This window comes from Ursus americanus, chromosome 10 (genome assembly GCF_024610735.1).
Source record: "Ursus americanus isolate L20-20 chromosome 10, mUrsAme1.1.p, whole genome shotgun sequence".
NCBI lineage: Eukaryota > Metazoa > Chordata > Mammalia > Carnivora > Ursidae > Ursus > Ursus americanus.
The window spans coordinates 57,179,111-57,435,095 of NC_142136.1; the positions used below are offsets into that span (position 1 = coordinate 57,179,111).

Consider the following 255,985-nt stretch of genomic DNA (forward strand, 5'->3'; position numbering starts at 1 on the left):
ATTTCAAAAGATGTATTCACCCCTATGCTTATTGCAGCATTATTTACAACAGCTGAGCTATGAAGATAACCAAGGTATCCACCGGTAGGTGAATGGGTAAAGAAGACATAATACATTCATGCACGTGCGAGCTGGTATGTACGTACGTGTACACACACACACACACACACACACACACACACACACACACACACACTGGAATATTAGCCATAAAATGGAATGAAATCTTGTCATTTGCATAACATGGATGGACCTAGAGGGTATTATGCTGGTGGAATAAGTCAGAAAAAGACAAATACCTTATGATTTCACTTATATTTGGAGTCTAAAAAACAAAAATGAACGAACAACAACAACAGAAAAGAGAAACAGACTCACGGAGCACAAATTAGTGGTTGCCAAGGGGAGGAGGGTGGGAGACAGGCAACACAGGTGATGAGGAGTAAGAGGTATAAACTTCCAGTTGTAAGTTATGGGGATGAAGAGTACAGCACAGGGAATACAGTCAATAGTACTGTAATAACTGTGTGATAATAGATGGTAACTACACTTATCATCGTGAGCATTTCATAATGCACTAAATCGTCAGACTGCCTGTTGAAAACCTGATTTATGTCAACTATACTTCAATTAAAAAAAAAAAACACTGACCTGTACACTTAAAAATGGTTAAAATGGTAAATTTATGTATGTTTTACCACAATAAAGAATTTTAGAAGTAAAAAAACCCCCAAAACTCCAGAAGCCAAGAGTCCATTCCAGATGCACTCCATGTTCTCCTGGTCTAGCTGATTATTGTAACTTCAACCTCCTCCCCTGATAGTACATCTTAGAGCAAAGCTGATCTAAGCTTTCATGTCACTTAAAAGAAAACCTGTGTCCCTCACTTGACAAATTTAGTCTGTCATTCCTACCGGGGTAGGTAACTTGGCACCGTGGAGCAACATGTGTTTGACGGTCATAAAGCAGGCAAATATTAATACACGGGACACAAATAAGTCAAAAAATGGGCAGAAGATATGAAGACACTTTTCCAATGATGACATACAAATGGCTAACAGACACATGAAAAAATGTTCAAAATCATCAGCCATCAGGGAAATTCAAATCAAAACCACATTAAGATACTACCTTACGCCAGTTAGAATGGCAAAAATGGACAAGGCAGGAAACAACAAATGTTGGAAAGGATGTGGAGAAAGGGGGTCCGTCTTACATTGTTGGTGGGAATGCAAGTTGGTACAGCCACTCTGGAAAACAGTGTGGAGGTCCCTTAAAAAAGTTAAAAATGGAGCTACCCTATGATCCAGCCATTGCACTACTGGGTATTTACCCCAAAGATACAGACGTAGTGAAGAGAAGGGCCATATGCACCCCAATGTTCATAGCAGCAATGTCCACAATAGCTAAATCGTGGAAGGAGCCGAGATGCCCTTCAACAGATGACTGGATTAAGAAGATGTGGTCCATATATACAATGGAATATTACTCAGCTATCAGAAAGAACGAGTTCTCAACATTTGCTGCAACATGGACGGCACTGGAGGAGATAATGCTAAGTGAAATAAGTCAAGCAGAGAAAGACAATTATCATATGGTTTCATTCATCTATGGAACATAAGAACTAGGATGATCGGTAGGAGAAGAAAGGGAAGAATGAAGGGGGGGTAAACAGAAGGGGGAATGAAGCATGAGAGACTGTGGACTCTGGGAAACAAACTGAGGGCTTCAGAGGGGAGGGGGTGGGGGAATAGGATAGACCGGTGATGGGTAGTAAGGAGGGCACGTATTGCATGGAGCACTGGGTGTTATACACAAACAATGAATCATCGAACTTTACATCAAAAACTAGGGATGTACTGTATGGTGACTAACATAATAAAAATTATTATAAATAAAGTAGGCAAATATTAGGCAAACTATTGAAACAGATGCAGGTTTGTACTTGCTATGTCACTTCCTACTGAAAAACTTCCACCACGTTATTTTATCTACCTGCCTACCTTGTGCACACTGAAAAAATATGTGAAGCACAGGGCACAATGTCTGGCACCATGGGAAATAAATGTTTACACACACACACACACACACACACACACACACACACACACCCCTACCTCTCTTTGCCCACACTTCCTTCTAATGGGCCCTGGTTTATGTTCTCCATTCTAACCAAACTAGTTTATAAGTTCTGGAAGGCTCATCAGCCCCCACCTCTAAGCTTTTGCCTGTGCCACTTACCCGCTATTCTGGAATGAGCGAGAAGGACGCTTTATCTTTCCTTACCCTCCACAAACACTACCTTTGGAGCACCTGCTTTTCATATTAACCTATTAAGTTTTCTCTCACTGCCTGTTATGAAAAGTTGTTTATAAATATGTTTTTGTGTTAATTCCTAAACTTCTCTTTCCTCTCTAATAATTTACATGTTCCTTGAGACTAACAACTAGGTCCTTCCCTTCATTTATAAGTACAAGGATCCAGAAACATTTTTCTGCTATGACAGTTCAATTGTATTATCTTTCAGTAGGAATAAAACCATAGGATTTCTCCCAGGGGAGGGGACACAATTGAGAAACAGATGCCATGTTCATTGTGGTACCTGTTTTTAGCCTGATACCTACTAAGAATCATAGTACTGATTTGTGGCAAAATACACATACCATGAAATTTACCATGCTGACCATGTTTAAGTGCACAGTTCCGTGGCATGAAGTACATTCACACTGTTGTGCAATCATCACCACCACCGATCTCCAGAACTCTATCTTACAAAACTGAAATCTGTATCCATTAAACATTAACTCTTCCAGTCCTCTCTCCTACCTCCGACCTCTGGCAACTAGCATTCTGCTTTCTGTCTCCATGAACTTGACCACTTCAGTTACCTCGCGTAGCTGGCTCATTCAGTCTTCATCCTTCTGTGGCTGGCGTACTGAACTCCGCATAATGTCCTCAAGGTTCATCCAGGCTGCAGCACGGGTCAGAACTTCCTTCCTTTTTAAGGCTGCATATTACTGATTTTTGAGAGGAAAAACAACCCTGCACGTATGTCTTAACAGATTATTTATTAATATGTCATTCTAAACATTACATAAATACAGCCTATACACTAGAGTATCAAACATTGTTCCAGTAAGAAGTTCAAGAGTACATTTGGGGCTATCTTAAGAAATATGAATACTTTGGCTTTCATTATTACATCAGATGAAGAAAACAATTCAAAGAACAGTTTTCATTTCCTGCTATGATTAACAATAAAACCAAGTAGAAAAATAAGAGTGTATTAAAAAAAAAAGATACTCGGGTACTTTTCAAAGGACTTATTCCCATTTTCTTCACTACATACATACTCATACAAATTAGTAATCTACTATGAGAAGTGGTTCTTCACCTATATAAGGAACCTCAGTAAATATTTGTTGAATGAGTGAACAATCTATGGAAATGGATCTATTTTAATTTGTGCTTTTTTTAAAAATTTTTTTCAAGTAAGAGCAATAGTAAACATACTGAAGTTCTTGTTTGTCCAGATCATAAGTCTATGGAACAGTGATTGTTACAAACACTACCCATCATAGCTAACAATCAAATTAATGAGCATTTATCAACCTAGTAAGAAAAATTCTATGAAGTTGCAGAACTAATTCTAATGTAATAATTGATTCGGCTTTAATCACCTGTGACATGGTCAAGAAAAGGAAGCTGGTACTGCTAGGTTTGTAATTATCTCACTTATCAAAGAACTCCTACCTTTGAGCCCTCACTCCCACCCAACCCCCACACACATCGAAACACTGCGAAAAAGAGCAGCTGCAGCAAATCTTCACCTTCTTGTTAACTTGGCTCTGAAAATGTATTTAGTAAGCTCCAAGTTCAGATGAGGGAACTTCCAAGCAGGAAAGAGTTCACTAGGGAGCGCCCACAAATGGAAATGAGTGCATGGGCCAGAGGGCAGAACACAGGTTTGTTCTTACAGCAAGCTCAACAGACACGTGATAAGACTCAGAGGTGTACTCTTCCTCCCAATAAGCAGACCAAAGACAAACAAAAAATACAAAAAACAAAAAACCAAGCTGAAAAGATCCTTTTAAATAGGATCCTATTTAAAAATTCTATTTGAAAGGATCTTTTCAGGAAAACCATCACTTTGATTCTTTTTCGAAGTTAAATTGTGCTAAATATTATACCTAACACAATTAAAAGACGAAGAAACCTAAAATGAAAGCTGCTGAGGTTACAAATAGGCAAATCTGTGTGCTTGGCCTACATAAAAGAGCTAAAACAATTCTGAGAAGTCCTGCCCGAAAGGTGGGTTTAAGAGCCGCTTCTCTGGGTCACATGGAGCAGACATGGCGGCCACAGAGCCGGCACTGAGGAAGGCAAGAGCACACCGAGCACGTCGCTACTCGCCTCTGAGGATGAGCGTGTATGGGGGCAACAGTGGGGGAGTGATTTAAACTTCAGTTCTCAGACTTTGTCTTAATTAAATAAAACACTGCTGGATAGTAGTGGAGATTCTAATTTCTAAAATATTGACCTTTGTCCAAAGTTTCTCTCATGATCAACTTTTTCCTCTTTATGTGCTTAAGTCTGAAGAGAAATCTTGGCTGACCTAGAAGTTTACCTTTACACAACCATCATCTCAATAGGTTTAACTCCTATTAAACGGATTACTCTTCTGATACACCATGAAGTTAAAAAAGGTCCTCAGTAGCGCAAACCCAAAGCCTCAAACCACCTTAACTACGCCTTCACAGTATGGCTACTGAACTAGCGACTAACGCAGCATTTCAACGAGCCCCAAAGTCAGCATCTTTAAGCCATGGTGGGGCCTCAACGACTATCCCACAATTCACAAACTGTCCCAATTCCTGGTGTCAAAGGGTTGTCAATATGTGAACCAGGAAAATTACCACAGACTTCCCCTTTCCAAGTCCAGAAGTTCCTCTAATCAAAAACAAAAAAACAAAGAAACAACGAGCTAAAATTTCACCCCTTTACAATGTTCCAGCCAAATTAAGGTCACATTTAAAATATACATATCTGGAAACAAGAGTTGTTCAAAATGGGTTCAGGAAAAGCTGTACATCCTTCATATATTCCTACACAGAACTGTGTCTCAGATGTGAGAAAAAAACAAAAAAACAAAACAACCCTGATGGGTTTTTACCTGCGAAATTACATCACCCGCAGAGCACAAAGGAGGCACCATCGCCCGTGCCCAGAGCGCTCACAAAACCCAGCAGCCTGGGGCTTCAGTTCTTAAAGGCTCCACATTTACTGGCTTTAGCAATGAACTCCTTTAGCAGAGGGCCATCCATTTGCCAAAACGCTGCAGTCTGTGTAACTTCTGTCAAATGATTGATGCAAAACTTAAAGCAGAATTCTTCTAAATCCTGGACACACACAACAAAAATAAAAACAAGAAGAGGCCTTTTTTTATTAACTTTGATCGAATCACTTCTTTCCAGACCCTTCATCCCAAATCTTTCACCCTCCCCTAGAAAAGATATTTGAGGCCAGAAACCTCAAACTAAGCAAACAAGTGACCATAGGTAGGTATCAGAAACACACACACTATTCAGTCAAAACATAGTGAAAGCAACGATTCCACTACCTCAAGTCTAACTCTCCAAAACGCACAGCCATTCACACAGCCTGGGGGGCGGGCAGCTTCTGCAAGGCTGCCACACCGTCTAGTCACACGCAGACCCTGGCTTCAGAAGCTGAAAGCACACACCTGAAACTAAGACAATACTGTCGATTATTCTTCAATAGTAATTGAAAACAAAGCTGAAAGCAACTTCGGTCCATCATATGTTTTACCACAGCCAAGAAGTTCGAGAAAAGAATGAAGATTTAGCTTAAGAAGATTTTAAGAAACAGAAAAGTGATAGACATGTTCTCAAGAGACACGTTAAAAAAGAAAAAAATTCCAAGAACCTTACACCCCCTTTTCTGTGCTCCTAGATAAAACGCGTTCATTCTCCGAGCCACAAGGAATAGCACACTACAACTCCCACCGAACTAATTTCTCAGACAGTCAATCCAGAGAAGAATAGAGACCGGAATTTTCAGTCAAATGAAGTCACCAGCTACTGACGCTCAGAAGGAAGGAATATATATATACAAGTGGTAAACCAGAACACCTTAAAAATCTATTTCCGCCAATGCTAATACAGCCTTTCATCCCCAGCAAAGCTGCTACTATGTTTGTGCCCTTAAACACTGGAACATGTATTTATTAAATCAATCAGGTACCAGAATGTATACAAAGTCAAATATATAACAGCAAATCACACTGGAAGCTCTTATCACAAATACCTTGATTTTTTAACTTCGCCAGCTACACTGAAGGTCAATACTCAGGGTTCTATCACACCAGGAACTCAACAACATTTTAACTGCGGCGTCTCGGTTTCATGTTTCCAGCCACTGTGAAATAAGAAATTTTAGGCAGGGTGGGGAAGGGCCCACACAAACACAGAGACACATCCCCTTCTGCTCTCTCAGTGCAGACCCCTGCAAACAAATACCGCCTTCTTCTAAGGGTCCCTCTGTCCTGAGCCGAATGCAGTTCCCTTCCAGGCATATCACTTCTACTGTGTATCAGTCAGCTGCTGCCGAGATTTTGTTTTCTAGATATTTCACAATGCTTTTAAAAAATATTAGCACAATCTTTGCCATCAACGTTTTTTAATAAGAGAGTCCCAGTGGGCTGAAGTATAGCTGAACATTCTGTGTCCTATAATAAACTAAAATGTTAAACTACATAAAACATTCCCTCTCACATTACTGTTAAAGAAAAAGCCCTACTCCTGGCATTACAACCCATTGATTAAGAAACAGCTTTAGGAACTGAATTATATTCCACAAGGAGATAAAAGTCATTTTAATCTTACTTATCAAAAATAGAAAACCAGTTTTTCTACATATAATTTAGGAAGAAATAACCAGTCATAAGCACAGGAAGTTCTTCAAACCATGCCATGTAGCAGATGAGGGTCTGCAAATACTAACTTTAATTACATAGTTTCAAATTCAAAGAAGACTGCACTAAAGTCTGCCCTTGTAAAACCTTATTGCTTCCACAGTCTACAAATCTGGAATTCAAGCTCTTTAGAGTACACGTGAAAAAATGAGTTTATCCAGTTTACTGATTACACAGAGATTATCTTGGGTATGAACTTTAAGAACTTTTTATGTAGGTATACAAAGGGTGCCTCTAATTACAAATCGCTTCACACATTTATGAAAACAGCTCGATCAAACTGCCTTCCCTTCCCCTCCAACTAGTCTGAATTGGTGAGATATCTCAGTACTCAAAAAATGTTCTGCAGTTTCAAACATTAAAAGTTGAACTAGAGAATCCTGAAAATAATCTAAATCTGGGTTTTTAAATAAGTAATTGTTGTTTAATAACCAAATCTTGCTTAAGGCAGATCTATGCAAAAGGAAGCACTGAACGCACTTGGAAAGAAAGAAACTGCAAGTTCACCTGCATGAACCAGAGCGGAACAGCCGAGCAATTCACCTCGCAGCCAACGCCCTGAGCCACGTCGCCTGTGATATGTAAATGAGATAAATATTTCTCTGATAATTCCTAAATATTTGAAGAACCTACATGATCTGTTCACCTTATTCTGAAAACAATCATATCTTCAATACCCAGAAAAGAAAATGCAACTCTTACCCAACTAATAAGTTAACTATAACAGGAGAGCTAGGCTTTATATAAAACGTTTCCAAGAACAAGAAAGATCACCAGACCAGTGGATGGAAAAAAGTTCATAACAGGTTGAAAGCATCATCTTAAGGCCCAAAAATACAGAAGTGGGAGAGGGTGCAAAATCAGGGTCTCTAAAACGATATTCTTGGTAGTTTAGAAACTAAATCCTTTATTTATGACATTTTGTGGTGAAATTATTATAGAGTAGTTCTGAGGCAAATCAGATAAAATATCAGATTTGCTGTAATTAGCAAGAAAGCTCAAAATGCTGTTCTGAATAATTTACAAATTCATTCCAAATTTTAAAAATTATTCCAATAACTTATATATTCTGAAAATAACTTGCTTTTCCTTTGAACAGATTTTCTTTAGTAACAACGTAAAACACAGACTACTGATGGTCTTAATACCCACATTTTTAAAAATGCTCCTGCAGCCTAAATGAACTTCTTAACCAGTCCTAAAACCCCCAAAGCTAAAATAACTGAATGCTGAATGCTAAGAATTCTATCGAAGGCCACTTGGCCAGGGTGAGACAGGATACCTATGTGTCACAAGCCCCCTTGAGACACACTCCAGCACTGCAAACCACACCTACTTCTGTCCAAACTTCTTGTTAAAGTAACAAAACCCCAAAACCATAAGTTTAGAATTTATAGTTAAGTATCGGGTACAAAATATTCCAGATCAAAGTGGTCTTTGGTTTCTTAGAATGTACTTAAATGTCTTACTACACACAGAACAAAATAAAGAAAGGTGCTTTGTGGGGCGCCTGGGTGGCACAGCGGTTAAGCATCTGCCTTCGGCTCAGGGCGTGATCCCGGTGTTCTGGGATCGAGCCCCACGTCAGGCTCCTCCGCTATGAGCCTGCTTCTTCCTCTCCCACTCCCCCTGCTTGTGTTCCCTCTCTCGCTGGCTGTCTCTATCTCTGTCTAATAAATAAATAAAAAAAAAAATCTTAAAAAAAAAAAAAAAAGAAAGGTGTTTTGTCTCACTAACCAAAAAATATTTTATAGTCTACTGATCATGGAAAACTTTCAACTTCAGAAAGAAAAAAAAAATGTTGACCATCAGGCTTTAGCACAAAACTTTTCAATAGCAATAACCCAAAGCAATTTTGGAATTAGATTCCTCACCTCATATTTATGGCTTCCCACCAATAGCAAAATCTTAGCGCATAAATTGTTCAGCAAGTAGGATTTTCTGGAAAGTGGTCTACTCTGGTTCCCAACTATTTCTCCTAATGTTCAGATATACATAGAGAACAAAAATTTCCTGAAAACAGTACAAATAGAAACATTTCAAAATTCGTGTGATGAGCTACGGAACTATCTCGATCCAGTGTTTCATTCCCACGTCCTCCCATACTAAACGAACACTGAAGAGCCCCTCTGCCAAGCGGTTCCTCAGTTCACACTGGCAGAAGCTTGACGATGCACTCAGAGCACGAGGGCTCCACAACAAGCAGCTTGCTTTAAAAAAAAAAAAAAAATCTAACTATTGAGTCAATACATTTTTGTTGCTTTTATGTGTGTCTATTTGCTTCAAAATGATCTTGTCAAAGAGGGTATAGATGAACTGCAAGAACTTACAGAAAAGAGAAAAAAACGTGAGAAGCATGTAGTCTCCATCTTCCTACCATATGAACCACAGAATGAAGGAAAAATCATCTGGTCTCCCTAAGTGGAGCTTCTGAAAGTCAAGTCAATTTTTTGGCAGTTAATTTCCAATCTGGCTTAACAGTAGCTTCCCATCAACTAATAGATAAAGTGAGTAGGTTTTATTTTTATGTTCTAAACACTTTATTTACTTCCTACATTCTATAACATTAAGGAAATACAATGTAAAAGTACATTAGTCAATTACAGAACTCCTATAAGAATCTTAAAAAAAAAAAAAAAAAAAAAAAAGCCTGGAAAGAAAGAGGTGGTTCTTTCTGTCTTCTACTTTCTAATTTTTCTACATTGAATCTATAATATTTGTGGGGTTGCATTTTTTTTTCCGTTTTTTAGAAAGCACACCTTTGTCGTGAGGTAGTTTACATATATTTGTTCATTCACATAATTCAGCACACTCTTGAGTGCCAAGCCAAACGCCCATACTGTGACAGACTCTAGGGAATCACATATATTTTCAGTCTCAAGGAAGGGACAGTATTTCACGTGTCTATACTTAGTACAAGAAAAGTGAAACTAGTAATAATAAAAAAAAATGACCAGCTGGCATGGGTAGAAGTGGCACGTTTTTTTCTGTGACTTTTTGGGGTAGGTTTTTGCTTAGTGAGAAACCAATCTCCAGCACCTGGAGCTGAGATGTTTGCCTCTGCCTGGACGGTGCTGACTGGTTTTAGTCAGCGACATCCTAATCCCAGAAACAGGGAACTCATTAGCAGTGAAGAGGAGTAGGGAGAGACAGAAGATGTTAAAGTCAATTACCGAGTGGACAGAACAGGCATCGACCAACGTAAAATTACATCACTGGGTAGAATGCAACCTAAAGAAACAGCACTTCTAATAAAGAAGTTCATGGTGTCACAGAAAAGGTAGAAAAAAATCTATACTTCCATTTCCTATTAGAAATAATTTACTTTGATCATCACTCCAGCTGTTGCCAGGCCACAGAGAAAGTCAGCTATTTGACCTTATCAAATATTTATAATCATAATCTCAAATAAAAACAGGATGCATTTTGAAAATTTAAGACATAATGGCCCATTTTGATCCCTAAGTGCGATAAAGATGACGTCTGCCTTCCAGGCCACCACCAAGGCCACGGTTAGAGATCTCTGCGGGGGTTTGGTAACTCCCCGGATACCAGGGACTCTGCCTCGTCAAATGATGACAAAATACCTCTAAAAATGGGCTAATTGTGTCACTAAAGGTGCACGCTTTAGCTGGACATCTTGAGCTCCAAAGCGATTACTCTCTACCTTTAATTCTCTATAAATTTATAAAACCAACCAGCCCAGCCTTAAGTTCGCTCATCATCGTAACGCACCGTCCGGTGGTACCGCATTCAGTCAGCTCAACAGACCTCCGTTTCCCAGTCCCTACCCCGTGGCAGGCACTTCAGGGTACAGAGATGAGTGAGAAACGGTTTCTGCTGACAAGCCGCTTACAATCTGATGACACTTTGGTTCCTAACTTTAAGAAAATACACTAAACACAAAATTTCAGGCTCTCCAAAGCCCATTCATTCATAGGTTCTCCAGACAGCCACGAATCCTAGATGAAGAATTCAGTCCAGTGCAAGTTCTTCACACATGAATGAGTTATAATTAGACAAAGAATTTCAGAGCGTACACAGATATGAATCATACAGCATCCTTGGCTTACGACAGGGCAGAGTTAGGGAGACGGCAAAGGGGGTCTTGAAAAAAATACAGATGCTGACCTTGAGAAACACCTGAAACTACAATATGGCATCAGTCCAACTGGGCAGGACACTTTCTATTCCAACTCGCCCACAGTACAGCTGCTTGGATCTCAGTTTCTTGGTTAAAAATCAAAGTAGAAGAACAACCATTTGTCAAACTACAAACACAGAATAAACAAGCAAGGCCAGCTTTCAGGGATCAGTCCGTTCACTGATTCCCTAGATAGAAGTGAAATTACTCCTGCTCCTTGTCTCACGCAAGAAAAGTGGGGGGCAGGCCACGGGGAGTTGGACGGGGTGGTCTCTGTTATTTCACGTTACCTCTGCGTCATATCTGACTGCAGCAGAGAACAGCGAAAAGGCATTCTCCACAGTAATTCCGCGCTTGATAATGTGCTGACAAAGCTTTCTCAGTCGGTTCTCACAGTAAGACGTGGCCAAGTCCAAAAGACCTGAAAGCAAAAAGTGTGGAAGGTTTAATCAAGTTTACAATAATTTCCCATAATTTATAAACACACATATTTCATTTTGGTGAAAAGAAGTATGTAGAGAAAATCAACAGAAGTTTCTTAGTGCATAATACTCTAAATTTTATTAAATAACCCGCCTTTTTCACTCCCTACCTCCCCCATCCCAAAATAGACCTCGCCTACACTCACTCTATAGGTCTACAGTACGAAGGAAGGGGAGCAAATAGAACTCCCCCTTATTGTGTTTCCAAGGTGATAGAGTCAATGCATTAGCAATGCATTTAATATGCATTCAGTATTAACAGACGAACAGAAGTACACAGTCATAAATAAACTTGTGTCCATAATTATTAACACAACACTATTTTTCAAGACATTTACTTCAACTACTGTCTAAAAACCAATCAACTTGACGCGTTTACGCTGCGGAGCCGTAAGAACGCGATGCAGGGTCTGGGACACGCGGGGTCTGGCACACGCGGGGTGTGGGACTCGCGGGGTGTGGGACACGCGGGTGGCCGGGCCACGGCTGCCGTACCTATAGCGTCTTCGGGTGGCAGGTCCACGGCGTCGGTGTAGAGGTACTGGAGAAAGGCACGGTACACTGGGTAAGAAAACTGGTCTATTTCTATCACCTCCTTCATATCCTCGTTCCAGTAAGACTGGAACATGGACCGAAAGTGCTCACACCTAAACAGAACACGGAAAGTGACCTAATGAAGGTGCGGGCGTCAGGGAAACATCACAGGTCTCCCCAGCTACTCCCATCCTTGGGCCCGTGCGCACCGGGATCACGGCTCTCCGGCTAGTGTGGGCTTTCACATTCTCCTTCTGCATATGTTCACTTTCATTTTCTGATGAATATTTCTCATTAAATATTAAGAATTAAGAATCCACTGTCTCCATTTGACAGTCCTCGCTCAGATCAAGTATTCTGCTCACTTGTTTTTCTTAAACAGTGTTGTAGAGAAATGCATTTTAAACCATGAAATTAAAAGACATTCAGAAATGAGAGTTCAAATCTTTGACTATGTATCAGCATCATTCAAATAATTCATGTGGTTTTTAATTTTCATGTAATCAGCATATTCTTAAAATGGCTTTAAATGCTAACTGGATTACATTTAGGCTGATTATTATCCCATTACATGATAATTTCCCTTCTTTTCTGACACATCTTCAAAACAGCCATCAGTCCTATTTTGTTCCTTTGCTTTGACCTGCTCCCCTTCTAATCTTCCCAAGCCTGTTACCAACTTACTTACAAACACATTCACCAGGAGAGTCACAGATTGCAAAAAAAAAAAATCTAAGTGGGTCTTTTTATGTTGTATTTGCATGTAAAAAGCCACCTATATGAGGAACTGATTTCTAAATACTGGGTTTTCTTAAGTATGGAATATACTTCAGTTTTAAAAAACCATCTTTTCAAATCCTTTTAAAATGAGATACGGTGTAAACAAACAGAATATTTTCAAAATCCACTCACAACTAAAAATGGTTCCACCTACATAAGACATGACTTCATCTGAGAAGTAAAAAGAAATAGTTGTCTAGGCAAGGACTGACAAATTAAATGGGATAATTAAATGAAAGGAGTAGACTGGCTGACCACAGTTCACAGAAAGGAACATTTCCAGTTCACCTTTTAATACTTTGGTTCAAATATTTAATCTCAGTAATGACTGACATATGGCTTTTGGTTCCCTTAAAACGTGTTATTCTGTAAAAAGGTTTTCAATTAAATTTCAAAAGGGACTTGTAAACGGCCAGTTTAACTCACTTCATGTGCCTCTCTCTCCATAAGGACAGCCTCAGGGAGCAAGAGTCCAAACCGTTATTAACAAATACAATCCTGCCATCTACTCAATCTAAAAAACATTCCTTTAGTTGGGAATTAGATGTCCCTCAGGGCCAGAGGTTCACCATTCCTGACCATGAGAGCTTTCTGCTTGGGGAAAAAGGAATCTTTAAGTGTAAAAGAGGGCGTACACACTTTTCACTAACAAACTTCAGTATTTTTTAAAGCATGTAAATAAATTTGTCAATGGAAATAAATATTCACAAGATCGTCATTTAAAACACAATATAGACAGGGCACCTGGGTGGCTCAGTCTGACTCTTGATTTTGGCTCGGGGTCGTGGGATCGAGTCCCGTATCACCCAGCATGGAGCTAGTTTGGGATTCTCTCTCCCTGTCTCTGCCCCTCCTCCTCCCACCCCCAGCTCAGAGCACATGTGTGCTCTTTCTCTTAAAAAAAAGGAAAAAAAAACTCAACACAATACAAATATTTACACTACCACATTATGCTTTTCCAAAAAGGCACATGAGTGTGCATACATACACACATGCAAAACTCTTCAATAATGCACGGATCCCATTCACAAAAATATTACGTTGCACCATTTCTCTCTACTGCCAAAACTATTCCTTATCAGTCCCCATTTTGTAGACCAACCAAAAATTGAAGATTGTGAAAAACAAAGTAAGGTTATTGATGCCTCTAAGCTGATGCAAAAATACCTGATTTTCAAAACAGCTTTATGGACATGGATATATTTCCCATCAATTCGAAACTTCAGATCAGCAGTTTCTGGACTATCAAATTCTTTCTTCAGTGATTCAGCAACTGTTAAAAAGTCTTCATGCTCTGAAGGCAACAAACATATCATTAATACAAAAAGTTCAGGAAACATGTTAGAGATATGAAAGACTTTAAAAAGAGAACCATTAGCATGATAGATAATTCCATCAGATTTTTTTTCAAGAGTTCATGCTTTATTTGACAAATCAATTTCACTGTATCAAGGTATCTTGAGTCTATAAACTACCAAAAATAAGTAGTTGGAAAAGCCAATTACCAGTCTTACATACCAAGTTAGGCATTTTAAAATGTGTATTTTGGGGGCTCCTGGGTGGCTCAGTCAGTTAAGCCTCTGCCTTCAACTCATGTCATGATCCCAGGGTCCTGGGATCAAGACTCACATCGAGCTCCCTGCTCAGTGGGGAGTCTGCTTCTCCCTCTCCCTTTGCCCCTCCCCCTGCTTGTGCTCTCTCACATGCGTGCTCTCTCTCAAATAAATAAATCTTTAAAATGTAAATTTTTTAAAAGAAGAAGTTATAGGCAGTCCATTACTATATAACTACTTACTTAAAATTTTAGTGGTTCTCTTTGAGGACTAAGAATTTATCAATTTTCCCTGACTGAAACACCAAGAACACCTCTGCTCTGGGGTAGTTTCGAGGGGTTGGTAAATTCAACTGAAGGAGTGTCAAGAAACAAATTTACCAGTAACCAGTTACCAGGTTAACGCTACGCTGTCATGTTCTTATACAAAGAAACCCTACTTCCTAGGTATGTGGAATCTCAACATCCCTCTTAATCCTACAAACTAACGTACAAACAATAATCCTTACCTGCTATCCAAAAACAGAGCAAACTGACTTAGTAACAATGTACACTCAAAGGGAACAGTTTTACAAAAACCTGATCACATTGCCCAATAAGAACTGCTGGTAGGATCATTTGTAAGTAGAACCGTGTCCTCACGGAGAAAAGTAAAGGCACTTGTACAAACCAGGTAACACTTTCCTGTGCTGTATATGCGCGGACAAAGGGAAACAATGAAACAGCTGACAGGAAAACAAAACAAAACAAAACTCCAGAGTCACTGGCAATGAACGCAGGCGCTGTGAACACAGGCGACAGGTTTCGACGGCCCGTAGGCTGAGGGACGCTGTGTCTCAGCGGCCTGCTGCTCTTGGAGGAGGCACATCTGCTAAAACCTACACGGAGACTTAACAAAGAGCTAACCCACGAGCTTTACTATCAGAATCTCCCGAGGAAACGGCATGTGCCCAAGCCCTCCCCCGAGCTCCCACGATGCAGAGCTCTCTTGGCTATGGAGGAAAGAGGACAATCACTCAAAAATCAGGCTTTCCCTGACCCTATAACCTGGATCCCCGGCAAATAAAAGAAGGGAAGTGACTAAGATGGGCACAGAGACCAGGGATCGAGACCCCCCCCCGCCCCCGGCCCATTCACAAAATAGCTTCGTATCAATGCCTCCACTTCTGCATCAGTCCTAAGGCTTGAAATCGCCCCCCGCCCCCCGCCTTGGTTTCTGGCAACAAGTACAATACCTCCTTTCAGAGAAGTATTCTTCAGAAGTGTTTCTTCACCACCTTTCTAATACTCAGCTGAGAGGGTAAACTGAGAGGTAAAAAACTCTGACTTTTAGTGGGTAGATGGGAAAGAAGTTGTCTAGGAGATATACTGAACGATCTTATCTTTTCCAAACTTAACATTAAAAAATGTTACAACTTCTACTCTGAAAAAGACGTCTCTTCAGGATTAGGATTTTGAGAGGCAAGTACCGGGAGAAGCCTTTTAGAAACAGGTCCAGTAAGTAGCACACGGGGTTCTGAAGATAGACAGTGTTTGGCTGTGCACGCTACACAAAAGCGTGATTATGGCCAAACAGTCCCATTCTTGTAAACTAATTTTTTTCAAATCACAACATTCACTGGAAAAAAAATATATTGTAGGCGCATCAGGGTGGCTCAGTTAAGTGTCCAACTCTCGATTTCGGCTCAGGTCACGATCTCGGGGTCATGAGATTGAGCCCCGAGTCAGGCTCTGTGATGGGTGTGGAGCCTGCTTGAGATTCTCTCTCTCTCCCTCTGCCCCCCCCCAACCCTCCACACACTCTCTCTCTTAAAAAAAAAATATACGTATATATTGTATCATATAGTTAAAGAACCTGGAAATGATCGACTTATTTCACTTTTTAAAAAAAATTTTTTGAGATTTATTTGGGGGGGGAGAGAGAGAAAGCACGAGGGGGGGAGGGGCAGAGGGAGAGGTAGAAACAGACTCCCCACTGAGCAGGGAGCCCGACTTGGGGCTCCATCCCAGGACCCCAGGATGACAATCTGAACTGAAGGCAGAGGCTTAACTGACAGAACCACCCAGGCGCCCCATTGACTTATTTCACTTTAAATATAGCAGCAACTTAACTCTCCCTAAACACACTCGTGCCCCTATGACCAGAGACTGGTCACCCGATGATGGCACAGCCACAGCGAGCTGTCTGACACGCCTGAGCATGACATGTATGACAAGACTGGCCTTCAATATCAATTGCTAAAACAACCCAAACCCCATAGCAGATAAGAACTACATTAATTTTCAAGGACAAGGCCAGCATGACCCACTTATTCCCTACACATATAAAGAACTTAGAATACATCAGCAAAAAGGGCAGAAATGAACAAGAAATAAAAGAAAAAGAGATTAAACTCATCTTGTTGATGGCTACTCAGCTTTATGACACCTTTCTGTTTTCCATCAATGGACTCTTGAAGAAGACAATGTTCAGAAAAGGGACAGAGTATATACCAAAGATCACCCTCAATTACACTACCCTCTATAATACCTTGGTTTTTATGCCCTTCTGGAATAAAAATATTTGAGACTGGTTGAAAGAAAAAGAGAGAAAGTGGAATTAACAAGTCACCCTAAAAATCACAAGTTTTTCACTTTTTTAAAGCTCATTTTTGGTTCATATTGAATTATCTAATAAATTTAGTAGGACAAAAGCACTTAAAAACAGGTTACTCAAACAAAGATCTGTACACAAATGCTTATAACAGCACTATTCAAAGGTGGAAACCATCCATATATCCGTAACGGACGCACGGAAAAACAAAACGTGCTCTCCACAGACAGCGGAATCTCATTCGGCCACACAAATGAAGTAGTGATGTGCCCTACAACAGGGAGAGCTTCAGAAACATTAACAGAAGAAGCTAGACCCAAAAGGCCACACATCGTATGATTCCATTTATAGGAAATATCCAGAACAGGTAAATTCCTAGAAACTGAAAGCAAAGATGTGACTGCCAGGGAAGGGGGAAGGGAGAGGGGAGTGACTGCACAACTGGTACAGGGGTTTCTTTCAGGGCGATGGAAATGTCTTAGAACTTGATATAAATGGCAGCTGCACAACACTGGGGACGTACTGAATGCCTCTGAATTGTACACTTTCGAATGGTTAACTTTATGGACACAAACCTCATCTCAATTAAAATGAAAGCACTAAAGGGGAGAAAACAGTAAGTCCCTATAATTGTTCATGACATTAATAAATCTTATTATGCAAATCTATTTGGAGGAAAGGAATTAAAGCTACTGGAGAATAAAACATTCTAGAACCTGAAAGAGCCCACAACCAGCAAATACAGAAATAGAACTGGAGCGGTCAGTTGCTAGTCCCGCTCTTCCCGGGCGGAAGGAGCCCTGAGCTTTCTCACCCACGGACAGGAGGCGCCACGAGACGGCCGGCGTGGCGAAGCAGGCGAACACGTCGTCGGTGCAGGAGAAGTGGGTGAGGTGGGGCAGGACCACCGACTGGCCCCGGCACTGGCCCCACATGTACACGTGCCCGCCCTGGGTCTTGGCCGCCGACGTGTGCGCGGAGTGGCAGGCCGCGATCTCTACAACCCTGAAAAGTGTTAAGAAAAACATATGTCACTTCTTTATCACAGAGGCCGACAGCACACCACACAAGGTAGATAAAGGGGTCATGCTTACAACACCACAAAAAACAGCCCAAGATTGAGGGATATTAGTGATCGGATCATAAGAACAAAACCGAAAGACCACAACAAGAGTACTGTGTTTTTCCCTTGCTTGTTGCCCCACTTCTCATCCTAACCTCATTCTGAATTAGGATAAATAACACAGACTGTTGAGGACAACTTGGGAAAAGGAACTAGAAACCAAAGTAGACGAGGATAGTGGACAGAGGCAAAATGTCCTGACATTTCCAGGGGGCTTAGACAGTAGCAAAAAAACCAAACAGTGTCTTCAGTATATCATTCCCTTGCTGCAACTTTTTCTCTCACCCCTACATTAGTACTGGCCCGGGGGTGACGCACTCTGAACGTCCTAATCCAAATGGACATCAAGCCAAACTTGTATTTCTCAGTACGCTTCTGAGGCAAGGTCCCACGATCAGAAATCAACCCTCTAAAACCTAGTGGGTAAGGACTCACAACTTGGCTGAACAAAGCATCTATTCCAGTAACACACATTAAATCAAATCAATATTTAAACAGATAATGTCCTTTTAAGAGATTTTATTTATTTAGAAGTTGTCTTAGTTGGCTCAGAGGAAAAGTCAGTACTACACTCTGAATTTCTACATGGCGACAGACCCTATTTTACTTCCCTACTAGACGGGCCACAAGAAGGCTGTAAGAATTACACCAAGCTGCATTAATACCTATCAATCACAGGAGGTCATTTAGAAAGGTCACTCTGGCTGCTACTCAAACTCTTGTTCAAAATGACGATGTTAAGAAACAGAAGAGTTACAAAAGCCAAACCCCACAGCTCAGCACACACGGTCCCAAGTCCAAAACCACACACACAATCCCAAGACACGGTATAGCCCAGTTACCTTTCTTTCTCCACCATGATGTGGGCCGGGCTTAGCAGGTTATTTTTATTGCCAGTTCCCAGCTGCCCATACGTGTTAGCTCCCCAGGCATAGAGCAAGCCCTCATCTGTTAGTGCTAGAGTGTGTGCATAGCCGCAGACAATCTGCAAGTAAATTTAAATGGTTACCATCAACAGGAAAAGAGGAAGGGCAGGAAAAACATCTACTTAAAGATCACAGCCAGCTTCTGCAGAATGCCAATTCATCGTCAGGTATGGACTGACATTCTCTGGAACATTAAAAAAGCGTTAGAAAAGCCCAAGATTGAGACTACTAGATTTTTCCAATCGCTTTTCTTTTACTTGTCAAGACTGATGTGTCACCACCATGGTGTTCCTTCCCGTCATGGGAATTTAGGGAAGATGAAATTGTACCCATGGAAGATGAAGGCACGCAGTATTGTTTGAAAAGATGCACTGCAGAGTAAATCGCCAATGTTTCTCCAAGTCAGAGCAGGGGAGCTGAGGGGAGCAGCAGCGGGGCGAGCCCACCACACGTACCTGGTTCACACACACGCTGTGCAAAGCCGCCACTCGCACAGGGGTCAGCTGATTGCCATTGTTTCCCAATCCCAGCTGACCATTGCCATTGTAACCCCAGCCGTATACCTTAGAGAAAGGGAGAGAACAGGCTTTTAAAATTGTTAGTAAGAGGAAGATATAAAAATGCAGTCCATCTAAGCAAATCAAGTACTTTCCCACTTCCAACACCCACATTCTACTCCATGTGCTCCCACAAGGGATCTCCAAACAGAAGCTATTTTGGGGGTGGGGACGACAGACTTGAGTTCCTACTCCATAACTTACTGTTTGGACGGCCTTGGGGCAAGTCATTTATTCTTGTTTTATACAGGGGAGGCTGATGCTAACAATTACAAAGCACCTCTTACATGTCAGGACATGCTAAAAGGTACTAGGAATAAGTTTTTGGTCGCAGTTTAACAGGAGAGATGGCCACTTGCAAACTTTTTGCAGTCAGGTGGCGAGTGCTATTCTAGAGATACAATCAAGGCACTACAAGAGCAGAGAAGAGAAAGGACTTAGGTATAGAAAGAGAAGAGAAAGGACTTAGGTATAGAAAGAGCAGAGAAGTGGGGCGCCTGGGTGGCACAGCGGTTAGGCATCTGCCTTCGGCTCAGGGCGTGATCCCGGCATTCTGGGATTGAGCCCCACATCAGGCTCCTCCGCTAGGAGCCTGCTTCTTTCTCTCCCACTCCCCCTGCTTGTGTTCCTTCTCTCACTGGCTGTCTCTATCTCTGTCGAATAAATAAATAAAATCTTTAAAAATTAAAAAAAAAAAAAAAAAAAGGAAGAGCGGAGAAGAGAAAGGACTTAGGTATAGAAAAAGTTTAGGAAAGACTTTCGGAAAGCAGATTTGAGCAGAGAAAAACGGTAGTGAAGGTATTCCAGGGAGAGGGCACAGAATGTGCTGGAGGCAGGTTCTGAAAACAAGTGGGCAGGCCTGGCAGGACGCATCCAGCACAGCAGCAGGGTGAGAGACTAGAAGGAAAAGCAAAGGCCAAGGGGACGAAGGGCCAAAACACATACTAGAGAAAGCAGAATGCGTCTATGGGTCTTCCACCAAAATATTTCACACATCTTGGAAAGACCGCGCTGGCTGCACATAAAGGGGACTGGACTATGTGAGACTAGAGGCGGGACGGCCATTCAGGAGATACGTGTGACTCTCGTCAGCCCACAGATGAGCTCTGCTGAGGGTCTAAACTAAGGACGACAGTGGGACCAGAGAGAAGGAACGGACAGGAAAGAGGTTAAGAAAAGGACGTAAGAGAATGTGGTGACCCCTTCGCTCTCTGGAGAGGGGAGGCATCAGCTGAAAGTAGCAGAGCTGGACAGAGGTTTGCCAGCAGTGGTAAAGGTTTAGAATGGCAAGTGTGGGACACAGGAGAAAGCACTGACTAGGAACAGACTAAAGGTCTGGTCAAATGAGAAACCTAAAATGTCTGGTGGCACCATGGAAATGCAGGGCAAACAGATGGCTGAGGCTTTTCAGGGCAATGTGACAGACAGGGAAGGGGGACAGAGAATTTAGGGTACTAGCAAAAGATGGTTAAAAGCACTTTCCATCTTATGAGTGCAACGGTTCGACTTTCTGCAGAGAAATTTGGCTACAGCTATCAAAAATTTTAATGGCATACCCTCTTAACCCAGAAATCTTATTCCTGTGAACTTTTTCTACAGAATACTTACAGAAGTGTACAGAGATACACAGTAACACAGAAAGTCAGCGCTACAATGTTTATAACAGCAACAATTTAGAAATATTTGAAATTTCCATTAGTAGAGTTCTGGGTGTGGGTCATCCAAAACGGAGAAGGAAGCAGCCATTATAATGGAAAGCAGCTATAAATGGTCTGATAATAGATTCAGCTAAACATTTTTGTTGTTGGCAGGAAAGTTGCAGAATAGCAGAGAAAAGCAGTATCTATAATATTCCCATTTTTTATAAAAGATAATTATATTCACCCATACAGAATTGTTTACAGAGAAAACTCCAAAGGGATATACATCAAACTATTAACAAGACTGAAGAAAAGGTACTCACCTTTTATGTGTTTTATTTCCTTTTGTTTGTGAAAATAACCACATAATAATAATTTTTAAATTTATGCTTAAAAATAAAAGAAAAGAATACTGAGGTGGAGGATGTCCAGTGAGTATCCCAAGAAATTCTGAAATCATCCAAGATGACATCAGGATTGATTCAAAAGTAAGTTAACACTTCTGGTGAACATGGCGTGAGGAACAGACTCATCAAATCGCTATGCTGTACACCTGAAACTACTGTAAAACTGTGCGTCGACTACTTCAATTAAAAAAAACAACAAAAACGAACAAACAAAAAGCTCATATATACAGAGAACAGACTGGTGGTTTCCAGAGGCGGGGGCTGGAGAGCATGGGCAAAATGGGTAAAGGGGGGGCCAAAAGGTACAAACTTCCAGTTATAAAATAAGTAAGTCATGGGGATGTAATGTACAACATGGTGACTACAGTTAATTATACTGTACTGCACATCTGAAAGCTGCTGAGAGAATAATCTTAGTTCTCATCACAAAACAAGAATTATGTGGTGACAGATATTAACTAGATTTACCATGGTGATCTTTATATACAAATATTGAATCATTACGTTGTACACCTGAAACAAAGTGTACACCAATTATGCCTCAATAAAAATAATTAAAAAAAAATAAGTTAACATAGGTGAGTATTCAGAAAACTCTAAAGCACTCTAGCACCACAATGCATAACCCACACATCTGTATCCAAAGACTTATCTTTGTGGGGTGCCTGGGTGGCTCAGTCAGTTAAACGTCTGCCTTCGGCTCAGGTCATGATCTCAGGGTCCTGGGATCGAGCCCCACGTGGGGCTCCCTGCTCAGCAGGGGAGTCTGCTTCACCCTCTCCTTCTGCCCCTCCCCCGCTTGTGCTCTCACAGGATCTCACTCTCTCGCTCTCTCTCTCAAATGAATAAAATCTTTTAAAAAAATCACTTCAAAGACATATTTTCGCATAATTTTCTCAACTAAGACATTTATAGATTGGTAACGGGTCTATTTAAGTAGAAGTTACAACCAGAATAAATGTATGGAAACAGTCATCAGCTCAAAGGTAACCGTGGTGAAAGGCCACTGAAAGTTGACTTTTTAAAAGTAGCCAATAACAATTAGGACAAAAAATTCTGCTTCTGTAAAATGCAGGTGTACTGGAGTCGGTCACTGCTTACAAACAGCCGACTTTAAAGAGTGCACTCTTGATTCTTTCATTGGATGAGCGAGATAGTATCAGATTCTTCATTACATTAATGAATGTGGACATTAGACTATTTGGGTCTCACAAAAAAATAAAATTTAGACATATTAGTATCCTTACTTGCAGATAAATCTTGGAATTTAAAAATTCACACTGAGGAGCAAACACCATCTGGATACTCCTCAATCAGTAACCAGTTAACTATCAACGAAACCATCAAAACAAAGCACCTTTCCTTCCATGATCTCATACAGGCTCCTCGTGAGGAACGCAGTATTTCACCGAGAGAGGAGATGAGGACGGGGGCAGAGTGCAGGGACAGCTCACCTCCCCGTTGTCCAGAACAGCCATGGACGAGGTCTGACCACAAGCAATGCCAACTACCCTCTTGATATGTAAACAGTTTGTGACTTTTCGAGGAGTTGGTTGATTTGTTGTAGATCCTGACCCCACTTGGCCACAGTTGTTATAGCCCCAAGCAAATACCTACACAAGACAAGGGAAAAAGAACGAATTACTAGTAACAGGGTGAAAATTCTAGCTCTAACACACAGCAATAATCATAAAATAAACATAAATTCACTTATTGAATATTTACAGTGTGCTACATGGCTCTACATGCTTTCCAGGCACTAACTTCTTTAATTTTCAGAGTAATCCTGTACGCTGACCCTGGGCAGATGCTATTATCACCTGCATTTTATATATGGAAATGGAAAACAGGTTAGGAGGCTCACCTGAGGTTCCACACCAGTAAGCAGTACACGTCGAACGTGAGCCCAAGAAGCATAGCTGTGCTCTTAACCACTACACTCTGCTGCTTCTCTGTTTGACAGCCGTATGTGATTTTTCAGTCTCGCATCAATAGGGAATAAGGCATTTACCACACAAGTAGCAGGGATAGGAAAAATCTGCTTAACTCTTTGGGCACAGATACTCTCTTTTTTTCCCTTCATGGAAAGCTTTCAAAGCCATACAATGCTTCTCCCTGTCTCACTGATCGCCAGTACCCAGTATTACATAACCTTTCCTGATGACTCACAATCATCATGATTATAATTATCAATCACAGTTACAGGTCATAACACAGTAAGGCTCACAAGTACCAAAGAGGTGTCTGTCCCTACGGAAATGACACCAAGTGGTCAGGCTATTCTTGGCACTGTTTTCTATGAGTTCTCATTTGCTGTCTGTCAGCTCCAAGGAGCTCCCCTCTTCAAATGCCTCCCGTGCACTTTTGGCCTGTAATTTGCCATAATGTGAAAACCAGATTTCTAAAGAGACACAAATAAATCTCTAAGCTAGTTAAAATCTAGTAACAAAGATGAAAAACAAAAGAAAAAAATCACTTCAAGTTAATTATCAAGTAGGCCTATCAAATAAGAGTGTGACCAGAGGGGCGCCTGGGTGGCACAGCGGTTAAGCTTCTGCCTTCGGCTCAGGGCGTGATCCCGGCGTTATGGGATCGAGCCCCACATCAGGCTCCTCTGCTATGAGCCTGCATCTTCCTCTCCCACTCCCCCTGCGTGTGTTCCTTCTCTCGCTGGCTGTCTCTATCTCTGTCGAATAAATAAATAAAATCTTAAAAAAAAAAAAGAGTGTGACCAGAGAGAAGAATTAGCGGAGGGTGGATGCTGGCAGCCAGGAAAGAGCTTCCTCCAACACCAGGAGCATTTCTAAGGACCCCCACCCCTTCCATTTGCCCACAGGCGGTGGTCCTCCCACATCCTGAGGTCTGGCTTCCACAGTTCCTTCCGCTGTCAGCACTTCCTATCTCAGCTCGCGTGTCTGATGCTGCCCAAGGCCACAGGAGCAACACCCACGGCTGGCGCCTTGAAGGAGGCGCACTACAGGTTCGTGTCACAGCTACGGAAGACATGACCTGCCACACCTCCTGACAGTCGGTTCACAGGAATATCTAGTATAATAATGCAAATATTTAGCATAATTATCCAAAGTAGCATATGCTTACAGTTAAAGTAAACCAAGAATCCAAGCTGTGCAAATTAGGGAATTCTAATTTTAACAATCATTCTTCTGGCACTTCTCAAGTATCCCAAGCTCCCTTGCAGTGCAGCTGCCTTTTATTCAAAAATGAGAACTGGGGTTCCGATAATCAAAAGCAGACTAGCAAACCGTGGATTCGGGGCATAAGACCTGGGTGCTAGGCCTAGCTCCAGCACATCCCAGCCACGAAAACTTGATCTCCCTCAGCTTCTCTGGTTTCTGCACCCATCTGCACCCATAACCTGCCCCGCGTAATAAAATCGCTGTTAACAGCACCGAGGGATTTTAAACAGGAGAATAGTATGATCTGTGTTTTAGAAATCGCAGGGAGTAGGAGCGCCTGGGTGGTGCAGTTGAGCATCCGACCCTTGGTTTCAGCTTGGGTCGTGACCTCGGGGTCACGAGACTGAGCCCCACATCGGGCTCCTCGCTCGGTGTGGAGTCTGCTTGAGATGCTCTCTCCTACCTCTGCCCCTCTCACTCATGTGCTAAAATAAATAAATATTTTTAAAAATATCAGAGGGGACAGAAAGGTAATACTTAACAGGTAGACAGACCAGTTAAAAAGGAATGGAATAAAAGAGACCATGGCAATAGCCCAGGCAGACAGCAAGGTCTAACCTAAGGATATAGAGATGAAGAGAAAATGAGACAAAAGATTAGAACACAGAATCAATATGATGAGCAACCTTTTAAGACAAGCATGGAACGCGGGGGTGAACAAGCGGTACAGAACCTACTGGAATGTCGGTAAAGTTATTTTCTATGACATCATTACATTTACCAACAAATGAAACAGACCTTAATGGATGGGGTAGTTAAAAAAAAAAAAAAAAACTAAAGTACAGAACACAGTCATACACATCGATTTGTAGTCTCAGCAAAGAGCAGGAGACTCAAGTACCTTAAGGCTGAAGTTCACTGTCATCAAAAGAGCGGTCCTTGATCAAACAGGTTATGTTAGAAAAAAAGCGTGTCGCCACATGTTTTTAGTTGTGCACAGAGGGCTACTATGTTTACACTATCCCAGATGTACATATGGTCATTATTTTTTTCAAAGGCACTTTCACAATAGCCAAATGTGCGAACAACCCCAATATCCATCAGTGGAGACACGGATAAACAAACCCCGGCATATACACAATGGAATGCTATTCGGCCTTAAGAAGGAGAGAAATTCTAACACGTGCTCCAACACGGATGAACCTTGACAACATTACGCTCCGTGAAATAAGGCAGTCATAACAGGACGAACACTGCACGATTCCACTCATACGAGCTATCTAGAGTAGTCACACTTGTGGAGACAGAATGGTGGTTGCCAGGGGCTGGAAGGGAGATAGAGAGTTATTGTTTGGGAGATACAGTTTCAGCTTTGTAAGATAAAGAGCGTTCTGTGGATGGATGGTGATGATGGCTGCATAACAATGTGAATACACTTAATGTCACTGAACTGACATTCATTAGCTCACATGGATATAAAAATATATGCACATATTTTATACATATCAAATTTGCCATCCTAACCATATTAAGTGGTTAAAGAGACCATGGCATCAGTCTAGGCACATGACAAAACGGTTGCAGGAAGTGGTTCTCACACATCCTGAGGTCTGGCTTCCACACTTCTTAAAATTGACTAGAATGGCAATTTTATATTATGTGTATTTTATCACAATTTAAAAGTAAAGAATAAAAGCAGGGCACTTACCTCTCCATCAGCTGCCAGAGCCATTGAATGATGTGAGCCACAAGCTACTTCAACCACTTGCTTGATCAAGAGATTGGTACAGACTTGGATGGGAGCAATGCCTTGGTTGGTCGTCCCATTCCCAAGCTGGCTGTATCCATTGTGGCCCCAGGCATAAACAACTCCATCTATACAAGATGGCCACACACAAAGAATCAACTCCAAGAAGGAATGGTAACCCCTGTACTTTCTTCCCCAGACTTTGCACAACTTATTCTCCAACCTTCATTTCTTCCACACTGTCTTCTCCTCTCTATAAAGTAACCACTGATGAAGGGTAAGGGAAAGAAGGACAGATGAGGAAACAAGATAGACAAATGTAAAATCATTCAAGAAAGGACTTGACACTATCATGGAAAGAAGATCAGCTTTATGGTCAAAAGTCAGTTTGTATATACAAAAATCAGACTGTCTGAACACACTGATTCATCTCAGTAGTTCCTGTGGCAGGTACCAAGCAAAAGGCAAAAGACGTAAGAAAGCTCAGCACTATTTTACCAAATACCAAGTCTCAGGGAACCACTGAGGTGTGTGTGTGAGACTCTCTCACAAAGTACAGAGGAAAGAGGCATACTTTTTGTATATATATTACACACACAAATCCAAGAGCTTCCCTCAAGCAGACTATTATTGGCATAATATCCAGCTCAATGTTTCTCTAATGACTTTATCTTTTTGGGATTCTGAGGTAACTTCTCTGTTTTCCTCTCTAGAAGTACCACCGTTTTGTGCATTTCCTCCTACAGCATGCCTAAGTGTCAAGAGCAGAGATCTCCATGTTATACACTCTTCTCATGTCTTTCCCACGGTCATAAAACATCCTGACCTATTAAAGACAATCTAGACCTGGAAACAATGATATCCAAGAGCAAGGGCAAGGGCAGAAATCCAAGTGTTACTGTCAGGCTGCTAACTTGCTCAAATGGTCCTTAAGCAACCAGGGAAAAGGGACTCATAGCTAAGTAGGTCTCTGATTATCTAATCTAGAGTCTAATCTTGTGTTTCTCACTAGAGGTCTTCCTTATTACAGAAATGATGACAGAAACCATAAATGGAAAATTTCATACCAAAAAGGATGAGTCTATAGATTGAAAAAATGTTAACACCTAAAAAAAGATCCATGATATATGTGAAAGTTATATCAGATAACAGAAATGTCCAAACTTTCACATGTTTTCATTCCTAAGAGACAGAAAAATAGACTTGAATGATAAAAATACACCCCTTGTTCTTGGAGAGTAAAACTCAGTATCATAAAGGTGATAGTTTTTCCTATGTGAATTTATAAATCTGAAATAATAGCAATAAAATGATGTAAGTTACTCTCTGGAGCCAAACTGATTAGAAAGTTCATTGGGAAGATCACGAGAATAAATAGAAAACCTCTAAGAAAGGAAGCAAAAGGACAGCGAGCTCCACCAGTTACTAAAACCTATAAAAAGTTTCTAAAACTAAAGTTAATGCTAGGAAATGAACAGACAGACAAACCAGTGGAATGGAACTGAAGGTCTAGAAATAAACCAGTTGCACACAGAATTAAAAGCTATGTTATTTGGAGAAGAAAGGACTTTTTTACAAGTTGGGTTGAGATAATTTGTCATTGAAAAATTAGATTCATTCCTCACACCATAATTTTCTAATGAATCAAAAATTTAAATGTGCAAAATAAAACACGAATTAGAAGGAAAGAATTAGTGAATTACTGAATAACCTGGGAATAGGGAAAACTTTCCTATGACTCAAAATCCAGAAGCAATAAAGAGTGATAAATCTACTTATATGTTTTTTTAAAACTTCACATGGAAAAAAACACCATGGGCAAAGACAAAAATTAAATATTAGGAAAAAATACTTGTAATTTATATTACTAAGAGAGAATATCTCTGATATAAAAAGAGCTTCTAAAAATATAGAAGAAAAAGACCAGAACCCTCTAGAAATATGAACTGGTGGTTCACAATGAAAGAAATGTAAATGACTCTTAAGCATATGAAAAGATGCTCACCCTCACTCTTAAGAAGAAAAATAGAAATTCAGAAGATGGGGACTCCTACTCACCAAGGCTACCGCCTAGCTACTACCATCGCCACCACTGCCGGAAGCCCGCTGTGTCAGGAACAAAGACTAATGCAGAGTCCCTGATACAATATCACCCTTTTAAACACGCCGACTAGCTATTTGGTAATAGCTGACTTTTTTTTTTTTTTAAAGATTTTATTTATTTATTTGACAGAGAAGGAGACAGCCAGCGAGAAAGGGAACACAAGCAGGGGGAGTGGGAGAGGAAGAAACAGGCTCATAGCGGAGGAGCCTGATGTGGGGCTCGATCCTGGAACGCCGGGATCACGCCCTGAGCCGAAGGCAGACGCTTAACCGCTGTGCCACCCAGGCGCCCCGGTAATACCTGACTATTACCAAGCTGACTCCAACGGACCCTTTCCACCCTGGAAGAAGCAGCCATTCATACTAACAGAAATCAACATACAATCGGGGTACAAGTTTCCTGCCCAGAGGACCTCAGCTAACACAACTACATGAGGGCTTACAGAGTATTTAATCCACAGAGTATTTGATTCCACAAAATATCTAATCAGATCAAGGCACCACTTTCTAGCAAACGAGGTGCAGCAATGCTCCCATGACCATGGGGCTCCTGGTCCCATCTCACCTACTGCAACAGGCAGAAGATGTCAGTTGGACACAGCGAAGACAAGCCAGCTGAAGGTGCAGCTGACGCATCAGCCTGGAGATGAGTCCACGTGAGGATGGGATGCTAAGCTCCAAGGGACAGCTTCTAAATCAATGACCGCTAAATGGTGCTGTTTCCCTAACAGGTAGAACACATGGGTCCAGGAACCAGACTGGATTATATGAGTGACCCTACTGACCACGACTCCCAGTGACCGACTTGGGGAATCTGTGCTTCCTGTCCCTGAAATTATAGGTTCTGTAGGTTTAGAAGTCCTGGTTCCCTAAGCAGAAACACTTCCACTAGCGGACATGGCAAGAATTCCACTGAACTTTAAGTTGTGGCTGCAAAAGGCACTCTGTGTTCCTCTAGTCAAAGGACCAACAGGAAAAAAGAGGAGTCACCCTCCTGGCAGGGGCAATGGACCCAGTCAGCAGGAAGAGGAAGGGCTGCTAGTATATAATGGGGGCAAGAGAGGAATATGCTTGGCAAGGAGGTAAAATTTAGTACTTTGGGTGCACACTTGCCCAACAGGGACGGTAAACTGGAACGCACAGTAGCCGTGGCCAGAGTACAGCACGGTTAGGGGCTTATATCCCTCAAGAATGAGAGTCTGTGCCACACCATCAGGTTAGCCCCCTGAGCCAAATGCCAACCAAATATGAACGGAATCTAGAAGGAGCGCTGAGTAGCAGTTGTGGCCATGAGACTAGCTGCAGCAGACAGGCAGTAATTCATCCCACTAACGGTCTTCACAGAAGTCTTCCCTAGGAAAAGAGGCCCTCCAAAATCCTGGGAGAGCTATTCCCAGAGCATATCAGAAGACATGGATCTGAGCAGTGCATGGAAGAGAATGAATGAACGCTGTGCCTTGCTGTGTCCCCCAGATGCCCCTCAGGATTAAGGACCTTTTCTCCAGTCGCTGGGACTGCTGCCAGCTGCCTGTTCTGAGCCATTGGTTGTCTCCAGCCTTGCCCTTGGCAATCACTTTTTTTTTTTTTTAATGTTTTATTTTTATTTGACAGAGAAAGACACAGCGAGAGAGGGAACACAAGCAGGGGGAGTGGGAGAGGGAGAAGCAGGCTTCCCGCTGAGCAGGGAGCCCGATGCAGGACTCAATCCCAGGACCCTGGGATCCTGACCTGAATCAAAGGCAGACGCTTAATGACTGAGCCAGCCAGGGGCCCCTTGGCAATCACCTTCTCGTGATTACTTTACTACCATTACATAATTATTCTCATCTTACTATTATCACATCATTTTACGTTCTTAAAATAGTATATATACCTATTTCTTCCCTTTTTATACTTGATAAAGCATAGGAAAAGTAAGCTTCCTGAGATGGCTCTTAGTCCCAACTCCCCAGGAAGCTTTCAAAGCAACCCCATCCAACGGGGTACCGGCATTGACTTTCCCAGCCTTGCTCTTGCCACACAGTCTCTGACTGACCAAGGATCAAGCTTCAGAATCATGTGAGGGTCAAGAGATGAGCAAAATTACCAAAGGATGAGACAGTGAAACCAACCAGGATAGAAGGGAGAGTGGGGAGTGGGAAAGGCCCAGGAAAGGGAGAGCACAGAGGGAGGCAAAGAAGCATCCTATTAAGTTCTGACCTTCAAGGAAACTCAGCCTTCAGAGACTGCACACGGAGTTGGAGAAGTGGTCAGAAACAGCTAATTTTATAAGTAACTTAATTAGTCGTTTGCTTCAGAAAACAAAAAAAGAAATCCACAAGCCCTCGGTCTGTATGTAAAGTAATAATACTAAATGAATACTGATCTTCAGAGCAGTCACCAGATGGGACTAGATTTTCTTCTTCTTTTTCTTTTTTGAGGAAAGGCAGACTGCCACATGTAGCGCCTTATATGGATGTGTCTAGAGTCTTGGAAGCTGACTACCCTACATTCTCCTACAAATGGACTCTGAGAGCTTGTCTGGAGGCTCTAGCAGGGGAGCGTAGCTACTCGAATACCCCTGACTTCCTCTATCGGGGAACATCGGCCTCCTCGACCGAGCGCACAGCTTCGGGAGGGCGCACGTGGAGCAGGGAGGGAGGAAGGGGACACCCACCTACCCAGCCGGATCAGCTGTACAAACTCTGGCGGTCAATAGGGTGACAGATGTGGCAGCCAGATCGTGCTCACACCCTAGATTTTCAATTTAATAATGTAGCATTGATCAAAATATTCCTAAAATACCTTTTAGAAATAGCACACAAGTCAGCAAAGCATGGAGAATTGAACACATTATCTTTATTCCTTCCCGAAAACCTACTGAAATACAGTGACGGAAACAATTTTTTTTTTTAAAGGCATAAACACTCAAGGACAAAAAAGAACAATAAAGAAAATACAGTAGGAGAGATGACAACAAACTTTTGGAAGAATGAAGGCAGACGGATGTGGTAACACGGCCGACCAGAGAAGGTGACACAGAGAAGGTGACACAGAGAAGGTACAACTGCAGAAGGAGAAGCCAATTACAACCAGAGGATCCCAGGAAGGCCCAGGGACTGAAGAGACCAGACACCACAGGAGATGTAAGGGCAGGTGTAACAAAAACAGAAGCACTTAGACCCCACATCCTCATCCTCCTGCTGTGGGGTCAGGCAACCACCCCTTCCCAACACTGGTATAAGACAAGAGACCCACAGCATTTATGTGCTGTGAATTTCTTACTGTAAATGCCCTGCAACCCAAGTTCTCCCTTTGCCCAAACCTCCTTCCTTCCCTTCTCCTACATAACAAGACAAAGAAAATGAGCTAGGAAAATAAGCTACAGAGGCCCTGACGAGAGCTGTGAGGCACCGTAGTGAGAAAAGGAGAAGTGGAAATCCGCTACTAAATAGTGAGGTCCCTGTCCTTCCCCTGCTCATGGAAAGCTGGCAAAAAAAAACCCTGGATGGTCAGGAATCTGGAAGGTTCCACCCTACAGAAGCTCGTATACTGACACTGCGAGAATCCCTAATGAAACAGTATCTCTGTAAAGTGAAGCTCAGCACTTGACAAACCCCACCCATGAATCCAGTGTTCCCAGCACGTGAATCAGCACCTGGGTCTCACCCGCGGACAGATGGCCAAGGATCACCAAACTTTTCAAGAAAGCCTCTGACAAGAAAAGTCAGAGACCAAAACAAATTAAAGAGAAAGAAGAAAACTGGGGGGGGGGGGGGGAACAGTGCAGAGACCAGAAGACAACTTGAAAGTAACAGCCTCAAAGAGAAGTTAGTGAATCCATGACACAAGGACAGGAGGCTCGGGAAAGGCACACTGAGAGAATGAGAAAGAGAACGGGAAAATGTAACAACAGAAACATGAAAATGTGACATCAGAGTTGTAACATGAAGTTGAAGAAATTTCCCAAAAAGCAGATAGGAAACAAAATATAAACAAGAAGATCAGTTCAGAATCCTCTTCCTTCTAAGAAAAATTCCAGAAAAGAAGAGAACAGAGAAAACAAAGGAGGGACATTATCCATGAAATATGACAAGAAAATAATTTAGACATGAAGGAATTTCCAAACTGAAGAGTCAACAGAATGATCAATAAATTAAAAATTGGGGGGCCTCGGCTTAGTTGGTTCAGCATCTGCCTTTGGTTCAGGTCATAGTTCCGGGGTCCTAGGATTGAGCCCCAGTCAGTCTCCCTGCTTAGCATGCTCTCTCTCTCTCTCACTCGTGTGCACACTCTCTCATAAAATTTTAATTAAAAATTATCCACACCAGAGTACATAGCCATGATTTTTTCAGAAAACTGTGAATAAAGAAAAGATCCTTAAACCTTCCAAAGAGGAAAAAAGTCATATGCAAAAATAGCAAAAGTCAGAATGGCATCAGAATCTCAAAGCAACCCTGACTGAGAGGTGCAATGACTTTAAAATTCTGAAATAGGATTTTCAATCAGGAATTTTAAGCCCAGCCAAACCACTGAGCAACTGCATGCGTAAAATGAAGGCATTTTAAGGGAATGTCTCAAAGACTTCTCTCACACCACCTTCCTTGGGAAGCTACCAGAGAATGCGTTTCACCCAAATAAGGGTATAATCCAAGCAAGATGACACGAGGCCCAAGAAATAGGGGATCCAGAAAGGACAAAAGTGAGGGGACTCCCATGCATGATGGTGAACGAAGTTCTAGGCTGAGAGCTGGGGAGGGGTGGGGTAGGCCTACAATGACCAGTCCTGGCTAGAAGACGGGGACGGAGGACTCCAGAGACAACCAGACAATCTCAGAAGTGCTGAGATGCTCTATGAACAAGTTTGGGTATCATGACAGACCTATAGAAAAATAGGTGAATGAACTCCAGGTAAACAAACGGTTGTACAGAGAGGTGATGGCTCAGCTATAAATCATACTTACAGAGCCCTAATAATGCAAACACTGAATATCGATTTAACCAAAATGGTGGTATTGCTATATTGAAAGGACTGGAGGAGGAAATGAAGGGGAAAGAAAGCTAACTTCTATCTGCCATGATAAAAAGTGGAAGAATAAGATCTAAAATTGCAAATTCAGGAAGAGGGGCACCTGGGTGGCTCAGTGGTTAAGCATCTGCCTTCGGCTCAGGGCGTGATCCCGGAGTTCTGGGATCGAGCCCCGCATCAGGCTCCTCTGCTGGGAGCCTGCTTCTTCCTCTCCCACTCCCCCTGCTTGTGTTCCCTCTCTCGCTGGCTGTCTCTCTCTGTCAAATAAATAAAATCTTTAAAAAAGAAAATTCAGGAAGAGAGTGTAAGCGTGTTAGTTTAAAAATATAGATTAACATGAGAAGAAACATTTGAAGGGGTTAAAAGTGGTTCCTTCTGAAGGGTAGTTTCTAAGACTGAGGAGGGGTGGGGCAAAGGTCCTTCTACAGTGTTTTAAATGGTTTAATTTGTTTTAAAACTATTTGTAATACATATATAATAGGCACAAACATGTGCTATACATACATCTGATACATAATGTAGGGCATGTTTAAAATATATAACAAAGTTGAACTAAAGAAAAATATTCCCACAAGAAAATGTTATTTATTTTATTTGTATTTTTATGTTTCATGTTTATTTATGTTTATATCTTAATTATAACACTCAAGATAGTTAAGACTACATGATCTGGACTCTGGAATAATTCCAAGAGTTGTAATTTCCTAAGGTCACCACTTTGAAGAAAACGAAGAATTTATTATTATTTTTTTTTTAAAGATTTTATTTATTTATGTGACAGAGAGACAGCCAGCGAGAGAGGGAACACAGCAGGCAAGTGAGAGAGGAAGAAGCAGGCTCCCAGCAGAGGAGCCCGATGTGGGACTCAATCCTGGAACGCCGGGATCACGCCCTGAGCCGAAGGCAGACGCTTTAACGACTGCGCTACCCAGGCGCCCGAAAACCAAGAATTTAAATGTCCATGTTTTAGGGGTGCCTGGGCGGCTCAGTCAGTTAAGAATCCAACTTCTTGATTTCGGCTCAGGTTATGACCTCAGGGTCGTGAGATCAAGCCCCGTATTGCTCTCCATGCTCAGCAGAGTCTGCTTGAGATTCTGTCTCTCTCTCTCCCTCTGCCCCTCCCCCACTCGCACATCCGTGTGTGCACACACACTCTCAAATCATCTTTACTTAAAAAATAAATAAATGTATACATTTTAGTGTGTTTGCTCTAAAAAACTGCCCCAGTGTTTTACAGTTAGAAATCAATGACCAGTTAAAACTGATATTTGTTAGGAAAAAATCAAATCATTAGGTCACAAGAGATGACAAGCAGAACCAGTCAGCCAAGTAGTAACTGCTTGAAAGAGCCAGCGTGATGCCAGAAAGCATGGTTACACAACATGTAAGTGAGATCGTCACCTCACTACGCTCAACACCAGTTATATTCTCACTAGACAATCATGCTCAGATCTGGATCGCACAGCTTGAGAAAGAGGCAGACAACTTGGAGTGGATTCCGATCTGAATTAAAGGCAATTAAAAAGCTCAATACTAAGACCTCTGGCAATATCCAGGGAAGCTGTGACTCCTCAGTCTGAAGAGAGAAACACAAGCAAACAGAAAGCTTCCCCACAGAAAGCAGAGGGTCTCTTCTAGAGAGAGAGAGAGCGCAAGAGTTAACATGCTTAAATATAAAGGGAAGAATTTAGGTTATACAAAACCTATTTTCAGAGAGTCCTGGTTGCTCACAGTGCAGATAAATTACCAAAGAAGAACCCTATAGTGTCCTTCTTCAGTGATCTTACGGAGGCAGAGATTAAAAGGAGAAGAATCTATCCCATATTCTTTCCAGATGGCACGCACATGAATGCCTGGGAATAAACTAAGATCTCTTAAATTCGAGATTCAGGAACTACACAATGAAAGGAAAACCAGAATTATGTGTGTTTATAAAAACATAAAATAAAAACATAAATCCACTGAAAAATTAGGCTGAAGGCTACTTGGTTTGCTACATCTAATCTTCAACGACTTTACATTAGTATTCTAATGTTTACTTAATTTGCAAGCAATATTATGGCTGTTCCAGAGTTCGCCTGAAGTGCTTCACTTTTATCAGTTTGGTATAGTTCTCAGAAATTAAGCAATAAACCATGCGAAATTATTTCATATGGCCCCACCTTCCCTTAGCTCAGAAGTCATGCTCGATTTCCCACAAACTGAAAAGATGGCTTTGTTCCCTCTTTACCTTCGGTGCTGAGAAGGACATGTGGTCCACTCCCATAACTAAGGCTTTTAATCTTCTTTCCACATAAGGCTTCTAGCTTTTTGGGTACAAGTGTACTCTGGTTATCTCCAGTTCCTAGACAGTTACTATAGTTCAGTCCAAATACAAAGACCTAGAAAACAAATAGTTTTGTCTGAGTCACTTGGCCTAAAGTTACACAAAGGCTTCCTTCTCCATCTGGAAAATAAGACACACTCAAGTTCAGTGTGACAGCTCAGTAGGCAGGAAAAGACTGATCGGATTAAGAAAAATTCAACCTCTACTGACATGACTTAAGTTTTAGGATATTTGGCTATACTATGAAATTCAAGGAGTAGCAGGGGGTTGAGGGGCATCAAATCAAGAAACTGAAAGGAGAGAGAAATTCTATCGAAGACATGGTCTTCCTGAATTTCAGGTTCTTTTTATCCCCAACCTTTTCAGAAGATAAGGAGGTAGGCCTTGCTGGATACATCTGGGATAGTGGTAGGAGAAAAGACTGGAAGGAAAGGAAGGGCCAAGAGGATAAAGTGCCAAAAAGCATACCAGGGAAAGTGGAATGAATTGTGTCTATGGATCTTCCACTGAATTATTTCAAAACAGAAACTGATATGAGTAAATCTGCATTCTGGAAAGATCGGCTGGCCACAACCTTTGCTTGGTCTTCAAACTTCACACTTTAAAGCTCACCCCCGAAAATTACACTCTAGGTTTTGAGAGCTTCTTACCTCATCATTGTCAGTAACATACAGCGCTTCATTGGCTGAGGTGCCAAAGACACATGCTTTCCGAATAGATGCAATTTCTTGAGGTGAGAGCAGAGTGAAGATTGGCCACTTTCCTACATCCACCATGACTCTGGCTTCAAGTAATTCCTATAAATAAGCCAACATCTCTGCTGCAACAAAAAAGATCCCAAGAAAAAAATTAACCACTAAACTAACTTAAAAGACACTGTGAATAAAAGGAAACAAAACCTAATTTCAAAAGAAAGTACCTACCTTTGGTTAAATGGATCACTCACTTTCCCCAGCAACCTGTCCAATCCTTCCTCTGCCGTCAAACCTGGGCCTTTTTCTGCAATGAGAGGAACAACTTGCTAGAACCCGTTGTTTATCGTACGTACTTACAAGTCGGTGCTTATCTGTTTCATACATACTCATCTGCAACCAGAGAGCAGATAATGGAAAGGCAGCTAACTAGATGAAACCAGGGTCTCTCGTCAGGAATTTTTTCTTTAGGTTATTGAGATAAAGTTAAAGGTTACAGTACTAGTTTGTCTAAGACACTGAATTCTTGCTTAGGAGACAGAGGGCAGGAGGGTGTGTGTGTGTGCACGTGAATGTTATAAACATCAGAATCATTACCTCTACTTCCCCAATGTGCTCCTCCCACCCCCAGGATTCACTCAAAGATCCCCATCCCTTGTAGAAATAACTGCCATACCAAGCCACTGTTTAATGATGGGAGTGGGACATCCCCACCTAAGTCCAGAGTGGCAAAAATATTAAGAAGGACTAGCCTAAGATATACTGAATGAAACCATAAAATAAAGTATTATATTCTGGTCCTGATTTCTACGACCACATTTTCTACATATATACAGATCAAATAAAGACTACTACTAAAAAGTAGACATAGGTATAAATTTCCATAGAACTCTAAACTTGACCTGTTTAAGGAGTTTTACATGAAGAATCCATCCTGGTCATGCCTCCAATTCTTCTAGGGTTAAAATGTATTTCTAGAAATTCTAGGGAGCTGCACAAGCACAATACCCTACCATGCCAAGTGCGTTTCCATCCTGGCTCTCACCTCTAAAAACTGAAATAGAGCCAGTTTATAAATAAAACCAGGCTTTCCTAATGAGGTACAGAACTCCTGAAGTTCCTTCCTCCTCACCCTCTTCTCAGACTTCTAAAAATAGCCAGGAGAGCCAGGCTCAAGACCAAGGAAGGCCTTCTGGGCTCCAGCACCTCTGATAACACCTAGAGAGAGCCTTGGGGCTTAGGCAGACTTAGCCAAGGCCTCAGTTTTCACCATCCAGGGAGACTTTTCCCATCAGCACCAACTTGGATGACAAAGAGCAGATGACTACTATGCCCCAAGAATCACATCACATATTCAATAAGCATTAAACACCAACAGGAAGGCCATTCCCCATCACTCCACAGCCAGACTCCTGGAACGACATTTGAATGTTCTGAGACGTGTGCATGTGTGCGTGCTGGTGAGAACAGGCAAAGGATTTCAGGAAGGGTAAAAAACTAATACATAAAAACATGTTGAAAAATTTTGTTTTGGGGTGGCTGGGTGGTGCAGTCGTTAAGCGTCTGCCTTCGGCTCAGGGGGTGATCCCGGCGTTCCGGGATCGAGCCCCACGTCAGGCTCCTCCACTGGGAGCCTGCTTCTTCCTCTCCCACTCCCCCTGCTTGTGTTCCCTCTCTCACTGGCTGTCTCTCTTTCAAATAAATAAAATCTTAAAAAAAAAATTTTTTTTGTTTCAACTGGTACAAAGGGGTAAAGGAAAGTAAGTCTCCCTACCATCCCTCTCCAATCCTCTCCTCAAAGGCAACCACTGTGAACAGTTGTTTCTAATCCCTTCCAGAGACAGTGTATGCCTACAAAAGCATTATGTGTAGGTGTGTGTGGAAGCCTTTTTTCTCTTAACAGTACATCTTGGAAATCATTCTATATTAGCACATGTAGACTTACTTCATTTCTTTTCAATGGTACATACAGCATTCCATTACATCAAGTTAACAACTTACCTGCTTCTGCTGAGAGACTGTTTAAGTCACTGCTAGTCTTTTCCTAACATAAAGACTGCAATTATTGCCTACATAACATTACTGCATATACTTGTCTTTTTTTATACATATATTTATAAGATAAATTCCTAAAAATGGAACTGCTGGGTCAAAGTCTAATTGCTATTTTTTTTTAAATATTTATTTATTTATTTATTTGACAGCAAGCAAGCACATGGCGGTGGGGGGGGGGGCTGAGGCAGAGGGAGAGAAAGTCTTAAAGCACCACCCAGGCACCCCAAATTGCTATTTTACCTTTTTAACAGTTATCTCAAATTGTCCTCTACTGAAGTAGTACCAGTAAATCAAATAACCAGCAATGTACGGCAGCACCTGGTCACCCACACCTTACCACGCAGTGTATTATCATGGTGTCTCGGGTTTGTTTCAGGTTGAATTCCTCCTATGATGAGTGAGGCTGGGCATCATTTAAAAGATAATCACAATAACAGCAACAATAACAGTGGATATTTCTTGAACACTATGTGCCAAGACTGTTCTTAGTATTTTACATCTATTAATTCACGTAAATCCTCACTTTACGGTCAAGGAAATGGAGGCAAAGAGATTTTAAGAATTTGCTCAAACCAGTAAGTGGCTGAGTCAGGGCCTGAAGCCACGCAATCTGGAATCTGCACGTGCACCCTTCACCTCTTGGCCTCATGCGTCATCCTTTTACATAAAGTCCCTATTTTTCCTACTGGACTATTGTTCTTGATTTTTGTGTTCTTTATATAGTAAGATGATTGTTTTAAATGCTCTTAGAAGTAACCAAAAAAGATGACTCCCACCCCGCCCCACCCAAATGGCCTGCCTTGTGTCTCTTACAAAACAGAGAGGGAAGGAGTCACAAGAAAGGAAACAGTGTAAATATCTATAAGCAGAGAGATCAATTCCAAAAAAAAAATCCAGAACTTTATTTTCCTAGAACATGAACCACATCAAAGTTAGTCCTCAACATTTAATACTGTATATAATGTAGAATTTTAAATAAATAGGGAAAAGGGGGAATTTAAATTAGCCAAAAATATATGATTCACCACATTTAAAATTACAACACAAAGGATACTACCATCAAACTTATACAATTTCCTGAAAACAGTACAATTATTCTGAAGTCATTAATCAGTCACAGGCAACTCTGCCCCCAAGGGTTTGGTAAGCTACTAAAAAATCAGGCTTCCATAATGATAGCTTATTATATGAACTTATATATTTCAGAAGGATGGCTTATTATATGAACTTTATATTATATGAACCCATTCCTAAATTACTTGAAGCTTTATTTTACAAGATATTTCTTCAAAGGCTTGTAAAATTAAAAGTTAATATAAAACCAGATCATGTATCTTACAGGACCACACCCATCATAAAAAGAAAGTATTAGCAACAGTCTTGGCATGGTGGAAAAGACAGTGTCCTGAAGCTCGTGTTTTATTCCCAGGTTGGCTTTTAATTCATCCGTGTGACATGCCACCTACCTTCCTGAGCCTGGGTCTCTCAAAAATCTGTCCTGTAAGATTCTATAATGTTATGTTCAAGATATAATGAACAAGCTGCAGGGGACTTTGGAACACATGAGAACAAGGGCAGTAACGCTGCCCAAGCACGTATTCACTCGTAGCAACACGATCCGTGAAGTAAATGAAGACCAGGAAGGCAGACACGAACAGTGATCCAGAACTGGGCAGACACTAATGGTAAGCAGCTTCGCACACATTACCTCACTTAATCTTCACGATACTCTTGTAAGGAAGATCATAATCCATTCTTAGCAGATGAGAAGTGGGCTCAGAGGTAAAGTGACTTCCCAAGGTCACAGAGCAGTGACTGGAATAGTCAGGACTCAACCCCTAGCCCTCTGATTCTTACATCAGAGAACATCAGCCCTGGCCCTTCAGTTATTAAACTTCTCCAACATTACTTCCTTCTGACTTTGTCTAATAATGTACACCAGCACGTTTTTAAAATGCTTCAAATACAAAAAGAACTTCCCCCTAAAAATGTGTTCCCTATTGCCTTTATCTAGATTTGTCTGGTTAAACCTTGAGAATGTCACTCATTCCTTCCTTCTTCCGAAAACCACTAGGCGGCAGGCCCTGGAGACCAAACACACCTTTGTCCTCAAGGAACTCACAAGAGTGTATGAGCACAAGGTGCCTCATTGGGCTACAGACTGCTAAAGCACAAAGGATGTCTTCACGAGACTATGTTCAAGATGAGCAGCTGAAGACATGAACAGGGGATCCTCAGAATTCAGACAAGGTTCCCCAAGAGGTTTTGTGGAGGCATTAAAACTCAGGATGTGCTATGTGCTGTAAGGAATAGATCAGTCCTGAATGTGGGCATGCGGCATATCTTCTCCCAAGGCAGTGTAATGTAAATGCAAAGACCACCAACTTTTTCTAATTAACTCAAAATTACCACATCATCCTTATGAGATATTTAATTTCTCCAGTTTCCTGGGGGCAGCGACACCTTTGCTAGCTAATATTAAGAAAATCATACTAAGGATCATTCTATCAACTTCATATGTTTGACCCTCTACCACAAAATTATAAAGTGGGTACACTACTAATCTGAAAGGCTAAAGCAGGTGGAATCACTAGAAATCAACTAGCATTTAATCTGTTACGAAATCTATACCAGACTTAAGAACCCCTGTGGCTGACAATGAGTCAGAAACATAAGGATCTATCACAAGAGGAACAGTATTAGGACAGTTCTGATGTCTTAGGACATCTACTAAATTTGCCTAAACATGAAGCAGAAGTATTAACAGATTTGTTCTAACTGTATGGATTACACTTAAAGGATTATAGACATAGTTCAACATCATTTCATTTATATCATAACTCCAGAGGTTGCAAAAGAAATGCAGATGCTTCAAATAGTAATATTCTGTAAGAAAGCACTACTAACAGGGAAGAATCTCCAAACAGCCTGCTTGACCTAGGTCATCCTGGATAGGCACGTACTTTGGTAAGTATTCAGCAGTGATCTTAAGCAAGGCAGCCCAATGCTTTTCCTTCCATAGTCCCGTGCATCCCTCAAATGAAGCATCCCAAGGGAGATGCTAACAAAAAGCTTAAACTAGGAGCTTATTTCCATGTTAAAAACAGAACAAAACACCCTGCAAAAAACCAAGTGTACCTGTAAGGCTTAGCTACGTTAGAAAACAATATGTGCTATATGATTACAATTTTTTAAAGTATAATATATACAGATAAAAGGATACATACACACCAAATGTATTTCTCTGGAGAGATTAAGAGGTGATGTTTTCTTTCTTTGTGCTGTTCAAATATATTCCACATTTCTATAACAAACACTTTGTGACCAAAGGATAAACAAATATTTTAAATGAAAATAAAAGCTTAGTTATTTGTATTATATATACCCCCTAAACTGCTATAGTTTAAAGAGGTATTCTTGCCTTAAATTTACAACCTAGGACGGCAGAGTGTTTCAAGCAAATCTGTAAAATGAGTTATTAATATAAAATTAAATGTAGAAAGTGGGAATGTAAAATGTTACAGCCAATGTAGAAAACATTATGTCAGTTCCTCAAAAAATTAAAGACAGAATAACTATATGATCTAGCAATTCTACTTCTCGTATATACACAAAAGAATTGAAAGCAGGTACTGGAACAGATAGTTATACACCAACGATCAGGGCAACATTATTCACAATAGCCGAAAGGTGGAAAACCCAAACATCGACCAACAAATGCATGGATAAACAAAAATGTGGTATCTACATATAATGGAATATTACTTGACCTTGAAAAAGAAATGACTGATACATGATATAATAGGAATGAACCGTGAGAACATTAGGCTAAGTGAAGAAAGCCAGACGCAAAAGAACACAATTGTACGACTTCACTTACATGAGGTACCTAGTCTAGTCCAATTCATAGAGGCAGAAAGGAGAATGATAGTTGCCTGGGGTGAGGGGGGAGAGAATGGGGAGTTACTGTTTAATGGATACAGAGTGTCAGTTTGGGATGATAAGGAAGTTCTATGGAGACAGGTAGTGGTAAGAACTGCCTAATACTGTGAACGTTCTTAATGTCAGTAAACTGTATACTTACAAATGGTTAAAATAATTTTTATGTTATGTATATACATATATATTTTTAAAGATTTTATTTATTTGACAGAGAGAGAGACAGCCAGCGAGAGAGGGAACACAAGCAGGGGGAGTAGGAGAGGAAGAAGCAGGCTCCCAGCAGAGGAGCCTGATGTGGGGCTCGATCCCAGAACGCTGGGATCACGCCCTGAGCCAAAGGCAGATGCTTAACGGCTGAGCCACCCAGGCGCCCCATATGTTATGTATATTTTATCACAATTTTTAAAAATCAAATTATGGGTGCATCTGGGTGGCTCAGTTGGTTAAGCGACCAACTCTTGGTTTTGGGTCAGGTCATGATCTCAGGGTGGCTTTGTACTCAGGGGGGAGTCCACTTGAGATTCTCTTCCTCTCCCTCTGCCCCTCCCCCCCACACATGTGTGCACTCTCTCTCTCAAATAAATTAAAAAAAAAAATAAAAGAAAATTATGATCCATGGGTTTACACCAAACCTGCATTAATAAACTTAAAGATACATATTTTAAAATTAAATATAAAAGTGTTTCAGTCCTAAAAAATATTTTTGAAAAAGTACAATCATAATTCATTAATTTTGTCTTGGGAAGACAAGTTCAGATTAAACAAAATCCTGAATGGAACATTTCTAAAAGACACACAGCCTTCTTAGAACTTTCCAGCATATACAGCAATTCAAACTAAATCAACTATTTGTTATGATGACCAGTCCTTCTAGGGCTTGACTGATAATCATAAAAATGAGTTGTAATTAGCATGTCCGTTATATTAAATAATCACTTCTGAAGTACTTCAGTAAGATACTCTTTTTTCTTTTTGCAACATTTTTTCTGCCCATTATTTAGGAAGTACTTTCTCATAAAAAGCATTGATATGTTCAGCCTCAATTGTCACTCACTGTGCATTAATAGGTGAATCAATGATTTCTTGGCTTTTTTTGGCATATGGAAATAGAGCAAGAATAGAAGAACAGAAATGAGAAATGAAAGCAGAGGATGGAAAAGAGTTTTAACGCCTTCAGAGGATAATATGCCAACTCACTTGGCTCTCCATATTTTCTTTAGCACTTGAAAACATATCCCATATTCCTACACACTTTTTCTGTGTTCATTAGTACTACAGATCAAAATCCCATTCCCTGGGTGGCTTTTCCTAGTGACCAGCACTGTCCCTCAGAAAGCTCATGGCACGGAGAAGTAAAGGTTATTTTATTTTACACTCTGAAAGCAAATTTAGTCAAGAGGACAAACACAGACCTTCCAATTTTAGAAATCTACATTTAGAACTGGAACTCTAAAGGAGTAATGTAGCAACCAATCTTTTGATCCCTCTAAGAGCACATTTATCTTCCCGTCCCCTAGGAACCAGGTAACTGTTAAAGGAAGGTTTGCTTTACTCATCTAGCAAAAAAGATATTTGAATACATTTACAAAATTTTTAAAAAGAACAGGAAATGGAGAAACTAGTCCAGGAAAACTTTGTTTTTGATAAAACAATGCTCTCAGAAACACCAGAAAATAGAATTATGACTTACAAAGATGGGGCTTCCGCACAGATCTCAACCCTCATTCTAACCAGCACGTATCTGGCAACAAAGCAGATGGACGCAACCAATGGAAAAGTACACCTCAGAACCTGCCTTCTGCTGGCCTAAAAGCATGCTAAGGAAAAGAGGTCAGAGTAGTGTGAACAGCCCTGCGGAAATGGTTAGCACCAAGATTCTGACTCTTCTGCTGTCATTCTGGGAGCACGAAGCGAGCTTGCATCATTCCTTATCATAGAAGCTGATACTGTCACAGTAAAAATAAAGGACTCTGAATGCTGAATCAATCTGTTCAAAAGTGGCCTGTATGCTCTTTAGAATGCAAGATATAGCCTGGTATAGGCTATTTGAAACAGCTATGTCAAATATGAAAAAATATTTTTTTAATTGCAAAAAAATTTATTTAAATTAAAGCACTTACATGTACACTGAAAATCTCTAACAGAGGTTTTTCCGTTTTCATAAACTGGATGGGTAATTATTTGTTATCAGCTTAAGTTGCTAAGCTGCCTTACAACAGGAATTTATTTATAGTTACTGAGCTATTGATAAAGTCTAAGACGCCTTACCAAAAAAGCACTACTGCATGATAATGTGAACAAAATAATAGCACGTATTAATTCTTCTTCTGACAATGACCCCACATACCAAGAATGCTGGGGAAATCATAAAGAGCAATACATTCATGGTCCCTGGCTCTGAGATTATTTTCTAATAGAAAGATCCTAGGAAGTGGAAACCTAGAACACAAGTAGAATAACCACACAAACAACGGAATACCACACACAAATATATGGTCCATGTGATACATATCAATGTATAAATGAAAAAAAAATCACTTGCACAACAGTTAAAACTATATGAAAATAATATATCCTAAAAACTGCTACATGAAATCCCAGAAATCAAATTTTTAGCATTCTAGCAGATCATAAAATGTAAGCATTTCCTCAGTGAAGATCACCCAGTTTCCTGCAGGAATGAGTGTTTTTCATAACTTTCTTCCTTTTTCACCAATGGAAGTTCCTGTTTGAGCACAAAAGGTTTTTTTTTTTTTTTAAGATTTGATTTAAGGGCACCTGGATGGCCCAGTTAAGCATCTGCCTTCAGCTCAGGTCATGATCCCAGGTTCATGAGGCTCCCTGCTCAGCGGGGAGTCTGCTTCTCCCTCTGCCTCTCCCCCTGGTTTGTGCTCTCTCTCGCTCATTCTCTCTCTCTCTCAAATAAATAAAATCTTTAAAAAAAAAAAAAAGATTTTATTTGACAGAGAGAGCACAAGCAGGGGGAGCAGCAGGCAGAGGGAGAAACAGGCTCCCCGCTGAGTAGGGAGCCTGATGTGGGACTCTATTACCTGAGCTGAAGGCAGACGCTTAACCGATTGAGCCTCCTAGGCACCCCGAGCACAAAAGATTTAAGTGTGTAGCCATCTTTCTCTATTTTGGGGTACTGTATTTCAATTCTAGTAAAACTTTCAAACAGATGAGTTCTAGGGTTTTAGGTAAACTTTTGGGGTGCAACTCACAGCTTGTCATGTCATACGTCTATGCTACAGCAAAATAAATTCAAGAAACCTCTCGAGTTACAGAAGAGACAAATGCTACTCTCATCCATTTCTTCCATGCTTATTCTGATGAGCTTTTTGAGACTGAACAGATGCAATACCTCTGACTTAGACATCAACTGTAGTTCCAAGGTCCACACAGGCCTCTAAGATAGACTTGGCCTCAAAATTTTATGAATAAAAATACATTTTTTAAGAAGATTCAATTCATTTATTTGAGAGAGAGCACGTGCACACAAGCCAGGGGGAGGGGCAGAGGGAGAAGGAGGAGCAGACTCCCTGCTGGGCAGGGAGCCCAATGCAGGGCTGGATCCCAGGACCCTGAGCCACCCAGGCACCCCTAAATAAAAATACACTTTAAAACTACTGCACCAGTTCTATGGTATAAGTACTGTAAAGAAGCAAAGTTTCAGAGATGTACCGAAATACTGATATTTTACTGCCCCAGCTGCTAGAACAGCTGTCAACCCCTTCTCTTTTCTGCAAGCTTACCTTACTAGCAGAATGAAAGGGAACATCCTGAATACTTGACAAATTCCATAAAGACAAAGGGGCTCCAAGAATACGGCATTCTCCAAAAGAGTTTATGCCAGCCTTCATAAAGACGCAGATGAACAGGTGACAAGGTAATCCTCCTACCTTCACTGACAAACAGACTGATGTTTTAGAACGTCCTAACATAGTGACTACCCTCTGCCTCATCAGTTTTGTTCAAATTTGTTACTCACTGGAGAGGACATATGTCACCTTCCAACTGCCAGGAAGTTACTTTACTTGAAACACAATTTGCAATCATGGCCTCTGGAAGCTAGTCTTTATCCCCATCATCCAAGGGGCCACTCTCATTTCATTGCACAGAAGCTTTAGGCAATTCTAGGACACAGAGAATCTGACAGTTCATTGTAAGTGAAGAAATAATTCAACTGAAGCCATGTGCTCAGGTTAGAAAAGCAAACAACCCAAGTGGCAATAGTATTAGCAGGAAAAAAAAAAAAAGATATCCAGGGTTGTGAAGCTGACTGCAGTCCTATAAAAGTACTACTTCTATGAGATACTTCTATTTTTAAAAGGAAACCAGAAACTTTAATGATTTGAAATAACTTCTACAGTTTTGTTCTTCACAGCAACAAACAGACAAAGCTTTGTAAAATGGATCACATAAAAGGCTAAAGGATCAAAAGGCTAAAGAAATGGATAGAACACAGTAATACCTCATTTTATTTTTTCTAATATGTTCAAGGCTGGAATAGAGGGATCCAAGCTCAAATCCATTTATGGTATCATGAACCTTTCCTATGTGAACAGCTCTAATGTGATTTCATCTACCAGTCTCTGTCGTATTAAAAGTATCAAACATACCCTGTGATGGCCTAAAGCCAAATTAACATTCCAGCAGGGGACAGGCAGAACCATACTGTATTCATTCAATAAATGTTTACTGGATGAACTATAGGTAAAAAGGACACAAAGCCAATACCACAGCCCCCTCCCCTGCCCCTAGCAGAACGGACATGGGGTCAGAGGGGTCTAGGCATATAAACAGATGTTCACCAGAATGGCCACTGCTCTGATGGGGTGGTGTGAATGCCATGGGAACACCAGAATCGGGAAGTGTCAACTACCTGTGAGAAGACAGGCAGGGAAGAGTGAATGTATACGCCAGGTGGAGGTACTGAAAGAAATTTAGCACGGCTGTAGCCAAAAAGCTTAGCCTTTATCCTAAGAGCAACATTTAATCACTGAAAGACCTTAAGCAGGGAAGTGGCGTGATCAGATATAGGTCTGTTAAAGATTACTTTGGCTGAACTCAGAGAGCGGATGGGGATGAAAAGAACTCAGGGAGCCTAAGGTGGCTGCGGTAAGGCAGGAAAGAAGGCAGCCTGTACCGAGGAAATGGAGAAACCTGGACAGGAGACAGACTCCAGAGGCTTCTGCAACTGACTGGGAGGAAAGGAGCTGAATAAGGGAAAGGGAGCTGAAGTAACGAGTGAACTGTGGTCCACTCACTAGAACAGAGAACACAGCCAATTTCGGAGGGGGATGAGGAATTCTACCCTGGACACTTTAAGTTTAGCTACCTATGGGATATCAGAGTAGGTATGTCCAATCGGTAGATTTATAAATCCGAAGATCAAGAAAGATCTGGATTGGAGATTTGGAAATTTGGCATGAGATCACCCAGGGAAAAGTCTATGGAGGAAGGAGAGAACAGGCTCTTGGAAAGAACTCTAAATCCAACAGCAGACAGACAAGAAATACCCCTGCAGAAGAGTCTGTGAAGGAACAGGCAGAGTAGGAAGAAAACCAGGAGCAAACAGTGTCACGAAGCCTGGGGACACGAGTATCCCACAGAGAGGTAGTGTCAGGGTCTAATGCTGCTGAGACCAAACGAGGTAAGGACAAAAGAAAGGCCCACTGGATTTAACAAGAATCACTGGCGACTTCCACAAGAAGGGTTTGGGTGAAGTTGTGGGTGGACAAGGCCCAACTGCATCAGGTTGGGGAGCATGTGAAAGGTGAAGGAGAGGAAACAATGAATATAAACAACCTGTTCACGATGAAGTTTGTGAAGGAAAAGAGAAATAGCGAGGCAGTAAATGTAAAATGAACTGGGGTTGAAGGACATACGTGGGGTGATCTCTTTGTTTTAAACATGTCAGAGACTTAAAAAAAATTCTTTTTAATGATTTTATTTTCAAGTAATTTCTACACCCAATGTGGGGCTCGAACTCACAACCCCAAGGCCAAGAGTCACATGCTCTTTGGACTGAGCCAGTCAGGTGCTCCCAGAGACTGGAACAATGTTTACATGTCAATGGGAAGGAGCCGGGAGAGAAAAAGGTAAGGACAGGACATAACCACTAAATCAGGTTTCTGAGAAAGTAACAGGAAGTGGAATGTGAAGCAGAGGTAACAAGATAAGCTTAGAAAGGGGGAGAATCTACTGTGAAGACACAAGAGAAGGAAAGGATAGATACGGAGAGAGGTGAGTTTCAAGGTTGGGGCACCAGAAGGTGGAAGCTCTTTTTCTCTTCTCTTTCTCTACCCCTCCCTCTACAGTTTTCACTTTCACCAACAATTTATAAGGGTTCCAACTTCCCCATACCTTTGCCAACACGTATTGTCGTTTTTATCATAGCCATCCTAGAGGGTGTGAAGTAGTATCTCACGTGGGTTTGATTTGCATTTGGGGTCATTCTCTCCTGGGGTCACCTTTTTCTCCCTGTGAGGAAAGACGACTGACCAGAGGAACCTACAAAGGTGCTAGGAGGGCCCAGTGGAAGTTGGAAACCTTAAGTCTGTCTGTAAAAGTACCCATCTGATCTCCTGTGAGTTTTTCTTCTCCAGTGAAGTGGTTTGTTTTTCTGATGTAACCAGACTCGGAATGGGAAGTTGCTCATTTAAACATTAATGAGACAAGAGCTCCTGAATGACAGATCATCTGCTTATTCAAAGTCCCGTAATATACACATTTGAAATGACAGTTTGCGTAAGCTCCACTCTTCTTGCCCCTTGAGAACAAAGCGTCTCTCAAACGTGTTCACCGCAGATCTTACATCTGTACTGTATTTACAACTACAATCACAGTACTACACTCATCAAATGGCAAACTGCAAGAAAACACCACATATCCATCACCTCAATAATGGGTAATTCCTTTAAAGCCCGTTAACTTAAGACTGGTAATAACCAATTACACAAAATGATTTTTGATGTAACCAGTTACCTTGTAGAGTACAAGATACAGTCACAGCTTTCAGTTAAACCAATTCAGTAAGTACATCCTTATGTAATACGAAGTAAAGATTTAATAATTCAGGGTTTTATCACTAAGGCACACTACTGCATATGCTGCCCTCAATTTTGTGCTCAGGGATCACATCTTAGGACTGACTTATATGTGAACCACATTTGCACGAAGGATTTATGACACAAGGTGCTATGTTGTTGCTTCAATCATCTTTCGCTGAGTAACATACCATCCCAAAACTCAATGGCTTAAAACAAGAGCTGTTTGTTATTGCTTTCAACTCTGTGTTTTGAGTAACTCAGCTGAGGTTCCTCACGAGGTCACGGGTCCTGGGAGCTTAAGTAAGGCTGACAACAGGCCTCACTCATATAGCTGGGCCTCTGCAGGTGGTCTCTCCTCCAAGATCCAAATGCAGCAGATATAGACTCCATCTCTTAATGGGACGTACAGCAGTCAAGCACAGGCATGGGAGGAACTGCTGGCAGTGATCTTTGGAAACACTTTACCACAGCTGTCAACATTACTAGATGTTTCCACTATACTATTTGAGTTCATGACTGAAGCACTGGAACCGGATAGACTTGGTCCATCTCCAAAACTAAAACGTTTTCTTAAGCATCAAAAAGAACATCTCAGCAAACATACTCTTTTGCCCCTGTGGAATGTTAATCTCAGGAAAGCCATGGAATCTTCTTTTCTGGAGTTCTGGGAAGTATAGATACCATCTTTCAGGAATGGCCTGAGTATAGTCTTTCCCAAGTGAAATTCATTATCTCCTAAAGTCCTTTCACACTTTACGATTTATTAGGTATGCATGAGTATGATCTCATTAAAATCTAATACTAAAAAAAATCCTGAGGTATCCCCAGCTATTTCAACTCTTGCTTTCAAACTCCATCTAAACTCAAAATTACATACATCTGGATAAGTTCTTCAATATTCAAACCTTTGCTATTGGCTCTCCTACACTCAAGTATGAACTAGATTTTGATATTACAATATCTCTTATAATCTGAAATCTGAACACAGCAACCCAGTAAATCTGTATAGTAAAAAGGAAGTATGCCCCAAAACATTAACTGCTGTTATCTTCAGATGGTATAATTACAGGTGATGTACATTTTTCTCTATGCTTCTGTAGTTTCTAAATTTTGTTTCCTTGCAAAATTAAAAAAAAAAAGTCTATATTGTGGACTTAATGTACTTGGAAATTTTAAAAAATTAAGTCCATGTTATGGGTCAAACACATAACGGATTTAGATAATCACTTGATTAATCACTTGATTAACTGACCTCTATGAAGTCTATTGTGGTTAAACCAAACATGCATCATATGCCTCCTGTGCATTCCTCAACATGTACACAACATGTAACATTTTTAGATTTTTTTTTAAACCGCAGAATATCTTAAAATGTGTCCTAATGCCCTGGTTGGACTCTAGAATCCTTGAGCGTCCACACCTTGTTTATGATGCATGAATTACTGTTTAATGTAGTACCCACAGAAAAAATAGAATAATAATAATGGTCTTTGATTTCCTTTCAGTTTCATCTTCCCCACAGTGACTTTCAGGACACGGTCTCAGACTTCCCAGCTTGAGCTGATTATTAAGATGAAGCCAAAGCTCTTACTAGAACATACAGGCACTATTTTTAAAAATTTAAAAGAATTCTTTTTAAGCGCAAACTTGATAGCTTTTTAAGGCTATTTTTTTCCTGAAGTTCCCAGAATTTGATCATTTGGATCACACCCATAAAAATCCCTGTAGAAGAAATCTCTTTAATGATTAATATCTTTCCTCTTCTACAGGGAAGAAGAAATAGGACCTGTCCAGAAGTCCTTAATAAATAGACTGGTATTCACACAATGGATTAAAAGACCTCCATCTCACAGATTAATTGCTATATTAACAGAATGAAAATATACAGTTACCTACTTAACCCTGAAAGCACTTCAAAGAGGTGAAATTCACCCAGCGCTCACTTCGAATGGATACCTTCTAAAGTTTAAAGCACACTATAAACTGCCCTCAGGATTAGCTCATTTTTCCATTCCTTTCAGCATGATATACCTTGGTGTTTTGATGTTACTATCCCACAATGCACAACAGTCTCAGAAACTGAGTTTTTGCCTCCAAGAACTATAATCCCCCCAAATAGGCCAAAGTCAAATAATACTTTAAATATGTTTAAGCAATATAATATTGTTTTATAAAATTGTAATTCCCTGCTGCAAAGATGACATCGGAATGTCTCGCATGCAAACAAATATACACAAAAAGCCACTTACGAAAGAATAGAGCATGCCTCGATGGTCATCTCCTATAAAATAGAGTAGGTAGTATACCCGAGGCAGGACAAGAGAAATATTTCAGTCAGTTCGCCGCACTCCTGGATGAAGGTCCCTAAGCGAATGCCCCTTTGCGGAAGCCGCGTTGTGGGGGAAAGGGAAACAGTGGAGAATAGAGTTTGTGACACCACTACCCTCCGGAGGTGAAGGAGGAGATGCTAAAATCTCGGAAAGGGCCGAGTGAGGATGGGGAGGAGAGTCGGTGGGGAGGTCTCTTCTCAGCAAAACAGCGCCGAGAGCTGTAACAGGCTTCAGCTGGGAGCAAAGCCGCATCCAAACAGCTCAAAAAAAGGGAGCCGGGAAAACTTTCGTTAGCCTCCCCCCATCCCCAACCCTTTCTCTCCTCCTCGAAGAAACGCCAGCAGAGGTGCTAACGGTGCGGTGCCGGCTGCGCACACATCCGCCGGGACGCAGCGCCCAGCGAACGCGCGGCTGGGGGCCAGGGGGCCGGGGAGCTGGGGGGCCAGAAGGGCCGGGGGGCCGAGGCCCGCACCTGGAGGGAAGGGACGGGCAGAAGAACGGGCCGCACCAGCCCGGCCCGCGGGGAAGGGGAGCAAGGAGAAGAGCAGGGGCGGAAGCGGCTCCCGCGAGCTCGGGCCCGCGCCGCACGAGCTACCTGGGGCGCCAAGTCGCTCTCTCACGCCGTCCGGCCGGGCCCAGCAGCGGGGATCTCGGAAGACCCGCGGGCCGGAGACTTGCCAGCGAGCAGCTGCCCGGACGCCCGGCGAAGGGGAGGAGCGGGGGGCGCGCGCCAGAGGCCAGGCCGCCGGGTCACGTGGCCGGGCCGCCTCACGTGACGCCGACGCGGCGCGCGCCTCCCGGGTTTAGCTTCCCGCTTTGCCGCGGCTGCGAGCTGGCGTCTTTGGGCTCTAGCACAGGGGTCTCTGCGGAGAGTTGCGGTGGAGCTCGGCGACTGCCGAGAGTCGCAAGCTTTGGTCTCAGGGAACCATGGACGCGCGAGGAACTGGCTCCTGCTGCCCTCCTGGATGGCTTGGTTAGCCGCAGGGACGGCCGGTTAACATCCTGGAGGAACCTAGGACGGAAAAGCAATGGAAGCTCCTCTCCCTGCCCCGTGGCGCGCCCTGTTCCCTCTAGGCTACCCAGATGGGGCTGTCGGGGACAAAGGATTTCGGAGGAGAGACTCGTTTAACTCCAGAGATGTCTTTCCCCGCCTCCTCCTCCCCCCGCCCCTTTCCTACCTGTCCGTGAGCAGCTACGCTAGGCCGAGGGGTAGGGCAGGTGGCAACTGGACCAAGATCAGAAGGAAGGAGGGAGTGAGGTACAGAGCCCAGGTGATGAAAGGAGGGCAAACGTACCTCGCAAGCATGCCGCCAGGACTGTAAGGGACCTAAGACATTTTCTTATTATAAATGAGTAAACTGAGGCCGGGGTTGCTTTATGCTGCTGTAGCCTGTCATCTATTGAGACCACAGTCATCTTCATGAAGTATTGTACAGACTCTGAATACTCCAGTTCGCTCCATAGGCTACAGGATAAAGTCCAAACTTCTTGGCACAATTTTCTAAGCAATCTTGTTCAAACTTACTTTCCCACTTGAACTCTCATGAATAAACAGAAAAACATCTACGTATCACCAAAACAACGCAGTTAATCTACTAGAAGAAGGCTGCTTTTGCACATCTTCCAGCACTCTAGGCTATGGCTACAGAGAGTTCTTGTTCTCCTTGACTACTCAACTCTCTTTGGATTACTAACTTTTTCCCTAAGTTGCTTTACTCGTCTTTGCATTCATTTATTCTTTCACGACTCTCTGAAATACCCTGGAATCACTACCCTCTCCCCACTTAAAGAAAACCAGAGTCAGACAGTACTTAAAGCATTAAAATAGATTTTATTCAGAAACTATTGCAATCGTGCAATCAAGCCCAGATGTAATACCGGGGTCTCTTTTCTCCTATTGCCAATAGTTCCTGAATAAAATCCATTTTACTGCTTTAACTATTGTGGGGTTCTGGTTATCTTTAACAACACCCCAAGGTACACATCAATCTCCTACTCATCTGTCAAAATCCAGATCAAATACCTACTCTTTTCTTCCTTCTCTGCATCCTCCTCCCTGATTCAACAGCTTCAGCAATTGAAATTCATTCAGACAGCGTCTGCAGTAACTTCTTCCTAATTTCCTGGCAGCTACATATTTCGATACGTAAGTCTCAACTGCCTAGAAATGTACTGTATATTTCCTGTAAGAGGTACATTGTCTATCACTATCTTCTTCCCTAGATTATGAAGTCTTTGAAACAGGACTTCTGGGCTTAATACAGTGCCCTCAGTATCCCCTGAATGAAGGTCCATGTGGTGGACCCTCAGTATCCCCTGAATGAAGGCCCATGTGGTGGACCCTCAGTGTCCCCTGAATGAAGGCCCATGTGGTGGACCCTCAGTATCCCCTGAATGAAGGTCCATGTGGTGGACCCTCAGTATCCCCTGAATGAAGGCCCATGTGGTGGACCCTCAGTATCCCCTGAATGAAGGCCCATGTGGTAGACCCTCAATATCCACTGAATGAAGTGGCACCACCAAGGTTGTAGCAGTTAGTGAATTTACTAAAAATTCTTTGAGTCTACTTTGTTCAAAAAAAACTAACACCACACACAAAAACTGGTCAATTTCTTTAGGCTACAATCTGATCAAAAGAGCTTCTGTAAAACATATTTGAAGTCAATACATAATAGTTAATATTTGAAGTTAATACATAAAACATAATAGAAGTTAGATGGAAGAGAGAGAAAGACCTTCCAGAAGAGAGAACAGTATGTTCAAAGGTAGGAAGGCATGAAACAGTATTATTTATTTAGGAAAAGTGAGTAACCCTATATAGCTGGACTTGGTGACCTTGTTTACCTCTGGGCCAAAGGAAAGCTAATTGGTTAACATTGCTGTACTTGAAAGACTGACCTATTTATTAGTATTAGTGTCGTTTATTGGTTTGAGTAAGTTTCCCTCAGACAAATCATAGGCTCTTAACCTGAAATTGGCCTGTGACTTGTGCTAGGTGATTTTTTTAACTTTCTTTGTCCAGCTTCAAAAAGCTCTTTGCAGTTGTTATGTAAAAGTAGCAAAATAACTTGTTCCAAACAAGATTATTTTAGAGCACTCTAAACTTTTTCTACTGGGCTAAATAACTCGATTTACAGGTAGTACTTTAAGGATGAAACTGGGTTCTACCTCCAGCGGGGAGGAAGGACCCCTCTTATGTTCATGCTAAGACATGACTATGCTAGCAAAAAGTATCTGTCAAGAACCTAATGAGGGGCATCTGGGTGGCTCAGTCAGTTAAGCGTCTGCCTTTGGCTCAGGTCATGATCCCAGGGTCCTGGGATCGAGCCCTACCTCAGGCTCCCCTCTCAGTGAGGGTCTGCTTCTCCCTCTCCCTCTGCCTGCCACTGCCCCTGCTTGTGCTCTTTCTGTCAAAGAAATAAAATCTTTAAAAAAAAGTAATCTCTCAGTAAATGGAAAATTAGAACATCATCTTTTCTTTGCTCCCTTTTCCTCCACTGTACTCCTCTGTGAGTTTCAATTTGCCCAGGTGTGGGTCAGCCAATTCGGTGCCACTTCCTTCAGCCGGACTAGCTAACATTTGATGGAGCACACCTCTTACACAGTTTCCTTTGTCGAGAAAAGCTTCTGAAGATTCCTTAGGCAAACACTTGTTTTTCAAGGGCACTGGAAAGTTCTTGATGTTGGGCAAGCAAAATTAAAAGAGATTTCAGTTACTTCTTCAAATATTTGAAAATTAGTTCTTCTGAGAGAATAAAAACAGCCGGGAGCACCCAGATTGTCTCTACCTTGTCTTTTCTTTTGGTTGGTCAAGACTGAGAGAAATAAGCCAGAGAATGAGGCGCCTGGGTAACTCCGTTGGTTGAGCGTCCGACTCTTGGCTCGGGTCATGATCTAAGGATCATGGAATTGAGCCCTGCATCAGGCTCCATGCTCAGTGGGGAGTCTGCCTGAGATTCTCTCTGTCCTTCTCCCTGCTCACATGCACATACGTGCACGTGTGCTCTTTCTCTCTCAATAAATAAATAAAATCTTAAAAAAAAAAAAAAGAAACCAGAAAACCATCAACTCTTGTAATGGCTAAATAGCGAACATTTATGTCACTATATAAGATTGCTTACTTGTTTATGTAATACACAGTTGTAACACACAGACATCTGTTCTGAGAGCTGCAAAAACAATATAATTATTTTTGAGATTTGAAGATGGCATAAGTCTTAGGATTTTACAAATATAATAAAATATAGAATCTACCTAGAAAGAGATTCCACCTTGATTTTCTTTTATTTTTTTAAGATTTATTTATTTGGGAGGGAGGAAGAGAGAGTGAGGGGGTAGGGGGGACGGGGGCAGACAGAGGGGGAGAGAGAGAATCCTAAGCTGACGCTCCACTGAGCACGGAGCCCAATGAAGGGCTCCATCTCACAGCCCCAAGATCATGACCTGAGCTGAAATCAAGAGTCAACCAAGCATCCCCTGATTTTCAATTAGCTTAACGGAACGGGTAAACATGATCAGTCACAATTAATTTTACAACCTCAATTATTATCAATCAAACTACTTTGGGGGTAATTTCTGCTCTTATAGTTGGGATTTCTATAGCATTAAACAGGGAGGGAGGAAGATTGAGAGAAGTGGTAATGGAAATTGGAAAAAATAATTTTTATTCTAATTCCTTTTTTCCGTCACCCCATGAACACATAAATAAGCAAACAAGTGTCTTACTGCTGGCTAAAGTAAAGTAGCAAAGTACTCTGCTGGTTGATTTCTTCCCCTGCACTGAGGCAGATGCTATGCTGAACAGGTGACATAAAGAGATAAACCTATTCTGTTCCCTATATCAGGCATGAGACCCTCCGAAGCACACCACTTCTCGTGTCTATGTTGCGCCTACATTAGACCACCTTCTGCATAAAAGTGACCCAATACACTCTGTTTAGAGTTGCTTCCTTGTCCTTGGTCAGATGAAAGAGTTTGTTAATATGGAACCGCCGCACTGACCGCGTGCACCGACAGTGCCATATTTATTCATCAGCAGCTGTGCTGGGGCCACCTTCATTTAGCAATGGCGGCACCACCAGGAGAAACATGGTTCATTAGGAAGCCACCAGCTTCTGGTGGGAGTTATGAGGTCTTTTGTTTTCCAGGGAGCTAGGGTTTTGACTGCAACTGACTATGCAGCAGGACTGACCCTCTGGGTATTAGTATGTATCTTGATGACTTTTTGGGATGATGCTAGGCTGTTGCTGGGGGCAGTAAGAATATTCTCAGATGGGCCTTGCTTCACTGGTTTGGAATATTGCAGGTGATGTTACCTGGGACAAACAAAATGACACTATGAGTAAACAATTAGACAAATCCAGAATGGGGGAGAAGAACCCTCCTAGCCTTGGTCTCTTCAAAAAGTTAAGTCGGTTGGGGAAGAGGGGGAGGGGGACAGTTCCTGTTTAAGAGATACTAAAGAAAAATGATATTCAAATGTAATACACGAACCTTGGGTAGAATCATGGTTGAAAATTTTTTTTTAAAGCTGTAGAAGATATTTTGCAGAGAATCATAGAAATTTAATATGGACCGAATATTAGATATTAGGTGATTTTTAAATTGTTCTGTTATTTATTCAGATATGATCATAGTAATATTGAGAATGTCCTTGTTGTTAGCAGATGCATACCTGGGTATTTAAGGACAGACTGTCATGAAGTCTGCAAATGGTTCAGTAAACAAACAAACAAAAAAACCAAACTAATACTATACACATACTTATCCATGAAAAGAGAGAGCAAATATGACAAAATGTTAAATCTGGGAAATGGTTTTTGTACTCTCCTTTAAATTTTGAAATTCTCATAGTAAAATGTTGGAAGATGGGGTGAGACATTGACCTTTATACTCCAAACTAAGAAAGCAGGACATTTCAGTAATTTATTTATTCAAAAAGATCTTTGAATGCCTACTGTGTGCTAAACACTGCATTAAGCTTGGGTATTTACTGGTGAGAAAAATAGTAATGGTCTCTTTCATGGAAGCTATGATATACCAGCCTATCTCTCCTTTAAGACTGAAGGACTTACTCTCCCAGCTTCTGAGAAGGCTATGTGCTGACCTCTTCAGTCATTTTCTTAACCAAAGAATGCTACCTTACCCAAGGTCGTGCCCCTTCCAGGAGCAGCTTGCAAGAAATGACTGATTGATGTGGGACTGTTAAGACCAGACTCCCTCACCTCAGTAAGGGACAATTCTCAACAACCATCCCAGCTTCAGAACTTCCCACAGGGTTGGCTGAGCCCTGGTTGTGACCATACAGAAGCCCATTTTCTCTTTCTGCCCAACCTTGCTTCCATTCCTTTCCTTTACAGATGCTGAGAGCATCTACCATTGAAGAACCATTAAACACCCAAGTAGAATGACTCAGCCAGTTAGCGCCAGCCAGCTTTCCCATCAGCCATCCCAGTACAGGCACAGTGGATTCATGAACAGAGAAGACATGGTAACAAGGAGGAAAGGTATACATGGGCCCACCAGCATGATCTCCCACTCACCAAGGTTAATTTAACCATTCCCATGGCCAAATGATCAACCTGCTGGCAACAGGAGTCATTGCTGAGACTCAATACTGCACTATCCCTTGAGGATACCAAACAGCTCCTTGGTGAAAAGGCAACTATATTGGACTCCTGCCACCCTGGATGAGGCAGTCATTCATTTCAACATGAATAGACTCATATTCTTTGGGTTTGCCTTTCCTGCCTGCTGAGCCTCAGCCAACATGACTGTCCAAGGGCTTATATTGTATTTGATCCACCATTATGGCATCCCACATATCATTGCATCTAATCAAAGAACCCATTACATAGCAGAGGAGATGGAGAAGTGGGCATATGACCATGGAATCCACTTTGGACCCACCACACGGCATACCACCCAGAAAGCTTGGCTGAAGTACCAGCTTGGAGATGAAACCCCATAAGGATAAAGTGCTACTCTCCAGGATGCAGTCATGTTCTGAATCAATCACCATTGTATGATGCTCTATCCCCCACAGAATACCTGGGAGTGGGATCAAAGGTGTAGAAGCAGGAACATCCCTATGTACCATCAATCCCAGTGACCCACTTGGGGAATATGTGTTTTTCATCCTCACAAGTGTAACCACAGGTTTAAAGGTCTCAGCTCCCAAAGGGAAAACATTTCTACCAGGAAACACAGCAAGAGTTTTCAATGAACTTTAAGCTATACCACCACCCAGCATTTTGGATCCCTCATGCCAAAGACCAGCAGGCAAGAAAAAAAGCCTCATGGGAGTAGCTGACTCTTATTATCAAGAGGCAGTAGAACTACAATTACACAGTGGAGACAGGGAGGCTTATGTTTGGCATCCCGGTAATCAACTAGGACATCTTTTAGTACTTGCGCAATTTTGATGGCAAATGGACAAGTGCAGCAGGTGCAGCCTGAGAAGGACATGATAAACAGGAACTGGAACTCATCAGCTTTAAGAATCTGTCACTCCACTAGGTAAGTCACCTGAACCTTCAGAGGTGCTAATCAACAGTGAAGAGAATCTGGAATGGACCACAGAAGAGAGAGAGGATGAGTATTGGTTGCAGCCTAATGCCAGCTACAACAGCATGGGGTGTAGTTCACCTACTAACCTTCCTTTTATAAGTTACCCCCCAGGGAACAGGCCCGCTGGAGTTCTGCAAGAAGCTACTTCCAGAACTCATGTGAGGAAAGCACATCTGCACAAGGCATGGACCACTTGGGTGCTCTACTGCCCTGTCCAGACCAGAGCTGTCAGCCCTCTAAGGAAGTGCTTCAGCTTAAAGAACTGCTTTGCCCAAAGTCGGGCCCCTTCCTGGGGTCTGCTGCCTGATGGATGCCCCATCTTGCTTTCTTTTGTTCAACAGTTGTTGATTAGACTAATAACTCCCTTCGTGCTAACCTCCATCTCAGAATCGACTTATATGTGACAGTCTCCCCTGTGCAGAGGACAGTGTGGAGGAGAAGACAAATAGGTGAATACATTTGTTATTTGTACTCTGAAGGAAATAAACAAGATGCAGTGACAGCAAATAACAGGGAAGTTGTACTTGGAGAGGAGGCGGCATTTAAGCCAGGAACCATACAACAGAATGAAGACGGCCATGTGAGAAGCAGGTAGGAGAGTATGTTTCAGAAAGAGAAATTTTTGGATGAAGGCTCTTCCCAAAGAGGATGGCATGTTGAAGTATCACTTAGAGCTTTGCAGCCTTTTAAAGGATTTTATTTCAAATGCAATAGGAGGCCTTTAAAGGATTTTTAAGGAGACAGTAAAATGCTGTGGTTTACATTTTTAAAATTCTCTCTGATACAGGGCAGAGAACAGGTTGGACGGGAGGAAACCATTAAGGAGGTTATTACAACGTCAAGAAACATGACCCAAAGTTTGCCTTTTTCCTCCAAACCATGTTCCAGGTGCCCAAGAACCTAGAATTCCCTGACCAGACAACTCCAACCCACTTTCAGGACCTTCGTGGGCCTGTCCCCTATGTCCAACCCCCAAGAACAGACTGCACACCCTTAGGGCCATGGGGTGTCCCGGGAGAAGCTGTTTGTAGGGCTTGGAAATGGAGTGTCCGCAGGCATGGTTGTTAAGCCCCTTGTAGTGTGGGATGGAGTCAGGATTGGGAAACAAGGAGGGTGAGCTGGGAGGCAGAGGCCCTGGTGGTGATCTCTACCCACCCCCCCGAAGGATTCCAAGAATCCTAAATTCAAGGCTTGGTCATCCAGGCCCTTAAAAAGCTGTATTGGTCAAGATAGGAGGATAGAACATATTTTATTTAATAAATTGTTAGCTTGTTTTAGAACTTAAATTTTTTTAGACATATTGTATGTGGGCCTCCGTTTGTAGTTTTGCCCTGGGTTCTCTGAATGTTTGGGATGAGCCTGAAAGTCACACTACCTACAAAGACCGATATGTAGACAAAGCTGGCTTCCTGTCACAAGCAGTGGATGCCAGAGGATAATGCAACAATATCCTCAAAAGGGTGGAGGAAAATATTTGTTAATCTAGAATTCTCTATCCAGTGAAACTAGCATTCAAAGGTGAGGATAAAGACATTTTCAAACCAAGACTAAGAGAATTTCCCACTCACAGACCCAGAAGGTAGTAAACCTGGAAGAAAAGATCAGAATCCAAGAATCAATGATGAGCAAAGAAACTAATAGAACACTGGTAAATCTAAGTAAACACTGATAATAGAAAATTACCAAATTTAGAAAATAAACACAGGATGAAACTAGTGATCAAATTGAAGGTGAAAGGCAAGATTCAGAGTTAAAACATTCTACAGTCCTTATGATGTTGAATATAAAATGTGAAACATTTTTAGCTATAACTTTTAATACTTTTAAGGTAAACACCTTAAGCAAATATGCAAACAGAAAGAAATTTAAAAAGTAAGTAGTTAGGAGCGTGCCTGGGTGATCTCATCTCAGATCTTGATCTCAGGGTCATGAGATCAAGCCCCAAGTTGGGCTCCATGCTGGGCGTGGAGCCTACTTTAAAAAAAAATTTTTTTAAGGTTTTATTTATTTATTTGTCAGAGAGAGAAAGAGAGAGCACTAGCAAGGAAGCAGCAGGCAGAAGGAGAAGCAGGCTCCTCGCTGAGCAAGGAGCCCAATGTGGGACTTGATCCCAGGACCCTGGGATCTTTTTTTTTTTTTAATGTTTATTTATCAAATTATGTTAGTCACCATACAGTACATCCCTGGTTTCTGATGTAAAGTTCCATGATTCATTAGTTGCGTATAACACCCAGTGCACCATGCAATACGTGCCCTCCTTACTACCCATTACCGGCCTATCCCATTCCCCCACCCCATTCCCTCTGAAGCCCTCAGTTTGTTTCTCACAGTCCATAATCTCTCATGCTTCATTCCTCCTTCTGATTACCCCCCTTTCTTTATCCCTTTCTTCTCCTACCGATCTTTCTAGTTCTTATGTTCCATAGATGAGAGAAACCATAATTGTCTTTCTCTACTTGACTTATTTCACTTAGCATTATCTCCTCCAGTGCCGTCCACGTTGCAGCAAATGTTGAGAAATCGTTCTTTTTGATAGCTGAGTAATATTCCATTGTATATATGGACCACATCTTCTTTTTTTTTTTTTTTAAAGATTTTATTTATTTATGTGACAGAGACAGCCAGCGAGAGAGGGAACACAGCAGGGGAGTGGGAGAGGAAGAAGCAGGCTCCCAGCGGAGGAGCCCGATGTGGGACTTGATCCCGGAACACCGGGATCACGCCCTGAGCTGAAGGCAGACGCTTAACGACTGCGCTACCCAGGCGCCCCTGGACCACATCTTCTTAATCCAGTCATCTGTTGAAGGGCATCTCGGCTCCTTCCACGATTTAGCTATTGTGGACAATGCTGCTATGAACATTGGGGTGCATATGGCCCTTCTCTTCATTACGTCTGTATCTTTGGGGTAAATACCCAGTAGTGCAATGGCTGGGTCATAGGGTAGCTCAATTTTTAACTTTTTAAGGGACCTCCACACTGTTTTCCAGAGTGGCTGTATCAACTTGCATTCCCACCAACAATGTAGGAGGGATCCCCTTTCTCCACATCCTCTCCAACAATTGTTGTTTCTTGTCTTGTCAATTTCTGCCATTCTAACTGGCGTAAGGTGGTATCTCAGTGTGGTTTTGATTTGCATTTCCCTGATGGCTAATGATTTTGAATATTTTTTCATGTGTCTGTTAGCCATTTGTATGTCATCATTGGAAAAGTGTCTGTTCATATCTTCTGCCCATTTTATGATTTATTTGTTTCTCGCGTATTGAGTTTGAGAAGTTCTTTGTAGATCTTGGTTACCATTCTTTTATCTGTAGTATCATTTGCAAATATATTCTCCCATTCCGTGGGCTGCCTCTTAGTTTTTTTGACTGTTCCCTTGGCTGTGCAGAAGCTTTTTATCTTGATGAAGTCCCACAAGTTCATTTTATCTTTTGTTTCTCTTGCCTTTGGAGATGTGTCATGTAAAAGGTTGCTGTGGCCAATGTCGTAGAGGTTGCTGCCTATGTTCTCCTCTAGGATTTTGATGGATTCCTGTCTCACATTGAGGTCTTTCATCCATTTGGAGTTTATCTTTGTGTATGGTGTGAGAGAGTGGTCAAGTTTCATTCTTTTGCATGTAGCTGTCCAATTTTCCCAGCACCATTTATTGAAGAGACTGTCTTTTGTCCACCGGATGTTTCTTCCTGCTTTATCAAAGATTAGTTGCCCAAAGAGCCGAGGGTCCATTTCTGGGTTCTCTATTCTGTTCCATTGGTCTATGTGTCTGTTTTTGTGCCAGTACCATGCTGTCTTTGTGATCACAGCTTTGTAGTACAGCTTGAAGTCCGGCAATGTGATGCCCCCAGCTTTGTTTTTCCTTTTCAACAATTCCTTGGGGATTCGGGGCCTTTTCTGGTTCCATACAAATTTAAGGACTATTTGTTCCAGCTCTTTGAAAAATGTCCTTGGTATGTTGATCAGGATAGCATTGAAAGTGTAGATTGCTCTGGGTAGCATGGACATTTTAACTATGTTAATTCTTCTGATCCATGAGCATGGAATATTTTTCCATCTTTTTGTGTCTTCTTCAATGTATTTCAAGAGTGATTTGTAGTTTCTAGAATATAGATCCTTTACATCTCTGGTTAACTTAATTCCAAGGTAACGTATGGTTTTTGGTGCTATTGTAAATGGGATGGATTCCGTAATTTCTCTTTCTTCGGTCTCATTGTTCGTGTATAGAAATGCAACTGATTTCTGAGCATTGATTTTGTATCCCGCCACATTACTGAATTGCTCTATAACTTCTAGTAGTTTGGGAGTGGATTCTTTTGGGTTTTCCATATAGAATATCATGTCATCTGCAAAGAGAGACAGTTTGACTTCTTCTTTGCCGATTTGGATACCTTTTATCCCTTTTTGTTGTCTGATTGCTCTTGCAAGGACTTCTAGTACTATGTTGAATAATAATGGCGAGAGTAGGCATCCTTGTCGTGTTCCTGATCTTAAGGGAAAGGCTTCCAGCTTTTCCCCACTGAGAATGATATTTGCTGTAGGCTTTTCATAGGTGGTTTTTATGAGATTGAGGAATGTACCCTCTATCCCTATACTCTGAAGGGTTTTAATCAGGAAAGGATGCTGTATTTTGTCAAATGCTTTTTCTGCATCTATTGAGAGAATCATATGATTTTTGGCTTCTTCCTTCTGGATAAAATCTATGACACTGATAGATTTGCGAATGTTGAACCACCCTTGCATCCCAGGGATGAATCCCACTTGGTCATGATGGATAATCCTTTTAATGTACTGTTTGATTCTATTAGCCAGGATCTTGTTGAGGATTTTGGCATCCATATTCATTAGGGAAATCGGTCTGTAATTCTCCTTTTTGATGGTCTTTGCCTGGTTTGGGGATCAAGGTAATATTGGCCTCATAGAATGAGTTTGGTAGTTTCCTTCTGTTTCTATTTTTTGAAATAGCTCTAGGAGAATAGGTATTATTTCTTCTTTGAATGTTTGGTAGAATTCCCCAGGAAAACCATCCGGTCCTGGTGTTTTGTTTTTTGGAAGGTTTTTTTATCACTGTTTCAATCTCTTCATAATTAATTGGCTTGTTTAAAAAATCAATTTCTTCCTGTTTCAGTCTTGGTAGTTTATAGGTTTCCAGGAAGGCCTTCATGTCTTCCAGATTGCTTAATTTATTGGCATAAAGCTGTTGATAAAAGTTTCTAATAATCCTTCTAATTTCATTGGTGTTGGTTGTGACCTCTCCCTTTTCATTCATAATTTTATTAATTTGGGTCCTTTCTCTATTTGTTTGGATAGGTCTTGCCAGCGGTTTGTCAATTTTATTTACTCTTTCAAAGAACCAGCTTCTAGTTCTGTTGATCTGCTCTACTGTGCTCCTGGTTTCTAATTCATTGATTTCTGCTCTAATCTTGATCAACTGCTTTCTCGTGCGTGGATTAGGCCTGTTCCTCTGTTGCTGCTCCAGCTTCTTGAGGTGAGAATATAAAAACTGCATTTTAGATTTTTCTATTCTTTTGAGTGAGGCTTGGATGGCTATGTATTTTCCCCTTAGGGCTGCCTTTGCAGTATCCCATAGGTTTTGGACCGTTGTGTTTTCATTCTCGTTGGTCTCCATAAATTGTTTAAATTGATTTTTGGGGGCGCCTGGGTGGCACAGCGGTTAAGCGTCTGCCTTCGGCTCAGGGCGTGATCCCGGCGTTATGGGATCGAGCCCCACATCAGGCTCCTCCGCTATGAGCCTGCTTCTTCCTCTCCCATTCCCCCTGCTTGTGTTCCCTCTCTTGCTGGCTGTCTCTATCTCTGTCAAATAAATAAATAAAATTTTTAAAAATAAATAAATAAATAAATAAACAAACAAATAAATAAATAAATTGATTTTTGATTTCCTGGTTTATCAAATCATTCTTGAGCAGGATGATTCTTAGTCTCCAAGTGTTTGAGTTTCTTCCAAATTTTTCCTTGTGATTGAGTTCCAATTTCAAAGCGTTGTGGTCTGAGAATATGCAGGGAATAATTTCAGTCTTTTTGTATCAGTTGAGACCTGTTTTGTGACCCAGAACGTGGTCTATTCTTGAGAATGTTCCATGGGCATTAGAAGAGAATGAGTATTCTTTGGTTCTGGGGTGAGGACCCTGGGATCTTGACTGGAGCCGAAGGCAGACACTTAACTGACTGAGCCACCCAAGCATCCTCCCCTCAAAAAATTAAAAAAAAAAAAAAACCAGTTAAGATGACGACAAAAACAAAAACAAAAACCAAAATAAGTTTAACTAATAATATATATAAAATGGTCCTCATTTCAATATGGAATATCAGGCACTAATTTATTCTTTGTAAATTTCCTCTAACCCAAACCACTGACCATTAAAATACCCCTTTTCCCACTATTGTTTCCCAACTACAAATTATTATTTATCTCTGAAGAAAATTTTATGAGAGCTATTGTTCTTTATTCTTATAAAACTTTTTCAAAGATAGATACTAAATGTTACAGGAAATCTCATAAACCTGGGGCTTTCAAGCCAATGAGTCGATTATCAATAACTGTTTGCACAGACTCTATTTTCTGTGGGCAATGTAAAATCAAAAAAGCACAGTCCCTGTCATCAAAGAGCTTGCAGTCTGATTAGGGAGAAGCAAGCTATATAAACCCACCTGAAAATAAACTCTAGCACAGAAGACAGCAAATGGTAAGAGCCTTGGATTGTATAAATGTTACAGTTCAGGAGCGCCTGAGTGGCTCCATCCTTTAAGCGTTCAACTCGTGATTTCGGCTCAGGTCATGTTCTCAGGGTCCCGAGATGGAGCCCAGCATAGGGCTTCTAGCTCAGTGAGGAGTCAGCTTGAGATTCTCTCTCTCCCTCTCCCTCTGCCCCTCCCCGCTCCCTGTGCTCGCACTAGCTCTCCCTCTCAAATAAATAAATAAACAAATCTTGTAAAAGAATTTGATAGTTCAGTGCAAGTGGGATCCCTTCCAACCAGGATATCCTGGAAGGCTTTGACTGAATACATGAAATTTGATCTGGGCCTTAAGCAAGGTAGAATTTCATTAGAGAAAACTGAGAATAGGCATTAATAACAGCACCAAAGGTACACCTGGCAGGCTAGTTGGTAGAGCGTACGACTCTTGATCTTGTGGTTGTGAGTTCAAGCCCCACATTGGGTATAGAGATCATTTTAAAAATAAATCTTAAAAATAAAAAAATAAATAAAAGCACTAAAAATCAGAAAGTGTTGAAACCAAGAAAGAAGACATTTTTAAGAAGAAAGGGTAAGCATTGTGTGAAATACTGAGAGAAATCACTGAATCTTAACACTAATGCCATCACAAGGAAAAAAATTTAAATATTATTTTAAAGATGGTATCGACTTGAATTTTTTATGATTTTCTTTCTTTTATATTCTGTTAATTTTTTCCAAAAAAGCAGCAAATATAAATACAAAATATTGATCAAGACTTTCTGCCAATTACATATACGAATAGCTCAGCTTTTTACTGCTTCCACACACAACTTTATTTCCTAGACTCTCCAGCTTAAAAAACAAAAACAAAAACAAAAAAAACCCACATCTCGTATATTGCAGAAGAATCTCCATACTATTGCTATGTTTGAAGTTCAGAGTTTTAGGCTCTTGGTTTATATTTATTTATTTTAAGATTATTTATTTATTAGAGAGAGAGAGCAAGCATGAGCAGGGGGCAGGCAGGAGCACAGGAGTCAGAGAAGCATGATCCCGGCTAAGCAGGGAGCCTGACATGGGGTTTGATCCCAGGACCCTGGGATCATGACCTGAGAAAGGCAGACACTTAACTGACTGAACTATCCAGGCGCCCCTATATTTATTTATTTTTTTAAAGATGTTATTTATTTATTTATGAGAGAGAGAAAGAGGAGCAGAGGGAGAGGGGAACAATCAGACTCCATGGGGCTTGATTCTACAACCTTGAGATCATGACCTGAGCAAAACCAAGAGTGGGACATTCAACCGACTGAGCCACCCAGGTGCCCCCTGGTTTATATTTAGAGTCATGATATTAACAACATCTAACATTTATTAAGCGGGTATTGTGTCAGGTATTGTGCTAAGTGCTCTACAGGCTATTTTAGTGAATGCTAGCCGTCATAATAGATAAGCCCCAGAATCTCGGTGTCATCACAAAATAGAAGTTTATTTCTCACTCATGGAATGTCCAAAATGATGGTTTCTACCAGGCACAAAGCTCCAAGACATGATTCCGCGACCAAGTTTCTTCCGTGTTGTCATTCCACCATCTTTCCCAAGTGGCTTCCATGAGAAACCTGCAGAAGTGGAAAGAGCAACACAGATCACAATGGGAGATGTGGGACTCGTCCCAGGACCCTGGGATCACGACCTGAGCTGAATGCAGATGCCTAACCAACTGAGCCACCCAGGCGGCCCTGAACATATAATCTTGACAAACTAATTACTTATGTCATCCTTCCTAAAATATGTGGCTTAAGGTAGTTAAATACAAGCATTAAGATTTGTTTCTTTTTTTTAATTTTTATTTTAGAATGCTCTTTATTTTGAAACTTACACATGTAAGGCATGTTCACAAGTATTTGTTTGATGTACAAAACACATTTTTCTCACTCTCCAGCTGCTCTTCTTTTCCTTTGTACATGCTGCTACAAACTGGTCCCTACATATCTTCCTATCTACAGTTCTCAGTTATTGTGAACATGCAGACAATGTTTCAGGGACCTGCAAGGAGAATCTGCCTCAAAATACAGAGCGAGAATCTATGGACTAAGTCACTAATACATCAAAACTCACAAGGAACCAAGGCTGAAGAAGGTTACCAGATTAGCTCATGAACTCAATCCTACATTTGGAACTTCTTTGATGAATATCTTACTCTTACTAGCAGTATTTGTCCTTCTTCATGCATTAGATGATGAATGTTTGCTTATCTCTGTCTAACACACAGTAGACACCAGAGAAACAGTCATCATTCCCCTCCCTTATCCCACCACCAGAAAGATTTGTTTCTTATAAGTTTGTTTTCCCCCATTTCTATTTTTGGTTCTTTTGGTCCTGAAGAGGGAGCACAACAGAGTAAGCCTGCCACCGTGTGGCGTGAGCCCAAACCTAGAGTCTTTGTTTACTTTGCTTCTAGTTTATTTACTAACCAACCTAGATGTGATGCTGCCTTGTAAGACATTCACACCAAATTCAGATTTTATAGGTTTTTTTTTTAATTTTAAGATACACTTCTTCATTCAATCCTAAAATTACTGTGATATTTCCAAACCTGTTATAGAGGTGACCAACTTTTAAAATGTGGCCCAGGCACATTCACCAGAGGATTACAGTGCTTCACAAAGTTTAGAATCTAAATAGTATTTGGTATTGTGTAGTAAATTTCACCTGTGTGGCCAGATTTCACAAATCTGGCAATCTAAATTTACCCTTAAAAACTATTCTCCACGAATATTACTCAGCCATTAAAAAAAAATGAGATCTTATCATTTAAGACAACATGGATGGATGGAATATTTCCCTAAGTGAAATACATCAGACAGAGAAAGATAACTACCATATGATTTTACATATATGTAGAATCTAAGAGACGAAACAAATGAACAAACCAAAACAGACTCTTAAATTCAGAGAACAAACTTGAAGGTAGTTGCCAGAGGGGAGATGGGTGGAGAGACGGGTAAAATAGGTAAAGAGGATTAAGTAGCACAAACTTTCTCTTGTAAAATAAATATGTCACGGAGGTGAAAAGTACAGGATGGAGAATATAACCAATAATATTGTAATAATGTTGTATGGTGACAGATGGTGACTACACTATTCACGGTGTGCCGTGAGTAGTGTACAGAATTGTCAAATCACTATGTTATACACCTGAAACTAATATAACATTGTATGTCAATTATACTTAAAAAAAAAAAGAAAACCTATTCTCCATGAATTATACTACTTGTCTATGAGAAAAATAAATGACAACTGCTGTTTCTATTTCTCCATAATCTAATTAGAGAGGTCCTCAAATTTATAAAGGATATTTATCCAAAACCTACAGAAATATTATACTTATTGAAAACATTAGAAGCACTACCACAAAAGACAGCACGGATTTTTTTTTAATGGCCACAAATTCTTTGAGAGATGGAGTCTATGTACCCTCCCTTGGAATCTAAGTGGGCTTAAAATTTGCCTGGAACCAATAAATTGCAGCAGGAGTGGCCCTTTGAGGCTGGGTCAGAAAAGTTTATGCAGGGGCGCCTGCGTGGCTTAGCGGTTAAGCGTCTGCCTTCGGCTCAGGGTGTGATCCCAGCATTGTGGGATCGAGCCCCATATCGGGCTCCTCCGCTATGAGCCTGCTTCTTCTTCTCCTACTCCCCCTGCTTGTGTTCCCTCTCTCGCTGGCTGTCTCTATTTCTGTCGAATAAATAAATAAAAAAAAAAAATCTTAAAAAAAAAAATTAAAAAAAAAGAAAAGTTTATGCAACTACCCACTGGTTTACTGCAGTACTTGCTCTTAGAGCAAATACAGTAATGGAATGTGATACATAAAAGCATCCAAACCATACCTATGTGTCAGTATGTGAATTTGTGTACGATAAAGGTCATCTATCCATCTTTCTTTCTTCTTTCTCTCTCTTTCGTTCTTTCTGTCTCTTTCTCTCTTTCTCTCTTTCTTTCCTTTTTAGGGGGACGGAGGGAGGGGGGGACAGTCAGAGAGAGAGGAAAAGAATCCCAAGCAGGCTTCACACTCAGTGCAGAGCTCGACACGGGGCTCAATCTCACAACACTGAGATCATGAGCCGAGCCGAAATCAAGAGTCAGATGCTTAACCGACTGAGCCACCTAGGTGCCCCAAGAAAGGTGATATTTCAAGTGAGCCAAGAAAAAGAGATAGCTTATTCAATACGTAGCATTTATTCAATTCATCTAAGCTATTGGTTTTCTTGGCATAAGACTGCCCATAATATCTTCCTTGTCAGTTTTTTTTTTTTTTGGTCTAAAATTGATAATGATGTCCCTTTTTTATTCTTCATAATTTTCTTTTCTTCTTAATCAGCCTTATCAGCAGTTTATTGATTTTATTAATCTTTTCAAAGAATCAACTTTTGACTATGTCCATTTTCTCTATTTTTTCTGTTTAATTGATTTTCATTCTTATTTTGATTATTCTATTTCTTATTTTGTATTTAGTTTGCTTTTCTTTTTTTCTTTCACTTAGTTAATTGATTTTACATCTTTCTTCTTTTATAATACAAGCATTTAAGTGTATACATTTCCCGGTGGTTTTGCTGTAACTCCCAAATTCTGATATGCTGTATTTTCATTTTTATTCAGCTCAAAATATTTTCTAATTCCCATTGCAATTTGTTCTTTGACTTTTGGGCTATTTAGAAGCAGGTTATTTAATTTCCAAAAATTTGGGGGTTTTCCAGATATCTTTCCACTGATTATTGCTACCTTAATTCTACTTTGGTCACACAGAGGAATATATTCAGTGTGTTTTCAATTCTTTTATAATTATTAGACTTGTAGCTTACCATACGATCTACGTTGGTGAATGTTCTGTGAGCCTTCATCTGTTCCCAGTGTAATCACTGCACACATTGATCTAATAGCATTCTGTCCCAAGACGGCAAATAGGATCCAGGTAGAAGCAGGCTGGCAGGCTCCATGCTGGGAAACAGACTGGATGTTACTTTGAAGGAGGCAGACTTCAGTAACTCAGAAAATAGAACATGAACCCTCTGGTTGTTACCACATGTCCTCTGCTTCGGGGTCTCCTATTGTCATTCTCCCTGGTGCCCTGGAACCTCAGAGAGATTCAGAGAACAAAAAAGAGCCATTGGGGGGAAAACAGAGAGATAATAGATGAAATGAAAACGTAATGGAAGGGTTGAAAGATAACATTGAAGAAATCTCCCGGAAAGTAGAGTGAAAAGGTAAAGGTGTAAGAAGAGAAAGAAAAAAAAATATATTTTAAAGATTGTATTTGTTTGTTTATTTGTTTATTTATTTATTAGAGAGGGAGAGAGATTGGTGGGGAGGAGCAGAGGGAGAGGCAGGGAGAGAATCTCAAGCAGACTCCCTGCTGAGCTTGGAGCATGATGTGGGGCTCAATCTCACAACCCTGAGATCATGACCTGAGCCAAAACCAAGAGCCAGCTGCTTAAGAGACTGAGCCACCCAGGTCCCCCAGAAACTAATTATTTTTAATAAAAGAATAAGTCAAAGTTCAGCAACCAAATAATAGGAATTCCAAAAAGAGGGAACATAAAAAATGGAGGAGAAAATTCAAGATGTCCCAAAATTGGAAGTAACCTACTTCTAGCAGTAAGAGGCAGACGAAAGGGCCCACTAAGTTTCCAGCATAATGGATGAGAATAGACTCATATCAAGTAAAAAAGTTTTAAAACCTTTTGGTTTACAAACCTGTTTAACATCTCTCTCATACAAAAACAAAACAAAAATTTTAAATTGTAACAAAGTAAAAGGAAAGAATAAAAAGGGGGAAGATTAAAAACTTTCACAACATGACAATTTAGTTGACATTTCAGAATTCTTGGAACAAAGTGAAGATTTTATAAGCTTCCGGAGAGAAAAAGAGTCACAAATGATGGATCAAGAGTGTCAGTCTCGTTTTAGGTTCTCAACGGCAGCAGTGGAAACCACAACACAACAAAGCAATACCTTCTAAGTCCTGAAAGGAAATGATTTTCATCCTAGAATCTCATATCCGGACAAACTATTAATACATTGTTAGAGGTAAAAAAAAAAAAAAAAGACATTTACAGAGATTCAAGGTCTAAAAACTTACCTCCCGTGCATGCAAGAGGTTACTGAAGGTGTGCCCCACCAAAACAACGAAGCAAACCAAGAGAAAGGAAAATCTGAGACATAAAAGCAGAGGATCCAACACGGGACAGAGGTCAAGGGAATCTCAAAGGAGACGTGCATATGATGTAGAGAACTAGTTCAAGCTGAAGTAGTATGACTTAAGACATAGACACAATAAAGAATCTTATCACCAAGCTATCTGCAGTCATATTCTCTTTACCTGGAAGAAAACATTCCCAGGCAAGCCTGGCTGGAATTCTTATCTGTATTTGGCAGGCCTTGATCATGCGGTAATGAGGTTTCTCCCCTCCTCTCCATGCCCTACAGACAGGACCACCTGACAATATTCCTTTCACCCCAAGAAGTATTCTGATTTGCTCATTCCTGAGAGCTGAGAGTGGGCTTTGACGTAGAATATACGGAGCGGTCCATTCCTACTGACCATGTTCCCACTGGAGAGCCAGTACTGCGCCCGCCAGAAAGGCCTGCCCGCTGCCCCAACTGTGGGAAGCCCTACGCTTCATAAGACGCTGTCATGGCCTTGCGCACAGGAGGGACTCTTGTAAAACTCCTAAGGAAGACTGTCTACCTGGCTTTGACAACTATCAATTCAGGGCCAATCTTGCCGCATCATATCCCAAGCTACTACTTCTCCATTGCTAGATTATTTATGAGCAAATCTCAGAATCATATAATTTCGTCTATGAATATTTTAGCCTGATGCTTCTTATATTTTCTTGTGGCCTTCTCATTATTTAATAAAATCCTTTAAAAAAATAATAACAAAATGATAAGTTAGTATATATACTAAGATGAGTTAGTATATATACTAACGTGGAAGGACCTCATAAATGTATTGTTCAATGTGATAAGCTACAGACATCACAATTACATTTAAAAGATACAAACAAAAAATTAACAGTTAAAATAGATGTGTGTGCTCCCAAACATGTAAGTATATATAGAAAGATCACTGCAAAAATGTACATCAAACTACTAATCCTGATAACCTGAGAGGAGAGGAGTAGGGATTTAAAGGCTGAACTCAGGGCACCTGGGTGGCTGAGTCAATTAAACGTCTGACTCTTGATTTTGGCTCAGGTGGTGATCTCAGGGTTGTGAGATCGAGCCCTGTCTTGGGCTCTATGCTCAGCACAGAGTCTGCTTGAGATTCTCTCTCTCCCTCTGCCCTCCCCCCCCCCATCCCCTAGCTCTCTCCCTCTCTCCTAAAACAAATAAAATCTTTTTTTTTTTTTTAAAGAGTGAACTTGGGTGCCTGTGTGGCTCAGTCAGTGAAGTATCTGACTCTTGATTCAGGCTCAGGTCATGATCTCAGGGTTGTGAGATCGAACCCCATGGCAGGCTCCGCTTTGGTCATGGAGCCTGCTTGGGATTCTTTCTCTGCCCCCGCCTCCTTCCTTCTTTAAAAAAAAAAAAAAAAAAAAGGAGTGAACCTAAGAATTTTGTCCTGTAGGCATTTACATTGTTTGACACTCAAATGAAAAACAATGTATTCATCATTACTTATGTAATTTTGTTTATAAAAAGTAGAGAATTGAAGCACTTTGCTCATTGCTGCCCAGAGTGACAGGAACTCATCTGGGAAATGTAAAGAAGTCCCAAGTGCGGATTTGAGTTTCTAGCTACTAAATGACCTTCCAACCTCCTTCCTAATCAAGTTTTTTTTTTCCTGCCAACTAAAAATACACTATCCAGTTCAGGAACCATGGCTGATTGAATGGCAGCCGCTGCTGAAGACCTACTTTGCATATTGAAACAACCTGGGAGGATAAATAGCAGCAGCTCACTGGCTCTGCGGCACAGCGGAGCTCATGGCACTTCTGTCTTGGCCTCTGCATCATCCTCCCTGCACATTTTCAGGAGACAGTCTCTGGCCACTGTTGGCTTTTCCCCCTTAGCTTCAGGAAACCTGCAAACACTGTAAAAGCATTAGTCAGTAGTCAAAGCTGCTTCGGTGCAGGGCTAACATCCTTCAAATCTTTCTCAGCTCGCTGTTTCAGAAAGCACATCACTCACTGCTAGTTTCTTTTCCTCTTGTGTTTTTTTGTTTTGTTTTGTTTTGTTTTTGAGAGAGAAAGAGATACTATTTCTGTTTGGATGGAGACAGAGCAAAGAGAGACAGGCAAGGAAATTGCCCCCAACTTTGCCAGGTTCCTCATTTGGTTAGAAGGAGATGGTGATAAAAAAACAAAACAAAACAAAGCAAGACATGGTGTTACTAATAAAATGGAAACTAGAAATAGAAAAGTTCTGGAAGATGAGCTGTGCTGTAAATGTAAAACACTCACAAGGCACTCAAAGTGGTAATAATTCTAAATACAATTTATAATGCGAAATAAACACAGTTTAAGAGTCTGCAATATATTCTGTATCTAATTCTGATACATGATGTCCTAGTCTTCACATACAAGAATGATGCTGACCTCTCCATTCACATGGCATGCAGATGCATTTTGAAGAGCATTTTAAAAAATCATGTGATAGGGGTGCCTGGGTGGCTCAGTCGGTTAAGGGTCTGCCTGTGGCTCAGGTCATAATCTCAGAGTCCTGGGACTGAGCCCCTGTGTTGGGCTCCTTGCTCAGCGGGGAGCCTGCTTCTTGCTCTCCCTCTGCTGCTCCCCCTGCTTGTGCTCTCTCTCTTCTCAATAAATGAATAAAATCTTTAAAAATAAATAATTAAAAACCATGTGATAGACTCTACAAAGCTTTGCTTATAGCTGCTCAATAAAAATTCCATTGTCCTATAAGATATTTGAGCTGAACTAAACTTTACACTACCTAGTCCAACCTTTCTTCTCAAGTCAGTGTCTTCTTCAGCTTCTGTCCACCTCTCCCCTCTTCCCAGAACTCATGCAGAAGGAACCAGGATCAGAATGATAGCAGCCCTGCCCCCTTGGCTCCCAGGCCCCAGGCACAACTTATCCTTGGCCTCTGTGTCCTTATCCTCTGCCCATCCCAATCCTCCTGCAAATCAAATCCTGGCAGGATCCCCACGGCTTCATCAGCTGGACAGGACTGAGTCCCAGCTAGATCTGATAGCCCTGGCCCATGGATTAGATGGACAAGCCTTCCTCCAGACAGTTCCTTAATGCTTGGAGACTGCTCTGGGTTAATGACAAAGATTCTTTGCTTGGCCAAACTTCAGTCAGGCTCCGGAACCTTCTTCTAGGCTCATCTGTGCACTTCCTCGTAAAATCCCGTTTTAGCAAGAACCCTGCTACTTGTTAACCAGAATGCCCTGCCCTTAATATCTAATCACCTCAATATCTGATCGCAATTGTCAGCCCCCACCTTTCCCCAGGTGACGTCTGGTCACCTGGCCTGCCTTCAGCAAGAATCCTGTTAGGTCAGTTTAGCCAGAATCCCCTCTGACCCATGATGTTCCCTCTCAGCAATTTTGCATCCGCTGACCCCCACCCCGCTGATCCTTGGCTATAAATTCCCACTTGCCCAGGCTGGTTGCAAAAGGACTATAGCCTACAACCACAGGTACCCCAAAGAGCTAAGCGGCAGCAACATCAATAACAACACAACACAGTGGTGTACATAACACACTCTGTGTTTTGACTTTTTCTAACCACTCCCTCCTGTTAAAATACCCTGGCCTAACAAAAGCAACAATTACAACAGGATGTTTGCTTTCTACAAAGCACTTTCTTTGTTGAGTAGCAGACACGCTGAAAGAGGAAGAGATGAATAAATCCCAGCAAGATCTTGTGCAAATTATTTACTCTGAGCCTCTTTAGTTATTTGTAAACCGGGAGAGTCATAAGCCCCCAGCTCGGTTCTTGACGTTTTAATGAAATAACGCGTGGGAAGACAGGAAGCACCCTACAAACGTGACCAGTTCCAAGAGCCAAATCCCTGCAACTGCAGATGCCAGTCAGAGAGCTGCAGAATCAACGGCTTCTGATTGGCCATAATTTTTTTAAAATTATGCCTTCTGGAGGTATCACTGTTTGCTGGGAAACACATGATGACATTGCTGGAAAAAAAAAAAAAAGCAGTGTTTAACTGCGCATAGTTCCACCACATTGACACGATTATTCAGTTTTTACCGTTTACCCTCAACATAGTTACTGTTTTTTAGAGTGTTTGAATCATACTTAGGCAGTTTTTAAAAGCCTGTAGGGTCCAAGCAAACAAAAGAATCTCCAGGCTCCAGAAAAAACATCAGGGCATGTGTTCTGAGCTGCTAAGAAACGGCGTTGGTACGAGGCTTCGCTCTATCAGGACCTGACGGGCTGGCGACAACGGTGCAGCCCGTCCCCAGCGAGAGCACAGCTCCGGCCGCGCGGGGCTGAGGGAGGGGCTGTGGACCCGCCCCGCCCCGACCACCTGGGGAAGGAAGCGGAAAAGGGGAACCAGCAACAGCCGCTACATTTCCTTCTCATTTCGCTCTTGGGACCCCCCCCCCCCCCCCCGCCACTTAGAACGCGGCTGCGTGCGAGCGGACGGCCACAGAGGAGGAGCTCTCAGCCTCAGTCTAATAACGCGGAGGTAACTTTACTTTCCCTCTTCTCCCGTCGGCGAGGAATGAACGGAGCCTGTCTTATTCTTCTCCAGGGGCAGCCGAAACACTCCCCACCCCCCACCCGGGAGAAATGTCCCTTCTCCTGTCCCAGCCAGGTTTCCCCTAGGTCGGGAACAGGTCTTGGTTTTAGAAACTGGGCATTTCTAAATAAAAAAAAGTAAGTCGTGCTCTATAGGCAATTTACCTTGATAAGGCGATGGGGGAAACCACTTGGCTGTGACTTGTACATTTGTCCCCAGGCAACCGTATTTGAAATAGCCACTGTTCGCAGGACAAAGTGCTGGTCCTGAGGGGAGTTCCAAAGGCAGCCGAAGTTACCATGAGCTGACCGTCCTCTTCACTTGGTGCTCTGAACTGGAGCTAGCTTCCACTTCAGGATTTAGGCTTATAGGAAGAAAACAGAGGCAGAAAGCCACAGACTAGCAAGCACTGAAGACATCTTTGGGTCATTCCTACTGAACTAGGTTATATCTAACTGGAACTTCCTTTTGCTTCTTTGCTTTAACTACCAAGGAAGGTGAGCCTGCATTGGGCGTCTTCTAGGGAGCCCTACCCTATTCTCTGAGGCAGCTCCCTTCCCCCCCCTCCGCAGATAGGTCAGCTCGTGGTGATTCATTTGCCCTTACTTCCTGGCCCTTTCAGAGCCCAGGCCTCTGTTTGAAACCTGACATTGTAAAGACACTTCCTACTTTTGGAGGAGAGGCTCTTCTTCCATGTGCCTGCGTGGATTTGTGTTCCTCCCGAAAAGAATGGCTGATGTGTGCACCTGGCCTTTCTCCCCTAGGGGTTAGCAGTGGCCACCATGGGTTCTGTGAATTCCCGAGGTCACAAGGCAGAAGCCCAGGTGGTGATGATAGGCCTCGACTCAGCTGGCAAGACCACGCTCCTGTACAAACTGAAGGGCTACCAGCTGGTGGAGACCCTGCCCACTGTTGGTTTCAACGTGGAGCCTCTCGAAGCCCCGGGCCATGTGTCTCTGACGATGTGGGATGTGGGGGGACAGACCCAGCTGAGGGCCAACTGGAAGGACTACCTGGAAGGCACGGATGTCCTCGTGTATGTGCTGGATAGCACAGATGAAGTTCGCTTGCCCGAGGCGGTGGCTGAGCTCATGGAAGTCCTGAATGATCCACACATGGCCAGCGTCCCTTTCTTGGTGCTGGCCAACAAACAGGAGGCGCCTGATGCTCTGCCGCTGCTTGGGATCAGAGACAGGCTGGGCCTGGAGAGATTCCAGGACCGCAGCTGGGAGCTCCGGGCCTGTAGTGCCCTCACTGGCGCCGGGCTGCCCGAGGCCCTGCAGAGCTTGAGACGGCTCCTGAAATCCCGCTGCCAGTGTGTCTCCACGTGAGCACAGGTGTGGCAGGGAGTGGAGAGAGCACGAAGACTTGATCTGGGCAGAGCAGTGAGTCTTTGCCTATACGAACTGAAAGAAGCAGTTAGTCCCTGCTTGTCAAACAAGAAGTCCTCTGTGCTTGGACAGGATATTTTCTTCTTGGGGCTTATTGTCACTAGTGTTTATGTTGAAAACCAACTATTCTTTGAATAATAATACTCTTAAGGGAAAAAAAATGCCTCAACACACTTCCTTTTAAAACTCATTTGCAAGGGTGAACTGAGCAATTATAGTAGTCGAACAATGAATGAATGGTTACATTACGATTAAGACCTAAATTCACAGAAAGAGGTTTCAAAATGAGATTAAAAAATCATCTGGACATGGTCGCAATCTTAGGAGTGATTTTTCCCTGGTGCCTCTGGGTTTGTGCCATGATCACTCTGAGTGCAAGCAGCCAGGGGCTAGCAGAGTTGAGTAGGTGACTCTGCCCCCATGGAATCGGGCAAGAGGCTGAGAGTTGGGGCCTTCCAAAATTTATCCTTTTGTCTGACCCTGATGAACTATTTTTTATCATCTTGTATTGGTCTTTTTCTAAAATGCCTCATATTTATCTCTTTTTTTCTCTTCTTCATACAGCATATCTTTCCTTAAAGATTAAAGATTTCATTCATTTATTCACTCATTTAATCAACAAATATGTAGAGCATTGAATGTGGGCAAATGGCATTGAGTTTTTAATTATGAGCCAGGCCTTGGAGATGGGAGGTGTGAATTTTGAAGATACATATAACAGAAGTGCTTCTTTTTCATTACTAACAGTAAAAAAGAAAGTTGAACATAGCATCCTACAAGAGTTTTCAGGTGATCTTTATCTAGGAACCATGAAGCTCCTGAAATTATTTGCAAAATTATTTGCAAAATGTTATGCTTTGAGCCTTTTTGGGGGGGGGTGAAGAAGACCCATAACTTTTATCAGACTTTTGTGACTCCCAAAAGTTAAGGATCACTCATCTGGTCTTATCTGTCATCCAACAGAGGAATACTTTCTAGAATTTTTTAATGGCTGGGAGCTCATATTTGACACCTGCTCTCATGTTAAACAGCTCTACATGTTGGGTATTCCTACCCTGGACTAAAACCGTCCTCCTTATTGCTCCTGATGGTGGTTCTTTCCTCTCTGGAGTGACACAGTATAAATGGGCCCTCAACACCCTTCCAACATCTGAGATCCACTGGGGTCTCTCTACCCAAATTCTTCCCTTCTAACATCAGGTTAGGCATGGTAAATTCTTTCCACTACTTGTCAGTAGACAGGTTTTCCTGTTCAGGCACAGGAAAGTACAAAGATACAAGACAGACTGGACAAGGCTTCAGACCTCATGGAGCTCTGGCTGGGGAAACAGTAAGACAAAACTCCCATATAAAACCAGAGGGAGGCTCAATTCAGCAGGTGTTTATTGAGCACTTACTGGGGCCAAGTTCTGTGCTTGGTGCTTTCCATAGATTCTCTCTCAGTTCTCTTGATTCTGCAAAGTAGGTATGATTCTCTTGTTGCATAATTGGAAACTGAGGCTGGGGGAGGTTGTGACTTGCTTGAGGCACAGAGTTATTAAGTGACATATCTAGAATTTGAAACCAGGTAGGTCTATCCAAATGATGCCTGTATTCTTCCACATCATGTTTCTAGAAGGTTTAAGCCAAGTCAGCTGATGTGATGAGGGAAGCAGTCAGGTCAGAGGGAGGAGACTGCTTGGAAGTATGAGGGGGAGTGAAGGAAGGACAAGTAAGCTGGCGAGGGGTGATGGGTGGATGAGGAGGATGTATTATAATAGGAAACAAAACTGGAAAAAACTTTCAGTCCAAGCTGGGGAAGATTTGGACTTTCGTAATCTGCATTTGGCTCAGGGAAGTGAAACCACTGGACTTACCATTTAGGAGGGCAACTTAGTGGTTGTGTGGGGTGGAATAAAAAGAAGGGGGACACTGGAGTCAGGCAGGTAGGGAGACCTGCTAGCTGCCCTTCTCAGTAACAGAGGAGAGAGGAGGAAGAAAGATGAGAAACTGAAAGCCATTTTTGAAGGGAAAAAGCTGAGAGAAGAAGTTGAAAATGGCGTAGGATTTTGAGTATACACTCAGGAGATCGGAATGACCTGAGAAGGTGGACACAGGAGGAATGAGTTGGGACGGGGCCAGAACTGGTGGGTTCTGGTATTGAAGTGCTGGATATGAGTGTGTGGATAGCTTCCTTCAGATTGTTCTGTTACCTGCAGTCATCGGGATACCCTGCTGGATGCATCAGCTGGTTCCCACACACAGAGTCTCCTTTCCTCACGTGATGTGTCAGTTTTTATTGAGCTCATCTTTGGTAGGATTTGTTTTTCCCTGTGTGACTCCCATGTGCCCTGCGTCATGACAGTGTTTCTACACAGAGTGGTTTCACATCAGTGTTGACTAGGCTCCTGGAGGTTTCACTGTTTTAGATCAAACATTATGTTAGTTTCTGTGCTTGGGGCTCATGGCCTCATAGGTGGCATCAATTTGGGTTCTGTGCCCATTCATGGCACAGGCCCTAGGGATTCAATTTCTGACAGGTGATTTTTTTTTTTTTTTTTTGCACCCATGTCCCAAGAGAGACCATTTGCTTCTTCATACTTTCCTGAGCTAGTGGAGAGCATTTCCCAATTCCCTTTTAAGTAAGGGGCATCTCTTTGATACTCTTGCTTTTCTACCGAGCTCAGATCAAAATTTTCTCTCTTCTAAGCAAGCTTAAGGCCATACCTCCTGTTCCCATGCAAGTGTTATAACCTTAGTCTGGTCCCTAGAGCCTAACCTTGGCTTTTCTAATATCTCTGTGGACTCCAGGCTCCCAGCTTACACTTACCTGCTTTGGCTGTGGTTTTGCTCTTCATTTCTGCCACTTGATGATATCCTTTCTTTTGTTCAAGGACAACGTGTATTAAAATACAATTTTTTGGTGATAGTTTACCCAACATTTCTGTATCTCTGTATGGGCAGAGGTCCATCTGCTATGAAGTGTCTTTCTGAATGTCCTGAACTGTTTTGATAAGTGGCAGGGAGATCTGTACTTAGGAAGATGGCTTGGGTAGCTGACTTGGGGTGGAGAGAGGGTCCTGAAGCAGGGAGGCAGGGTAGAGGGTGACTGGGATGTCTTTTGATTGACATGCATGCTCTTGCCACCACTGGGGCAAACAGACATCCTGTCACTGTAGAAGACATCATGCTGTGGGCATTTGTTTCCCTTCTCTTGACAATTGTCAGTCTCTTTCTGACATCAGGATGCACCATGCTGTTGTCCAGCTCTGAGAGCGTGCTCCTTGCTTGGACCAAACAGAGTGGACAGGGGGACCAGCAGGTAGTGTGTGATGACAGCCCCAAATCCTTAAAGGCAGATGTGCTCTTAACAAGCCCCAGGAGCTCTCCTCTCATCATCCCTCTTGGATAAGATTTGGGAAGAAGGATAACAAAACAAAATATCCTAAGAACCATGCCGGTTAGTGCCCAGTTAGTGTTGACCAGAACTCCCTGCTGGTCCCTGCTTAGAGGGATTGAATGCCAAATCAGTCACAGAATCACCCAGCAGGTGAATTATGGAGTGGGAACTATACAATTCTGTGGACAGAAGGTGGGGTTTGAGAGCCTCAGAGTCCGAGGGCAGTCCTGCCAGCCTTCTACCTCCCCAGCTTCTGAGACGTTTACCTCATGTGAGTATGGGAATCCCACAGGATGCAAGGCCCCACAGCACCTTCCTGGGATTTCCCATGCCCCTCTGTGCATGTGCTCCGTTCTTCAAGCTTCCGTGTCAGCAGGCAGTTCTGTAGTTACATGAGTGATGCTGGCCATGGCAGCAAGCCTCTGGGGTCACACAACCTTAGGGCAGCCTCCTGAACCCCTGTTGTTTTTTAGGCTTAGGATGTTTTCCTGTTTGAATCTTGCCCATGATTTTAAGGATCCTTAGATCCCACCGTGCAGGAAGCTCTGCCTATACACCTCAGCCCATGTTCACCCCTTTCCTGCACTCGCCTGGTGCTGGCCCACTCGTTAGTGCCTGAACCGGGGCTGTTCTACATGTGGGTACAGAGTCTCTCCAAGGATGGGCTAAGTTCCTAGAGCTCGGGGGATGCCTTACATCCTTCGATCCTCTTCAAAGCCTTTAACGATATTAGGTACTAGGAACTGCTCATTAAATACCTGGGTGAATAACGAATAACTACTTAAAGATATTGAACTGGGTGTCATGGCAGGGAGTCCCCAGGTGCTCTGAACTGTCCAGAGTGAAATCCCCAAATGAGAACTCCAAGAGGCTCACTAGCTCAAGAGCAAAATGGCAGCACAAGCCTGTACTTCAAGCATCATCTGTAGTAAAAGCAACAGCAAAAAGTCATACATGCTTTTTCTGGGACGTGTCGTGCTCAGAACTACCTGACTTGTAGTCTAAGTAGGAGAGGGAATGCTAAGTGGGGACCTAGTGAGGTATGGTAGGGGGCCACGGGGGACGCCAAGGCCCTGGAGGTAGGTGGCCAGTGAAAGCATGTGCAGGGCCCAGAGCCAGTGCCCGGGAGGAGTGAGAGGTTGCTCTCCTGCCCAGGCAGGGGCCTGGCCTTGCCCACTCCAGGGCTCCCATCCTTCTGCTTACACCCTAACACTGGTGGTGCTGGAGGGAGGGTCGGACTCTGTTCCTTCTCAGAGCCTTCCCTGAGGACCACAGGGAAGCTAGACTTGCCTGCCTGGAAACAAAAGTGACAGTAGGTCCAGGGTAGCCCTTGCAAGTGAGACTTACATTCCCTTTGCTGCTGGCAACTGAAGGGTAGGGCAGTCAGTAGTCGGTAGGGTAGCCTCAGCCCTTGCTTCCCCACCTGAGGCAGGCCAGGGCCCCAGGGCCATGGAAGCGGGAGGTAAGGGCAGATGGAAGGGTTTCCCCCCTGCTCTTCTGCTCAGAGATATACATGTACATATTCATATATGTGTGTATATATATATGTGTGTGTGTATATATATATATGTGTGTGTGTGTGTGTATGTATATATATATATATATATATATATATATATATATATATATATATATATATATATATATATATATATTAGAACTACAAACAGGGAACCTTAGGAAAAGACAAATCATGCTTTCTGTTTTGTTTTTTAACAGTGTTTTCCTTACCTGAGAGGTACTTTGCCTGTTCCGATTCCCCCACACCTTTCAGATCCATCGAGCTCCCATTAATCCCTGAGAGTGAGTGAAGGACAGGAATGTGAGCCAGTGGATGTGGCTATAAATGCAGGACAGCAGGTGTCTGTTTTCTTCTTAAATTAAAATGCCTCTGTTCTTTTTTCTGCAAACACTGTGTGGAGTGAGAACTGTTCTAGTTTGGAGAGCTGATTACCCACATGAATATGAGGCTGAGTTTCCCCCTTTCTGCTTCACGGATTTTAAAGATTTTTCTCCTTCCTCTCTTGGTCAGAATCAATCCTCTGGTGAAAGTGAACCACAGGGGTTGGTTTTGACTTGGTTCTGCTGTGTTGTGGTTCTCAGTTGTCTGTCCTCACCAGTCTACACACGCGCCTCCTCCTGCTGGGCTGGGACAGTTGTGTCCCTCCAAGTGGACCAGGCACCCATGCCCCACACGTGGGTGAGCCAGGACCTTGCCTTTCCTTCTTATCCTCAAAGATTTAGAACACACATCAACACCTCAAGCGCCCCAGCCTCAGGGGCCCAGCTTCAGAAGACTTGCACTTTCCTCAGAACCAAGATGACACAAGTGGGGGGGGGGAGAACTTGGGGGGAGCACTCCCTTCCAGAAGCCCCAGGCCTGGCCGGCCTTCAGACAGATGGAAGTCAAATAGGAATGATGAGTTGTTTAGTCTGTGCCTCTTTCTGCGGAGGCTGGGATAAGATGGGAGAGTCCCTGAGTGAACAGGAGGTGGAGAGGCCAACCTTTGCTGCCACCTCTTGGCCTGTAAGGACAAATACAAATTCAAAAGAGGAGGCTTAATTGTCCCTGTTGAAAAGAAGAGACTTCTCCCTGCATTCCTTTTGTTAGAGCATTAACTTTAGAACTAGACTGGTAAGTTCTTTCCTCTGTTTCTTTGAAATGTATGTAAATCCTTTAAAAAGCTAAATAAAGCTGTTGCCAGCTTTAGGACTCAGGAATGTCTTTCTCAAGAACCTGGGACCAATCCCTTTGAAATGTCAACATCAAGGGAGATAGGGCCTGCCACCCAGTCTCTGTGGAAGGGCAAGAGCCTAACTTGGCAAGTACCTCACTTCACGTTGCAAAACTACTTCCTGTCATAAAGATATGAGAGGTTTGTTTCTGTTTAGGTTAAAGCCAATTAGCTAACAGATGGTGACCCCAATTACCAGGTAAATCTAGGATGAACCTTGTATGACAAATGGTGCTGTCACGCCCTCTGACTTGAGACTGGTTATTATGTAGGTAATGGGTTGTGTCTGCCTGGCTGTATCAGAGGGTGAGATTCCTTTCTGTCTTTGCAGTCCCTAGCTGACTGCCTGTGAGGCACATCACATTCTGGTTGAATGCTTATTCAGTAAGAAAATGGTCTTCCTTCTCTACTACCTCTGTGGAGAGGTTTTCGGATTGGCAGGAGATTTATTTTTAATTATAGCTCCCCAATAGCTCCCATTGGTTTGGCTCTGTGAGCTTCTAGTCACATCCATGATTAGTAAAATAACATTGGTAAGGGCTAATCAACTGGAATGCATTCTGGAGGACACTTAATTAGGAATGATGAACCCAGTATGACCCATGGCATTCTCCTCTCACAAGATTATGGAAACCTATGATTGCCTCCAACTTACTGAGAGAAGTATTTCTTGGTGTGGTGAAGCATGACCCTGCATCCCTTTCCCATACTGCTCATAAAAGCAGCAGTTCAGGAAAAACAAAACAATTTTAGAAAGGAAAAAAAAAGTCTTATTTTTACCTCATTGTCTTGATTTCCACTCCTCTGACAACATTCACCCCCAAGGAGATTTGGCTCTACAGCTACAGAGCGTAAGTATTTAAAAATTTTCCATGAGAAAATGGCCTTGTTCTGCCTCAGATTTCAAGCTAAGACCTAATAATGAATCCTTCTCCCTCCCCTGACCCCCTCCTCTCCACCAGCAACTTGGAACCTGGAAATATCCATGTGGATATTTCAAGCCTACTTCAAGCATGAAATCACAAACCTTAACAAATTAGTTCTCACAAAAGCATTTCCAATTCTTCAAATAAAAGAAGGCATCATGATTTATAAATTATCTCCAGATTATGAACATGATACTGTATCATTTTGCCATTTTTATTTTCCTTTTTGAATTCCACAAACTTCGATTTCATATGGCATGAAATGCTGGCTTAACTTGGAGGGAAAATATAAAGGATATAAATAAATGTATACAAAGATTTTGAGGGTTATGAAAATTCTTCCACGAGAGAATCACTATCAAGACGGAGACGCATCCATACCCTTTGCTCAAATTGGTGCTGTCTAAATGCAGTTAAGTGCTCCAGTTTGGAGCCTGGCCTTAAAGTTGATCAGAATTGACTAGAACACCAGCTCTGTGCCTCACCAGCTGGGTAACCTGGGCAAATTATTTAACCCAACTAAGCTCCAGCTGCCTCATCTACAGAATGGGAATGATAAGAGGGAGTACCTCACAAAGCTCTTGTGACAATTCAGTGAGGTACTGTGTCCATCTGGTCAACTTGTATCTCTTGAACACCTACTATATGTCAAACACTGAGCTATGTACAAGAACGACAGGATGAAGGAGACACAGTCCCTGCCCTCCGACACAGTCTAACTTTCGATGTGGGACAACTATGAACTTATGCTATGGTTTGTTAAAAATGCATATGAAGCACAGAGTTCTGGGGGCCCAGGCTTTTCTTGTAGCCTTAGAATTTTCCAGACCCAGACTTGTTCTGGAGTAAAGAGGGTGTCATAGCTGGTGCAAGGGTAGAAGGGGTGGGAGTGAGGTCACAAGACAGCTCTTACGAATTCTGAAACTCTGGACACTTAGCCTCCATCTGCCTTCCTACCGTATCTACTGACATCTCCATTTTAGTGCTTCTCCTCTGCCCCTTCCTGGCCCAAAGCACTTTCAATAAAAGAATTGTCAGCCTAGAATTAGTATCTCCTCCATGCACTTTTTTATTATTTGAGTATAGTTGACCTACAATGTTACATTAGTTTCAAGCATACAACATAGTGATTGGACAAGTTTATACATTATGCTTTCTTCACATTTAAACACACGCTCCTCTTACAAAGGCTAGTAGGTTGAATGGCTAGGAATGACTCCAGAAGATTGGAAATAGAAGCCCACACTCAATTCCACTTCTCTTTGAAATCCTACATTGACAGGTTCATTCCTTGGACATCAGTTTTTAAAAGAAAATATCCTTAGACGACGGGCAGCAAGGATGGTTTAGTTATTTGCACTTTAAAGTGAATGAATTCTCAAGATCTTTTCAGGAGAGGTTTTGTTAAGAACGCAAAGCTAAAAGTTGAGAACAGCTGAAAAAAGGAAGGAGTGCTGCCAGAAACAAAAGAGCTGGAACTTCACAACTTTGCTCAAGGCCATATGAATATGGGCCACATATCTCTCACTGTCCACACAGCAAGGACCTACTGTGTGCAGAAAGAAGGCCCAAGAGGGAAGGTCTGGGCATGTGGGACTGCCGCCTTCTCAGGCACTTAGAAAATGGTGGCCTCGAGCCAGGGAGTGGAGAGCTACGTGGCTAGCCCAGTAGTACCCTCTGAGATGGAGAATGAGCAGGGGATTAATAATCTGCTAGCCCAGTAGCACCCTCTGAGATGGAGAATGAGCAGGGGATTAATAATCTGCTAGCCCAGTAGCACCCTCTGAGATGGAGAATGAGCAGGGGATTAATAATCTGCTAGCCCAGTAGCACCCTCTGAGATGGAGAATGAGCAGGGGATTAATAATCTGGCCTCTCCTTCCTCCCCCCCCCCCATCTCCATCAGAGGGTGGCCTCCTAGGGCACAGAGCAGGGTAGACAAGGGTGGGGAATGGTAAATGGAAAATAAGCAGCCCAAGCTCTTTTATTTCGGCTCAGTAGAGAGTGCCAACGTACAAGGGACAACTAGCCAGAAGGTAGTGTCTGTCTTTAACTGGAAAAATCACTTTTTCCTCAGTTGTATCCTACACTTGGGAGTGGGGCTTCTCCAGGTGCAGAAGGACAACATCATGACCCAGGCAGAAGAAGAAGTGAAGATCACAATTCCACGGGCCTAATCCTACCTGGGGAGGGAATTCATTCCTTGAAACTAGCATTCCAAACCCTTCAAGAAAGTTATTGGCAAAGGTACCCCCTTCTACCACTTTGAGGGTGATTAAGTTCCCTAGGGAGATGATCCCTGGGAATCAAGAGCTCTAGGCTGCAGGGGTGAGAAGCTTGTTGTTTTGTTCTGACACAGCCGTGGATCACAAGGTTCTTACACAAGCTTGGGGGTGGCCCGCCATGCCACGAGCCCTTCCTTCCCCTCAGCCAGTGATGATGATTCAGATTTCAGAAAGCTCAACCAGCAGGTTCATCTTGTGGCACTTCTCAGCCACTTTCTAGATTAACATTAAGAGCGGGTTTCAGACCTGAGAAGCCTGAACATTCACTCCCCAGGCTATGCCTGCAACATTCCAGTGAGTTCAGGCTAGAATGTGATGAATATACTACCTGAACGGGGTCATTAGGAGGGACAGAGAAAGAAAGTTGTGGAGACTTGTGGTTTAAGGTTGGGAAAAACTCTACTGTCTGCCCAAACCTCACTAGGGGGACAGCAAAGAAAAAAAAAAAGACCAAACCTCACATGGACAAAGAAAGCAGAAAGAGTAGCAGGCTTGAGACAGCAATAAAATCATGGAAGATGGAAAGCGATCTCATACACCAGACAAAGTGGAAACCTAAGTTGGCTGGGGGGTTGGAGTGTGTATGCGTGTGTGGGGGGGTGCGTGTGTGTGTGTGTGTGTGTGTGTGTAGCTCAAAGGACTTCCTCTGTACCAGGCACTGGTCTAAGTGTTGAAGGTACACTGACTCATATAATACCCCAACAATGCTAGAATTTGTATCCTGATTTTGGGGATAAAGCACAGAGAGGTTAAATAACTTGTCCCAGGTCACACAGCAGAATCTGTAGAGGTGTGGCCCAGAGACCATGCTCTACAGCCTCACAGTGATAAGCAAGCCCTTCTGCACCAAACCCTGGGAGATCTCCAGACTTGGAATATCAGGAAGCTTCAAAATGGGGCTGAAAATAGAATTGGTGGGAAGCCTGTATGAAGAAACAGACCCTCAGACTCCTTTACTATCTTACTCAGGCCAGGCAACTGCTCTGATGCTCCCTGGTAGAATACCATTGGTTTATTCTCTGGAGGTATTACCCAGTTGAGAAGGGGGTGAGACATCTATGAAAACAGGAGAAAGTCTGTGAACTGACTGGTGAGGCTGTGCAGACCCCTTGCCCATTCAGCAACCGTGTGCTGGCAGTGAGGTTTGCCCTCCCCAGGCAGGGACTGGGGGCTCCTCTGTAGGAGTTTTGACCAGCTGGAGATATCTGAAGGTCCTCTCATGAAACAGCTTGCTCGCCAATTGATGAGCCCCGCCCACAAACCCAGGGCTCATACAAGCTTCTAGCAGCTCTTTTGTATCTTCCTCTTTTTTCTACCTATATTTTATTATGGAAATAGTAAACATATAGAATCATTGGAAATAAAGTATAATGAACACCCATTTACCTACCTTTTAAGTTGTACAATAGTTAGCATCTTAACATATTTGCTTTATCTTTAGAAAAATAAATATAAATATAGATAAATATATGTCCATGTATTGTTTCTCTGAACGATATGAAAATGAGCTGCGGACATTGTGATATTTCACTCCTACATATTTCAGTGAAGGTCATTATCATGCATAATCAAAATCTATATATAATCCATGATCGCACCTAAGAAAATTTAAAATAGTTCTCTAATATTGTCTAATATTCGATCCATTTTGAAATTTCCCTCATTGTCCCTAGAATGACATTGCATTTGGTTATTATGTGTCTTTATTCTCCTTCCTAGAACAGTCTTCTTCCTTTTGTTTGTCCCCCTCCCCCTTTGGAAGGGACCAGGTCATTTAACTGAAGGAGGGTCTCACAACTGATTTGCCTGATTGTTTCCTTGTGGTATCACTTAACTTGTTCCTGTATCTCTTGTAAATCCTGTCAACTCAAAGTTAGATCTAAAGGCACGGATGGATTCAGATCAGATGTTTTTGGCAAGTCATATGGGTTTTCTACTTTATATTGCATCACATCAGGAGATAACATCTGCTGTCTTACTAGTAGTGAAGTGAAGTTCGGTAAAGGCAATGACCGCTAGATCTCACCACTGTCCCTTCACAGGGACTATGGATGATGTCTGGCACAGTGTGCATATCCTGTGTAATGCATTACTCAGATGTAAACAGACAATAAAGGATGACGGCACATCTGAGAAAGAGCCTCCAACATGAAAGAGACAAAAACAAACAAACAAACAAAAAGTAACTCAGAAAAAGAGATCAGTGCAGGAAACAAAAGAAAACTTCTCCCAAACAATAAATATCCTTAGAAATAAGAGGAGATATCACACCCATAAGTCAAGATTGCTATAAAAAATATCTAGAAAACAAGAAAGAGCTCTTGGAAATCTACACTGAAAATTGAACACAAAGTTGGAAGATGAAGTAGAAGTAAAAATCTCCTGGGGCACCTGGGTGGCTCAGTTGGTTAAGCGCCTGCCTTCAGCTCAGGTCATGATCTCAGGGTACTGGGATCGAGTTCCGCATCGGGCTCCCTGCTTAGCGTGGAGTCTGCTTCTCCCTCTCCCTCTGCCTGCTGCTCTGCCTACTTGTGCTCTCTCTCTCTCTCTCTCTGTCAAATAAATAAATGAAATCTTAAAAAAAAAAAAAAAAAGGAAAAACTAAGTGAGAGGGGATGGATTATAAGATAAATAAACATGAACATTTCCCAGAACACATGAATTTTTAGCTTGAAAGGGTCTATGGAGGGCCCAATATGAATACATTTTATAAACACAAAAACACAATATTGGGAAATTTCAGAACATCCTAAAAGAGAAAAATAGGTCACATACAACAGATCAAGAATCAGAATAATATTAAACATCTTAATAGCAATACTGAAATCTAAAGGACAATGGAGCAAAGCCTTCAAAATTCTGAGCAACTTTAACAATGAAATTGGACTGTAACCCCTAGAAAAAAATAAATACCTATGAAGCCATGCTGATATAAATAAATAAATGAATGACTAATAAGTGGAGAAGGGACAGCTCTACCTTACAAAAGAATTACATTAACGAATGTAAAAGAAAGGAAGAAAATAGAAAATTACCATTAAGAACATTACAGTAATAATTGTTGTAGGCAATATGTACCAATCGAGGCTAAAATTAGTGGGTGAAAGTTTGAGGATAAACAGGATATTTGCATAGTCTTAATCTTAAAGTATGTCCACCAGAGGCTCATCAAAAAATTAAAAATAGGGGCGCCTGGGTGGCACAGCGGTTAAGCGCCTGCCTTCGGCTCAGGGCGTGATCCTGGCGTTCCGGGATCGAGCCCCACATCAGGCTCCTCCGCTATGAGCCTGCTTCTTCCTCTCCCACTCCCCCTGCTTGTGTTCCCTCTCTCGCTGGCTGTCTCTATCTCTGTCAAATAAATAAATAAAATCTTTAAAAAAAAAAATTAAAAATAGAACTATTTTATAATCCAGTAATCACACTACTAGATTTTACTCAAAAAATACAAAAGCACTAATTCAAATGGATACATGCACCTCCATGTTTACTGCAGCATTATTTACAATAGCCAAGATATGGAAGCAGCCCAAATGTCCATCCATAGATGAATGGATAAAGATGTGGCATAAGCAATGTCCGCAATAGCCAAACTTTGGAAAGAGCCCAGATGTCCATCGACAGATGAGGGGATAAAGAAGATGTGGTATATATATACAATGGAATACCACTCAGCAATCAAAAAAATGAAATCTTGCCATTTGCAATGGTGTGGATGGAATTAGAGGGTATTATGCTAAACGAAATAAGACAATCAGAGAAAGACAATTATCGTATGATCTCATTCATATGTGGAATTTAAGAAACAAAACAGAGGATCATAGGAAAGAGAGGAAAAAATAAGACAAGATGAAATCAGAGGAGAGACAAACCATAAGAGACTCTTAATCATAAGAAATAAACAGAGGGTTGCTGGAGGGGAGGGGGCTGGGGGGCTGGGGTAATTGGGTGATGGACATAAATAAATAAATGTAATGTTAAAAAAATGAATTTTTAACACTCATTGAAATGGCAGTGGTTAAACTATGGGCCATCCTCCCTGGGCACACCTAGGAGTGGAGCCACCCAGCCTCAGTTTCCTTGTTTATTTATTTTTCTTTGAGCATTTAAAATATATTTATGTATGCCTCTGGTATTATTTTAGCCAAACTTTATCTCAGTGTTTAGAACAAAAATGCTATGATTTTACAAGAACCACGGATTCTTTTCAACTATTTTTAATACAGCAAAATAAAGATTAAGAAAAAGGTTAAAAAAACAGATGGGGCATATATATACAATGGAATATTATTCAGTCATAAATATGAATGAAATCTTGCCATTTGCAACAACATGGATGAATCTAGAGGGTATTATGCTAAGTGAAATAAGTCAGAGAAAGACATACCATATGATTTCACTCATATGTATAATTTAAGAAACAAAACAAACAAGCAAACGGAAAAAAAGAGAGAGAGGCAAACCAAGAAACAGACTCTTAACTATAGAGAACAAACTGCTGGTTACCGGAGGGGAGGTCTGAGAGGGATGGGTAATATAGGTGATAGGGATTAAGAAGGGCACTTGTGATGAGTACCAGGTGTTGTATGGAAGTGTTAAATCATTATATTGTACACTTGAAACTAACATAACACTGTATGTTAACTATACTGGAATTAAAATAACATTTTAAAAAAGTATGTCCACCAGTATATTAATTAATTATGAGAAAAAAAAACAGTGGAGAACACTGGCACAAACCATATAGCCAAGTGGTCAAGATTAACACCATCAGTAATAAGTCACACCAGCTTCACACACCCCTGATCAGATGCACTAAGAAGGGCACATCATGTCTGTGGTATTCTTGCTAAAAATCCAGAACTTTGGTCTAATTATGAGAAATCAGAAAAATCTAAATTGCGGGGCATTCCACGAAATACCTGACCACTATTCTTCAAAACTGTTAAGATCATGAAAGACAAAGTAAGACTAAGGAATGGTTCCAAATTAGAAGAGACTAAGAAGACTCTACAACTAGATGTAATGTGGGATCCTGGAATGGACCCTAAAAACATAAAATGACATTATTGGGAAAACGGGTGAAATCCGAAGTCTGTAGTGCTGTCAATACTAGTGTACCAAAATTAACGCCTTCGTTTCGATCACTGTGCCATGGCTCTATTAGATGTTAGCATCAGGGGAAGCTTGATAAAGCTTGGAATGCTACTGTTTTTGCAAAAATATTGAAAGTCTAAAATTATTTCAAAATAAAAAGAAGAAAACATTCTGAGGGAAAATTATTGCCAACCTAGAATGTTATACCTAATCAATCGTGTGGATGGAATAATGACATTTTCAGACAAGCAAGCATCCTGCACCTTTTATCAAGAGGCTACTGGTCATGTTCCCTCAAGAGTAGACCAAAATGAAGACACGGGACGCAGGCAGCATGGACTTCAACACTAGAGGGGAGCAAAGGAGTTTCCAGAACAAGAGCTACATGTACAGCCAGGAATAAGAGAACAAATGGTTCCCAGAAGGATGTCTCACTTACGTCTTTTGTCATAAGACAAAAGAAACTAATAGTTTACCTTATCTGCTTGATTCTAGCAGTGAAGTTTTCAGTTTTGACAGTTTAGGTTGTCTTATTGATACGTATGTAGAAAACCAAGCAAACAAATAATTTTGTTTGGGCAGTTATCAGCTCCTGGGGAAACAAGTTTGCACTGAAAAGAAATGTAACCAGAGTGTACTATAATGGCCCAGCTGTGAACAATTTTTTCAAATTCCTAACAGTGTATACACTAAATACTCCTTTAACCAAAATGTCTCTATTGGGAATATGGGGGAAGGGATATATGTGGTCGGGGGTGGAAACTGGGGGGAGTGCAAGAGAGTGGAAGTCTTGCCCTCCAAGGTAAGAAGAGAATAGGTTGTGCCTGAAGCTGAAAAAAATCAAGAAACAGAAACACGGAGAAAAGAAGTAGGGGAAATATCAGAAGACACAGCTAAAACAGTTATTTCTGGGGATAAGGAATTAGGGGTTAGCAGGGTTGAGGCAGGAGACCGCTGATTTTCATTATAAGTCGTCTACTTTTACTTCACTTCTTAAGCCAGATATCTGTATTCTTTTTATAAAAATAAAAACTACATTTTAAATAATAAGTAAGTTGAGAGCAACCAAAACATCGTGGATAACCATGCTCACTCCACGGTTAATTTAGGCATCTAAAGCCAGCTACCTGTAGGCTCAAGCCTTGTCCATTCGACATTCCTTCCGGCTCTCCCTGATTCTTGGGGAAGGCTGCTCTTCACCTGGCTGGCCCCAGGGGTTCTCCCTTCCTTGGTGCTTTCCTTGGCACCCATTCGTCAGAAAGGTTCACCACCCTTAGCCAGGGAAGGGTTCTTTGGTGGCCAGGCTGCCCTTCCGTGTGCCCGCTCCCTCCACACTCCTCGGGGTCACTCTGGGCGGCGGCGCCCCGTTCTCCGGCTCACGCGAGCCTGTGAGCATCTTAAGGAGCTTCCCAGCAGAGAGCTGCTGTGAAAAACCACCACGAAAGAACAAGTCTTTTCTCCCTTCTTTTCTTTTTTTCTTCGGACTTACCTTTAAGAGTTTCCCAGGACTGCCGGGTTCCCTGGAGCATCTTCGCAACAAAATGCTGCTGCTGTAGCAACCGGCAGAAGAAACCCTTCAGCTCCTTACTGTGTACCCCAGGTGAGCATGGTGGTACTACGGGCCCCGGCTCCTCACTCCTTTCTCCACCCACTCCCTTGTCTAGCCTCATCATGGCTGGAGAGCCTTTTCCGGCGGACGTGGAGCGTGGCGTGGCCACGTGACTTTCTTTGGCCAATGGGGTGGGACTCCACGTGTGGCAAGCAGGTGCTGGGAATGTGCTTGCACGCGGGGGCTTCCTCACTCCTGTTCTGTCAGCGCCATCAGAAGAACAAACTTGGGTCGGTATGCTGTCTGAGGACGAGAGACACGTAGAGCACAGCCACCAACGCGGTTAGTGACCTGAGGTGAGAAGAACAGTCACTCCGCCATGGCAGACTGAGCAGAACTGACCAGCCGGCCCCAGTGCAGATCAGCCACGTCGCAGACGACACAGAGCTCTGAAGGCAAATGCTTCCCGTTGCACTGAACTGAGCCGATGGTTGTGTTTTTTTTCCTCCCCTTGACACGAGCTAACCAGGCCCCAAGCGTTGGAAACTACCTGTCTACTGTTGTATATCAAGATTTCACATATGAGGCACCTGGGTGGCTCAGCCGGTTAAGTGTCTGATCTCGAGGTCCTGGAATCGAGTCCTGCCTTGGGCTCCCTGCTCAGCGGGGAGTCTGCTTCTCCCTCTACCCTTCGCCTTGATCGTGATCTCTCTCTCTCTCTCTCTCTCTCTCTCTCTCTCTCTCTCTCTCAAATAAGTAAATAAAATATTTAAAAGAAAGATTTCACATATATAAAATAATGCTCAGGGACGGTATTTCAAGTACGAGTCTGAGAAGTAGCCAACGTCACTGCACTCTCCCCCTCAGCACCCAGGGGTGCTTGCCTGCATTTATGGACTGTCTTGGGTAAAAAGTGATAAAGCATATGTTTAAGTAAGGTAGGATCTCTTTTGCCATCCGCCACACCTTTCTGACATTATAACTTCTTTTCCTTAGCTCATAAATGATTAAAGACTCAAGCTATTTTCCTGTGTGAAGTTGTGTGAAACTGCATGTTGGAATTCTTACATTCCTTGGTTTTCTACTTTCACGGGCTCTTGAGGTGTCCTTGGCCACCAGACTCTTTCCCATCTTGGAGATATTTAGTCGAGCTAACATGAACACACTGATTAGACGGTGTGCTGTGAGCAGGTTTTAGTAAGGGGTGAGTAGTGGGCGATGGGTTCCAGAAGCCAGAGATCCTGGAATGGATTCAAAGCAGAGACTCCAGTTGAATGATCGCAAAGCGGAGAGGACGAAATCGTCCATCATGAAGCAGGGGGGGAAATGCACCTTGGTTGGGCAGGACACACTGGGACCTAACCGCACCCAGGCCTGTAACAAAGCATTCCCATCTGTCCGGCAGCTCTTCTTGAAACAGGGCTGCCCTGGGGAGAGAGAGGGAGTGTGGGGTGAGGGGAGATGCCCCCAAAGCTTGGGGGCCTGGGCTGTGGGCAGGAGGAAAACCAGAGAGGAAGGACAGGTACATTCATGGGCTGTGGTTCACAACTTGTCTGGATTTAAGAAAATAATGGAATAGTACATTTTCAGAACACCAGCTGGAATAGCCAGGGCTAGTCTTCCGAATCAGAAAGGAGGCTGTGCTGGATTTGCTCACCTAATAAAAGGCTCCACCCAGGCCCAGGGCATTTCAAGCAGATGTCAGGGAGCACAGTATGAAGAACCAGAAGGGAGGGAAGCAGGAAAAACAAAGAGATCCCTGTCCAGTGGGATCCCAGCCTCAAGGTGAATGGTGCCCTCTGGGTGTCAATCTGGTGGACAGTGAAGATGTGAATTCACAGGAGAATCCTCTCTCCTCTCCTGTTGCCCTAGGATGGCTCAGCTACTAGGCAAACAGGAATGTGGTAGAAAGCCAGGGCTGAGTAGGATTAGGACTGGGGAGATCGGCCAAGCAGGGCTGGCTCATGATGCGATGAGCTCAGGTTCACTTTTGGGAGGGATTGGTGTCCTCGGAGATGCCATGTGGGGTAGAATGTGGCCACGAGTTGAAGCAGCTGACGGCTCTCAGGAGGTGGCTCCGGTATGCTTTGGGCCCATATTTCCCAAGGTAGGTTCTGTGAAACTCTAGTATGAAGGATGGGAAGTGCTGTTGACTTGAACAGAGGCTGAAAGGTCCAACAAGCTTGGGCAATGCTGGGTTCAGTGACATTGAACAGGGTTTTCCACTAGAGGATATCTCAGCGCCCTTAGTGTGATGATAGGAATAGCCAATCCGGAAGACTGATCACAACCATGGAACCCTTTCCACACAAAACATGACACTGAACTGGTGAGCTACGGACAACAGCCACTTTCCAGCATGGGGGCTGGACATCAACTGGGGGCCGGTACTCATAGGGAAAGGATCTGGTTCCTTGCATGGCGGCACCATCACCGCCACTGCCAAGGCCCTCCGCATTGGCTAGGTCTACTTCTGGTTTCAGGAGCAACAGCAAATGAACTGAGGTTTGAGCCAGATTCTGAACACCCCCCAGGGAAACTGGAGTGCTAACTAAGCAAAAAAGAGCAGGGAGCGGTCCAGTTAAAAGGTATCCAGGCACCCAGCAGGGAGGCTGGATCCCAGTGGACCCACAGATCCATGGTGTATTGACAGTCCCTCGAAAGACCAAGATCAAACCTCCAGGAGCCCCTCTCCACCAGCCGGAGACCTCAAGGCTCCTGGTGGCATTCCTTGGCTCCAGAGATTGGGGCAGCCACAGGGAGGACAAGCGCAGGGGGTCCAGCTCGGCTGCTCTGGGTAAATGCAGGCATGGGCAACTTACAACTGTAGCTCTCTCCAACTCCCTCCTGCTGAAGGCTCAGTGATTTCACTGTTTCCGGTTCTCCAGGTCTCTCGTGGTGCTGATACCATTCTACCTGGGTGCTGGTGCAAAACCCCTCTTCCCTGAAGCATACGTAGAATGTTTTCTTGAAACAGAAGGATGGCAAGAATAAGAAATCACAAAAGCATTTATACCAAGTAACTATACCAGGTAACTCAAATCCAGTCTCAGAGGGTTCAACCAACAAAGCATCCGGGTGTACAGGCTTTTTCGTCTTTACCTTTTATTCTCTCTGATGTGCATGCTCAGAAGCCCCAGGTTTTGGCCAGTCCTGCTCTAGGCCTGAGCACCCTGGTGTGTTGAATAGTTGGTGCTGAGATGGCCTCTCCCTTGAGGGCAGTGGCAATGTCTTATATTCAGGGCCTGAACCCTGGACACACACAAAGCCAAATAAACATGTGAGCTTTTATTTGGATAAGATCAGCTTACTGCATTTTTTTTAAGATTTTTTATTTATTTGAGAGAGAGAGAGCGCATGCACGAATGGGGGGGAAGGGCAGAGGGAGAGGGAGAAGCAGACTCCCCATTGAGCTGGGAGCCCGACATGGGGCTTGATCCCAGGACCTCGAGATCATGACCTGAGCCGAAGGCAGACACTTAACCGACTGAGCCACCCAGACGTCCCACTGACTGTATATTTTATTAAACATCTTCACAACTGTGTGTGCCAAGTAACATGATTCTCCGTTTCTGGATAAGGAGAGGAGTTCAACATCTTGCCCCAATCCCAGCACTGGTGAGCAGCAGAAGTGGGTTCTGACGCAGCAGTGCTGGCGGCAAAGCCAGGACAGCCCAGCTTCAGGTCCCACCACATGCACTCCCTGAGGCATTGGGTGATCGCTGGTTTTTCTCCGTCAGCTTCTTCTGCCGTAGAAGGAAGGTGATAATCGCTGTCCGCAGAGTTCAGAGGATCATTGTGAGGATCTGATCGTACACGAATGGAAAAGTGCTTTGAAATGGAATGAGTATGCGTGCAGGGCGTTAATACCTCCCAGTCCTTTTCCTAGATGCCAAACAACCCGTCCACCCCAAAAGTATCAGTCTCCAGCTCATGCTTCCCGACTGATCAGGAAAAGGAAAAAGGCCAAGAGGTAGAAGAAGACGTCCATGGTTTCTAAAGTGGAGACCCCTGTACCAGGAGCCTGAAAGCCCACGGGAAGTTAGAGAAGAGACTCCACAAGTGGGAGGCTTTGAACTTAAGCCTTGGAAGAGCCAAGACCTCACCTTTGCCTTCCACCCCCACCCAAACCTCCTACAGGCTCCAGACACTAAAAATACTCTGGCCACCTGCTGCCCAGGAAGGCAGTAAATCACTGGCCCTCGAGCACCAGAATCTAGGCCAGGCCTGGCCTAACGTGGCCAATGGCCTCTGACAAAGCCCCACAGGTAAGTTCACTTCCTCCCAGCCAGGCAGTTCTCAATAGCTTTCAGGAGCGGCAGGAGAGTGCCCCGAGGAAGTGGGGGTGACGCTGAGTGTTCTTGGGCCAGCGGTGCCAACTGGGTATGCAGTGATGAGAGAGGAACGTGTCATGGGAGGAGAGGGGCTCCCAGGGAAAGGGCGGTGGCTCCTGTGGCGACGAGCAACTGCTTTATGACCTAGAATAAGCAAAATCCACGGATCAGGCACTCAGCTGCTGTCCTATTACCCTGGGGCCGCCAGATGTCACTGTTACAGGGAGCATGAGTGTTTGTGGTCCGATCTCGGGACAGGCGCTGAATTTATGCAGACAGTTTAAACTGTGGGCGCTCAGGGGAACACCAGTGAGATCCGTTTCTTGCCTCCACTTCTTTACTAATGAGATCCTACCCCCAGGTACCAAAATCAGTCCAATTCCCAACATGTAATTAAAAAAAAAAAATGCCAAAAATTCTTGACTGTCAATACAGTAGCATGAATCAGAAATGAGAGGCCATCATCAACAAACACATTTGTGGGAAACAAGTACCGCACTATTCTGTAGTGTTGCTCAAATCTGAAAAAGTGGGGACCCCTGAGAGCGTGTGCTCTTTGTCACCCCTCCCCCTAGAAACACCACTGCTTTATACAAGTGAACTGCTCTCACCTGACCACTTGGTCCAACCAGTGAAAAATACTAACAGGACAATACAAAACACAAAGTCAAACGATGAAATTGAGAGACTACTCAAGTGTAATGAATAGACTTACAGGATCAGAAAGGTGCTTAGGTTAAATATTTTAGATGATAAAAAAATGAACAAAATTGAATAACCTTCATAACTTGTAAGCTCCTGGGAATATGCCAAATGCTGCTGGAATAGGAAGAACATGGGGTCCTACCTCACTAAAATGCTGTGTGGCCTTGGGCAGTTAGTTAACCCCTCTGAGCTTCCTTGTGTATAAACTGTACCTCTCCAAGGCCCCTTGACAGTGTAAGATTCTAGGACTCAGTGTGGTCTTGAGGCCTCTGTGCAGTTGTGAAGGTGGACACCAAAAATAACAATATAAGGCCACCCAGGGCCACTTAAGTGACACAGACAAGGGCTGTAAGAATTCAGAGTCCTTCCCTCTGACTCTCAGGGGACCGAGGGAAGGCTTCTGGAAGGGAAGGGATTAAACACGTAGGACATAACACCACAGCACACTCAGCACACTTGATCCCTCCCTTGAAGAGCTGGGAGGTGGCCAATCAAATATTTTAAGAGGTCAACTTGATCTGTGTTAACATAAGCATCTACGGAAACTAGTTTCCAAAAATAAATGATAACCGCTACCTCTCCACCTCTGGAAGTGCGTGCATTTCTGGAGAATGGGGGCATGTTCTGGAATACTGTCCACAGCTGGGTTTGCGTGTACGTGTAGAACTGCTCCTTCCCGGATGATAAGTTTAGGGCAAGGGAGAGAGAGGAAGGAAGGGGTGTTAAAGTCCTACTTCAAATGTTAAAGTCTCCCCCAAATGTTAATACATGCACAGACAAGAGCTTGAGAAATAGAAACTAAATTTGTAATAGTGGTTCTTCCTGACGATTCTGGGGATAATTATTTTTTTCCTTTCTGCTTATCTGAATTTTCCATTTTTTGGCAACGTAAATGTATCAATTGTGTTATACATTTTAATGCAAATACATTCAGGAAGGATAATACATCAAACCATTATCAGTTATTAACCCCTTAATATTAATTAATGGATGTGACTTGTTTCCCACAATGAAGAGGTGACAGGAAATGGATTTTGTTAGGTCTGGGGTCTGCGAGTGTCCAGCAGTGGTAAGTGGGAGGGGAAGGTGTAGAGACTCTAAAAGGGCAATGGGGAGACAAGCCTGGAAGTTAGTTCACATTATGCTTAGGCCTGCCAGGCCCTACCTAGTACCTTGCGGGCATTTCATTACAATTAAGGATGGCAACAGTTAACCTTTTTCATGAAGGCTTTGCCCAGTGTTGCTCTGTACAGATTATTTATCCTTACATTCAAACTCTAGCTTTCATAACAAACAAGAAAAAGTTTGTGGATTTTAATAATAATTTTAAAATAAAGAAAAACAAAGGATTCTTCCCCAAACTTTTGGCATTTTGTCTTCCATCAAGCCAGTCTCTGACAAAGTGTTTTTTCACACTTTCATATCGCAATCTGTAGATTTTTCCTGGAGCCCGGGTGCTGGTACTCCAGGAGCTGTAGAATTGACATAATGAAATACAAGGAAACTATCATTTAGACCGGGAATTGAGATGGGTTATGCCTTCACATTATTTGGAAGGGAAGAATTTGCCAAGGAAATTTACGGTGTAAACAATACTGGGGAGGGACGGACTGTTTGCAGGAATCTAGTTCCCTACAATATAAGCAGTTAGTAATCAACGCACATCATTTTATATATTCAGCAAAGCATGCCCTCTTTGGTTGGCCCAGGCAGCAAATGTGAAGGGCTGGGGGGGCCGGGAGAGTATCAAAGTAAGTGATCCCTAAGGCCAAAGCAAAATTTAGACTTTTAAATACATTTTGAACTATCACCTCCAAGTAGCTAGAGATACTGAGGCTTGAAGGAGCAACACTGAAGGTAGTGACTTATTTAACTGAATCTGAGATACCATCAATTATAAGATGCATCATACTTTGAAAGAAAAAGAAAAAACACTACCAACTAACTATGGCAGAGCAGTTATAAAACACATTCTAATTTTTTTAACATTAAAATATGGAGGAAAAAATCTATTTTAGGATCAATGAAATAGAGTATTTTACACCTCGTCCCCAACTCTCTCTGATGGGGAGGAGGGCTTCTTCTACCCTGATCTGTTAGACTTTCACACAGGGACACAATCTCTCCCCAACTCACTTAATTGTGAAAACATTTCGATCTGTCCTTGTTTGGCAGTGGCGCATATCTGTACTCCAAGTTCCTGTCAAAGTCTGTAATCCCCATTTCTCTCCCATTCAACACTCAGCAAAAATTCTGTTGACAGACATCATGTTTTCAGGACTGCCGGCAGGCTCCGCAGCCCATCCATTTTTCTCTACTCTGTTGACCCCTGGATTGCGCCAGTTCAGCAGAGAGCAAAGCGCCGGAAACAACTAGGTAATCCCCCATGGAAAGGCTTTTAGACTCTCCCTCTGGCATCCTGCCTTCAGCCCACGTCGGGGACAGAAGCAGCCCGTTCTCCCGGACCTGCAGTCAAGGACACAGTGTTCCCTTCAGGTGGGCCCACTGGAGACAGTTTCCAGGTCTTCATACCAGGGATTTTTAAAAATAAACTTTTTAAATTGAGGTAGAACATATATAGAGAGAAACATACCATTCATAAGCATACAGCTGAGTTATCACAAAGTATAACTACCACGCAAATGGAAAAAACAGATTACCAGCATCTCAGAAGCCCCCTCATGACGTCTCCCTATCACTACATCCAACCGTCTTCCCCAAAGGCAACCTTTCCCCTGTTTCTAACACCACAGTGTGACCTGTGTTTAGACCTTCTATAAACGAAATCCTACAATATGTATTCTTTTAGTCTGGTTTCTTCCATTTATCATTATGTCTGGGAAATACATCCACGTTGTTATGAGTAACCTAGTTGTTAATTTTCATTGTATGTATCACAATGTATTTATTTAGGTTGTTCCCAGTTTGGAATTATTAAATGAATAATGCTGCCATTCTGGTGCACAAAGCAAGCATTTCTGCAAGGTATATACCTAAAAGAGAGAGAGAGAGAGAGCGCACGCACATACATGAGTGGGGGGAGGGGCAGAGGGAGAGGGAGAGAGAGAATCCCAAGCAGACTCCCCACTGAGCCTGAAGCCCAATGTGGGGCTCGATCCCAGGACTCTGAGATCATGACCTGAGCAGAAATCAAGAGTCAGAAGCTTAACTGACTGAGCCACCCAGGTGCCTCCGACTCCGTTCTTCTACAAGGTTGTACTAGCTTTCCTAGCCCTTTGCATTTCATTCCCCTAAAATATCTTAAAATCAACTTGTTAATTATCATTTTAAAAAAATCTGCTGGGATTTTGATTGGGATTACACTGAATCTATATATCAATTTGGGGAGAACTGACTTCTTTACCACATTGAGCCTTCTAAAATATGAACATGGTCTATCTCTCCATTTATTTGGATCTTATATAACTTCTCTCAAAATATTTTATAGTTTATTTTCTTGTACATCTTTCAGTTTTTCCAAATATGAGAATGTTTTGATGCTATAGTAAATGGTATTTTAGGCTTTAAATGTTTATTGACAACTGGTTTGCTTTTAATTTCATGGATACCATATTGTGTTGCTCAGCATTTCCCTAACTGGTGTTCCATGAAATACCATCTCGTTGTTAAAGTGGTCTGGTAAGTATGTTGGGGAAAAGTGGGGTTAAACAAGTTAATCAAGTTTCTTCATTGCAGGACTTCTAAAGCCTTTAACAGGATAATATACTATTCCTCAAACTCGTCTGGTCGTACTTATACAATATTCAACAAACATCATTGTCAAGATACAGTGCAGAGAACAGAAATCACTCTGGAAGATTTGAGGAGGATTTAGCCCAGGGAATTAGGTACTTAAAAAATTCACTGGGAGGCTGCAAAAGCAGGTACTTGGCTAAGCTTCTAGGAATGACTCCCCGATGCCCACAGAATGAACCCTCCCCCAAGGGCGACGGTACCAGAGAGACCACCCCTGAGCTACTCAGCCCACAAACAATTTATTCTTGTGCCCTGACTCCAACTACTGCTCAGAACCTAGGAAGTAGAACCCAAATCCAAAGCTCTTCATGAGTCACCACAAAAGAGCAATGATTAATAATAATAATAATTAGTAATAAAATAAAACAAAGATAAAAGAAAAAAAAGGAGGAAGAATTGAAACAATTTCCATGCTTTTACCCTCCAGATCTCTCAGAAGTATTTCTGAAAGGTGAAACCAATTTTGCATCCAGGACCACAGCCTACAGCCTCTGCAGGACAAGAAGACAACTGGAAGGAGGGGACAATGCAGACGGAGCTATCTGAGCTACAAGATCCACCACAACTTACCACATGCCTGGTGTGTGTGCCAGACACTTTTCTAGGCAGAGGATACGTCTGTGAGCTTAGAGTATAGTAAGAAAGGCACATACGGAACAAGTTTATGTAAGTGCCTGCTCCCCACCTCGGACGGAACTGATGCAGTCGCCTCCCCAAGTTAGTGTTTCATGAAATGCAGTGGTGGTCATGCTTCCCTCCTGGTATTGGACGGTAGTGCCAAATCGGTGCTTCACTTCTACCCATTCCACGTGACATCATGGCTTCACTTCTACCCATTCCACGCGACTTCACGGTTTCACTTCTACCCATTGCACGCGACATCATGGCTTCACTTCTACCCATTCCACGCGACTTCACGGTTTCACTTCTACCCATTGCACGCAACATCATGGCTTCACTTCTACCCATTCCACGCGACTTCACGGTTTCACTTCTACCCATTGCACGCGACATTATGGCTTCACTTCTACCCATTCCACGCGACTTCACGGTTTCACTTCTACCCATTGCACGCGACATCATGGCTTCACTTCTACCCATTCCACGCGACTTCACGGTTTCACTTCTACCCATTGCACGCGACATCATGGCTTCACTTCTACCCATTCCACGCGACTTCACGGTTTCACTTCTACCCATTGCACGCGACATCATGGCTTCACTTCTACCCATTCCACGCGACTTCACGGTTTCACTTCTACCCATTGCACGCGACTTCACAGCTTCACTTCTACCCATTCCACACGACATCATGGCACGCACTAACTTGACAGTCATCTTATTATTTCTCACTCTTTTTTCCCAGGGTTCCTATTTCCCGATTTACTTTTCGTCATATTGTGCTCTGTAAGGTACCTCAATCTTCCTCTTTGAAACAGGACAGATATCAATCGATCACCTGTCATGTGACATCCCCGTCCTCACCCGTGAGGGCTTAGGATTCTCAGAATCCACTCACAGCATTCTCCTACTAGCATTTTTGTTGGCTTCACAAATCTGACACAGTACAAATGCAAAATAGAAGCATTCATTTCATTCTGGTTTCACTTTGGTAACCAAAAGACAAGTGAGAGGATTAAAAGTTGAGGTGACGATATGTTCTTGGAATAAAAAATTAATAGGCTCTACCGTTTTTTATAATTGGCTTTATTAATGTGGAACAATTAACACTAGCCATAAAAACATATAATTAAACGTGTTATTATTACAAGTAAAAATTTATTCTCTGTTCCCCATATTGTCATTTAATTGGGGGAAAAAAAACATTAACAAAAACTTGCCACCATACAACCAATTTGAAATAGGCTGTTTAGGAACAACCATAGAAAAGGAAAGTGTACACAGGAATGCCTTACATTTTGACCAAACAAAAAGATTTGACCCATTCTGGCTTATAAAGCAAGATACCAGTGTTTGTGATTTTGAAAATTCACTGGAACTTCTTCCCTGAACTGGTTCCTTTGTAAAACATTTTCTTGAGTTCTACCCACGACTGCCACAGTAACAGTCCCGGGATCAGAACCCACACACTATTGAAAAATACCAGATAGACCCCAAAGTAGAGCCAACTGTCGGTGTTGAGGTTGGGGCTTCCCATAAGCCAGTCTGGGAAGAAGGTCATCCACCCGCCATACAATTCACACACGCACAAGGTAATCTGTATGAAATGCCTGCGAGAGAGAAAGAAACAAGGGGTGAAACTGCCAGCTCGGCGCAGCTTGGCACCCTGAATCCTGACATCTTTTCTCAAACGACAGCATCAACACAGTCTTCCACAGCAGAAGACCTCTCCGAAGGCGGACCTCAGCTTTTGCACAGTGCTCCTTTGATGCGCAAGTCACTCTGATTAGTGGAAGACCCATGCGTCCTCTGGAGAAGCAATTCTGCCCTTCCTAGATTATTCTCAGAGTTAAATAAGGTCTCTCAGGTATCCTGTTCTAGTCTTAGGAAGATTTACTGAGGTCTCACCCAACCCAGCAAAGAGAGACAGAGATGCAAATCTTGCTACAAGCCACAATTTTACCTGCTGGGAAAGGGGACAGTAAGAACAGTCCCTTCCTCCAAGAATACGTGGGCGGTAAATGAGACACATGGATCTGGAAGTCCTCAGCAAGGCAGATACTATACATGGTTGAAGTAATTAACAAATGGGTGCAGGTAGTGAGTCTACAACCAAGGTCATGGAGCCAAAGTTATATCAAGATACCAACAAAAAATTCAATTTTTTTCTGCTAACTACCTAAGTAAAATTGGGTTGGGGAAAGGTGGACTAAATGACCTTGGAGGTTTCATTCAAACCTGAAATTTTGTGACTGAAGCTTTAAAAATGACTCCTTCGATTCAAGATGCTAGAAAATGGAATGCAATTGTGCCTACTTGACATTGTTTTTGGGAATCATCCTGAGGATAGGATTCTATTTGCCCCAGGTCACCGTCTCTGAAAGAAGGAGAGGGAGGGCAAGGGCAGGAGGGAGGGCAGAGAGTTCAAAGACTCAGAGTCCAACCTGAGGACAAGCAGTTAATCTTCCATTGCCCTCCTTTCTCTCCCCTCTCTTCTGCCTTCCTCACATCCTCCACAGCCTGCTTCTGGAAAGATTTATCTTCCATGTCGAACTTCAAATTATGTAAGAGAATTTACTTGGTGTAAAGTGGAATAGGAGTTTTCTAGAGTGATTTGGGGGGAAGAAGGATGGGAAATATGACCCTTTTATTCTCCAAAATATTGGTGAAAAATCATCCAATGATGTTCACACTTTCTTGCCTATGTCAATGACTAGGTGGTCCCTACAAGCATATTTCTCATAGTTTTTATTTTGAATGATCTGAAATTATCCTGGTGGCACCACGATTCTTACCTAACATGGAACAATGTTCATTTCTATTCTACTTTTCGTCTAACAAATAAATGTGGTCATCATCTACTCCAAATGCCACATGGGCGTTGGATAGCTCATGTGTGTCCTCTCTTCAGCAGGCCAGGAGAAGGGCACTTACCGATAATATTTCTCTTTGACTATGGCATAAATGAGGACTAATGCCAGAGACCCATCCAGGACAACAGTCAGAATTTCCAAAGACACAATGGTTGGGTCAAAATAAAGCCATCTTGCATCAGCTTTGCCATATTCTTTCCCTAAAAGTGAAACACATTTCGTTACTCACGTGGCAACCATTTTTATGACAGTCAGCGGAAATGACCTTTTTTTCCCCTAAGGAGGAGATAAAAAGAACTGCCACCCCTTCCTTTCTTCACAATGCCTTCGTGGAAGACAGGAGAAGGACAGAAGGTAAAACACATTTGCCACGTGACTTGAGTAATAATAACAACATTATGTGACATTTGTAAAAAGATTTCGTTCCCAAAGTGCTTCCACACAAGCATCCTCTTCACCCCCGCTCTTCTCACTATAAGCAGAATTCTAAATTAATTCAACACGGTCAGATTTTGCAAAGACGATCCTTAGTAATTATCTTGGTAAATGCATTACCATTCCTTACTTCAAAATTGCTACATAAAGTCTGTAGATATAATCTAGACGTGGGAATTTTTTTTTAAAAGATTTTATCCATTTATTTGACAGAGAGAGACAGTGAGAGAGAGAACACAAGCAATGGGAGTATGAGAGGGAGAAGCAGGCTTCCCACGGAGCAGGGAGCCCGATGCAGGGCTCGATCCCAGGACCCTGAGACTATGACCTGAGCCGAAGGCAGACGTTTAACGGCTGAGCCACCCAGGCTCCCCTAGATGTGGGAAAATTTTTATTAAGGAAACGTTTATTAAAAAAACATGCTTATTAATAATTGAAGAGAAATTGAGCGCTGAGGAGCCGGTGGGGAGGTGGGGGGAATGTAATGACGCAGCCTGGACCGCAGAAGGGATCCGGGGTGGACACGGGGCGCGTTTCAGTCCAGACAGGAGTCAGTAGCAACAGCCACCACAGAAGCCTCACTGCATTCACCAGGGAGTGGGCGTGCCCTAAGAAATCTTTCCAGACCCCATTATCAGGATGGTTTCTTCTGGAAAGAATGAAGTGAGAAAGTCATTTTAGAGCTGGACTGAGAGTCATGCACTGGGAGAATCCTCCCACCTTCCTCTCTCCCTCCCTTCCTTCCTTCTCTTCTTCCATCCTTCCTTCCTCTATCCCTTCTTCTGTCTTTCCTCCCTCCTTTTTTCCTTCCTTCTTTCCTCCCTTCTTACATTCCTCACTCCCTCCCTTCTTCTCTCTTCTCTCACTTTCAATACTGTTCTCACATTACTTAGAAAAGGCATGAATGAACAAATATTAGCTACATTATCTGATTGGTCGGAGCAGCGGACAAAGCTCTAGTCTCTATTAATGGCCCAAGTTAGGATCCCTCGGGGCCAGGGACAAAGAGTTCTAATGAAAGGCTGTCCTGGCAGAAAGAAAGGCCAATAAACAGGATTAGCCATTTAATGAGATAACACACAGACACATGCTAAGCAGAGGCTCTGAAAGACGCTACCAACCGGCCAGGCAGAGCTGCCCTGTCTGTCCTGAGCCGCCTGCCAGCCAGGAACTAAATGGAAAACAAAATAATAGTGAAAGTAAGTTTTCCCTCTAAATCTAAGCATATATACAGGGACTCCTGGGTGGCTCAGTTGGTTAAGCATCTGCCTTTGGCTCAGGTCATGATCCCAGGGTCCTGGGATGGAGTCCCGCATGGGGTTCACTGCTCAGCGGGGAGCCTGCTTCTCCCTCTGCCCCTCACCCCTCTCATGCTATCTCTCTCTCAAATGAATAAATAAAATCTTAAAATATATATATATATATACTATCCTGAAAGATTCTCTCTAGCGCACCCAAAATCTAAGGCATTATCACTAACATAAAATGTCAGTGCTTTAGGAACTAAGAGATCAGTGGGTGTTTGGACATTCAAAAATAACCCCATTCATTCATTCCTTAATTGAGCAAAGCTTCTGGAACCCAGGGAAGGCTCTGTGCTGGTCCTGGGGAATGCATTAACTAGGACGGGAGACACAGGCAGCCTCCTAGGGGCTCCTGTTCTGAGGTCAAACTGCACAGTAAGTGACAGCAACTGAACGGGGGACATGGAGAAAGCGACACTTAGGCCAGATGAGGGAGGTGAGGTGTGATCACTTCCACCTTCCTGCTGTTGGTGAGGGAGGGAGCCCTGCCCTCGGGTTGTGGGGGTGGCCACATCCAACAGGTGGCACTGGACAGATGAGTTTGATGGCAATTTACTGGTCACATACACTCACAGCCTGGGGAAAGAGGACACTGAGCCCCTCAGGGCCATGCGGGGGCTTCACTCAGAACCAGGGCGAACTGGGAGGGGCCGCAGGAGGCAGGCTCTGTAGGAATGAGGCTGGGGAGGGCCCTGGTTCCTGCAGCAGGATGGGAACGGCTTCTTGCAATAATCCGGAGGGCTGGCAGGGAACTGAAGCCTGCTCCACAGGGATCCGCGGGCACCGTGCTTGGTCCTTGGGACAAGGAGGGTTGTTTGGCTCATACAAGGAAGCAGAATGGGGAGGGAACTTGTGGTTAGGCCGTGTGAGGCCCTCTGGATTTTATCAGCTGTCAACACAAAATACTGGATCTTAATTTCAGGTCCTACACCGCAAGAGGTGACCCCTGAACTGGGTGAAGGAGAGGGTGTATGCCCAGTGCACAGGCCTGGAGTGGAGAGAACACGGTACGTCTGAAATCACATTTAACTCAGCAGAGCTGAAGGAGACTCTGTGTCTGTATGTGTGTGTGTGTGTGTGTGTGTGCGCGCGCGCGCGCGTGCACGGGGCGGAGGTGAATGCCAGAGGAAGGCGGTCCCAGTGCATCAAGCCTCTGGCATCTCCTCTGCTGCTCGACTCCGGCCACTTCTTTGCTGGTTAAACACCTACACAGCAAAAGGGCAAACAGAGCATTCATAAGTCTAATGATGTGATCGGTACCATTTATTTTGTGACTGATGCCAGGCTCGGGCAGAAGTTTAGAGGGAAAGATTCACTGAGGGCTGGAGTAGGATCCCAGTCCCTGGGCCACGGCTGGGCCCTTCACCCCCAGAGCACAGACTAGGAGAGGGTGAGGGGTGACAGAGACTGTCTTCTTGATCAAGCTTGAGTCAGGCTCCTCCGAGCCCTCTCCTTGACCTCCACCTAGGGCTCTGTCCTTGGCCCTCTTGGTCCGGTTCCAGCAAGAATCCTACTGGGTCAGTATAGCGGAAGTCCTCCATTCTCGGTATCTGCTCCCTTTTTCCCTCCAGTTTTATTGAGATGTAACTGACATCTAGCACGGTATGTATTTAACGTGTGCAGCACAATGGCGCAGCTTGCCTATATCCTGAAAGGTCTACAATGAGCTCCGTGAACAGACATTTCTTCATACAGATCCAAAAACTAAGGAAAAGCGGTGCGCTCTTCCTTACGATGAGAACTCTTTGGGTCCACCCTTCGATAACTCACAGCTGTGGTGACTAGAGCCATCACGTTGTACGTTAGTTATATCCTCAGGACTTACCCATCTTGTAACTGCAAGTTTGTGCTTCATCACCTTCACCCGGTTCCCTCATTCTCCACCCCCCACCTCTGGTAACCACAAATCTGATCTTTTTTTTTATGAGTTTGAGGTGTGTGTTTTTTTTTTTTTTTTTTTTTTAGTAAGATTCTACATAGAAGTGAGGTCATACAGTATTTGTCTTTCTCTGTCTGGCTTGTTTCACTTAGCATAATGCCCTCAAGGTCCAACCATGTTGTCACAATGCCAGAATGTCTTGATTTTTATGGTTAAATTGTATTCCATTGTGCCCGTGCGTGTGTACACACACACGCACACACACCCCCCCAAACTTCTTTATCCATTCATCCATCAATGGACGCTTGGGTTGTTTCCACGCATTGGCTATTGTGAATATCGCTACCATGAACATGAGGGTGTAGATATCTGATTACTCTCGATACCTGATCAAATTCCTTATCCCCCACCCTCTATATCATAGCCTATCATCCTGGCCTGCCTGCAGCAAGAATCCTGTTGAGTCGGTCTATTGAGAGTCCCCATTCTTGACGTTTCTTCTTAGTAATTTTCCATCCACTGAGCCCACCTGCTTCTTGGCCATAAAGTTCCACCTGTCCTTGTTGTATCTGGAGTTGAGCCTGATCTCGCTTTCCTACTGCAAGACTCCACTGCAGGGGTACCTCCCGAATAAATTCTTCTTTATCATCTTTAACAAGTGTCATGAATAATTCTTCTTTAACAAGGTCCACATGAAGTTTATAGCCCAGCCCTACATGCTGCTGAATCAAACAACAGTCCGCAGATCAACATCTGGGAGGCTTTACCGCAGTCCCTCTGAATCAGAATCTGTATTTTAACAAGAGTCCAGGGCAATCTGGCACACTTTAAAGTCTGGGAAGTACTACTTTATATTAGCTACTGGATTTTCATTTTCTCAAGAATAAAGGACAACACCAGTAAATGAGTTTTTACTTTTTAAGGCAAAAACTGTAAACGGAAGATGACTAATAAAGATCGTGTTACACATCTGCATTTCATGGGACTAGGCCAAAGCTGGATTGTTCACTTTCTCTGATGCCAGGCCAGGCAGCCGGGGTGGAGGACAATGACTTAGGCCGGGTCCTCCAGCCCCTGGGCTTCCCCAGCAGCTCTTAGGCACAGTTCAACCTGGGCCACTCATCACATTACACACACGAATGTGCATAGCAACATTTCACTCCCGAGGTGGGGGCTCAGGCTCCCTGCGCTACCGCTGGCTAGGACGTGACAGGCATCAAAGATGACACATGTTTTGCTTTGAAAAGAACTAATGGTAGCTGCCTTGATTCTTTAGAAGTTTCCTAACGTTAGTGATGAACAGCAGTCCCAACACAGGTCCTGGCTGGGGGACCGGATTTCAGAGTTATGGAAGAAATGAGATAAATTATGCAGAATTTCAGACGCAAAATCTGAAAGAAGTTACCTTGCATAAGGCAATTCTGCAATAGTGGCAAAGGATCCTGTTGTTGCCCGGCTCATTTATTTGTCAAATTTGACACAGTACCTGGGAGGAAGTCGATACTAACTGATGGAATGTTGATGGATTTACAGCAGCATGAAGCAAGTAGACCAAACTAGTTAGTATCTCTGCAGAGCAGGAGGAGTTTTGGAAATTATCTACAAGACTACATGTATGTATACATACGTATGTGTGTACACACACACACAAATGTATGTCATATATATATATATATAATATGTATACACACATATGTGTGTACACACACACACACAAACGTATGTCATATATATCATATAGATATATGATAAAGTGAAGGTTGATATTAATACTATGGAAAAACACCCAGTTTAAATACTGGAAACTCTTCAATCTGTACTATTAACGTATTTTTTAATATACAGCTCTATTGAGATATAATTCATGTGTCACACAATTCACCCATTTAAAGTGTACAATTCAGTGGGTTTTAGTATATTCACGGATTCGAATCATCACAATGAAAATTTAGAACATTTCATCAACTCCCCAAAAGAAACCCAAACCCGTCACCAGTCACTCACTCTCCATCCCCCTCTGTCACCCCCTCTAGTCCCCGGCAGCCACTAATCTATCACCTGTCTCTAGAGATTCACCTATTCTGGACATGTCACAGAAATGAAATCCTACAACTTGTGCCACACGTACTCATCTATTGACAGCCACACTTCAATTAGTCTCCTCAAACATTCCAAATGCAAACATTTTGAAATACTTACACAATGAAGCAATCAGGCCTTCGGAATCTGCAACGTTTCCTACAAAAGACAAGTAGACGAAAGGGCCTTCCTGGAGAGAAGAAAATGAAAACAGGCTCTAATTTAGCATCACAGCCACAGGAGGGCACCGCAGAAGCCAGCGGCGTCCCCAGGAGCCCACATCCTGGTCCGCGCCTTCCGCACGCCGCACCTCCACGACCGTGGGCTGTGAGCCTGGAGTCTCCCCCCTCCCCCCAAGACCTTGCAAACAGATATGTCCAAAGGGGATGTTTAGCTAATAAATGTTGTTTTTCAATGATTGGCATTATAAAAATCAGAGGTGTGTTCCTACAGGAAAAAAATACATTGAAAATTTTGCACAGGGAAAGAACTTAAATAGGCTAAATTCTGGATCATTCCAGAGATTTTACGCCTTGGAGAAGTACCTCACAGCAGTTCATCTTGTCTGGCCTCAAAAAACAGCCAGGACCTCTCTTAACAAAAGTGGCGTTCACATACCGATGTCAGAGTTGAACTAGTTCTTTTTCCTGCATAAGGGGCAAATGTAGGAAAATTAAAACCCTTACAGGCTACCTTTTAAATTTTAGGTAACGAAATATCGGTAATCACACTGAGTACTTTCCTATCGCTGAAGGATTTCTTTGCTTAAATTTCAAAACTAATTAATTAGAATCCCCTGCGTGTCTGACTGTCATGTTGCTCCTTTGAACAGATGTTATTGCTGGTCAGTGCAATTTTTTTCCCATTTCTTTTCACCAATGCAATTGCTTATATGACAATTTAAATTATATCTCTGCCTAATCCCTGCTCACTTATAATACTATTTCCAAGAGCTTATCACTTAGAGCCACTGCTGAATTTAGTTCTGGGAATTATCATCCTAACTCACAATGTACTTACACTGCTATTTCTTTATATATTCTCAACGAACTGTCAATCCTGAGAAATTATGATTTAACTTATGTCTTCCTTCCGCTTCTCCACTTTTTACAGTTTTTTGATAGTGTAGGGGAGGAAAAACTTCCTTCTGCCTTCTTAGACTCTGTAGCTGGCCTAAGAATTAACTGACATGACAAACTAGCAGGAGGAAAGCACACAAATTTTATTTACTGTTTTTACATGTACATGGGAGTCCTTAAAAGGAAAACAAAGACCCACAGAAGCTGTTAGGCCCAAAAGCTTATATACTTTTTACACAAAGAACGATAAATTACAGAGATGTGACAAGACAAAGGGGCGTGCGCTAGGGGACAGTAAATTGTGGGAAAGTGACTAAGAAATATAGGAGGGAAACCAGTGGAAGATAAGGGTTATTTTAGTAGGTTTGTTTGTATAGGTCCATTTCAGCATTGACTCCCAGTCTCTGGTGATAAAGAACGTTCTTCTCTTCGTGGTGCAGGGAGGGCACCTTTCTCATGGGAAATTTAAAGACCTGATTTTAGGTAGAAAGGAGGAGATCAGAGAGGCCTTCCTGCATCTGCTGTTTTCCAATTGCCTTCAGGTCATAACCATCAATATGCCAAAACGGCATAGTTGAGAGAGGCATATTTGGAACCCTTGCCTCTTTTTAAAAAGATTTATTTATTTATTTGAGAGAGAGAGAATGTGTGTGGGGAGGGAGGGGTGGAGGGAGAGGGAGAGGATCTCAAGCAGACTCCCCACTGAGCGTGGAGCCTGATGCAGGGCTTGATCTCAAGACACTGAGATCAAGACCTGAGTTGAACCCAAGAGTCGGTGGCATAACTGACTCAGCCACCCAGGTGCTCCTGAACCCTGTCAAATAGCTATATTATACTCTTTAATTCTGGCATTAGTTACCGGATTTGTAACTTAAGTAGTAAACTTAAAAACCTCAGCTTCCTCATTCGCCAGTGTTGCGCAGCACCTGGACTTCCCAACAGAGAAGACATGGATGCTACGCCCGCCATGCTTTCTTCCTCTTCTCCCCATTTCCAACACTCACCTTCTCTCTACTTTGTTTGTACATTTTACATTTCCATTCTTGTTCTGTAAACATACTTGTCTTCCTATTTTTTTAAAGGTTTTATTTATTTATTTATTTGACACAGAGAGAGAGGAAGAGAGCGCACACAAGCGGGGGGGCAGCAGGCAGAGGGAGAAGCAGGCTCCCTTCTGAGCAAGAAGCCATATGCAGGACTCGATCCCAGGACCCTGTGATCAGGACCTGAGCCAAAGGCAGATGCTTAACTGACTGAGCCTCCCAGGAGGTTCCTATTTGATGTGGATTCTAAAAGCTGACAACCAACAGCAATTACAATATGGTGATTATGTAAATGTCATTCACTGCAAAGAGCCACAACTTCTTTCTCTACAGACCCAGTATTTTTTTTTTTTTTAAGATTTTATTTGTTTATTTGACAGAGAGAGACAGCAAGAGAGGGAACACAAGCAGGGGGAGTGTGAGAGGGAGAAGCAGGCTTCCCGCCGAGCAGGGAGCCCAATGCGGGGCTCGATCCCAGGACCCTGGGATCACGACCTGAGACGAAGGCAGACGCTTAACAGCTGAGACACCCAGGAGCCCCCAGATCCAGTATTTTGACTCCTGTGTCCTTTAAGAAGAATGTGGCAGTTGGAATATCCTTTCTTACACTAATAGATTTCTCAAAACCATGGTATGTTTTAGTTTGGTACATATTCAGGCCACGACTTTCTTATAAAATATTTTTGCTTATGGGGCGCCTGGGTGGCACAGTGGTTAAGCGTCTGCCTTCGGCTCAGGGTGTGATCCCGGCGATATGGGATCGAGCCACACATCAGGCTCCTCCGCTATGAGCCTGCTTCTTCCTCTCCCACTCCCCCTGCTTGTGTTCCCTCTCTCGCTGGCTGTCTCTATCTCTGTTGAATAAATAAATAAAATCTTTAAAAAAAATATTTTTGCTTATGTTACAGTTTGTAATTGCCTTTCTTTTTCTCTTATTGAGAGAAGAAACTTGACTTTCTCCCCACCTCATTAATACATTCCAGCATGTTAAACAGAAGCTTTAGAGTTGGTTTGTTTTGTCTTTTCTTGATACTTTGTAAGTTACTTACTTGGTAAATTTGTACATATACCTCAGAGTATATGTACAAATTATATTCTTTAAGGGAGATTTTTAAAAATTACATAGGAGATAAACAGCAATGCTTTAAAAATAAGAAGTACTCCCCATCCACTGTGTAACACTTTATTTTCACCAATCAATTTTTTATTTTTAGCAGAGACATAGCAGGAAATCCACACCATTTCCCTGGCTTGGCCTGGGGACTTTCGAACAAAACACATCCACTGGCCTGGCCAGCAGGAGCAGTAAGGCTGGGCTGAATTTGATCCACTGCAGGTCTCAGTCCATCTATCTGTAAGATGAAGGACCTCCTAAAATTAGATTGTGGATCACATCCTGAAACTAGACATGACTTCCACTAGCAATCTCTTCAGCCGGAGCCATTAGCAACACATGGAGTCTGACATTAGGTCCAGGACCTTTCCTCAGAAGCAGATCTGTGGGTAAGAGCAAGATGGGGATCTGGCAACCTATAACATGCAGGGACCTAGGAGCGAAGAACAAATTTTGTCCCTTTTATATCTACCTGTTCAAGTTTTACTCCTTTTTCAAATGCCAGCTCAAACCCTGCTTCCTCTAAGAACTCTTCCCAACTTCCTAGTGACAATTCCTCACTCCATTGTGTTACTATATTTGTGCTTCTGTAATCAATTGTCTGCTGGTTATGAATCTTAGTTCCCATTAGATCATACATCTTTGGGGTCTGGGATGCTGTCTTATCTCAGAATCTTCAAGAACCCAGAATGATATTTTGTTTTCAGTGTTTACTAACCTTGAATTAATGACAAGTTCCCATAATGAATTACTTAGAAAGACACCCGGAGGGGCTTTTAGAAGGCTCTATATACTTCTTACTATATCAATGTCTCAAATGCAACGGCAGTATACAGTTGACTCTCGGACAACACAGGGGTTAGGGACACCAACCCCTGTGCAGTCAAAAATCCACATATAATTTTTTACTCTCCAAAAACTTAACTACCAATAGCTTACTACTGACTAGAAGCCTTCTGATAACATAAACAGTCAATTAACATAACTTGTATGCTATATGTATTATATACTGTATTCTTACAATACAGTGAGCTAGAGAAAATTATTAAGAAAAGCATAAGGAAAATACACCTATAGTACTGTACTCTATTTATCAAAACAATCCATGTATGAGTGGACTGGTGCAGTACGACCCATGAGGTCCAAGGGTCAACTGTAATTATGTAAAGTATAATAAATATATTCACGCCTCCATTCCATGCCTGATCAGACGCTGCCTCCCCCAGGAAGCAAGGCTTCACTGATTCTCTGGATGGGAAGTAGGTGCTTCTCCTACGTAGAACCCTGCTTACTTGTCCCTCCTCAAAACTGTCAGTTCCTTTCGGGCAAAGTCTTTGTCTCTGATCTCTGTATTCCACCTGCCTGCTAGATGGTACACGCTAACAAAGGTTTACTAAAAGAATAAGAAATAGAAGAAGGAGGAGAGTAGTGGGGAATAGCAGAGTTCAACAATGACAGCAAACACCCAAGCAATCCATTCAGAAACTGGAAAAAAGAAACGAAGAGACATTTCAGTAAAGAGGACCCACGGACAGCAAACAAACACATGAGAAGAGGCTCCACATCATTAGCAGTCGGGGACATGCCAGTGAGAACCGCAGTGAGCTGGTACTCCACACCTATCAGAATGGAAACAATAAAAAACATACTGACCACAACAAATGGCGAAAAGGATGTGGCTCACTCACACGTTTCTGGTGGGATGAAAATGGTACCATTCTGGAAAACTGTAGAGTCTGGCATGTATTCTAAAACTAAATATACAATTACTATAGGACCCAAAACTGCACTCTTGGGCACTTGTCCCAGAAAAAGAAAGGCTTACGTTCACACAAAAACAAGCACACAAATGTCCATAGCATCTTTATCTGGGGGGATGTCCTGCAGCAGGTGAATGCTTAAACAAGCCCAGTCCGCTCACATGGGAGCACTCCCCACTACCCATACGCTCAACAAGCCACAGTCCCCTCACACGGGAGCACTCCCCACTACCAATACGCTCAACAAGCCACAGTCTGCTCACACGGGAGCACTCCCCACTACCAATACGCTCAACAAGCCATAGTACCCTCACACGGGAGCACTCCCCACTACCGATACGCTCAACAAGCCACAGTCCCCTCACACGGGAGCACTCCCCACTACCGATACGCTCAACAAGCCACAGTCCCCTCACACGGGAGCACTCCCCACTACCGATACGCTCAACAAGCCACAGTCCCCTCACACGGGAGCACTCCCCACTACCGATACGCTCAACAAGCCACAGTCCCCTCACACGGGAGCACTCCCCACTACCGATACGCTCAACAAGCCACAGTCCCCTCACACGGGAGCACTCCCCACTACCGATACGCTCAACAAGCCATAGTCCCCTCACACGGGAGCACTCCCCACTACCGATACGCTCAACAAGCCATAGTCCCCTCACACGGGAGCACTCCCCACTACCCATACGCTCAACAAGCCACAGTCCCCTCACACGGGAGCACTCCCCACTACTGATACACTCAACAAGCCACAGTCCCCTCACACGGGAGCACTCCCCACTACCGATATGCTCAACAAGCCATAGTCCCCTCACACGGGAGCACTCCCCACTACTGATACACTCAACAAGCCACAGTCCCCTCACACGGGAGCACTCCCCACTACTGATACACTCAACAAGCCACAGTCCCCTCACACGGGAGCACGCCCCACTACCGATACGCTCAACAAGCATGCATCCACCACATTTTGTTTCTCCACTCATCTGTTGATTGGCTACGGTGAATAAAACTGCTATGTGCAAGTATCAAAGTCCCTGGTTTCAATTTTTTTGCATATTTATATAAAAGTGGGCTTGTTGGATCATAGGGTAATTCTATGACATTTCTTCTGGTGGTATACCTTAACTATTTTAATTACTAAAAAATATTATTAAAGGGATGCATTACTGAAAGTTAAAAAAAATGTATAAAGTGAAAGGTAAAACACTTTTCTTCCTGATCCCCAATCTCGTTCTCCTGAGACACTACTGCTGAGTTTCACGGCAGCCCTCAAGAAACTTTCGTGGGGGCGCCTGGGTGGCTCAGTCAGTTAAGTGTCTGACTCTTGATTTCGGCTCAGGTCATGATCTCAGGGTCATGGGATCGAGCCCTGCGATGGGCTCCCTGTTCAGTGCAGAGTCTGCTTGAGATTCTCTCTCTCCCTCTCCCTCTGCCCATCCCCCTGCTCTTTCTCTAAAATACATAAATCTTAAAAAATATACTTTTTATGTATATGTATATGTATATATACATGTATACTTTTTATGTATATGTTATTATGGAACCATAAATATTTAAAATATTTTCTTTCTGCTATTAAATTTTTACCTATAAACCCAGAGGGTGATGAAAATTTTACCATGTTTGTTTATTTAAAAAATTTTCAAGTTCTGCGGATCAGGAATTTTGGTTTAAAAACATACAGAAGTTCCCATTAGATGCTCTAATGACTGAATAATTGAACTGTAGCTAATTTAGCTGCTAACAAAATCAGCTTAAAAGCTAAACTGTATCATGGCAAATAAAAGTAACGATACCAGGCCATTTTTCATTTAAGGTGTTCCAGACACGTAATTTTAACAACTGTATTTTGGAGGCTTTTAGACAACTACCAGCCAAAGCTCAGATTAAGAAAAAACAACAATAAAAAATGCTGGGCTCTGCAAGCTCCTGCTCTCTGTAATTCAATGACCACTTTAGAGAAAACGCTCAATTTACTCATTTCAACCCTTAAGGGAAAATTTAGTGGGGGAAAAAAAAAAAGCCTTTAGAGAAATTAAAAAAAAAAAGAATCCCCCCCCTTTTTTGGTAATTTATGTCGGTATTTGTGAAGGCTAAATCTGTATTCAAATGTATCTGCAAGCCTTTTGTTTTTTAGCTTGTTTGAATGAAAAACCGGAGAAAACAGCACCACATTCATTATAAACAGTGGGAGAATAAAGTGGAATAGAATAGAATCACTACATAAATCCTGTCAAAATTTATTAGCGTTTTCTATTCAGACTCACAAAATCTCAGCCTAATCAGACTTGATTTTTCCATGTCACGGCAACAGCACCCATCATTGTTTCTGGAAGGATCAGCTGCTTCAGCCTCCTACGGCCCCTCGATGACAAGGCTTTAGTGACTTCATAAATCCGTGCTGCCCAGCTGTCGTCCCCCTAATGACATGACGCCTTCCGTGTGCTGGAACCAGCTGGCGCACATGGGCTGTTGCCTGGGACTCACAGAGGACAGGGCTGGCCTCTTCAGAACTTCGGGGATGGAACAGCCACACAAGTTCTATTGTTCCTACATGATGGTGGCTTAGTGTTTGGTTTACAACTTGAACACATCTCTCCCCTTCTAAGAATATACCCTTCTCTGCCGAGACCGCTATTTCTCTGGTTAAGGATTTGAAAGGAAACTTTCTAAGGCTCCTCTTAGTTGGACAAGTGCTTTGTCACTTTATTACAATAGGGACAGGATGAACATTAAAAGTTAATCCTAGTACGGAATAGGGCAAGAAGGGTCATGAAAGGGACAGAGGAAGACAGAATCAACCTTCAGTGAACTCTGTTGAGGGCCGGGCACTGTGCCAAGTGTCCCACATCCTTGCTATTCAAATGTGGTCCCTGCCCCACAACTTGGGCACCACCCAGGAGCCTGTGAGAAATGCAGAGTTTCAGATCCAGACTTACGAATCAAATCTGCATTGTAAAAGTTCCCTGGGGACTTTCAAGTTTGAGAAGCACTGTCCCACACGACAAAGCTCTACAAATCATTCTTGACATTGAAGAAGACACAAAAGATGGAAAAATATTCCATGCTCATGGATCGGAAGAATTAACATAGTTAAAATGTCCATGCTACCCAGAGCAATCTACACTTTCAATGCTATCCCGATCAAAATACCGAGGACATTTTTCAAAGAACTGGAACAAACAGCCCTTAAATTTGTGTGGAACCAGAAAAGGCCCCGAATCGCCAAGGAATTGTTGAAAAGGAAAAACAAAGCTGGGGGCATCACAATGCCGGATTTCGAGCTGTACTACAAAGCTGTGATCACAAAGACAGCATGGTACTGGCACAAAAACAGACACATAGACCAATAGAACAGAATAGAGAACCCAGAAATGGACCCTCAGCTCTTTGGGCAACTAATATTTGATAAAGCAGGAAAAAACATCCAGTGGAAAAAAGACAGTCTCTTCAATAAATGGTGCTGGGAAAATTGGACAGCTACATGCAAAAGAATGAAACTTGACCACTCTCTCACACCATACACAAAGATAAACTCTAAATGGATGAAAGACCTCGATGTGAGACAGGAATCCATCAAAATCCTAGAGGAGAACATAGGCAGCAACCTCTACGACATCGGCCACAGGAACTTTTTTTATGACACATCTCCAAAGGCAAGAGAAACAAAAGATAACATGAATTTGTGGGACTTCATCAAGATAAAAAGCTTCTGCACAGCCAAGGAAACAGTCAAAAAAACTAAGAGGCAGCCCACAGAATGGGAGAATATATTTGCAAATGATACTACAGATAAAAGACTGGTATCTAAGATCTACAAAGAACTTCTCAAACTCAATACACGAGAAACAAATAAATCATAAAATGGGCAGAAGATATGAACAGACACTTTTCCAATGAAGACATACAAATGGCTAACAGACACATGAAAAAATGTTCAAAATCATTAGCCATCAGGGAAATGCAAATCAAAACCACACTAAGATACCACCTTACGCCAGTTAGAATGGCAAAAATAGACAAGGCAAGAAACAACAATTGTTGGAGAGGATGTGGAGAAAGGGGGTCCCTCCTACATTGTTGGTGGGAATGCAAGTTGGTACAGCCACTCTGGAAAACAGTGTGGAGGTCCCTTAAAAAGTTAAAAATTGAGCTACCCTATGACCCAGCCATTGCACTACTAGGTATTTACCCCAAAGATACAGACGTAGTGAAGAGAAGGGCCATATGCACCCCAATGTTCATAGCAGCTCTGTCCACAATAGCTAAATTGTGGAAGGAGCCGAGATTCATTATATACATCTGTTGAACAGATGTTGTGTGGAATGACTGGATTAAGAAGATGTGGTCCATATATACAATGGAATATTACTCAGCTATCAAAAAGAACGATTTCTCAACATTTGCTGCAACATGGACGGCACTGGAGGAGATAATGCTAAGTGAAATAAGTCAAGCAAAGAAAGACAATTATCATATGGTTTCTCTCATCTATGGAACATAAGAACTAGGAAGATCAGTAGGAGAAGAAAGGGATAAAGAAAGGGGGGGTCATCAGAAGGGGAATGAAGCATGAGAGACTATGGACTCTGAGAAGCAGAGGGCTTCAGAGGGGAGGGGGGTAGGGGAATGGGATAGGCTGGTGATGGGTATTAAGGAGGGCACGTATTGCATGGTGCACTGGGTGTTATACGCAAGTAATGAGTCATCGAATTTTACATCAAAATAAATAAATAAAAGAAAAAAAAAAAAGCTCCACTTGATCCTCCCAACAATGCTTTGAAGAAAATATCATTTCCGTACTTTATGGATACGTGCTTTGGTTTGCATGTGCGCCACCCAAATGCATGTGCTGAAATTCTATCTCCCACAGATGATACTATTAGGAGGTGGGGACTTTGGGAGGTGCTCTGGTCATGAGGGTGGAGCCCACCTGCCCAGGATCAGTGACTCTCTAAGAGGCTCCAGAGAGATTCCTGGCCTCTTCCACCAAGAGGATGCAGCAAGAAGACACCACCTCCACAGCAGGAGAGGGCCGTCACCTGCCATGATGGCAGCCTGATCTGGGACTGCCAGCTTCCTGAACTCTGAGAAATAAATGCCTGCCCTTTATAAGCCACCCTGTCTGTGGTATTTTGTCACAGCAGCCCAAACATATGAAGACAATAAGGAAACAGAGACAAAAGTTTCCTTCCTTCTCTCAGAAAGGGTTGTGGTAGGGAAAAGGTACTGTTCAGAATTTCACAGCTGGTAGACGGCAGAGCCAGCATTCAAGAGTGCATCCGTTAGACCCCAAAGCCCATACTCTGTCTCACTTCCCTCCCTGGCCCAGGTTTCTTGAGTAATGGTCAGACCCGTCTGGAACAGTGTTCAGTCATCAGCACTGCACTTAAAAGGCAATTTGTGGCATGTGTGAGGGTGAGTGACAAGGACAGCAAAGCACCAAGAAACCATGTCCTAAGAAATGGTGGAAGGCACTAACACTAGGGGATGCTGAAGTGTAGACAGGGGATTTGCTTCCCTTCGGGCTGCATAAGGGTAGAACTAGGACCAATGCATAGAAATCACAAGGAGGCTAATTTCAGCTCACTGTAAAGAAGAATTTTTTTTTTAATACTAGAGCTATATCATTCTGGAAAGATGCTATTGGCTGAAAGTTTTCAAGTGAAGGGTGGATGACCCTATGTCTGTCTGGGTTATTAGTAAAATTCCTATTTCAAGGCGGGGGGAGACTGGACTCCTTGGCTCCTAGAGCCCCTTCCTAGACTGAGGTGGCTTTCTCACTCTCCACATGCAGTATTGGACATTCCTTTAGATCTGTCCATCATGATGCATGCCATGCCCAGTCTACCCCCAGTCCCCAGGGAGTCAACGGCTGTGGGAAACTGTGACAGCCACTGCTTTGGCAACAGGTGACTCACCCAAAGGACAAGGAGGGACAAGAAGGATGACAGGACTCCAGGGCAGACGACTCACAGGCTGGCTGCTAGCCTACGAAGCAGCCTATCCAAAAAGCCACAGTCAAACAGGGACACACTGGGCCCAGGAAATTCCTACTCTCTGGAACAGAAATTGACCAATAGGGAGTGAATCCAAACTGACTCTGAAAACTAATTATGCAGGCGAGGTCGTGAGAGGCCAACAACTGAACATTGTGAATAAACTCAAGTTACAAGGAGGCATGTTCGAGCAAGGACGGTGTATCAGTTTGCTAGGCGCCATAATGCAGTACCCCCCACCGTGTGGCTTAGAACCACATTTACTGTCTCTCGGTTCTGGAGGCTGGATGTCCAGAAGCAAGGTGTCTGCAGGGTTGGTTCCTTCTGAGGGTTGGGAGGGAGAACCCGTTCCATCTCCTCCTCCAGCTGCTGGGGGTTTGCCTGTGTTCTGTGGTTTGTAGAAGCATCAGGCTGACCTCTGTCTTCATCTTCACATGGAACATGTCTGTGTCTCTGTATCTCTGTGTCCCAATTTCCCCTTTTCATAAGGACACCAGTCATCCTGGACGAAGGCCCACCCTAATGGCCTCATTAGGTCTGTAAAGCCCCCTAAGAATGTAGGGCCACATTCTGAGGTACTGAGGGTTAGGGCTCCAACATGTTCTGTTGGGGGGAAGACACGATTTGACTGAAAATACAAGGATATGAGGCGTAGACGCTAAGGGATACACAAAAGAATAAAGGGTGAGAAAGCCAGCAAGTAACAGAAAGAGAAGCAAACCTAGAGAGGGGCTAGGAGGCGGGTACGAATTATCCGTGAATCAGAACCAACCTCCGACGGCCCAGCTACATCTCAGCTTCCGCTGTGTTTCCATGAGTTGCCCTGTTTCTTGTTGCCCTGCGTGCCCGCCCTTCACTTGACCTAGTCTGCGGAAATAAATGCAGAGGTTCTGGCCCCAAAGGGTTTCACTAACAGGCCTGACACTGACCTACCACTGTCCTCTGGAACTTGCACCCTGAAGAGGAAATCGGGAACCTGAGCTGCCTTCGTCTTTCGTTCCAAAAACTAACACTGTGCTCAAACAGGATAGCAACTTTTCAAAGAAGTTGAAGGAAAAATCTCAACGCAAAAGCTCCTCGGAATCTCTTCCACAAACTGATTGTGATTTGGGGCCACCATTAGGAATGGGCAGAAACAGATTCGCCAGTGGAAAGCACCACTCAGCCAACGTGTTTTCATTCGGCTAACCGAGCTGACGGTCGTAAAACATCTTGAGTCTTTGGGATGAAATCAGTCTTGCAAACGAACTATGCAGCCAGCAGTGTATCTTTGAAGATGCCAAAATGGGAAAGTAATAGTCCTTGTCCCCAAGGGACTCATAGCCTCGGCAAGGGAGGCAGTAACTCCCCGACACCCCTCAAAAAAAGCCTGTGCTCCATCATGATAGAGTTCACAGAGAGCTGGCGGAAGGCTGACTATGATGATAAGCAGGACGCAGGGAAGAAATCCGCCTCAGGCCACAAGACAGCGTTTCTCCCGCGGGAGGGCGGGCGTGCGCCTGCGCGCACACGCACACCCAGAAAATGTAAAAAGCCCTTTGCACTCTAATCACTCGAAGACTTGGGAGAAACAAGCTTTCTTCTTCTGCCTAATTCCCTTCTTTTTGTATTATTTTTTAAAAACTGCTTGTCCTGCCTTAGTTTAAATATAAACACAATGCTGTTTGAGGTCTTCAAATTGCTATTTCTTTACCCTCGGCAGTTTCAGGTAGATGAGAAAAAACTTCCCAGTGTTAGATTTTCTGGGAGGGAGAAGTCAGGAGACAAGAGAAAGGACAGGGAAAAGCAGGTGGAGACAGGTGGACAAGGATACACAGGAAAGGTCTGGAGGCAGAAAGTGAAAGGGGCAGCAGGTAGGGGGACCATCTCATCTCAGGAATGCCTTCAGTCCCTGGGAAACAGGGACTGTTGGTCACCATAGCACGGGGACCAAAAGGTGGCCAGGTGAAGGGGTGGCCCAGTGAGAATGTGGAGAGGCGCCCACAGCCCTAGAGAAAATCTCTGCATTGGGAGGGAGAGTCGTGTTGATCCTGCCTCTGGATCCCTCTTTTGAGAAGGTGTTTGCTCACTCACCAAGGTTGTCCAAAGCATTGAAACTGCCAAAGTTCTTCCAGCACAGGGCCATCTAACCTTTGATGCCACTGCTTTGTTGGAGCTCTGGTGGCATCAGTACGCTTCCTCAAGATGGACTGGGAGGTACAAGGCCATTCTCCAGGGTCTCGGCCATTGCCAGCAGGTTGGGTTTGGGGCACGGAGTTTCCTCAGTCCTGCTGGATCAGGGCTGCTGGGGGGGGGGGGCAGCAGCACAACCCTCACTAGGAACACAGGGTAGGAGGGAAGGGGAGCCATCGGTTGCCGGTCCAATCACAGCAGAGCCTGGGGGGGAGGGTGTTGAGGTGGGGGGTTGTTGACATATTTGTAATTTCATAAATGTTTGAAACTCAGCATGTGCTCCTTGTTCTGCCTTTTGATTGTGTCAATGTCAATATCCTCGTTGTGATATTAGACTATAATTTTGAAGACGTTATCACCAGGGAAACTGGATAAAGTGTACATGGGATCTCTCTGTATTATCTCTCTAGGAAGAACCTCTAATTATCTCAAAATTACAAGTTTAATGTAAAAATTGGGCAAATCCCAGTAGAAGATATATAGAGGGCAAAGAAACATGTGAAAAGATGTTCAATATCACCAGACATCATGGGAATGCCAACGGAAACTACAACAGGGTCAGTTCATATGCATCTATTAGAATGACTAAAGCAAAACAACAAAAATAACAATACCGAGTGTAAGCTACCGAACGTGTCCCCTCAAATATATCTGCTGAAGTCCTAACAGTGTGATGGTATTTAGAGGTGGGGCCTTCAGAGATAATTAAGTTTAGATGAGGTCACATGGGTAGAGCCCCATGATGGGATTGTTGTCCTTTCAAGAAGAGAGACCAAGGCTCGCACTCAGCCACGTAAGGACACAGCAAGCAGGCAGCCATCGGCAAGCCAAGAAGAGGTGTCTCACCAGAACCCAACCATGCTGGCCCCTGATCTCGAACTTCCAAGCCTCTGAAACATGAGAAATAAATGTCTGATCTTTAAGCTATCAGTGTATGGTATTTCTGTTAAAACAGAGCGGACTCAGACATGAAGTGCTGGCGAGGATGTGGGGTAGCTGGGAGAGTCACATATCACTGGCGGGAATGGAAATGGTGGAGCTACTTTGGAAAATGTTTGGCAGTTGCTACCCCAGTTACAGAATCCCCCTCGTAGGCATTTACCCCGGAGAAATGAAAACACATGCCCACACAAAGACTTGTAGGCAGGTACTCACAGCAGCATTATTTATAACAGTCAAAAACTAGAAACAACCCCCATGTTCAGTAACTGGGTAATAGATGAATAAACGGAGATGTATCCATGCAGTGGGATCCTAGTCAGTAGTTTATGCCAAATGAAAGACTGCATATTCTATGATTTCATTTATATGAAATTCCAGAAACAGTAAACCGCTAATGCCAAGAAAGCAGATCAGTGTTTCCTGATGCCAGAGGTCACGGTGGGGAACATCTGCAAAGGGAGGGGAGAAATCTTTGTCAGAAAGTGATGGAAATGTTCTATACTGTGATTGTGATGGTGGTCACACGACTCCACACTCAGCAAACTCAGCAAACTGTACTCCCCAGGGGTGGATTTTATTGTATGGAAATTATAACTCCATAAAGCTGGAATGGAGAATAAGGGAATTTAGAAAGTGGTTGGTTACTATGTTTAGACCTATCCCAATAGTTTCCTCTTATAGCAACAACCACTTAATGTACAAAAGCAAAATATCTCCCAGTAGCAATAAAAATATAGAAATATTTAGAAGTCAAATTTAAGAGACCATAACCTGAAGATTCAAACAAATTGAGATCCACTCAATTCTTAGAAGAGACTCAGTATTGTAAAGATACCACTTACTCTTGAGTTCATGTAGGAGGTTAAGAAAATCCCAAATCAAAACACCAAGTTTTAGAATCTGGCAAAGGGAATCTAAAGTTCACGTGGAAGGATTCATTTTTAAGTGTTTGAAAGCGAGTGGGAAGAAGCTTCGTTTGTCAGATATTAAAATGCACGATAAGGCTAAAATAATAGAAAACTGTATGGGCAGAACGGAAACTGAAAGCGTCATAAAACAGAACCAAATTTTTAAAACCTCCCAATTTATCCATGCATAGAAAAGATTTTAGTATATGATAAAAATCGAATTTCAAGTAAGTGGAGAAAGGATGGATTAGTCAACAAATGCAGCGGAGACACTTTCTTGGCCAAAAGAAGAGGATGTAAAATGAACTATGAGTGAAATTGTCGGTACTAGCGTATGAACCCCCCTTTCAGCTCAATAAGGAAAAGATGAAGAGCCGTATAGAAAAACAGGCTATTGGGGCGCATGGGTGGCACAGTAAGTTAAGCATCCAGCTCGGGTTGTGATCTTGGGGTGGTGAGATGGAGCCCTGTGATGAGCCCCAAGTCGGGCTCTGCGCCGAGCACAGAGTGGGCTTGAGATTCTCTCCCTCCCTCTGCCTCTCCCGCTGGTGCTCTCTCTCGCTCGCTCTAAAAATAAATAAGTCCTAAAAAAAAGGACAAACAGGCTATTAAGGGGTGGACCCCAGGATCCAAGCCCCATATTCCTGTCCCAAAGCCTGGCACAGAACAGCAGGTCTGCCCACCTTCTAGAAAGCATGAGGCTCTGTTAGGGAGGGGATCATGGGATCAGGATGGAGCAAAGCTTAGACACTCCTTTTTTTCTGGGAATCACGTACGTCTCCCAGGTTCTCATGAGACCCTACAAAAGAAGGAAGACTCCTAATAAGGGGTTGAATTTCCCACTCCTGGACAGGATGGAGGCTTGCCAATTCAATTTATTTTGATTTTTTTCAGCTCAATTAAACTTGTCCAATAGAAAAAAACATACCTGCTCAAGGATGTTTGTTATAAAATTTTGGCTGTTTGTAGTGGCCAAAGAAGTCAGAAATAACCTGAAGTTGCATGGTTGGTTCAATTATCCACGCTATGGAATAATATGCAACTATTAAGAGAAAGGGTATCAGGGCACCTGGCTGGCTCAGTCAGTAGAGCACATGACTCAATCTCAGGGTCATGAGTTCAAGTCCCACAGTGGGAATAGCGATTAGTTAAAAAAGAGAGAGAGAGAAAGGCTATCTCGGCCTGGGTCCCCTGGAAATCATTAGACTGTGTTCCGCCACTTTTATGGGGATGGCTCTCCCAGGGAGGCTGGAAGCAGGTGGACGATGGGAAACAAGGCAGAGAAGGGGGATGGGAGGGTCCTCGGGGCTGAGGCTGCATCACTGAGCTTAGTAACTTAGTAACCCCACCCAGCACCATGCTAGCTGTCCCAGTCTTGACTTTTTCCAGAGACTGTACCCGCACTACTGCTTCTCTGCGGAGGGAGGAAGAAGAATTTCTCCTGGGCCAAAGGTCCATCCCAGGGCAGGGAGGGGGAAGCTGCGTGGGTCCCACGGACCTCACACCTGAGCTGCACCGCAGAGGCCTGGGGCAGGTGCTTTCTGCTCGGGGCCGAATGAGGTCAAGTTGGAGTTGGCGGCTGTGGTGGAGGCTGGACAGAGCATCTTGTCAAGGGTCATATGAGACCCCGAAGACCTGAGCCAGTGCTTAAGAGCTATGGGATTTACTAAGGACATCCAGCGCCGCACGGCTGTGAGAAAGTAGCTGACTGGAATAGAAATAATGACTACCCTTGCGGAGTCTTTTTTTTTAAGATTTTATTTTTATTTATTTATTTGAGAGAGAGAGAGCGAGCGAGAGACAGAGAGAGCACAAGTAGGGGGAGCGGAGGGGCAGACGGAGAAGGAGAGGCAGGCTCCCCACTGAGTGGGGAGCCCGACACAGTGGGGCTCAGTCGCAGGACCCTGGGATCATGACCTGAGTGGAAGGCAGACGCTTAACCAACTGAGCCGCCCAGGCGCCCTCTTTGCAGAGTCTTTAAAAACTGGCTTCCTTCAGATCCAGCAATCCTACTTTCAGGATTTGTTCTGGGTAAATAATTATACACATTCACAAAAGTGCACACAGTGCGTTCTGTACAGCTGCTGGCAACTGAAAAGAGCCTTAAGCCCAACAATTAGGGATTGGTTAAATAAGTTATACTAAGGGGCACTGGGTGGCTCTGTCAGTTGGGTGCCTGACTCTTGGTTTCGGCTCAGGTCGTGATCTTGGGGTCCTGGGATAGAGCTCTGCTTAGGGCTCTGAGCCCAGCAGGGAGTCAGCTTCCCCCCTCCCTTTCCCCCCTCCCTCTCCCTCCCCCTCCGCCCTTCCCCCTCACTCATGCACACCTCTCCCTCTCTCTCTCTCAAATAAATAGATAAATCTTAAAAAAATAACTTATAATAAAGTATACTGAAATCCTCTGCCGTTATTTAAAATTATGAAGCAGTTCAAGAGACACTGCTCTAGATGGTCGCTGAACATAGTTAAGTGAAAAAAGCAACAAAGGGTGAATAGTAGGACCCCATTTTCATTAAAAGAACTCTGAAAAAACATTTATCTGGAAATATATTTTCATATAAATTCTGGAAGACTATTCTTAAGAATACGAATAATAATTACCCCTGGCTAGTTTTACCTTTCCCCCCCTTTTAGATCTGTAAATATTACACGTTTGGCAATGGTCACAGGAATATACAACTTAAACCAATTTTGTTTTAAAACACTGACTAACACAGGAAAAGCACTCTGACATTTTAGATATTTGAGCTATTTGAGGCTTAACATGTAAATGACTGATAACTACCATAAATTGAAATGATAGAATCATTCTTCCATTCATGGGATATCAACAAATTCTCCAGAATAGCTCCTGCAAATCAGGCACCATGCCAGGTACTGGGGATAGAGCAAGACAAAACAATTACGAATTGTGTTTAGTGTTACAAAGGACAAAAAAACAAACATGGTATTTCCCTAGGATATTGCTTCCATTTCAAAGGAAATAAATTTTAGCAACATCAAAATTTTTTGAAGTATTTATATACTTAGTCTTCTATTTTAGGTCAATTACAACAAAAACATTCAATTAAATGGTAAAACGTACTTAAGAATTTTTAAATATTAGTCATAAAAAATATTAAAAAGAATCAGAATCCAGATCAGGGGGCCAGTAAGAACATATATATGCAGACCTTCTTTTGTGGTTATTATACAGCTTAATGTGGTTCGGAGCTTCCAAGCAGCCAAGTGAAAAGGGAGAAACATTGACATTGTTCTTGCTGTCAAAGCAAGAGACAAACCAATTCTTTTAGGAGAAACTAAGCTTCTCCCAGCACTTGCCTGCAAAAGCAATTTCTCATATGGGTTATACTGAGGGTGACATTAGTAACTATTATTCTCCATATGAAACAACTAGAAAAAAAACTCTCTGCTACTTTATACGCTCTGAAAGGACAAGGGTCATGTGTTTTGTCTGCGTCCAGCCCCAAGGAGGCACTCAAATATTTGTGGAAACAAGGAACAGCAGAATTGGATTTCCTTCTGAGGTGTGGCCACCTAGACATCTATCCGTAATGCACGTCTTCTTCATGATATTAGAAAACAAACTGGATTTTGGTCTGCAGAAGTCCAAGGGCTGTGTACCCCCATACCCTGAAAAAGGCCAGTGGGTCAGTATGGGTACTGTTTCTTGGACTTTCAATTTGGCATCATTTCTAAGCTTGTGTTAAGGTTCTCCGGAGAAGTAGAACCAATGGGACGGGGTTACACACACACACACACACACACGCACACGCACGCGCACAAAGGATTCATCGTGAGGAACTGGTCTATGTGATTGTGAAGGCTGACAAGTCCCATGATCTGCAGGGAGAGTGGGCAAGCTGGAGCCCCAGGAAAGCTGATGATGTCGTTTTAGTCTGAGTCTGGATCCCTGAGAACCAGGAGAACTGATGTAGTTTTAGTCTAAAGGCTGCAGGCTTGAAACCCAGGAAAGCCACTGTTTCAGCTTGAGTCTGAAGGAGGAAAAGGCCAATGTACCTACCAGTCTGAAGGCAGTCAGGCAGGAAGTATTCTGGCTTACTCTGACTGAAGGTCAGCATTTTTGTTCCACTCAGACCTTCAACTGATTGGATGAGGCCCACCCACATCAGGGAGGGCCATCTCCCTTACTCAGTCCACCAGTTTAAGCATTATTTATTTATTTATTTATTTACTTACTTATTTATTTTAAAGGAGGCTCCATGCCCAACATGGGGCTTGAACTCAATACCCTGAAATCAAGAGTCACATGCTCTACCACCTGAGCCAGCAAGGCGCCCCTTAAATGTCAATATTATCCAAAACACCCTCACAGAACTCTCAGAACAACATGTGGGCAAATAACCAGACACCCCATGGCTCAGTCAAGTTGACACAGCCCATGAACCATCACGAAGCTTCACTGTGACTCGCCAGGCCTGCCAAAGAGCGTGAAGGCTATCGCTGCATTTACCAGAGAGGAGATCTATTCTACAGCAAAACCCACAAAGATGACAACGCCAAAAAAGGAAAGGGAGAACAGGAGACAGTAACAGGCTGTGAACTAAAAGGCAACTTGAGACCTAGTGATAAAGCAAGTGGGAGGAGGAAGAAATTTTTAGAATCCCAAGAGTCGGAGGCTGAAGTTATTGTCGTGGAAGGTGGGAACAGATGGTGATGCTAAATGGAAAAGGGTCACGTCCAAAATATACAAATTAATAGGGACTTGAGCAGCCACTGGGACTCAGGACTTCTTAAAGGAAGCCCCATGAGTGTTAAGGTAGGATGACTGGGGATAACTGAAGCCTGAGTTTTCCATGACAACTGTCCTTCACCGTGAAGGACAAGCCTATGTCATGCTCTCAGTGAGGAAAGTGGGGTAGGAACTAGTCAATCAGAGGGGTTTGATCTGAGGACAGGGAGTAGTTTCCGGCAGATTCGGCGCTGCTGTAGGTTAATTCACGCAGCCGGGCACCGCACCAGACAGGTGCTGCACAGCCGACTTCTCGGCCCCTTCCCTTTGCCCTCTGCCATGCTCTTACTCACAGATGCTCCCAGACCTTCCCATCTCAGACAGCACCCAAAGTCCTTGCCTGCTCCTTCAACCTCTTCGAGCTACCTTCCTACACTCCTCTTCCTCCCACCACCAAATCTCTAGAAAGTCTTTCCCACTGTCTCCATTCTTTTTGCTAAGTCCTTAGCTTCTCAAACAATACTTTTACCAATGACTTTTTTTTTTTTTTGAGTAAACTTTACACTCAACATGGGGCTTGAACTTATGACCCTGAAATCAAAAGTTGCATGCTTCACCCACTGAGCCAGCTAGGCACCCTTACCAAGGGCTTATTTTTTTTTTTAAAGATTTTATTTATTTATTTGAGAGAGAGAGAGCGCACGCGTGCAAGCACAAGAGCAGGGTGAGGGGCAGAGAGGGAATCAGTCTCTCCTCTGAGCAGGGCTCGATCCCAGGACCCTGGGATCATGACCTGAGCAGAAGGCAGACGCTTAACGGACTGAGCCACCCAGGCGCCCAGCCCTACCAACAGCTTAATGGACTTCTTAATCACTGGACCCAGAGGCTCCGGCTCAGCCTTCACCTTTTTTTATTTTTAAATGGTGCTGCAGCAATTAACAATGATCGTGTCGGGCCTTTCCTCGGGTCCCAGGACCAGCACTCTCCTGGTTCTTGGTGTGGCCCACTGTCTCCCCTTCCTGGCTCTCCCTCTTCCTGCTTGTTCAGTATATATACATGCTTAGGCATTTTTAAAGATTCTCTTCTCATTCCTCAGCATTGTCACCTTTCTGTTCTCTCTTGCTCAGAAACTGCTCCCTCCCAGAGCTTCCTGCTGTCTCCTCCAACGCAGTAAAAACATCCAACTCCCTCCATTCTGCCCTGAATCTGTCTCTCCAGCTCATCGTGCAGTTTCAACTGCCTTCTGGCCATTTCCCCTCAACCACACACCAGAACCGCAGATTCACGGTTCTAAAATCTGACCTTCCTGTCTTCATTAGCATCGTCGACAGTACCCACCTCCTCTCCCCCCCAACGTCCGAGCGGTCACTTCAACTTACAACATTCTCCCCTGGCAGGTCTGTTGGATGCAGCTTTCTTCCCCATTTTAACTTCCGGTTCCACCTCAGCTCAGCCCTCTTTCATCTCACTCCTCACTGCACTTGCTTTCAGCTGACCTTTTTGCCTCTCCACTCTCCTTTCCAATCCACCATCCACCACAGGTCCCCTCCGCTGGGAGAGAATTCTCCATGCGGCCCTCATTTTCCTGCACCATCTGAGGTCTCTGAGCACAGGCATTTACACCAATTTAAGAATCTTTATATAAGGAGACACTCCAAGGCAGTAAAGCTTAAAAAGATCTCTCTCTCCTGAGATGTTCCAGAGTAGTAAAGATAAAGACCCGCCTTTCCTTCCCAGAGATTTGTTTACACTCTTGAGTAAAGATAAGGACTCTCTCAAGAGAAGTATGAAGAGGTCACCCCCAACTCCAGATAGATAAGATGGGAGCCCACTTTTGCGGTTCCTCGCCTGTTAACGCTCCCGCTGCGTGTGCAGGTGCCGGCGGGCCCTCACCGTGCTGCCCTCTGGCATTTGGGGGAATCAACAAGGCTAACTTGTTAATTTGTAAGAAGGGTAAAATCTCAGACCCTTTACAATTCCTGACTTCACACAATTACCACCGAATTATTTTTCAAAGAACTGCTTTGGCCAGGCTACTTCCTTGCCTGAGACCTTTCTTCAACGGCTTCCTATTACAGGACGAAATTCAAAGTCTTACTTGTCATTCAAGTGCCTTTCTGGCCTGTCCTCCCACTTCTTCCCTAGGTAGACCCTGTGCTCTAGTCAATCAGGAGATGTTTCCCAAAACACGGGCATGCATCTCCTGCCTCCCTGCGCTGGCCACGCCTAGAATGCTCTACTTAGATTGCAGATGAGGGGAAAACCATGAAGCACCCATGCACAGAACGCCCACGGCCACCTTTGAGGAACAGTGAGGCACACCGCCGATTCCTCTAGGAACGTTGCCTTAACTCCTTCCAGGTGCACTGGTGGGAAATCAGCGTGTCCTTCACTCTGGCCATCACCAACTGGGCTGCAGAGCGGGGCTGCAGCCCCCCATAACCACATTGTGGTTGGACGGCTGAAGTGCCTCTGGGAATGCTTGGCTGGGAACACCATCCAACGGGGAGTTCTGCATTTGATAGTGGCCAACGCATCCCAACATCTCCTCCCTTTTGAGAAGTTTAAAGGAGTCAGAAGAGGCAGCTGGGGTTCTAGAGTGAACTGCAAGTTGTAGTTCCAGTTCTCCAGGAGGCTTTCTTTCCCGATCCTAGCCCAAGCCACGTTTCTGGGTATTCTTGAGTAAACCCCCAGCCAAAGATACTATGGGCACGCATTTTCTTGCAGGCTTTAACCTTCATTCAAGTGCCCTCCTCACCAATCTCTAAGATATGGGTACAAAGATGTTAGTTGAAGCATGGTGTGTAAACAGCAAAATAAAAACATACCTATTAATATAAGCTGGCTAAGTTATCCTATTTCCTCAATTATAAGATACATCCCAATTTCACAGATTTGCCACTAGGTGGGCAAATGGGTATGTTTTAGTATCATTATACATTTTTTGTACATCTAAAATATGTTATAATACATTTTCTTTAAGGGGGTTAGCCACCTGTTTTACTGCCCCTATTCTTTGGGAGACCTTGTGTCCAATGACAGCTTGAAAAATCAATTCTATAAATAAAGGAGTCGAAGGACCTATTAACTGTCTCTTATTTCCACTGTAAGCGTTTAGGAAAGAAAGAATTTCACATTGCAGCCACATCTGGTATGTGCACATATCCAGCTGATCAATATTTAGAGACCAAAGTGATTATCAAAACCTTTTTGTTTTCTTCTTTCTCAATACTATAAATTTTGGCTTCACATCAACCACAGATCTGCCTAGATCCAAGCAAGGTCATATTTGCAAAAAAGCTATTTTGCCATAGTTATTAAAAAAAAAAAAAACCCACAACAACCTGTAGGGGCTCAATCAGTTAAGCCTCTGCCTTCCCGCTCAGGTCATGATCCCAGAGTCCTGGGATCGAGTTCTGCATCGGGCTCCCTGCTCGGCGGGGAGTCTGCTTCTCCCTCTCCGTCTGCCTGCCGCTCCCCCTGCTTGTGCTCTCTCTCTCTCTCTCTAATTAATAAATAAATAAAATCTTTAAAAAAAACCCAAAAACCTTAAAAAAAAAGTGTGTGCATGGAGGCGGGGGGCGGGCGGGCATTTCAACAGAATTCCCTTAAATACTAACCTCCTGGTTATTTATAAAATGGGTTGAATTTTTAGGGACACGGTTCCCAAAGCCGGGCATGATACAAAGAATGCAAGCTTTGGAGCCAGACTCCCATTGCCTCGGAACCATGCCAGCTGTGTGGCCCTGTAAAGTCACCTAACTTTGCAGGTCTTGTTTTCTCCTCTGTAAAACAGGGACCGTAAGTAGATTACAGGGTGTTGTGAAGATCGGAAATAGTAAACACAGTGCTGTGCCTAGCATACAGTCATTACCCAAAACACGGTGATTACTCTCAGGGCACGCGGGACGTTTTGCTTGGTACCGGCCCTCGGACTTCGCGCCTCCTCCTCTGTCCCTGGCTCGCTCTGGGGCACTCAAAAACTCGCTCTCCATTAGTTTCCGTCAACAGTGATGTGCAGTTCACGGAAGCCAAGGCCCTGCGTTGCTGACACTCAAACTAACATAACACAGTACAGAAATAACCATTTCCAGAGGGTTTTTTGTTCGTTCGTTTTCATTGGCAGAGGAACTGGGACTCCCTGGAAGGTACGCGCTCTTTCTACACTAGGGAACGGAGGGGTGCAGCACCGCGGCCTCCAGGCACCTCCGGGTCTCCGCAGACCGACTGCCCGCTGCAGGGCGTGGGGCGGCCAACTGGTCCCGGTCCTTTTCCGGGAACACCCCGCGACCAGGAACGGGAGGGTCCCGAGAGCTGTGGCGCCCGCACTTACCAGGGCGAAATGCACCAGGGCGTCGTAGCAGAGCCAGGCGAGCACCCCGCGGTCCGCCGCTCCCCGGCCGCGGCCCAGGCGCAGGCCCAGCGCGCAGCCCGCGAGCAGCAGCGCGGCGCACAGCAGCAGCGAGCGGCCCGCCGCCGCCCCCAGCTCCCAGCCCGCGCCCATGCTGCCGGCTGACCGCCAGCCAGCACTGGGTAGCCCGCGGAGGAGCGGCGGGGCGGGGCTGCTCGGCGCGGGGGCGGGGCTGCTCGGCGCGGGGGCGGGGCTGCTCGGCGCGGGGGCGGGGCTGCTCGGCGCGGGGGCGGGGCTGCTCGGCGCGGGGGCGGGGCTGCTCGGCGCGGGGGCGGGGCTGCTCGGCGCGGGGCGGGGCTGCTCGGCGCGGGGGCGGGGCTGCTCGGCGCGGGGGCGGGGCTGCTCGGCGCGGGGGCGGGGCTGCTCGGCGCGGGGGCGGGGCTGCTCGGCGCGGGCGCGCGGGCGGGCGAGAGGCTTCCTTTCCCGCCTGGCCCCCGGGCCAGCCAGGCGAGCTGGGAGGTTTTCAGAGTCGGGATCTTGCTCACGAACCCGCCCTAGACCAGACCTGTTCCCAGCCCCAGCCCCAAAGCCTGGTAGTACGCACACCTTCTGAGGCGCTTTAATTTTCAACAAGGTTCAAAACCTATAAGCAGCAAAGCGAAGTCCAAATGGCAGAAATTTTGCCAAGAGACGGGGAAGAATTTTAGGAACAGAAGGTTCTAATTAAGCCCTTGCAAGTGTTGCAGGAGAGGTGAGCGCCAAGGGCATTTTCAGCCAGCAGCAGGCTTTTTAAAGGCCCGGTGGCTTACTCTGACCCTATTTCTTAAAAACCCACAGACGCAGCAAAAGTATGGGTGGGGGAGAGGAGCCATAGGTCGTATTGGCTTGACACTGGATTCTTTTAACGTTATCTTACCCAAGTCACAACCACCCTACGAGGTCAATGTTCTCCTAGTTTACAAATACGAAAACAGCCTCAGACAAAGTAACTCGCCTACGGACGCTCAGCGACTACGGAAGCCAGAACCCACGAGACCTTTGCTTTCTGACCCTGCACGCTGCTCTGTTAGTGGGCAATTCTAGCTCTCCCCTAATGAAGGGCCACTTCGTCCTGATCACCACGTTAACGTTTTCTCTCTGCTTTTGCTAGCATCTTGTTTGCTTTTAATCTCCTCGCTCTCTTTCTTACGCCTCCCTTACTTAGACTTAGCACTGGGCAAAGGAGTCAGAGTTTAAAAAAATTGTAACCCTTATTGACCAAGCCTGTGCTTTCAGTTTTGGATAGCCAGATAAAATACAGGATGCCCAGATAAACTTGAGATTCAGATTAAAAAAAAAAAAGAAAAGAAATTTTAAATACTTATACCGAAGTATCACTAGGGTACTTCTGCTAAAAAATCATTTGTTTCAAAAGGTGCCTTACAAATACGATGGAATATTATTCAGCCATAAAAAGGAAGATATCCTCTCACATGTTACAGCATGGATAAACCTTGAGGACATTATGCTGAGATAAGCCAGTCACAAAAAGAGAAATAGTGGTATGATTTCATTTATATATAAGTGGTACCTAAGTAGCCGTATCCCTAGAGACAGAAAATGGAATGAAAGTTGCCAGGGGCTCGGGGGAGGATAAAAAGAGAAGTTGTTTAATGGCTATAGGGTTTCAATTTTGCAAGATGAAAAAGTTATGGAGTATGGTTGCAAACCATGTGAATATACTTAGCACTACTGAACTGTACACTTAAAAATGGTTGTGATGGCAAATTTTGTTATGTATATCTTACCACAACTTAAAAAATATGATTTCTGGCACTGAGCACAATTTCAAAAACTTTCTCTGCTGGTTACTCCCCACATATTTTAATAGCATTTAACACCAGATAAATTATTTATTTACACATTTATTGCTAGTCTCTTGCCACTAGAGTATCCACATGGCCAGGGATTATGGATGGTATGTTGACTGCTCTTTCCCTGGCACCTGTCACAGAGTTTGGCATATACTAGTTGCTCAAGTAAGTGCATGCCGACTGAAGAAGTGAGTATACCCAGTCTTGCCACCTATGCTTTGGATTCTCTCCTGTACCTTAGAAAATTGATCATCACTCTTCTCATGTGTAGTCAACATCTTTCTCACTGGGATTTCCCCCACCAATTTCCCCACATCACCCTTTAGTGACCCTGCCCTCCCCTTCTGACCAAAATAAAACCCTGACTGGATTCAATGTCCCCATATTGTGTCCCTGCTCCTCAGACCTTCCTACTCTAGTTTCCACCCTCGTCTCAGTGATACAGCTCTCACTATGGTGACTGGTGACATCTGTTATCACTAACCCAAAGGACATTTCCTGTCCTCACTTTGACTTCTCAACAGCATCTCTGGGCCCTGGAATCTCTTTTCCCTCCATTTTCTGAGGAAACACACAGCATTTACTTTTCACTTCCCTATCTATACCTTGTGTTCCCTTTGTAAGCTCATCCTCCACTACATGGGCATTCATGTTGGAAGTCCACATGCTGTCCTACACCCTGTTCTCACTCCGACTGCTGGACCCAGGCAATTTCACGCTCACCCGCTGCATTAATAACCACCAAAACAGTGGAGAATTCAAATCTCTAGCCCAGCTCTCTCCTCTGAGCTCCAGACCAGTATTTCCAACTGCCCTACTTGACAGTCATTTAAATGTCTCAACACAACCCAAACTGAACTCATCACGCTCTATTCCCTGAGTCTTTTCCAGTGTTCCCTATCTTGTGCTACTTCCACTCATCGGTTCTGCAACCCACAACCTAAAAATCATCCTTGGTATTTCCCTCTCCTCAAACTCCAGATCTAAGGCATCACCAACTCCTATTTTAGCACCAAGTATCCCTTGATCCCATCCATTTCATGGACCAAGCTGTTCAGCATCTCTTGCCTCAGTGCTTCACACTCACTAATGTGACCTCTAGATACCACTAACCCCAAGTACATTTCCTGTCCTTACCTTATCAGCCAAGGATTGTTATTACACATGATTCTTCTATCATCACTCTTGTAGAATGATAATGATAATGAGTAATAATGATTTCCCATTGCTCTTAGACTGACTTACCAGCTGTGGGGCCTGGCCCCTACCAATCTCTTTAGCCCCTCCCATGTCCCTAGTAATCCTGCTCCCTGTCATTATTTTTGCTCTAGTTATACTTTTTTCTTCAACATTTTATTTATTTGCTTATTTATTTAACAGAGAGAGTGCACAAACAGGGGGAGCAGCAGGCAGAGGGAGGGAGAGGGAGAAGACTCCTCACTGAGTGGGGAGCCCGACACAGGGCTTGATCCCAGGACCCCAGGATCATGACCTGAGCCGAAGGCAGACACTTAACTGACTGAGCCACCTAGGCACCCCTGTACTTGCTTTCTTTCACTCCATTTAACTCACCATGGTGCTTCCTGTGACTGAAGACATGGAAAGGATAAACAGAATCTGATCTTATTATGAGGAAAATTGGGCTGAAATCAGTAATATGGCATTTATAAATTCTTATATTTAGGTTTGAAAGTGTAAATGCCTAACTACCAAGTCAAAGAGAGCTGAGGCTGTTACTTGATCACAAATCTAATTATGATGAAGCTGGTAGAATAATTGAAAAATTCTCCTCCACATTAATAGAATTAAGTGTCCAGATAATGGACTGTTCCTATTCCATTTTACCCAGCAACTAGTCACATCGTACTCTATTCTTGGGGTCTTTGGAATGCATGATGTGACAGGAACCAGTTCCAGGAACGACTTTATATGCAGTTGGCTGAAATGCATGGCGTGTTCAGGGTGAGGAAGGTAACTGACAAATGCAGATCTGCGTCTTCTGCTAATGAGGAATAGCAAAAGTTCATTTACAGAGATGGTCATTTAACAGCGGTGCCTTTTGTTCGGTATTAAGACAAGAGTTGGTAACAACTAAAGCTATTCTGCAATGTAGAACAGGCTCGCTTAGAGCATTTCATCATTGCTTCTCAAACTCCCCAACTCCTGCTCCTGCAGGAATGCTTCCGTAAAATAGCCTGCCTCAAAAATATGATTTTATCTTTAAAATGTTACAGAAAATGTGTCCTTTACTCTGTAACACTTAGGCTTATATTACCATAAAACTGCTCTACTTATCATCAGGTAAAGCTGCTGTCCCACGAGGATGTGTTTACCTTGTGGATTTACTTGTTACTTGGCACAAGGCCCCATTTATCTTTAGGTACCAGTTTGACAAAAGAGACTGACTCAAGAAGGCAGATGGCAATTTTGTTAGGGTAGGGAAGAGGGGTAAGTCCCCTGCAGGGAAGACAGCCTTTATAGCATGACTCAACCATAGTTCCACTGCTTTTGGTCATTTTTAATAAACTTACAAGTTTCCTGATGGGGCCAATCTCTCACAATGCTTCAAAGAAGTGCTTTTCAGACAAGGCTGTGATTTTCTGGCCCCACCCCAGCTTGCCCAGAGAACTTAAATATCTCAACTAAACAGGTCTGAAAAACACTGCTACAGGGCAGTGTTGTGAAAACTGTGGGCAATTAACACATTTGCTTGTTTCACACACCTTCTTTTTGTAGCCACAGGATAAATTCAAGAAGGTTAGTACTTCCTCCATATTCCCATTTTTATCTTAAGTCCTTTGCAATAGATGGGGCTTAGTACTACCAGGAGTTCCTACAGATGGGTGATAGGGCTGGCTTTGATTTCTCCTAAAATGGAGAATGAAGAAAAGGTATATTTTTGTCTCCTCTTTTTATCTGATGCATCTGAGCAAAGTCTGGGACTACACAACAAAGAGACATGACTTAACCCAGTGGTTTGCACCCAGGCAAATCTGGCTCCCAGGGGCCGGACATTGGCAATGCCTGAAGACAATTTTGGTTGTCACGACGACTGGGGAACGCAGAGGTACTTAGTGGGGAGAGCCTGAAGATGCCGCTAAACGTCCTACAATGCACAGGATGGAACCCACAGCAAAGGATTAGCCAGCCTCAAATGGCAATAGCGCAGGGCTGGAGAAACCCTGATTTAGGTCAAAGTTAGTTGAGGGGTTTCATGGACAAATTAGGAGGCTAAAGGAGGGGAACATTCTCACATCTCTTTTCCCACTTTCTCTTAATATAGTACTGAGCCCTACCTATACGCATGGACAGATACACCCCTATCTCTACATAGTACTTTTTGAGAATCATTCTACCACTACTTTTTGGCTTTATGTACAACATAAAGAGTTCTTTTAAAACTTTAGACAAATGAGTGGTGGGTTATACAGAGCACTCCTTGGGTTATATGCCTTAAGACTTACAGCTTAATATACAGAAATTACACTCTCTTTCTCCAAATAGATTTAATTGAAATCCCCCCGGTTCAACTAGGGTTAAAAAAATTCAAACCATCACTGTAAGACAACGGACATTCTCATGAGTTTTCACTTGCAATAATTAAATAATCCTCTAAAAAGGACAACTCTTCTGAAGGAAATCATGGCAAGAGGACATAAAGGTACTATCACATTTATTTACTTGTATACACTGACTTCTTTCAAAAATAATTTGAAGTGGCATTATAATAAGTAAAAATATCTGTGTATTCAAAAGTTCAGTTGCTCTTTTGTCCTTTTAATTAATCCAAGATTTCATTCAGAGCCACAACCTCTATCTCCCAGGTTAAAACTTCCCAGTTTACTTCAATTACTATCTTCCACAGTTACTTGTTCTCAAGGACTAGACAAGCCATAAAGTCTGATTTTGTTGTTTCTTTCATGAGAGTCATAATCACACCATTTTCTCAAACGGCCTAAGTCATGGTATTTAAACCTGAGGTAGGCAGGGAGAAGGCCACATGACGAGGCCGACAGCGGGGCGCTGGAGGGACGCAGCTACAAGCTCAGGAAGCCAAGCACTGCCGGGTCCTCGGAAGCTGGGAAGAGACAAAGAGGGTCCTCCCCAGAGCGTACACAGAGCGTCCAGCCCGCACCTTGATCTCCGACTTCTGGCCTCCAGAACTGGACAACAGTAAGCTCCTACTGTTTTAAGCCACCGGGTTTGCAGTACTGTTAACAGCAGCTCAGGAAATTAATAAAGATTTGGGTGTTTCTTATTTGTCACAAAATACCTGAAACCCAGCATTGTTGTTGTCCTGGTTTGTTATAGTGGAAGAGAGAAATTAAAATACAATGAAAGAGTAATTCATGATTTGCCTCCCTTGTGGCTGATGTTTGAAAAATAGTTCCAAATTTAAATCTAACCCCGCAGAAAACAAAACTAGGAAATTAAGAAACTTTTAGAAATAAGTTCTTCAATGTTTTATCATATTTGATAGCAGCTTTTTTTATTGGTTACAAAACCTAAGCCCATATACAAAATTAGGAACACATTTAGATGCCTCTTTTGAAAGAACGTTTTAGTCTTTTTTAACTGAGTTTAAAAAAAATAAAAACAATGCAATTTTTCAACACTGTTCTGAAAACTTAAAAGTGCAGCAAGATACTTAGTTTCCTTTGTCTACGAAATGGTGCAAATTCCAATTCCAAACTGATAAGGTCACAACAAATTGAATCAAGCAAATGCATACGTATGTCTGCACTACTTGATGCTAATGTTCACCTATGTTAGTTCGCACTGAAAACACAAGAGGAAATAGGAATCGGCACAGTAGAGGCCCAATTTAATCTCAACGTGTGCAAAATTTAAAAGGTAACTGTCAGTAAGTAGTATGGAGAGTCCAGAAGAAACTAAACTGGAAGGGGTACAATTCACAATATCGAGAAGATTTGGACTTTAAGGGTTTCACCGAAGTTTGTGACCTTAATTAGCTCTGACTTTGTTATTCCTACTTTTAGGGAACACCACACAGTTTCAAAAATTTCGACTACAGTGTCTGAACAGGATGCAGTTACCATATGAAGCTTTAACTCAAAATTTGGATAAAGAAAAAAAGGCACAATGAACTTCAACTCAATTTTATGTGCACAAGAGTTGAAAAATCTGAGCCACCTTAAAGAGAAATTGATTCTAAAATTTATAAAACCTATAAATAATCAGAGGCCAAACCACTATATTAAAACAGATTCTCTAGCAAGTAAAAATCTTGCAGTTTAAACATACGCTTGTATCCATTTTAGATACAAGACAAAACTCACTCTTTAAAGTGGCTCCACCTTGGCAGATACATGTATTTGTAATGAATGCACACCTGCTATGTGTTGTTTCTCAGTGAAAACACCCCAGCTGATTCACGAAGCTCTGATGGCATCTGTCTCATCTTCATCACAGTAAATACACCCCCCATCAGATACTAAATTAGTTTCGATTTTCTATCCCTTCACATCAATGCATTGGGAAATTATACCCAGTAAACAATAGCAACAAAACCATTTCTGTGACAGCAAAAATTATTCAGTTTAAAAATTTTCAAATCCCTATTCTTTCATTAATAACTGGGTCAGACAATTTACCAAAAGCAAGGACTTTACATAGTAATACCAGATTTTGCAGAACTGCTTAAAGATCACTGCAAATCAGGTTTATGTCAAATAACTGCAGATTATTCCTCTACACAGATCCATGTCTGAATCTTTTAATATATGAATATGCTTTTAGAGTAGGATCTGAATTAACTTTCCCAATACTCAAAGAATGAAGTTTTATAACACTTCTAAATAGTTGCTGGTTTGTTGCCAACCACATTATCAAAAGCACTGGTTACTAAGTAAAAAATATTTTAAGACTAAATTACAGTAAACATGAAAGCTCCACAGTTTAAACCCAATATAAATCAACCATATCCAATTATCAATTTAAAACAAAAAATATTAACTCCTGAAAGCTGAAAGCAAGATTTTTTTTTTAAACATCACCAATCAGGACTTTAGACCTTTGTTTTTTGTTTGTTTGTTTGTTTTTTATTTGTTTTTTTTTTTCTTTATAGTGAGGGACTCTTGCTTTCAACTTAAACAGAAGTTCAAGTCCGTAACAGGTTGCAGCTCAGGTAAAAGACCATGCACAGCATTTGATTACTTCAAAACAGCAGGAACACACAGGCTGAAGTGAGTGGTCAAATAGGGCTTGCTGTTCTCAAAAATTAGGTATAATGGCGAAAGCATTACCATCCATAGCTAAAGTTCTTCCTCCAACCCTGGCTTCTGAGGCAGATAATAAACACATCAATTACTGGTAGATGAAGCACAGTTTTTTAAAACTTATCTGTTTAATCAATAACCAAGTTTCTTTTTTTAAGTTACTTTTTTTGTGTGTCAGTTCCACCAATGAAAATCATTTGGCTTGTACTTTAAAATCTATTCTTCCACATAAAGAATATGAAAATATGTTTGTGGAGGACAGTGATGGAGGCTCAGATCAGACTGCACCTCTTTAAAGTCTTCCAATGTGTATATGCATCATACCAAAGTGTCTTGATCCACAGCGCACCATTTTCCAAAGGAGTATCAAGTGGGCAGCTGACATGCCACCACTACGGAATATTCTAAACTGGAGACTGCAGTTGTCAGCGTGTGGCACCAGGGAACAGGGAAAAATAGGGTAGTTGAGATTGTTAAGGAGAATTCTAAAACAGTTTAGGAAATCATGCATATGCATTTACAGTCCATGTGATAGTAACTGTTGGCAACTGCAAAGTGACTGAGACATGGCTTGCTTTAGAAGCATCAAAACGAAGAGGCATGTGTGTTTTGGAGCCTTTTGTTGTTGTTCTTCTTGTCATTTGGTAGCCATCTGGTGGTGCTTCGTATTGAATTGGGAAAGATGCTGCACTCAATTGAACTTAAAAATTAAATTCTTTTGTTTGAAGGTTGGCTGTTGGGTCAAAATTGTAAGTACCTCCTTGTGTTGCTTCAGGAATGAGGCTAGGATCTTCATCAATCTATAAAGAGCAAAAAAAAAAAGTCCTTATTATGTTAAGATACTACATATTATGGTATAAGCAGAACTTACTTCTTATGAGAGTTCTATACACATGTTGTATAATCATTCTCTAGGTTTCAATCAATTAAATATTTAAATAAATCAATGATATTATTAAGAAATTTAACAATTTACTTTTTTATTTTTTAAGATATATTTATTTTAGAGAGAGTGAGTGCGGGCATGTGAGTGGGGGCGGGCGGGGAGAGGGAAAGAAAATCTCCAGCAGACTCCCTGCTGACTGCGGAGCCCAAAGTGGGGCTCAATCTCACAACCCTGAGATCATGACCTCAGCCAAAATCAGGAGTCCAAGAGTTAGAGGGGACTGAGCCACCCAGGTGCCCCAAGTGATTTAACAATTTAATTAAGCTGAACACACATTTAAACATCGCTCCAATTATTTCATCCCCTCCCCCATCTCTGCCCCAGTCTTAAGTTTCTGTATCCATAGACTTATTTTACCTATCTGAACACACATCATTTCTTTTTTTTTTTTTTTTTTAAAGATTTTATTTATTTATTTGACAGAGATAGAGACAGCCAGCGAGAGAGGGAACACAAGCAGGGGGAGCGTGAGAGGAAGAAGCAGGCTCATAACTGAAGAGCCTGATGTGGGGCTTGATCCCACAACGCCGGGATCACGCCCTGAGCCGAAGGCAGGCGCTTAACCGCTGTGCCACCCAGGCGCCCCACACATCATTTCTAAAATTACAGGTGACCCTTGAACAACATGGGGGCTAGGGCACCAACCCCCTCCCCAATGTAGAGTCAAAAATCCAAGGATAACTTCTGACTCCCAAAAACTTAATAGCTTACGAATAGCCTACTGTTGACAGGAAGCCTTACCGATAACATAAACAGTTGATTAACACATATTTTGTATGTTATATGTGTTATGTACTGTATTTTTAGGATGAAGTAAGCTAGAGAAAAGAAAATGTTACTAAGAAAATCATATGAAAGAGAAAATACATTTTTTGGAAAGATTTTATTTATCTGAGAGAGAGCATAAGCAGGGGAGGGGCAGAGGGACAAGCAGACTCCCACTGAGGGGGGAGCCCCACAGGGGACTCGATCCCAGGACCCTGAGATCATGACTTGAGCCAGTCAGATACCTAACTGACTGAGCCACCCAGGTGCCCCAGAAAATACATTTATAGTATTGTACTGCATTTATTTAAAAAAAAAAAAAAATTCTACTTACAGGTGGACCTGTGCAGTTCAAACACTTGTTGTTCAAGAGTGAATTGTACTATTTCTTCCCATTTAACAGATTACAAATGCAACAAGAACTTTCTTTCTTTTTTTTAAAGTTATCTGTATGCCCAATGTGGGGCTCAAACTTCCAACCTGAGATCAAGAGTCTCATGCTTTACCGACTGAGCCAGCCAAGTGCCCCTCAAAGACCTGTTTTTGTATTTTTACCTTCTAATCATGTTTCAGACACACTACTAAAAAAACTGATTGATGGGGGCACCTGGGTGGCTCAGTCAGTTTAGCGTCTGCCTTCGGCTCAGGTCATGATCCCAGGGTCCTGGGATTGAGCTCTGCGTCAGGCTCCCTGCACAGGGGAGAGTCTGTGTCTCCCTCTCTCTCTGCCCCTCCCCCACTCTTACACTCTCTCTGTCAAATAAATAAATAAAATCTTAAAAAAAAAAAAAGATTAAAAAATCGATTGATGGAAAACAATTATTAATTTTTTAAAATTTAGATTAAAAATAACTAAAAAGTGCCACCTCAAGAGATCTGATAGAAATATAGTATAAACTTGTCGTATTAATGACAAAAGGAAAATTCTTAGTAAACTTAGTTTTTAATGTACATGCAGGCATACCATACTTTAATGTATACTTACATCATCACCAGAGAAATACTGATCTATGATTTCAAATGCTAATTTATATATGTCTTCATTTTCATGTTGCTGTAAAACTTCAATTTTCTCCAAACCTGATAAAAACAAAAAAAATCAAATAATTAAGCAGACATAAATAAAAAACTATGTTCATTCTCACCATGAAAATCCAAAAGAACTCAGAACACCTTCCCACCACTCCCCAAAGATGACAGTTTTCTAGAAAACAGATAAAACTGAGCTGCTCTGGTTGGAGGACCAGCATCCCACTAATTTCTTCCTTTCTAGAAATGCTTGAGGTACCCTTGTATCTGAGGCAGACAGTTAAAAAAACACCTAAACACTCCATTTGACAGATGAGGAAGCTATGGTCCAGAGATGTAAAGCGATTTACTTCAGACTGCATGGCAAGTTAGTGACGGAACTCAAACCGATGCCTCCCCAGACTGTGTTAGTAGAAGCGCACTATCTCATATAGTAATTTCTAACTTTCCCTTCGTTTTCCAAATGTTATTACTTTTGTATAACAACAAATTTTCAGAAACTTCTGATTAACTGATACAAATAGAAGACAAAGCTTTAGATTTTGAAGTAATTTCTTCCAAGAAAGCAATCAAATAGGGTGCTTATATCCTATAGCCACAAAGAAATTGGGAAACAATTTTTCAGAACTGTAGAATGCCTTCATTTCTATTCCCAATATATTTATTCCATACATCAGATGCACAAGTCTATAAATTTAAATCCTTAAGAGTATTCTTTCTTGAAATGTCTTTTCCAACAATATGGAGCAGTATTTCACAAAGTAAGGTCCACAGAATCACATGATATTAGGTGTTAACATGAAAAAAGAGTTTCATTGTCACGGATTCTAAGAAATTCTGGATTAAACAAAGCTTATAAGTTTCTCTACTATAGTGGTTCTCGAGCTTTTAATCACGCACTGTGACTTCAAGAGGAGTGTTTATGGTACCTAAAAAGCAACAAAAACCTCTAGGAAGGCACGGAATGACCTTCACAACCAGTTTTTCCAGAGTATGGACTCATGCTTGTTGGAAAACCCTCTGTGGATATAGCAAACGAAGGACAGCAACATACTTTGATGAGGGAGCAGCAATGTTTCCTGACAGTTTTCTTCCTCATTAGTTGTCTTTAAAGGAAGTACTATTCCAGCATTCCAGTGCTCAACTGTTTTTCTTCAGTCCTCCCTTACCTCCACATTCTTCTATGATTTCAGCTATTGTGCTTGCTTCATCACCAGCCATTATCAGAATGTTTTTCAGACCATCGAGGACCACCTGAACAACTTGAGAATCTTTCACAGACAGTAAATTACAGAATGGTGGTATTACATTCTGCTGTACAAGGTACTCAACCTAGGCAACAAAAGAAACATTTTTATTTATATAATTATCTTTTCCCCCAAAAGAACATAGCACAGGGCTTATAAACAATCAGCAGCTTCTAAACATAAAAGAGTAGTATACTTTTCAGTTTTAACAATCCCAAGAGTTTCTCCAAACTCACTTGATCTTTTCTGCCACTTATCGTTAAGTTGCTAATTGCCCAAGCAGCTTCTTTTTGCGTTCCAAAGTCCCCCTGAAGGTTAAGAAAGAAATGATTATATGAATTCTTCATTCAAAAAATCTTGGTTATAATATATTAATGTACACGATAAACTCCTAATACCACTGACCTTAGCAAGCTGATGAATAATCATAGGAATTAATCCAGCGTCTATTACAGCTTGAACTTGTTGCTGGTTGCCTGCTGTTATGTTGGAAAGGAACCACACTGCTTCCTATAAATGAACAAAATACAGGGTACCTTTGTTTGAAAAATTATTTTTAATGCATTTATATTTTTATTTTAATGTAGTTTACATATGCTATAACAAAATCACTTGAGCTGCATTAGGGGGAATGCATCTAAAAAGCAATTAGGTGACACAGAATCTCTCATTTTGAACAAATTACAAGGAAACTTCTAACCATAATATTTGGTTGGGCCCCATTAAGCTAGCATTTATCCATCCAATATAATGTATGCCTACGCAAGCTAGGCCACTATTTTAGACAATGGTAATACGGCAGTGAACAAAACAGACCAAAAAAACCTTTACTCATGCAGCTTACATTTTTGGTGCTTTAAGATCCCTTTAAAAGATAAGGACAGAAGTAAATAAAAGACTCGATTTCCTAACAGTCTGTTAAAACTACTTCTAGGAAAGGAGAATTGCTTTATTATAAAAATATTTACTTGCAAGACATATTTAGAAATTAAGTATCTACTTAGTCTGGGATGGGTCTATATAACAAATTTTATTATAACCTTAAAGGATTTGTAAGTCACAAACCAGCAGGTTCTATTTTAATTTTAGTGTCAAATGTTGTCTCTTCTACAATTAAAAAAGTTAACTGAAAATTTATTTTGCCATCCAATTTTAGTAAGATGTTAACAACTGGTAAATCAGTGCTTAGGGTATATAGGGGTTCACTATACTATTCTTGCAAATTTCCCATAGGTTTGAAAAATTTCAAACTAAAATGCTGAGGGAATATGGGGTGCCTGGGTGGCTTAGTCAGTTAAGTGTCAAACTCTTGATTTGGGCTCAGGTCATGATTTCAGGGTCATGCAATCAAGCCCCATGTTGGGCTCTGCACTCAGTGGGCAGTCTGCTCGGATACTCTCTCTCCCTCGCCACCCACCCTCCCCCACCGGCCAACCGCACTCACTTGAGTGTGTTCTCTCTCTAAAATCAATCAATCAATCAATCAATCAATCTTTAAAGAAAGTGCTGAAGGAATAAAACTGAGTTTTATTCCACCTTGAGGGTCCCCTGATGATCCCAAGTGCAAATAACACACGTGCTCAAGGTGAAAAACTTCTGAGGAGACTAACTGGCTGCTGAGGCTGAGCAGGAATCTATCTGAACCCTTTTTCTTTCCCCCATGATACCTTCACTTAGGCATATCGATCACAGGCCAGAACTTCTCTGCACCCACTTCTGTCCGGCTTCCTCACTTCTCAGCTCTGTTTCCAATTATGGAATACACTTAGCTGTAAAAATCACCTAGATTATTGAAATTTCTACAGTAAAAATAACTGGCCCAGAGTCTAAAAGACTGGCTTCTTTCCCCTCAATGGAACAAATGTATTCATAAAATGCACTTTCTGACAACATACTTTTCTTAAGAATCCAAGTGTCAAATTATAGTTGAGTAACTATACAAATATAGCTATGACACAGAAGAAATGATCAATTCTGTTGGTTCTGGGGATAGTGGCATTTCAGGAAGATAAAACTACATTAAACTAAATGCAAATCAAAACCACAAGACATCACTTCACAGCTACTAGTAATAATAATTTAAAAAAAGGAACTGGAACCCTTATACAGTGCTTGTGGAAATGTAAAATGGTACAGCCACTACGGAAAACAATTTGGCAGTTCCTCAAAAAGCTAAACATAGAATTACCATATGACTGGGCAGTTCTACTCCAAGATATATACCCAAAAGAACTGAAAGCAGGGACCCAAATAGACACTTGCATGCCAGTGTTCACTGCAACATTATTCACAACAGCCAAAAGGTAGAAAAACTCCAAGTGTCCATCAACAGATGAATGGATAAACAGAATGTGGTATATATGTACAATGGAATATTTATTCAGCTATAAAAGGAAATGAAGTTCTGATACATGCTCCAACATGGATGAACCTTAAAAAAATTACGCAGTGTGAAATAAGGCAGACACAAAAGGAATTCAGTACTTAAGTATATATTTAACAATAAGTTTGTATCTCAACATTGAAATTTTTTTTAAAAAGGACTTTTTTGATCTTTAATTTAGGCACTGCCGCTTTTGGTCCAATCTAATTTCACAGGGAGATTAAATTATGATCTCTCTGTTTATAAAAGTTACCAGCCATCCAATGAGAGATTTTTTACATATTCTCACTTAGTGGCTACTAATTTACTGATTCTGGCTACTGCCCAATATATTTAAATAAAAACACTGGTTATTTTATTAGGGCAGCACTTATAACAAAATAACTGCGGAGGTGACTTGAAATAATTCTCATCTTAACTACAGTGGTTTTGAAGACAATCATGATCAAACAAATAGCAACAGAAAACAAGGGGACAGTTAGATATGAAATATACAGAGAGTGCTTTACCTTATTTATTTTCTCTTTTGGGTGTGATAAGAGATTCGGGAAGTGTGAAAGGACATCACAGTTGAGAACAACCTGGGTCTGCTCATCGGTGCCAGTCACTATGTTGCCAACTGCTCTGAGTGCTGCTGTCTGGGGTGGGGATAAAACACTTTCTATAAATTCATTTGTTTATAAAGTGGATTCTACATTTTTCATAATCCTGAGAAAATGTAAAAATGCAAGGGCTAAATGACTGCCACTTACTGTATTCTTAGACAAAGTACTACGTAGAACTGAGAGGCAATTTTGAATTTTAAACAAGTCTTGTAAAAAATGGAACTATATAGAAAAATTGTGTGAAAAACTGCTCAAAGATTCAAAAAATAAAAAGAAATGAAAATTTAAAAAGTAAAGGTTCATTTTAACAGCAGCTATTTTTTTATCTCTTACTAAATTAGTACCACAGAAATATTTTAATAAAGGCCTGGAATGGGCGCATATTTCCATCTAGACAGTCACTTTGGCAGAAGTGGAATGAATACCTATCAGCCACCCACCCCTAATTAGAGTGTGGAGAAAGGAGAGAGGAGGAAATGCAGTTAGGATGCTGTTGCAATTATTTGGAGGGGAAAAAAAAGAGTCTTGAACTAAATCAGTGGCTCTAGATACATAAGGGGCAGACAGATGTGAAAGCTCTATAATGAGAATTAATAGGACTCTGCAATGGAGGGGAAATGAAAGGAGGAATCAAGGTTTCAAGCTTGGACTATGTGGTCTACTGAAAGGGGATATATAAAGAGGAGCAGGTTTGTGGGAGAAGATGATACATTTTAATTTTGTCTGGTAAAATGCCAATGGAATGCTTGAAGGAGTTCTTAGAGGAGATGTCCAAGACCTCGAGGACAATTGTCTATTGTCAGTCTGAAACTCTGCAAAGAATCTGGGTGAGATAAAGATTTAGAAACCAACAAAATCAGATTCAGTAAAACAGAGGAGAAATATGGAAGTTATGTACATAGAGACAGAAGTGAAGCCTAGTTTTTCAAGTTAACAGGTTATATAGCAAACACAATTCTATATAAGAAAAATAAGATACTTACTTGAACTTTCACTTCCTGGTGGCTCAGAAGGGGCACAAGAAATGGTACAACCCCTGAATCAATAACCATCTGTATCTGCTCATTACCTCCATCTGTCAGGTATGACAGAGCCCAAACTGTATCTACAAGAATCTACAGAAAGTAAAAAAGAATTACCAGGTTAGGTATTTGTCTGAACGCTTAAAATACTTAACATACTTCGGGGTGGTGACATAAAAAGTAATTAAACTTTATATTTTAGACTGGTGGCAAACATACCTGCTTACCGAATAAATCTACTAAGCAGCAGAGAACTCTCTCAATGCCTACCTCAGATCATTCTTCACAAAAAGGAGACAGAAGTCTGAGACAACTTTTACCCTAACTTCTGCATTTATGTATCAGATAGATGAATTTAAAAATAGGCAGAGGTCGCCTGGGTGGCTCAGTCCATTAAGCATATGACTCTTGATTTCAGCTGAGGTCATGATCTCAGGGTAGTGAGATCAAGCCCAGCATCAGGCTCCACACTCAGTAGGGAGTCGAGCCTGTTTCAGATTCTCTCCCTCTCCTTCTGCCTCTTCCCTTGCTGTGTGTGTGCACATGCTCTCTCTCTCTCTAATAAATCTTTAAAAAAAAAAAAAAAGGCAGAAAAGTTTTCTCTCTGCCCCACAAACTGAGTACCTAATAATCACAAGGAAACACTTTATATACAGAACAAGACCATATACCAGCTGCTTCAATGCTAGAAGACACCAAAAGGATACTAGTGGTTTTCAAACACGTTTAGCAATGTAATTAAATTTTCAGGCTATTAAAGTAAACAGATAAAAGAAATAAGTTGGCATTTTAGCTTTGGGGGAAAAAGTTAATTATTTGCAAAGCCCTTGAAAAAGGTCTCCAAGTGAAGAGCAGAGAATATAAACCATGCCCCATACCCATCTGATTTTGCAAATAATAAAAAAATAAAAGAAAGACTTAGGTTTGTTGACTCACTCAAAGTCAAAGAGTTTATATGTAAGCACGGGTCTTATTCATGTGAAATCAGAGATGCTTCTTACTAAGGTATCCAAATTAAACACATTCTGTTGCTTTAAATTAATGCCACCTGAATTAAAACCCATCTACAGGGGCGCCTGGGTGGCACAGTCATTAAGCGTCTGCCTTCAGCTCAGGGCGTGATCCCTGCGTTGTGGGATCGAGCCCCACATCAGGCTCCTCTGCTATGAGCCTGCTTCTTCCTCTCCCACTCCCCCTGCTTGTGTTCCCTCTCTCGCTGGCTGTCTCTATCTCTGTTAAATAAATAAATAAAATCCTAAAAAATAAAATAAAATCCATCTACATATCCTTCAAAAAGTAAAGAGATGAATAAAAAGAGCAAATAAAACCACATTTAGGGGCACCTGGGTGGCTCAGTTGGTTAAGCATCTGCCCTCAGCTAAGGTCATGATCTCAGAGTTCTGGAATCAAGCCCCGCAGTTAGGCTCCCTGCTTAGCGGGGAGTCTGCTTCTCCTTCTGCCTCTTCCCCCTGCTCGTGTGCCCTCTAATAAATAATAAGATCTTAAAAACAAACAAACAAACAAATACATATAGCCCACACCTTCAGCATTAGTAGGAATCAGAGAATACTACAAATTTCAAATTATATGTAAGAAAAGAAAAAATTAAATTCTAGTTTTCGTCTGGGCCTCCTGCCCCAAGCCTATGTAAGACTTCAGAGAAGAGGAGAGGGGAAGAGAGTAAAGTGTTTAAAAGTAACATATCCTAGCAAAACTACCTCACGTTAGTGGGACAGAGACCATGTGGTTCCAAAAGCCTATGATATTTACTATCCATCCTTTTCAGAAAAATCCGCTGATACCTTCTGCACTAGAGGATGAGCGTCACTCCACTCATGATGGATGTGGAAATACTTCATTGTAGATCACAGACAAAAATAAACGTGGGATAGGAGTGGAAGAGTAATTTATAAATGGTGTATGTTCTGAAAAAACAGAAATATTGCACTTCAAAAAGGGGAGGACAGAAGGGAGCTACGCCTATGAGCTGAGCCCACCTACCACCCCACCCCAGCATTAAGGCCTCCCTACTGAAGGGTGTCTGCAGATGTTGTATGTGTGGGCAGAGCCTGTCTACTACCCAGTCTGGCAGTAACAGGTAACAAGATTTACAGAGAAACCAGAGTCGCATAACATAACACCCAAAATGTGCAGGCTAACAAATGAAAATAACTTGTCATACCAAGAATCAGGAACATCTCAACTCAAAAGGTAAACGACAGTCAACAGATGTCAATTCCAAGATGACACAGATACTGAAATTATCTGACAAAGATTTTCAAGGAACTATCATAAAAGTACTTCAGTGAGCAATTATGAATATATTTAAAACAAATAAATATAGGAAATCTCAGTAAAGAAACAGAAGACATAAAGAAGAGCCAAACAGAAAATTTTAAACTGAAAAAGTCAATAATCCAAATTTAAAACTCACCGGAAGGAGTCACTGGTAAAATGGAGAAAGGGAAAAAAAAATCAATCAATTCAAAGATAGATCAATACAAATCACCCAATTTGAATAACAGGAGAAACAAACTTCATGACAGTTATAGAACAGTAAGAAAGGGTCTAACACTGTGCCATCAAGAGTCCCAAGAGAAGTGGAGCTGAAAAATATTTAAAGAAATAATGGCAGAAAATTCCCTAAATTTGACAAAAGATAAGCAGACTCAAAAATGGAAGGACGAAGCAAGAGAAAACAGAAAACAGAATAAGCTCCTCGATTATTGTATAGATATTAGACAGGAGTCAAAAAATACTATTTAAAACTATCAAAACAGATAGTAGAAGAAAAGGGCATTATAAAAGGTGTAAATATAAAGGTAACATTAGAACAAAAACCTAAATACCAAAATGAGAAAAAAAAGCACACTAAATAGAAAATAAAACACACACAAAATACTATACAAAATAACGTGGCAGAGTTGAAACTAAACATATCAAACAATATGAACAGGATTAACTCACCTATAAACAAGAAAAAGATTCTTAAATTGACTCCCAAAACAGAACCCAATTCTATGCTGTGTACAAGAGACACATCTAAAATTAAGTAATTCAAAAAGGCTAAAAATAAAAGAACAGTAAATAGTACATGGAAGTAAATCTAGTAAAATCTAGATGAAATGAGTAATTTCCTAGGACAACAATTGACAAAAACTGACCTCAGAAGAGATAGATAGTTTAAACAAGATAATTTCCATAGCAAAGATAAAGAAAATCATCAAGGAACTAACCCTACGAAGTACCAAGATCCAAAAGTTTCAAGGGCAACACTACCACTCTTCAAAGATCAGACAGACCCAATGTTATATTAATTGTTTTCGAGCATAAAGAAATAAAGGAAGCATAATGTTAACACCTAAACTTCTAAAAAGCAATAAAAACATAATATTGATGCCTCATAAGGACAGCATAACAGTAAAACTGCAGACCAGTATCAATTATGTGAACACTGGTGCAAAAATTCTAAATAAAACATTAATGAACAGGATCCCATACCACACTAAGAAAACAACGTATGATGATCAAGTGGAATTACTTAAGAAATGCAAAGATGGGGGGCGCCTGGGTGGCTCAGTTGGTTGAGCATCTGACTCTTGGTTTCAGCTCAGGTCATGATCTTGGAGTCATGAGATAGAGCCCTGCATGGCTCAAGGGGGAGTCTGCTTGGGATTTTCTCTCTCCCCCCACCCCCCGTTCCTCTCCCCTGCTCACCTTCTCTTTCTCTCAAATAAATCTTAAAAAAAAAAAAAAAAAGAAATGCAAAAATGGTTCAATTTTAGAAATATCATTAATATGTCACATTAACAGATTTAAGGAGAAAAATCATGGTTATTTCCACAGACGCTGAAAAATTCAACACCCATTCTTTTTTATTTAAGGGGGGGTGAGGAGGAGAGGGAGAGAGAGAATCTTAAGCAAGGCTTCACACCCAGGGCAGAGCCTGAAGCAAAACTCAATCTTATGGCCCTGAGATCATGACCTGAGGCAAAATCAAGAGTTGGACGCTTAACCAACTGAGCCACCACGGTGCCCCTGAAGATTTCATATTAAAAAAGTTCTAAAAACTTTGAAATTCATCGCACATGATTATCAGGCCACTCCAGCTTCTTCTGTTTTCATCAAAGTTTGCTTTTCTCATCTCCATTATCAGGCTGAACAGCAGCTCTACGTCTCGGACGCTTGTAATTTTACCTTTTGTTGCCTTTTCCCATGTAAGCTGCTTCTGTTATTTTACACCTGCCCCCTCTACTATTCTTTTTTCTTGGTTTTCTCTTTGATTTCCATCCTAAACTATCTGGCTTTTACAGCCACTAATAGTCAATGAGTATACTCTTCGTACAGCTAACCATCTGATTAACGATGTGCCAACAAAGTCTTTACTAATCCTGGGCTACTTCAATTATTTTTCACTATTCATGTCTGTTTTTCTGTGCTAGAAAGCTTTAAAAGTTTTTACTTCAGCTAATAGTTCAGATACTTGAAGACTGCTAGAAAGCTGATCTCTAGACACACAACAGAAGGCATATATGCACACACGCAAAAGACTGACAACTCCACATGGTTCATGTTTTGAGATAATAATCTTGAAAACTGGTATATGAACCAAAGGAAAATCACCAACAACTCAAAGTCTGCCAATAAGGATACACTCAGCTCAAAGACCTGATTTACGTCACCTTTACTGATTTATGCCACCTCCAATAAATGTGCTAACAAATCATGTCCTGTGAGGCACTGTTATAGAAAACTGCTATTAATGTGTACAGCATTTCCTAGAAGATTAGATATCAACAGATCATCTAAGGAATGTCAACTTCACACATGCTTCAGAGACAACTAGAGTTAATTTGGGTTAACTGTGTACTCATATTTAATCTTTATATGCAGTAATGGGTAACTTAGAAGACCAGGGGTACTCACATCCTACACATTCCAAAGAAAAGGACTGGCCCTTGATTAGCTCCTTTGAGATAACTTCTGAGCTCTTGGATTATCCTGCCTGATTACGTTGTATACCTGAGATCTTGGGCAAATAGCTTATGTAACAATGTGATTTCATGCTGAATATCTCTTTTAGTTTGCTTGAAGTTGTGGGCCACACTGTATCAGTCTGACCTCCAGAATAGCTAAGGGCAGTCATGTGGGCTGTCCATGCCTATATGACTGACCCCCAATAAATACCCTGCACACCAAAGTTCAGGAGGTTCCTGGTTAGCAATATTTCATGTGTTTGTATGTGTTACACATGGTTGCTGGGAAAATAAAGCACTGTCCTTACAATTCTACTGGGAGAGGAGAACTGGAAGCTTGTACCTGGTTTCTCCTAAACTCTGCCCTCTATGCCTTTTGCCTTTGTTGATTTTAACCTTGTGAAATAATAAGAAATATATATTTATATATGTAAATAATATAAATACATATAGGTGTCTGTCCCTGGCACTCTGTCCTGGCACAGAGCTCCTAAAACTCCTGTAATTTCTTAAGCGAGAAGAGCAATAGGAACATCTCTTGTTCTAGTATCTGCCTTTGACCCTGCCCCTGACATAGGACTCCTAAACTCAATTCCTAAGTGTAAGAGAACTAGGAGCATCTTCTGTTCTACTGAGGCGACTCTGGGTCGGCTCCTAGATGGATGCTGGTTGCCAGAAAGACCAAGCCTGATTAGAAGTTTGGAGTTGTCAACCCTATAGAGAGAGGGGAGGGGGGTTGGAAATGGGAGTTAATAATTGATCGTGCCTACAGGAGGAAACCTGCATAAAAATCCCGATAGTACAAAGTTCATTGACCTTCCTGGATAGAGCTCCTGCCCTTAGGGCCCTCCTGGATCTTGCTCTTTGTATCTCTTCATCTGTATCCTTTATCATCTCCTTTAGTAAACTGGCAAATTTAAGTGTTACCCTGAGTTCTGTGAGCCACTTTAACAAATGAACCTAAATGAACTCAAGGACAGGTTTGCTGGAACTTCCGATCTATAGCCAGTTAGTCAGAAGAGCAGGTGACAACCTGGGCTTGGAACTGGCGTCTGAAGTGTGGGAGTGCTGGGGTGGGGGTGGGGGACCTGAGAGAAATGAACGCTTAACCTGTGGGATCGGATACTCCCCCCAGGTAGACCGTGTCACAATCAAATTAATTGTAGGATACCCAGCTGGTACCACAGAGACTTCCCTTTTGTTGTGGGGAAAACCCCACATCTGGCAACTAGAAGTGTCAGAAGTGAAGTAGTCTGTGTGAGTAGTAAAGGAGACATACTGAAGATAAACACACAGCTGGGAAGGACTGGGATTTTCCCTACGTAGGAATGAAAAAACTAAGTTTTTCCTAAATGAATCTGTATCCTTTCGTGTAATTAACTATAAGCATGAGTGTCACAGCTTTTCTGTGACTTTCTAGCAGTTCACTGAAACTGAGAGTGGTCTCAGGATCCCTGACACGCTTATTATCAAGTGTCACTAACAATCAAGTCTCCACACATAACCAATCTGCTTCGACTGATTAATTTCATTTGCACCAGCAATATAATAAACTAGATTTGTATCAAATGTCAGCTAACACTCAGAATTGTCTAGGCATGTCAAGCCATGGATCAATAACTTTGAAAAGGGCAGGAAAACCAAATGCTACAGAATCAGTGCAACTGCAAATTACCTTTAAGAAGCACAATAACTACAAAGCAATACACACAGACTAACCTGAACCAGTCCAGATTTTTTCTCTAGTCCTAAGGGTCAGTAGTTTTTCCTCTGATGTCACATAGGCATACTGCAATCCATAAACCAACTCATCATTTCTACACCCCAACCCAGCTTCTCCAGCATTCTCAATAGTCACTTTCTCATAAAGTAAGTCACTCGTGCTGTTTCATTCCTCTGCCTGCTGCTATTGTTGTTTTCTGTTGTGTCCTATACCTTAAAACCCAAATTAGAAAGATGGATAGGACTTCCTCTTTCCTACCACCCATATCAAACCCAGCAAATTTATCACTGAAACACTTCTAGAATCTTGTCTTCCTGATATCTAAGCTCTAGTACTGGTGCTAAATTTCTCTCATCCATACTACAAATCAATTTGTCTTCCCAACCCCACTTTCCCCTAAATCTACACTCCACTTAATGGTATGAACCATCAATCCAGAATACAAATTAGACCATTATTCTCTGGTTTGCTATCAACTACATAAAAAGGATATATGGCTCTTAAAGTGGTATATAAGATGCTGTATGATTCAGAAACTGCTAAATTTCTGCCGTATTTTTCCCTACTCTGTTTTTATAACTTATTCTTCCATCTCTCTAGTTCTAACAACTGCTTTGCTGGCTCTCCCTCCCTTGATGTCACTGCTCAAATGCAGAGCATTATTAGAATTCAACTTTTAGCCCTTTTTCCATATTTTCATAAAGCCCTTAAATACTGATAAATCTCAAGTCTATATTGCATCTTCTTTCTCAGAATACTGCTATGAAGGAACAAGTAAATCAGAATCAATGTGTCTGACCTACAATAGACTCATCATCTTTCTCTACCAGTCTCATCCTTTTGCTTTACTCCTTCTGATGGTTATGGCATTATTATCCAGGTGGACTGCTAAATTAGAAACCAAAGCAATTTTTACTTTTCCTTCAATTTGATCCTTTCCTCTCGAAGTTCTACTTATTTTCTCTCTTAACACCCAAACTTTTCCTCTCTTAACCATTACTATTTCTAATTCAGACCTTCACCAACTTCTTTAAACCAATTATGATAGCAAAATGAGACTACTTACATCCATACCTCCCCCATTCTAAACCCTGCATACCTCTTCTAAGTTATCTGACCATAACAGATATGAGCACATCACTCCTCTATTTAAAAATCTTCAATTACTCTGCACTGATCACAAGATAAAGCCAAAACTGCTTAACACAGGATTCAAACCCTGCAACTCAACTTCCCAGCAAATGTGTTGGGTTATTAACTACCTGTATTCTCCAAAACCTCCAAGAATGCTCCTGAGTCTTTAATATCTTTCCTCATATACCTGAAATGACTTTTCAAGTTGACAAAATACTACTTGTCCCAGTTGTATGACATTAGACAGATTACTTAACTATCTGCCTCTTTTACCACGTCTGTAAGAGAGAGATAATGATGTACCAATTTCATTTTCATAAGGAATAAATGAGTTAATATATGAAAAGTGCTTAAAACAATGCCTGGCACATTTACAACCCTTAATAAATGTTAGCTATTAAAATAATCATCTTTGTTACCTCTGTTGTCATTTCTACCTCCATCTTTCTCCACATCATACTTGTTTCAAATGCTACTTTCTCAGTGAAGCTTTCTTGTTACCAGAGAGAACATGCACTCTCATAATTAGCATTTTGGTCATTCCTCGATTTCACTTTTGTTTTGTTTTGGTTTGACACCATGTTGTGTATTTATGTGATCGTGGTATTAAAAAAAGCACAGGCCTTGGACATAGCTTCAAGTCTTAGCTATGGCTCTTATTTATCATATAGGCCCTTAGTTGGTTACTTCACTGAATTTTAAACTCCTTATCTGTAAAATGGGAGAATAAAACTTATCACATAAGGGTGCTAATAAGGTAAAAGGAAGTTAAAGAAATAGGTTCAGCATAGCAAGTCATCAACAAAAGTTCATTCCTTTAAACTCTTTTTACCTGCTACTAATGTAAAGGTCTTAGAAGGCAGGGTCTCTATGTCTTCTTTATCTTTTTTTTTTTTTTTAAAGATTTTATTTATTTATTTGACAGAGAGAGAGACAGCCAGCGAGAGAGGGAACATAAGCAGGGGGAGCGGGAGAGGAAGAAGCAGGCTCCCAGCGGAGGAGCCTGATGTGGGGCTCGATCCCAGCACCCTGGGATCATGCCCCAAGCCAAAGGCAGACGCTTAACGACTGAGCCACCAAGGCGCCCCTCTTTATCTTTGAGCCTATAATTCACGGCACAATTCTGCCTAAAGTGGTTAATAATCCATGAGTGTTTGTTAAACTTGACAAATATACCTTAACTCAGCACTTTGCCATTTTAATACCCCTGGCTTTCAAATAAACATCATCAACAGATGGTGGAAGATTTCTTTTGGCTGTAAACAATTCCATAATGTCCTGGGGTAAAAGTCTTGATGGCAATATCAGATATTTTGGTTATTTTCCCTTTAATCTTAGCTGTTGGAATGCTTAGAATTAAATTTAGCAACAAATACATTTTTTATATAATTATTTTTTTGACTTTTACTAAGTCACTTTATATTCATTTTGAAAATAGGATAGTATATGGCTAAACAGATTTCACTTAATTTTTATGACATTTCAGGCTAATATGTCACAAATGACAAGTTACTTTAGTTGCAAAAAGATTCCTTCCTAAGAGCTTAAAGTTCTAAAATGAACTAGAGAAATGTGGTTCAATGCTAGCAAAGATGTATTTTCTTCATCCCAATGATAAATCACACACATAATTCTGGCAAACACGCATACATTTGTATTGTATGTGTATGTAAATAAAGACAGGATTATAAAAACACAAATATACAGCAAATCAGAAAGAGATCTTAGCTGGAACAAGAGAAGCCAATCATTGCTAGATGAAAACTAGAATCAATTCTAGATTCACTGAAATTCATTCATTATCTTACTCCACGGAAGAGTAACATTTTGCTTTGCTACGTTAAGGAGAGTTTTCAGCTTATCTAATAAAAAACTCTGCCAGAATATATAGTGTAAATTCTTAACTAAATCTTATGTAATGACCAAATCTGAAAATGCCTTTGCATTTAAAACCATACTTGATACTCTTCAATACTATACCTCCAAAGGTATCCTGGGAGGCAGTGTGGTTTCACAGAAAGCACACAAGATCTGCCACCAGAAGATCTCAGGTTTTTTTTGTTTTTGTTTTTTTTTAGAAGATCTCTGTTTTGAACATCAATTTCGATTCTTATAAGCTCTGCAACCTTGGATAAATCACTTAATCTGTCCCTGAGGCCCAGTTTCTTATTCTATAGAATGGTGGCATAATATCTATCCTATTATAAGAATCAAATGAGATTTTTTTTTAAAGATTTCATTTAATTACTTGAGAAAGAAAGAGAGCAAAAGGGGGGAGAGAGAGGGACGACCCGACTCAGTGCCAAGCACAGAGCCCAATGCAGAGCCCAATACAGGGCTCAATTCCATGACCCTAAGATCACTACCTTAGCCGAAATCAAGAGTTGGATGCTTAACCAACTAATGAGGTTTAAAGAAATATGAAGGTGCTCTATAAAGTTTTTACCACTTTATGAATATTGATACTTAAAATAATATGAATGATACAGATAAATACCTACATATGTGAAATTTCTCTAAAGTTAGCACTTTTGCTATATGGATGATTTAAGATATAAAGTTAATATAACTTTAATCCTATTTCTGAAAAAGTCATACATTGTGGAAGCCTCACAAGTTAATAAAATAAATGCTGACACTTACAAAAGTCTAAAAATTAAATCATCCTTCTAGTCCCATCAAGAGCAAAATCCCAAATCTAAGATTCGACTTTACTTACATTTATGTCCGTATGATATATGAGGACACACAATGCTGGCAAAATCTGAGGAAAGAAGATAAATGATAAATAACACTAGAGTTGATGAATATGTCTTTGTAAAAATGAATAACTGTGATACAAAAAGCAGTAAATACTACTCGCAGAGCAAGAAAAGACGTTAAACTTGTTTGAATCTCTATTAGGAAAATGAAAATCTGATTTCAATTCAATCTGAAAAACCATAGTTCAGATGTCCAAATAAAATAACCAAATAAATCTGGCAGAGATTAATGCACCTTAAAGGAAAAACAGTTTTGAAAAGTAACTTTCTTTGTAACATTAATGTCAAGTGGAAAGAATGAAGATGCAACTATTCAGTAGAGCTAGCTTAAAAAAAAAAAAGCTGTTTTTTTTGGTAAAGATTTTATTTTTAAGTAATCTCTATACTCAACATGCGGCTCAAACTTACAACCCCAAGATCAAGAGTCGCATGCTCTACCGACTAAGACAGCCAGGTGACCCTAAAAAAAGCTATTCCTAAAACTGTCATCTCACTTACTCTGCTTAAAGAGAAAGGGAAGATTTTATTTAATTAGCTACTTCAGTCAAATTAAAGTTTCTGACTTCAGATTTAGTCAAGAAAATTATAACCAGTACAAAATATACAGTTTGCTGAATTCAGGCCTTGCATATCCTTTTTTTTAAATCTGGGGGGGGAAATCACACTAAGTACCCTTTCCATAACAGCAAAACCCAGAAGCTGGTGAACGATGTTAAATATAAAGGTTCATAGTTAATATTTTTCAACACAAATGATTAAAGGTTGCATAGAATTTTAAAAAACTTAAAATACTCAGATCCATTTACAACTTAAATGTAAATAGAAAAGTTTTTACTTTGTTTTAATTAGTAGATTTAACACAAAGTATGTCGCATAGTTAAGAACACTGATTTTGTATATCTAGAGAAATTTCAATTGGACTTAATGTAAATTCACTCAAGAACATTTGCATATAAGTACACTAGTTTTATCTGTAGCAATCCCTTATTTTTTTAGTAATAAACCAAAAATGCAATGTAGTAATAAAATTTCTGAGATTTGGTTTTCTCCTTTTGTATTTTTCTTTCTGAAAGTTGTGTTTTTATGAAAATAGTCATTAAAAAATAAGAATTAGGGTGGACTAACATTTTGTCAGGTGCCATAAGATACTCAACTTTCATTTCATAGGAGTCAAAAATTAAATATGATATGTTACTTAAAAAATCTCATACCTGCAATGAAATCAGTATATGCATTATTTCATTCCTTGAATGAAAATCTAAAGCATAAACATAGGGAAAATATACCATCTGGGCTTTGCAATTCTTCATTTACCTCCTGAACTGTCTCCATAGGCGGTGGGGGGTCCTTATTCCTGCAGAGATTGACAATGACCCATGTGACGTTCCGAAGGAAGGTGATGGGAATGGAGGGATTGATGAAGGACAGAAGAGGTTTGACAACTCCCAGTGATATGACATAATCTCTACATTGAGGACCATCACCTACAGAAATGAAAATTGTATTTAAAAAAAAATTACATTCAGGATGAGAAAGTCTGAAATGTATGCAATGGCTCATGTTGGGACACTGATGTTCTATGTTTCCTCACCATTAGTCAAGGGCAGCAAGTGTTGCTGTTTCTCCAGATTTTGATTTGGAGAACACAAATTTAACCTACCAATCCTGATAGCAAATTGCATATCTGTTTCAAGAGGTACCATCTTAAGTTAGTATTTATGAGACACGAAGACAGTCAACCCACGTTAAAATTAGAGGAAACATAGGATGTAATGGCTATGCCAATGTAGGAAAAAAGTTAATTAAGGTTCTTAATTGGAGTCTTTTTAAACCTAAATCCAACTTACCTATAATGTTTCCCAAAGCCCATACTGCTTGTTCACAAACATTCTGATGTGGTGAATGGAGAAGTCTCAAAAAAAGAGGTACGGCATCTATAATAAAAACAAATATTGCTACTGCAAAATGTTGAAGAGTTTATAGATTTCAGACTAAATAAGCTGATTAAATATACAGAGCCTGGCACACCATGGTTACCCAATTACAGTTCACTGAATGAATGTGGCAAATACCTTTACCCTAAAAAAGTTAATTTTAGTATTTCCCCCTCGTAATATTCAAAGTAACACACCTACTGACAAGATTTAAAAGTTGCTATTAGATATCATTAACCAAAAGAAAACAGCAGCATGAAATTTTTCCTATAATGCATTTAAAAACAGCAGCATGAAATTTTTCCTATAATGCATTTAAAAAAAAAAGAGAGATCCCCCCACCCCCAAACACATAAACTTAGAATATACTACTTTACTCAATATGATCCCAATTGCTGATATGGGATTTTACCTAAAGAACTGATCATTCCCATATCAGGCTTACCTTATGTATTAAAATAATTTATCATTATTATCTTTACTCCTACATAATTTACACGTTAATGTAGGTTCTAAAACACTGGTATCATACTCACTCCAGGTAGGAAACTAAACATAAGCTAGATTACTTTTTCTTAAATTTCGGTCAATTGAGTACTACTTCCAGGATTTTTTGTTGTATATCTGCACTACCTGTATTATTTACTTAACACTTAAATTAAATATGGAAGTAATCCCAGTGTCCATTAACTGATATAAGTAGATGAACAAAATGTGTTATATAATGGAATACTATTCAGCAATAAAAAAGAATGGAACACTGATAGGTGCTATACATGGATGAACCTCAAAAATACTGGGATTACTTCCATGTTTGGGCTATTATGAGTACTCATACAAGTCTTTATGTGGGCATGTTTTCATGTGGGGTCCACCTAGTAGTGGCACCGCTGGGTCATATAGTAACTCTATGATTAGCCTTTTGACAAACTGTTTTCCAAAGAGGCCACACCATTTTACATTCCCACCAGCAATGCATGAGGCTTTCAACTGACCTCACATTTGTAATTTAACAATTTTATCACTTCTATAAATAGAAGACCAATATCACTTACCAGTATCACAAATAGAAAGTAACCAAAAAATTCAATATGCAAATAAAACATTGTTATTAAATTGTACCTACTAGTCTCCATTAAAAGCCCTAGTCTAAAACCTGCTACCTTTTTGGTACAACTAATATCTAACTGGGAACTTTCTCCTTTGAAATATCTGAAAGAGAGTGGTATTCTCACTAACTGATTCAATGTAATTTATTGCTGTATCATACTACTTAAAATCATCTCCAGTGCCCCCTAAAGCATCCCACACATTGAGTACTTGGTGACAACTAATTTTTTCAAAGAGCTTTCTTTTGTCAGTTTGGATCAACACACTAATCATAGTTAGCCCATCCTGAGGTGGGCAAAATTTTAAAAATGTATGTTACAAGTTAAAAGGTGTAAGTTACTCAGCACACTGGAGGTACTACAAACAGAAAATTTAAAACCTGCTGTTAGGAGATAGTCTCTACCCAAAAAGATAAAACTTTGTTCACTTTTTAGTAACCACAATTAAAATTATTTAGTGATAGATTAATGATAGCTATGGGAAAGATATCAACCATCAAAAGTAACTCATAAAATTCACTAGTTTAAAATGTTGTAAGATAAAATTCAGTCTTTACAATAAAACTCCACTTCCTTGCCTTTATTTTTTAAAAACTCCCAGCAAGTAAGGATATTAATTTACTTACTAGACTGTACAACAGCTTGAGTCTGTGCAGAAGTTCCTGATGCTATATTAGTTAACGCCCAAGCAGCTTCAAACTGTAATGAAGGACTGTAAAACACAATAAAAAATCTTGAGACACGTAACTACCAATTAAAGTTATGACCCATAGACCTATACGATTATCCTTTACCCTGTCCTTGAATTTCACCTTGTTATACCCAACTGCCTGGTGGGTATCTCCACCTGACTGTCTCACTAGCTTCCAAAGTCAGTCAATATAAACCTACTTGTTTATGTCCACTGGTAGTTTCAACATTTAGCCAGTCATTATTTTCCTTGACTCCTTCCTCTCCCATAAACATCTAATCAAAAAGTCATGTCAATTTTATCCCCTAATTATTTCGTAGTCATAGCATCACTCTTAGAATCACTGTACTAGTTGAGGCCCTCACCATTTCACTTGAATACTACTACAGACTCTAGACTGGTCTTAAAGCTGAGACCCCACCTGATCCACTATATCATCTGCTTTACATACTGGAGATATTACAAGGTTGCATAATTTTACTGAAAAGATGAGATCATTACAATTTAGAATTGTGATAAAAGACTTCACAAAGAAAGTGAAAACTGAACTAGCTTTTCAAAGACAGATAAAGAAAGAAAGGCACTAACAGCTGGAAATACAAATAAAAGTATCACAGGTGGGATGACCATGATGTGTACAGATGACAAGGTACAGATCAAGAGAGCGGAAGCTAAGAAAGTATGCAAAAATGTAACAGGGGATGAAACTGGAAGGGTAGGTTATCAAGTGTTTGTGTATGGGGGGGCAGGGAGCAGTGGTGAAGGGGAGTAGAACTCAAATTCCAAGCTTCAGAACTTGGAATGTATTTTATAGACATATTAAGTACAGAGGGCTACTGAAAAGGAGAGTCAAGAAAATAATGTTGGAGAGTCCACGGTATGTAGAATAGATAAAAAAAGGTTAAAGGCTGATGGAGAGACCTGTTAAAAGGAAATTATGTACATCAAGCTAGGAGAGATGGCTGAAAGAATGTAAGTTGCTTTGAAGAGAATACCAAGGTGGGAGGGGTTGGTAGTGAGCAAAAACTGAGGACAGCCAAAGGTTAGGGACTTAGAAGAAAGCTCTATAAATATCAAAGAAAGTGAGGTTGTTACTTACAAGGTTAGAGAAATCCAAGAAGGAAAAAGATTTTAAGGAGAATAAATGTCAGAGATAGAACAAGCAGTGAGGTAAAAAAAGATGGGCCAGATAAGAAAATGGGAGTATCAGATAAGAACTACATGATGAATTTCGGCAAAAGCCGGGAATATTAGAGGCAGAGAAGAAGCAAAGGGACAATAAGATCAAAGATGATGAGTTTATGTTGTTCTTGTCTGGAAGAAGAAAGGGTTATTGGGTTATTATATTAAGCTAGTCTTGAGGGCCTTAAACGAGAAAACAGTGAGATAAAAAAAATAAAATTATAAAGCAGGGAGTGTTCTAAGATAACATTCGGAAAAAAAGAAGAAGAGAAGATGTAGAAAAATAATGAGTGTAATACGCAAACAATAAATGAGCATTTATTGTAAGTTTGATATGTAGTGTTTTGTGTATATTATTTCCATTCCTCACAACCACCTAATTTTTACTGATGAGGTATGTGAGGCTCAAAAGCCACTTGGGTTTTGGTCAATAGTAAACTCTAGATTTAAACCAACGTCTATTTGGCTCCAAAGTCTATGGGATTTTTATGATAACACAATTTCCCATGACAAATCCATAAAGTCAAATCCAAACCACTGACAATTTTGTTTTTGCTTTGGGTGGTAGTTGTACAGGCCCATATATATTTTAGCATAATTTTTGTATATATGCTATATTTCACAGACACACACACACACACACACACACACACACACACACACACACAAATGAGCCTCTGCCAAAGGCTGGAATGTAAAGTAAAGAAAAGAGAAGGAGATCAAGGGAAAAAGGGGGTCCCTAAAAGTAGAGGTAGAATAGACTGCTTTTTAAACAGCTGAAATAAAACTTATTTTTACTTAAATACTTGTTACAGAAAATATACAAGATTGCATAAAGTAAGTGTGCTTTAAGCATTTTTGGAAGGATGGCTGTAGCACACAACGAAAGCAGAAGAAAGTATTTTTAAATAATAAGAATCCCTTTGTGGCAACATTTACATTTCACTATTTTATCTAGTCAACTGAAAATTCCTTGGAAAACATTTAGCAAAATATACCAAATTTTAGTCTAAATGTTCTCAAAAGCAAAATCAGCATTTGTTTTAAAATATTTTGGAGTTCGTGGGGCACCTGGGTGGCTCAGTCAGTTAAGCATCGGCCTTTGGCTCAGGTCATGATCCTGGGTCCTGGAATCGAACCCCACACCAGGCTCCCTGCTCAGCAGAGAGTCTGCTTCCCCCTCTACCTCTGCTTGCTGGTCCCCCTGCTTATAGTCTCTCTCTGTCAAATAAATAACATCTTTAAAAATAAATAAATAAAATATTTTGGAGTTCAAATTTATGTTCTTCCCAGTTAATTCAAATTGATGAGTTTAAGATACAGCACACTGGGATATCTCTAAACATTAACAGAAATGAGGCCATACCTCAAAAGATACAAAGTAGTGTTCTTCCCTTTCTGTGCTGGAAAAGTATAACCTGATTTTTAATTTACCACAAATAAAAAGCATGTTATTAGACAATTAGTCATGGTTGGGGTTCTATTAAAGACTTTTCAGAAGATCAGTGGATCAGCTGGAATATTCCCAGGGTAAAAGCCACTCAGTTCTGGAAACCATTCATGTTGACTCAGTCATGAGGTTAATCTATATATAGACTCATAAGCAAAGAGTGACTCAAACACTATTTCGGTTGTTTTAAAATATTACTCAAAACAAAAACAAAATAAATAAAGACTATAAATATTTGAGGTAAGTTAGAATAGGCAATAAACAGAAGCTAAAATTTTCCTAGAAAATATACATATACTTCAAAAACAAAAAAAGAAGTACTTTATTAGGTCTTCTGAATATGATCATAGAATTAGAAAATTACATGAAAATGTATGATAAATGAAAAACATAATAAATGCAAAACCTAACTGAACCCATTAGTTAAATTATAATCCTAAATTTTCAGTTAACTGAAAAAAGTGAACAGAGACTCAAATCCATACTTACTTATCATCCCTTTCTAGACATTTGACTAGAATTGGTAAAATCCCAGATTTTATTAGGTCATCAATTGGTGGGTTTCTGTCACTGGATAATAGCTTTCTAGAAAAAGAAATATAAGAAATTAATTACTATAATTTTCAAACTATGAACAGAAACAACAATGTATTACTTCTAGACTACCAGCTAAGACACCTACAATAACTCTCTGGACAAATTAGTATTTACCTTGCAGCCTGAACAGCACTTAACTGGACCACTGGGTTATCACTTGTGGCATTCTGTAACACCAAATGTAAATTTAAGAAATTTTAAAAATGTCAATTTCAAAATACTTCAAAATGAGAATTATATTAAATTAATAACATACCTGCAATATAGCTTCTAGTGTCACATTTTGCTTAAAAGGAAAAAAAGACAGTTCAGGGAAGAGTTTTTTTTTAAACAAAATTACATTTATTAAGTCTATTTACTAAAGTTATGAGTTAATATACATTAATTACCATAGTAAAAGTGGTCGTAGAATAAAATGAAGTTCTCTGCTCATAATAAAAATTACTGTAAAAACACTTTATAACACCAAAGTAACTTACTGCTTTAAAATCAGCATCAACATCTGAATCTTCTAAACTTTCTTCTTGGGGAACATTTCTTTTTTTCAGTAAGTGTTCATCTCTTTTGTTCTGGATAAGGAGAACATGAATTAAATGTGCATACTACAAACCAGTAACAGGCTACCTTCTGGATTTGGTAACAAAATTAACTGGTGACAATACAGCTTTCTCTCTCTCTCTCTCTCTCTCTCTCTCTCTCTCACACACACACACACACACACACACACAATTAAACACCAGTAGTTCTGATCAACATCATGCCTCCCAATCTTAAGATTCAAATTTGGGGATGCATTATTACTATAAAAGCCTAGCAAATACATTGTAAATGGTATGCTAGCTTTTATCTACTTACCAAAGCAAGAAGTCAGCTAGATGGGAAAGAGTTCAATGTCAAATGTTAAGGTTTGTATGCTTGTTGGGAATGGGAATTCATTAGCATAAATGCTACCTACTTGCCATTACCTCAGATATAAACTCTTGCTATCTGGCTTTTTACAAACAAAAATTCTCTACTAGCAAATATATTTCTATATTTTATGGGATTTCAATTGTTTGTAATGGCAGCAACATGTGCCAATTCACATAACATATCATTTTGGGTAAATCAATCTTCTTTTAAGTTTATAGTTTGTCTATGGAATTAAGTCAAAATAAATTAGATAGAAGACTGAATGATTTCTAGGGCGCCTAGGTGGCTCAGTCAGTTAAGCTGTCTGCCTTCAGCTCAGGTCATGATCTCAGGAACCTGGGATGGAGCCCCACATTGGGCTTCCTGCTCAGTGGGGAGTCTGCTTCTCCCTCTGCCTCTGCCCCTCCCCCTTGCTCATGCACTGGTGGGCACACACTCTCTGTTTTTCTGTCTCAAATAAATAAAAATCTTTAAAAAAAAAAGACTGAATGATTTCTAAAATCCTTTTCAACTTACAATTTCAGAGGGCATACTGTCTAGTCTCCAATACAATATTTACCGAAATTTTTGATAATAGAAATTAACTGAAAAAGTATTAATATTGATGTTAAAATTCAGATCAAGTAGAAAGTTAAAACTGGAAATATATGTATATCTGCAGTTTACTGGCTTATCTGCATAACACTTATTTTTTGTCCTATGTAGAAGCGAACACGTTTAAACAAACTGAGCCTTATATATATGCTAATCATTAGATTACCTACCAACTTGCACTTATATCACAGCATACTTCTTTAGCAACTACTCAATCAATTCTACATTATTTTTAAATTAATGCATCTCACAAATATTAAAATCCATGCATTGATATTTTATAGTCTCAAGTGCTCTCCATAAAATACTTATTAATTTATAGTGGAAAAACTTGGCAGATAGCAGCTTGACCAACTGACAAAGGTTATCATTATGAGTAAGGAACAAATCCACATCGCGTGCCTTCTGATCTCAGGCACTGAGAAAACAGTATCACTTCTGTGGTATTCCTAACCAAAATAACCACCACCACCTGCGGAAAGTCAGACAGACCTAAATCTGCCATTCCGCAAAAACTAGTCTGTACTCTTCAAAAATGTAGTCACGAGAGATGAAGACTGAAGACCTGTCGGACTGAATGAGATTAAGGAAATATGACAAGTGCAATGTCTAATCCCGGATTGGATCTTGGATTTATAAAAGACATTATTAGGAACAACTAGCAAAATATGAGTTAGGTCTCTGAATCAGAAGGTAGATATTTATCTCTGTTCATCTGACAAATGCACTGTGGTTACACAGGAAAGTGTATTTTTTTATGAAGTATGAACTGACAAATTAAGGGTAATGGGGCTTTATGTCTGCAACTTAACTGTTTTAAGTGTGTGTGTGTGTGTGTGTATGGAAATCAGAGAGAGAGAGAAAGAGAGAATAAGGCAAATTCAGAAAAAAGCTAACAAACAAGCTGGGTGCTGAGTAAAGAGTGCACAGTAGTTTTTGTACTAATGTAAATTTGAAATTCAAACTGCAAGTCAAATTGTTTCAAAACTTTAAAAAAATCTATGCTTTGTACTTCATATTTCTTGGAATTTATTTAAATGTTTCACTAAGGTTTATCCCATTCTATTTTTATTCTGTTTTCCTTTAACTTTTTGAGTCTCAATAATCAAGTTTCCAAAGGCCTTTTAGGAATTGTACTCTCTCCATTCCTCCAACTCCCCCAGATATTTCAGGCATAAAAACAATACATAGCATAAATACGACTAAACCCTCCTATATACACAGATGCCCAATATAGGGATAGCAGTTTATAATAACATATGATGCTTGTGGTCTTTTTTTGGGTAAGGAAGATCATTTCTATTCCTAATTTGCTAAGATCTTTGTATTTGCCTTTTTAGCCACAAATAGGTGTTTAGTTTTATTAAATTGTGCTTCTTTTGCATCTATTGATACAGACAGATAATTTTCCCCTTTCATCTGTAAATGTGGTAAACTGATTTTTAAATGTTAAACTTAGAACCTTGCAACGTAAAAGTTACATGTTTATAAGACCTGGGATAAAACTTTCCAGAAAATTTTAAAAAGATATTCATTACTGGACTTGATTTGCTAATATTTTATTTATAATTTTTTTTTAACCTATGTTCATAAGTGAAACTGGCTTATAAGCAAGCACCTTTTCTCATGCTGTCTTGGTCTCCTTCTTGATGTCATGGTTTGCTAGCCTCATAAAATGGGTTGGGCAGTGTTACCCCTTACCTTCTCTAAAATCATTTAATAAGGCTGAAATTATCTGTTCTTTGAATGTTTGCTGGAGTTCTATCAACAAGATTACCTTTTCTTTCTCAGTGTGTTGGAAGAGGTTAAATTTTTCGCTACCGATATAATTTATTTTTAGATCTATTCAGGTTTTTCATTTCTTCTTGAGTTAGCTGGGTAAGTTTTTTTTTTTTTCCCCACTAGGAAATTGTTCATTTCAGCTAAGTTTTCAAATCTATTGGCATAAAATTGTTTATATTCAAATTGTGGTAGATTGTTTGCAAAAATGGCTATAATTCCCCTTCCCATATCCGGGCCTCTGTATAGTTTGGTCCTGCACTAATTCTAGGTGTGGTTGTGTAACTTGCTTTGGCAGTGGGACATTTATCAAATGGACTTGAAAACTGCTTACACATCTGAGGATGTCCTCTCTTGCTGCTCTTAAAATTCTAAAACCACCATGTGAACAACACTGTGCTAGCCTGCTGGAAGATGAGGCTAAGTAGAAGACAACCAGGGTCTCATCCAAAAGCCAGAAACTTGTGTGAGACCATCCATAAAACATCTAGTCACCAGCTAACCTACCAGCTGACCAGAGATGAATGAGGGAGCCCAGGAGAGATCAGCTGAACTGGCCCAGACCAGAAGAACCACTCTGCCAACCCACAGAATTATTAGCTGAATAAAATGGCAATTGTTTTAAGCTACTTGGTTTTGGAGTGGTTTATTATGCAGCAAAAATTAAGTGAGGTACTAATATTTTAAAACCTTATGCTACATATACATTAATATGCCTTTTAAATTCCTATTATTCTTTGTTCTGTATCTATACTTGCTATAAATTTCTCTTATGAAATATCTTTTTAACTATATTCCACAGGTTCTGACATGTAATATTTTTCCTATTATTCATTTCTAAGTAATCCTAGCCACTAGGATTTCTGTGATGCTCAAGGTATTCGGAAGTGCTTTACTTCTTTTTTTTACAATTATGAGATTTTCATAACTAACTTATTCCCGGACTTCTAATCTAATTGCATGGTGATCAGAGAATATAGTCTGTACAACACTGTGAAATTAATTGATATTTGCTTTATACCAGAATTTCCCAAACCTCAGTCCACAGTGTAGGCCAAAGGAAAGACCTAAGTTTTTCCATTCAAGTAGTCAGGTCCAAACAATTTAATAGTCATTGGCAGGGGGTTGTGGGGTTATGAGGGGTTGGGGGTTTAATTTAATATAAATTGAAAGAAAAAAATCTCACTTCACTCTTAAACAAAATATGTGATTAAAAGGAATGTAGAGAGATCTAACGTTTAAATTGTGAACTACATCAATACCTAATAGTTCTGTGGTGTCCGAAAGATGTCAAATGTCATTATGTTTCTCTTAAAAATTTAGAATATCCCAAATGTCTCTTTGGGTTCATCACGGAGCCCCATGGTACCTCAGTGCACAGTTTGGAAATTATAGCTTTATACTATCACAAAACCATTTTTTATGGGGTTTTATATGTGTTTTTAAAATAACACTTGCAAATTAGGTTATTTAACTTTTCTTTCTCCTATTAATTGGTGTGTTTATTAATGACAAGAAAATCTCTCACAATGACTATGTCTTTGACAAATACTGCTTTGTAATTTTGTCAATTTTTGCTTTATATATATTTGGACATATGTTATTAAGCATATACAAGTTTAAAGTTATTGTAGCTACATAGTAAATTGTTTCTTTTATAAAAAATTAAGTGATAACTCCCAAATTTGAATTGACAGCATCCTAAAATAAGCCAAAAATATCCTAGGGCATGAAAATCATACTTTATTCTTAACAAAACAAAACCTATGTACAAGCCAAGGAAAGGTAAACCCTGGGCAGGTTTCTTGTGATCTAATTAATCATTAAAGGAAGCTTCATCAAAACCAGTAACTTAAACTATCCCTTTACTTAACAACCTAGAAATTTTTACCCTCCTAGACATTGTACTTCAGTAAATTCAGCATCTATAAAACGTATCTCTTTCTTTTGTCAAGTGGGAGGAGAGCACAGAAGATATGGAAACTAACCTAGTTTCAACACCTACTTCATCTACACACACGCACACGCACACACATAAACACACACACACACAGATTAGATCCATTTCTAAAGTTCCTTTAAAAATCTATTATTAATCTATTACCCAACTATGTATTTAATCCTTTTCAACTTTGTTTTCTGACTATTAGGGCTGAACCACATGGAATTAACACTTTGTAGGTTAAGAACGTTAATTATGGGCAATTTCCAAGACTCAACCTAATATATTTTGAGTTAACAAATTCTGCATATTGATTTCTATATAAAGTTCTTTCTCATTCCCAAATTTCTCTCTTCATCTTGAAAAAGTGGCTGAGCATTCTATACCTAAATTTGTGGAATAAGTCAGCAATCACTTCTTAAACACGTTATGAAAAAAATAGATATTTATCAGGCCCATTTTGAATGTGACATAATTAAATTTGTTTTTATTGAGCAATATACTCACTGTGTGAAATCTTATCTAGTTTTAGTCCTGTAAAATTAAAACCTTTTATTTCACAGATGAGTATGGGGATACAGAGAACCAGGCTAAATTATATTATATATCTAGGAAATATCAGTTAAGATTTGAACCCCAGTTGTGGCTACAGAGCTGTTTCTTAAATATATTCTACAACTTACTTTTTTTTTTTTTTTAAGTAGCCCAACTCTAGTTGCACCTAAATGCTTCTAAAGAAGTAGAAAAAAAGGGCACCTGGGTGGCTCAGGTTATGATCTCAGGGTCCTGGGATCAAGCCCAGCTTTGAGTCAGGCTCCCTGCACAGTCTGCTTCTCCCTCTCTCTCTTCCCTCTGCTCATGCACGCTCCCTCTCTCTCAAATAAAATCTTTAAAAAAAGTAGAAAAAAATACTCAAAAGATAAGACCTTCCTCTCAATATGAACATTTATGAAATGATATTACTGCTGTGTAGATACATGGATATTCATTCACCCACAAGTTTCATATGTTATATTTATACTTTGGCCACTCTCTACATGTATTATACTTTGATTAAAATTTTTTAAAAAACCAAAACACTTCTGATTCATCAATCATGTAAAAATCTGACAACAGAAATTATTTTTCCTGAAGGATCACGTAACTAATCTTATGAAATGGCTGCTTTCTTTTTGATTCTCCTTTACTAATTGAAGGTTTTACATATGATCATTTCAATAGATGCAGGAAAAGCATATGACAAAATACAACATCCATTCTGATAAAAACCCTGAACAAAGTAGGTTTAGAGGGAACATACCTCAACATAATAAAGTCCATATATGAAAAACACACATCTATCATCATCCTTAATAGGAAAAAAACTGGTAAGGAATAAGACAGGGATGTCCACTCTTACCACTCTCATTCAACATAGTACTGCAAATCCTAGCCTCAGCAATCAGACAACAAAAAGAAAAAGAAGGTGGGGCGCCTGGGTGGCTCAGTCAGTTAAGCATCCAGCTCTTGATTTTGGCTCAGGTCATGATCTCAGGGTTGTGAGATTAAACCCAGCTCTGGGCTCCACGCTGGGTGTGGAGTCTGCTTAAGGTTCTCTCTCTCTCCCCCTGCCCCTCTCCCCACTCTCTCTCTTTAAAAAGGGCATCCAAACTGGTAAGGAAGTAAAACTTTCACTCTTTACATATGACATGATATTCTACATAGAAAACCTGACTCTACCTCAAATAAATAAGTAAAATCTTTAAAAAAAAAAAAAAAGAAAAGAAAGAAAACCTGACTCTACCAAAAAACTGCTAGAATGGATAAACTCACTAAGGTTGCAGAATACAAAATCAATACACAGAAATCTGTTACATTTCTATATACCAATAATGAAGCAGCAGAAAGAAAAATTAAGAAAACAATATCATTTACAATTGCACCAAAAATAAAAAGATACCTAGGAATAAACTTAAGAGGTGAAAGAACTGTACTCTGAAAACTATAAAACACTGATGAGAGAAACTGAAGATGACACAAAGAAATGGAAACACATTCCATGCTCAAGTATGAGAAGAATAAATGTTGTGAAAATGTCTATATTACCCAAAGCAATCTACACATTTAATGCAATCCCTTTTAAAATATCAATAGCATTTTTCACACAACTAGAACAAACAATTCTAAAATTTGTATGGAACCACAAAAGACCCCGAGTAGTCAAAGCAATCTTGAAAAAGCAAAGGAAAGCTGGAAGCATCAATATTCTGGACTTCAAGCTACATTAGAAAGCTGTAGTAACACTACGGTACCCAGAAATAAACTCACAACTATATGGTCAATTAATCTTTGACAAAGCAGAAAAGAATATACAATAGGAAAAGGACAGTCTCTTCAACAAATGGCACTGGGAAAACTGGACAGCAACAGGGAAAAGAAAGAAACTGGATCACTTTCTTACACCATACACAAAGATAAATTCAAAATGGGTGAAAGACCTAAATGTGAGGCCTGAGCCTGAAACCATAAAATCTTAGAAGAGAGCACAGGCAATAAGCTCTCCGACACTGGCTATAGCAACCTTTTTCTAGATATGTTTCCTGAGGCAAGGGAAACAAAAGCAAAAATAAACTATTGGTGCTACATCAAAATAAAAAGCTTCTGCACAGTGAAGAAAATGATCATCAAGACTAAAAGGCAATCTAAGGAATGGGAGAAGATATTTGCAAATGACATATCTGATAAAGGGTTAGTATCCAAGGAACTTATAAAACTCAACACCCCAAAAATAAATAATCCAACTAAAAAATGGCAGAAGACATGAATAGATATTGCTCCAAAAGAAGACATATACAGATGGCCAATAGACACATGAAAAGATGCCTATCATCACTGGTCATCAAGGAAATGCAAATCAAAACTGCAATGAGTTATCACCTCACACCTGTCAGAATGGCTAAAATAAAAAACACAAGAAACAAGTGTTGGCGAGATGTGAAAAAAAAAAAAAAAAAAAGGAACCCTCTTAACACTGTTGGTGGGAATGCAAACTGGTGCAGCCACTCAGAAAACAGTATGGAGGTTCCTCAAAAAGTTAAAAATAGATCTACCCTATGACCCAGCAATCATACTGCTGGGTATTTACTCAAAGAATACAAAAACACTAATTCAAAGGGATACCTGCACCCCTACATTTATTGCAGCATTATTTACAATAGTCAAGATATGGAAGCAGCCCAAGTGTCCACTGACTGATAAATGGATAAAGAAGATGTGGCTCAGTCGAGTTGAGTGTCTGACTCTTGGTTTCAACTTGGGTCATGATCTCAGGGTCATGAGACCGAGTCCCATGTCAGGCTTACACACTCAGCGTGGAGTTTGCTTGGGACTCTTTCTCTCCTCTGCCCCTTTCTCTGCTCACACAGGCTCTTGCTTTCTCTCTCTCAAAATAAATAAATAAAATATTTTAAAAAGAGAACGTAGGCTAGGCATTTTAGTATTATTTCTTATAACTGCATTCACATTTATAATTGTCTCAAAATTTCAATTAATAAAAACTTGACCAATCAAAACTTCAATTAATGAAACCCTGAACTAGTTTTTTTTTTCTTAAGTTTTTATTTTAATTCCAGTTACTTAACATACAGTGTTATATTACTTCCAGGTGTGCAATATAGTGATTCAGCACTTCCATACAATACCCGGTGCTCATCACAATAGGTGCACTCCTTAATTCCCATCACCTATTTAATACAATCCCCCAACACCTCCCATGGTAAACATCAGTTTATTCTCTATAATTAAGAGTCTGTTTCTTGATTTATCTCTCTCTCTTTTTCCCTTTCCTCACTTGTTTTATTCCTTAAATTGCATATGTGAGTGAAATCATATGGTATTTATCTTTCTCTGATTTATTTCACTTAGCTTAATACTCTCTACCTCCATTCATGGCATTGCAAATGGGAAGATTTCATTCTTTTTATGGCTGAATAATATTCCATTGTATATATAAACCACGTCTTTTTTAAAAAAAGATTTTATTTATTTATTTAAGACAGAAAGAGAGAGAGAGACCGCATGGGCAAGCACGTGTGAGCATGAGCAGGGGGAAGGGGCAGAATCAGACTCCCTGCTGAGCAGGGAGCCCAATGCAGGGCTCAATCCCAGAACCCTGGGATCACAACCTAAGCCAAAGGCAGACGCTTAACCACCCCGGCGTCCCTAGCTCAGCTTCTCTTAATTAACATTTTGCCAAACTATAGTATAATACCACGACGAAAACATTGACATTGATACAACCCACCGACCTTATTCAGATTTCCTGTCCTACCTGGATTCACTGTACGAAAGTTTGTATATTAATTCTATACAATTTTATCATCTGCATAGGTTTATGTATCCACCATTATAGTCAATATATGGAACAATTCCAAAAACAGAAGATGCCCTTCTGTTGCCCTTTTATAAGCAAACAACCTCCACCTCTCCCCCCTGCAACCACTAATCTGTCCTTCATTTATAAAATTTCATTTCAAAAATATTATATAAATGGAATCACACAGTATATAATCTTTTCGTGATGGGCTTTCTTTTGCCCAGCATAACTCCCTAGAAATTCACGTAAGTTGTTGCTTCTATCAATAATTTGTTCCTTTTAATTGCTGAGTGGTATTTCATGGCAAGGGCATACCAAAGTTTAACCAATTACCCTTTAAAGACATCTGGATTGTTCACAGGTTTTGGCTATTACAAAATAAAGTTGTTACAAACATTCATATACAGATTTTGTATGAACACCAGTTCTCATATCTCTGGGATATATGAGTAGGAATGTAACCGGTAAGCTGTACAGTAGCAACATGTTTTCCAGAGTGACTACCATTCCACATTTCCAACAGCAACATATGAGTGATCCAATTTCTCTACATCCTCACTAGCATTTCATGTTGTCACTATTTTTTATTTTAGCCATTCTAATAGATGCTTAGTTGGTTTTAATCCATATTTCTCTGATGGCTAATAATGTATTAATAATAATAAGCACAATAAGTGCCATCTATATATCTCCTTCAATGAAATGTCTCTTCTCATCCTTGCCCACTTTTTTAATTAGGTTTTTTTGGTTTTGTTTTACTGTTAATCTTTAAGAGTTCATTATATATACTAGATACTAGTCCTATATTGGGTGTGTTGTTTTCTTCTTATCTCTAGCTTGTATTTTCATCGTCTTCACATGAGCTTTCACAGAATTAAATTTTGTTAAATTCCAACTTTCTTTTTATGGATTATGCTTTTGTCATCAACTGTAAGAACCATTTGCCTGGCCCTGGATCCTGAAAATTTTCCTCCATTTTTTCCCTAAAAGTTTTATAGTTTCCTGTTTTACATTTAAGTCTAGGATCCATTTTATGTATTTGTATAAGTGTGAGAATGAGATTGGAAATCCAATTGCTCTACTACCTTGCTAAAGAAGCTACTCTTCCTCCATAGAATTAGTTTTGCACCTGCCAAAAGAAACTTGGGTGTATCTGTGTGGGTTTATTTCTGGAGTCGATCTTCTGTTCCATTGAGCAATGTGTCCATCCTTCAGCTGATACCATGCAGTATTCATTGCTGTAGCTATTCCTTAAGCCTTAATATTGGGTAGAGCAATTGCTCCTATTTTTAATCCTTTATCAGGATTGTTTTAAGTCTTCTAGAGCCTGTGCCTTTCCATAAACATTTTAAAATAAGCTTGTCTGGGGGTACATGGGTAGATCAGATGGTTAAGTGTCTGACTCTTGATTTGGGCTCAGGTCATGAGATTGAGTCCCACTAGTATCTTGGTGAGAATTTTTGCATCCATATTCATCAAGGATATTGATCTATAATTCTTTTTGGTGGGGTCTTTGTCTGGTTTTGGGATCAAGGTAATGTTGGCCTCACTTTGGAAGTTTTCCTTCCCTTTCTATTTTTTAAAACAGCTTCAGAAGAATAGGTATTAGTTTTTTCCTGAAAGGTTTGGTAGAATTCCCCTGGGAAGCCATCTGGCCCTGGGATCTTGTTTGCTGGGAGATTTTTGATTACTGCTTCAATTTCCTTGCTGGTTATGGGTCTGTTCAGGTTTTCTATTTCTTCCTGTTTCAGTTTTGGTAGTTTATACATCTCTAGGAATGCATCCATTTCTTCCAGATTGCCTAATTTGTTGGCTTTGCTTATAATATTTTTCTATAATTGTTTGTATTTCTTAGGTGTTGGTTGTCATCTCTCCTTTTCATCCATCATTTTATTTATTTGGGTCCTTTCTCTTTTCTTTTTGATAAATCTGGCCAGGGGTTTATCAATCTTATTAATTTTCTCAAAGAACCAGCTCCTACTTTCGTTGATCTGTTCTACTGTTCTTTTGGTTTCTATTTCATTGATTTCTGCTCTAATCTTTATTAGTTCTCTTCCCCTGCTGGGTTTAGGCTTTATTTGCTGTTCTTTCTCCAGCTCCTTTAGTTCTAAGGTGAGGTTGTGTATCTGAGACCTTTCTTGTTTCTTGAGAAAGGCTTGTATTGCTATATACTTCCCTTTTAGGACCGCCTTTGCTGCATCCCAAAGGTTTTGAACAGTTGTGTTTCCATTTTCATTTGTTTCCATGAATTTTTTAAATTCTTCTTTAATTTCCAGGTTGACCCATTCATTCTTTAGTAGGATGCTCTTTAGCCTCCATGTATTTGAGTTCTTTCCAAATTTCCTCCTGTGATTGAATTCCAGTTTCAAAGCATTATGGTCCTAAAATATGTAGGGAGTGATCCCAATCTTTTGGTAACAGTTGAGACCTGATTTGTGACCCAGGATGTGATCTATTCTGGAGAATGTTCCATGTGCACTGGAGAAGAATGTGTATTCTGTTGCTTTAGGATGGAATGCTTTGAATCTATCTGTGAAGTCCATCTGGCCCAGGGTGTCATTCAAAGCCCTTATTTCCTTGTTGATCTTCTGCTTAGATGAGCTGTCCATTGCTATGAGTGGGATGTTAAAATCCCCTAGTATTATTATCGACATGTTTCTTTAATTTTGTTATTAACTGGCAGCTCCCGTGTTACGGGCATAAATATTTACAACTGTTAGATCTTCTTGTTGGATAGACCCTTTATGATATAGTGTCCTTCATCTCTTCTTACAGTCTTTGGTTTAAAATCTAATTTGTCTGAGATGAAGATTGCGACTCCAGCTTTCTTTTGATGTCCATTAGCATGATAAACGGTTCTCCATCCCCTCACTTTAAATCTGGAAGTGTCTTTGGGTCTAAAATGAGTCTCTTGCAGACAGATATCCACGAGTTTCGCTTTTTTATCCAATCTGATATCCTGTGTCTTTTGATTGGGACATTTAGCCCATTTACAGAGTAACTATTGAAAGATATGAATTTAGTGCCATTGTATTACCTGTAAAGTGATGGTTTCTGTAGATTGTCTCTGTTCCTTTTTGGTCTATGTTACTTTTGGGCTCTCTCTTTGCTTAAAGGATCCCCTTTAATATTTACTGTAGGGCTGCTTTGGTGATCACAAATTCTTTTAGTTTGTTTGTCCTGGAAGCTTTTTATCACTCCTTGTATTTTGAAGACATCCTAGCTGGATAAAGTATTCTTGGCTGCATATTCTTCTCATTTAGCACCCTGAATATATGATGCCAGTCTTTTCAGACATCTGTGGATAGGTCTGCTGCCAACCTGATGTTTCTAAACTTGTAGGTTACAGACCTCTTGTCCTAAGCTACTTTCAGGATCTTCTCTGTCTCTGAGATTTGCAAGTTTTACTATTATATGTCAGGGTGTTGATTTATTTTATTGATTTTTGAGGGGGGGTTTCTGTGCCTCCTGGACTTGGATGCCTGTTTCCTTCCCCAGATTAGGGAAGTTCTTCACTATAATTTGCTCCAATATACTTTCTGCGCCCCCCCTTTCCTCTTCTTCTAGGATCCCAATTATTCTAATATTGTTCCCCTTGATGGTATCATTTATCTCTCAAATTCTCCCCTCGTGATACAGTAGTTGTTTATCTCTCTTTTTCTCAGCTTCTTTATTCTCCACCATTTGGTCTTCTATATCACTAATTCTCTCTTCTGCCTCATTTATCCTAGCAGTTAGGGCCTCCACTTTTGACTGCATCTCATTAATAGCCTTTTTAATTTCAACTTGGTTAGATTTTAGTTTTTATTTCTCCAGAAAGGAATTCTCTAATGTTTTCTATGTTTTTTTTTTCAAGTCCAGCTAGTATCTTTATAATCGTTAGTCTGAACTCTAGTTCTGACACCTCACTTATGTCCATACAAATTAGGTCCCTGGCAGTCAATACTGCCTCCTGTTCTCTTTTGTGAGGTGAATTTTTCCATTTTGTCATTCTGTCCAGAGAAGAATAAATGAGTGACAGAACAAAATACTAAAATGGCAAAAACAACCCCAGGAAAAAAGGATCTGTACTCAGAAAACTATAGAATACTTAGGAAAGAAATTGAGGAAGACACAATGAAATGGAAAAACATTCTATGCCCATAGACTGGAAGAATAAATACTGTTAAAATGTCTATGCTACCTAAAGCAATCTAAACATTCAGTGCAATCCCTATCAAAATACCATCAACTGTTTTCACAGAGCTGCAACAAACAGTCCTAAAATTTGTATGGAACCAGTAAAAGACCCCAAATAGCCAAAGGAATGTTGAAAAAGAAATCCAAAACTGGTGGCATCATAATTCTGGATTTCAACCTCTATTACAAAGTTGTAATTATCAAAACAGTATGATACGGACACAAAAACAGACACATAGATCAATGGAACAGAACACAGAACTCCAAAATGGACCCTCATCTCTATGACCAACTAATCTTAGACAAAGCAGGAAAGAATAGCCAATGGAAAAAGGACAGTCTCTTCAATAAATGATGCTGGGAAAATTGGAAAGCCACATGCAGAAGAATGAAACTGGATCATTTCCTTACACCATATACAAAAATAGGCTCAAAATGGATGAAAGACCTAAATATAAGACAGGAATCCATCAAAATCCTAGAGGAGAATATAGGCAGCAACCTCTATGACCTCAGCCAAAGCAACTTCTTGCTAGACACGTCTCCAAAGGCAAGCAAAAGAAAGGCAAAAATGAACTATTGGGACTTCATCAAGATAAAATGCTTTTGCACAGCAAAGGAAATAGTTGACAAAACCAAAAGATAACTGACAGAATGGGAAAAGATATTTGCAAATGACATATCAGATAAAGGACTGGTATCCAAAATTTATAAAGAAAATTTATAAAGACATACAAATAGCCAACAGACACATGAAAAAATGCTCAACATCACTCAGCATCAGGGAAATACAAATCAAAACCACAATGAGATACCACCTCACACCAGACAGAATGGCTAAAATTAACAAGTCAGGAAACAACAGATGTTGGTGAGGATGCAGAGAAAGGGGAACCCTCTTACACCGTTGGTGGAAATGGAAGCTGGTGCAGCCTCTGGAAAACAGTATGGAGATTCCTCAAAAAGCTGAAAATAGAACTACCCTACAATCCAGCAACGGCACTACTGAATATTTACCCCAAAGATACAAATGTAGTGATCTGAAGGGGCACCTGCAATGTTTATAGCAGCAATGTCCACAATAGCCAAACTATGGAAAGAGCCCAGATGTCCATCAACAGATGAATGGATAAAGAAGATATAGATATACACACACACACACACACACACACACACAATGGAATACCACTCAGCCATCAAAAAATGAAATCTTGCCATTTGCAACAATGTGGATCACTTATACCAGGTATAATGCTAAGTGAAATAAGTCAATCAGAGAAAGACAATTATCATATGATCTCACTGATACGTAGAATTTAAGAAACAAAACAGAGGATCACAGGGGAAGAGAGGAGAAAATAAAACAAGATGAAGCCAGAAAGAGAGACAAACCATAAGAGACTTAATCATAAGGAACAAAGTGAGGATTGCTGGAGGGGAGGAAGGTGGGGGGAATGGGGTAACTGGGTGATAGACATTAAGGAGGGCATGTGATGTAATGAGCACTGGATATTATATAAGACTGATGAATCACAGACCTGTACCTCTGAAACCAATAATATATGTTAATCAATTGAATTTAAATTAATTAAAAATAAATAAAATCTTTAAAAAATGGTATTGTACTTATAATTTTGATTTCTGCATGTTCACTGTTAGCATATATAAGCCCTTTATTTTTATGTGTTAATCTTATATTCTGTGACCTTGCTGAACTCACTTATTAATTCAAGGAGCTTTTCTGTAGATTCTTTAGGATTTTCTACATAGGCAATCATCATCTGCAAATAGGGACAGTTTTATTTTTTCCTTTCTAAACTAAATGCCTTTTATTTTTCTTGACTTATGGCACTGGCTAGAATCGTCAGAACTGTATTAACTAAGAGCAATAAGAGTAGACATCCTTGCCTTGTTTTCAGATCTTAGGGGAAAAGCATTCCGTTGTCCACCAGTAAGTATGATATTAGCTGTAGGTCTTTTGCAGATGTTCTTTATCAAGCTGAGCAAGTTCTATCTGTAACTTATTGAGAGTTTTATTGGGAATGAGTGTTGGATTTTATTTCTGTATTAATCGATATGATCATATGAATTTCCTTTATTATCCTGTTGATACAGGGGAATTCAGACTATTTTAAAAAAGATATTTTACTAAAAGGCCAAACAATTAAAACAATTATACTGTATCTGATTAATCAAGTTGGGCATTTTGGTGGTGTTTTCATTATGTAAAAACTTAGCCAGCCCTACCCCGAGATCTAATGACAATAAAATCCTAGTGGGATATCTGACCGGTCAATCACCAAGAGAAGATTATATAAAGTTTACTATAATGTGCTCAAGTTAAAAATGCCAGTGACAGGTTTTGGACTGATTTTCAACTCATGAAGCATTATTCATTCAACAAACATTTACCTTGAGAGGCATTATAGCATAATGATTAAGAGCTCAGCTCTGCCATTTATCAGCTGTGTGATTTTAAGCAAGTTATTTAACTCCTATGTAACTCTGTTCACAACACGATATAAAACAGAAGTATAGACTTCTGTGTAAGTGTTGATACGTAAGTACCTACTTGAATAGGAAAGTAAGATATCAAGGAGGTAAAAGAAGACAAAAAATTTAAAAAAAAAGAATGTGAGGCCAGTAAAAACAGTACATATTAATACTTAGATCTCACTCTCAACCTGACAGAGCGTTATCAGTGTTATTCAAAGTATGATCCTTGGACTGGCTAAAATTTCTCAATTTGTTACAGGTCTGCTACAAGATATGGAGCTTTTGCCAAAAATCAACTATGAAACTAAACACATTGTTTAGTTCCATTATTTATTTACTTAGGCAGAAGGATTTTTTGGTAAAGGAAGAAGTCCCTTGTTTAATATTTTGACATAAGCTCCCTAATTTGTCACAGATTAGGACTTTTGAATAGTACTGCTTCATATCTATAGTATTTGTCTTAAAAATTCAAAAAATGATTTTTTAGAAGTTCAATGAATGATTTAAATATAGAGAAAAGTTTAAGGTATCATAATCACTTTAATTCTTGAATGTTAGCATTTAATAAGTACCAACTATTGGTCCAGAACTTGCCTAGGCATTTAGGGTTAGGCTGGGAGAGAGACTTAAGAGTACTTGGGGTAAGGGAGTGTTATCACTCTCACTTTAAAAGATTACAGTCTAATGCAAATGGGTAAAGCTCATCTGTGAAACTCTGGAAACTAGCTTTCTTGTATTTTTCAAGAACCCCAATATCATTAACAACAATGCTGTGATTTTCTCCTCAATGGAGCTACAGAGACAGCAAGACTACAAGTAGAGACAGATTCTGACTATAAAGAGTAAAGGAATCTTCTCTTGAAGGTCTCTCCACGCCTCTGTAGAAGCATATCAAAATCAATTAAGTTTTGTCTGAAGTTTAGGCTTTATTTTAGGAACGGTTCACATTCTGCTGCTTACCCAGGGAATTCTGAAATATGAAGTAAGGAATTTCTTGAGATTTTTTTTTAGTTAATTTCATTTTTGGCCCTTCTATAAGGATTTCTAGGAACTAATTCTAGTGACTGAAAAGGAAATAATGTTATCTAGGGAGAAAAAGAAGAGATAAGAGGACTCTAATGTAACCAAAATGGATATTTAAAAAGATGTACTCTGACAAGCAAGAAACTTTAATTCTATAAATTAAGTACAGAAGACAGCGCAACTATAGAAGGAGGAACAAATAACCAAATACAAATACAAATGAACAGCTTGAATTTATAAGCATATTAGAAGAGCTAAAAAGCTTAAAATAAGAGGAGGATTCTGAATAATACCAGGACCAACACAAAAGTTTTCCAAGCATGAAAATTTAAGGGAAAGTAAAGGCCCACATCTGGAGATAGCTGGTAAGTATAATGTTAACAGATGTTTTACTCCTACTGTCTCTATTGAGGAGAATGATCTTTAGAGGATGAATGAAAAACCAGACACAAAGGACACTTACTGTTCTATTTATATAAAGTTCAAACTATGAAAAATAATCTATAATATTAAAAATAAGGATAATGGTTATCCTTGGGTGAAGGAGTAACTGGGAAGGAGCCTTGGAATACAGGTAATGTTCTCTTTCTTGATCTAAGAGCTTATTATACAGAAGTGTTCACTTTGTGAAAATTCATCAAGCTGTACACTTAAGATGTGTTGACCTTTTTCTATGTATGTTATATGCTAATAAAAAGTTTAAAAGGAAAAAAAAAGAAGCTAGGTCTGAAGCGTTTAGGTTGGTAAGGAACTCATGTCACTGTCTTTACTAAGCTAAGGCTTAGTTCACTTCTCTAGTCCAAATAAGCCAAGGATCTGAAAAAACTTGAAAATATGACTGCCAAATCACTGTTGTTAATCTGTATCTTTGAAGAGATTAAGGAGTTGAAAGCACACTGGAATTAGCAAAATCTTTTCAATTGTACTAAAGACTGGGGGGAGCTCATAGGAAGTATAGGAAAATGACTCAGGAACTATACACTATACCAATGAGCATAATATTGATGCTGGGTAAAAATTCATGACCAAAGTAGGTATTTAATAAATACTTATTACATAAATAAATGCACAGGTCTATTACAGTTTTAGTAACTTGGAGAGTGTTACTCTCAGAATCAAGACCTTCCTTCTCTCCAAAACTGAAAAGTTTCAAGATAGTAATTTAATATAGGAATTTCAGGAGTGAATTAAGATCAAGAAAAGGATCTGGGGGCGCCTGGGTGGCACAGTGGTTAAGCATCTGCCTTCGGCTCAGGGCGTGATCCCGGCGTTATGGGATCGAGCCCCATATCGGGCTCCTCCGCTATGAGCCTGCTTCTTCCTCTCCCACTCCCCCTGCTTGTGTTCCCTCTCTCGCTGGCTGTCTCTATCTCTGTTGAATAAATAAATAAAATCTTTAAAAAAAAAAAAAAAAGAAAAGAAAAAAGAAAAGGATCTGATTTAGGATAAACATAAAGATTTGGAAATAAATTTCAAAATCTATGTTTATAATGTACATGTAATATAGAAAATTAGTTATGTGTATTTTCTTGATTGGCAATTAAAATATTTGCTTCAATAAAATGAGCTTGCACGAATACACAATCTCATGAAGGTTAACTCTAAAGTCCTCAAAAAAACCCAGAAGAAAATACAATAAATTTTAACAGCAGTTTCATTTAATTGGTAAGATATAAGGTTATTTTACTTTCAGTTTTCTAAAGTATCTGTAACAAGTATGTGTAACTTTTACATGAAAAAGGTAGAGGAATCCTATCTAGCCCAAAGAAAAAAGATATTAAGAAAACAAAACAAAACAAAACAAAACAGAAGAGTATCTAATTTCATCAGATGTGAGAATTTCAATGCTGGCACTAAAATACTTCACACAGTACACAGTACCTCAATAAATGAAAGCTGTTGTAAGTATATACCACTATTAACTATTTAATGATATATTTTTATGCTGTGTGGTTTAGGGATGAACACTAACTTGCCATAGTATTTTCATTATTCGAGTTATACAGACTTTTAAAATCAGAAAAACCTCCTAATTACTTTTTGTTAAATGCAATCACCCTTACCTTTCGTAGTTCAACTGTCACTTCATTCCGGTGTCTTCGCATTGTCTAAAAGGAAAAATAAAGAATATGTAAGTACTGAATATTGATACTGCTAGTAGATAAATTAAGGTCTAAGGCAGTTAATATTTTAAAATTTTTCAGAAGTAATTCATTGTTAAGACTGGTCAGTTTTAGACTTCAAATGAACCATGGGAGTTTAAAAAGCCAAACTCCTGTCTATTTTACTGGATATCTGTTGGTTAATTTTGTGGGGAGTGGGATGTGGGGCTTGGCTGCCTAGAATCCTTTCCAAACTGCACCCAGGTTTCTTTCGGGAATTATATACCCTCCGCTGTGGACTGCCCTGATCAAACCCCTACTGAAGTATCTCATTCTCTCCTAGTTTTGAGTAGGGCATGCAACCAAAACCATACCAGCAGAACTTTCTCCCCCATGACTCTGAACCTTGAGCAAAGTGGAAAGGAAAAAAAAAAAAAGGTAGCACATTAATTTCCAAAGGAAATATCTGGACAAGATAGTGAATAATACCTCTATCCTGGAGTTGCTCTATTCCCAGATCTCAGGTGTTCCTACTCATTCTATGAACTACCTATATTCTTCCAATAAATTATGGCTTTGCTTAAGTTGGCCAGAGTTGGGTTTTAATGTTTGCAACCAATGAAACCTATCTCAAATGATTCATGTTTTAAAAAACTAAAAAACTTATTGTCATGGCCTTAAAACCACATGAAAAGGAAAATAAATTTGGGATAGATATTTTGTATCAAAAGGCAAGTATCCTTCTATGTTTACTGAGAGACTCTATCAAGCATGGTCTTATCAGGAATGACTGAAATGATCAGATAGCCCTTCTCCCCTTGATGTACTGATATGATGGACTATCTTATTACACATCTAAGTATGGTAAAATCCTTACATTTTTGGAATAAAGGCTACATAAGGGTTACGTGGTCATGGTATATTATTATTTTAATATATTGCCCGATTCAGTATGCTACTATTTTATTTAATAATTCTTTTGTTATGGTATCTCTGTCAAGTTTTCTTAAATTGCAGTGATAAATTAATTCTTTTTAGGAAAAAAATCCCATGAAAACCAAATTATAAAGTTTGTTAAATATGCTGAAACATTAATCTAGATATAACTTAATGCTTAAATATATATATGTTAAATGTAAACAAAACTGCCAAACAAAATTCAAATTAGTAGCATTCATTTAATGTGAAGAAATGAAGCACTAATAAAATGATTATCACTAGCAGGGTGCAACAGTAGAAAGTCAGAGCCTTGACTCTAATTCTGTGTTTCTGTGTTTTGACTTTAAAATGATGAATACACAGACCGCTTCATGCATAAATCCATCATATAGAATGGTAATAAACGTTGAGCAATTTTCAAATACCAATATTATTTTGATAACTCTAAACTGTCTTGATTCACTTGAAGATTAGAACTGCACTACAGTTAAAATTTGCCTATATGAATATCTAATCCGACTGTTACTGGAACTGAGAAGGAAAAATATTTTCATTGCAATAACTACTACATTTAATTATTTATAAACTGTTACTAAGATGATAGACACACAACAAAAAAGATCCAGGCAACATATCCCTTACAAAATATGATCAAGTTACTCCTATACTGTAATTCACACTAAAATACTTTAGCATCAGTAGGAGTAGTGAGAGGTGCCTGGGTGGCTCAGTTGTTAAGCGTCTGCCTTTGGCTCGGGGTGTGATCCCAGGGTCCTGGGATCGAGCCCCGCATTGGGCTCCCTGCTCCACTGGGAGCCTGCTTCTTCCTCTCCCGCTCCCCCTGCTTGCATTCCCTCTCTTGCTGGCTGTTTCTCTCTGTCAAATAAATAAATAAAATCTTAAAAAAAAAAAAAATAGGAGTAGTGAGTCAACTTCTAAAGTTCCCTAAATTAGGAGTCCAAACTTCAAAGAAAGTTAGTATTTGTAGCACCCATATCAGAAGTTACCTCCCAGTTAAGTAAATGCTTCCAATATCAACATCTGAATTTAGACAATGGTTTGTTAATTAGTATTAGAGATGTTGGAAATAACTTTTTTATTGCTGAAATTGAACTGTGCAAGGTATACAGATTGACTAGGAATACTGTACATGTGCCTTGAATCTTATCTGTTTGCAGTTTAAGAATGTGGCAAGTGCAGCAGTCAGTCTTCAGGGAAGTTTTTGAGTCTAGGCCTCCCTTTGATCCTATATCTCACCCTTTCTTGGAGGATTCTGTCACCTAATCCTAATCAGTTCTTTGTGGTATATGTTTATAGTTCAAGTTTTATTGCAAGGTGGTAACTGCTTGCTAACACATCCTTGTATAAGTGGCAGAATTCTAAAGCTTCTTTTATTACAGCAAAACTTACTGGCAGTAAAATTTCTAAGGAAAAAATACCTATTACCTCACCTACCTCTAATAGTGAAAGGCCTCCTACTCACCCAAAAGAACCATACGCATGTAAAATAGGCAAATGGCTTAGGTCAAGCAGCAACAGGTGCTGACTACCATGTATATGATAAAAGTACTATTGAATTAGTCACGACTTATTCCGTTCTCTGTTTGAATTACAGAAAAAGGCTCCATCTTGGGCCCTCTCCTCCCTAACATTCTTCCCAAGTGATCTCATCTACTCTCATGTCTTCAATTACTATTTGATGACCATTCTCAAATATCTATCTTTAGGTCAGCCCTCTTGCCAGAGCTCCAAATCTTTAAGTACTATATTCACTCACTCAACAAAAATTTACTGAATTCATCTAAAACGCACCAGGCAATATGTCTGCAACTGGGAGACAAGTATAGAATTTACAGTCTAGTACAGCCATCAACAAACCGCAGCCTATAGCCCAAATCTTATGGACTGTTTTCTGTAGCAATGAACAGGAATGGTTTTTACACTTTTAAGTGGTTATATTATAAATGATATTAAGTATGAATGTAATATCCTTATTTTTGTCTCTTGGCTCCCAAAACCTGAAATATTTACCTTCTGTCCTTTTAAGAGAAAGTTTGCCAACAGTTGGCTTACTGACAAACATACTAGTTATAAGCAATAATATAAACGCATTAAATGTTAAGTTAGGAAAGTAAATGAAGTTCAGTATTGGAAGAAGAAATGATTAGGGAATCAGGAAAAAGCTCCCTGCAGAAATGAATTATGTCTATATGTGTATTATAGAGGATAGATTGTTGCAAGGCCTCACATTTAGCATCCTTACAAATATCCTAATAGTTGATCCCTCTCCTCCCTTTACTCCTCCCCTCCCAAAAAAAAAACCTTCCCCCCAAAAAAATACTCTTTCATGAATATTCCCAATATTAGGAAAAAGCAACATCATCCAAACAGTTGTAAGAACCCCAATCTTAGGAGATCATCCATGTCTGCTCAGTCTCTCACTCTGACATCCAATAAGTCACCAAAAATAGGATTCAAACTTCTAGCTCCACGCCATTATCGTAGACTAAGCCACCATCATCTCACCTGGATCACCACAATAGCCTCTTAACTAGTCTACTTGTGTTGTCTTTCTCTTGAATACAAGTTCTCAGTGAAGTTTTTAATCTCCTATAATCTCCCCTGACACACACACACACACACACACACACACACACACAGAGTTACCAGGATAACCAAACCAAAACCCCATGGACAAAATCTACAAGATTGAGTGACAAGGTATCCCTACGAATTCTCAAATACAAGCAGGATCTGGGTTAAATCGTTAACTTAGGACTCACATGGTATCAGCATGTATACAGAAGGAAACAGAAGAGCAGAAGTAATAGGATAGGTAATTCAAAGACTCAAGGCCAGAAAAACCCCAAATCATAAATCACTAGAGTTTAGAATAAGGCAATTTTTGAATAGCTACAAATGAAAAAGACCTTTTGTATATACCAACACTGTAAGGTATGATAAGGCTCTAGACTCAAAAACTAAGGACTGAAGTCTCCCTTTCTGGGCAAAGCCCTACACTGAAAAGAACTTCTGGGAGAAGAATCCTAATTGAGCAAGACAGGCACAATGAAGCAAAAAGGAGGGTCCACACAAAAGCGGGTTAATGAAACAGAGACCAATCTCAGAACATAGAAAGCTAAATACTTCTTATCATTTTGTAAAAATCAACAGAAGAAGGGGGTATAGAGTGGTGAAGCTAGAAAAGCTATCCTTACCAATCCCTTACTCCAAAAAGTTCATGAAAACCTATTATAAATGAACAACAGAAAAGGGTTGAGCTCAAATTCCATGCCATAAGAAATGGGAAAATAAGAAGAATGCTGACACGAAAAGCTTGCCACCAAAAAGCCATACCTACAAAACAGATAAAAATTATATCCAAGAAAATGTGAAATATCATTCTAAATCAGAATTAGAAAAACTCAGAAATCAGATGCTAGAAATCAGGAAAGACTTTGAAGTAAAAGAAAAAATTATTTCAGAAAGGAAACCTAACGAAGAACAGTCATGAGATTCAATACACAACAGATAATGCTTAAGAGATAAAGAATGTGCAAATAAATTTTAATCAAAAGAAATGAAGGTGAGAAACACCTGACTGGCTTAGTCAGTAGGGCATGCGACTCTTGATGTCAGGGTTGTAAATTCGAGCCCCACACTGGGTGTAGAGATTACTTAAAATATTAAAAAAAAAGAAAAAAGAAAGAAAGAGAAATGAAGGTGAAAATATTAAAATGAAAGTGACAATAAAGCTAAGCAAAAATCCTACATACATATAATAAGGAGACCTCAAAGAATAAAACCAAAGCAAGAAATAAAGCAAATACTAAAAACTATAATTAAAGAGAAAAAGTCCTACAACTAGCAGCCTTTAAAGGAAATATTGAAAGAGTATACCAATGCCTGGGACATTAACTGAGAGAAACCAACACCAAGATATATTAGAAAAACTAATGGATTTCCAAAAAATAAAAGAAAGAAAAACGCTTTTGGACATCAATTAAAAAAAAAAAATCTAGTGATTTATTAGGTAGATCTAATAAGTCAGTTCAACAAGGTCACAGGATACAACATAAAAATACAAAAATCAATTGTATGTCTATAGTCTAGCAATGAACACATGGGCACCAAAATTAAAAATACACCCAGTATAATTTATAAACTCTCAAAAAAATATTTACGTATGAACCTAACAATATATGTTGAAGACAGGATATACATGTTAAAAACTACACAACACTGATGAAAGAACTCAAAGATCTAAAAAACGGAGAGATTTACTGTGTTCATGGATTAGTAGGCTGAACATGGTAAAGATGTCAATTCTCCCCACAATAATATACAGGTTTAACACAATTCCTCTCAAAATCCCAGAATAGATACAGAAAATATTATTTTAAGATTTATACAGAAAGTCAAAGTAAGTAGAAGAGCTAAAACAATTTTTTTAAAAAAGAATAAAATGGGAGGGACTAGCCTATCCAATTTCGAGATTACATAGCTACAATAATAAACACTGTGATACTGGTGGATCAAAGGAACAGAATAAAAAAAACAGACCTATACCAATAAGCTCAAATTGATTTCTGACAAAGGGTAAAAGCAATTCAATAAAGGAAAGATAGACTTTTCAACAAATGGTGCTGGAACAGGTAGACACTGCTAGACAAAATGAATGAATCTCAATTTAAGTCTCATATATTACACAAAAATTAATACAAAATGGATCGCATTTAAGTGTAAAACTATAAAGCGTTTAGAAAAAAATCTCTGGGTTCTGGAGCGAGGCAAAGAGTTCTTAAATTTGACCTTAAAAGCATGATGCATAAAAGAAATAACTGGTAAATTGGACCTCATCAAAATTAAAAAACATTGCTCTGAGAAAGCCCCCATGGGACGGGGATGAAAAGACAAGCTAGAGATTGAAAAAAAAAATTGCGAACTACATATCCAATAAAGGACTAGTACCTAGAATATATAGAGAACTCTCAAAAGCTCAATAGAAAATCAATTAAATTAGAAAATAGGCAAAAGAAATGAAGTGACATTTCATCAAAGAGGATATACGGATGGCAAATAAGCACAAGAAAGGATATTCGATATTATTAGTCATTAGGGAAATGCAAACTAAAACCACAATGAGATTTTACTACCCATCTATAAGAACAGCTAAAATAATTGTGACAACACCAAATGTTTATGAGGATGTGTTGAAACTCATTTATTGCTAGTGGGATTGTAAAATGTGGTACAGCCATGAGGAAAACAGTTTCTTAAAAAACGAAACAGCAAATACCACAGTATTCAGCAACTGCACATCTAGACCTTTATCCCAGAGAAGTGAAAACCTGTGTTCACAGGAAATCTGTACACAAATGTTTTTAGCCATCCTATTCATAAAAACCTATACCTGGAAACACCCCAGGTATCCTTCACAGTTTAACCAAATATATATACAGTTTAACCATATATATACACACACACACATATCATAGAACTATATATAACCAAACTTACATACATACATATATACATATATATATATATATATCATAGAATATTACCCAAGAGTAAAAAGGAACAAACTATTCAGACAAGCAACAACTTGGATGAATCTCCAGGGAATTATGCTAAGAGAAAAAAAGCTAATCCCAAAAGGTTACATACCATATGATTCCATTTATATAACACCCTTGAAGCAACAACATTACAGAAATGGAGAAGAGATTAGCGGTTGTCAGAGGTGGAGAAGAGGCAGGGTGGAAGGGAAGGAGCATGGATACAAACTGGCAACATGAGAGATACTTGTGGTGATAGAAATGTTTTGTATTTTGACTGTATAAATATCAATATTTTACTATAGTGTTGTAAGATGTTCCCATTGGGGGAAACTGGGTACAAGGTACAAAGGATCTCTCTGTATTATGTTTTACAACTGCATGTCAATCTATAGCTATCTCAAAATAATTGTCAACTTTATAAAACTTTTTTAAAAAGGATATACTTCACATCAGATGCTGAGGAAAAGGGAAAAAAGAGATCACAACCAATTTCAGTAATGCACATAATAGGGAATCAATGGATAATAATGACTAAAAAAGGCGGGGACTAAATAAAGTTAACCACTGTAACAAATATACAAACCTTCCAAAATACCAAAAATAAATGAAAAAAATTGTAAATAAAACAGATCACATAGAAAAATACACAGGAATAAGGAGGAAACGGTAAAGAGCTAAAGGAAACTAGGCACCCTTTGACTTCAGAACTATATGAAAATGAATTACATACATGTATGATAAAATTAAACTTAAAAAGAAAAGCAATTCCTAAAAGAATTTTAAAAACTAATTAACCTAAATGTATATTCACTTGGTGACACAGTTACACTATCCCACGTAACTTTTCAACATTGTAATTTGACTGTATATTCCCAGTCAACCCTAAAGACAAGGTAAATACAAAGAAAACTCTATACCATTTTCAGTAATCCTACTACTGGTTATAGTATTGAAATTATTATTCTGACACTGTTGTGTATGTATTTGGAATAAAGGAAATGACTAGTAATTTGATATTCTAATTCTACCAACTCTGGTATCAAAGAAAAAAGGAATTTCAACCTGGGACAAAGGAGATAGAGATATATGATAGAAGTCGTTTAGTAAAACCCTACTTACATAATGAATCATGGAACATTACATCAAAATCTAGGGATTGTACTGTATGGTGACTAACATAACATGATAAAAATTATTATATATATATAAAAAAACCCTACTTACTGTCCTGAATTTGAATTGGAAATACCAATATATGCAGAATACATCGTTTTAAAAACATTCCTATATCTGTCCACTTAACATTCCTAGATCTGTCAGAAACACTCAGAAGCCACCTTAAAGGGGCTCCAATTGGTCAAGGATGGTCAATTAGAGTATCAATAAAAATAATAACTACAATGGGGGGTGCTTCGGGGGCTCAGTCAGTTGAACATCTAACTCTTGATTTCGATTCGAGTCATGATCTCAGGGTGGTGAGATTGAGCCCCACATCAGGCTCCAACCTCTGCATGGAGTCGGCTTGTCCCTACTCCTCTGTTCCTCCCACCCTACGCCTCTTGAATAAATAAATAAATAAAATCTTAATAAAAACAATACAATGAACTGAAACATACATATGATTCAATTCATGAGTTCAGACTATGGAAAAAAACGAATTGGTCATCATTGGAAGTTGCTAATGAACCACCTCATTGTTTCGAAAACTGACAAATGCAGAGAATCAAGCAATCATTTTGCCTTTACCTGAACAAATTTTATCATGAGGGTAATCTAACCAATTCATAAATGAGGGGAAGTTTCTGTTTAAAATAGTATTCTGGCTAATAAAGAAGGAAGGACAGAACTAGAATATCACCATTTACAACTAGTAAATAATAAATTTAGGCAATGTTCTTCAATGGCTGTCAGCATTAGAGAGAGAGACAATCAGACACTATGTGCCATCCTGATAGAAGAGAAAACCATCACATAAGATGTACTCTTGTCCCCTCTGCCCAAAATAATCTGAATCTGATAAAGCCTTCAGATTCAACTATCAATTTATAGAAAATACACAGGACAAATAAACATGTTAAATGACACTATAAAAGGCAAAAAAAGTGAGATTAAAAGATTATAGATTAAGAGACTTAACTATAGGAAACAAACTGAGGGTTGCTGGAAGGGTGGTGTGGGGGGGGATGGGGTAACTGGGTGATGGGCATTAAGGAGGGCATGCGATGTGATGAGCACTGGGTGTTGTATGCAACTGATGAATAACTGAACTCCACATCTGAAACTAATGATGTACTTATATGTTGGCTAATTGAATTTAAAAAAAAAGATTATAGATTTAAAAAGAGACTTCAAATTCACTCAGAGTAAGGCTAGAGATCTTTATCTGGATACTGATCCAAAAGAACTGTTCAAAAGTATGTAACATTTGAGATAACTGGAAATTTGAACGACTGGATACTTTGTTAGTTTTAAAGGAGTTACTGTTAGGGTCAGAGGTGTGTGTGAGTGTGTGTGTGTGTGTGTGTGTGAGAGAGAGAGAGAGAGAGAGAAATGTGATAATGGTATTGATTTTAAATAGTATGCATACATCTTTCTTAGTTAACAAAATATGTCACTTCTAGAAGACCTCATACTTTTGAGAAGTCTTCTGTTTCATTAAACTGGATGCTAGCAACAATGGAAAATATACTTTTTAAATGCATTGCTAAACTCACGTAAGTACTAAGGGGGTAGAGGAGCCAGTAAAGTTAACCATGGGGGAAGCTGTCAAAAGTAAATATGTGAAAGGGAAAGCATGACGTTAATAATCTATTCACGCTGGGAACAGAAATTAAGTCCAGACTCTGATGCAGGGTTAAAAAACTAAACTTCTCCTTTAGCCCAAATGCTCAAGATGGCCAAAATGGACGGTTTCTCAACAGATGCAAACCTTTTCTGCTGAAAAGCAGTTCCATCAGGTTCTCAGGATAAAGAAAAAGTCACCAAATATACAAGAAAATAAACCACTATAAAGAAAGTCATAACCATAGAGTCAATGACAACAACTAGGAATACAGGCCAACCCTCCTTGGAATTAGAATACTAAAATTAAATTATAAAATATAAAATAACTACAACAAATATTCAAGGAATAGAAAAATGAAATTAAAATTATTAGCAAGCCAGAAGAAATGATCAGAAATGACCAGATTTGGGGGCACCTGGCTGGCTTGGTCAATGGAGCATGTAACTCTTGATCTTGGGGTTTTGAGTTTGAGCCTCACATTGGGTGTAGGGATTACTGTAAAAAGAAAGAAAAGACACAAAAGAAAGAAAGAACCAGATCTGAAAAACAAAATACCAAACAGAACTTTGAGATATGAAAAATAATTGTTGAAATACAGTAGTACTATATAACCAAAATTAAGATCTCAACAGATGGGTTTTATAAGTTTATTTGACGGCGTTTAACAGAGATTCAGTGAACTGTAAGGCAAGTCAGAAGAAACTATCAATTATGAAATATAGGAAGCAAAAATTTTATACTTTACAGAAGAAAGGGTAAGAAACATAGAGGTTACAGAGTTACAAAACAGTGTTTATCTGGGTTCCACAAAGACATTAGAGACACTGCACAGACGCAATATTTAAAGAGATACTGTCTGGGAACTTTCCAGAATTCATGAAAAACACTAAACACAAAATCTAAATTGATGAACCACAGATATAAGAAGCCAAACAAACACTAAGCAGGAAAATAAAAATAAATCACAATAAAATTGTAGGACACAAAAGGAAAAAACAAAAATAAGAGAAAAAAAAGAAATCCTGAAAACAGCCAGATTATCTTTAAAACACAAGTCTGAAGACAGACTTTTAAAAAATTCTCTATTGATTTTATTCACTACAGATGGGCCTTATAAATGGTTATATTTTACAGGTCTGTAACTTTATTATGAAATTATAATTTTTAATTTTTAAATTTTTATTTACTTTATTTTAAATTTATTTTAAATTTTTATTTTTTAAGCAGCATATTCCCATACTTTTCTTTCCTAAAGTTTTTCAGTCATAGGAACAATTCCAGAATCACTTTAACAAGATACACTCAATGGTTTTTGGTTTTGACTGGAATTCGTAACTGTCATTTTACTAAAATTTTGGTTTTTCAAAACACAGGACCTGTAGAACATATTGTTGACTGCAATTTCAGGTGGTTCTAAAGCTATGAAAAGCCTGTCTCAGTCTGTGGAGCATGTGAGTTTGAGTCTCATATTGGGTGTGGAGATTATTTAAAAATAAAATCTTAAAAAAAAAAAGCCTACCTCAACCACAGGTTGAGAATCTTTATAATAACAAATAAATAATTTAGAAAAGGACAGGATTTGGGGTGATTGTAAAAACTTACTAAAAATCAAACTTTACACTAACAATGAATGAATGATGATATACAAACAATACCTCAATAAACCCATTCTTTTAAAAATCCTCTGTCATATGGGTGTTTATATACTGTTCCCTGGGCTAGGAACTCTGTTTTTCTAAGTATACCAACTGAGGCAAATGTATACATTTTATTTGGGGAGAAGGAGGTAGGAGACCATAGAAGGATACAAAATTGCCTTCTGAAGAGGGGATAGAGCTAGAAAACTGAAAACTATAGCTCTGGGACAAAACAAACAAACAAAAGCCCAAAAAAGCAAAAACCAAAACAAAACCTAAAGGGTATTGCGCTGATACTCTTTAAGACTGCCACCAACTGGGCATCCATGTTTCAAGGAATATATGACAAAACTGACTTCCGAAAAGCAACGGAAACCAAAAACGGCGAAATCATATCTTCAGTGTGCTGAAAGAACATTAACTTTAAACTCAGAATTCTAATAAAGAAGGAATGATAGAATTCAAATACCACCACTTTACCATAGTTAATAAATTAATGGATCCAGGCAATGATCATCAAGGCCTGCTAGTACCACAAAAAGAGATAATAACATGACATTATGTACCACCTAACAGAAATATATAATACCCATGAAATTAAAAAGCCATCTCGTGGGAGAAAACATTTGCAAATCACATACCTAATAAGGGACTTTCATCTAGAATATATAATGGACCCTTTTGATTTAACAGGGAGAAAACACAATTTTAAAAATGGGCAAAGGATCTGAATAGACAGTTCTCCAAAGATGAAAAACAAATGGTGAATAAGCACATGAAAAGATGTTCAACAAAATTAGTCACCAGAGAAATGCATTTCAAAACTACAATCAAACACTCACTAGGATGGATAAAATAAGAAAAAGACAGGTAACTACTGGTGAGGATGTGGAGAAACCGGAACTCTTGTACACTGCTGGTGAGATTGTAAAATGGCGTAGCCACTTTGGAACAGTTTGGCAGTTCCTCAAAAGGCTAAACATCAAATCACCATTTGATAGCACTTCTACTTCTAGGTAAATACCCAAGAGACAGGAAAACATATGTTTGCATAAAAACTTATACATGAATGTTCATTGCAACGCTATCCACGATAGCCATAAAGTGTAAACAAACTAAACCTTTATCAACTGATGAATGGATAAACACAATGTGATACGTCCATACTATGGCATACCATTCATTCAGCAATAAAAAGGAAGGAAATACTGACACATACTAATAACATGCAAGAACCTTGAAAACATTATGCTAAGTGCAAGAAGCCAGTCACAAAAGACCATGTATTATATGGTTCAATTTACATGAATGTCCTGAACAGGCAAATCTACAGCGATAGAAAGTAGATTCGTTGTTGCTTAGGTCTGGGGGACATGGTTGGTTGGGGAGGATAGGGAAATAGGGAGTGACTGCTAAAGGGCATAATCTTTCTTTCTTTCTTCCTTTCTTTTTTAAGATTTTATTTATTCATTTGAGAGAGAGAGAGGTAGCATGCGCACGTGTGTGAGTTGGGCGGGGGGAGTAGGGAGAAGCAGACTCCATGCTGGGCAGGGAGCCAGACACAGGACTTGATCCCCGGACCCTGAGATCATGACCCAAGCTGAAGGCAGACGGCTAACTGACTGAGCCATCCAGGCGCCCAACACTTCTTTTTGTGGTGATGAAAATATCCTAAAATTGACTTTGGTGATGGTTGTGCAACCCTATGAACATACTAAAAACCCCACTGAATTAAATGAGTGAATTGTATGGTATGTGAAAATGTATGTGAATTGTATCTCAATAAAATGTTTTTTAAAAAGTTGGGATGCCTGGGTGGCTCAGTTGGTTAAGTGTCTGCCTTTGGCTCAGGTCATGAACATCTGGCTCCCTGCTCATCAGATTTTAATTCATGGAAGATGATCTGAAAAACACTGACTATCTCAATACCACTCCAAGCATCTAATTCAAACTCTCATTCACTTTCTCATACTACACTTTGCTCTGGGTCAGTAGTTCTCAAACTTTAGCCTGCATCGGAATTAACCTGGCTTGTTAAAAGACTGCTGGGCTCCATTCTCAGAATTTCTTGAGCTGCAGGTCTGGGGTAAGGGTTAAGAATTTGTTTCAAACAAGACCCCAGGTTGACGCTCCTAGTCCAGGGCCCACACTTTTAAGAACCACAATTCTGGGGTACAACTCTAGGGTAGTATGTCCATAAAACATATAACACCACCATCATCACCAATTAGAAAGCATTAAAAAACTCAACAGTTTTCCTCTAAGGTACTTATAAACAACGTAAATTATTCAATGCACATGGAATACACATATATTGGACAAATTACATTAGTGCGCTGCTGATGGCACAACATGGTAGTTAGAAATATCTGCTTAGGAGTCAGCAGGTTTAAATCCTGGCTCCCTCACATGCAAACTTGATGATATTTTAGGAATGTTACTGGCCTATCTCAGCTTCTTTATCCATAAAATAAAGATAACAATGCCTCATAGGGTTACTGAATCAAATAAATCAAATTCATGCTAACTGCGTATGACAAGGGCAGTGTCTAGCATAGAATGCACTCAATAAATGTTAGTTATCTTCATCATCATTGTTAATGATGCTTCCATATTCCACATGTGTCAAGGTCAATATCTTACCTGTCTCTATACCACTGCAAGACCACTGCTTTTACCCAGTTGTGGAAAGGCTTATATCATTTAGCCACATATCCCCCTGTGTCCATTCTCATTTCTGTCACCATCTCCCTTATATTCACTGAAGACTCTGGCAGCTGGCTCACTTTTCCTCCCCAAACCAAGTTTTGACAACATCCCTGGTACCTTCAACAACCCTTCAAATAATACAGTTCAAGAGGCTGGTCAGGGACAGACCAAGGCTCTTCTTTTTTTCCTAAACTTCAGTTTTGCCATGACTCAAGATTCTGTAGCAATCAAGAACCAGCCAAAGATCTGCCAGTCCAGTTAGGATAGATTTTGGATGCTTTACATTTCATTCAAAAACTATGAAATGCTCAACATTTTAATATGAACTGAAGATATGAATTTTAAACACTCTGGACAATATTCTCTAATTTGAAGAATCTCTGACCCTAGCAGCAAAACTCTCCCTAGATCCAATTAAGGCATTAAACAATTTCCCATTAATTAGTCATTCAACAGATTGACCTAGATCTACAAAGATTACCTTAATCCCTAACTCCTTCAATTTCTCCCAATTTATCAATCCCCTCTTGTTTCTGCTTCCTTCTTACATACTTCATACTTAAAACAGTTTTGTCCCCTGTGATTGTAGCTTATTGCCCTGGCCAAAAGCTAACCTTCCGTCACTTCAATTCTCACTCTAAAAACAGGGCTGCTAAGTGCTGTGAGGAAAAAAAAAAAAAAAGACTCAATCTCTCTCCATTATGGGTACTACCAATTCTAGGTCTCTACTCTCAATTAAGATCTGAATGCTTGCTGCAGAAATCTTTCCAGGTTGCTCTTAGATTTTGTACAAAAAGCTACCACAATCAAACCCCCTTCTCTATGTCGTCCTCCTTTTTAACAGAAGACCAGGCCTCCTATTTAAGGAAACAGAAACCATCAGATAGTAGCAACTACCTCAACTTCCTATCACGCACATCCAAACCTTGTCCCCAGTCCCAACCCCAGTAACCCACATCCTCCAACATTCTTGTCTCCTTTCATCCTATCACAAATGACAGAGCAAGAGGTGTCTGTCTTTGCTCTCATCTTCCTAGGGGCCTTACTTCATCAATTATTGCCTCTCCTATGTTCCAACCTCTATTTCCCATCGTCATAGGTAACCTCATGTCTCCTTCATCTTTTTTTTTTTTAAAGCTTTTCCTCACCTTACATTTCTTCTCCTCCTTAGCCAAATTCTTGAAAGAAAGGTCTATAATGTCTTCACTTCCATTCACTTAGCCCACTCCCAACCAAAGTTCCATTGACACTATTGCCAAGATCATAAACAGCCTTCTATTCATGGAACACAGTCTTTGTGTGGCATCTCTGCAGGAAAAGAGTCAACCATTCATTCTCCCCTTCTTAACTTTCATACCATCCTCTATGGTCTTCCTCCACTCACCTATGTCATTCTTCCCTATGTTCTGTCTATAGCCCTGTAGACCTATTCATATACTCACTCTACCTAGCATGTCACATATATTTCTGTGGCTTCAATTACCAACTATATATTAATAACCAAATCATCTGGATTTGTTTCCTGATGAGTACTGAAACTATTATAATAAAGTGTTAATTTTCAGTAGGGTCATAAACAGAATACACATAATAGGAAACATTTAATCTTTAAATATAGGGAAATATTATATCTAGTGTTTAAAATAGTATAGTATATTGTTTTGTCTACCTGTATATAGTCAAAGTTGCAATTAGTCAATGTATCACAGTGGAACGACTACTCTTTTTTTTTTTTTTTTTGGTACCATAACAGCTTTGAGATATAATTTACACACCATACATTTCACCCATTTGAAGTATACAATAGCTTTTAGTACAGAGTTGTGTGACTATCACCAAAATCACTTTGAGTTATTTTCATCACTACAAAAGAATCACTGTATCCTTCAGTGTCGCCCCCCCATTCTACCCACCTTCCCACCTCAATTCTACACAACCATTAATCTACTTTTTGTCTCTACAGACTTGCCTCTTCTGGACAGTCATATAAATGGAATCATATTATAGTATGTGTTTTCTGTGATTGATTTCTCCTGATTAGCATAATGTTTTCAAGGTTTATCCGTGTTAGTTTTTTTTTCTTTTTAAGATTTTATTTGTCAGAGAGAGAGAAAGAGAGAAGAAGCAAGGGGAGCATTAGGCAGAGGGAGAAGCAGGCTCCCTGCTGAGCAGGGAGCCTGATGCAGAACTCGATCCCTTGACTCTGGGATCATGACCTGAGCTGAAGGCAGCTGCTTAACCAACTGAGCCACCCAGGCATCCCTATCCATGTTAGCTTTTTAACAGTACTTTGTTCCTTTTTTATTGCTGAATAATACTCCATTATAAAGATATGCCACATATTACTTATCTATTCATCAGCTGAGAAACATGTGGATTGCTTCTACTTTTTGACTACTATGAATAATGCTACTATGAATAAGTTTTTGTGGGGACATACGCTTTTATTTCTTTTGGGCATATGACTTGGAATGGAATTAGTGGGTCATATGGTAACTTACTGTTTAATCTTCTGAGATTGCCAAACTGTTCTCCCTAGTGGCTACACCATTTTACAATCCTACCAACGATGATGAGAATTTCAATTTCACTATATCCTCAACAACACTTATTATTATCTGTTTTTATTATTTAGCCATCCTAGTAGGTTTTATGAAATGGCATCTCGTTGTGGTTTTGATTCATATTTCCCTATGACCAATGATATTTGGCATTTTTTCACGTGCTTATTGGCCATTTGTATATCTTCTTTGGAGAAATGTCTATTCAAGTACATTGTTCATTTCTGAACTGGGCTGTCTTTATTATTGAGGTTTTTTTTGTTTTTGTTTTTAAGATTTATCTACTTATTTGAGAGAGGGGGAGACAGAGTGTGTGTGCATGAGTGTGAGCAGGGAGCCTGACACGGGGCTCCATCCCAGGACCCTGAGATCATGACCTGAGCTGAAATAAAGAGTCAGATGCTTAACTGACTGAGCCACCCAGGTGCCCCTAGTATTGAGTTTTAAGAGTCCTTCATATATTCTAGATATAAGTCCCTTATCAGATAAGATTTGCAAATATTTAGCTCCATTCTGTGGGTTTCTTTTTGCTTTCTTGATGACGTCTTTTGAAACACAAAGATTTTTAATTTTAATGAAGTTCAATTTATCCATTTTTACGTTATTGCTTTTGCTTTTGATGCTGTTGCTAAGAAACTACTAACTAACCCAAATCACAAAGATTTGCACATATTTTTTTTCTCCTACAGTTTTTTATGGATTAGCTCTTACATTTAGGTCTTTGACCCATTCTGAGTTAATTTTATAGTGTAAGATAGGGGTCCAAATTCATTCCTTTGCATGAGAATATCCAGTTGAGTTGTCCCAAAACCATTTGTTGAAAAGACTTTTTTTCCTGTTGAACTGCTTTGGCACCCTTGAAAATCAATTTACTATAAATGTAAAAGTTTATTTCTGGACTCTCAATTCTATTTCATTGATCTATATGCCTATCCTTATGCCAGTACCACACAACCTTGATTAATGAACCATTACTCTTGACTGATAAACTGTTAAAATAGTACTAATATCTGAAGACTTCATTCAAGAATAAGCCCTCAAGAAAATACAAAATTAGTTAAAAATTAAAGAGACTATCCACACCAGCTGATTACAGTCTGTGCACAACTTAAAAAAAAAAATTAAGACGCTACTCATAAAAAACAAAATGTGTGATTCAGGCAAGGAGAGAATATGTAAGAAAGCTTAGTTTCTGAGAAAGAAAGGCAGCCGATATAAATTTCAGATGCCAGACTTGAATAATCCCCTCAACTGCAGCTCCCTTTAGCCAGCATACTTTAAATAAACTGCTGTATTTGTAAACAAACATGTTTTGGTATTCTGCAAGACCAACACCCTTGGGAATTTAAGCAGCTTAAAACTTAAGCTCAACTCTCTCTCCTGAAGTGCCTCCTGGATCACTCCCCAGAAAACCCCAAGTCTCTTAACATATTCAAAACTGAGCTCATTGTTTTTATCATTGATCTTGCTTCACCTATTGTTTTTACCCTATCCATAGATAATAGCACCTTTCAAAGCAGAATATTAAATTACCTCAAAAAATGGTTCTGAGAATTAAATGAGATAAACATTAACAAAAGCACAGTTTGTATCACAAAGTAGGTAGTCTTCAACGTTTGTTTTCCTTTTCTACAGGTTGTGATCTATCTGTATTTTCAATTTTAAATCCTATTACTTCTGAACACTAAATTTTCATGGTAGAAAGCCATTAATAGGTCCTTGCCTGCATATTGAGAAGAGAACACCTCCTGGGATGAATGCAGACTGAAAAGGGCTACTTAGCTGCACAGGAACAATGAATTCTAGATACATGTTTTATCCCACTAAAAGATACTCCACTTCAGAACGGTGTTGGCTACAATTTGTTTTTTAATCTTTTCTTAGCCTTTTAAGTATGGGTTACATTGTGTGTGATCATTAGAAACACCAACTGGTTCTCCCTTGGAGTATTAGAGGAATTTCCCAGAAAAGATGACATTTCTTAAGTGATTTTTTCTCAGACTCACAGCTTATGAATTTGAAACTTAACAACATTGCCCTTTCACAAAAAAACCCAACCCAATGACTTAGAATCTAAATACCAGAACTCCACATTATACTTATTACATATAATTTTCCATTCTGAAAATGCTTTCATTACGTAATTTGTGCTAATATTAGGTGTACCTCACCTTTTTTTTCTTTTAATAATAGTTTTATTCATATACTCACATACCACAAAAGTCACTTCTGCAAAGGGTAAATTCAGTGGGTTTTTAGTACATTTGGAGTTGTGCAACCATCACTATTATCTAATTTTAGAACATTTTCATCATAAAAAGAAACCACACACCCTTTATCATTCATTCTCTGTACTTCTCCACAACCCTTGGCAATCACTAATCTACTTTATCTATGGATTTGACTGCCTGCACATTTCATATAAATGGAATCATATATATGGCCTTTTTTGTCTGGTTTCTTAGCATAATGTTTTTGAGATTCATCCAGGTTGTAGCATGCATCAGTACTTCACTTCTTTTTATTACTGAATAATATTGCACTGTATGAATACAACACACTTATCCATTCATCGATTGATGGACACTGGGTTGTTTCCACATTTTGCCTGTTACAAATAATGTGACTATGAACATCTGTGTACATGTGTTTTCATATCTCCTGGGTATATACCTAGGAGTAAAATTGCTGGGTTATCTGGCAATTCTATATTTTGAAGTACTGCAAAAATGTTTTCCAAAATGGCTATACTACTTCACAATCCTACCAGAAGTGTTTGAGTCTTTCAATTGCTACATATCCTCCCTCAACATTCGGTATTATGTTTGTTTCAGACATTCTAATGTGTATGAAGGGATATCTCATTGTGGTTTTGATCTGCATTTCCCTAATGACTAATAATGTTGAGAATCTTCACGTGCTTATTAGCCATTTGTATAATTTCTTTAGAGCATTTTCTATTTAAGTCCTTTGTCCATTTAAAAATTGGATTATCTTTTTTTAATCATTTTTATTTATTTATTGAAGAAATCTCCACACCCAAAGTGGGGCTTGAACTCACAACCCCAAGGCCAAGAATTGCATGCTCCACCAACTAAGCCCGCCAGGTACCCTTTGGATTGTCTTTCTCTACTGCTGAGTTCTTTATATGTTCTAGATAAAAATTCCTTATCAGATACATGATTTTCTCCCATCTGTGGGCTGCCTTTCACTTTCTTGGTGTCTTCTGAGGCACAAAAGATTTTAATTCTGATGAAGTTCAATTAGATATTTCCTATTGTCACTTGTGTTTTTAGTGTCATCCTAAGAACACACTGCTTAGTCTGAGGTTATGTAGATCTACACCTATGTCTTCTCCTGAGACTTCCATAGTTTTAGTTCTTACGTTTAGATCTTTGATCAACTTTGAATTAACTTTTGTATATGCTGTGGGGTAGAGTCCAATTCTGTATGCTATTACTGCACAGTCTTGATTATTGTAGGTGTATATTAAGTTTTGATACTGCTAAGTAGGAGTCTTCCAACTTTGTTCTTTTTCAAGATTGTATTGACTATTTGGAGTCACTTACATCCACATAAATGTTAGAATCAACTTGTCAAAAAGAAGAAAGAAAAAAAGCAAGCCAGCTTGGACTCTGATGGGAATTGCACAGAATCTGTAGATCATGTAAGGAGTATTTCAGTTTACCAGTATTAACTCTTCTAATCCATGCACACCCATTGTCTTTCCATTTATTTAGATCTTCTTTGATTTCTTTCAATGAAGTTACAGTTTTCAATTAAAAGTCTTAACCTTTTGTTAAATTTATTCCTCAGTATTTCTTTGTGAATGGAACTGTTTTCTTAATTTCATTTTCAGATTGTTCATTGACAGTGTGTTGAAATACAATTGCTGTGTCTATAGTGATCTTATATCCTGAACTTGGCTGAACTCATGTATTCGAGCTCCAGTAGATTTTTAGTGGATTCCTTAGGATTGTCCATATACAAGATTTTGTCATCTCCAAAAAGAGAATATTTTTACTTACTTTCAATCTGGGATGTCTTTTATTTCTATTTTCAATATTGACTGATTTATTGATTGATTGTCTAATTGTCCTGCCTAGAACCTCCAGTACAATGTTGACTAGGAACAATGAACATTTTTGTCTTGTTCCTGATCTTAGGGGGAAAGCTTTCTTTCCATCTTTCACCATTAATATGAGGCCAACTGTAGATATTTTGTAGATGCTCTTTATCAGCTTGAAAAGGCTCCCTTCAATTCCTAGTTTGAATATTTTTATTACGAAAGGATGCTGACCTTCCTCAAATGCTGTATCCGTACCTATTATGATGATCATGTGGGTTTTTTGTCCTTTGTTCTATTAATATGGTATATTACGTTGACTGATTTTCATCTACTGAACCAGCTTTGCATTCCAGAGATAAATCTACTTGGTCATAATGTATAACCTTTTTAATATACTGTTGAATTCAATTTGCTCCCAGTTTCTTGAGGATATTTGTAAGAGACATAGGTTTGTAATATTCTTTTCTTGTGATACATTTGTCTAGTTTGGTAACGGGGTGATTCTGACCTCATAGAATGAGTTGGAAAATGCTCCCTCTTCCTTCTGGTCTAGGGCTTTTCTTTGTGGGAAGTTTCGTGATTATGGATTCAATATCTTTGCCTGTTACAAATCTATTCGGATTTTCTATTTCCCCTTGAGTCAATTTTGGTAGTTTGTATCTTTTTAGGAATTTTCCATTTCATCTAGGTTATGTAATTTGCTGGTATATAATTGTTCACAGTATTCCCTTATTATCTGATTTATTTCTGTAAGATAATTTGAGTCTTCTCTTTTTTCCCATCAAACTAGCTAAAGGTTTGTCAATTTTGTTGACATTTTCAAAGAACCAACTTTTGATTTCACTGGTTTTCTCTACTGTTTTTCTATTCTTGATTTCATTTTTGTCTTCTCTAATCTTTATTATTCCTTACCTGCTATTTGCTATAAGTTTAGTTTATACTTCGTTTTTAATGTAGTATCAAAGATTTTATCTATCTATCTATCTATCTATCTATCTATCTATCTACCTACCTACCTACCTACCTACCTACCTACCTATCTTAGTGAGAGAGAGTGTGTGAAGTGGGGGGAGGTAAAATAGAGGGGGAGAGAGAAGGAGGGGAAAGAATCTCAAGCTGACTCTGCCCTGACCGCAGAGCCCTACACAGGGCTTGATCCCATGACCCCGAGATCATGACCAAGAGTCAATGTTTAACCAACTGAGCCACCCAGGCACCCCTTCGTGTAGATACGTATTTATAGCTATACATTTTCCTGCGCATGGTTGTAGCTTCATCCAGTACATTTCAACATACTGTGTTTTCATTTTTATTCATCTTAAATTTCTTCTAATCTTCTTCTCTAACTTCTTCATCTTCTAATTTCCTTGTGATTTCTTTGACCCACTGGTTATTTAGAAGTGTGCTGTTTGATTTCTACATAATTTGTGAATTATATTCCACTGGGGTCAAGGAACATATTTAGTGTGACTTTAGTATCTTTTAATCTATTGAGACTTCCTCTATGGCCTAACATACGATCTATCCTATAGAACTTCCTATGTAAACCTGAAAAGAATGCATATGTATATTCTAACCTTGCTGGGAAGGTATTCTACAGATGTCTGTTATGTAGCCAAAACAATCCCAAAAAGGAGGAACAAGGTTGGAAGATTACATAAGTTGACCTCAAGACTTAATCATACCCATATTTTCTGTAAAATGTTTTCTCAGAACAATGGGCTTATAATAAACTCACTGCCCCTTAAAGAAAGAGACTTACTACAAAGCCAGAGCAGTAGACAGTGAGGTAATGGCATAAGGATACTCATAAAGATCAATAAAACTGAACAGAGATCAGAAAGAGACCCATATAAAAATGTCAATTGATTTTCAACAAAAGTGCCATGGTAATTGAAGGGCTGTAAGAACTTATCTCATGGTATACACAAATATTAATTCAAAATGAATCATAAACCTCAATGTAAAAAAAAAATGAAAGTAACAAATTCCAGAAGGAAACACAAGAAAAAAAGCTTTGCAGAAGAAAAACTTTGGGGTAGGTAAATGTTTCACAAAGCATGAACCATAAAAGAAAAATTGATAAATGGGGCTTCAAACCTTTAAATCCTTTACTCTTCAAAAGACACTGTTAAGAAAATGAAAAGGCGAACAAAAGATTGAGAGAAAATATTCATGATACACGTATCTGACAAAGAACTTTTGCATCTAGATTATAAAAAAACTCAATTTAGTAATTAGAAAAATCAAATCAACTTTTAAAATGAGCAAAAGTGTCAGACACTACACAAAGAAGATATAGGACTAGCTCGTAAGTGTATAAACAAAAAATTGCTAGACATCGTTAACAGAAAAATGCAAATTAAAATCATCATGAGATACCAACATACTCACTACACGCTGAAAATTAAAAAGACTGCCAATATAAAGTATTGGTGAAGATGGGGAGTAACTGGAACTCATGATTACTTATGGTGGGAATGTAAAATACTACAACCACTTTGAAAAAGAGTTTCAAAGTTGTTTCTTCTTTTTAAGATTTTATTTATTTGTCAGAGAGAGAGAGAGAACAAGCAGGGGGAGCAGCAGGAAGAGGCAGAGGAAGAAGCAGGCTCCCTGCTGAACAAGGAGCCCAGTGCAGGACTCAATCCCAGGACCCCAGGATCATGATGACCTGAACCGAAGACAGATGCTTAACTGACTGAGCCACCCAGGCGTCCCAGAGTTTCAAAGTTTTTTAATAAGGCCAAATACACACTTACTATATATAATCCTGTCATTTTATTCCTAGGTATTTATCCAAGAGAAAAAAACACATACGGAGGGCTGTAAACAAATATCATAGCAGTTTTACTCATAACTGCCAAAAACTGAAAAGAACCCAAATGTCCAGTAACAGGTAAATGGATAAGCAAATTGTGATATATTCATGCAACGGAATATGTGTCAGCAACTAACAATACTGAACTCCAAGTAAACAAAAAATATTAGTGTTATATTATAAAAACAGACACAAAAGAGTATGTATTATGATTACCTTTATATGAAACTGGGGGAAAAGCACATTTATTTACAGTGACAGAAAGCAGATCAGTATTTGCTTGGGGCTGGAGGAAAGGACTGCAAAAGGACATAAGGGAACTTCTGAGGGAGACAGAAATATTCTACATCTTGACTGTGATGGTGCTTACAAGGAAGCAATCATTCGCAAAACTCATCAAGCTAAATACTTAAGATGGATAAATATACCCCAATAAAGTTTATTAAAAGCAATCGTTACTTGCATAAAGAGAGGTGGCAAGTGAGGGTGACATGTTTCATTTTCTCCTTTGAATTTATATTACTGATTATGTGTATTGCCTCTGTAATTTAAAACAAGTTCATTATCCTATGAGAAATGCTCACATTGTTTAAAACCCCTCCTAAATTAATTTGCTTCAAAGATTAATTTCTCTATAATATATAATTACCAATAACATTCTAATTTTGTCTCCTATTAAAACTGTATTATGCACTGGTTGTTTGCTTATCACCACTTTGGCAGTTGATAAATATTCCCTATAATTATAAAAACTTTGTAAGTGGTCAATAACTAACCTTTAACAGTGTTATAATAAAACTTAAAATGATGTTTACATGACATTTATTTAACGTCATTCTTATTTATTTTATGCAAAAGTGAACATTTTATTTACAGTACTATTATGTAGCCAAACTAACATTACTAAAGTCTATTAGAGACAGGAACTGAACAAAAAGAGCAAGAGGGTGTTGAATCTTTTCTGAAGATCCCTAAAACACCCCTAGGCACCACATATCTTCTACCTCACATACACACAAAAAGTAACTGTGTTCTGAAAATCTGTGGCACCAAAACTATCACACTCCTAGAATCAACTTAGTGCCTCCTTCCGTGATATAGGTAAGTTGGAGCTCCAGTTTCTCCTTTCCAATACAACTGGGGGAGGGGGGGAGGAGTACTCATGCCACACTAGCCCCAGAATCTACAGCCCTAGCCTGAATTCCACACTTGCCAACAGTCACAACTAGGGTGCTCCTATAACACCTAGGACTGGGTATCCAGCTGCCTGGTTTCTTCAGGGTTGTAAATTCAAAACTTTAAAACTAAGTTTGTCTTCTGCTTCCTTCTCCTTTTCAGGGAGGAAGGGAGAGGAAGGGAGCTCTAGATTTCCTCTCAAGGCTGTCCTACCCTACACGGATTTGCCCAACGTCCCTTCCTCCCCAATACCTGTTCTGCTGTGAAGAGTGTACATATTTCTCTCAGAAACAAGTCCAGTACTTATTATGTTTACTAAGGGGGAAAGCATAAGGAGGGATATTTCGGTCACATTATTTTTAAAGTTTAGTCATGACCCTAAATCTATCACATCCTCACTTAATGCCATCATGTTCACAAATACAAAATCACAGAATGAAAGTGAAAAACCTGGCTAGGCCCCCTAATCACTGCAATGGAGCTAACGTCTAACATATCAGAAGACTGCACTGGTAACTAATACAACTTACTCAGAATGTGCTCTTATTATGAATATTATCTAGCTATTTTTGACAAAAGCTGAATAATACATTAACTTATTACGAGGAGAGAAGTATTAAGTAATCTAAAATTGTGTTTCCCGATCTCCTTCACATCATGGCACACACAGAAAATGTTTATACAGCACACGGAGATTAAGGAACAAGACTGCAAGGGCTCCACCACCTAGGTCCTCAGTTGGCCGCTCCTAGGGCAGTACACCAAATGGGAAACACAGACTTTCATGATAATGCTCTGGGTCACTGCAACAAACCAGAGGGAAATTCATTCATACATGTCACAAATAAATTAGCTTAAGAAAAAAATGTGTTTTTCTGCTATTCTAATTCAACATCTTGTTCAAACTATGAAATGTCTGGCCCAGTTCATGTCAGCTCTGCTATAAACTTCTGCCAAATCTTCAAGGCTGGAATTCACCTGTCCTTCCTCTGTGTTCTCAAACTATCTTTACTTTTATTAAACCACTGCATTCTGCCTTATAGTTACCTTTAGCGGTATTATTTACCCTACTAGGTTAAATGCCCCTTGAAGGCAGGGATCTTATTTCATTCGTTTTTATTACCCTCTGCTCCACAGTATCAGAAAAAGGTAGTCTACACAACCAATGTTAAATCTGAACTTGGGTGAGTCATATCCAGTGACAATGCAGTTTGCACTATACCATAATCACAGTATAGTCTTATTTTTTTTTCTCCCTCTATATTCCAAATTTAGCATAATTTAGCTCCAAGTCTCTCAAATATTCCACTTTCCCAAAGTTGCAAAAGCTCAAAAGGATGAAGAAAAGTATTTGTATTAGCCCCAAATTTACAAAATTTAGAAAACAAAAAGCAAACATGAAGCCCTTACAGAACTTTAACCTCCAAGTACAAATTCCTTTATTTCTAGCAAAAACAATGTTCCCAAAACTCAATGCATAACTGAAAACCACACTGCTGCCAGCAGCCATAGTCCATGACAGTAACTGTAAACTGTCCCAGGAGAATGAGGAAGCATTTTAAATTACTGTCACTTAAAAAAAAATTTTTTTTTATTTATTAATTTATCTGGGGGAAGCAGGGGAAAGACAGTCTTAAGCAGATGCCCGAGGCTCAATCTCACAACAATGAAATCATGACTTGAGCCGAAACCAAGAGTCAGACACTTAACTGACCCAGGTACCCCAGATTATTGTCACTCTTACTACAGGATTTCAGCCAATGAGAATTTATTTCCATACAGGAGTAAATTTGCATTTTATCATTAAATAGTGTGATAGCCCTAATTGGGAATTACCAGTTTATAAACTTTCTCCCTAAAATCTGTGACTATATCTACATGCCAAAATTTTCTCATTAAAATCATGATTTATATTTCCATCTTCTCTTCCCCCTTAAAATATATTTAATTTTTATATAAAAGCATAGTATAACTAATAAATGAATAACTACTAATATAAATTAGTACACGAATCAGTGTTATGCAGCAGCATTCCCAAAATATTCTATCCACTTTCTATGTTTTTGTTTAAAACACCAAACGCTGAAGTTATTAAAAATTTCTTTTTACAAAGTATTAAAAAAAGCCTCAATAAATGTTCCTAATTATACCTTTACTAAAACCAAGATACATATACATGATATTCATGGAACTAGATTCAAGTTAGCAAAATTAGCTTCAAATTTACAAAAAGATACTAACTGTATAGTCCATGGCTCTCTGCTAGCTGAGATTAACACTTACTTTGTAGGCTGTTCCTCTATCATCTATGTTTGCATCTCTACCATCTATAGCCCAATACTCAGCTAACATGATCATCCTTCTCAGGCTACCTAACCCCTTTTTTCTTGCACATGTGAATTTTAAGAGGAAGATGCAGACACTATCCAATCTCTAATTATTTCAATGCCTGTCCAGCTACCTTCCCCCATACTCTGTTCAGCTTTCTATCCCCGTTTCTCTACTGTTAATCTTAAGTACAGAAAATGGCAACAGTGTCTACCTTAACATCCTCTGTATACATCACAAAGACATCCAGAAAAGCTGGATCTTTACCAGCTTTGCAATACTGAGATAGTGAATGCAAAGAAAGAACATAGGATGGACCATCGCACAAATTCATTGCTACCCCACTTGCTCTCTCTATAATTCTAATGCTTCTACATTTGATAAGAAAACTCTTTGTTGTGTTTTCTTTAACAGTCTAGGTATAACAAACAGGAATCCATCAAGCTTTTTCAAAGACACATAAATTACTTTAATACCTTTCTGATAATGTAGAGCATTCATTAGTCATTTTCATTTTAAAAAGTGAAAAAAATCACTATCACAATATTGCAAATACAGAGGCACCTTGACTTCCATGAAGTCTTATCATTCTGTAACAATTTCTATACCACCTTCGTAAAAATTACACATTATCATCAACCTATTTTGACAGAGGTAAGATTATACCTTTATTCCTCTTTTTAGTTGGAACAGAGAAGGAAAAAATTATCCAAAATATTATTAATTTCCTATGTCACACCCAACCCCAAACAATTGACCAAGAAGGTTCTTTTTGTTCTGTAAATGTGTGGTATAATAGCAGGTATTTTTACTTTAAAATTTCATATCAAAAGTACATTTTTAATCGGCTAATGATATGACAAGTATTGTTTTGGGGTTTTTAAGTAGGATAATACTTTATATCTTACTGTGATACTATGATTTATAATAAGAAATATATATTTGGTCCTCATAGCTGGCACATAGCTCCTAAAACCCTCAGGTGTTCCTAAGTGTTGACAATTATAAAGGTGTCTCATTATATTAATGAAGTGACTTTTGGAAAGCCCCCCTAGGTCACCTAAGGCTGGGAACTGGTTGCCAGGTGAAACAACCATGTGATTAGAGGACGGGAACTTCTGGTCCCTCCACTCACCGCAACTTTCAGGGAGGGGAGAGGAGCTGGAGATTGACCTCAGTAACCAATAGCCAATGATTTAATCAATATGCCTCATAAATATCCAAAATGACCCGGTGCAGAGAACTTCCTGGTGTGAAGACGCAGAGGTGCGGGTAGAGTGGCACTCTCCAAGAGAAAGCATCTCTTCCATCTGGCTGTTCCTGAGTTACATCTTTTTATAATAAACTGGTAATCTAGTATGTAAAATGTTTCCCTGGGTTTTGTGAGTCACTCCAGCAAATTAAACAGGAGGAAGAGGAGGCCGTGAGAACCTCCAATCTATAGGTAGTAGAACAGAAGGAGTGGGGGGCAAGGGGTGACGTCTTGTAGAACTAAACCCTGAACCTGTGCAATCTGATGCTATCTCCAGGTACACAGTGTCAGAACTGAACTGAATTGCAGGACACCCTGCGCGTGTGGGAGAAATTACTTGGTGTGGGGAAAAACTCAAAAGTTAGGATTGGTGTCAAAATCAACCTAACTTTTAGACATACATGCTAAAATATTGACATATAGGGGTGCCTGGGTGGCTCAGCCGTTAAGCATCTGCCTTTGGCTCAGGTCATGATCCCAGGGTCCTGGGATCGAGTCCCGGGTCGGGCTCCTTACTCGGCGGGAAGCCTGCTTCTCCCTCTCACAGTCCCCCTACTTGTGTTCCCTCTCTGTCTTTTTCTGTCAAAAAAATAAAATATTTTAAAAATAATAAAATAAAATAAAATAAAATAAAATATTGACATATAAAAGATGATGCCTGGGGGCGCCTGTGTGGTTCAGTCGGTTAAGCGTCCAACTCAATTTCTTTCTTTCTTTTTTTTTTTTTTTTTATTCGACAGAAATAGAGACAGCCAGCGAGAGAGGGAACACAAGCAGGGGGAGTGGGAGAGGAAGAAGCAGGCTCATAGCGGAGGAGCCTGATGTGGGGCTCGATCCCATAACGCCGGGATCACGCCCTGAGCTGAAGGCAGACGCTTAACCGCTGTGCCACCCAGGCGCCCCCCCAACTCAATTTCTGCTCAGGTCATGACCTCAGGGTCGTGAGACTGAGTCCCGCTTCAGGCTCTGAGCTGGGCACGGAGGGAGCCTGCTTAAGATTGTCTCTCTCCCTATGGACTATGAGAAACAAACTGAGGGCCTCAGAGGGGAGGGGGGTGGGGGATTGGGATAGACCAGTGATGGGTAGTAAGGAGGGCACGTATTGCATGGTGCACTGGGTGTTATACGCAGCTAATGAAGCATCGAGCTTTACATCGGAATCCGGGGATGTACTGTATGGTGACTAACACAATATAATAAAAAATCATTAAAAAAAAAAAGAAAAAAAAAAAGATTGTCTCTCTCCCTCTGTCCCTCCCCTCTGCTCTCCCTCACTCTTAAAAAAAAAAAAAAAAGATGTCTGGAATTTGCTTTAAAATAATCCAGAGAAAGATGGAAGTGGTTAGGGATATAAATGAACAAAAATGGTCACAAATTATAATTGTTTTTAAATGGTACATGGTAGTTCAATATCTCATTCTCTCTACATTTGTATATGCTTGAAAGTTTTCTAAAATACAGCTTTTGTCAGGGCATCAGGCTGGCATGCGACTCTTGATCTCAGTGTCATGAGCTCAAGCCCTATGTTGGGTATGGAGCCTACAATTAAAAAATAAATAAAGTATAGCTTTTGTCATCTTTAAGTGTGTTGTGTTAAATAACACAAGTACTGGAATAAAAAAAAAAATCCCTGGTTACCTACTAGACGAGTGGACAACATTCATTCTTTCTCTATGTCCTCAGTTTCCACATCTGTGGAAAAAGCGGTTTGGACTCACTAAATCCTAACATTCCCGCTAGTTCAATTTTTTTATGATTCAACTGAATATGACCTCTACACTTTGAATTTGGTTTAACAATTCTAACTATAATCTAAAATGCACTTACAGCTAAATCTGATACAACCAACTGAAAATTATTTACAACTGTTACCAAAATAACAATAGGCTTACCTCAGTTGGGCCCTTGTTCCTAGATATTTTGCTCCCCAGATATCCTGCATTTCCCAAATCACTTTCACGTACTACCTTAGACATTTTATTCTCTAGAGACAACATCAAAGAAAACAGAGGCGATTGGGCATCATCTGTTCCAGTCTCCCTACCCTACTTCAGCTCGTCCTCACTCCTGTCTGTTCTTCAAGGCCTCTCTACCTGAGGCCCTTCAAAATCTAATCACAACTCCACATCTCGTAGGTCATGTCCCTAACAGCTCTCGGCTTACTCTTGGCTCAATCATTTATTCCTTTTCTAGCCAGCCCCTTAACTCTTTTGCTCTGGTTTCTTTAATTCAGCCTACAAACAACAGTCAATCCCATACTTGTAAACAGATAAAAAACGACAAAGATCCTCCTTTTAACCCCACTTCCTCCTCACGCTAACCTGTGGTTCCTCCTTCCCACAGCTACCAAATTTTTAAACTGAGTTTCCACTGACTGGTTCTACTACCTCAACTCCAATTCACTTCTTACTCCATCATACTCTAGCTCCCAGCCTCCTCCACTGTCTGGGTTTTCCACTTTTCCCTGGCCCCAACTGCCAAATACAATGAATGGCTTACTTCAGGTCCTTTCATCATACCTCGCCTTTCTGCAGCATTGATGTTGCAACCATTGCCCCTCCTTCGGGAAAGTCTCCTCCCCTAAGTTCTGATACACCACTTGGCTGTAAGCTTCATACAGGTTCATTCTTCAGTGGCATTTTCACTAGTGCCCTAAGATGATGTACCGCCTCAGGTTCTTTCCTCCCCTAGTCTCTTTTCTTCTTATACCAAGAACCCTCATCTACCTTATCATCTTAATCATTAAAATCATTGCTTGAACTATCTTCCAAATCTTCACTACTGGGCATATCATCCTAGAATGAGGTTAGGTAAACTACACCTTTGAGCCAAATCCAGCCCACATGTCAAATCTAGCCCACTGCCTCGTTTATAAATAAAGCTTTATTGGAACAGCCACACTCATCAGTTTGCCTACTGTCTATGGCTGCTTTCATGCTCCAGCAGAGATGAATAGTTCTGACATAAATAGTATGGCCCTCAAAGCCTAAAATATTTAGACTTTGAAAAATATTATGGCCCTTTACAAAAAAAAGCTTGCTAACCTCTGTTCTAGAAGGTAACACGTGGGGGCACCTGGATGGCTCAGCTGGTTAAGCATCTGCCTTTGGCTCAGGTTATGATCTCCCAGTCCTGGGATCAAGCCCACCGTCAGCTCCCTGTTCAGCAGGGAGTCTGCTTCTCCCTCTCCCTCTCCTTCTCCCCCTGCTTGTGCTCACTCTCTCTCTCTCACTCTCTCAAGTAAATAAATAAAATCTTTTAAAAAATTAGAAAGTAACATATGCCATATAAACAGTCCTAATCTTTTCCTGCCTTTGTACCCTAATGCCAGTGCTGTTAGTCAGACCATCCATTTCGGAGACCCCTGAAAGTTTTCTCACTGTTCGTCTCTAGCTCCCTTCGCACCCTCACCAATCTACTTCCTACGGTGCAACTGAAGCAACAGTTTTAAATGCACAAAAGCCAGGAGAGGTCTTTCACAATCTGGCCCCTGCCTACTGTGCCTATCCTATCCAACTTTCCAATCACTCCACCTGTAAGAAATACTGATTTACTTTATTTCCCAGAATATATCATGCTGTCTCTTACCTCTAGGCCCACCCAAGATCTACTACCAAAGAAAGACCTATACATTTTTCCAGTTTCATCTTAAGGACAATCATCTCCATGAAGTCTTCTCTGACTCACCCATGCTGAGTCTTTCCCTAAGTGCCCACTGTTCTCTCAACATACTTCCATTGTAAGTATTTATTTGGTTTTACATCATTTCCAAATTAATCCACACATTTCCTTGAGCAAGGACCCTGAGGCAGAGTAGAAGAATGGTTATTAAGGGAAGAGGGCTTTAAAGTAGGAAATCTAGGACTGAATTCCAGTTTCGCCTCCTCCTGGTTGTATGTTCTTAAGCAAATTTCTTAACTCATTTTCTTCACCTGTATAATAACAATTATGTGAGAATTAGTATTACTCTAATAAGCATAGTGCCTTGTACATAGCAAGTGCTCAACAGTTATTGGTTATCATTATATTCACTGTTTTATCTCTCACGCTTAGTTCAGAATTCAAAGAACTGCTGAGTGAAATAACCGAAGCAAGCTAGTTCTGCACGCATTATTTTCAGCTGCATACTGGATATTCCCATCTGAACATTTGGTTCCCCAAACTCATTATCTTTACTCCCAAACTGTTTCGATTACAATAAAGTGACCAACTTGTTAAGGTCTGCTCAGGAATTTACTGGTTTGAACACTGAAAGTCCCATGTCCTGAGAACTCCCTCAGTCCTGGACAAACCAGGACAGTTGGTCACCTTAAATAAGAGTTATATTGCAAATCATAAAAACAGACCTGAGTTAGGTTAAGAAACAAAGGGAGAGGCACGGGTGCAGGTGAATTTACTGAAAGAATATAGAGCAATTCACAGAACCAAAGGAAAAACTGTAAAATCCAATCTATGAAAAACTCAGGATGAAAACAACTCTGCAGATCTAAGTGGCAGGAATTAATGAAAGATTTCTTCACAGTACTTCTGCCAAGGTGAACAACTTAGGTCCCAGTATCAGCTCATTTAAGATTTAAATGCCAGGGACAGCATTTGATTGGCTTTGTGTTAACCAGAAAGAGTAAGGCACTTTAATTAACTAAAGGAGGCAGAAGCACTTAGACTAAAAATCTCCCCAAAAGATACCTAATGGCAGAAGTGTACCTTGCAAAGAAAGGTCAAATCTGAGTGTGATTTCCAAAAGAAGGGAATGTATGTAAGGTCACCACATCAACTACTGCTTGAACACATCATGCCTTAAAACTCCATGACATAGTCACTGCTATTCACGTTACTTTTCTTTCATTTTGGCAAACTCCTACTCATTCTTCAAGACCTAGCTCAAGTGTGTTTTTCTGTGTAACTTCATTCAATTTCCCCAGGTACAGTCACTCCCTCTCTCCATGCTCTCACAGTACTTTGCAAATTACGTACCTGTATCATAGAACATCCATGCTGTACACAGAGTACAGCTCACCCTTGAACAACATGGGTTTGAACTATGCTGGTCCACTTATACACAATTTTTTACAGTACTGTACTGTAAATGTATTTTCTATTCCTAAAGGTTTTATTAATAACATTTTTTCTCTAGCTCACTTTGTTATAAGAACACAGTATATAAAACATACTATACAAAATATGTGTTAGCTGATTGTTTATGTTACCTGTAAGGCTTGCAGTTAAAAGCAGGGTATCTGTAGTTAAGTGTCTGGGGGAAGAAAAGTTTATGTCAATTTTTGACAGCACGGGGGTGGGCACTCCTAACCCCTGCATTGTTCAAGAGCCAATTGTATATGCTTAGATATCAGTCTCTCCCACTAAACTGAGCAAGGACACTGTTATTTATATTTATTATCTTTGGCATCAACAATGCCTGCCCAGCCCATAGCAAATGCTAAATAAGTATTTAATAAATCTATTATCCAAGTCACTAGGATATATAAAGCATCAAATTAAAAGGGAAGAGAGGAACTACTACAGGTAAACACGCTGACAATATCAAACAGAAAGCTGACTGTGCAAGGTAAGGATAGGCAAAAGAATTATGAGGAGCAAGAACTCCACAACCATAGAAATTAAGGATAAAATTCTGACAAATCTAAGAACCTAAAGGCATTACTTATATAAAAGTAAAAACTGATACCATATGCATAATGGTGATTCTCAAGAAACAAGAAAATAACTAAATTATATTCTATCTAAGAAGGCAGAGAAATGTATGGGACACAGAATCACCAATATTTCGAAATAAAAGAAAGTTTGGTATGTAAACAAATAAACTTAAAGCCCAGAAAACACAATCATTCAGAAAGATTAATTCCAAGTAAATATAGTCAGGTTTATTTTTGCCATATTTTAACTATCAATGTTGGTATCCTAGGCTGTGACAAAATTTTTCTTAATAGCAAAACTGCACAAAGTACAGCTATATCCTCCTTATATTTTTCTACTGCTTTACCTTCAAAATAAAGGAACAGAGACTGGGAAGCAAGAATATAGCCACACTCCATGCTAAGAAACCAAAGTCAACTTAGGAACAGTGTCAATCATGGAAAGAGAATGTCACTGACTTTGAAGTTAGATTTTTCCAGATACATTTTCTAACTCCTTTGCTGGATACCAAGAAGTCAGGTTACTCTTTCACTTCAAATGTTATCCAGTCTATATCACATTTCACCCAAATAACAAAAATTCATTTCACCAAATGTAGTGACTATGACATTACAACATTAAACTATTCTTTTTTTTTTTTTAAGAGAGAGAGGAAGGGAGGGGCACAGAGAGAGAGAGAGACAGAAAGAGAGAGGTAGAGAAAGGGGGGGGAGAGAATATTGAGCAGGTCAATCCCAGCGTGGAGCCCAACACCGGGCTCGATCTCATATCCCTGAGATCATGACCTGAGGTGAAATCGAGAGTTGGATACTTAACCAAATGAGCCACCCAGGCTCCCTAAACTAGTCTTTATCTGAACTACCTTTATCTGAACTATCTTTATCTATTCTTTATCATCTGAACCCTCTGACTGATCTTAGTATCCCTACTGGGATATAGTCTAAATTACACAGCATCACCAAGTGAAGAATTTTTTTTAAATCAAAAATGCTTAAACTGAAGATAATCATGCCTCTAAAGCTAACCTCCAGTTTACAGAAAATCTAGAGGGTGGTAAGAAACAGGAGGAACAAGTTAAGCAATACCACAATGAAACAGACAAATCCAGTATTTAGGACAGTTTATTAGGTTGAACCATATGAAATTGCTGATACTTGACTGATACTTGACTCAAAAATGGAAATTTCATATGGTTCAACTTAATACAAGAAAACTGACCTGATTTCTTCAACAAATTAACAGCATTTATAGAAAGGCGGAAGCAGTCCAAGTCCATCAGTGGATGAATGGACAAAACAAGGTACCTATATACAATTGAGTATTATTCAGCCATACAAAGAAACGACATTCTGATACATGCTACAACATAGATGAACCTCGAAGACATTATGCTGAGAGAATTCAACCAACCACAAAAGGACAAATATTGTATGATTCTATTTATGTGAGGTTCCTAGAGTAGTCAAATTCATATAGACAGAATGTAGAAGGAAGTTTGTCAGGGGCTGGCCGGAGAGGGAATGCAGAGTTATTGTTTAATAGGGACAGAGTTTCAGTTAGGAAAGATAAAGAAGTTCTGGAGATGGAACAGTGATGATCATTACACAACAATGTGAATGTACTTGATGCTACAGAACCGTACACTTAGAATAGTTAAAATTGTAAATTCTGTTATGTATAAATTATACTACAATTTAAAAAAATGGGGGGAGGAGCCTATTCTAGATTAAAGGAGACTTAGGAAACATAACCAAACGTGATCTGATCTTGTTTAATCCTGATTCTAATGATCAAATGTTAAGGGGGGGAAAAAAAGTAAGGGACAACTGGGGAAATTTAAAATGTGGACTAGATTAGATGTTATTAGGAAATTATTGTGTCAGGGTGATATGGTATTTATGTAAGAATGCATTATTTTCTGCAGAAGTAGTCTTAAGTCTTCAGGAGTAAAATGTCATGATGTCTGTTACATACAGAGATGGAACAAAAGATGAAACAAAGAGCAAACTGTTACTTACTATAAATCCAAGTGATGTGCATATGGAATTATATTATTCTCTCTACTTTTCTACAATATTAGAATATTTCTATGATTAAAAAGTAAGAGGAGCACCTGGGTAGTGCAGTCAGTTAAGTGTCTGACTCTTGGTTTTGGCTCAGGTTGTGATCGTGGGGTCTGGGGATTGGGCCCCAAGTCGGGCTCTTCCCTCTGTGCGGAGTCTGCTTCTGACTCTCTCCCCCTCTGCCTCTGCCCCTCCCCCACTCACTCGCACGTGCTCTAAAATAAATTTTAAAAAAATAAAATAATATAAAAAAATTGAGAAAAAATTATAATTATTCCACTATGCATGTGTCTTAATCTCCCAACACTTTACCTATTATAATAAAAAGTTTGTACTTGATCTGAAAAGCAATAGAAAAGGCACTAAAAGATTAAAAGCTTCAGTTCAAAAATGTATTTTAAGAAAATTATTGTGCTGGTGGTACCTGGTATAGACATATTCATTCAAGAAATATTTTTGTGCTTACTTTGTTCCAGCCACTGCACTAAGTAGGCAAAGGAAATACACAGTCTATGTGTTCAAAAAGTTCACAAACTAGTAGAGAAAGAGCTAAAACATAATTGAAATACATTATCATAACTACAATGAGAAAGATATATTCAGGAGCAAAGAATAGTACCTAACTCAACCTGGGAATATAGGAGATTCAGAAATATTTCTCCTAAGAGCTAAACCCAGAGTTGAGTATTTAAAGAGGGGTAGGAATTAGCCGGCCAGGCAACAGGAGGCAGGGAAGGATATTCCAGTCAGCAGGATAGCCCTGAGAATAGAAATAGCACTGGCAAGCAGGGGAGGGCAGGATTCCAGATTATGTATAAGCATATAAGAAGTTCAGTGGTGCTAGAGCTTAAAGGGGCAGGGAGGGAGAGAGGAAGGAAAGCTGAACCTGGAAAAACAATCAGGTATCAGGCTCACTGAAAGATTGCATGGACTGGAGAAAGAACACCACTTTGCGGGCAACTTTTAAATTGCCAGATGATAAGTACTAAGCCTGAAAGTGGGCTGGAGGCAGTGAATAGAGAGACAGGGCCAAAATCCAGAGACAGCACAGAGATTCAAGCTACATGACTGGCATCTGACTGAATGTGGAAGATGAGGAAGGAGTCCAAGAAGCCTCTCAAGTTTCAGGTCACAGTGAGGGTGATGATGCCATAAACAGAAAAAAGAAAAAAAAAAAGGCAGAACATGGCTTTAAACACTTTGAGCTTAAGGAGCTGATGTGATGTTCATGTGATTAATTTCCAGCAGATGCTTAAAACAGATTTAAGTCCCGCACACTGAAATGATAGTTAAAACTAAGGGAGCTGCTTAATGTGGGCAAGAAAAACAATCTATAGAGAAGAGAGTCACAGACAGAATCCTAAGACGTGCCTACACACAATAGGAAGGAAGAAGAGTTGGCAAATCAACCAAAAAGGAATAATCAATGAGGCAGAAGGACGAGGAGAGATGTTATGCCATTAGTGAATTCAAGAAAAAATAATTATAACTTATCTGCTGTGTGATATATAGATTGCTGAAAAACTTCATGGTCTGCAATATTAAGAAAAAAGAGGGAAATACATCAAGATGTTTAGGGCAATAAGCACCTTTAAGACAGAACACAGGGTTAAACAGAGCCTAGAGGCAGAATATGGGTGAAGGGGCAATGTGCATACTCTTGGACTTGCTATGCTCAACTGTATTTCTGTACTTCACAAATTTGTGTTCGAGTACTGTTACTCAGGAGTGCTAAACAGTTAACATGCTGGTAAAAATCAACTCAAAAATCAAATATGAACTAACATGAATTCTGCACTAGCTAACATTATTCCTCTTCGGTATTCAAGTATGAATTAGTTCATGTTACAAAAAATACATTATAGCAGAACAGACTTTCTCAAAGGAGGGCTAGGCAAAAAATACATTATAGCAGAACAGACTTTCTCAAAGGAGGGCTAGGCAACAGTATCAACGCCATGGAGTCAACACCGAAAGAAATTACTGAAGTCCTAGAATCATAGTGTACCATTCACTCCAAATGTACAGTGTATTAAAGTATATTATCTAGTCTCTCTTCTCAGAATATTTATTAAATTTTATATACCGGTCACCAAATGACCACTCTCAGCCAAGGTCTCTACCCTCAGTGAGCTTCTTTACAGAGACCACATACTTTAAAACAAATTTTTTAAAATTTAAATTCAATTTAGTTAACATATAGTGTATTATTAGTTTCAGGGGTAGAATTTAGTGATTCATCAGTTGCATATAACACTCAGTGCTCATTACATCAAGTGCCCTCCTTAATGGCCATCATCCAGTTACCCCATACCCACACCCACCTCCCCAGAGCCCACATACTTGAACAGCTACACACACAATGAAGTTGTTGTAGATCATAGCAATTTATCCCAAAGAGGTAAAGGAAAATTCACTTAGGAAAGCTTTAGAGAGAAGGAAAAGATTTAGGAGTGACAGCAGGAAAGGCCCTATGGAGAACTTCTGAAGGTTTTTTGTTTTGTTTTGTTTTTTAATAGAATGACATGGTGTGGCAGAATTATAATCTTTTTTTTTTAATGATTTTTTATTATATTATGTTAGTCACCATACAGTACATCCCCGGTTTCCGATGTAAAGTTCGATGATTCATTAGTTGTGTATAACACCCAGTGCACCATGAAATACGTGCCCTCCTTATTACCCATCACCGGTCTATCCCATTCCCCCACCCCCCTCCCCTCTGAGGCCCTCAGTTTGTTTCTCATAGTCCATAGTCTCTCATGTTTCATTCCCCCTTCTGATTACCCCCCCTGGCAGAATTATAATCTTGGTGTTCCAGAGATATAGGAAGGAGTCTGAGTGACGAAAGAGTTTGCCAGAGTGAGCCCCACTAAACAGACAACAAAAGAAGGTATACAAGAGAATAGTGTGTGCAGAGGCATGGAAAGGATATTATACTGGTTACTCCACCATCTCAAGTCCTTTACACAGCTGGCACAAAGGAGATATAAGGAATTACGTGTGGCACCCTAAGGACTTTTAATTTTATGCTGAAGGCATTGGGATTGATCTTACCAAGAAAGCAACACACACACACACAAAATTTTCGGAAAGATCAACCCACAAGATACAATGGGAAGGGAAGACATTGGAGACAGGAAAACCAAGTGCACTATCATACTTACACAGGTGAGACTGACAGCAGCCCAAACTAGCACAGCTACAGTAAATAAGGTCGGTATCAAAGGTAAAAATAGGAGGGCTCTTCAGATCACTGACCAATACAGAAAAGTGAAGGAAGTGAAGAGAAGTGAGTCAAGGATAAGGTTTCAAGCTTGAACAATTGGGTAGTACTACTTAATAATAGAGGCTCCAAAGAGAGAAGCAAATTTGGTAAAGCTGGTCAAATTTACAGATGAGAAAATGTGTATTATCTCCAATATTAGAAACTTAAGCATAAAGTTTAAGTGTTAAACCCAAGGATATCAGTTGTTATTTTTTGGTGAAACCAACTAACTAGCTCCTTACTAATAAGGAAACTCTGTAACAGTAAAAAGGAAAAAAAAGCAAATAAATCAAATGATAACTAAGATATCAGAAATTTTTATTAGCAAGGTTCTAAAACACCAGGACAGGAATTTCTGTGAAACAGCCAAGATTTCTTTAATATTTCCCCCATTCATTAAGTTTCAGATGTATTTCATACACATCAGGTTTGATGCTCCATACAGCGGAGAGATCATGAAGAACGTGAGCAAGAGTTCTGGCGTTAAGTGTCATACTGCTTCACTGTAAGCCCAGGTCCTGCCACTTACATCCCCCCGCCCATGACACAGGCTACTTAAGAATCGTAGGCTTCAAGTCTCCTCAGCAGTGAATGTGGATAATAATAGTACATACTTCACAGGATTGTTGTGAAGACTAAATAATCCATATAAAATACTCGGTACAGGTATATTGCAAACACTTAACAAATGTTAAGATTTTTAAAATAATTGTTATTAGTTATTGTTACTGATAAAAATGTTACATTCTTGAGGTATAAGGAGCAAGAAAAAGCAAAGTTGACCTGGGTCGCAATTACCAGAGTGTTTGATTTATAAGTATTCATTAAATGGAACATTTCCATTTCATGCACTTTTCTGTAAGTATATTGGAAAAATTTTTTTTAATTTAAAAAATTTTGTAAAAGGGAAAAAAATCTAAGAACAATGCCTTACATAAAAAGGACTGGTATTAAAACACACACTCCAGAGCAAATGAAGATAATTAAGAGTTTCCTTTTCACAATGTATTCCCTGGTTTTAGCTACAAAATTTATTCCCCCTACTCAAGCTCCAAACTTCTATCAGTGATAATTATTCCCTCCCCTACCTGTACCTACAGACCTCAGGACAAATTTTATCCCCTTTCTCTACTTGAGTTTTATGAAGAAGAGGAAGAGAAAGGAAGAGGAGAAGGAAGCTGAAATCCTATTTCCATGTTATGACCATCCCCAATTTCAATTTTTTTGAAAATTCCTCCTTACATATGGGATAAGAGTATTATTCCTCCAGAACTGCCAGTCACCTTTTTCAATTGCTCTAATCATGTTGTACCTTCTAACTCTACTCTGGAATAAATTCCTTCAGATCTCCCCATCAAGGATCTCTCTTTCAAGAAGTGTCCAAGCAACTCTTTGCCACAGACATATTTCTCAGACCACCACGGGCCATACGGAAGTCTCATCTCTTCACTCCCTAATCTGTTCGTTCTTCTTTCTCACCAGTCTTCATTCACTAATTTCTTTTTTTTTTTTTTAAGATTTTATTTATTTATTTGACAGAGAGACAGCCAGCGAGAGAGGGAACACAAGCAGGGGGAGTGGGAAAGGAAGAAGCAGGCTCCCAACAGAGGAGCCTGATGTGGGGTTCGATCCCAGAACGCCGGGATCACGCCCTGAGCCGAAGGCAGACGCTTAACGACTGAGCCACTCAGGCGCCCCTTCATTCACTAATTTCTTATGTGCCCTGTTCAAGTCTAGCACATACTTCCTATAAAATTCACCAACCTCTTTTCTATGAAGCCATTCTTGACTGACTACGAAATTACGCTCTTCCTCCACCCTCTCCCCATACACAATTTCCTATGAATGGAACGGCCTAACTCTATATTTTTATTTCCTTTAGAAAATATGTATTTTATGCTTGCACCTAGCACCTTATTTGTGTATCAGCTGGTTGCATATTTTATAATGTTTTATCTTCTGTCTCTCCTATATGTGAAAATCACATCTCATCAAAGTGCATCTCACTGTTTTGAAACAGCCTGATAATCACAACTACTTAGTCACAAGGCTAAGTTGTCGTGTAAGTTTCTCATTTTAACGCAGTTTCGAATGGATAAAACTAAGTCAGACGCAGTGTCTATCTAGTCTTGGTTATACCTAAATCCCCAAGAGAGGCACTTCCCAGATTTGACCCCAGTTTACCGTTTAGTCACACTCCCTTCTCTCTCAGCAGTCCTACTGCATTCTCTCAGGACTGCTCAATTACTCCTCCCACAAGCCTGCAATGCCCCTTCCTTGTGCCCTCCCTTTTCCTGCATTTTACCGGGCCAACTTTCTTTCCTCTTTCAGGATCAGCTTACTCCAATTCATCCACTAGGAATCAACCAGAACATCTCCCGTGACTGCTCAGCTCCAAGTTAGAATTTTCTCAGAATATACTTATTGATGTACTGCACTGTAATTATCAGTTTATTTTTCTATTACTCCCACTGAACTGTAAACTCCTTGAGGTACAGGCTGAATTTAATCTTTTGTATCCCCAACACCTAATACTGTCAGACATCCAATTGACAATTAGTGAATGAATGCTCATACCCACTTCATGACCTTGTGCATGCTACAAAAGCACTCTCACGTTTCCTCCCCTAAAGTACTTTCCTCCTGTAAAGTAGGGATAATGCTATACCTAGTTCATAAAGTTCTTATAAGGATTAAATGAAGTCTCATGAAGCTCTTAGTATAGTGTCTGCCCCATAGAATACCATTTGAAAGTCTGCTATTTCATGCCTTAGTTACCCTAATGTATCCTGGGAAATATAATGTTATGACCATTATTTTCAGGCTAAAAGGCTTGGCAGCTATGCCTCTTTTTCATGCATCCAGAACTCATTAATTACATTCTGATCATCAGCAAATATTTACTGCATACCTATTATGCCCAGGAGTCCTTATGAGGTAGCATTGAGCTCCCAGAACACAATAATATAGGCAAGTAATAAAACAAAAATGTGTACCAAGATCCAAGAGAGGAAACAATGTTATTAGTTCTTCTGTACAAATAATATGGGTATTTTTCAAACTACTTAAGTTTAGCTTTATAATAGTAGTAAGCTTCAAAAACAATTACTGATGAGAAAAGTTCAAAGTTAACAATCATCAAGTGGGCAAAACAGGAGGCAGTTTCAAAATTTCTTGTTGCTTTCCTAAGTTTCACTTTTGCTTAGAAATACTTCTCACAAAAGAAATTTAACCATGACCAGAATAGAGATAGATGACCTTTGTGTTATTCAAATGGGAATTCCACAGTATTTACTTAGGTTTTTTCCAATTAGCATTTAATTTTGTAGCTCTGAAAAATCGCCTGAGTTCTGTCTGTTCCTCTACAAAACTGGAACGCCGACTGTTTCCCCACCACCTTCTCTCTTTAAGACAGGAAAAATGCACACTTCTTAGTCACACTGGCCCTTTATCAAGAATTACAAAACTGCAAATCATGTCACCTAGTATTAGAAAAGGACGCTGTGGACTTAAAACCACGTTCTCCCTAACAAATCCAGAGGTCAGAGTCCCAGGGAAGTTTGTGCTGTAACTACATTGCTTTCAGTAGCTGCAGAGAGACCTCTAGCGCTGCCTCAATAAGCCGAGTTTGCAAATAGTACCTGCTAATGTCACCTTAACGAAACAATGGCAACATGCTGAGTAGCAACGAACTAAGTAACCAAGATGTTTACAGTTTTGCAACCACTTGGAAATTGTACCAGCTTGAAGCAAGAGATATATACAAGGCCGGCCGTAAGAAGCTATGTATCTAAATTATTTCGGTAAAACATGTCAAAGAAATTATGATCCTATGCACAATCCCACTACAAGAACGGCTAAGAAAACAGGTCCTGTGAGCGGAGGTCGGAACAACGTCTCTTCCAAAGCCTCAACACAATAGATGGTAAACTATTGTCCACCTTCAGCTTGCTCCAAATGCCAGCAGTAACAGGAGTATGAGCTGAAATAGCTCAGCAGGACTGGTCCAAAGGACAGCACTGGAATATGAGAAAATGGTCCTGGCGCATCCTACCCTCCCCCATCCACCACCCTCAAACAAGTCAGTTACCCGGCTAGTCCCCACCCCCCTCTGCGGGCCGCCACCGCCCGCCTGGGCCCGGCTCGCCGGAGATACGCGCGGGGACCCGCACAGCCCCGGCTCCATGTGCGGCAGCGCGGGAGGCACCGAGGGGGCCGCGCCGGGCGGGAGGCTGCACGGGCAGCGGGCGCGAGTCGCGGCCGCCCCCTCCACGGTGCGGTCGACGGACCACGGCGGCAGCATCCCGGGCCCGCGAGGCCCCGGCCCGAGGACCCCGCCTCAGCTCCACATCCCTTCCTCGCCGACAGCAGGCCGCGCCCGCGTGACGGGGCCGAAAACCCCGGCATTTCCCGGTCCCCGCGCCGGCAGTTCCGGAGGGTGGCTGCAGCCCGGCCCGCGGTCCCGTCGCCCGCTCCGCCCAGCCCGGGGCCGCGGTGACGGGAGGCGGCGGCCAACTCCGACCCACCGCGAGCCGGCGAGAACCAGCCCGGCGCCGGCCCCCCGCCCCTCCCCGCCGCCGTGGGGCCGGCGCGGCCAGGCGGGCGACCCGGGCGGGCCCAGACCACGGAAGCACACTCACTTCCACATCGCGGCCCTTGTTCTTAAAGCTCTTGATGCGGTGGTTCTCCAAGCCCGGGTTCTCGGCCATGGCTGCGCGCGGCTCCGGCGGCGGCTACTCCTGCGGCTGCGGCGGCGGCGGCGAGTCTCGGCGCGGGAGGGGGAGGTGGGGGAGGGCGAGAGGGGATGGGAGGGGGAGGGGGAGAGGAGAGCACAGAGCACGTTCCGTGACGCCTCCGAGCGCGAGGTGGCAGCAGCGCCGGGGGAGGCGCAGGCCGACTGCCGGGCGGGGCGGGGTTGGGAATGGCGCTGAGAAGTCGCGCGCGCCCGGCGAGCTGGGGTCACGTGACCGGCGCGGCCCCAGCCTGGACGCCTGCCGGACTGTTCTTGGGATGAACCCCCCCCCCCAGGGCCTCCCCACAACCCCTGGAGGATGCAAGTCGTGTGCCAGCAGTGGAGTCAGATCGAGCGGCTTTTACTGTCCCCTGAGACGCAGAGCTGCGGGCAGAAACTACAATTCCCAGCATGCCAAGTACCGGCGGGGGCAATTCTCCCGGCCTTGACAGAACGGGAAGAATGCCGGGAACTCTATGCGCGCGGCTTTCAGTGCGGCGCGCTCTGTGCGCCTGGGAGCGAAGCCCCACCCCCAAGGCCGCCTCTGGGCGGGGAAGTGGGAGGGGCTCTCCAGGAGATGGCACCTTGCGCCCTATTGGGAGGGAGGGGCGGGGCTTCATGGGAGGTGCATCTCACTCCCAGTAGCCTAGAAAATTAGAAACCAATCGACGGGTTGTGCTTTGCTTCCTTGCTTCTTTGGGGTCTCCTGGAATAGCAGCCACCCTCATTCGTTGTTCCCTTGCTCTGCTTTGGTTTTATAAATAGTAATTATTTCCATGTGACATGTAGATTTGCGATGTGTGTGTTTATGTATGTGCTACCTGGCTTACTGCACTGGAATTAAGCTCAATGAGAGCAGGGACTTTTGTTGGTTTACTGCTGAATTCCTCGTGTCAGAACAGTTCTTTACTGAGTATTAATACTCAGTAAATACTCGGACAAATCAGCGCTGTAGTGTTGTTTCTCGATTTCTTCATCATCCTTCCAAACCCGGTTCTGCAACCTTCACACTGGCAATTCCTGCATTTCCGTGTCCCCAACACCTCTCGTTCCATCACCACACATAATTTCTCAGCCTTCAAGAAGCAGTCAATTCTCATCTGCAGACTCTCCAATCCAGTATCTTCCCTTAGGGTCATTGGAGGACTGATTACAGGAATTTGGATTAATAACACTAACAGAAAGTAGCTTTCTGGAGCAGTTGGGTTTCTTTGATTACATGTGAAATAATCAGTTTCAGAATCTATGGCAGATACAAGCAGGTATGCAGTATTATAGTACAATTCAAATGATATTGATGTAATGCAATGGTTGGTAGAAATATAACCTTAAAGAGATTAAAGAAGACATTTTTTTGGAGCAAAAGGGCCTTAAAGATCCTGCAGTCCAGGGGTCATGAATTCAGAGGCCTTACAATGGCCGTGGCATTTGTTTTGTGAGTGGTAGGATGTGGCCTGTTGATAAACACAGGCCCATTAAAGGCTTCAGACCACTGTTGCGAAAGGTCCAGTTTTTCAAAGAAAACCAAAAGTCTGTGTTTTCTCTTCATTTTTAAATTTCTGTTTGCATTTTTAAATGCACTTTATTGGGTCAGTCACTTGAGAATTCCAGGCCCTCGTGTTACATATCCGATCCTAATCCAACCACTCATCTGAAGGGAAACAACAATAGCACACACCCAAAATTTAGAATGAATAGATTACTTCTAGTTCTTAAGGCAATGGAAGTGTGTGTCTGCCGTTCTCCCTGACTGACTGTAAGAGAAACCAGACTATTCCTCTGTTTCTACTATAATTTAGCAAGGCATTCTCTTTAAAGGTTACTTTACCCCCTTCCATCACTTCTCTTCACCCTACTTGCTGTCATCAAATGTGTAAGTCTTTCATCATTTTAGAGTTTTAAACATATTTAGTGAGCACATACCGTGTGTCAGTCATTGTACTAGCACTAGGATCTCTTTGTAAACAGAACAGCCTGGTTCCTGCCTCTACACAGCTTCATGTCTGTCAGAGGAGACAGACAATAAAACAAGTTATCACCCAAAAAGTGTGGTGGTTGTCAAGAAAGGGGAAGAAAGCTCAAGACTCACAGCAGGGAGATCTTTATTCTGAAGATCCCTGACATACAAGGATAGGATCACAAAGGGAGGTCTACATATCACATATCTAAATATTGAGAAGGTAGAGGGGCACCTGGGTGACTAACTCAGCTGAGTGTCCAACTCTTGATTTCAGCTCAGATCTGGATCTCAGGGTCGTGAGTTCAAGCCCCGTGTTGGTCTCCACACCGGGTGTGGAGCCCACTTAAAAAATAGAAATAAATAAATAAATAAACAAACAAACAAATAAATAAATAAATATTGCGAAGGTTTAAATTAAACGTACAAACTTAAATAAAATATATTCTAACATTTGACATTGACAAATGCACTTTCTTTACAACCTGGAAGTCTGGGTTTGAATTTAAATTCCCTGACTTCTTGGACTTCTGATTCAGAATGTGGTCATGCAAATGGGGCTGGAAGCCACCCCCCCCACCCAATTTTTGTTCCCCTTCTTTTGCATCTCCTGGCTCCATCCCACATTGGAATAGAACATATGTGCATACCCGTACCTACAAGGGTCAAGTTCTGCCACTTACCCCCAAAGCTTTATTTATATCCCACTAACCACCTCAAAGGATGCTCCTTGGCCATTACTCAGGCCTGGAGTGTGCAAAGTTGTGGCATTTTGTACCCCTACCAGGACAGATCCAGGATAGAAGCCTGGGTAGCCCCTGGATGCAGGCTCGTCCATTTGAGTAGGGAATCCCAGGGCTCTGGTACCCAGAGCTGGATTTAGAAGCACAGGTTCCAGTGAGCATGACCTGTTGGCCCCATGAACTGGGTAGTACAAGGAGGAGTACAGAAGAGAGCCAGAGTGCGGTCCTCTAAAATGCAGGGTCCAGGGGCGCCTCGGTGGCACAGCAGTTAAGCGTCTGCCTTCGGCTCAGGGCGTGATCCCAGCGTTATGGGATTGAGCCCCACATCAGGCTCCTCCGGTATGAGTCTGCTTCTTCCTCTCCCACCCCCCCTGCTTGTGTTCCCTCTCTTGCTGGCTGCTCTATCTCTGTCAAATAAACAAATAAAATCTTTAATAAATAAATAAACAAACAAACAAATAAAATAAAATAAAATGCAGGGTCCAGAGCAGGGGCTTCTCTTGCCTGGGTCTAACTTAGTCATTTTTACTCTTTGCCATTATCCCCAGCAACTTAAACATCCACACTCTGGCCTCAGAGTCTCTCCATTTTCTTAACTCCACCAGGTTTCTACCACCTGTAGCCCGCACCAGGCCTTGGAGTCCTTAATCCCTGGGAAATCACTATATCCAGTGACTCAAATCCAGTTTCCCTTTGTTAGCAACCATCTCTTTCCCTCACCCTAATCTTCTCCCTTGCCCTAAAACTTTTCCTGACAAGTCTTCTTTTATGTGGGTTTCTTTTCCAAACTTATTTTGAGTGTTTACCACAAAGCAGGCATTGTTGTCATCAGACACAATAAAGGGAGTGGGGAGCAGAGCAGAGACAGGAAGGAAGAGCCCTCTTCCTGGGAGGTCAGTCAAACTTCTCCCTCCGACTCACCACCCACCTTCGCAGTGGACAGCCAGGTGGCAATACACAGGATGCAACCCAAACACAGCAGAACCAAAAGGGAGCTCGTGATTTTTCCTTCGAAGTCAGCTCCTTCTGCAAATAAAGCAACTCTGTTAATGGCATTACCATTCTTCTACGGACTCCACTCCAAGCTAAGAGTCATCTTACTCCCAGCCTCTTTCTCGACTCCCACACCTAGTCACCACGTTAATACACCCTTCAGTGCTTCTTTGATCCGGCTCTTCTTCCCCTGCCACGCACCAGTCTCCCTTGACACTGCCCTGAACTCGTTCCCTTGCTTCCTCCATCTTCTCCACAATAATCTGACTCACCTCCCCAGATCTACCTAATTCTCCCTGTATTCAACACACTCCTTCCCCTCTATCGTTGTGTGTCAAATCATTTCTCAACTCCTTAGTCTGGTGGTTCAGAGTATGTGTGACCCAGCCACAGTGCAGTGTACTTTGCTTGTCTCTGATTCCCCTACAAATAGCTAATGCTTCAGCTAACATGTTCTACTCACCCTTTCCAAGATATGTCTTAACCTTTCGAGCCTTCATATCTTTGCTGTTTGATTTACCTAAAAAGCCCTGGCCCTGTCTCTACCTGTCAAAAGTGGTCCCTCTTTAAATACTCAGTCCATGAAATCACCTTCTCCATGAAACTTTCCCAGCATGATGCAGGGGAGAGACCTTTAGACCCTGAACAGTCAGACCCTAGGGCTGACTTCCTATCAGAGCAAGGCCAGGGAAGTCACTCTATTTACCGGAAGTGTCCTCTCACCTACAAACGAGAGTTCTGACCACAGGGTATTTGTGAGAATCAAGTTCTAAAGTGCATGTGGAAGTGCTTTGAAATTGCTCCATTAATATTAGTCGTTACTGTCTTTCTGACCAGGAGTGATATCTTCCTCTCTGAAACTCAGAAGAATTTACATACTGTTTTGTATTGCTGCAATTTGTGTAGTCTTCTCTCTCACAATCACCTCTAAACCCGTGAAACAGCTTGTACATATTTGTGCTCCCAGCCTAGAGTAACTGAATCTCATGCATGTTTTCTGAATGAATGAATGAGTGAGTGCAGGAATGAACTCCTTCCTTCTCTCTTATTCATCTTTGACTGTTCACTACTCTGTAAGAGCACTGAAAGCAAAGAGCCAATATGGAAAATTGAAGAAAATGACATTGAAATTCATCAACTCAACCACCTAGCTGTGCTTCTAGAAACTCCGGTGATAAGGAAATCTAAAATAATAATAAGAGTTTACATTTACTGAGTACCTACTGCATGGCAGGTGTTTACATAAACATCTCTAATGCCCCTGAGAACAATGGGTGGAATGATCATCTCCATCTCTTTCTGGGGCAGATGGAGCCTGAGGCTCGGGGTTCAAAAGTTAGTAGTAGCAGACACAGCATTGTGGCAGTAGGGGAGAAGTTAGAGGGGAAGAACTTGAGAACTCTCAGAAATAATTGGGGACACCTAGAGAGGGGCTCGTGTCTGGCCAACGAGCACTCATACATAATAATGCAGATAATACAAATAAAGTGACTTTGTTTTGTAGTAATGGGCCCATGGACCTAAGACCTTACCCTTCCAATATAATTCAAATCATCAGAATGTAGTAAAATACACTTAATGTTAAAATTGTAGTGAGGGTACTGTAGTTATAAAAAGCATGATTCAATAATTCCAGATACAGGGGCACCTGGGTGGTACAGCGGTTGGGCGTCTGCCTTCGGCTCAGGGCGTGATCCCGGCGTTTTGGGATCGAGCCCCACATCAGGCTCCTCTGCTGGGAGCCTGCTTCTTCCTGTCCCACTCTCCCTGCTTGTGTTCCCTCTCTCGCTGGCTGTCTCTGTCTCTGTCGAATAAATAAATAAAAATCTTAAAAAAAAAAAAATTCCAGATACACTTAAGTACCTCTCCATATCTCAAGGTCATGATCCTGGACCTTAATTGTAAGTTTACGATGTCCTAGCTATAGAACCAAATGATTTCCTGGAGACGAGCACTGTCTCAGAAGTCTAGTGACTAGCCGATTCTTTAAGTAACAAGCTGTATGTCCTCGAACAGGTTACTTCGCCTCTCTTAAGTCACAAGTTCCTTACCTATGAAAGAAGCAGGTTGGACTGGATGCTCTCTAGCCTCTCCTACAGGCGTAATTCTCTAAATCCATGAGATCGTCTATCCAGCCTAGCAGCATCCCTTCTATTTCTCATTATTTTACAAATGAGAAATCCAAAGATGGTAAGTAATCTTTATTGGAGCTGAGTGTTCTGACTTTTTTTTCCACTGGTGTCCAGTCCTTCATAGGCCTTCTGATCTTCCAGAGGCCTCTTAAATGGTTTAGGCCACCCAATCACCCCCAAGTCACAGTTTTCACTCTCCATTATTCATCTCAAATAAGAAATAGTTCATTCACATTAAGGTGTGAATGACTTTATTAAACCATATGAACCACAGTGGTTGGGATGTCTGGTATATCTAGCCCATTATTAACATCCAGCAGCCTCTCCCCACACCAGACAACAAAGAGCAGCCCCTTGGCATCCAACTGCAGCTGATCCCTGCTGGAAATTATTTTGATGAAACTAGACTTGCTGGAAAGTGACTTCTTGGAATGAATACCAGATTTCCTATCTATTTCTGTGTTATCTCCTCCAGTAAATATGAACACCTGGAGGAAATGTGTCTCAGTCAACATTCTGTCCCCATCTCTAAGATGGTACCTGGCCCATAATGGGGCTTCGATAAATGTTGGATGGATGAATAAATACATAAACTGGAGTAGAGAAAAAACATGAAACTGACCAATGGGGGGAGAATCCATAAAAATGTTTCTTCATGGCATAAAAAAGTCACACTATGGTAAGGACGGGGATTATGGTCTTTAAATAATAATAATAACCAGTAATAACAATAATCAATAATTATTCCAGGAACTATGCTCAACCCTTACTTGGATTACTTTCCTTTAATTCTCACAACAATATTATCAGATAGAAACTATTTTTGTCCTGTTTTATAGATGAAGAGTGTAAGGCCAAGAAATGTTAAGTAACTCCTGCATGGTCAGGAGGAGATAGGGTCCAGGCAATCTGATTCCAGTGCCCACATCTGTGATTTGTTTTTCTGAGGGTAGGCACACAGAGGGGTGGGGCCAGGAAGAGTTCCACAACCTGGAGCTGGGGCATCTCCTGCAGCAGCCTGGCCCCTAGAGCCATGTTCCCCCTTCTGGCCTGCAACACATGGAGATACTCCCTGGATCTAATGCAAACAAAAGGGTTCCCACAGGACAGTAAAGCTGTAGTCGATTAAAAGAAAAAAGTCTAGTAGACTGGTGACTAAGAAATAATGAATTGGGGCGCCTGGGTGGCGCAGTCGTTGAGCGTCTGCCTTCGGCTCAGGGTGTGATCCCGGCGTTCCGGGATCGAGTCCCACATCGGGCTCCTCCGCTGGGATCCTGCTTCTTCCTCTCCCACTCCCTTGCTGTGTTCCCTCTCTCGCTGGCTATATCTCTGTCACGTAAATAAATAAAAAATCTTAAAAAAAAAAAAAAGAAATAATGAATTAAACTAGTGTGAGAAAACCAGTCTATACAGAAAAGAGATTGACTGTCAAATCGGCAGAGCTGGGAGACAACCTAGCCCGATGAACCATAAATCCAGAGGTCAGACAAGAAAGGGGTTATCATCTAGAGTTCTATTAAGGAAACATCTATGTTTTGTTTGCATGTCCCTGTTTGTTGGAGACGTAGTCTGTTTACGAATATTGAGCATTAAAGATGCTGGTTTGTAAATACTCAGCTCGAAAGCCATTTATGAAAAACAAGATAACTGGAGGCAGAAGACACCTGAAAGTAGACATCAAAAAAGTTTGGTTGTGGGAGCCTCGGTGGCTCCATCAGTTAAGCATCTGCCTTCAGCTCAGGTCATGATCCCGGGGTGCTGGGATCGAGTTCCGCATCAGGCTCCCTGCTTAGCGGGAAGTCTGTTTCTCCCTCTGGCCCTCCCCTCTCTCATTCTCTCTCTCTCTAATAAATAAAAAATCTTTAATAAAAAAAAAGTTTGGTTAGTTTGATTATAAACGTACTCCTCTGTCCCTGCTACTTGGGGAATTTGTGATTCCCTAGATTGGAAAATGCCTAGAGATCTGAATCTTGCAGTAAGAGTACATACAGTTCCAGGAACATTTTCTCCCCTTTTTTCAAATTGCTATGTCCCTTATAATCAACATTGCCAATATGTTAATAACCATCAAGTAAAATGTACAATAGAAATTTTCCAAAAAAAGTTTTTCCTACTTAAATTTTATGAGTCATTTAACTTTGAGGTCTACCTGCCTTTACATACTGCAATTTAGATGACTTTGTTTTGATCCTCTATACTCAGATAAAAAAAATTTTAAATAATAATAATAAATGACTTTGATTTTGATAAAATGTTATTTTTTTCTCCAACTACTTCTTTACATTTGTTTGAAGTCTAAATGTCTTTGAAATCTAAATGTACAACACATGAGATCACAGTAGCTTGAATGTTTATAGGCCAGATAATTTGATGTCCTATGCAACCACTACATGTGGCTATTAAATTTTAATTTTAATTAAAATTAAATAAAATTAAAAATTTATTTCCTCAGTTACACTAGTCTCACTTCAAACGCTCAGTAGCTTCCACACTGTGGCTGCCGTATTATACCACAGAAACATAGAACATTATCACAGAAAGTTCTATGGGACAGCACTGCCTTAAAAAGAACACAGATTTAGCAACAGGGAGAACTGTTCCCATATCTCACTAGAGTTGTGGGGTGCCTGGTTGGCTCAGTTGGTAGAGCAAGCAGCTCTTGATCTCCAGGTCATGAGTTCGAGCCCCATGTTGGTCTTAGAGATTACTTAAGGAAAAAAAAGGAATAACTAGTTCTCACTAGACTTGTGACCAGAGTAAGTTTCTTAAACTTTCAAAGCTTCAGTTAGTTAAATTGTAGAGATACAAATACCAATATCATTGAAGTAGGAGTACAATGCCCAGCACATTTTAATTACTTTTTTTTTTTTTAAGATTTTATTTATTTATTTGACAGAGATAGAGACAGCCAGCGAGAGAGGGAACACAAGCAGGGGGAGTGGGAGAGGAAGAAGCAGGCTCATAGCAGAGGAGCCTGACGTGGGGCTCGATCCCGTAACGCCGGGATCACGCCCTGAGCAGAAGGCAGACGCTTAACCGCTGTGCCACCCAGGCGCCCCAACATTTTAATTACTTAATAAGACTATTATTATTGTTTAGGGATCAAAAGGTCAAGCTTTTGAGACTGAAATTAGACATCAATATTTTCTTCATACCATGAGTACTCAAATCTTGCTGGCTACCCAAAAATATTAAATTGAATTCAAATCCAAGTACATCATAACACACTTACATTATTTTGTTTCTTCACCTAGGACATCAAACTTTTATAGGATAAAAACAACTTGAATTGCCCTAGAGAAATCTTAGACTCAGGTAGCTGTTTAAATGTATAGCGTGACCCAGGAGAGTTCTGATTCCCAATCCATCCCTGCAATTTAATTCACAAACATGTCCAGCAAATGTTTGTACTTGCACAGGAAGTCTATTGGCTAACTAAGGCTGACTTGCAGAGAAATGAGGCAAAATTCACACCCCTCTCCCCACCACCCATTAGCTTGGAGATAAAACCTGTGCAAGTTACACATCCCAGCACTTTTGAAAGTACTTCAACTTATCTAAGGGTCTCCCCCACCCACTCTCCCCTTTCCGATTAATATGGAACCTTATGTAACAGCATCCAAAACTGAGAGAGAAAGCTGTGGATAATGTGCCACAGAGCTTAATCCCTGCCCCTTTCCGATCAATATGGAACCTTATGTAACAGCATCCAAAACTGAGAGAGAAAGCTGTGGATAATGTGCCACAGAGCTTAATCCCTGCCACTTTCACAGAGGGACACATTGCAGTTAGGAATGCGGGCAGCCAGAGCCAAGATAATCCCAGACTCATAGAACAATTGTTCTATCAACCCCAACTACACAAAACAACCCAAACAAAAATAGCCAGGAGAAGCTATGAGTAATCTACAACTCATCATGATACGAATTGCTAACATCACACTTACTTTGAAATTTCCGTTTTTCTAAGCTTCTCAAAAAAAAAAAAAAGCAAGATTATGCAATGAGATGATAAAAAGATAGAGGACAATACTCTGCCCTCATTATTCAAAGCTGGATTGCAAAATAGATACTAGTTTTAAAAAAACCTTTGTTTCGTCCCTTTTTTAGACCTTTAATCGAACTTAGGTTTTCTTTCATCCAAAGAGGTACAAATAAACGGAGATATCTCTCCTGGAAGACTACAGTCCAGTAACCGTTGGGAAGTCAGTGAAAATACATAGTAGCAAAATGCTGTCAGAATATGTTCTGACCCGTAATATGAGCAGATACAATTCCAGTCACTCACTGCCAAGAGATAAATCAAAACCAAGCCAACACCTACCATCTAAAATGGTCATAATTCTGGGGTGCCTGGGTGGCTCAGTCGTTAAGCGTCTGCCTTCGGCTCAGGGCGTGATTCCAGGGTTCTGGGATCGAGCCCCACATCGGGCTCCATGCTCTTATTGGAGCCTGCTTCTTCCTCTCTCACTCCCCCTGCTTGTGTTCCCTCTCTCACTGGCTGTCTGTCTCTCTCTCTGTCAAATAAATAAATAAAATCTTTAAAAAAAAAAGGTCATAATTCTGAAAAAATGTCTGCAAATGACTCTTTGTTTACTTTTGACATGAGAATAATAATAAACATCGATCGAGCTCTTAACATGTTCTAAGCACTGTTCTAAGTGATTTGCATGTATTACTAACAACAACCCTCTAAGGTAGGTAGATAATGTCATTTCCCATTTTACAGATGAGTACAGTGAGACACTGAGTGGTTAAATGACTTTCCCAAGATCACCAGCTAATCATTGTGAGAGCCAGGATCCAAGCTCAAGCAATCTGGATTCTTTTACACTCTTGTCTCTATGGGCAGTTGGAACAATGAGGAACTTAAACACAAACCTATGACCATTCACCAGGACCAATATCTTATAGCTGTGTTTGTTTGCAGAAAGCAATTAAAAGGAAGAACCCCACACTTGATTGGGGTCTGTTATCATCATCAAACCCTCTTCTCTTTGGTGTTCAGAATCCCCCGTAAGAAGTGTCTCAGCTGGCAACAATTTTGAAAAGTCAAGAGGTGAATTCTGGTGACATTCTTTTAGCTCTAAATCAAACTGCACCTGAGGTTGGAACAGCCCATGAATTTTTCTATCTCTTTTTTAAATTATATGAATGAATAAATTTCCTTCTTAAAAAACTGTTTGAGTTTTGACAGAAGAACCCATAACCAATGTACCCTCTTCTCCAATCACCACCACCTCCACTCAGCCAGTTTATTCAGAATGGATCTCAAAAATTCTGTAGAATGACCACAAAAGCTCTTTCTACTGGACTTGAAATTGGGAAGACATGAACCAGGAGGTGCTATCCCCAAGGTTGCTGGAATCTGCCATACAGAGTCCAGGGAACCCACTCAGCCAAGGGAAGGTAGAGCCAAAGATGCAGAGAAACTGAACCCTGTGACAGCATTTCAGTCCTGAATCCTTTCTAGTACCTTAGACCAATAAATCCCAGTTTTGGTTAAGTTCTATCATTAGTGATTGAAAGAGTTCTAAACCACCCCTTTAATATGTCTCAATTCATCTTCTCCTCTCATCTGACCTTGCCTTGGTCCAGGTTGATATCCCTTCTTTACAGGAAGCCCCAGTTATCTATTACTGTCTTACAAAGACCCTAAAATGGAGTAGCTTAAAACAACGACTTATTATTTCTCCTGCTACTGTGCGTTGGCAATGGGCGACTGCCTGGATTTATTAGTCAGCTTTACCGCAGTAACAAATGACTCCCTGAGCTGGCTTGTATCAACCAATATTCCTCATTCTGCCATTGCATATTCACCACCACATTAGAGAAATCTCTACTTCTGCTCTCCATGTGCTTTCACATTCTGGGACCAAGCCTGCAGAAGTAGGTCCCAGCTGAGACACGCCACTCCTGTGGCAGAACGGAAGAGAGCAAGACAGTAGGTGGAAACACACACAGTGGCCCCTCCTGTCACACCTCACTGAGCAAACCAAGACCCTGGCTTTGAGGGCTCCCCATTAGCCATCAGGATAAATTAGATTGATACTTGAGGTCCTTTATGAGAGATTAAGTAAGTTAAGGAGGTACAGGGACACATATAAACCCAGAAAGGAGATTTTATATGTATAGGTGTGTACACACTTTTAGTATGTGTACCACTTGGACACACACACACACACACACACACACACACATACACACACGTGTATACAGATAGAATGTTTGTAACTCTGGATTTCCACAAGGAAGATTGAATGTCAGTCTCAATCTGAGATCTGGGACCAGTGCTTTTCTAATCGGGGAAAATTCAGGAAGTCCACCCAAAAAAAAACAGGCTTCTGTTGAGCCTGTTAGGATTGTAAGCCTTCGTTATAGTAACTGGGATCTAGCTTTTTTTTCCTTTTCTTTTCTTAATTGTACCATCTTAGCCATTTTTATGTCTATAGGACAGCAGCATTATATGCACATTGTTGTAACAGATCTCCCAAACTTCTTCACCTTGTATAACTGACACTCTATAGCCATGGAACCACAACTCCCCATTTCCCTGTCCCTCCAGACCCTGGATCCAGCCTTTTGCTCCATCTGCAGGGTCACAAAGGCTCTGCTGGACTTCCCTGGCCCCAATGGCCCCCCTGCCAGGGCTGCCACCAAGGGATGCTTGGTTCCATGCTGACTTCATACAGCCTTCATCACAGAGCTTCTTCTCAAAGTCTACTCCCAGGTCTGCCCCCAAGTACAGCCCTACCCATGAGCCTCTAATTTCCACCTCTTTGCTGGCTACCAATCAGGAGCTGAGATAGCAATACCGGTAATATAACAATAGTATTTATCCTTTATGGTATATGTCCTACATTATTCCAGGCATCACTCTAGATGCCTGACAGATATGATCTCTAATCCTTACATAACCTAGAAGTACTGCTACTCCCAGGTGTGTCTCTGTTTTCATCAGGCACCATTCTTGATGTAGATCTCAAGCTTTGTTCAAATCCTCCAGAACAATCCAGTAGCGCCAAAAGTATTTGTAAGAAACTGTGGGATTTACTGAAGCCTTCCCAGAGTGGAGCAGAGGTTTACACTGAACGTCCACTTAACAGAAGTGACTTTCTCCAATGTCCTCTTTTGTTGTGCTGTCACCAAGCCTCCTCCTCCTCCTCCCACCTCCAAGGTTTAGCCTCTTCAATTTTATGCTGAGTGTATAATAAAGAAACAGGTCACAGAATATGTATCTAAATAAAACTTAAACAATAAGGTTTATTATCTCTGGAGGTATCATTTTCAGGCCTGGTTAATTCGGGAGACCCAACTCAGGTACTTTCTGCCTTTCCCTCTTTGCCATCCACAACCTGAAGGTTTTCATCCTCAGAGTTGTCCCTCGTGGTTACAAGATGGCTGCCATAGCTCTAGGAATTATATCTGCAGAGAACTACATCTAAAGTTAAGAAAAGGAGCATTTCTCCTCACTCCCTACCCACCCAACTCCCCTGACCACACACACACACACACACACACACACACACACCCCAGAAAGGAAAATGTTTCCCAGAAATATTTCAGAAGATTTACCTTTAAATTCATGCTTGTGCCTAATAATACAAGCTAATATTGGCATCTTTATTCCCTAGGTTTGGAAAGCAGGTTGTGGCAGCAAGGATGAAGGATGGGGAGAGAAGGGCTGTTGACGAGGGGCCACCAGTCTCAGCCACACAGAGCAGCTTGGTGTCTTGCTCCTTTCTGTGCTCTGCAAAGAAAGTTGCCTGATTGTTAACAGGCCACGCTGTCTGCAAGCCTGTTCACAGCCATCTAGCACTGCTCAGAGAGACTTCTTAGAGTCCCACCCCTGCCCCTAGTGGGTACACCCTAGTGGGATTATCAAAGCACAGGTTATCAAAACTCTTCCCTAAGAAGATGCCTCGGAATCCCTTTACCACCATCTCCACACACACAGTAATTGTGCAGACCGAGGGCTATTACCTCATTTTACAGATTTGGAAACTGAGCAGAGAATTTAAGGGACTCACCCAAAGTCAAACAGCTATCAAATTGTAGATCAGGGTTCAAACCCAGGGCTGTCTGGCTTCCAATGTCCTTGCTGCCAATGAAAGCAGAACAAAGCACCAAAGAAGACCAAAGGGGCTGCAGTTGACCAGAACGGTAACACGTTCTGGGCCTGCGGTAATTGAAAACTATCACAAGGTGCTAAGGAGGAACGTAATTTCATTTCTGGGCTATCTCCAAAAGATAAAATAGAGCAGTGCTTTTAGCTCTTGGCTGAGTATATGGAGGCATTTTAAAGTGTCTGAATGAATGAACACAAGCCGTGCTTCTGGGTTCCTGACACACAACCCTTCAAGTGGGGCCTGGGGAGATCTTCATTCAACAGCAAACATTCGTTCAGGACCTGGCCCCTGCCCTGAGAAAGGAGGTAAACATATCCTTTTGGCCCTGTGGTAAGTGCTATTATGGAAGTGTGCACAGAGGCTGTGGGGGAGCGGGTGGGGGAGAGGGGTGGGGAGAATGGATGTTAGAAAGCCGGAGATCACCTACCCCCTGAGGTCATCCTGTGTTTCAGGACAGTGCCGTCACTCCTGTACAAAATAAGGACCCTGAGTCATAAGGAAAGACCTAAATTGGATTAGGTATATGCACTCTTATACAAGGTGCAGCTGAGAAATGTTTGAGAAAGATTTCCTTTCAAAATGGTTTACTAGCAAACATTTTAGCAATCCTGAATGTCAATTTCAGGGTTTTGTTTGTTTTGAAACTTGGTTTATGGAGATTTCACATGGCTTATGTACGTTACTTCATGAATGTAGTCAGTAATTTGCATACATTATCTTGTTTAAAGCTTACAGTAATCCTGTAAGGGACATAGTCCTATTTTCCCACTTAGAAATTCAAAAATAATTTTTTACGCCCCCCCCCTTTAGGTGCAGAGACTAAGGATGAGAGAGGTTAAGCAACTTGTCCAAGGGCTCTCAGTTCCTAATTGGCAGGGTTCAATTCAGACTCTCCCTGCCACAAGGCCAAAATGCCTTCTAGAAACTTCACTCCCAGAGAACACATCAAACAGCAGAGGTAATTACAGGTTAGTACACTGGATCCAAACAGAGAGTAGGTGTCCTGTAGAAAATCAGCAAAAGTAGTGATCAAGATTGAACAATCCATCAGTAGGAAGGAGAGGAGAATCACTTTTAAAAATGGATATTATACAATGCTCTATTCTCACATATATTTCTGTAACAAAGCATCTATTAAGGAATTCAGCTTTAAGGAGAACAATTTTGCCACTTCGATCATCTGTTCAGACTGTATTTTCTATAACTTGGGCAAATTTACAAATGCACTCCAAAATGGAAATGGTTGAACAACACTGAATCTAGACCTTTGCTGCTCAAAGAGTTGTTCATCACCTTAATGCTTTTCAGAAATGCAGATTCTTGGGCCTTCCCCAGCCCCTCCCCATCTTCCAGGATCCCCCAGGTGGTCTGGTGCGCTTAAAATTTGAGGCGGGTGCTGCCCAGATAGATACCTTTCCCTGGCATTCTCCCGCCCATCTCGAATGATGTTCTATGAGTCTATGAAAGTCAAACATAAGTAGGTCATGTTGTGGGCTCCAGAAGACAAATTTTATATCAAGGCAGCATTTGTTCCCTTTAATTGGATTTGTTTTTACTTTAATATAATCTAAGAATTCTTTTTGAATAGATTTTTAGAGAGATCTCTGGTTGTGCAGGAAGAGGGGGAAAATAATGAGGAAAAGGAAGTGAATGGGAAGGAAAAGGAGGGTGCCTGCCATGGTTTCCCAACAGCACAGACTGACCATGCAAACCCCTTGATGTGTTATCAAGTTTCTACATGGGTCAGGTGCAAAGCCCATTACCTGAGGTGCCCGCTGGGTGGTCTGGATTGTGAACAATGGCCCCTCCCATCCGGAACCCTTTGCTATTTTGCAAATGTTCAATGGCTCTGCTGAAAGCAGTGAAACAACAGCTGGTGAACAGTCTCATTTTATATTAATAGAGCAGTGTTGCTCCATCCAGGTCCCTCGGTACTTTATAAAACAGAACATCCTTTCCTTCCCAGGGCGAGGAAGGGAAGTCTCAGCCGATGTGCGTTAGAGCACAAGTAGGGACAGAAAGGGCCCTTTCCTCACAGACAGAACTCACTGCATCTTTTCAGATGAAAACGAAGTTAGGCCAAGGAGGGTGGGAGAGAATACCTGTGTCAAATCACCAGACTTTACCTACGCTAAGAATTAGCCACAAAGTCAAAAGCCTCTTGCCCCAACCCTGCCTCAGTTTTCGTTATGTGAAGCCAAAGTAGAGATGTGGAAGTTAGGTGACAACCCTGAAAGATAAATCTGGGCTATTTTTAATACTGGGGCTAGCTGGTGGCTTAGTATTAGTGGAGTCAAATAAAACAGAATGTGACAACACAACGAGTTCATCAGCACTCCTGCCTGTGCCAGCGGCCATTTCCACACTGTAGAGAATTGCAAGGGGATAAAGTATAATCTGTGATTGCAAGGACTTCATTTGGCTGGAGGATTTATTCAAGAGAAATGACTAGAGGCAGGGTTGTAAGATATAAACAGTAAAGATATATACCTTAGCCCATTATATACTATCAATGATGCATTCAGGGTGGGAAAGCTAAAATGTTTTGATGAAGCAACATTTCTGGAGATTTTGTAAAAACTGTCTTTTTTTCCAGGAGGAAAGTAATGCTTTCTTTAACATTATTTAACATTTACTGAAACCGAACTGGGAATTCCTGCCCCAATTCTTTCACTGTGGAATAGATGGAAGTTGCTAGAAGGGAGTTGTTAGGCAGATTTTTCTACATGTCACCAAAATAAGTAAGCTATTCTAGGGCCAGGCACAGAAACTGGGTGAGCACAGAACCTGATGAGCGAGAAGGAAGGAGGATGGTGGAAATTTCGTAGATGTAGTTCCTAATCTCTACTTTTTGTGTGGGTCAAGATTCCTGTGACAGGTAATATTATTCATCAACCTGGCTGGACCACGGTGCCCAGATATATGCTCAAACGTTATTCTGGATGTTTCTGTGAGGGTGTTTTTAAATGAGATTAACATTTAAATAAGTGGACTTTGAGTAAAACAGATTGCCCTCCACAATGCGGGTGAGCCTCATTCAATCAGTTGAAGGCCTGAATAGAACAAAAGACTGACCTCCCCCAAGCAAAAGGAATTTTCCAGCCCAACAGCCTTTGGACTTGAACTGTAGCATTGGCTCTTCTTAGTTCTCCAGGCAGCCAGCTCACCCTGCCAATTTGGAGCCTGTGTAAGCCATTTCCTTAAAGTGTGTGTGTGTACACACATCTTATTGGTTCTGTTTCTCTGGAGAACACTAAGTAATGTAGACCCCTTTGTGAGTTTTCAGAAGGAATATTTATTGAATGTCTTCTATGTGCCTAACTATGGACCCTTTTCCCTGAAAATTGTATAAGAACACAAATTTTACAAAGGGTTTTCAGGGAATCACCAATCTCTTGAAGCACATCATGGACCCCCTCCCTCAAATTAAAAACCCCTGAGCTCCTGGCTAGTAAGAGGAACATAACTGGATACTTCCCTCTCCAAGACTTCCTGTTCTGAAGGAGCAATTCCCACCTGGCAGGTGGAGTAAGGAGATAGCTGCAGAGTTATAAAAGCACCAAAAAGGTGTCCTGCCAGAAATCTCCCTCTCCCTCGCCTCTCTGAGGGGCCAGGGACTTCTGTCAGCATTAGCATTCTGCAGTGGAGCCTTGTTAATTTAACTGGACTAAGGCCTTGCTCCCTCACATGGTGTAGCTGAGACTAGCTGGTTATTCTTAAACATCGGCATGGCCTTGCTTGGCTCTCTGCTCCTTAACTTGTTCTTGCAGATGGAATGTGAGTCAAGGTGATCTGTGCCAGCTCCGGTCACAGGCCATTCAGATGGAGATGCCTTTTCACACTTTCTTCCCTTGCAATAGACCCAGGGAAGGAGGTGATGACAGAGGATGGAGCCTGAAAAAGCAAGGGGCATATCCCTTTCTCCACCACCCTCATACTGGACTATGATGGAAGCAAGAGACAAACCTTTATTTTGTTAAACTACTGAGATCTGGGAGTTGCCAGCCTCTCTTGACTAATACATATGGGAATATTATCATTGGGAGAAAGATACTAGCAGAAATACTAGAAAAATACCAATTTAAAAAGCTAATATGATTTACACTATTATTACCTATTGACCTTAGCAGAGACTGAAAGCAGGGTAGCAGTGTCTTGAGGAAATAGCCCTGGTTAAGACTAAAGAGTCCAAAGTGAGAGATGGCATGAGGTGACCAGGCTCCTGCTAAGGGCTTCCATGCTGCATAAGTCCAGGGGGCACTATTCATACAGTCTCTCTATATCCCTGGAGTTGTGCAGTGCACAGCCTACTCAGCTGGACAAAGTAGCCCCATGCTCTTGGGAGTGGTAAAGCAGTAGGAAAGAGGCAGGAAGACCTGAGAGAGGTAGTAGGAGGGTGGTACAGAAGCACTCTATGCCTCTCTTGTGGCTTCATCCTCCAGCCAGGCACTGGCCTTGGTCTTGCTGAAGTACCTGAAAAGTCTATCCATACCTCAACGAATCACATTTAAGCCCTTTTGTTCATGAAAAGAAGCATATCTTCCCTGAAATAGTTCTTTAGGGTCTCCTGTAAGTTATTGGGTACCAAGGGAGAAACTGTGCAAAGGGTGACTTATTTGTTGGCCCTGTAGTTAGAAAATAGGGATTATTATTCCAAATTATCATGGAAAATCTTTCTTAATGACTCCTAAGTATGTGAGTGTCCCCCCAACATACTCTCTTTTAAATTTTACATTATGAAACATTTCAAACATAAACAAAATAGAGAAAATAGTATAATAGACCATCACCAAGCTTCAACAATTATCAACATATGGAAACCCCATTCCACCCATTCTCCCTGCCTTTACCCCATTGGGTCATATTGAGATAAGTCCCAGACTTCATATAATTTCATCCATACATTTTAGTATTATCATTTTAGTATTGTGTCTCTAAAAGATAGGGACTTTAAAGAAAAACAAACACATAACCATAATGTTGTTATCATACCTTTAAGATTTTTAAAATATTATTGAATATTTAATCAGTGTTTAAATTTCCCCAATTTTCTCATAATTTTTTTACAGGTTTTTTAAGTCAGTATCCAACATGACCCACACATTGCAGTTGGTTACTGTATCTTCTAGGTCTCTTTTAATTTAAGGACTCCCCCTGCCTTCTTCTTTTTCCCTCTTATAGTGCATTTTTGGAGAAACTGTGTCATTTGTCCCATAGAGTTTCCCACATTCTGCATTTTGCTGATCATATCCCTCTGGTATCATTCAACATATTTCCCCAATCCCTGTATTTCCTGTAAAGTATCAGTTAGATCTTGAGCAATTCAGGTTCCAGGGGCGCCTGGCTGGCTCCGTCGGTAGAACACGGGACTCTTGATCTCAGGATTGTACATTCAAGCTCCATGTTGTGTCTAGAGATTACTTAAAAATAAAAATCTTAGGGGCGCCTGGGTGGCTCAATCAATTAAGCATCTGACTCTCAGTTTCGGTTCAGGTGGCAATCTCAGGGTTGTGAGTTTGAGTCCCACGTCAGGTTCAGCACTCATCAGGGAGTCTGCTTGAGTTTCTCTCTCTCCCTCTCCTTCTGCCCCTCCCCCCAACTCTCTCTCAAATAAATAAATAAATCTCAAAAAAATATTTTTTTAATTCAGTTTCCATTTTTTGCCAAGGATACCTCATAGATGGTTCTGTGAACTTCCTATTGTATCACATCAAGAACACATGATGTCTGGTTGTCTCCTCTTTGGTGTTGTTAAGATTGATTAATGGATTGAGACATTGACAGCTTGATCCATTCATTTAAAGTTTCCCCATAAGCTAAAATTAAAAAATAAAAATAAAAATAAAAAAGAAATAAAAATAAAGAAAGATAAAAAATAAAAATAATTTAAAATAATTTAAAAATAAAAAATAATACAGTTTTGGTAAAAGTTCCTCATAAGCTTTTCCCTTGGTAGTTTTTTTCTTTTTTTTTTTTAAGTAGGCTCTACACTCAATGTGGGGCTCAAACTCACGACCCTGAGATCAAGAGCCGCATGCTCCACCGACTGAGCCAGCTAGGTGCCCCTCCCCTGATAGTTTTTAATAGTCATTGAGGTCATCACAGATCTACTGTTTCATTAAGGATTGCACAATTATGGTACCCTAGTTCTACCATTTCTCCTTCATCTATTAGCTGGAATGCTTCTAAAAGAAGAACTTTTCCTCAACAACAATTTAGCTATCCTGAGATACAGTTCATATAGAAAAGACAAGACAAATGCTCGACTCTTTCCCTTTTTAAACCAGTTTTCAGAGTAATGAGTTGGTTCCCTAGCAACCTGTAAAGGTGACCTATGAGGGTTTTTTTTTTTTCTTGGTATAATTATAAACTCATGGATTTTAACATATTTGATGCATTTCAATCCACTGCAGATACTCAAATTAGTCCTGTCCTTAAACTTTGGGAGTTTCTTTACACTGACTCCTAACCTAATATTTTAGACACAACACATAGTCTTTGAAAGCTTCTTTGCTTTCTAGTATGACAAAAAGTCCATTTCTTGCCCCAGCTTCCAGATCAGTGATTATCCAAAGCCCTGGTTCCCTTCAGTGACAAGTTGAATTTAGAGACCAGAATTTGGGTGCTGGGAGTATTTATTGCTCCAGGGATTGCTACAGTTTATAAACCTTCTCAGTGGCCAGAGCCAGACTGGCTCCCTTTCTGACCTCCTCTCCTCCTACTGCCCTCATTCACTCCATTCCAGGCACACCCTTCCCCTTGCTTACTGTGCGTTTAACAGAGTAGGCAACTCCTGGAGGGCAAGAATGAGGACCCATGCCTAGTATCCGTTGCCCCAAACACTGCTGGCTCGCTTCTCATGTTTTTATTCATGGTTGCTCACTGCGACCATCCCTGGACGTCCTATCCAACACTAAACACAGAACCCCCTTCTCTCCCAAATATTCTCTATCCCTCTTGCCTGCCTTAGATTTCTCATGTAACTAATACTATGTAACTTATTTGTTGATATTTTGTTTGCTATCTGTTTACCCACTGGCATGTAAATTCCAAGAGAGGAGAGGATTTTGCCTATTTTGTTGGGAGCTGGATCCCAGACACCTAGAACAGGGTCTCGCACAGAGTTAACTCCCCAGCAAATAGCTTTTGAGGAAATGAATTGGGAGGGAATCGGCTACTGAGACTGACCTAAGCCCATCTGGTCTTTCAATGATTGGACACTTCCAGCAAACATTTGTAGCCTCTAAAATGAAAAGTTCATGGGGGATATTACTTCACTATCAAGTCTGGAACAGGACTAAATTCAGTCTCACACCCAGTTGCTATCCTCATAGATCATTGCAGTGACTGGTTTTCAGGCTGATCCAGAGATGGGAAGTGTGAAAGACAGGAGGGAAGGATGAATCTCCAGGGTCATGTTCTATTATTATCATTATTATTATTATTATTATTATTGCCAAAGCCAAAACTTATAGAGAGGAGTTGCCATTTACTGAAATGGGGAAGAAAATGAGAGAAAGAGATTTTGAGGGGCCAATCATGTTGGTTTTGAGAAGTGGGTGAAATATTGGAGCTGTCAAGTGGGCAAGTAGAAGGGTTTTGAGTTCAGAGGAGAGGTCCCGCCTGGGTAGATAAATCTGGGAGTCATCCATGTAGAGATAAATCTGGGAGTCATCCATGTAGAGATGTAAAGCAGTGAGACAACAGAGTGAGAAGAGACAGACAGGAGGTGAAGTTTGAGGAGTGATCCTTAGGTCCCTTAGACTCTTAAAGGTCAGGGAGATGAGGAGGAGCCAGCAAAGGAGGCTGAGAAAGAATAGCATGGAAGGCAGCAGGAGACCCCGGCGAGCCTGTGGTTCTGGAAGTATTCCAAGGAGGAGGGAGTGAGCAACGTCCTTAGATGCTGCCAACAGACCAAAGAACAGGACCACTGGATTAAAGACAGTAACCGACCATCCCTAGCGTACAGATCAAAACCAACACACATATACATCTCACTCCCTAGGCTGCTTTATCTCAAAGTAAATCACAGACAGTCTGATAAGGTTTTTCCTGTGGATTTTACTGGATGGTGGGAGGGACAACAGCATGGCCCCCTCTTACTTGGCCCAGAATGAGGAGTGTGCAGCCTAGTCTCTCCTTTCTTTAGGGTAACATTCAGGCCGCCCCGGGCATTAGAAAACCAGAGCATTCCCTAAGGCAAGAGTTAGAGCATGCCTTTCAGGTCTGGGACCCACACCCCTGAGGGCAGAGGGGAGGTCAGGCAGCTTCAGAGCTGACAGGTGCAGTGAAAGGTGCCTTAGGGTGGGGGTGTGGCAGTACTTGTCCGGGTCCCTTGCTACGCCATCTGGAATCTGCCTGCACTTAATATCTCTCCTCTCCACTTTCCCATCCCCCTTCACCTCAGCGCTGGCAGCCTTCCTACCTGGGAGCGCTTCTCCTCACAGGTTCATTTGATCCCACTTTTCCCTAACCCTTGACTGCCTCTGTCTCGCCACAAGGGAACAAAAGGTCAATAGCTTAAAGGAAATTCATGATCACTGAAAACAATTATTTCCTTGATACAGGTAAAAATTGAGACAAATCTCTCTGTTAGTGGAACACCTTTAATTCCCCACCTGGATAGCTTGCTCCCCTTTCCCTGGGCATAAGTGCCTGTCTATTGGCTCCAAAACTAAGGAGGTGGGGGCCCTGCCTTAGCTGAATGAAGGTCCATATAAAACGCTAGGAGGTCATATTCTTTCAAGAGCTGTCTCCTTGAGCCTCTCATAATCGGCAATTGTTTGATTATGTGTTTCCAGTCAAGCATTTTTGTCCTAAGGTTTTACTCATAAATCTATTGCAAGACTACCAGACAGTGGGACATGTTATCTGAAGTCATGGTTTGGGAAGACGCCCAGACCTCAACCCCAACT

At 40.8% G+C, this 255,985-nt stretch overlaps 4 protein-coding genes and 1 long non-coding RNA gene across 9 annotated transcripts; 1 reads left to right on the top strand and 4 right to left on the bottom strand.

Annotated features, from left to right (window-relative positions):
• Positions 1 to 3,049: 3,049 nt before the first annotated feature.
• On the bottom strand, positions 3,050 to 52,868 carry RCBTB1 (RCC1 and BTB domain containing protein 1). 5 transcript variants are annotated; one of them, XM_045796842.2, is made up of 14 exons: positions 52,720 to 52,854; positions 52,044 to 52,075; positions 36,977 to 37,052; positions 36,704 to 36,870; positions 35,958 to 36,108; positions 26,578 to 26,744; positions 23,187 to 23,345; positions 19,584 to 19,691; positions 19,045 to 19,187; positions 17,894 to 18,084; positions 14,102 to 14,228; positions 12,116 to 12,267; positions 11,429 to 11,559; positions 3,050 to 5,399 (listed from the first exon to the last, which is right to left on the bottom strand). In XM_045796842.2, the coding sequence occupies exons 4-14, from the start codon at positions 36,827 to 36,829 to the stop codon at positions 5,259 to 5,261; spliced, it is 1,596 nt and encodes a 531-aa protein (XP_045652798.1). In that variant the 5' UTR covers positions 36,830 to 36,870; positions 36,977 to 37,052; positions 52,044 to 52,075; positions 52,720 to 52,854; the 3' UTR covers positions 3,050 to 5,258. The 5 variants fall into 5 exon arrangements, 4 of the variants coding, with proteins under 4 accessions (XP_045652798.1, XP_045652796.1, XP_045652797.1 ...); XM_045796840.2 differs by having other exon boundaries at positions 36,704 to 36,873; XR_006779523.2 differs by lacking the exon at positions 52,044 to 52,075 and adding an exon at positions 6,328 to 6,438 and having other exon boundaries at positions 5,286 to 5,399; positions 36,704 to 36,873; positions 52,720 to 52,868.
• Positions 52,869 to 67,851: 14,983 nt separating this feature from the next.
• LOC123791863 (uncharacterized) lies at positions 67,852 to 84,203 on the bottom strand. The gene is made up of 5 exons (XR_006779525.2): positions 83,614 to 84,203; positions 78,126 to 78,518; positions 77,277 to 77,476; positions 71,241 to 71,376; positions 67,852 to 68,000 (listed from the first exon to the last, which is right to left on the bottom strand). It is a non-coding gene; the product is annotated as an uncharacterized LOC123791863 (long non-coding RNA).
• Positions 76,993 to 78,443, top strand: ARL11 (ARF like GTPase 11). The gene is made up of 2 exons (XM_045796856.2): positions 76,993 to 77,058; positions 77,877 to 78,443. Exon 2 carries the CDS (start codon positions 77,895 to 77,897, stop codon positions 78,441 to 78,443), a length of 549 nt encoding a protein of 182 aa, XP_045652812.1. The 5' UTR covers positions 76,993 to 77,058; positions 77,877 to 77,894.
• A 20,747-nt stretch (positions 84,204 to 104,950) lies between the features above and the next one.
• On the bottom strand, positions 104,951 to 136,750 carry EBPL (EBP like). Its single transcript, XM_045796857.2, has 4 exons — positions 136,513 to 136,750; positions 112,578 to 112,647; positions 106,822 to 106,960; positions 104,951 to 105,497 (listed from the first exon to the last, which is right to left on the bottom strand). Exons 1-4 carry the CDS (start codon positions 136,681 to 136,683, stop codon positions 105,257 to 105,259), a joined length of 621 nt encoding a protein of 206 aa, XP_045652813.2. The 5' UTR covers positions 136,684 to 136,750; the 3' UTR covers positions 104,951 to 105,256.
• Positions 136,751 to 142,845: 6,095 nt separating this feature from the next.
• On the bottom strand, positions 142,846 to 233,186 carry KPNA3 (karyopherin subunit alpha 3). The gene is made up of 17 exons (XM_045796858.2): positions 233,026 to 233,186; positions 189,520 to 189,564; positions 170,657 to 170,746; positions 170,434 to 170,463; positions 170,292 to 170,344; positions 170,070 to 170,165; positions 166,884 to 166,969; positions 165,062 to 165,148; positions 164,529 to 164,698; positions 163,172 to 163,216; positions 152,581 to 152,712; positions 151,502 to 151,630; positions 149,015 to 149,119; positions 148,846 to 148,917; positions 148,532 to 148,694; positions 147,319 to 147,413; positions 142,846 to 145,422 (listed from the first exon to the last, which is right to left on the bottom strand). The coding sequence occupies exons 1-17, from the start codon at positions 233,092 to 233,094 to the stop codon at positions 145,324 to 145,326; spliced, it is 1,566 nt and encodes a 521-aa protein (XP_045652814.1). The 5' UTR covers positions 233,095 to 233,186; the 3' UTR covers positions 142,846 to 145,323.
• Between the last annotated feature and the right edge of the window lie 22,799 nt (positions 233,187 to 255,985).

Excerpts from the sequence above, each read along its gene's own strand:
- ARL11 (XM_045796856.2), top strand. The coding sequence starts at position 77,895 with ATGGGTTCTGTGAATTCCCGAGGTCACAAGGCAGAAGCCCAGGTGGTG.
- KPNA3 (XM_045796858.2), bottom strand. The coding sequence starts at position 233,094 with ATGGCCGAGAACCCGGGCTTGGAGAACCACCGCATCAAGAGCTTTAAG. Across the intron at positions 189,565-233,025 it reads ACAAGGGCCGCGATGTGGAA|ACAATGCGAAGACACCGGAA; the intron begins GTGAGTGTGCTT and ends TTTTCCTTTTAG. Across the intron at positions 170,345-170,433 it reads CACTAGAAGCTATATTGCAG|AATGCCACAAGTGATAACCC; the intron begins GTATGTTATTAA and ends TTGGTGTTACAG.
- RCBTB1 (XM_045796841.2), bottom strand. The coding sequence starts at position 36,829 with ATGGTGGATGTAGGAAAGTGGCCAATCTTCACTCTGCTCTCACCTCAA. Across the intron at positions 23,346-26,577 it reads CTCTGGCAGCTGATGGAGAG|GTATTTGCTTGGGGCTATAA; the intron begins GTAAGTGCCCTG and ends TGTCTTGTGTAG. Across the intron at positions 11,560-12,115 it reads GCCACCCGAAGACGCTATAG|GTCTTTTGGACTTGGCCACG; the intron begins GTACGGCAGCCG and ends TTTTGCTTTCAG.
- EBPL (XM_045796857.2), bottom strand. The coding sequence starts at position 136,683 with ATGGGCGCGGGCTGGGAGCTGGGGGCGGCGGCGGGCCGCTCGCTGCTG. Across the intron at positions 112,648-136,512 it reads CCCTGGTGCATTTCGCCCTG|GAAGGCCCTTTCGTCTACTT; the intron begins GTAAGTGCGGGC and ends TCTTCTCTCCAG. Across the intron at positions 105,498-106,821 it reads GTCAAAGAGAAATATTATCG|GCATTTCATACAGATTACCT; the intron begins GTAAGTGCCCTT and ends TCTCTCTCGCAG.